At 39.9% G+C, this 284,097-nt stretch overlaps 2 protein-coding genes and 1 pseudogene across 23 annotated transcripts; 2 read left to right on the top strand and 1 right to left on the bottom strand.

Annotated features, from left to right (window-relative positions):
* The first annotated feature begins 13,471 nt into the window (after positions 1-13,471).
* Positions 13,472-40,169, top strand: KCTD18 (potassium channel tetramerization domain containing 18). 2 transcript variants are annotated; one of them, XM_035305254.3, is made up of 7 exons: positions 13,472-13,569; positions 16,170-16,402; positions 18,320-18,531; positions 20,915-21,108; positions 22,169-22,263; positions 28,653-28,755; positions 38,509-40,169. In XM_035305254.3, exons 2-7 carry the CDS (start codon positions 16,243-16,245, stop codon positions 39,029-39,031), a joined length of 1,287 nt encoding a protein of 428 aa, XP_035161145.1. In that variant the 5' UTR covers positions 13,472-13,569; positions 16,170-16,242; the 3' UTR covers positions 39,032-40,169. The 2 variants fall into 2 exon arrangements, with proteins under 2 accessions (XP_035161145.1, XP_035161146.1); XM_035305255.3 differs by lacking the exon at positions 18,320-18,531.
* Positions 40,170-56,511: 16,342 nt separating this feature from the next.
* Positions 56,512-228,162, bottom strand: SPATS2L (spermatogenesis associated serine rich 2 like). Of its 21 annotated transcripts, XM_035305246.3 has the most exons (14): positions 226,326-226,938; positions 224,830-224,987; positions 203,687-203,736; positions 144,138-144,198; positions 121,356-121,464; positions 117,416-117,465; positions 114,388-114,634; positions 94,710-94,916; positions 93,255-93,390; positions 74,131-74,189; positions 67,565-67,674; positions 64,950-65,052; positions 61,887-62,107; positions 56,512-57,405 (listed from the first exon to the last, which is right to left on the bottom strand). In XM_035305246.3, exons 2-14 carry the CDS (start codon positions 224,851-224,853, stop codon positions 57,010-57,012), a joined length of 1,773 nt encoding a protein of 590 aa, XP_035161137.1. In that variant the 5' UTR covers positions 224,854-224,987; positions 226,326-226,938; the 3' UTR covers positions 56,512-57,009. The 21 variants fall into 21 exon arrangements, with proteins under 21 accessions (XP_035161137.1, XP_035161135.2, XP_035161138.1 ...); XM_035305244.3 differs by lacking the exons at positions 224,830-224,987; positions 226,326-226,938 and adding an exon at positions 227,926-228,162; XM_035305247.3 differs by lacking the exons at positions 224,830-224,987; positions 226,326-226,938 and adding an exon at positions 227,826-227,968.
* LOC118154641 (non-histone chromosomal protein HMG-17 pseudogene) lies at positions 145,414-145,879 on the top strand (annotated as a pseudogene).
* Positions 228,163-284,097: the final 55,935 nt, after the last annotated feature.

The following is a 284,097-nucleotide window of genomic DNA, read 5'->3' as shown; positions in this document are numbered from 1 at the left end:
ATTATACGCAATTAAATTTTTAAAATGTATTATTCACCTAATATTCCATGTCAATTTGCTTATTTTTCGCAAATGACTTTCATAATTTTTACAAATAATTTGTAGAAACTACAAAAAATAAAATTTCCTCTTTGTATGCCATTGGACTGAAGATGAAAATAGCTTGTTAAATCAAGGTTCCAATAATTGATTATACAGTAATGCAGTCAACTTCATATTCTTGTCAATTTTTTGTTCATTTGACGACATTTGAGAATTACAGCTTTCCATTCTTACTTTAGAGAATCGAGATAAATGATGCAAAACATGCTTTTGAGTTAAGACCTTTTAGTCTGATATATGTCAAGATCAGTCTCCAAACAGATCTGGTTACATGAGTCTTACGTAAGTAGAAAATTATTTCTTGATTGTCCACCTGCTAAAATTTCAGTAACAGTGGGTTAGAAAGTAATATACTGGTTATAGAAATTTATGCTTACCTAGGAGTTAACTAGAACTATATTTTGTTTACCCAGCCTGACACATTAAATGCTCAATGTATGTTATATGTTTTTTAAAATGAACCTTGTAGTGACTGTGCCATTTAATGGTTATTTAATCTTGGCCAATCCACTTAATCTCTCTGGGCTTCTGTTTCCTCGTTCGTAAAATGAAGGTTAATAAGAGCATCCCATATATTTTTATGATGGCTTCAATCAATGGACCCTTTTGTTCATTACATTAAAACGGCTTTCTTCCCAATGCACACAGTTTGTAGCTACAGCTTCAAAACCAAAACAAATAGAAAAGGAAGACAGGAAAGTCAGAGATAGGAGAGATGCTAAAAAATACCAAGACCTCTTTTTTTTAAGTGCTATCTCAGAGCAGTTGAAAGGATTTAACTGCTTTGTAAATTGTAAAACCTCTTGAAAATGTAAATCTGTATCATATACAACCATAAACCTAAAAAGTATAATTAATTGGCTTAAATTTAATGTGATCTCAGCTTGCATTTCAGTTATTTGCCTTTTGCCTCTTGGTATAATGGATAGAGGCAGGAGCCCTGGATGAGAAGTCTAGAGATGCAGTTATTATCGTTGTGGCTGAGCCATTAGCTGTATTAGCTGTGTGTTCCTTGTTTCAACTATTTTATCTGTAAAATAAAAGTTACATTAAATGAGCTCACAGTCCTACTGTGATACTCTCCTACACTGAGCACTGATTTCATTCCTCTCCATCTGTTCTCCTTTATTCTTATACTCATTAGTTGCCTGATTTTCTCTACCCTAGGACACATTATCGGTACCAAAAAAGGGATGGGAAGGAAAGTAAAAACATAAGTGTAACTGTCAAAAACCCAAAAACCAAAAAACCCTCTTTAATATATCAGCTTTACTAAAACAAAAATCATCCAAGAACAGTCCCTGAGCAGGAGCCAAGTAAAGAATACTGCAAATCAACAAACCAATAAAACAAAGTAGAAAGAGTATACTTACATTTTATGAAACCATCTGACCTGACCATCTGTACCAGTCTGGCAGGTTGAATTGCACCAAGAAAAACTAACCCAGACTGGTAGAAGCAGAAAAGAATATTGGGTGGGTTAAAGCATTTCTGGGTAGGATAGAGATACAGGTTAGAAAACAAGGGGGCCTTGGCCACAGGCAAGCACCTACCCATACTCATGCTACCAAAAATAGCCCTTTGAGGATGAGGTTGATCTTGCACAGTCAACAGTGGCACTAGATGCCACCACTGGGACCACCACTGCTGCTGCATATGGGAAAAGTGGGCATGGTTGTGCTGCAGTTTTCCCATCATTGCTGCTTGGCATTACTAACTCCCGTTGCTAAACCTGGTTTGAGTGTGTCTGACTAGTCAAACCTGAATCATATGCTGCAAGTCCTGCTGCAAGGGGGTCCTGAACAGCCTGTGTCTGGCTTTTATTATTGTTGTTGTTGTTGATGATGATGATGGTGATGGTGATGGTGATGGTGATGCTGTTGGCTTCTTAGTGAAAGGTAACCTAAACTCATAAGGTGAGAAATTACCCAAGCTCAGGACAGGCATTTTGAGCTAGGTGGGCAAAAGAATGACACAGGCTCATTTCAGTATTTTATGCAACGTTACTACAATAATTACTTTTATTTTCTTTAATAGAAACTGGTTAAATTAAATAAGCTGTGCTGGGTGATGGATAGCTAATCATTATAACAGCAGCAGATAGTATTTATTAAGCACTGACCATGTCCGAGACACTGTGTCAAGCCCTTTAAATGCCTTTTAACATCTCAAAATTATCCTGTGTGGTAGGTACTATTATTTTCTTTTTAAAGTTGAGGAAATTGAAGCACCAAAAATTTAAGTAACTTCTTCAAGGTTTAGTTAAGTGGTGCAGCTGGTATTTGAACCCAGGTAGCCTGGCCTGAGCCTCTCAAGATAGTGAGAGAATTACTTTGTCATCTGTCACTTTGGTTTTGAGGCATGGCATCCATCAGGCTAATTTTCCTGTTTCCTACTTGTCAGTCTCCTCTTTTTCTTCCATATACATTTATTAGGAGTCCCTTTGCACCTGCAATTTTGCTGATGGTAAAGAGGCACATCTTCTTTCCTTTTGGGAGACAGTAGACAAGCAAACAATCCATTCCCATATCTTGTGATATGTAGATGTTAAGTGAAGTTTGCAAAATATGCTATCAAAGCATTTAGGAAACAGACCAGCTGTGGTGGCTCACACCTGTACTCCCAGCACTTTGGCAGTCCAGGGCAAGAGGATCGCTTGAGCCTAGGAGTTGAAGACCAGCCCAGGTAACTTAGCAAGACTGTTTTCTCTATTAAAAAATAAAAGAGGCCAGGAGCAGTGGCTCACGCCTGTAATCCCAGCACTTTGGGAGGCCGAGGTGGGTGGATCACAAGGTCAAGAGATCGAGACCATCCTGGCCAAAATGGTGAAACCCCGTCTCTACAAAAAATGCAAAAATTAGCTGGGCATGGTGGCGTGCGCCTGTAGTCCCAGCTACTTGGGAGCTAAGGCAGAAGAATTGCTTCAACCTGGGAGGCCAAGGTTACAGTGAGCCAAGATCGTGCCACTGCACTCCACCCTGGTGCCTGCCAACAGAGCAAGACTCTGTCTCAAAATAAATAAATAAAAGAAAGAAAGAAAGAAAGCATTCAGAAAACAAAGAGCAGCTCTTAAAGAAGAGGGGAGACAAATCTTCAGGGGAAGTCACATAGCAGTGGAACCTTGAAGGCCAAGTTGGGTGAGATTCATTAGGCTGACAGCATGTAGTCTGTCCCAGGAAGCAGTTCAGAACTTCTGGGGCCCAGAACTCATGTGGTCAGATGATGGAAGCAAAGGCTGAGACTTTAGACAAAATCAAGTAACAGAAGCATCTTGGGTGCCCAGCTAAGAAGCTTTACTTTGTGTGGACAATAAAGGAAAGTAGTGGGGGTGGGGAGCGGGGGTCAGTGCTCAAACTCTCAAGTTTAAGAAAGGGAATGATAAGATCCAAATCACTCTAGAAAATCCAGGAGCAATGTTGGGGTTAGATGGAAGGGGGCCCTGAGCCTTGAGGTGATTCAAGAACATTTTTGTGGTTTAGGCAAGGGCAGGGAATACGTAACAGGAACACCAACCTTCCTTATGTCTAACCAAGGCATATGTGCATGTGGAAGGAGGGCTTGTCTTGGAAGAAATAAAATAATCAGGGAACTTGGTCTACTACTTGTCCAGCTAGATAACCTCTAGCCGTGGTTCTGATGGTGACTCTTTTCCCAACGTGACTGCAGTCCAGATGCTGGATGACACTGAGAGACTGGGGTGAAGTCTCCTTCTCAACCTTCACCCTGTGCCCCTGCAGGAAGTCCAAAAAGCTTAAAGTATTCCTTTACTCAAGATTTCCAGTCATAAAATAACCACACAAAGTGGAGGCTTGGGGAGGGGGCCTGAAAAGATAGATGCTGTACTCACTAGCTTTACCAGTGGACTCACACTTACATGTACCACGCAGCCAGCAGGATCCTGAAGCCCACATCTTCAGAGTTCTTTCCATATGGATATTCCCCCTGGCTGCTGGACAGGGTCCCAGAGATCCCCACACCCTTCTTCATCATATAATTCTTTCCCCTTCCACTCTTCACCGAAACGCTAAGGAATAGCAATTGTGGAAAATAACAAAGTCTGATGTTTAGGACATCTAGTCAGAAATGTCCAGTAGGCTCACAGAAGTAGGCATATGGACCTGAAAAGGGATGCTCAGATTTGAGAGTCAGCAGTGAACAGTAAACAGAAATCACAGAGTTATTAAGTTGTGGAGGAAGGGCGTGTGGAGGTGTAAGGAGAGTAGAAGGAAGAACCAGGGTGAATGAATATCAATGAATGGAGGAAAGATGAAAAGGCAGCAAGAGAGGCAGCGAGAGGTAGAAGGAGACATATGGGAGGGCTGAGGGAGAAGATGATGGCTGGGAGGGGACCGCCAACCTGGTCTTAAGCAGCAGAAAGACCTAAGCAAGGATAGCACTGAGGTTTGACAGTTGAGTCATTCCTTTTGCAGCACAGAGAATGCAGAGATGAGAGGGGACAATTCTTTGAGGATCAAGAAAGAAGTGGCAATAGCTACAGGGGACTGAGGTTGGAGGGAGGGTTTGTATCTGTGAAAGGAAAATCTTGGGGCCCCAAAATTGCTGAGCTAAAAGGAAAAGTCCAGCTGGAAACTGCTCAGGGCAAAACCTTCCTCCCATTCTATTCAAAGTCATCCCTCTGCTCACTGAGATAGCTGCATATTCTGATTGCCTCCTTCAGAAAGGCTTATCAGAAACTCAGAATAATGCAACTATTTTTCTCTCATTTACCTGTGACCTGGAAGCCCCCTTCCAGCTTTGAGTTATCCCCGCCTTTCTGGACAGAGCCAATGTACTTCTTAAATATGTTGATTGATGTCTCATGTCTTCCTAAAATGTATAAAACCAAGCTGTGCCCCAGCTACTTTGGGCAGATGTCATCAGGACTTCCTGAGGCTGTGTCATGGGTGTGTGTTCTTAACCTTGGCAAAATTAACTTTCCAAATTAACTGAGACCTGTCTCAAATTTTTGGGGTTCACATATTCTATTTAAAGGCTGGATATAGGAGCTGTTAGAGGGAGGGAGGCTGACATAGTGAAGTGGTGGGTAGTGGTGGAGCAGAGGTTAGAATCAGGGCTAAGCAAGCTGAAGGGTCTCTTTTTCCTTTGTGGTGGGAAGAAGAGAAGAAAGACCAGATGTTGTAGGCATAGATAAGTTTGAAAACCAGAGTGCTTTGTAAGCTTTCACATTCATACAAATGTAGGACTGTTATCTTTAAAACATTTGCTTCCTTACAAACAGGGAACTCTACATTTAAAATTTTTATGCTTTCACTTCAGTAAAACCTAAGGTAAGTGACATTATTTAGGCATAAACCAAAACTTCCTTATCTCCTGTAAACAGTTTCACTAACAGAAAGAAATAAAATAATTATAGTCATGTCCCACTTTATGATGTTTCAGTCAACAACCAACCAAATGCACAATGACGGTCCCAGATTATAATGGGGCTAAGACATTCCTATTGCCTAGTGACATGGTAGCCATTGTAACATCATAGCACAATTCCTTAATTTTTTTAAAATAAATTAAAGTAACTGAAGTGTATAGTGTTTATAAAGCCTACCCTAGTGAACAGTAATGTCCTGGGCCTTCACATTCATTCACCACTCACTGACTCACCCAGAGAAACTTCCAGTCCTGCAAGCCCCATTCATGGTAAGCGCCCTATGCAGCTGTACTATTTTTCAAAATCATTTATATCATATGTTTACTATACTTTTTCTATGTTTAGATATGTTTAGATACACAAATACTTACCATTGTGCTACGATTGCTTCTAGTGTTCAGCACAGTATCATGCTGTACAGGTTTGTGGCCTACGGGTAATAGCCTATACAATATAGCCTAGGTGTATAGTATGCTATGCTATCTAGATTTGTGTAAGTGCACTCTATGATGTTCACACAATAATGAAATTGCATAAAGAGGAATTTCTCAGAACAGATTCCCATCCTTAAGTGATGCATGATTATGTGTCTGTAAGATCTACATGATTGCTTATGCTACTGAGGTCTACATTTATTCACCGTTTTTGGCTACTGAGTCTGCTTTGTACTGAAGGTAATGTTTTGAAGTCTTTTTGTTTGTGTGTTTCTATCAGTTTTTCTTTGCATGTCCTGTAGTTTTTTCTTATAAAGTTTGCTACTGGGTTATTTGGTGAATGGAATTCATAACTATAGTATATCCACTGTGAACTGTGGCATGAAAACATGCCCTCCTTTGTCTCATTTAATGCATTTTGGTGTAAGCTTTATTTTGACATTAGCATCACAACCCCTGCCTTATTGTTGTTTCCATTTGTCTAGTGTACTTTTGCCCAACTCTTTCCTTTTAGACTTTCTGAATCATTTTGATTTGGTCATGTCTCTTATTTTCAGCATCTTGGTTTCTGAATAAAATTGAAAATCTTTTGCTTTTTTTTTTAAACAGAGTCTCTCTCTGTTACCCTGTTACCCAGGCTGGAGTCAGTGGTGTGATCTTGGCTTACTGTAACCTCTGCCTCCTGGACTCAAGGGATTCTCCTGCCTCAGCCTCCTGAGTAGCTGAGATTACAGGTGTCTGCCACCATGCCCAGCTAATTTTTATATTTTTAGTACAGACAGAGTTCACCATGTTGGCCAGGCTGGTCTCAAACTCCTGATCTCAGGTGATCTGCCACACAAAGTGCTGGTATTACAGGCATGAGCATGCCCAGAGGAAATCTTCTGCTTTTAATAGATAAGTTAAACTCATTCATATTCATTAATATGACATTTAGTTCAATTCATTTTGCTATACATATTTTATAATTATCTTAAAACTTTTATTTGCTGTGTTTCTTTCTGTGCATGATACATTTTCTTTGCTATTCTAATTTTAAAATTTATTTTAATCTATATATTTGTATCTATATATATATGCATATACTAATATTGGTTCTGTTTCTCTGGAAAATCATGAATAATACATCTGTTCATTTCAAAGATCTGATATGGTTTATGAGATTTCAAGTTCAAGAGTATTCTATTCTGCAGTGAAATACATTTTGTTAATGGATGGCTTTTGCATGTGTACATGCACAGACATGCATTTGTATGTAGCTAAAGATTGCATTTTTTTTTTTTTTTTTTTGAGACTGAGTTTCGCTCGTTACCCAGGCTGTAGTGCAATGGCGCGATCTCAGTTCACCGCAACCTCCGCCTCCTGGGTTCAGGCAATTCTCCTGCCTCAGCCTCCTGAGTAGCTGGGATTACAGGCACGCGCCACCATGCCCAGCTAATTTTTTGTATTTTTAGTAGAGACGGGGTTTCACCATGTTGACCACGATGGTCTCAATCTCTTGACCTCGTGATCTACCCGCCTCGGCCTCCCAAAGTGCTGGGATTACAGGCATGAGCCACCGCGCCCGACCCAAGATTGCATATTTTTAAAGCTTTGAGGCCGGGCACGGTGGCTCATGCTTGTAATCTTAGCACTTTGGGAGGCCAAGGCAGGTGGATCAACTGAGGTCAGGAGTTCGAGACTACCCTGGCAAATATGGTGAAACCCTGACTCTACTAAAAATACAAAAAATTAGCAAGGCATGGTGGTACATGCTTGTAATCCCAGCTACTTGGGAGGCTGAGACAGGAGAATCACTTGAACTGGGAGGCAGAGGTTGCAGTGAGCTGAGATCATGCCATTGTACTCCAGCCAGCGGGGGAAAAAAGCTTTGAAATTCATTTGCTTTACTTGGCACCAAAATTTCTTTTTACATATTTTTCTCTTCACCAAGATTCAAAGGGTGTCTCTCTATTCCTTTTTACCTTCTGTACCTCCAGAAGCAATGTATTTCATAGACTGTTACCATGAATCATAAGCACTTTAAGAAAATATATATAGCAAGTGGTTTTATCCCCTAGGAATCCTCTCCAATATTTTAGCACATACAATGTACTTTCTCTTTTTTAGGGTTTTGCTAGATCAATCACAGGCCTGTCAACAGCTCTCTACTTCTCTCTTCCATTCACTTTCTCCGGACTGCTCTTTATCTCTGTGAAAGTGTATGGCAAGATCTTGGGACACAGCTAGTTGAGATTGGATGTTTATTTCAGATACACTGAAATTTGAACATTCTCTTTTAGTTATTCAGAAGGCATGCATGTCATGCAGTTTTGTTTGATCTTTTTATTGTTATGCAGTGTGGTTTTTAGAGAATGAGTTGGGAAATTCAGATTTATGCAGCTATGGATCCTATTGCCTGGCTGCTCAGAAATTGTCCTGTCAGTGTCATCTTGGTGGAACTGCACACTCTGCACCAGGCATTGTAAAAGGAAAAACATCCTAACTCATCTAGCCTTTGTGGACAAAGAAGCAACCAGACCCTTCATTTTCCCATACCTTTGTCCTGGATTTGAAGGAGGAATGTTTATGGTTTGGGAATCTTTTCCTGGAGGATAGTCACAAAGTTATTTGTTTCTCTTTTACCATGACAAATACCTATCTTTCCCACCTTAAAGAGTGCCAGAAGAGGAGGGCAGTCTGGAGTCTAATTAGGTGTGTGACTCAGCCTCTGAGTCCTTCCCTTCAAGCTCCTATGCACCAGAGCTAGGATTGTTCTTTCCTTCCAGGAGAGCTGCAGGAGGGAGTAATCACCGAAGGGTTTTTCTGACACTTCAGTTCCACATAAGACCCTCCCTGCCCTTAGTTCACCATACAATTGAGAGCAGTCAGAACGTGTGGTTATACCAATGCTATTGAGTTAAATATTTGGCCTTTGCTTGAACCTTGCATTAATAGACCATTAGGACTTTTCTCATTATGTCTATAATCATCCCAGCAGTAGCAATTCCCCAAGTTGTCCACTGTTAGGAGGGGCCCTCATCCTCATTCTTCTGTGCCAATTCCTCAGTTTTCCCATTGCTTCCAAACACCTCCACAGAGCCCTTTAAAATCCACTTTTAAATATTACCATCACAGTTTTTTTCTTTCTTTTTTCTTTTTTGAGACAGAGTCTTGCTCTGTCACCCAGGCTGGAGTGCAGTGGTGTGATCTCGGCTCACTGCAACCTCTGCCTCCCGGGTTCAAGCACTTCTCCTGCCTCAGCCACCTGGGTAGCTGGGATTACAGGCACCTACCATCACACCTGGCTAAAATTTTACTAATGCTTAATTTTTTTTTTTCCTGAAAGTTGTCTGTTCTTAGATGTCCTGCTTCCACTGTAGTCTTCTTGAGGGGAGATGACTTTTTCTTCCACCCCCCCAATATTCCAGAATCAGGAGGTGGGACTGGCATTCTGTTTTCTCTCAAAAGTGCTTCCAAACACTTTTCCCTCCTTTGTCTTTCTAAGTCCTAGGCAATTTTAACTATATGCCTATATCTAGATGGAGGATCTCTCCTTCTATCCTCAATGCAGTTTTCTACAACTCTTCTGATCATCAATTATTGGTGACATCGGCTTCCGTATCATCATCTTTCTCTCTACGCCTACTCATTCTTGTTGACTTTGTATTTATTTATGGTGATAACCCATCTTACAACCTGGCTTGCCATTTCTTTACAGTTTTCACCTCTGCTAACTTTGTTTCTACCCCGTCTCAGCCCAGATCCTTGGCATTATATAACTCATCTTACAACCTGGCTTGCCATTTATTTACAATTTTCATCTCCGCTAACTTTGTTTCTACCCCATCTCAGCCCAGAGCCTTGGCATTACATTCATTACATGACTTCTGACATCTTGAATCCAAGTATACTCTCTGACCACTGCCTTCTATCCTTCTAGCTCACTTACTCTAGTATCCCTATTTGAATAATAACTCCACTGAGATATCAGATCCATTGACCTCACTACCCTTTCACTATGTATCACCACATGCATATATTTCCCTCCTTACCCAGCATAGAGTCGATGTTTCATCATGGTAATTAATCCTTGTGTTATACTACCTGGCTAAATCCCAACGCTGGCTGAGCCCAGAGTTATCTACTTTCTCAGCACCTGTACTGAAGCTGCTGAAAGTTGCTGAATAAAAGTCATACAACTGGGATGACTAACTTGTCATCCATGTTATAATGATTACAATCTTCAACTGGACACTCATTCCTTCTTAGCAATCCTACCAAGTTTCTATAGAAAGTTTGCTTTTCAGTTTCCAAGATAAATAATTCAGAATTTACACTCCTTCAAACCTCTTCCACCCCTCATATCCTTTACTCTCAGCATCTGACCTTGCTTTAGACTAAATGGAGAATGCAGAAGCCATTTGGTCAGACTTTTCTCATCTCTCCTCTGTGAAATCTACAACTTACTTTAACTGAAATCTGTCTTCTCCGTTTTACCTCCTACCCCTGCTCTTGTCAAATGAAAATTGCTTCATTTGTGCTTTGACTCCAATACCCTTTTGCTTTGCCAAGTATTTCATTCCTTCAGTTGCCTCCTCTCTCCCCTTCGTGCCTCACCAGTCTCTGCCGATCTACTGAATCATTTCCATCAGCATAACCCGCTGAAATTACTCTCATCCTAAACTCCTTTTCTTGACTCTTCCCACCTTCACTCACAGCCCCACTTCTCTACTTCTATTTGCAACAAAGTCTTCTCTAAAGGGTTAAATCCAGTCTTCCATCTCCCATTCATTCTCCAGCCCATTTTTGGCTGGTTTGCATCCTCACCACAGCATTGAAACTGCTCTTGTCAAGGTCACCTAGAACTCCCACAATACCAAATACAATGGACCCTTGATCTCTCAGTGGCATTTGACATGAATGACATTTTGCTCTCTTGGTTCCTATAACTCCCTATGCTCCTGATTCCCCTCCTTCCTATTGGCTCTTCCTTGTAAGCCTGACTTCTAAGTACTGAAGTCAATGCTTCATGCTGTCTCTTCTCATTTATCTGCCCTTTCTGCAGATAATTAACTCTCATAGCTTTAAATGCTTTTGCTTTCAAAACATACACCTTCAACCCAGAATTTTACTCCTGAGCTCCAGATTTATTCAATTGCTAACTGATCTCTCTACCTGGATGTCTGATAAACATCTGAATCTTAGTAGTCCAAAACACAGCTTCTGATCTCTTCCCTTAAACATATTCCTCTCCCATAATTCATGATTTGGCAAACTCACTATCATCTAAATTGTTCAACCAACAATTTAGAGATATTCCTACATTTACCTCTTTCCCTTAAATCCCATATATGACAGCCATGAAAATGCACTTCTCAGATCCCAATTGCAGGGAGTATTGTTGACTGATGCCCAGTGGGTATCCTCTGAAATTTATCACCATGTTCCAGGCTGGACAGCCACTCACTGCTCCCTGCCAGCAACTGAGAAGAGGGATGTAAGGCAGATCCATTCCTGGGAGACACAGATATGGGTGACTTTGGCTTGAAGATTTCCCATTGGCCGTGCTGAAACTTTCTCAGAACTGTATCATATCTACAACTTTTCCTACTCTTCCTTTCCTGTTTTCCCCAAGGGTTGAAACTGTCTAATGTCTTTTCTAATTCCCCTCAAGTGCTTCCCTATTATTACCTCACAGGTGTTCCCTTCAGTAAGTCTCTCACATGTCTAATCTGATAGTATTGTCTGCTTCTCAGAGGATTCACATTAACACATTGTATTTAATCTATCAACAAATTTTATGCCATTCCTATCTCCTAAGTACACCTCTTGCATCCATCCACTTCTCTTTATTGCCAACACTACTCAAGGAAAACAATGACATTTCTCCCCTGGATTACTGCAATAGTCATCTACTTCCATCTCATACCTCTCCAGTCCATTCTCATCTCAGTAGCTGCAGGGATTTATTTTTTATTGTTAAATCGATCATGTCACTTCCCTGCTTAAAACCTTTCAGTAGCTTCTCATTATGCATAGAGTCAAATTAAACTTCTACTAAGGCCACACAATACTTTAGAGCCTGGGCCTCTCTCTTCAACCTCATCCCATCTCATCTTCCCGCTTGTCTTGATACCCACCAAGGCTCAGAAATACTAGTAGCCTTCTCTTCCTACAGATTGCTGAGTCCTCTCCTGCCTGAGGGGCTTTCCATTTGCTCTCCCTTCTTCCTATAAAATACCCTTCCTCCATCACTGCAGACGGTGGACTCCTTCTCAGCCTTTAGCCCTCAACGTAAATATCCATTCATTTCCTCACACCTAGTTTTCACTGTCTGTCACCACTTTGTTTAGTGTCTGTTTCTGCCACTTGAACAAGGGCAGGCAAACTATGGCCCATGGACCACCATTTGTGTTTGTCCGGCCCATGATCTAAGAATGGCTTTTACATATTTAAGGGTTTGAAAAAGCTGCATTTTTACATTTCATGACACACGAAAATTATGTGAAATTGGAATTTCAGTGTCCATAAAGTTGGAACTAGCAATGCTCACTTGTTTAGGTTTTGCCTACGCCTTCTTTCACACTACAACTCAGAGTTGAGTAGTTGTGTATGGCCCGCAAAGCCTAAAATATTTACAGAACAAGTTTTCTGCATTTTGCACTTGAATGTAAGGTTGAACGCCCACTGTTTGTCTCATCTAGTCCTTAACTCTCAGTGCCTGCTCCACAGCTAGTGTTTAATAATTATAGCTTGAACAAACCTTCCCTCTCTCCCAAGACTGCTAATATCTAAGGGGACAGGTTGACTTACCTCTCTTTGGCTAATTCTCTTCTCAGGGAAATTTGGAACCAAATATTATTGATTCTGGGAAAGCACCTTGAAAACAGGACTGTTAGATTTTTCTGGAAATACCTAGCACAGTACCTTGCACAAGGTAAGATACTGGTAGTAACTGTAAGAACTCTTTTAGGATTATTCTTAAGAGGAAATTAAGTAGTGCATGCAAAGCACTTAGCACAGTGTCACGTGTACAAAATTGTTGAATAAATGTTTACTTTTGCCTCAAATTTCCTTGCTATAATGGGAAATAAATATCACCCTTTATAGCACTGTCTCACAGACTAAACAAGAATGCTATGTGTGAAAAGCTTTGTAAGCTGCAGACACTATCCAAATAGACTTAACCAAGTGCAATATATTAATACACGTTGGCACTGAGCAGCCCTGTTTAGAGGGATGGGCACTGACCTGGGGGCGAGAACACTTAATATCCTAATTCTTGCCACTTACTAAGTGACCTTGGACAATCCCAACTTCTGTGGCTGTTTCTTCTCTTCACCTGGAAAACCAGCCTCTAAACAGACAAAACCGTCCCTCGAGATTCAGCTCTGGCCTTCTCTGCCTTGTCTTTCCTTTTCCTCAGGGATGGAAGACCCGTCCGACTGCGAGGCGGCCCAAGGGGGCGGGACCAGTCTGGGGCGTGGCGTGCCCGGGGCGTGGCCTCCCTCTCTTCCTAGGCGGCCGCCGCCGCAGAGCCAGGCCGCACGGGGGCGCCGCTGGGGCCGCTTTGTTCCCAGAGTTGCAGTGCAGCGGAGGAGGTAGTCACTTCCGCGTCCGCCCCGCGGCGTCGAGCGGCCGCGCCGAGGGTCGGGCGGGCAGCAGGTCAGTCTGGGAAGCTGCCGACCCGCCCCACCCGCTGGTGCGGAGGAGCCGGGCGCGGGGTGGGCCGCGGGCCCGGAAGTTGGCGGGGCACCCTGAGGAAGGGCCGGGGCCGCGCTGGTAACGCGCGTGTCCGGGGCTGCAGACTCGGGCTTCGGGCCGATTTGGGGTCTCCAGGCCGCGGAAGACCCTGGCAGGGCTTTCTGGCTCCGCAGCTCCTTCCCGCTCTTCCCACTTTGGAAGAGGAGTGTGAGCCCTTTGAACCCCCACTTTCTCAAAGCGGGGTTCGCGGGCAGATCCCGACCCCTCTCAGACTTTGAGGAACTCTGTGCAGTGGCTGGAGTTCCCAAGTGGCTTCGTTTTCCCAAGTGTCCCTGATGGTTTTGATGCAGGTGTTCATAGGACCGCATTCTGGGGGACATGTCCCCGAGGGCTGGACACTTTCCACATCGCAGGAAGCCTAACTGGGTGCATTTGAGGATGGGGCCTGGGGAGTGCCCCTCTGGCATGGCCTTGGAATGGTGATGGTTCTCTCTTTAGGAAGGACTGCCTGGGGTTGGAATAGGGTAGCTCTTAAATCCTCGGGATCAGGGTGCTGCTGTGTTCTTGTAGCTGAGTGTTGAGATGTACAGATGCTTAGTGAGTGAAAGGGCTGGGACAGGAGCTATAGGAGTGAAGCAGTGCTGGAGGAGGCAGTGTGGGGTACAGCAGGAAGAATTTGGGGTCTGTCCTGCCAATCTGGCTGGGGCTGGCTTCACAACCTACTAGCAGTCAGCCTTAGTGTGGCCTCTGTACACATCACTATTTTTTTTACCCCAGTTTCCTCATCTGTCAACAGGGACAATAATTTCCATCCAGTAGAGTTTTTGTGTGAAATAGGTAATGTGTGTCAAGTGTCCCTTACAGTATCTGGCACATAATAAGCATTCAATAAATGGGAGTTATTAAGAGTAACATAGGCCCTGGCTTCCTTGGCCTACAGACCAAAAAGTAGGGATTAAACAAGTGATGTAAAATGTGGACAGACACATAAAGTATATTTGCAGAACTGTGCAAGGATTCTAACTTGTGGGGGAGGGGCAGAAGGATACGTGGGAAAGTCATGCAAGAAATTAGGTTTGCTGAGGACCTTGAAGAATAGATAGGATTCCAGGGAGCTGGTAATGAGGCAGAGGGAACTAGTGCCATCCCACACCTCAGAGGTGGTTCTCACACATGTATCTTTGGAGTGCTGCACCCAGAACTTCTAGGAAGTGCAAGAAGTCACATTCATAAGTAGTTTTGGAAGGCTGGACCTTTGGTCCATAATGGTTTCTGTTATTGACTGTGTTCTACACATATGGTCTTCCTCAGATTTTAATGGTCTCCTTCCATTTTATTGCAGACTGGCATCTACAGAACGATCTTAGTTGGTCATTGAATAAAAGTGAAATGACATGGATGTAGTTGAGCCTTTAGGCAGCCATTTCAAACTTGTTGTGAAATGTGTGGATGCTGCAGATTTTCAATATTAGGAGTACCTTTTTCATCACAGTATCATTTTACGTGGGGAAACACCACAGTGTCTTCTGTGGTTCTGTGATCTCCAGAATGGACTAAAAAATCCAATCCTTAAAACTTCCCGGAAGCTTCATCCATTTCACAGTGAAGAAGCTGGGTGATTTGGAGGTGTTATTTGTAGTTCTAGACTAGTCTGGCTGCTGGTATGAATAGAATTCTAATATCAGGCTGGGTGTGGTGGCTCACACCTGTAGTCTCAGCACTTTGGAAGGCCAAAGCAGGAGGATTGCTTGAGCCCAGGAGTTCAAGACCAGCCTGGGCAATTCAGTGAGATCCTATCTAATTTTTTAAAAATTTTAAAAAATTAAAAGAAGAATTATGATCTCAGTTGATAAATTATATATTCCTTAGTTACCTAAGAATTATAGTTATCATTGTTAATAATTCCTACTCCTTTATTTTCTTAAAATTTCAAAGTCAATATCATCAAGTCCCTCAGTAGACACCTTATGGTTAAATTTATATTATTATGCATAATATAATTTGTTGAATAGTTACCATGAGTCAGAGACTGTTTTAAATGCTCTTTTGCTGTTTCTTATGTTTTAATTATTCCTCTGATAGTCCTTTGAGGTAGATATCATCACTGCCTCCATTTTATTGAAGGGGAAGGTAAGTAATTTGCCCAAGATCCACGGACTGGTGAGGGGTAGAGCCTAGCAGCTCAATTCCATGGTGTCCAGTGATCTTTGCAGTCTAGAGGCTCCCTCAGGCATAATTAGCATGGTTAAAAAGATATGTGAATACTGAAGATCACAAGCAGGCCTCACCTTTGTTTGCTGTGTGACAGAGAGTGCATTACCCTGCTTAAACAGTCATTTCAACAGCTATGATTGGGTTGTTAGTTGTTTATTATCTTTTACAAATCCTCTGAGCCAGCATTTTCCAACTTCTTAGCATATCTTGAAATTCTCTTATATTATGTAAAATCCTTCAATGTTGCCAATACTGAGGAATTTATTTTCAGTCATGTTAAAGTGTATTTATTTTATCATCTATTGTCTTGTTGGAAATAGCAGGGATGACTGTCTTTTGTTTTTCAGAGAGAGACCAAGACATCATTGTTTCGAAGTTTCTGGGTGTTGGGAGGCAAAAATTCAGGTGTCTGGGGGAGAAATGGAAGGCCACGAGGCAGAAGAAGAGGTGCTAGATATTCTCCGACTGAATGTGGGTGGCTGTGTTTACACAGCCCGGCGGGAGTCCTTGTGCCGCTTTAAGGACTCCATGTTGGCATCTATGTTCAGTGGTCGCTTTCCTCTAAAAACAGATGAGTCAGGTAAATGTCCAAATTCTGGAAGCATGATCTGAATGTTTATTAACACAAGAGTCCAGTTTAAATTCCCTTTGATTTTCCTAATTTACAATAAAATGTACTAGATGAATATACTAATTACTGATATCATTAGGACTCTATGGAGAGTCATTAAGTAATAGAGAAATTAAACACTGCTTCTGAAAATCTGTGATACTGTTGCTAAAAGTTGACAAAGAAGTAAGAGTTCATAAAGGCTCGTCATGACCTAATTATGGGGATTAACTATATTTTGAAACTTGTTACTTTCATGCAGCCTCCAGTGATGATATTGAGACTGATTAAATAGATTTGCTTCTCTCTGTGTTCTTCAACTTAGAAATGTGTTTGTCTGGGAAAGCAGCTGCCCTTATCGCCAACAGAGCAGTCACTGTCATTGTAGACTTAGTGTTGGGCTTGCCACCTAGCCAGCTGCATAGTGTTGCTGTGTGGCTGATGTGCATGGCTGAGAAGTGCAGTGATACTGTCAGGTGCTAAGGGGCAGTGGACTGAAAACTGGGTTTCAGAAGAAACTGTAAATCACACAGTTAGGGTTCTGGGGCTGCTCTCTCCTTCGAGTGGTCTGGAACTCACTGAACATACTACTGGTTGTAAAGAAACTTCATCAACATGAGTGAGGTTTTTTGCACTGTGTATGAGCCCCAGACCCACTCTTGGTTCTGTGTTAGAGGAGAACGATTGAGGAGTCTTAAACATGAGGGACTGTTCTACTGCTAATAACCCTGGTGTTAGGATGCTTTGCTGGTTAAATGGCAGTTGAAAAAATAGGGAAATAAAATCACAAGTGGCTGGTGCCCAGAGCTTGGTGTCTACCTGGGCAAGAAAGGTTTTTGGGGCAAAGATGGTAAGCAGGGATTCAGTTTTCTTCTCTGCCTCTAAATTTCACCTTCTTAATTCCTTCTTTTGTGAGCTAGTCAAGGGAGAAAAGAAATTACTGATTAATCTCATGCAGAGGTTTTTATTATTATTATTATTCTGCTAAATTTATCTAAGAAAAATATTTTATTATAAAGTAGTACCAGTATAGCATTTCTTCTTTTTTAAAATTTGGATTCTCATAGTACAAAAGGACTAACCCAATAATTCCAATCGTCTAGCATGCCTAGAGCTAGGAACCCCAGGTTTGTAGTGTTGCTGATATGCAAACACTGGACATAGTGATGAGTACCCCACATGCTCTCTTTAGTGAGCACCTCCATATGCCTGTTCTAGTCCAGATGAGATAAGGTTAGGGGTAAACTTCTGTTTCTACCAGCAGTGTGAGGTGCCCTTAGCTTTTGCAGTGGCCACTGCAGGAATATAGTCATTGCATCCAGTGTTCCAAATGGATCTCGGAATATATTTTCCCATATGGTAGGTGAGAATGCAAAGGTCCACCAGTAGCTTATTCAGTTTCTTTGTGCACAAATTAGAAAAGAGTGCCCTTTTATCCTGGAAGATGCAGTTCCATGCCAGGGTGCATGGCTTGGTGAGCAGTGTGTGGATTTGGTTTTAGCCTCTCTTGCCCCCTTGGCATAGCATGGTATATATAGTACACCAATACAACCAAACATGGCAACCCTGGTGATATATGTTTGCATTCAAACTTATGTGCAGTATTATAGAACTACAGGTGATTTTCCCACACAATTCATTCAGATTCAGTTTTACAATATCACCTATTTGTAAGCAGAGGGTTGCTGGTATATCATTTGGTGTTTGAATGAATAACCAAAAGTCTAGCCTAGATTACATAAACCTATTTGAACACTAGATGTTAACTTTTATGTGAGAAAGAAACATTTATAATTCTAGAGGTCCTCAGACCTCATTTGATTTGTTGAAATCTTACTGATTGACATATGAATCTGTACAATCATTTTTGAACTGAATGTTTTCTAGGGGCTTGTGTTATTGACCGTGATGGACGTCTATTTAAATACCTTTTGGATTACCTTCATGGAGAAGTTCAGATTCCCACAGATGAGCAAACCCGCATTGCCCTACAGGAAGAGGCTGATTACTTTGGCATCCCTTATCCGTATAGCCTGTCAGACCACTTGGCCAATGAAATGGAGACATATTCTTTAAGGTCAAATATAGAACTTAAAAAGGTGTTGGCATTTTTTTAAGTTTTTGAAAATATATATATATATATATATTTATGATGCACAAAGCAATATGTACTATTTTGCATAGCCTGTGTTTTCACATTAACCAAACAAAATAGCTTTTATACATTTTGAATATGTGTTTCCTTACTACTACTTCTCATTTTTTAAGGCCAAAATTCTTGGAAAGTATATTTTATTGCCACTCAAAAGTTGATTGAGTTTATATTCCTCATTGAAGATTTAACAATTTTTTGATGGCTTTTTTTATAGAACTCCTGAAATTATTTTTTAATTAAGGGAAATGCTATACTATGTGAGGGCATAGTGGTATTATTTTATTTGCTGAAATGATTTTTGAAAAGAGTGATCCTGATAAATAATAAAAGTATCTTACTTGATTTAGTAAGTGTAGTAGTTTGTTACTAAGTTAAAACATTAGTTTGGCTAGTTCACTTTGAGATCAGTAAATCTCTTTTTAAGATGCTTCTATTTTAAATCTCATTTTAAAGATCTTTACATGATTTGAAAATCCTAATTATCTGTTTTTGTCTTATTGAAAGTATTTTATGTGTTACTAATTAGCACTTTTGAGCATCTAAGAAAAATAGTTTTTTTAGAAAATTGTTAATATTGAAAACTGATCTCAACTGGTTTGAATTCTTTGATTTGGATGTCTTAGGAAGCAAGCTGACGGGTGGTTGTTTCGTAGGAGTGCAGCATGAAGACAAAGTTGATTTGGTTCCAGATTCCCTTCAGGAATTTGCATAGTTACATGGGTTCTGCTACTGAAGTTATTCCTAAACCATATTTTCAAACAATAGTCTTTCAGTGCTGTTGTCACATCTGCAAAATGAGGCCGGACTAGCAGGTTGGAGAGAGTTAATGCTCATCTTCAGAAGTCCCAGCTCCATGGTCTTTTATTCCTGGTTTTTATTCAAAAAGGACACATCATGCCCAAATTCATGCTGTCAGCCAACACATGTTTATTTCAAGGGCCTGTGGCACTGTACAAGGGGTTGTGTGGGACACCAATAAATACAACATGCAGTTTTTTGCCCTTGAAGTTTATAGGATAGTTGGAAATTCTTGTAGATGTATGTGTAAGTAGAATTGCAAACCAATACAGGAGTTAGATAGCAATATTAAATGAAAGTGCAAGACATGGTAGGGCCCCATTTTCATTCACTGAGTCAGTAAATACTAGGCATCTCCTTTGTGTTAGACACTATTCCAGACACTTCCGATATAGCAGTGAACACAGCAAAGTACCTGTCCAGGGTACTTACAGCAGTAAAGCTATTTCTCCCAGGGAAGGCCCTGGCAGCTTCAATGGGTGAAGCCCTTCTGCTCTGTGCCCTGGAGCACCTTATCTGACTGATGGCATTTCTTACGCAGGGTGCTAGTGGCTTATTCAGTGTCTATCTTCTGCATTAGCTATAAACTCTAGGAGGGCTGGGACCCTGTCTCACCAGCACAAAGTAGTAACTTAATATTCAAATGAATGAATGACTAGGTGGATAAATGCCAAATGGGTTCAGGCAGCATATATTGAGCTTATATATTTATTCTTTCAATATAAAGAAAAATCAATCTGGTTAGTCCAGGATTGGAACTTGGAATTAAAAATAAGGACCGACCATGGGGTGGGTTAGTTAGTGGAAGATTGTGTCAAATAGGAAATTTGGGAGAAAATAAGGGAAAAGAAAAAGGTCTACCTTTTAGTTATTTTACAAACATTACAAAATTAAAAGTGATGTTGGCAGTGGAGGAATGATCTTACAAAGATTATAAAATTAAAAGTGATGTTGGCAGACTAAAGGTATTAGAAATAAAATGGAATTTCCATGTGGAAAGGATTCTGTGGATTAAAAGGTATCGGGTTTTTGGGTGGTATTTTTTGTGATTGTCCTTCCCTCCTCCATTTAATTCAAAAGATATATGTTTGTTTCTTAAAGGTGTAAAGACTAAGCTGAACTTCAAAAAAAAAATTTTTTTTTTGAGACGGAGTTTTGCTCTTGTTACCCAGGCTGGAGTGCAATGGCACGATCTCGACTCACCACAACCTCCGCCTCCTGGGTTCAAGCAATTCTCCTGCCTCAGCCTCCCAAGTAGCTGGGACTACCATGTAGCTGGGACAGGCATGCACCACCATGCCCAGCTAATTTTTTTGTATTTTTAGTAGAGACGGGGTTTCACCATATTTACCAGTATAGTCCCGATCTCTTGACCTCGTGATCCACCGCCTCGGCCTCCCAAAGTAATATTTTTATTTCTCTTATGACCAACTAGAATTTCATCTTTCACATGAAAGTAATGGAGCATATTCATTTTTATTTTACTCTAGAATTAAATTCAAATTATATATATATATTTTTTGCTTCAGGCTTTAACAGACTTCTGTGATTCATATGGCTTGGTCTGCAATAAACCAACAGTTTGGGTTCTCCACTATCTTAACACATCTGGTGCAAGCTGTGAGAGTAGAATTATTGGTGTGTATGCCACAAAAAATGATGGAACAGATGCTATTGATAAGCAGCTGGGAGGAAGAATTCACAGCAAAAGCATTTTTAAAAGGTATGTCCAAATTTAAATGTGAAAAAGAAAATAAAGTCTTGGTCTCTTCTAAGAGGTGTTTCTGAATGAAATGTTGTGCTTGACTAGGAAGGACCATTAACACCTCTCAGTAGACAGAGTGAGCCCTTATAGCTGTTGAAATAGGCCTGCTTCATGAGGAAATTATAATTAAGATCATTTCACATACAGTATAGATAAGTGCAGGCCATCTCCATGATCTAGTACAGTGGTTCTCAATTGGGAGTCTGCATCAGAATTCTCTCCCTTGAGAGGCTTGAAAAGAAAAGAAGAGAAAGAAAAAAGAAAAGCCACATGCCTGGTGTCTTCCTAGACCATAAAAGCATTGGCATAAGAAGTCAGCAGGTCTACTGAGTGACCCAGGGCCAGCCTGCCTTGGAATCTTCTGAGAAATGACAAAGCACTTCCCTTATCCCTTCCAGCTTTAAAATTCTATGACTTGAACATGTTAAATTCTTGAGAGTTATTACTTAGTATTTTTCCTGTAATCTTATTTACACTGGTTAATTCACTTAGCAATTTTTTAAAAAATTCTCTGGCAGATGGGATTGGGTCAGATATTAGTGACTATTCCAGGATCATAACAGCTTGCCTTTTTAGATAATTAAATATGTCATCAGTTTCTGAATTCTCTACAGATAGGGATGCTTCTATGTGAGATATGTAAGTGCCTGGCATAATGCTGGTCAAAGGTGAATACTTTATAAGTTCATTAGAGTTCGCTGATTTTTTTTTTTAAACTTGATATTAAAGATGTGTTGATTTGTCTGCATGGCGTATATTGTGGAATTAATAAAATACTGTGGTAAAAAGATCGAAATGTAGGTTAATATATAATGTGTACATATATATCTATATGTTTCTTAAGTGTGTGTATATATATATATATACACACACACTTAAGAAACACAGAACAACTACTTAGTGCCTGCCTATTTTTTCTCTTAATAACAAGCTCTTATTAATTGTCTCTTAGCTGTATGTTTATATACACATCCATACCTAGGTAGTATATTTTCATTACTTTTTGCAATATTTCTAGAGAGGCGGGAAATAATGTACAGTACATTTGGAGCTATTATTCAGTAGCAGAGTTGAAGAAAATGATGGATGCCTTTGATGCTTGGGAAGGAAAAGGTACAGTGCAATTCTTTTATTTCATGGAAGTAAGTGGCCTTTTTTTTTTTAATAAGACAAAGTAAGCTCATATACTGCATTTCTGTTTTTGGAAAAATATTCTTTTGAGTGTGTGAATGTATTTGTTATCTCAAGGTAACACTGAGGCAGTTTACTTACAAATCTTTAAATCCCATGAGTTGCTAGATATTATTAATAGTTTATAATTCATTAACTTTAAATATGCTTCTGTTAGTTTCGCTTATTTAATTTAATTAAGAGTTCATTTAGTACCTACTGTGCATTGTAAAAATACTTCAAATTAAGCATAAAATCAAAGAAACGGAGAGAAAATAATACTGGGGAATATGTCTAAAGAGCCCTTATAAAATAATTACAATAATCTTAAAAGTACACTTTGAAAACTGATTATTTTTATCAAACTACAAAGTGGGAGTTGATAATAATAATGCTGTTTGATATCCCCTGATAAGTAGTTTACATTTAGTATCTCTTAGTCCTAACAAAATCCTGTATGCTACTTACCATTCCTATTTTATTTTTTAATTTTTATTTTTGGAGATGGAGTCTTGCTCTGTCACCAGGTTGGAGTGCAGTGTCGTGATCTCAGCTCACTGCAACCTCCACCTCCTGGGTTAAAGCAATTCTCCTGCCTCAACCTTTCAAGTAGCTGGACGTGCACCATCACACCCAGCTAATTTTTGTATTTCTAGTAGAGATGGGGTTTCACTATGTTGGCCTGGATGGTCTTGATCTCTTGACCTCATGATCCGCCTGCCTCAGCCTCTGAAAGTGCTAGGATTACAGGTGTGTGCCCAGCACCATTCCTATTTTTATAGCTGAGGAACTGAGTCTTAGAATGACTCTGACACTTTCATAAGGATCACAGAAGGTTATGTGTTCTGTTCTTGCCTAAGCATTTTTGTTCTTAATTAATAAGCATATATTGAGTGTCTGTTAGGTGCAAAGTATGATAACAAGTGCTAAAATTGGATCCAAAGACATATTCCTTCCTTAAATAATCGTAAAAGCTAGTAAAGACCGATTGCCAGTCACGTAATGGATAAAAGAACTGGGCCTGGTGTCATGCACCTATTGTCCCAGCTACTTGGGAGTCTGAGGCAGGAGGATTGCCTGATCCCAGGAGTTTGAGGGTACAGTGAGCTATAATCACACCACTGCACTCCAGCTTGGGTGACAGAGCGAGACATAAAAGGAGAGGAAGAGGCTTTTAAAAACTGCATCGGCTACGCATGGTGGCTTATGCCTATAATTCCAGTACTTTGGGAGGCTGAGGCAGTTGCATCTGAGGTCAGGAGTTTGAGACCAGCATGACCAAGATGGCAAAACCCCATCTCTACTAAATACAAAAACTTAGCCAGGCATGGTGGCACATGCCTGTGATCCCAGCTACTTGAAAGGCTGAGGTGGGAGAATGGCTTGAACCTGGAAGGCAGAAGTTGCAGTAAGCTGAGATTGTGCCATTGCACTCCAGCCTGGGCAACAAGAGCAAAACTCCATCTCAAAACAGAACGAAACAAAACACTGTATCAGCTCTTCTTACTTCACGTGTGGTGCCATTCAGTCCTTCTTCCTTTCCTCAACTTTACCCCCCTCACTTTCCCTCCTTTTTCCTTTCCAGTCATATCCTCGAGCAGGCAGGATGACATCTTTAAGCTCACTACTTTATATTTAATTTACTTTGAGACACTTATACTCAAGTTGGAGAACAAACTCCATGGTGTTCTCTGTGTCTCTGATTGTGCCTCTGGAATGGCAAGATGTCCAGGAGGCCACTGACTTAGAAAGCTGAAGCAGGACCGGGCACGGTGGCTCACACCTGTAATTCCAGAACTTTGGGAGGCCGGGGCAGGCGGATCATGAAGTCAAGAGATTGAGACCATCCTGGCCAACATGGTGAAATCCTGTCTCTACTAAAAATACAAAAATTAGCTGGGCACGGTGGTGCACCCCTATAGTCCCACCTATTCAGGAGGCTGAGGCAGGAAAATTGCCTAAACCTGTGAAGTGGAGGTTGCAGTGAGCTAAGATTGCAACACTGCACTGAAGCCTGGCTACCTAGCGAGACTCTGTTCTTAAAAAAAAAAATAAAAGAAAAAAGGAAAGCTGAAGCAGAAAACTGGGACCAATACCTTTTACAAAGTATGTGACTGATTTTATCCATTTTCAAAGCATGTAATGAGGCATCATTGTGATTTAACAAAGTTCTGGAAGGCCTGTGAAAATCCGTAAGATAAGAAACAGAAGTAATAGAAAAAACTATTGGAAAGGAGAAGACGGAGTCATTGTTATTTATTGACAGTGTCTTTTTAGAAAACCCCTAAGAATCAACTGAGAGTAATATAAGTGCTAAATTTAGTAGGTTAAACTAGCTGGATATAAGTATACAGAATCAGCAGTTTACCTATGATAAATCAATTAAAAATTATAAGGGAAAATCCCATTCACTATAGCAATAAGCAGAACATAAAATAACTTGGACTGTCCTTGGGACTACCCAAGAAATACTTAGGTCTTTTCTGAAGAAAACTGCTAAAATGTGTTTATCCATTCATCCCTCCATCCATAAAAAAGAAGACATGAAGATAATGGTGATGTACCATGATCCTGAGTGGGAAATATGAATATTAGAAAGATGTCAGTTCTTCTCAGATTAAATTATAGGTCTATCAAAATAACAATGGGACTTTTTTGGAATCTTGAGGAAACGATTCTAAAATTCCTCTGAAAGAATAAATAGGTAAAATAGCCAATAACATTTTGGGGAGTAGAAGTAATTAGGGGGATGAGCCTAGCTCTATTTGATGGTAAAACATGCTATAGACCTATAGTAATAAAAAGCATGTGCTTCTGGTAGAAGAATAGAGCGGAGATGAAGGGTAAACACCAGTAAAATTAGTAAAAATACTATGTGAAACCTGGAAATCATCATTCTCAGCAAAGTGATATAAGAACAAAAACCAAACACTGCGTGTTCTCACTCATAAGTGGGTGTTGAACAATCAAACACATGGACATAGGAAGGGGAACATCATACACCAGGGCCTGTTCAGGGGGTGGGGGGCTAGGGGAGGGATAGCAGGGGGTAGGGTTAGGGGAGGGATAGCATTAGGAGAAATACCTAATGTAGATGATGGAGTGATGGATGCAGCAAACCACCGCGGCACATTCTGCACATTTTACAAACCTGCACTTTCTGCACATGTATCACAGGACTTAAAGTATATATAAAAAAAGTATTAAATGTCAGTATTTTAGTAAGTAGTTTAGAAATACTCTTGGGAGGAAAACCAAAACTTTAACCTCATATAATTTATCAAAATAGTTTCAGATGGATTTATGAAAGAAAAAAGAAACTAGTAAATGAAGAGAAGATGTCAGAAAATAATCTGTTTCCTAACAGGGAAAGACATTAAAAGCTTAAAAATCATAAAGACAAAGATTAATAAAGTTGGTTACATAACATCTAAAGTATTAGGAACTTTAAAACAAAAAATTGCTGCATGTTGGCTCACATTTAAAGTTGTAGCACGTTGGGAGGTTGAGGCAGGAGGGTCACTTGTGGCCAGGAATTTGAGGTTATACTGAGCTATGGTAGCACTCTGTACTCTACCTGGGGTGACATAGCAAGACCCTGTCTCTTAATCCATTTATCCGTGAGGTTGCAATTTTTTGAATTTTTGCAATCAGACCTTGGCAATGACCTTGAGCAGTAGGATGTAAATAACTCCCACATGCTTAGCGTTCCAATAATAGAACACTAGCCATAAATATTAAAACAAAAAACATTAAAAATTATAAATAAAATGTAAAGACTAATAAAAAACTAGTATAAATAATGTTACATTGACTGGACAAAGTATATCCTTAATAGAGAGAAGGTTTATTAAAATTGATTAGAAAGTCAACCACTACTATAAAAAAAATTACAAGGTTCATGACCAGAAAAGGAAGTAAACACGTGACAGGAGGCTCAATTTCATTCCTTATCAATGAAATATATATTTAATAAAAATAATTTTTATATACCAGATGAGTAAAGATCTCTCATTCATTTCTGGTAGGAGTGAAAATTGATGAAACTTTTAGAAAATAACTTGTTAGGTCACATCAGTAGCATCAAAATTCTTCGTATTCTCTGACCCAGTAATTCTACTTTTTGGAATCAATCTTAAGGACATAAATGCAGACAGACTTAGGAACAGAAATGTTCTCTGGCACTATTCATAATAGGGACAAAATTAAAACACTTTAAATGTCTAATGATTGAGGGTTAACTATATTTTGGCATATCCTTAGGATGGAATATAATAAAGCTATTAAAGTTATTTTAAATAACTTTTTGCATAGATGAATGCCCGTGATAAAATAAGAAATGATAAAAAGCAGGAAATAAATGTAAAGTGTATCACATGACTAGAAAAAAGACTGGAATGAAATATATTAGTCTGTCCTGAGCCAGTGATTCCTGGTCTTCTGGTTAGGAGTGACTTTGATTCCCTTATATATTACTTTTCTATGTTTTCCAGGTTTTGTACAAGGGATGTGAATTACTTTATAGGCAGGAAAAAAAGAAATTTTTTCAAAAAACTGTAGTGTATCCATATAGTGGAATACTACTCACCGATAAAGGAAATGATCATCCACTATATGGATGTATGTTGCTGCTACATACAGCAACATGGATGAATCTTGCTAAAGCATCATGCTAAAGAAGCCAGACACAAAGGTTGCATTTTGTATGATCCCATTTATATGACATTTCAGAAAAGGCAAAACTAAGGCTGGAGGGGACATTGATTGCAAAGGGGTATGCCCTTTTGGGGTGACAGAAGGTGTTCTACATCTTGATTATGACTGTGTGTACATAACTATATCCATTTGTCAAAACTCATTGAACTGTGTACCTGAAAAGGGTGAATTTTATTTTATGTAAATTATATTTTAATACATTTGACTTTTAAAAAAGGCAAACTGAATGGACCAGATTTGGTAATGTTTTTATAGTATATATAGGTTCTGGAGTGTGATCAAGCAGTTCCAGAAAGTTAATTGTTTTAAAATGAGGATCATAGAGTTATTTGAGTATCAGACATTTCTATTATTATAACCATTTATATGCCCAGCTTGCTAAATTGGTTATTATTACCACAAATTTAATAAGAAGACAACACCAAATCCATTATTGGAACTTATAAGATTACGCTAAACAATTTTTATTCAACAGGATTCTTTGAGCTTTTTTCATGTGTATATATGCTTCTTTTTAAAAAAAAATTGCGATGAAATTCACAAAATAACTAAAGCATACGTTTCAGTGTTATTTACTACATTCACAGTGTTGTGCAATCATTACCTCTATCCAGTTCTCAACATTTTATCACCCCAAAAGGAACCACCATCCCCATTAAGGAGTCACTCCCCACTCCACTGTCTCCCACAGCCCCTGGCAACCAGCAGTCTGCTTTCTGTCTTAATGGATTTACCTACTCTTGATATCTCTACAAATGGAATGATACAATATGTGACCTATTGTGTTTGGTGTTTTTCACTTAGCATAATGTTTTTGAGGCTTCAAGAATACATTTTTCAGCTTTTAATCAAAAACAGATTTAAAAATTATAATGCATTTGAATGGCATTTTTGCCTAATTCACTAGCTCAGATTCTTGTTGGAAAAGGTACTTATAGGGTGGTGATACCTCATATTTGTACAGTGGTTGCCATTTTCAGAGTGGTTCACAGAGTTCCCCTGATTTGATGTCACAGCAACCCAGTGAAGTAGACAGGGCAAGTGTTACAACCGACCCCCTATACAACACTTACACTACTCCTTATCACTACGAGTGGTAATAAAGGTACTTGACATTTTTTGAGTGCTTAGTCCATGCTAGACCCTGTTCTAAGCACTTTGCGTTTATTAAAACTCATTTAAATCATCACAATGGTTCTTCAAGGTACATACTATTATTGTCATCATTTCACAGCTGAGAAAATTCAGGCCCAGAAAAGTAACTTTCCCAATATGACATGATTGATGAATGAGAGATGTAGATTCAGACCCAGACAGGCTTGGCTGGAGCCTGAGCCCTCACTCTCAGCTGCCCTGAGTGTGCATAATAATATGCTGAATCTTGTCAGCTAATCAGCAGCAAAGCTGGTGTCCAGCTCTTCCTGACCCAGGTTGTGAGCTGTGTTACTCCCTGGCCCTTGCTTCTCATGTGAGCGCTTCCTGTCACGTTGTGCACACCTTCTTTTGCCAAGCGGGAGGCATGAACCTCAGACTCTGGCAGGTCTTAAGTGAAACAGTGTTGCTCAGCTTTTTGCAGTGGATGGTGGCTGTCTTAATTATGTCTTTCTACCTTCCAGGTGTTAGCTACTGGCGGGTGCCTCATGAGCTGATAGAGTGTTGGACTCTAGAAGAACGGCCTTTACTTGGAAGCCTGCGTCACATGGCTCCAATTCGAAAGAGGTTATCTATGCTGTGTTGATTATTTGTTTTGCTTTTTTAACCACTAACTGACATTTTTACTGCCACTGTGAAGAGGAAATGAATAATAATTCTTGACCTTACTAAGTTTATTAATCACCTATATGAATATTGTCTTAACATCAAAATATAGATCTTGAGAAATATGAAGTTGCCAAAACTTTATAAAAAGTGGGAATAATTCTTTGTAATGGCATGTGTAACATGTTCTTATTGAGAGAGTGTGATTCTAAAAATATTAGTGGACACAGTGGGAATGCTGTGGTAAGTATTTTTGCCCCACAGAAGTGAAATCCCAGGCTTTATTGGCAATAGTAAAAAAAAAAAATCTATTTAGATTTAATACTTAAATTTTCTACTGGCTTATTCTTTTTTTTCTTTTTTTATTGCATTTTAGGTTTTGGGGTACATGTGCAGAACATGCAAGACAGTTGCATAGGTACACACTTGGCAGTGTGTTTTGCTTCCTTTCTCCCCTTCACCCATATTTGTCATTTTTCCCTAGGCTATCCCTCCCCAGCTCCTCCCCGCCGCTGGCCCTCCCCTTTTCCCCCCAATAGACCCCAGTGTTTAGTACTCCTCTCCCTGTGCCATGTGTTCTCATTTTTCATCACCCTCTGAGTGAGAATATGCGGTATTTCATTTTCTGTTCTTGTGTCAGATTGCTGAGAATGATGTTCTCCAGATTCATCCATATCCCTACAAACGACACAAACTCATCATTGCTGATTGCTGCATAATATTCCATGGTGTATATGTGCCACATTTTCCCAATCCAGTCTATCATCAATGGGCATTTGGGTTGGTTCCAGGTCTTTGCTATTGTAAACAGTGCCGCAATGAACATTCGTGTGCATGTGTCCTTATAGTAGAACAATTTACAGTCCTTTGGATATATACTCAGTAATGGGATTGCTGGGTCAAATGGAATTTCTATTTCTAAGGCCTTGAGGAATCGCCACACTGTCTTCCACAATGGTTGAACTAATTTATACTCCCACCAACAGTGTAAAAGTGTTCCTTTTTCTCTACATCCTCTCCAGCATCTGTTGTCTCCAGATTTTTTAATGATTGCCATTCTAACTGGCGTGAGATGGTATCTCAATGTGGTTTTGATTTGCATCTCTCTAATGACCAGTGATGATGAGCATTTTTTCATATGATTGTTGGCCTCATATATGTTTTCTTTTGTAAAGTGTCTGTTCATATCCTTTGCCCAATTTTGAATGGGCTTGTTTGTTTTTTTCCTGTAAATCTGTTTGAGTTCTTTGTAAATTCTGGATATCAGCCCTTTGTCAGATGGGTAACCTGCAAAAACTTTTTCCCATTCTGTTGGTTGCCGATGCACTCTAGTGACTGTTTCTTTTTCCGTGCAGAAGCTGTGGAGTTTCATTAGGTCCCATTTGTCTATTTTGGCATTTGTTGCCAATGCTTTTGGTGTTTTGTTCATGAAGTCCTTGCCTACTCCTATGTCCTGGATGGTTTTGCCTAGATTTCCTTCTAGCGTTTTTATGGTGCCAGGTCTTATGTTTAAGTCTTTAATCCCTCTGGAGTTAATTTTAGTGTAAGGTGTCAGGAAGGGGTCCAGTTTCTGCTTTCTGCACATGGCTAGCCAGTTTTCCCAACACCATTTGTTGAACAGGGAATCCTTTCCCCATTGCTTGTTTTTGTCAGGTTTATCAAAGATTGTATGGTTGTAGATATGTTGCGTTGCCTCCGATGCCTCTGTTTTGTTCCATTGGTCTATATCTCTGTTTTGGTACCAGTACCATGTTGTTTTGATTACTGTAGCCTTGTAGTATAGTTTGAAATCCAGTAGTGTGATGCCCCCCGCTGTGTTCTTTTTGCTTAGGACTGACTTGGCTATGCGGGCTCTCTTTTGGTTCCATATGAAGTTCATGGTGGTTTTTTCCAGTTCTGTGAAGAAAGTCAGTGGTGGCTTGATGGGGATAGCATTGATTCTGTAAATTACTTTGGGCAGTATAGCCATTTTCATGATATTAATTCTTCCTAACCATGAACATGGAATGTTTCTCCATCTGTTTGTGTCCTTTCTTATTTCGTTGAGCAGTGGTTTGTAGTTTTCCTTGAAGAGGTCCCTTACGTTCCTTGTGAGTTGTATTCCTAGGTATTTTATTCTTTTTGTAGCAATTGTGAATGGCAGTTCGTTCTTGATTTGGCTCTCTTTTAGTCTGTTATTGGTGTAGAAGAATGCTTGTGATTTTTGCACATTTATTTTATATCCTGAAACTTTGCTGAAGTTGCTTATCAGTTTCAGGAGTTTTTGGGCTGAGATGATGGGGTCTTTTAGGTATACTATCATGTCGTCTGCAAATAGAGACAATTTGGCTTCCACCTTTCCTATTTGGATACCCTTTATTTCTTTTTCTTGCCTGATTGCTCTGGCTAGAACTTCCAGTACTATATTGAATAGGAGTGGTGAAAGAGGGCATCCTTGTCTAGTGCCGGATTTCAAAGGGAATGCTTCCAGTTTTTGCCCATTCAGTATAATATTGGCTGTTGGTTTGTCGTAAATAGCTTTTATTACTTTGAGATACGTTCCATCGATACCGAGTTTATTGAGGGTTTTTAGCATAAAGGGCTGTTGAATTTTGTCAAATGCCTTCTCTGCGTCAATTGAGATAATCATGTGGTTTTTGTTTTTGGTTCTGTTTATGTGGTGAATTATATTTATAGACCTGTGTATGTTGAACCAGCCTTGCATCCCCGGGATGAATCCTACTTGATCATGATGGATAAGTTTTTTGATTTGCTGTTGCAATCGGCTTGCCAATATTTTATTGAAGATTTTTGCATCTATGTTCATCATGGATATTGGCCTGAAGTTTTCTTTTCTTGTTGGGTCTCTGCCGGGTTTTGGTATCAGGATGATATTGGTCTCATAAAACGATTTGGGAAGGATTCCCTCTTTTTGGATTATTTGGAATAGTTTCAGAAGGAATGGTACCAGCTCCTCTTTGTGTGTCTGGTAGAATTCAGCTGTGAACCCATCTGGACCTGGGCTTTTTTTGTGTGGTAGGCTCTTAATTGCTGCCTTGACTTCAGACCTTGTTATTGGTCTATTCAGAGTTTCAGCTTCCTCCTGGTTTAGGCTTGGGAGGACACAGGAGTCCAGGAATTTATCCATTTCTTCCAGGTTTACTAGTTGATGCGCATAGAGTTGTTTGTAATATTCTCTGATGATGGCTTGAATTTCTGTGGAATCTGTGGTGATTTCCCCTTTATCATTTTTTATTACATCTATTTTGTTGTTCTCTCTTTTCTTTTTTATCAATCTGGCTAGTGGTCTATCTATTTTGTTGATCTTTTCAAAAAACCAGCTCTTGGATTTATTGATTTTTTGAAGGGTTTTTCGTGTCTCTATCTCCTTCAGTTCTGCTCTGATCTTAGTTATTTCTTGTCTTCTCCTAGGTTTTGAGTTTTTTTGATCTTGCTCCTCTAGCTCTTTCAATTTTGATGATAGGGTGTCAATTTTGGATCTCTCCATTCTCCTCATATGGGCACTTATGGCTATATATTTTCCTCTAGAGACTGCTTTAAATGTGTCCCAGAGATTCTGGCATGTTGTGTCTTCGTTCTCATTGGTTTCGAAGAACTTCTTTATTTCTGTCTTCATTTCATTGTTTATCCAGTCAACATTCAAGAGCCAGTTGTTCAGTTTCCATGAAGCTGTGCCATTCTGGGTTTGTTTCTGAATTCTGAGTTCTAACTTGATTGCACTGTGGTCTGAGACACTGTTTGTTATGATTTCCATTCTTTTGCATTTGCTGAGGAGTGCTTTACTTCCAATTATGTGGTCAGTTTTAGAGTAGGTGTGATGTGGTGCTGAGAAGAATGTATATTCTATGGATTTGGGGTGGAGAGTTCTGTAGATGTCTATCAGGTTTGCTTGTTCCAGGTCTGAGTTCAAGCCCTGGATATCCTTGTTGATTTTCTGTCTGGTTGATCTGTCTAATATTGACAGTGGAGTGTTAAAGTCTCTCACTATTATTGTGTGGGAGTCTAAGTCTCTTTGTAAGTCATTAAGAACTTGCCTTATGTATCTGGGTGCTCCTGCATTGGGCCCATATATGTTTAGGATCGTTAGCTCTTCTTGTTGTATCAATTCTTTTAGCATTATGTAATGGCCTTCTTTGTCTCTTTTGATCTTTGTTGCTTTAAAGTCTATTTTATCAGAGATGAGAATTGCAACTCCTGCTTTTTTTTGCTCTCCATTTGCTTGGTAAATCTTCCTCCATCCCTTTATTTTGAACCTTTGTGTATCCTTGCATGTGAGATGGGTTTACTGGATACAGCACACTGATGGGTTTTGTTTTTTTATCCAGTTTGCCAGTCTGTGTCTTTTGATTGGTGCATCTAGTCCATTTATATTTAGGGTTAATATTGTTATGTGTGAATTTGATACTGCCATTTTGATGCTAGCTGGCTGTTTTGCCTGTTAGTTGATGTAGATTCTTCATTATGTTGATGCTCTTTAGTATTTAGTGTGATTTTGGAATGGCTGGTACTGGTTGTTCCTTTCTATGTGTAGTGCCTCTTTCAGGAGCTCTTGTAAAGCAGGTCTGGTGGTGACAAAATCTCTGAGTACTTGCTTGTTCGCAAAGGATTTTATTTTTCCTTCACTTACGAAGCTCAGTTTGGCTGGATATGAAATTCTGGGTTGAAAGTTCTTTTCTTTAAGGATGCTGAATATTGGCCCCCACTCTCTTCTAGCTTGTAGAGTTTCTGCCGACAGATCTGCTGTGAGTCTGATGGCCTTCCCTTTGTGGGTGACCCGACCTTTTTCTCTGGCTGCCCTTAGTATTTTCTTCTTTATTTCAACCCTGTTGAATCTGACGATTATGTGTTTTGGAGTTGCTCTTCTTGCGGAATATCTTTGTGGTGTTCTCTGTATTTCCTGGATTGAGAGTTGGCCTGCCTTGCTAGGTGGGGGAAATTTTCCTGGATAATATCCTGAAGAGTATTTTCCAGTTTGGATTCATTCTCTTCGTCCCCTTCTGGTACACCTATCAAACGTAGGTTAGGTCTCTTCACATAGTCCCACATTTCTTGGAGACTTTGTTCATTCCTTTTTGCGCTTTTTTCTCTAATCTTGGTTTCTTGTTTTATTTCATTGATTTGTTCTTCGACTTCTGATATTCTTTCTTCTGCTTGGTCAATTTGGCTGTTGAAACTTGTGCATGCTTCGCAAAGTTCTCGTATTGTGTTTTTCGGCTCCTTTAATTCATTCATATTCCTCTCTAAGGTATCCATTCTTGTTATCATTTCCTCGAATCTTTTTAAATCTTTTTTCAAGGTTCTTAGTTTCTTTGCATTGATTTAGAACATGTTCTTTTAGCTCACAGAAGTTTCTCATTACCCACCTTCTGAAGTCTAATTCCGTCATTTTGTCACAGTCATTCTCTGTCCAGCTTTGTTCCCTTGCTGGTGAGGAGTTTTGGTCCTTTGTAGGAGACAAGGTGTTCTGGTTTCGGGTGTTTTCCTCCTTTTTGCGCTGGTTTCTTCCCATCTTTGTGGATTTTTCCACCTGTTGTCTGAGTAGTTGCTGACTTTTTGATTGGGTCTCTGAGTGGACGCCCAGATTGTTGATGATGAGGTCTTTCTGTTACTTGGTTTTCCTTCTACCAGTCCAGCCCCTCTGCTGTACGACTGCTGAGGTCCACTCCAGGCCCTGCTTGTCTGAGGTACACCTGTAGGAGCTGCAGAACGGTGAGGGATGCTACCAGTTTCTTCTTCTGCTATCTTTGTCCCAGAATGGTGCCCACCTAATGTCAGTCTGATCAGTCCTTTTTGAGGTGACTCTGGATATACAGGGGTCAGGGAGCTGCTTGAGGAGACAGTCTGTACTTTATAGGAGCTCAAGTGCTGAGCTGTGAGCTCCATTGTTCATTCAGGGATGTTAGGCAGGTGCGTTTAATTCTGCTGCAGCACAACTCTTAGAACCCCTTTTTTTCCTCAGATGCTCTGTGTCGGGGTGGTTGGTGCTTTCTTTATGAGTATCCGTGGCACTACCCTGACCAGCTAGGAGGCAGTCTAGTCACTATTTGCCTGCCGAGGCTCCGCTCTGCTGATGTGGTGTGGGCCCTGGTGATGTGGGCTCTGCCCTGCAGCCACGGGCTCCGTGGCGGGCTCTGCCCTGCAGCCACGGGCTCCGTGGCAGGCTCCGCCCTGCTGCCACCAGCTCCGCCCTGCAGCAGAGTCTCTCTGTTATGGCGTGTTGCTTCGGCAACGGCAGGCTGCATCAGCAATGGGAGTGTACCTCCGTCGGAGCGGATATCCTCGGTAATGGCGAACGCCCCTCCCCCACCGAGCTGCACCGTCCTGGGTTCAGCTGTGTTCGCAGTGAAAGTCTCCACCCGGAGCGTTTCGAGTTGCCGTTTTGTTTGTCCCTGTGGGGGTGAAACCTGCTGAGCCCGCTCGCCTGGCTCCCTGCCTCAGAGTGCCGTTCTTTTTTTTTTTTAAGTTGAACGGCTGGCTCTCTCCCAGGTGTTTCGGTCGCCCGCTGTTAGAGCACCAGGATCTGTGTGATTTCCCGTGCAGCTAGCTACTGTGCTGGCTCAAATGCCACTTCCCAGGAATCTCCTGGTCTGGCCCACTGTCCAAGACCTGTTTAATCAGATGGATATGCTAATCTGCCCTCCCAAATCTCAGATTGCCAGTTTAGCAGGGCACCTGGGCCCGTGTGTTTTGTGTGGATTGTTGGGGAGTGCCTGCGCTGCTGCGCTGGCTGAAGCTGCCGCCACAGCCGAACTGGCTGTGCTTGCGTCCCGTGTCACACCTGGGACTTTCCCCATTCTGTGGGCAACAAAGATCCGTCTGGAAATGCGGCTTTGACTCACCCTCTGAGCATTCGCTGAGAGCTGCGATCTCGAGTTGTTCTTACTGCGCCATCTTGAAAACCCTCCTCTACTGGCTTATTCTGAGTTTCTTTTTCCTATTGCCACAAATAACACTTTTATTTAATGGTATTTTCTTATGTTCCATGAAATTATTAGCATTAAATTCACTCCACAGCTGTTTCTTTCACTGTGTTTTTAAATACATTTAAAATCACACTTTTTTTTTTTTTTACAGTGTCTGGGTTTTATTCATGACCTTCAGATCTGATTTTTTGATCACATGTTCTACAATTTAATTGAATACCTTATGGAATTTCAGACTACTTTCTTACATTTGCCCTCTGGGTCTTTTACTGTAATCCAGAGATGCTTATTTAGTTTTTAGTAGTTAACTGTCACTTGTCAAAACAGATCTTATTTCTTAAAAGCCATAATTTTATTATCATTATTTATTTTGCTTCTTTTTTTGAGATGGAGTCTCGCTCTGTAGCCCAGGCTGGAGTGCAGTGGCATGATCTTGGCTCACTATAACCTCGGCCTCCTGGGTCCCGGTTCAAGCAATTCTCCTACCTCAGCTTCCCAAGTAGTGGGGATTACAGGCATGAGCCACCATGCCCAGCTAATTTTTGTGTTTTTTAGTAGAGATGGGGTTTCACCATGTTGGCCATTCTGGTCTTAGAACTCCTGACCTCGTGATCCGCCCACCTCGGCCTCTCAAAGTACTGGGATTACAGGTGTGAGCCAGCATGCCCAGCCTTATTTTGCCTTTTGAGCCTACAGTTAGCAAGTATTTATTGAGTCAAGAGCAGTGGTTCTCAATGAGGGGTGATTTTGCCTCCCGGGGGATATTTGACACAGTTTGGCAACATTTTTAGTTGACACACTGTGGGGTGGGAGTTGCTGCTGGCATTTAGAGGGTAGAGGCCAAGGATGCTGCTAAACATCCTGCAGTGCACAGGGCAGCCCCCAGGACAAAGAATTATGTGACCAAAATGGTAATAGTGCCAAGGTTGAGAAACCTCAGTGTGGAGTCTGGTGGAAGATGTGGAAAACAAAGCAGGCAGGAGTGGTTTATGGAGGTGCTCCTCTGTGTTAGTTATCTTAACATACAAATTTACAAAGCATCATTTTTGATGCATCAACAGGATAAAGAAGATGATGGCTGAGAAGCACTTGTAAGGTCCCAAGGAGCCATCTGGTTATCAGAGAAAATGTTCAGTAGGGTTTTAGTGTTGAATATATTATACAAATATAATATATTCTTTGCTACAGATGGCAATTTTCAAATAACCATGTGATTTTTATTTTTTATTTTTTTTGAGATGGCGTTTTGCTCTTATTACCCAGGCTGGAGTGTAATGGCGCGATCTTGGCTCACCGCCACCTCCGCCACCTGGGTTCAGGCAATTCTCCTGCCTCAGCCTCCTGAGTAGCTGGGATTACAGGCATGCACCACCATGCCCAGCTAATTTTTGTATTTTTAGTAGAGACAGGGTTTCACCATGTTGACCAGGATGGTCTCAATCTCTTGACCTCGTGATCCACCTGTCTCGGCCTCCCAAAGTGCTGGGATTACAGGCTTGAGCCACCGCACCCAGCCTAACCATGTTATTATTATCCCATTTCCAAGAATGGGAGTTCACCAAGTTGTAATCACTTCTAATGACACACTGATGCTATGCGGACTTGTGTATCCAAGAGAGGATTGCAGTCACCCTTAATGCTGTGGGTGCTCCTCAGGAAGTGAAGTTGAAGGAGCAGGCAAGGTTTTGACAATGATTGACAGTTTTAAGGTCATTTTAAAAATGTTCCCCCTGTAGGCTTTTTATAATGAATGGTAAACTCAGTTCTGGAGTCTTTGAAGTTTTGTCCATGACTATTCTAGCAGTCCTCAAAATGAGTTACAAAGAATGCAAATTTTACTGGCCATCAAAGGTTTCATTATGGAATGATTAAGAAATACAGATATCTTTAGTATAGGCCTTTTGTAATCTTTAATATGTTAACATGGATTTTAAAGTTTCAAGAGGAGGAAAAAATATGCAGCAGTGTATTAGTCAGTTTTGCATTGCTATACAGGAATATCAGTCTGAGTAATTTATAAAAAAAAGAGGTTTATTTTGACTCATGGTTCTGCAGTCTGTACAAGAAGCTTGGAGCCAGCATATGCTTCCAGTGAGGCCATAGGAAGCTTACACTCATGGCAGAAGGTGAAGGGAGTAGGTGTGTCACATGGCAAGAGACAGCAAGAGATGCCAGGCTTTTAAACAGCCAGCTCCCATGTGAACGAATAGAGTGAGAACTCACTCATTAACATGGAGAGGGCACTAAGCCATTCATGAGGGATCCTCCTCCATGGCCTAAACACCTCTGCCAGCTACCACCTCCAGCACTGGGGATCACATTTCAACATGAGCTTTGGAGGGGACACGTATTCAAACTATATCAAGCATAGTTCTCATATTTATGTGATTGTGAAATCTTTTTTTATTCACTAAATCTCTTTAAACTGCAGTTCTGGGAAAAACAGTTTGTGATATTTCTGGTTATCCTCTAGGTCACGTCATGATACTTGGGAACAGGGTGATATATTGTATAATTCTCATGTAACATGCCAAATTTTAATTTGCTGGTATTAATATTATATGCAATTTTACATAGTTTATATTCAAACCGAGACCAATCTTTTGTAAACTTGCTTATTCACATATTGACCTTGATGGGAGATGAGAGATGAGGTAGGTGCCCATAAACCTCTTGACTCTTTAATTCTTGACCAAAACCTTTTTGTTAATGCTGAAGGTAAACTTTGGAGATGTTTTTAAGAATTACTAAAACTGTACCTGTAGAAAATGACACGCTTCTGTATTTCTAGGCGACTGACAACGTTCAACGAAGAGGAAGAAAGTGTGAACTGTAAGACTGGTCCTAAGCCAGTTAGATTTTTGGGCCCTTCCACAAGTACCCAAATTAAAGTCAAGAACTCAGCCTCAATCACGGTGTCTCCGGTCAGTGCCGTCCAGATGTCAGCGGGAGTGATAGCAAACCAGTTTCAAAGTGGGAGCCGTGGAAAGGCAGCTCAGCGCTCTGAGCCTTCCAGAGCAACGGCCCTGGCGGGCACGGGGTCCCTTGGGCATCCTCAGTCTTCCCTTGGGGCTGTGAGTGCCGAAAATGGAGGCATGCACTTACCTCCAGCTAAGGTGGTACTCTCCGACAAGAAGCCTACACCCCAGCGGGTGATAAAGCTGAAGAGGACTCCACTCTGTGCCACCGCCCTTTCCCTGCCCGCCCCCACAGCAGCAGCTATGAGGCAGGCCAACTCCCCTGATCCGCTTTCCAGCGAAGCTGCCCGCACCTTAGGAGTGCTTGCTGAGAACAGGAAGGACAAGACAAATTGATAGAAGTGGTGGACTTGAAATTTCCCATTCATCTCCCAAAGCTTTCAACCCATCTGATGCAAAGAAGTGACACTTTCTTAATGCAGAGGGGAAACTTAGGTTTATATTTAGGATTCTAGTCCTGGAATTGTGTGAACTAAGAATGGAGGACAGGAGACTTTCAGTGGTTAAGTCTCCATTTCTCATTTTCCCAACTTTTAAATGATTATTTGTCTATGGACAGTTTGAATTTCAGGTTTTTAATTTATTTTTTAATGACTAATTCATATTAAGGCAACAAGACAGTACAACAAAATAATCTCTAGAGAGGTCTACTTTGTTGCTGAAATAAATGCTACTTGTTGGAACCTGAGGTGGGCATGAGGTTTGGCCGTAGGTATTCCTGTCCCACAAAATGGAGGGGGTGATATTAGTGTGTCCCTGTACTAGATCACAGATGAGAGAGATTAGAGAGAGAAAATGTAGATCAAGGTGAGCTGCCTACAAATTACTCTGTTTCCAAAGACAAGCTGAAAAGAAATGATAGGGAGGAAAAACCCCATGCGTTGAATTCGCACTTTGACTCTCATGTAATTGAACTATTTTCTTTCCTAGATTGGCTTTTCTTACTCTTTTCTGTTAGTAGATTTATTTATAAACACTACAAGGTCTCTTTGGATAAGAATTATATAATATGTCTTTGAAGTAAATTGTTAAAATATCCCCTTTTTAATTTGAATAGTGAAGTTTTGAAAGTACTTTGAAAAAGAGGAGTTAAAAGTTTAACTTTTTAACTAAAGTTAGTATTTGTCTTTCAGAAATGACCACTGAAGATTCATTCTGATTATACAATATAATTTTTATGCATAAAATTTCCATATAACTTGAATTTAATATTTTTTAACACAATATTTTGATTAAGCCTCTATTTTTTCATGACTATTCAGTTGTGTGTGTTTATTAAATGTTATGTTTTGTAATTGGATCAAATATTTCTACTTTCAGTGAGAGTATGTATGCCTTCACTGTGTTAAAAAAAGCTCATAAAGCAGGGTACTTTTTGCACAAATGCTTATCATTGTACTTGCACTGCTTTGAAAGAGTAAAGTAAGTATACTCAAACATTACTTTTTACAAAAATAAAACTTTTTCATAAAAAGTGGCATTTTCTGTGTCTGTACTTTTTAAAGCCATGGAGCCCTTTAGTAGTTTGAAAACTTATTAGTTTATTTAGGTTGTCCATTTTCACTTACAAAATTGCTTTCTTTTCCAGATAAAGTATGAAATAATTAAATAATTTTGGATAACTTTCCATCTACTAGCAACTTTTTAGATAGGTTGTTTACTTCACTAGAAAAAGTGATTATTTAGGGAGGAGGACTCAAGATGGCGCTGTGAGAACAACCCAGGATTGAAGCTCTTGGTGCATGCACGAAGAGGGTGACTCAGGGCCACATTTCCAGACGGATCTTTATTGCCCACAGAACGGGGAAATTCCCAGGTATAAAAGAGACGCGGGACACCAGGCAGAGGTTTTGGCTGGTGTAGCCGGCAGCCAGTGCGGCAGCGGCCCGCGCTGTAGTGCGGCGACCCGCGCTCTAATGCAGCGGCGCTAAACAGTGCTCCGCACAAAGCGCACTGGTCCAGGTGCCCTGTTGAACCGGCAACCTGAGACTTGAGAGGGCTGAATTTGAGACTGAACGGGACTTGGACAGTGAGCCAGCCCAGGAGATTCCAGGGACACAGCGTTTGGGGTAGCGCAGTGCGACAAACAAAACGGCGATTCCAAACGCTCCCGGTGGAGAGGTTCCCTGAGAGCGCAGCTCTGTGGGGGAGGGGCGTCCGCCATTACTGAGGCAACGCGCCCCTACTGAGGTACACGCTCATTGCTGACGCAGCCTGCTGTTGCTGAGGCAACCCGCTACAATAGAGAGACTGCCGCAGGGCATAGCCCGTGGCAGCAGGGCGGAGACCGCAGCAGAAGGGCAGAGCCTGCAGCAACAGGGCGAACCTAACACCAGCAGGGCAGAGCCTCGGCAGGCAAATAGTGACTAGACTGCCTCCTAGCTGGGCAGGACAGCACAACGGACACTCAAAAATAAAGCCCCAACCCCCACAGACAGAGCATCTGAGAAAAAAAAGGGTTTTCTTATGAGTTCTGTTGCAGCAGAATTAAACATAGCAACCTAACAGCCCTGAATGTACAACAGAGCTCACAGCTCAGCAATTGAGCTCCTATAAAGTACAGACTGTCTCCTCAAGCAGCTCCCTGACCCCTCTATATCCAAAAGACTGACATTTGACAGGCATCATTCTGGGACAAAGCAGAAAAAGAAACTGGTAGCATCCCTCACTGTTCCGCAGCTGCTATAGGTGCACGCCAGGCAGTATCAAATTCACACATAACAATAGTAACCCTAAATGTAAATGGACTAAATGCACCATTCAAAAGACTGGAAAACTGGATAAACTGGATAAAAAAACAAAACCCATCAGTGTGCTGTATCCAGGAAACTCATATCACATGCGAGGATACACAAAGGCTCAAAATAAAGGGATGGAGGAAGATTTACCAAGCAAATGGAGAGCAAAAAAAAGGAGGAGTTGCAATTCTCATCTCTGATAAAATAGACTTTAAAGCAACAAAGATCAAAACAGACAAAAAAGGCCATTACATAATGGTAAAAGGATCGATACAACAAGAAGAGCTAACGATCCTAAACATATATGGACCCAATACAGGAGCACCCAGATACATAAGGCAAGTTCTTAATGACCTACAAAGAGACTTAGACTCCCACACAATAATAGTGGGAGACTTTAACACTCCACTGTCAGTATTAGACAGATCAACCAGACAGAAAATCAACAAGGATATCCAGGGCTTGAACTCAGACCTGGAGCAAGCAAACCTGATAGACATTTACAGAACTCTCCACCCCAAATCCACAGAATATACATTCTTCTCAGCACCACATCACACCTACTCTAAAACTGACCACATAACTGGAAGTAAAGCACTGCTCAGCAAATGCAAAACAACTGAAGTCATAACAAACAGCCTCTCAGACCATAGTGCAATCAAATTAGAACTCAGAATTCAGAAACAAACCCAGAACGGCACAGCTTCATGGAAACTGAACAACTGGCTCTTTAATGTTGACTGGATACACATGAAATGAAGACAGAAATAAAGAAGTTCTTCGAAACCAATGAGAACGAAGACACAACATGCCAGAATCTCTGGGACACATTTAAAGCAGTCTCTAGAGGAAAGTATATAGCAATAAGTGCCCATATGAGGAGAATGGAGAGATCCAAAATTGACACCCTATCGTCAAAATTGAAAGAGCTACAGGAGCAAGATCAAAAAAACTCAAAACCCAGCAGAAGACAAGAAATAACTAAAATCAGAGCTGAACTGAAGGAGATTGAGACATGAAAAACCCTTCAAAAAATCAATAAATCCAAGAGCTGGTTTTTTGAAAAGATCAACAAAATAGACCACTAGCCAGATTGATTAAAAATAAAAGACAGAACAACCAAATAGATGCAATAAAAAATGATAAAGGGGAAATCACCACAGATTCCACAAAAATTCAAACCAACATCAGAGAATATTACAAACAACTCTATGCACATCAACTAGTAAACCTGGAAGAAATGGATAAATTCCTGGACTCCTGTGTCCTCCCAAGCCTAAACCAGGAGGAAGCTGAAACTATGAATAGACCAATAGCAAGGTCTGAAGTCGAGGCAGCAATTAAGAGCTTACCACACAAAAAAAGCCCAGGTCCAGACTGGTTCACAGCCGAATTCTACCAGACACACAAAGAGAAGCTGGTACCATTCCATCTGAAACTATTCCAAATAATCCAAAAAGAGGGAATCCTTCCCAAATCATTTTATGAGACCAATATCATCCTGATACCAAAACCCGGCAGAGACCCAACAAGAAAAGAAAACTTCAGGCCAATATCCATGATGAACATAGATGCAAAAATCTTCAATAAAATATTGGCAAGCCGATTGCAACAGCAAATCAAAAACTTATCCATCATGATCAAGTAGGATTCATCCCGGGTATGCAAGGCTGGTTCAACATACGCAAGTCTATAAATGTAATTCACCACATAAACAGAACCAAAAACAAAAACCACATGATTATCTCAATTGACGCAGAGAAGGCATTTGACAAAATTCAACAGCCCTTTATGCTAAAAACCCTCAATAAACTCAGTATCGATGGAACGTATCTCAAAGTAATAAAAGCTATTTACGACAAACCAACAGCCAATATTATACTGAATGGGCAAAAACTGGAAGCATTCCCTTTGAAATCCGGCACTAGACAAGGATGCCCTCTTTCACCACTCCTATTCAATATAGTACTGGAAGTTCTAGCCAGAGCAATCAGGCAAAAAAAGAAATAAAGGGTATCCAAATAGGAAAGGTGGAAGCCAAATTGTCTCTATTTGCAGACGACATGATAGTATACCTAGAAGACCCCATCGCCTCAGCCCAAAAACTCCTGAAACTGATAAGCAACTTCAGCAAAGTCTCAGGATATAAAATCAATGTGCAAAAATCACAAGCATTCTTCTACACCAATAACAGACTTAAAGAAAGCCAAATCAAGAACGAACTGCCATTCACAATTGCTACAAAAAGAATAAAATACCTAGGAATACAACTCACAAGGAACGTAAGGGACCTCTTCAAGGAAAACTACAAATCACTTCTCAACGAAATCAGAGAGGACACAAATAGATGGAGAAACATTCCATGTTCATGGTTAGGAAGAATTAATATCGTGAAAATGGCTATACTGCCCAAAGTAATTTACAGAATCAACGCTATCCCCATCAAGCTACCATTGACTTTCTTCACAGAACTGGAAAAAACCACCATGAACTTCATATGGAACCAAAAGAGAGCCCGCATAGCCAAATCAATTCTAAGCAAAAAAACACAGCGGGGGGCATCACACTACCGGATTTCAAACTATACTACAAGGCTACAGTAATCAAAACAGCATGGTACTGGTACCAAAACAGAGATATAGACCAATGGAACAAAACAGAGGCATCGGAGGCAATGCAACATATCTACAACCATACAATCTTTGATAAACCTGACAAAAACAAGCAATGGGGAAAGGATTCCCTGTTTAACAAATGGTGTTGGGAAAACTGGCTAGCCATGTCCAGAAAGCAGAAACTGGACCCCTTCCTGACACCTTACACTAAAATTAACTCCAGAGGGATTAAAGACTTAAACATAAGACCTGGCACCATAAAAACGCTAGAAGGAAATCTAGGCAAAACCATCCAGGACATAGGAGTAGGCAAGGACTTCATGAACAAAACACCAAAAGCATTGGCAACAAAAGCCAAAATAGACAAATGGGACCTAATCAAACTCCACAGCTTCTGCACGGCAAAAGAAACAGTCACTAGAGTGCATCGGCAACCAACAGAATGGGAAAAAATCTTCGCAGTCTATCCATCTGACAAAGGGCTGATATCCAGAATTTACAAAGAACTCAAACAGATTTACAGGAAAAAAACAAACAAGCCCATTCAAAAGTGGGCAAAGGATATGAACAGATACTTTACGAAAGAAGACATATATGAGGCCAACAATCATATGAAAAAATGCTCGTCGTCACTGGTCATCAGAGAGATGCAAATCAAAACCACATTGAGATACCATCTCACACCAGTTAGAATGGCGATCATTAAAAAATCTGGAGACAACAGATGCTGGAGAGGATGTAGAGAAAAAGGAACACTTTTACACTGTTGGTGGGAGTATAAATTAGTTCAACCATTGTGGAAGACAGTGTGGCGATTCCTCAAGGCCTTAGAAATAGAAATTCCATTTGACCCAGCAATCCCATTACTGGGTATATATCCAAAGGACTATAAATCGTTCTACTATAAGGACACATGCACAGCAATGTTCATTGCAGCACTGTTTACAATAGCAAAGACCTGGAATCAACCCAAATGCCCATTGATAATAGACTGGATTGGGAAAATGTGGCACATATACACCATGGAATATTATGCAGCAATCAGCAATGATGAGTTTGTGTCATTTGTAGGGATATGGATGAATCTGGAGAACATCATTCTCAGCAATCTGACACAAGAACAGAAAATGAAACACCGCATATTCTCACTCATAGGCGGGTGATGAAAAATGAGAACACATGGACACAGAGAGGGGAGTACTAAACACTGGGGTCTATTGTGGGGAAAAGGGGACGGCCAGTGGGAGGGGGAGGTGGGAAGGGATAGCCTGGGGAGAAATGCCAAATGTGGGTGAAGGGGAGAAAGGAAGCAAAACACACTGCCATGTGTGTACCTATGCAACTGTCTTGCATGTTCTGCACATTTACCCCAAAACCTAAAATGCAATAAAAAATTTAAAAAAATAAAAAAAGAAAAAGTGATTATTTAACTGAAGATCCATAATGGCATTGTCCTGTGGAATGTATAAAATATTCAGTCACTTTTGAAAATGCTATTATAAAGAATCCAGGCATTCTGGAAATCAAAGATTTTCAGAACCAATCTGGACATTATTAGTATTGCTTGATTTAGGACATTTTGAGTTGCTGGACATGAAACATGTTGAACAATTAATTGTGGGTGCTTTTGTTGACATCCTCCTTCCATCAAGTAGTTTAAGGGAAATCCATTCAGCACACTTAGTCTTTGAAAAAGGAGTAAATTTGGATAACCACTGAAGGCCGGGGAAGCTTCGGTAGGAAAGGGGCAGATGGCCTCTCATGGGTATCATGAGTCAAAGTCAAATTCAGCATGCTTGAGTAACAAACATTATTTGGGTGTGGTTCCCTGGGGGCTAGCCTCACTTTGTGTGGAAAAATATTTTTCTTAATACCAGACTATGCAAACCCTGAAAGAGTTGGTAATTCATCATAACCCATTGCTCTTCCTGGCGGGGGTGGGGGGGGGAAGCTTTATAGTGATTTGAGAAGTAGGTTTATACAGCTGGATCAAGAGATACATAGAAATACTTAATGATGGGTCGGGTGTGGTGGCTCACACCTGTAATCCCAACACTTTGGGAGGCTGAGGCTGGTGGATCATAAGGTCAAGAAATCGAGACCATCCTGACCAACATGGTGAAACTCCATCTCTACTAAAAACACAAAAATTAGCTGGCTGTGGTGGTGTACATCTGTGGTCGAGCTACTTGGCAGGCTGAGGCACGAGAATCGCTTGAACCCAGAAGGCGGAGGTTGCAATGAGCTGAGATTGTACCACTGCATTCCAGCCTGGTTGCCAGGTGACAGAGTGAAACTCTGTCAAAAAAACAAAAAGACTTAATGACAAGTAGAATCTAAGTATTGTCCATACATTTAAAAAAGGTAAGTGACTTTACTCTTTCACATAATCTGTGTTGAAAACAGGTTTGCCCCAATTAAAACTGGTTAGTTGTGTCATGGAGAGTCTAAGGCTGGCAGTGGGACCTAATGAAGGATTTGTTTTGTTAATAATGCCTTACATTAGAATTTGGAAAGTATTTTCACAAATGTGATTTCATTGCTTTTTACAATGTTTTCAAATTTTTAATTTTTATAGTGACAAGGTCTCTGTCGCCCAGGCTAGAATGCAGTGGTATGATCTTGGATCACTGCAGCCTCCAACCAAGCAATCCTCCTGACTCCGCCTCCCAAGTAGCTGGGACTACAGGCACATACTGCACACCCAGCTATGTTGCCCAGAGTGGTCTCCAACTCTTGGAATCAAGCCATCCTCCCGCCTTGGTCTCCCAAAGTGTTGAGATTAGACTGAGAAAACGGGTTTCAGAAAAGTTAAGGCTATACAATAGTGAACGCACACATTTTAGCCCCATTATCTGATTTCTGCAGAACTATACAGGATCACTGAAAAGCTAGAGGGAGAACATAAATGTAAAAGGGTGAATTTCCTCAATATTTGAAGTTTTTGGGCAGGAAGCTATTATATTATGTGTCTGTCTCCTACTAAACAGGGACTGTCCTTTCTGTCCCTGTAGTGTCTGGTACACAATAGTCCTTTAATAAATTTCTGAACAGTTGAGGGCCACCTCCTGTCCCCAGATTATTTTAGAAAATGTGTCTGATAGCAATCTTGGGGGGTGTGGAACCTGCTTTTTGATCTTGCAGAGTTTATAGTGTCAGGAGAACAAAGGTGGTGCTTTTGAAAGTTTCTTGATACAGTGAATATTCCTAATTACCACAATTACTATTAGTAACGACCATAACAGTTACATAACTTGTCAAGTCGTTTAAAGTAATTTAGAGACATGCATCACTAGATCCCAGAGAGGTCTGTGGCTGTTGCTTCCTGACTTTCCAGAGAGGAAAGCAGAAGTCTGACCTCTCTCGTAAATTCAGTGCATTTCCTATGCTGATGTAAGTTCTTTCTCATTCAGACTGAATCCCATTGCCTCCTTTGCAAGTGCTAACATTAAAAAAAAAAATTGTTGACTCGCTTTCCAGTCTGTGGTTAAATACAGTATAATGACTGACCGGCTGTACCTTGACTTTTACTGCAGGAATTAACATACAAGCATGTTTGGCTTTATCTGAGAAATTGTTCATAGAAAACTTTCGATTTAATAGCATTTTGAATGTGCACAAGACCTGTGGTGGCAAGTTGTTTGGTAAAGGGAAGAATGCTGATATTTCTCTGATTATGAGATCGCCTTAGATAGGACTGTCTTACACCTGTAGGCCCTTTGAGTAGCTTTGGTCTGTGTTTGGCAGGATGTTGGTTGGAGACTGAATAAAAATTATGAACTTGGTAAAACAGGGAAAGAGCTTCTACTATAGCAGATGAAAAGTGTTTTCAAATGACTTACACATGTGTATTTGAAAGTTAACCAGGAACTTTTTAATTATGAAAAATTCCGTCTTTCCCCTGTGCTGAAACTCTCCCTTGAAAACTGTCAACAGTTGCTGATTCCCCCGTCAGGGTGGATGAGTTGTTCTTTGTTGAGGGTGGCAGTAAGCATGCAGGGTTTCAAGCATGTAGGACAGCCAAAAACAGAAACATCATAAATTGCTAACAGGAAAAAAAATTGCTTTCCAGCTGTTTCCAGAATTTCATATTTCAATCTGGTTGGTGGTGCAGTCTCAAAGCGGCCATTTTCGCTTATATTCCTGTCAGCCTCATAAAAGACACATGGTTTACATTGTTAGAGAAAAGCTAATTTTTCTTTGTTCACATGTGTTGCCTCAGACATCCCGTACACGTTTTATATTTGCTAGCTAAATGGCTTCTGATGTAGGCTGTGGCTAAGACAAATAGAATTTTATAGTAACTGTCAGTCAGTATTCTACCCTGCTTGTTTATTTAACGGCTTGTTTATTTTCATTTCATAATGTTGTTTCTCATGCGTTTCATTTCCTTCTTCTACCCCCAAACCCTCATTGCCTTAGTAAAATTCTGCTGAGCTCCAGGTATGAAATGGGGGGTCTGGGGCTTAGAAGAGAAACTTGTTTCACACAGAGAGCATGTCATGGAAAGAAAAAGGTAGAATAATTTGCTAATGATGGGAAAAACCAAACTACCTTCTGCAAAGATTTCTTAAAATTTTGAATAGTTTTGTTTCAATGGCAGCTCTTTCAAGAATCTATTCCCTAATTTCTTGATGTGGAAGACCTGGGGATTCAGTTTCTATGTAGATGACACTAGTAGCCCATGGACATCAAAAATTGTACATTTAGATCCAGCTATAGGTCAGTCTGGAGCTGGCCACTGAGGCTGAACCAGCCAAGAACCCAGCATAACTGGAATACTCAAGGAATTATGTCCTGGCTCATCTATGCAACTTCTGTCCCCTTTCTCCAAATCCCTGTCCCCTCTAGATCAGGGTTTCTCAACAGTGACTTTATTGACATTTTGGACCAAATAATTCTTTATTGTTAGGATTATACTGTGCACTATCAGATGTTTAGCAGCATCCCTGGCTAGCCCTCCTGCCCCAGTCATGACAATCAAAATTATCTCCAGACTTTTCCAAATGCCTCCGGGGGTTGAGGGGGCGTGTGTCGATTATCCCCAGTTGAGAACCATTGCTCTAATTGGGTGACATAACTTGAGCAAATTAACCGCCTTTCCTAATTGGGGGCTGTGGATCAGTAAGAAAACATCGTCAATCACGGGCAGGAGTAGAGCCATGGGAATTGAGTGGGAGGACGATAACAAAGGAAGGATGTCTTGGGCTTGACGATTTAAAAAATCCAACCTTTAAACTCCCGATTACACATCTGCTTTTGGCATATTTGAAATATTTTCGTTTGCTGTTCTGACCAAGCGACTACCTAATAAAAGCTAAGATGTAGTCTTCTAATTGTTTATAAACGTACTCAATACACTAACTCTATGATGCAGGTGGGTATTATTATCATCCCTACTTTACAGACGGAGAGACTGAAGCACAGATGGGTTAGTTGAGCTGCTTTGCTGCGAGCAGAAAGCAAAGCTAAGATTCACATCTGTGTCGGTGAGGAAGGAGACCCCTTCCTCTTAAGCTTCTAAGACCAGTTCCCCTTAGCGCTGCATTTCAAAAGGAGAAGTAGAAGTTGAAAATAGAAGGCATAAGGTCAGTGGAGGAGACAAAACCAGTGCCATTAGCTGGACCTGTTGGTTAAAGATCAAACCCCCCACCCTAGTTCCTGTCCTATCTACAGATCACAGGCATGGTACGGAGGAATCTTCCCTGGAAGGAAGGCATTGTTCTTGCTTAATCACGATTAGACACCCTCCCCGCCCCCGAAGTCACGTACCCCTTGCTTACCTCATCAATCACGACCCTCTCACATGTACCCTCTAAGACTGTGAGCTTTTTTTTTTTTTTTTTTTTTTTTTTGAGACGGAGTTTCGCTCTTGTTACCCAGGCTGGAGTGCAATGGCGCGATCTCTGCTCACCGCAACCTCCGCCTCCTGGGTTCAGGCAATTCTCCTGCCTCAGCCTCCCGAGTAGCTGGGATTACAGGCACGCGCCACCATACCCAGCTAATTTTTTGTATTTTTAGTAGAGACGGGGTTTCACCACGTTGACCAGGATGGTCTCGATCTCTCGACCTCCCAAAGTGCTGGGATTACAGGCTTGAGCCACCGCGCCCGGCCGACTGTGAGCTTTTAAAAGAGGCCAGGATTTTCTAGTCGGGGAGCTCAGTTCTTGAGACGCGAGTCTGCCGAGAGTCCCAGCCAAGTAAAAAAGTACTTCCTTCCCAGTTCGGTGTTCTAGAGGTTTGTTCCAGGCCGCTCCTGCTCCATCATCTTACTCCAGAGTCCAGGCCCCTAAGCACAACGCTAGGTCTTCTCTTACAGGAGCTTGCTACTCCAATTCCCAGAGATGAGATAGAAAGGATTAAAGTCTTCTGTATACTGCATAGCTATTTATTCTATGATTAAACACTTAAAAAAAATTTTTTTTGAGACAGAGCCTCACTGTCACCCAGGCTGGAGTGCAGTAGTATGATCTTGGCTTACTGCAACCTCCACGTCCTGGGCTCAAGCGATTCTCCTGCGTCAGACTCTTGAGTAGCTGGGATTACTTGGGGTCAACACCATGCCCAGCTAACTTTTTGTATTTTTAGTAGAGACGGGGTTTTACCATGCTGGCCAGGCTGATCTTGAACTCCTAACCTCAGGTGATCCGCCTGCCTCGGCCTCCCAAAGTGCTGTGATTACAGGTATGAGCCACGGCACCTGGCCTGATCAAACACTGATAGTGCTTTCTAAGGATGTGCTGGTTATCAACTCATTGCCTCTGGCTTTCAAATCCACCCTTTCTTGTGCTGCTTGTGATACTAGAGCTGGACCCTGTAAACACTTTTCTCTCACCAGCTGGCATGATGTAAAGCTTTGTTACTGGTGAGACACTGCAGAAGGGCCCTTTTCTTCCTGGTTCCGGGTGCATCCCGGCTCGCTGCTGCAGTGCTTAGTCCCAGTGTGGGATATCCAATGGCTTTCACCCTCAGCGAGCACTGCCTTGGGCAGCTTCTGTTGGGTGGGCCTTCCTGCTGGCTCCACAGACAATTCAACAACACCCCTGTGTGGGGCTTCCAGGTGAGTGTTGCTGGTGTTCCAGCTGAAGACCCAGCAAGTTTAATGGCAGCCCTGCAGGTGGACTCCTGGTCAATCTGAGTGGCTTCCAGCTTGCCAATCCCAGCCTGCAACATCTCAGCAAGCTGCTCTGTCCTCCAGTGGCCACAGCTACATCCTCTCCAAGGCCAAACGTCAGCCTTGGTGGTGGTGGTAGTGGTGGTGGTGGGGCTCTTTCAAGCTTGTTCTTGTCTTGGGTACTCTGTTTTGCTTCTAGTAGTGACGAGTCCCTGTATCAGCTATTCCTATTGTCTTTGGAGTTCTTACCCCTTAGTAGATAATCTGCTGTTACTAGTTATTTCTGTTGATCTGTCTTCCCCATATACATTGATAAAGCTTCCCTAGCAACTTACTCTGTGGTTACTGTCTCCTGCCTGGAATCCATATAAAGTGCCAGGCATTATTCCAAATGCTTTGCAAACATTATTCAATCCTCATAACAACTCTGTGAGGTAACTCCAATTACCTGCCTCATTCACCCATGGAGAAACCAAGGTAAGGATATGTTTAGAAATGTGCCCAGGTTTACACAGCTGGGAAGTGGTGGAGACAAGGCTTGAATCCAGACAGGTGGCCTTGAGGGTTGGTTACTTCGGCTTCTCTGCTCTCTCCTCGTATTTTCTCTAGGATTGTTTTACTGGGTTACTCTGCACAAGCCATTTAGACTCCAGAATTTTCTGGAGATACTGGAGTTGGTCACCTATTCATAGCTTCTCTCTCTTCTAATCAGTGTTTATTGAGTACCTACCATATGTCAGGTGTTGGCAGAGGAGTAATGGTGTTCCTGGATGGCTTGTTACGCAATGATGCTAATTTACAGAAAGTGTGTTCTTTCAAAGGACTAGGAAAAATTCAGTCAAGTTCAAATCTAAGTATCTGAAGTTAAAAACAGGATAGCTGGCTGGGCGTGGTGGTTCAAGCCTGTAATCCCAGCACTTTGGGAGGCCAAGGTGGGCAGATTGCCTGAGCTCAGGAGTTCAAGACCAACCTGGACAGCATGGCGAAACCCCATTTCTACTAACAGAACAAAACTTAAGCATGGTAGCATGTGTCTCTAGTCTCAGCTACTTGGGAGGCTGAGGCTGGAGAACCGCCTGAGCCCAGCAGGTGGAGGCTACAGTGAGCTGTGATTACACCACTGCACTCTAGTCTGGGCGACAGAGTAAAACCCTATCTCAGAAAAAAAAAAAAAAAAAGATACCTGTTTTTGATAGGGAGCACTTTCTACATTGCTGTTTTCTGTAGAAGTTCTTTGGCCATTGTCACAGTCATTCTTCTGAAATAATGTTTGTTTTTTTTTTTTTTTTTTTGCCAGAAATCTACATAATTTCTCAGCCAAATTTGCTTCAGAATGTACTTACTATTCTGTAAAGTTGTTTGTGGCAATTCTTCCTATGAAACTGAAACTTAGTGGCAGCTCCAGAAGCTCCTCTGAGCTGTGGGAAAAAACAGAGTTCTCAGACAAAGGGGCTTCTGATAATTAACCACTAATGTGTAAGAACCTTGAGTGATGAGAGCAGCATTATGTGTTTTTCAGATAGAAAGACTGGATTCAGACTGGAGAGCCTTTGCCTGCAGGGCTGCTATAATGAGATTAAACATTGGGCTCTGCTGAGCAGCCTCCCAGGACTGGGGACCTGGTTCTTTGAAACTAAGAATAAACAGAAAATTTTGTTAGAATTCATCTAAAAAGGCGGGGTGCGGTGGCTCACGCCTGTAATCCCAGCACTTTGGGAGGCCAAGGTGGGTGGATCATGAGGTCAGATTGAGACCAACCTGGCTAATACGGTGAATCCCATCCCTACTAAAAATATGAAAAATTATCTGGGCATGATGGCACGAGCCTGTAGTCCTCCCAGATACTTGGGAGGCTGAGGCAGAAAAATCACATGAACCCGGGCGGCGTAAGTTACAGTGAGCTGAGATTGTGCCACTGCACTCCAGCTGAGCAACAGAGTGAGACTCCATTTCAAAAAAAAAAAAAAAAGATTTTTAAAATCCTCATAATGGATTGTAAAGAATAGTATTTAAATTATGCTTCAAATTCTTAGCTAAGTAACGAGAGGCAACGGGACTTAGCAACTCTTCTTAATTTTCTCACAAAATCAGAGCAATTGAGATAGCTCAGTACTTTCAAGGAAATGCTCGAACAATGTATTAGTCAGGTGAATTGCTTTTTTCTCTTTTTTTTGTATGTGGGTGGGGTCTTTTGCTATTTTATAGTTTGCTTAAGAAATTTAAGAACAAGTGACTGACTCTTTTCCTTTGCTTCATTTTTCTGTACCTGGGGGCAATCTGGAGTCCAAGCCCGCCCATGCCTGAATTTTAGGTAGGACCTCTGAAACAAGTACGGCAAGAAAGGGTGCCCTTACTTACATAGGTCATTGGATGCTGTCACTGGAATGTCTGTTGAGAAATAAACATTTTGTCATCTGTAGACACAGGAGGGCGCTTTAAACAGGCAGTGTGGGATGCAGCGTGCAAAGGGAGGGTAGGAGGGAAGGAGAAAGCTTTGTCAAAGGTAGCCTGGAATTCAGGCATCTCTCTATCTGGTTGTGGACCTGTGCCTGTGTGGGGCTGGGGAGCACTGAACTGGTCTAGGAAAAGAACTGCGGAGGCCCTTGATCCCCACTTCTCATGGTGAAATCAAGTTTGAGGTTCAAATTAAGGCTTTCAGAGAGTCAGAATTTCCAATCTGTTACTTTGGCAAAAAACGACTTTTAATCTGGTAATGTTTCCCATTGACCTCATTTGATGTCCTTCCCTAAGAATGTTTAATTAGAATCTCTTTTTCTGATGCCAGCAGAATTGAACTGCTTGTGAATTGAGCTTTAAATTGAGCATGTTGTGTTTCTAGTCCTCCATTGAGGGTGAATTTTGCAGCAATTGGTGTTTAACTTTCTGTGCCTTGCTGCAGTAAGCACTTCTAGAATAGGATCACCAGGACAGAGTGGAGTATGTAGAGATTCTCAAAAGAAATGTAAATTTGGAATGTAATTGGGAACCCAACAGGAAGGGGTGGATTTCAAGGATGAAGTCTTGGTGGAAGATCTATATGCTACAATGTGAGTTTGAAGTTATTCAATCTTCCCGAATAGTAAACTATTTTAACTTCTACTAGGCAAATGTTTAAGAGAGAAGAATCTATTTTTCTGACTACTGTGCTTTAAGTAAACAGATTAGAGTTTAAAACATTTTAAAAGAATGGCAGGATAGGACTCAGATCTCCAGGATCACACCAATAGTTCCACCAGACAGATGAAGATATGTAATATGATGTTTAAGTGGCCTGACACTGTTATTGAAATTGCTGTTTCAAAAATGCAAATTAATAAATGCTCACATGCCCAGGATCTATAACAAAGGCAAAAATCAGCCAGGTGAGGTGGCACATGCCTATAATTCTAACACTTTGGGAGGCCAAGGCAGGAAGATTGCTTGAGATCAGGCATTTGAGACCAGTCTGGGCACCACAGTGAGACCTCATTTCTATTAACAAAATTATCTGGGATGTTGTGGTGCAAACCTGTAGTCCCAGCTACTTGGGAGGCTGAGGTGAGAAGATGGCTTGAGCCCAGGAGTTCAAGGTTGTAGTGAGCCATGATCACGCAATCCAGCCTAGGTGATAGAGCAAGATCCTGTCTCAAGAAGATAAAAAAGGAAAAAATATAATCAGGTCTGAACACTTTTTAGCATTCTTTTGTTTCTTTTCAGTGACATGGGAGTGTTTGCTGTGTGCCCAGGAATGTGTTTGGGCTTTTTTAACCCTGAGGGAGTGAGTCAAGGTTAAGAGTGGTTGGGTTCAACTCTGACAAATGCAGGTGCACTCCTGACCTGGCAACTTCATTTTTTCCCCCGTTCCAAGAACTACTTGACTAATCTTTGAAGCGGCCACATTTATACTGACATTTTTCAGTGGTGAGCAAAATCTTACTACATAAAAACCTGTGCAAAATCCTTCTGTCTTGTGATACATAAATTCAGGGCCTCAGATGGGGTAAACAGGGCCTACAGTGCTGAACATTTATCTTTCTTATTTGAATGAACAACTCTTCCTTCCTTCCTTCCTGAAATGTGACTTAACATTTAGAATTCCTATTAAATCTCTGGGTACACCCAGAGACCTCAGAAAGCTCTCTACAGAGAGAGCAAACATCCTCCTGTACTTGGCAAAAGAAACAGATGCTTGCGTGGCTTGCAGGCTCAGCTGCTCAGGGCTGCTCTGTGGAAGAGAACCAGTGAACCTGGGTTGCCAGAAAAAATGTTAACGTTGAGCTGAGAAGAAGCATTTGCCCTTGCAAGTAGCCAACAAATCTGTAGGACACATGTGAGTGCAATGGAAGCAGCACCCAGACTAGACTGCCCTGTAGTCAAAGTTAGGGGATCTGGGGATATTTGGGGTTTGGGCCACAGAGTATCTATTTTCCTTTCCTGAGAAGTACCCTTTTGCATCTGGTTCAGCTCCAGGAGTGGGCTCTGATTAGTCTATGTAAATTAGTTCATTGCATTCACTTATCTTCCCCCTTCCATGATTGGTTTAAGAGACAGGCCCACCAACAACGGTATGCAAGACCTTTGCTGGGATTTCTGAGAAAGACACTTGTTCCATGTAGAGGCTACTAGGATAACTTATCTTCTCTGGACAGTGTGGGGAATAGACTTGAGTCTTAAGAGCGTGGTGGCCCTTTGCCACCGTTCTGAATGCAATGTCAACCCAAGGAGGAAGGGAGAGCTAAGATAATCAAGAGATGGGAGCTGGCTGGGTATGGTGGCTCAAGCTTGTAATCTCAGCATTTTGGGAGGCCAAGGTGGGCAGATACCTGAGGTCAGGAGTTTGAGACAAGCCTGGACAACATGGTGAAACCCTGTCTCTACTAATAATACAAAAATTAGCCAGGCGTGGTAGTGCATGCTTGTAATCCCAGTTACTTGGGAGGCTGAGGCAGAAGAATTGCTTGAACCCAGGAGGCAGAGGTTGCAGTGAGCTAAGATTGCGCCATTGCACTCCAGTCTGGGTGACAAGAATGAAACTCTGGACATACTGGAGTTTCACTCACTGAACCAATAAATTCTTACTCTTTAAGCTAGGCTCAGCTGAGGTTTGTGGTACTTGCAATGGACATTTCCAACTGCCCAACTGCCCCATAGTCTGTCTAAGATGATCAGGGTGCATATGCATTTATTTGTGTGTAACCTAATCGAAAGGGCATTTTTTTTTTCTCTGAAAGAGTATGTCCCAAGAGAAACAGTATTTATTGTTCAGAGCTTTGTGCCGCAACCTCTAGTCTCTAAAGTTTTTTTGAAAGCACTAAAAAGTACATTCAACAAGTAGGTGGGTATCAATCAATAAAAGAAACTAACCAGGTATCAAATGCAGCATATTTTAATTTGTTTCAAATAAAGCAATATATGTATATATATATTTCCAGAAAAACACCAGATGTTAAATTCTACAAAAGCGCATGTGTCCGCAGCAGATCATGTTTGTCTGATTATTAAGAATTCTTTTTTGTAACATTAACTCTCTAAAGACAATCAATGGACTGACATCACTGCTACAACATAGGTTGCTAACTGAGCCTCTGATCTTCAGCCACATCTTGATATTCCTAACAGTGAGTAAATACTGCCTGGCTAAAATGCTGCAAAGTCTTGATGAGAGAAAGCATCAACAGATCAAGCAAAGCCATGAAAGTTATGAAGCAAGCTAGAGCTGATTATTAGAATTAGTAAAAATGATTAAGAGAGGAGACACAACCATACAGGATTTGTATATTCTGATTGATTCTCTTTTGGCAGCGAATTGGGTCAGCACCTCGGGCAGGGAACCAAAACTGAGTGAAACTGCTCTTTTTTCATCCTAGCTCAGGCCACCAATGTCACAGCCGGGACTGAGAGAACTGCTGCATCTGTGGAAACTTCTATTCTCGTGGGGCAGAGATTGCACTGTGAAACCCTACCAACACTACCCCGGAAGGGCCTGGCCTCCGAGGTGTCTGCAGCGTGCTGCCTTCGCCGGGGCTTTTCAGAATGGGCCGGGGCCTCAGGGGTCTTCGTCCCCAAGGGGGCCTCTTGATTTTTGGCACCACCTTTGTTTTTGGGCCGGAAGCCGTTGTGTGGCTGTCTTCTGTGTTCGTGGCGGTTGTTGCCCTTCCCCAGTGGATCGGCTTCATTCCCACTGCCCTGCGACTTGGCAGGCCCATTTAGCCTGTTGTTATGATACTGTGGATTAAATCTCCGTCTTTGGTTAGAAGATCCATTCTACCAAAAAAGAAAAGAGATAAGTATCAGATGCCAGTAGGTCACAGATGACACCAGTAGACATCAGGGAAACCAAATCTCTAAGCCACAGGTAAGATTTTTTGATACACCAGAAGAATCAGAAACATGAAGATGAGGTCAAGCAGATAAAATTCTTAATCTTAAAAGAATAGTGGACTGTTTTGTAAATGGAACTGCAAGAAAATGATGTTGAAAGAGGTTACAGAAGCATAAGACAGACAATTCAAAAATTGGGTCAAATAAAATCCATAAAGATGCTTAAACTATAGCAGAATAAAATATAAGCCAGGAGCAGAGTAATGATGATCCTCTATTATGGAGATTTCTGGGACATTCTGTAGAGACTGATAGGGATGGAAAGCACAGAAATTCTATAAAGAAAAAGGGTGGGGTCCCTGGCTAAGCCCCATGCTCAAGCCCTATTTTCCTGCTCAAATGTTGTCTTTTCCAAAACCACAACACTGGCCCACCCACCCCCCATCCTGTTTCCATAAAAACCCCAGGTTCCACTGGCAGACAGCAGAGAAGAGGAGAAGGAGCCACATGTCAGAGACTGCAGTCTGATGTCAGAGAGAAGCAGTTTGACTTTAGAGGGATGGCTTGACGGCAGGACTTTGGAGAAGAGTCCAGCCAGAGACAGCTGGATTTCAGCGGAAGAATACTTTCCCACTCTGTCCCCTTTCCAGCTCTCCCTCCTGCTGAGAGCCACTTCCACTGGCAATAAAATCCCCGGTATTTACTATCCTTCACTTGGTTCATACAACCTGATTTTTCATGGATGCTGGACAAGAGCTCAGGATACAGAAAAGTGTCACACTGACCCTCTGCCTTCATGAAAAAGCTGAAGGTCTACTGAGCTATTAAACACTCAAGCCATCCTTGGACTGCAAAGCTAAAAGAGTACTGTAACACATGTCCTCTGGGGCTCCAGGGGTCACGGGTACCACCCTAGATGCTGCTATGGGGCTGCAGGGAGTTTTTATCCTGCTGGCACCCAAAAGTACTTGCTCTAGCTCCTGCACCTGTCCACCTGCATGCTCCCCATCTCCCGAGGGGCTGAGAGCTTCAGGCTGAGTAAATGAGGCACCCCTGTTGCAAGGCCTGCAAAGGGGGCAAGGAAATTTTCCTGTTTCAAGACTATGCATAGGAATTCTAATTACATAGGTGAAGAAAAAGTAAAATTCTGTCTGTAACTTTTTTTCTCTAAAGTAGCTTTTCTAATTTTTTTTTAAACAAATATCTTCATAGTTCAGAAATATTATCTTGGGCAAATATAGGGGTGAAGCATATCTGGCAGGTTTTGGTGGCATGCAGAAATAAGGTGTATTTTCACAGAGGTAGTTAATTGTTTTTCTAAACTTTCTGCAGTTATAAGCAAAGAAATGTTAAAGCCTCTACTGAAAAATCATTCCTTCAGCAAATCAGTGGCCAAGGACATAAATGGATGAGGGTAGGGATGCAATGGATTAAGCTCCTGTATGAGGAAAAGATTTCTGAATTCCTTGAGATCAATAATAGCCAACACTCACTGAGTGCTTACCATATGCCAGGCACTGAGTGAGGTTCTTCACCATGCACTACCTCATTTAACATCAGAATCACCCTTTTAGATTTTGCTATTATGTGCTTCATTTTACAGATGAAGATAAGGAGTTTCAGGGACTTGCCCAAGGTCTACCTATAGCAGGGAAATGGTGGAGCTATTCCCACTTTATATACTGTCTCCTGACAAGGTTCTTAAGTTGTAACATAAACACAAACCTGTTTTGAAAATCAAACCTCTTATAAAAACATGTAATTTTATGAGTTACAAATATATAAGGTTCTTAATTTGTGCACTGTGACTGGATGGTATAGGTTTAGGGCAGACCAACCCCCAATAATTCAGAGCCCAGACCAAGAGTTCAAATGTGGGCCCATACTCCTGTGAAAGGAAAATAAATCTTGGCAACCCCAAATTACTAAGCTAAAGGGAAAAGTTAAGCTGGGAACTGCTTAGGGCAAACCTGCCTCCCATTTATTCAAAGTCACCCCTGTGCTCACTGAGGTAAATGCATATCTGATTGTCTCCTTTGAAGAGGCTAATCAGAAACTCAGAAGAATACAACCATCTGTCTTTTATCTACCTAAGACCTGGAAGCACCCTCCTCACTTCCAGTTGTCCGCCTTTGCCTCCAGTAGTCCCACCTTTCCAGACTGAACCGATGTGTATCTTACACAAATGGACTGATGTCTCATTTCTCCCTAAAATGTACAAAGCCAAGCTGTGCCCCACCACCTTGGGCACATGTCATCAGGACCTTCTGAGGCTGTGTCATGGGTGCATGTCCTCAACCTTGGCAAAATAAACTTTCTAAGTTATCTGAGACTTGTCTCAGATTTTTGGGGTTCATACACTATATGTCTGAATGCTGTCTCTTCCTAACTCTGGCTCCATCCCACATTGTAAGGGGGCCTTGCACACATGAATGTGGACATTGCAGCTTGCACACCTAAGCTTCGCCTCTACTCCCACCCTTCAGACCAACAGGTGTGGTTTGTCTTCAAGATGATGTATATAGGAAAGTGGTCCCAACAGACCCTGTGAGCAGGCTGGGGCCCACCTGGGAATAGAATTCCAGGATCTTGAGTGCTGACTGGCAGCATGCTTCAGAATACACAGTGTAGATTTCAGTGGCCCTGTCTCCCTGGTCTCTCTGACTCCTTACTCTGTAGAGAGAGCCATGGCTATGCCAGGGTCAAGGTCAAGAAAGCTTACTTGAAAACACAGGGCCCAGCCCAAGGGCCCTTCTTACCTGGGTTTATAGTGTTCTGACTTAGATATTTGAGTGTATTTCAACTTAAATGAGCTATTACCTAAAATGCTAAAACAGAGAATTGAAAAAGTATCTATACAGATAGTACTTAATCTGGCCTCCTTTGTTTTTAAAGAAACTATGAAAAAGGAAAACTCATAGACTAAATTTTAGAGTTAATTATAGCATGATATTTAATAATGAACAGAGAGTCCAGGCATGGTGGCTTGCACCTGTAATCTTAGCACTTTGGGAGGCTGAGGCAGGAGGATCGCTTGAGCCCAAGAGGTTGAGAGTAACATGGCAAAACCCTATCTCTACAAAAATTATACAAAAAAATTAGTCAGGCATGGTGGCACACGCCTGTAGTCCCAGCTACTCTGTCGTCTGAGGCTGGCAAATTGCTTGAGCCCAGGAGGTTGAGGCTGCAGTGGGCCGAGATTGTGCCAAAAAAAAAATGAACAAAAGTTGTGAAGATATATTTAGACTACAATTAAAAACAGATTTGATTATGATCTTTAGTGAAGTTATAACATGCTCCTTATCAAGGTGCTATCTTAAAGCTCATGAAGATTTCAGGGCCTGAGAAACACGTCAGTGTCATTAACGAGAATTCTCAAAGGCCAAGACAACAAAACCTAACAAAACACCTGTTAGAAAAGCAGCATTTTAAATGACTTACCAAAAAAAAAAAAAAAAAGACTTTCTCTTGGAGATCATAAAAGGTCTTTATAGCATGCCCAACTTCTATACCATCAGATCCATTTTTTTTGGATGGAGTCTAATTCTGGTGCACAGGCTAGAGTGCAGCAGTGTGATCTCAGCTCACTGCAACCTCTGCCTCCTGAGTTCAAGCGATTCTCCTGCTTCAGCTTCCCCAATAGCTGGGATTACAGGTATGCGCCACCACGCCTGGGTAATTTTTGTGTTTTTAATAGGGACAAGGTTTCATCATGTTGGCCAGGCTGGTTTCAAACTCCTGACTTCAAGTGATCTGCCCACTTCAACCTGCCAAAGTGCTGGGATTAGAGGTGTGAGCCACTGCACCTGGCAGATCTCAATTTTTTGTTAATGCTCCAAGGATAAGGGGGAAATCACCTCCCAAAGACATAATGGAGAAGCAGAAGGAGAAGAAAGATTGTTCTTTGGACACTTGTGTTTTTTGAAATGTATTCTCCTTGCTGAAATCCCAAGAGAAGACTGCACTAACTTTAGCCTTATTGATCAACTCAACATAAGTGGAGATTAAAATATCTTAAAAAACAAATGCCAGGTTTCCTCTCATTAGTAGTTTCAGTGGCCAGGTTCTGAATCTTGTTCCTGAGTCTCTGTGGGTCCCTTCCACATGTGGGCTGGTTTTGGGGCCCCAGGGATGGTAGCAGTCCTAGCCATGAGCTTCACTTGGGTGGACTGTCTGCTCATGGGGTCAAGAGTGTGTGCAGGCCACTTCCTCCACATGGGAAAGCACCTGGGAGGCATAGACGAGCGAGACCAGGGGAGGCCAGTTAGGCAGTGCTGCTGGGTGGGGAGTGGGTAAGGGCAGGTGGAAGGAACCTGAGTGTGACCCCAGGAATCCTAGCATCTAGTAGTTGCTGTTTTCTTCCTCTGGAAACAGGGTGCCCTCCCACCCCCACCCCCTGGTACCCTGCACCGGTGTCTGCTTACCTGCTTGTTGGCTGCCATGGCCTGGTGAGAGGGGTCGATGGTGCTGGGGAGACTGCTCACCATTTTGGGGTTTGCTGCTTTGCCTTCGGAGGGCTTATTGTGAGTGGACGATTTTCGGGAAAAATTATTCTGTTTCCCAGAGGTTGCCGCATGCACATTCAGCAGAGGCAGCAGGGAGCTGCAGGGAGTTCTTGAGGAATAGTTGTTCTTTGGATGTGTAACTGCAACAAAGTGCTCAGTGTTACAAGCTGCACCTTCAACACTGCTGCCTCAGTAACCCATTAGGAAGCACTAGAAGATGAAGAAACTGGCCAGGAGCTCTACAAAGTTTTCTTTTGAAAGATGTTATTTGAAAGGGCACCTTGGTACTTAAGAGAACAACCAAATTTCTCCTGTGGGAATCACTGAACTGTGATTACAGCATAATCATCCAAGTTGTGAGACATTTGTAAGAAATAAGACATATCTGAGCAACTTAAATATTATTCTTTAGGTCAAGAATCACCAAGGGAAAAGAGATAATGATACCTCAAGATTCCCTCTCTGACCCTGTCTGTAAATGCACTCTGCCTCGAGATTCCCCATTACCAAACCCATTCTCACCTCCCTGATCAGTTCCCTGGACCAATTGGTACTGCAGACACAGAAAGATTGGGAGCTATGTGGATACTCTGGCCTGTCAGAGCCACGATGTTCTTAGAGTTTGGGAATGGGGTGATACTGGATGTTAGGAATTCTGCTACTCTGGGTCATGCATATCCCCCAAACACAGGGCCAGGCCTGCCAGCCCCTAAGGCATTTTGTATATTTCATTATCACTCCATTATCCCACCTTTAATCAGCTCTGTTTTCTGCAGCCTCACTGCAGATGTGCACCAATTCCAAGGTCACAGGCAAGGCAAGCTGATCAGGCAGACCCCCATCAGGGCTCAGGGCTCAAGGCTCAGGTAGGTCTGCTCAGCATTAAATATGAACATTCCTGCTGCTTTGGAAAGTGATGGTTTCTGCTGGGATGATTTCTATGTGATTACACTGAATTGGAACTGGAGGGAATCAATTCAAGGATAAAACCATGACTTCTCTTTCACAGTTTACCAGAATCTGACTGCCAGCTAGAGCTTTCTTTGATTCTTAAAACTGTCACCAATTTTTGAAAGCAATTTTGTCTGCTCCCTTTGATGGATCAGGTTTAATCCCAGGGTTCTGCTAGAGGATTAGGTGGGACCAGTAAGGATCACAATACAGGAGAAATGGAAAGGCCAGGGATGCATTCCTAGTGTCTTCATTGTATTGGGAAGGTGTGACAGCAAGCTGGGCCTGTCCAAATGTTACCAGGGGAATTCTGTGGCTCCTGTGCTCACCAGATTCAGTTTTACAAGGTCATTACTGTCTGCAGATCAGGGACCACTATTTCCGGTTCACTACCAGTACCTGCACGTTCTCAATGTGCTCTCAACAAAGCTGAGAAGGAAGAGCCTTTGGACAATTATGGTCTCTGTCTTTTCAGAACGGACACCTGGAATTTCGTAAGGGACCATTTCTCCCACTAGATGGCACTTGAAGTGCTGAGGAGGAAAGGAGGTGAAGGGGTGTCTCCCCACCACACCTGAGATGGGTGACAGGGCGTCACTCAGCATCACTGTCTTGCTCATTGAGGGCTGACGTGGAAAGAAGGGTGGGCAGTTCCCTTTACAACTGTGAACTGGACTGTTCCCTTTTCTAGAGATGGGGCAAAAGCTCTGGATAGAGAATGGCAAATAAGTAGATTCTTTCATAAGAAAGAGTACGAGGGAAAAAGTGAAAATAATTTTTAAAAATTCAGTCAGAAAATCAAATAATTGCCAAAGATGTGTGGACAAGGATGCTCACAGCAGTGTTATTTATTTATCTTATTTATTTGTTTGTTTTTTGAGATGGAGTCTCACTCTGTTGCCCAGGCTGGTGTGCAGTGGCACGATCTTGGCTCACTGCAACCTCTGCCTCCTGGGTTCAAGCAATTCTCGTGCCTCAGCCTCCCGAGTAGCTGAGATTACAGGCGCACACCACCATGCCTGGCTAATTTTTGTAGTTTTAGTAGTGACGGGGTTTCACCATGTTGGCCAGGCTAGCCTTGAACTCCTGACCTCAGGTGATCAGCAGTGTTATTTTAATGGTGAAAAACTAGAAGTAGTCTAAATGCAGCAACCTGAAGACTGGTGACATCAATTATCTTTACAGAAATGACTGGTTAAATATATTGATGTGAAAAAATATCTACCATAGATTGTGAAGTGATAAAAGTAAATTGTAGTACTATACATATATGCAGTGTAGCATAGTATAGTTAATTATACCGTAATAGGAAGTGCAGCCAAATCTTGATTTTTCAGCTGACTGCAAGGCTGTGGGTTTCTGCATCACTCACTAGTCCTTCTTTCCTCCTTGTGGCTGTCCTTAAAGCCACTTCAGTGCTCATTCCCACCTACCCTTGTGGGTGGGCTGGTGTAGGGGGAAAATATAGCAGCCAATTTTGTTGCACATTAGCTGCTCTAATTAAGGCTTAATAGGGAACGAGGCTAACCTAATGGCTGAGTGGAGTCTTTCATTATCTGTAGCCCTCACTCAGCACAGAGAACCAAGGGCAGAGGCTCAGGGCATTGCTGAGGGGCTCACAGAACAGCTGGGCCCTGCACAATAATAACTGATTGTTTCCAGACATGTTGGGACACATTAGGAAGACTCACTCTCTGCCTGACAAGTTTCTGTAGAACCAGGGCTATTTGAAACCAGAGAGGCAGCTTAACTGGCAGTGCTTAAGAAAAGTTTGCAAAAGGTATAAACTAGTTGACCTGTTCTGTTCCACTTAATAAATCCTGGGGATTTACCGATGGGCAGTGGCATTTGAAGACTCTAAGTTCAAATCTTGACATTTCTGGTGACTTGTGTCATGAGCTTAGATCATTAAATCTCTTTAGACCTCACTTTAGCCCCCTGGGGGACTGCACACCTGACATTTCCTATAGCAACTCCAAATAGCACCAAGCTTACTCACACAGAATTATTTAACAAGTATGCAAAACTCACTTTCTCCACAGAGCATGATTTGGGCCTTCAGCTGTTCGATGTCACAGGAGAACCGGGCAGCTTTCCCGAGCTCTTCATCATATTTACGCTCGCTGACAAAGTGCTGGAGGAAAGAGATGGAAAGCAGAAGCCCCACGATTACAGAAATGACCGAGGCACCCTGTGGATGTTTTCACTGTGCTCTTCCTGCACGCACTGCGGGGCTGACCTGGTGGGGATCTTTCCAACCCCATTGCTGGGAGGCTCTATGCTCAGTCTTGGTCCTGACCTGGCTGGGGCATGACCATCTTCCTGCCTGGGGAATATGTGGGGTCCTGTGTTTCTCTTGTCTGGGCCTACATGGAATGTGTGTCTGACTCATCTATTTAACCTTTTAGCACCCCTCGCCCTCCTAGTAATTTTCTGAATTGCATTCTGGTAGGGTCTTCTGAGTTTGGCCGAGTGCCTGCTAAGGTATTGACCATCAAGAGAAAACTTGTCGTCCTTCCTAGACCCCCATCCTATTTTAATAGGGAACTAGGAAGTCCACAAAGCATTTAGTGGCTGGAAAATATAATCTTAAATGGCAGAATTTCAAGTGCTGTGAAAAGAAGTGAGAAAGAGATTATTTTTCAATTCATTTAAAATTAAGATCTACATGTAGAAGACAGGGTGAGAAATACAGAAATAATTGTGACTCAGTCCCTTCTTGAGTTTACCAGGGAGTTTAGCAATGACAAGGAAAACAGATACCATTAATTACAATACAACGTGGAATGTGATTGGTGCTTCAGGAATATAAAAGAGGAAGAAATGATTTCCTACTGAGGGCAATGGGGAAAGATTATGTAAGAGGGAACATTAAAAAAATTATTGAACACTTACCAGGCACTGGCCAAATTCTTATCAGATCATCTCATTTCATCTGATCACAGTATTATGAAGGCAGTACTATTATGACCTCTGTTTTACAGATGGGGGAATTGGGGTTCTAAGAATCTAAGAGAACACGTAATTTATCCAAAGTCATAGAAGTAGAAAATTTTGCACCTGGACTGTTTCACTCTAATGCCTGTGCTACTAACCATTTTATGATGGGTGGGATTTTGACAGGCAGAAATGAAACTTGGGAGATGAGTTGATTTCAATAGACCAGGAAGCTGGCAATTTTATGTATCTTACTTGATGTTCTAGCAAGCTGGGATTTTTGTAGGGGGAGATGGAAGTTGGAATATATATTGGAGTCCAGTTGGGAATTTTTTTCTGAGGGGAAGGAGATATAATGGGGGAAAACAGATCTGCTTTGGGAATTTAAATCTGGTCTTCGTGGAGTATGAGGCTAGAGGGAGACAGTGTAGGCAGAGAGACTAGTGAAGAGGCCAATGAAATTGGCTGGGTGGGAGGCCACAGAGGCCAGACCACAGAATATAAGAATAGAAAGGCCACTGACACCTTCAGCACCCTTGGGAGAGGTCCTCTTCCCCATAGGGCCTGCTTTCGTACCCAACTAGGAGGGGGGTCACTTGCCAGTGTCTATCATTGCCAACCAGTTTTATGCCCCAATTTGCAATCTTACTTCTAAAGCTAGCAGCAGCTGTGTCTTACAACCACTCTAGTTTCCTGAAAGTGGGTAAGAAGCTTAACGGCGTGTGTGTGTGTGTGTGTGTGTGTGTGTGTGTGTGTGTGTATGTGTAGTATACCGGGTAAAAAAAAGGATAAGGGGAATTTAAAAATTTCTTCCTATTTTGTTGTAAATACTTATACTTGCCTTCCTGGTAACAATTTCCCCTTCTGGTAACTGTACCCTGACGCAGTTTCAAAGAGCCATAGTCTCAGTGGGTCTGGCGATCAAGATGTCATACCCTCTCTGGGCCAAATGATGGACGTGACCCAAGTGGAGGCCAATCAGAGCCTATCACTTAGGGATCTGAGCTGAGTAGGGTGGTACAGGGCTGAGGGTCCCATCAGAGCGTGTCTAGTGATTATTGCTTCTTATTTTACCCGAGCCACCCTAGTTCCCGCCTAATTGTTGACCTGAGCCTTCAGATAGGGCTCTGCTTTGGTGAGCTATACTCACATCCTTTCAAATTCTACTTGTCCTTGAGGTTAGCCAGGGCCAGTTTCTGTTGCATATCAATGAAGGAATTGAATAAATACGTATTTATGGGGAGTATTCTTAATAAAAATGCAACTAAACTAGAAAATAATATAGGAAAGAAATCTCCAGACTGCATACTTTCTAATCCTCACTGTTACACTACGTTCATGCTTCATGTATGTGTATATACCTGTGGATGTGTTTATATACATACCTATAAATCACAGTGTGTTAAAATAATATCCCCCATCCCAGCTATAATTCATGGCCAAGTTACTTTATTTGGGTTGGTCTCTACTGACTGACAAAATAGCCTGTACTTCTCCTTTGGAGTAAAACATTCCTTCAAAACACATTGCACTTAAACACAGTGATTATGTGGGTCTTCCCCCTTCTGTGTTCTCTATTTCCACCCTGTGAAAGAGAGCTGGGTGTAGATGTTAGATCCTCAGAGAGCAGCACTCTGTGGATGCAAAACAAACATAATGGGGATCAGCTCTCTGGCTCAGGGTTCAGGCTGTGATATTTTAGAACTGACCTTAATTTCTGCCCTGAGTTCGGCCAGCTGCATCTCTGCCATCTGACTGGCAAGGTCAGTAAGTCTCTTTAGTTCTTCCGCTTTCTTCTGACGAGTGGTCAGGATTTCCACTGCCAAATAAGGAGGAGTCACACATTAGGGCCAGAGACTGAAACATATTAAATAACCTAATTTCTTGGAATCAGTTCTCGCTCCACAGACTGATTGCTTTGTTGGACCATGACTGTGTTTTCTGAGTTGGTCACGGAGGCGGGTTTACCCTCGGTGCCTATTGCCAACAACCCGGTTCCTCCTGTCCTCCTCCACCAATCCCCAAGCCAAACAGTCCCTTCTGATTCACTGTACACTCCCACTCTGCATTTTCTTCACTGGTGTCTGACCTCATTTATGGAATTTAGACTTTTGAAATTTGTGAGTTACTCGCAACAACGAGCTCTGAAAAACAACACTTATTAAAGTCCTCTCTGAGTGATACTGCAAAGACAGGAAGTCTACTGAGCAGAAATCATTTTATATGTGCTGCACTATTAAACTTTAACAGCAGCAGCCCTCTTGAACTTTAATACATACTCATTTAGGGTGACTAGCTGTGTTATTGGAATCTGACATAAAAATCTAACTTTATTAGTTTTTTGTGAGCCAAAAATCTCTCTGCTTTTGATACTCTGCAGATATGTTTTCATTCTGCAAAGAAAGAGAAGTTCTACCCCAGAGTGTCTTAGGTCTTTCTATAAGTGTCCCCAGTGGAAAAATTTTGAGAGTGAGTGAGGCCAGCTAGAACTAGATTCGTGTGAATTTTTTAGCACCTGCACGCGTAGAGAAGACACTAGGGAGTACTCGGGCTCCAACATTTTCACACATCGTCAGATGAACTAGAGGTTTTAATAGATGTAGTAGCCTATCGCTTAATTTGTGTCTGTGTGTGTATACATGTGTCTCCCAAAAGATTATGGAGCTCAGAAGTAATTAATACAAACACATGGGATGAGGTTTAAATATGAAGTTGGATCTTTCGATAGATAGACTTGTGGCTCTCTAATTTGACTCATATATGAATTGTCTTCATTTCTTTGGGATGAGCATTTTGAGTTATAAGAAAAGAGGTGTTCATCTAAGATGACATGCATGTTGGACTCACATTCCATGCTTGGCTGAACAAGGATCAACTGCTTTATTAGACCAGATTCACAGCACACATGCAGGGCCAAACAATATGATTTCTGATTTTAAGAGTTCTTATTACACAAAATATCAAACGATAATCACTGCAAAAGCCCAAAAAGAAGTACAGAATCCACCAAGAGTTAAGATTCCCTGCAAATCATAAACCATTCTTTAGACAGACTGAAAGACATAATCTTTTTATGCCAATATCAATGTTAAGATGTGAATAAAATAATTAGTCTGTAACACATACAGCTTTATCGTCTGTCAAACTATGCTAATCATGCTTTGATTATTTAACTGGGGCTCCTCCTGATCTCCATTTACAATACCATGTGGCCGGGCAGACGGATCTGTGCCTAATAGTCTTTCTGAATACAGAGGAGCTACTGAAAAACTTGTCTGGATGATGAGAGTGAAAGGAATTTTCATCTCAATGCAGACAACATATTGCTGAGTGATGTCTCAGGACACCCAGTTGGACCAAAGGTCACAATAAGGGTGGCTCACCATCATTTTCAGCCAGAGTACATATGTCTTGTTTGGTCCACACATTGCTTTTAGAAATTAACTGCCCACATTTAAAAGAAAGCTGGCTCTCTGGCATCTCTTAAAGTACTGGAATTTCTGGCCACAGTTGGTTAACATTCCTACATGGCAACAAGTGGCTTGAGCCAAGAAGTCACTGACCTTTTTAGATGGAGTCGGGCACCCAGTGTGCCACAGTTTCCCCCTGCACCTTTTGGCACATTAATGTTACCTATCTGTTCCCTGTGAGCACCTCTAATCATTCTCGAGACTACGGTGTGAACTGTACCATGTAGTTCTTTGTGTCCATGGCACCTAGTGCCTACTTGGTATACAAGAGGTGTGTAATATGCTTGTTGAGTGAAGAATTCGATGAATGAATTAATGAGTTACTTAAAGGGAATATCTAAAGAAGGATAGTTCCTTTTCTACAGCAGTCACTTAAGACTGTTTAGGATTCATACCTTTGATTAGTTATGTTATTTGTTTGCCATTGTAATTCAACATATGGATAGGACTAACATCTGCAGCATGAGAAAACAATTCAAATAGGAAGATGAAATGAGATATATTCTTCTTGCAAACTAAAATGAAAAATTAATTCTATGCTGGGTGCAGTGGCTCACATCTGTTATCTTAGCACTTTGGGAGGCTGGGGCAGGAGGACTGCTTGACTCAGGAGTTCGAGACCTGCCTGGGCAACAAAGCAAGACCCCTACTCATCAAAATAATAATAATAATAAAAATCTAAAGGCCCAGACTTGAAAAGCAGCTAGTAAAGGGGTCAGCAGACCCTCAGTAACGACATAGTCCAACAGATCTTTTCTTCATGGATCATTTGTAAGACTGGTGACAATTAGGGGTCGTTGTTGTTTTTGATTAAGTAGAACTTGGGCATTCATACCAAACAAAAGATTTCGTAGAAATAGATATAAATGGGCCCTAAAATAGGAATGCAGGTGCAAGATCACCAATAAATTCTGAGTTTACACTCATGCAAATATGCACAGAAATAAATACTTTGCATCAGCAAGAGTTGGAATGAGTTTTACATATAGTCTCATTAACATTTCAAAGCCTTTCGTTATGAAAAATGCCTTAAAACTTGAGATCTAAAGCCAATATTCTTTGGTGGGGGTTGGGGGACGTTTTCACCTCAAAAACATCAATCACATAAGCAAAAAACAAAAACAGATCAGATCTTAAGCTTCATTGATCCTGTAATTTAAAACAGAACAATAAGTATGTTTTGAAAGCACTATCCTTTCAGAAATCTGTACAGGGAGACAGTTCCATACAGCTTAGGTTTTCACTGCATTCAAGATTAATTAATATTATGTATGTATAAACAGTATCTGGTATGCTGAAATCCACTTTCTCAATAGGATTTATAAATTCCTTCAAGTTTTTGAAACACATTGGAAGCTTGCTTTTATTATCTGAACCACAGAAAATCTTAAGGCTTCTCAAACAATAACCCTCAGCAGAAAATATACTCAAAATCAAGGTTGGCATCAGGAGCCAGAGAAATGGCTCCTTAAGCACAAAGATTCTTTGAAATCCTTTTTATTCTTTAAAAATTCTTATGAATTTTGTATTCTACTTCATAATTTGTTTGTATTACTACTAATTTACAAAGTAATGTTTTCTTCCCTTACCTCTAGTGAACTTGACACCTGTGAATACCTGAGTATAAACATGAAGTTTGAGACCCGGGCACTACAACATGCTTAGTTTCTTCTTTTGTCAAATCTGTGCAGGAATTGATCACATCTTGCAGGGTTATTGTGGAAATAAATGGAATAATATATGTGAGGTGTTTAGTAGAGTATACTCAAAATGCTAACTCGAAATATTATTAACAAAGTAAGATCTAGTCATCTAGAATATACCTCCTCTTTTTTTGCAATGACATGAGTGTTCATTAATATTAGTTCCCACAGTGTATGGATACTGATTTATTTACAATAACTCATTTAACAAATATTTATGAAGTACCTACAGTCTTCTCAGCACTGTGTTTGTTAGGTGCCATGAGGGATTTAGGAGATTCTGTTATAATTGAGGAAATACGGTTTATAACGTCTATAGGAAATGTAAAGTGTCAAAAATTCTCTTGAGACCACAGAGAACCAAGTTAAAGAGGGTGGTTGGAAAGACAGTTCTGTAGTTAGTGAGGAGAAATCCATGGTTCCCTCTATCTGTGGAGAAGACATAGTGTTGATATAGGCTTGTTATTTGAGAGATGCAATAGAAACCCTGACCTCCATTTTTTGACTGTAATATGAAGGGGTCAGGGTAATTTGCTAATAAGAGCTCTTCCCTTTTTGCACATATATTGTATCAGGCTCTGTGCCAAGTGCATGTATTTTTTCACTTTATCTTTACAATAACAACTTGAGATGGATATTATTGTTGTTGTTGTTATTTTTAGTACAGGGTCTCTATTACCCAGGCTGGAGTGCAGTGGCATGATCATAGCTTGCTGCAGCCTCAAACTCCTGGGCTCAAGTGATTCTCTCCTCTCAGCCTCTAGAATAGCTAGAACTATGGGCACATGCCGCCACATGTGGCTAATTTATTTTTTATTTTTATTTTTTTAGACATGTGGGGGTCTCACTATATTGCCCAGGCTGGTCTCTAACTCTTGGCCTCAAGCAATCCTCCTGCCTTGGCCTTCCAAATGGTCTGGGATTATACATGTGAGCCATTGCCAGAAATCTCAGACTTTGAGAAGTCAACAACATGGTTCAAGGACACACAGCCAATTAGAGATAGAGGTCGGACTTGAACTTGAACTCAGTTCCGCCTGCCTCAAAGGCATGCAAATGGGCTTCCCCAGGGCTGAGGTTAGTCCAAAAACCTGCAGCACCAATTCCTGAAGTTAGGTGAACCTTGTCAACCAATCTAGCAGTTTCAGCTAGCCTGAAAGCTTGATGAGTGCAGGCTTTACATCTATCTGTTTGCTGTTTATCCTGGACACAAGGAAGCCCGCGTATTTATTGATTAAGTTTTTAAAACAGGATGCTCTCCAGAGATGCTCCAAAGTCCACAGGTCTTGGCATCAAACATTATCATGTCCCAAGAAGGAAGAATGAGTACATGAAACCCAAGGTCTTTAGTTAACCTCTAAGAAAGTGATGATGTGCTAGTGACTTTCTATTTTGGTTCAAGAGGCTCATTTATGTCTGTGTTGTTGTCAGCATTTTTATCATTAGGATATAAAACTAAAAAAGCTATAACTGAAAAGTAGGAAAAATCCCAAGTTGTGTGTATAATCTACTTTTAATGAAGATTTCAACAAATTTCATAAGAATAAAATAATTTCACAATCAAAAAGATTAACTATCTAAATATTCCGTAGCTTTACCCTGGATCACATTAGTTTCATTTAATGAAGTTTGCTCTATTTCAGGGTTCCAAAATGTTGCTTAAGATTATTTAGATGCCTGACTAAACAAGGTCTGAAATAAATAACAAAATAATTGAGAAAACTGTGTAACAAAAATAATGATAGCTATTTTCCATAAAACGACACTTGAATTATGGCCTAGATCCAGACAAGAACAATAAAAAAGAATGAAGAATCTGGTCTAATCTTTCATTCTGGCAAAAAGAAAGACATCACAGTCAAAGGTAAGGGATTTCACTGAAATCTGGTTGGGGCACAGACCGCCATTTATCCAATTCATCTGTGGGTAAAGATGAGGAATTTTAAATGCCCAGGAAACAATAATTGAGCTGAAAAATATAGTCTTAGGGGCTCCATTAACACAGAAAACTAAATTCAGTAATACGAGACAGCCTAGCACATTCACTTGCGGCTTGATGTGAATCTGACTGAGTAATCTTGTCTTTGTTGAAATTTCCAACTCATAAGCCTCAGTCTATCTAATGTGGTAAATCTTCTCTACTACTCAAGTAACTTTACCACAGTTTAAAGGTTTATAAATCAGCATAAAGAAAATAAAACAAGTCAAACCAAGAATGTCAATATTTTATGTTAAATTTAGGATTAAGGTTTGCAATGATCAAGATAATCTGAGTGTGTTCATTATTTAAATAGATAATCTGGTACATTAAGCAATCTGATTTGTGATTTTCAATTTAAAATATGGAATTGATTTCCTTTTGTGGTTTTAAGTTGGCAGGTGTCAGTATATTTGACAAAGTTCATGAAGAGAACTGGAGTATTTTAAGAAAACTCTGTTTAGTATACCTTTAATTTTGAATTATTAATCTTACAAGAGTTACTTAAAAGCTTAGGAACACGTTGCTTGTTAGGTTTGTGAGTTTGCCTTGTCCAACATCTGAAGTGCTTAAGACAAATGAGATATATTAAATTTATATATGTAATTTAAAATGTTGAGGGGAATTTAAGTAATTAAGTTTCAAATGGAACTACTTTTCTAGAAAAATTTAATATGATAAACTTAATTGAACCTAAGAAAGAATTAGTAAAAATGATGATGTAAATAATATAGCAAGATTTATAAGTTGTAAAGACTTAAAATTGTCTTAAAATGTAATACTAAATTCAATGTCATTTAAAATCCAATTAACTATAAGGTCTTTATGTGCACAAATGTCCCCTTGGACTTCCAAAAACTCAACTGACACCTATTATGTATTGAGTGTCCATCTTGCATGCAGTCACCTGTATGAGGTGAGTGTTACAGCTATATCCTTTTGCCAGATGATGTAAATGAGATTCCAGGGGCTAAGTGACATTCCTAAGGTTACAGAGTTCATGAGCCAAAATTTCAGTATAAATTTAGGACCCAGCTCAGAATCTAGTATCATTGTCAGTCTGACCTATGGATTCCTTCTGATTGGGAAGCTCCTAATCAAATAACCATGTGTCGTCTACTTACTGGCTTCTTCTTTAACTTTATCCATTTCTGCCATTAATGAAACTTCTTTGTCAATGATGCTGGGGAAAAACAAAAACAAAAACAAAAGCAAAGAATGCTTAATCAAAGATAAACTCTTAATAAGCAATGAAAGCAAAGAAAAATTATTTTCATTAAACAAAGTACAAAATTACCATAATATTTCTGTGCTACAATGCCGGCAGTATACTCTGCCTCTCCAAAAAATGAGGCGATGTGGAAGGGATATTCCCAACGATTACATAGTGACATCTGCTGATTAAATCATTGTCAACAAACCTAAAAAAAAAGTCTCTTAGACTTTCAGAATTGTGCTGCTTTGAATTTAAATTTGGGAATATTTTTGTCCTATCCATTCCAAAGTTCCAAAACAATATAATAAGTATTTGAAAAGCTGGCACTTAGGTCATCAAGAACTGTAGTTCCCATTGTCTCTGTGCTCAACCCTGTGAGATTCTGGCTGGGAGGGATGGAGATGGGCCCAATTCTGCTGCAGATGGTCCTGGGACCATACTTTGAGAAATATGGTCTGGGTCAATCCATCCACATGCTCAACAACATGAGTCTCTGCGTTTCTCAATCTCTTGAATAAGCATTTCAAGGTTCAAATGAACTTCTCATATTTCATTTATTTTCTGGTTAGTCCTTTGAAGAAGTATTACATGCATACAGCAAACAATGATCTGCCCCAAAGTTTGTTTCTCTCCTATCCCATCCCAACCCCCAGTTCTCTAGTTCCCCTCCCAGAAGTAATGCATCATAACAAATTTCTTATATGTCCTTTTATAGTTTTATGTAGGAAGGAGTGAAGAGAGGTTTCATCAAAAAGGCAGGGAGCTTTGCAGGGTGAGGAGCCTGGGAAAAATCCCCAGGGGGGGTGAGCACAGATGTCAGATTCTCTTTATATTTTTAGTTTAGCCATAAATATTTAAATATATATCTTTAAAATATAAGGACATTTGAGGACCACAATAGTTTACTATTAATCTATAAAACATTCACAATAATTTAATGTTATCAGATATCTACTTAGGATTCAAATTTCCCCAACTTTCCCATAAATCTTTTTTTTTTTTAAAGTGTATTAAAACTAGGATCTAAACAAACCCTGCTTCATTCCAATTGGTTGACTGACTCTTAAATCTGTTTTAATCCAGAGGTTCCCTCTCATCTGTTTTCTCATCCCCTTTGCAATTTATTTGTTGAAGAAATTAGGTTGTTTGCCCTCAAGAGTTGCGCAAGGTCTGAATTTTGCTGATTATATCTCCATGGTGTTATTTAGCTTGTTCTTTTGTATTTTCTTTTTTTTTGTTCTTTTGTATTTTCTATAAATTTGTTATTAGATGTAGAAATTTAATTAGATTCAGGTTTTATTTTCTTAGGAGGAACACTTGCTAAGTGTATTGTGTCATTATGTGTGCTGATAGAAGTATATGATATGGACTACTCCACCTGAAAAAAAAATCAGACTGAGTTTAATCAAATTTCTACATCTAAAATAGCAAATATATAGGAAATACAAAAGACACTCTCTTTTTTATGATCTTATTAGCCACTGACGATTATTCCCTAGATTTATAGGGTTTGCAAAATGGAGACATTCATATTCCATCACTCCTTCTTCATTTATTTCCTGGAATTCTTCCATAAAGAGAAACTTTGTCAACTATTTGGTTATCATGAAGTACAGTTTGTATAAGTAAGGTAGGATGAATGCTTGATTCTCCCCTTTTATTTGTTTTCAAAATGATAGTTGGTTCCTTAGCATCCTTCAAATGTAATCTAGAAGTTTTTTTTTTTTGCTGGTTTGTGTTTAATTATACACATCAATTATAAACTCATATTTAATGTACTTCAATACACTGTTGTTACCATCTTTATTACTCTCAGATTGTTCCATCACATGGACTTTTCCTTCTCCATCAGATGCACTTTTGCAATTTAAAGTGTGTTGAAAATATATTTCCTCTTAATTTTGCAAAATTTGTCAAACTTCTGGGATACATCTAGAGTGGTTTGGGGGCTCCTCAGCTAGATGATGCAGCTTAAATACTTGAAGAGTAAAGGACTGTGTGCTCAGGAGCTCATCGCTTCCCAAAAAGGAAATTCTAGTGGAAAGGACTAATTGCACAGTGCATGGCAAGTTCTCCAGAACTGGGCTCTAAGCCTAGTCTCTCGACTGCAGACAGCATCAGCAAGCCCCATGACACACATGGCGTATGGTCACTGGATATGATCACTTTGGTGTAACCAACATATCAGGATGCCTGTCCATTATCTATTTATTGACATTACATAGGTATGATGTCAATGTGTTTTTTTTTTTATTATATGTTAAGTTCTGGGGTACATCAGCAAACTGACACAATGTGTTTTAAATATAGGAAATGCACGATACAGAAAGGTGTACAGTGAGAAGGAACTCTTTTTTCCCATCTCTGCCCCAACTAACTCAGTTCTCCTCCCTAAAGGTCTCCAATGTTACGAGTTCTTGCGTTTCCAGAGATTCTCTATGTATCAGCCAGCATATGTTCAGTAATTGTATGAAATACCGGGTTGAGTCAATAGGCTTTGTGCTCCCTGTGTTTATAAGCTTCTCTGCTAAGTTCACAAACATAGCATGACAGAGGCAACTGTGTGTGTTTTGATTATTTATAACCTTCTTAGAGAGGGGCACTTCTACCTTAGTTTAGGAAAACAAAGACTGTTCGAGATAAACTGTTGGAGATACATGGTGAAAATCTACAGATGTGGAGCCAAAAGTCCAAACTACAAATATATGGTTAGGCTACGCTGCTGGAGGACATATTCTGAATTTTTATCCCTTACAGAAAGGGAAGAGAGAAAAGTTAGCATGATGATATTCTTTTTGGGAGTTCTGAGAAGGATGTGAGAGGATCTGCCAGGACTCACTGGGGAAACAGGGAAAAGCAGACAGAGAGGAAAGAAAATGACAATGGCAAGAAGAAGAAATTAGGATTCTCCTCCCAAATTGACTAGAAGGATTTCTAATAAGAGTCCCCAGGTTTGGAGAGCATGCCTGGCACACAACTAAGGGAACTAGCTGCATGTACCATGAGACTGGCATGTCCTCAGATGCCCAGTGGCAGGAAGAAGAGAAGACTACAGGCAAAGCAGAGGCCCCGGAGGCTGGGAATCCTGCTGCCTCTGTGTGGGGGTGGTGGAATGATGTGAGCAAGGGACTTTGCTAATTTATCAGCTACAAGACCATGCCAACACTGTTGTTGATCAAATTTGTTAACATGATTTTATGCTCAGAGAATTTATAAGATGGACATTTGGGGTATAATACATGTCCCCAGTTCTAACACACATTAAACAAAGCTGGGTATTTATATACAACGGTTAGTTCAGGCCTTCTGGGCTAGCAATAGGAGGGAAGAAGTTTTATGCAAAAAATTGTTAATCTGCTTAATGCACACCCTTGAGGAAGTGAAAGAGCCTGTGAAATTGGCATCAAACCAGGCTTCTGTTCCTCTGGGTATTTCCACAGAAGATCATCCTCAAGCATCATAGTAATTCAAGCTCTGCTATCTACGGGTGGCTGCTTTCAAAACTCATGTGTACAAAGGCAAGCCAGTAACCTCTGCTGACTCAGGACCCAGCTTGGAGCCGATGAACTGATGCAAATGAAGATCAGGGGCCAGCCCGGGACAGATAAACCTGACTGCCCTTGAGAATCTCAATGTGTAGACCTGAGGGTTCCCTGGGTTTTGCTTTCAAGGCAGTAGGCTTGTCAAGGGAAGAATAATGGTGGGAAGTGGATGTGGAGGAAGTAGTAAAGCCAGCCTGCCCTTTGGCAGGCTGTCAGACAGTGAGGAGCCAGCCTCTCATCAAGCGAGTGCCAGACTAAAAGAAGGTCAAAGAGGAAGGACCATGCCTAAATACTTCTAAAGACCCACAAAGCCTGGCTGGGGTGCCTGAGTGGGTTACAACCAGTTTCGGAAGTAATTTCATCGGTGCCATTTGCACGTCCTGTGGAATCTTCTTACAGGTACCAGGATAGAGATAGACACGTGTGGATAGTCAAGTGCAGCTTGACGACTCTGCAGGCTGGATAAGAACAGAGGGCACTTGGTAAAGCCCCGGTATGGAGTTACCAGATATGGAGGGAGGAATGAGTTCCTTGGAGAGGAATGACATTAGGGAGTTGATGAGTCACTGAAGAATCACAGACACTACAAAGAAACACATTCCTACTGTGGAAGCTGCAAGGTCACACACTGCTTTCAAGGTACACCTATGCAGACACATATCAGCCCTCAGTTGCCTCAAAATGTGAGCTAATCATAAGAAACACTTTCTGAGTGCAGACAGAGGGCCAGGCACATTAGGTAGAGTGCCAGTGCCTTCCTGGAATGATCTCATTTAAGCTTCCTGACATCCCAGGAGCAGCGAACCTGGCTCTCTCCTTGCCACAGGGCCTTGAAATGAGCCCTCCCCTTTGCCTTAAAAACAACTCTTCTCCTTAACCTTGCTTCTCTTCATCTAATCAACTCTGAGTCCTCCTTCAGGTCTTTGCTTAATTGTCACTTCCTTAGGGAGCTCTGACTACTTTTTTGAAAACTTCTCTTCAGTTTCTTGATCTTAGATTATTATGGGTTGCTCAACAAAACTTTCTTAATAGTGATGAATGTAAGGGAAGACAACATATTCGTTTTTCTGTGGCATAACAATAATGAAACTAGTACATTGTGGTGCTTGCATATAAATCACATTTATGCAAGACTTTTTGTAATTTTGGTTACTGACAGAATCCAATCATTTGAGACATAAGCTTATGAATAAAGGTGTATTGATACTCACCTAACACACAGGGTTTGGCTCAGAGTCAAAACAAGCAGTTTGCAAATTGTGGCGGTTTAATTCCTGAAATTTGTTCTTCCACCACTAATCATCTGAAATGCTGAGTTCTGAATGTTTTTGCTTTTCAACAGTGATCTAAGTATTTGATAGAAATACACAACTCTTTAATTGGCTTTCCACTGTCCACTAAAAGTTCTCTAAATGGTTGGGTAAAGCCCTTTGGAGGGCACTAGGCACATCAAACGTGTTTTACATAATCAGAGCTCCTAGAAAAGCCTCACATGAACCTCACATGTTTCAGATGTGCCCTTTCTCCTTCTAAACACATCTTCTCATTTTAGCCAAACTGCTTGGATAGTAAAATTTTATTTTGTTCCATAAAAAAGCTATTATTATCAAAGCAATAAGGTGCAAGGAAGAGATTACCATGGCAAAAACTTTACAGTTTATTATATAGTTAATCACAGAGATAAAGTGTCATTTTAGAAAAATGTTTCCACTGTCTTGATTCCTTTCTATAGAGGACTAATAATGAAAAGAATCAGAAAGCCTCTTTAGTAGTAATAGATTTATCACTTTCTGCCCTTTCGAAGACTCTTTAAATTTGGAGACGGAGGCATTGAGTGACAAAACTGATTCATTTGGAAGCTTGGATGAGTTATGTCAGGCCCAGTGTTCTTCAAAAATAAAGATGCCACCACATAGAGGCAGCCACAGGACCATCAATGTGGTTGTTAAGCTGAAGAGCAGAATCTACTGGTACATACTGAGGAATGAAAGCAGAATTTCAAAGGGGAGGTGAAGAACTCAATCTGTAACAACAGCCTGGGACCATCTGATCCCAGACAATTTTGCTGCAGAAGCTTCCTGTGGAGAAAGTGCTTCAGCTGCAGCGTCCTCAACTCATCATCTGCCAAGCTGACAATGCAGAATGGGAGCATTAGGAGGGAGGCAAGCCCAGCAGGAGGGGCATGCTGTAGAAAAAGAGAAGGTGGGGACTGCTGTGGAGAAAGGATGCTAATGAATGCTGATGAATATTTCAGCCTTCCTGGCCTCTACCAAATAGCATAAAGCATGCCAAAGACTGATAAGCCCTATAGCCAGGCTTCCCTGCATAAAGAATTTCCTTCCTTTCACTAAAAAGAAAACAGTGGTGCAAAAACATTTCTCTCCACTGTGAGCTCTGCTCCTTAATGCAAAGAAATAAAAACTGTGACCAACAGTTCTAACATCCCCTGAGAGGAATGTCAGCTGGGCTGACAGCCTAGTAGTGCCCAGTGGCCACCATGTGGGCCTCAAGCTGGGAATCTAGCCCTGAACTAGCTAGCACTGAGCATCTGTGTCCTTTCCCTTAGTGAGAGAATTTTGCCCATCAGTTGGAAGGCAGGAAAACTTCCTTTATACATTTAAGGTGTAATGTACTTTCCATAAGTACCATTTCTAGTCCCACTCCCAGTATTACCAGTAATTCTTTGGCCCAGGGCAAAGCCAGTCAGGGGTTTCAGCTCACTAATTTATCAACTGTTGCAGCTGTCAACAAAGATGCTTCCCTGGCTTAACAGCCACAAATGCAGCAAGACTGTATGGTTCTGTCTTTCCCGGTCAGGAGGCCTGGCAGCCCTAACTGCAAAGAGCACTCACACTCTTGCACACTGCCAATTCCAGGCTCTTCCTTGCTGTGTTTTGCTCCCCATCCTCTCCCCTCTCCTGTACCCTCTATGCTGGTTAGTAGTGTCATCCTTCACCCAGTGTCCATGACTCCTCTTTCTTCACTTCCCACATGGTTACGTCCTCTCAAGTCCACCCCAGAAATGTCTGTCTTTCTCATGCACCTCTCCACTTCCACTGAGTCTTATTTAACCCTGAGCACATTATCAGGTCCTTGGCTATTTGTTGTTGTTCATTGTTACACTGCTGGCATTCCCAGGCCCATCACCTTCCACTCCACAAATGTATCTATGTGCGTTTAGGTTTTACAAAAACCTGAATTCCTTTCAAAAGTGAAATACAATACTAGATGTTTTTTTCAAATTGGTTCTTCTAAAGATTTCTTGAATGTAATAGTGTTACTTGGTAAATACATAAAACCCAACATACATGTCTACACCATGTAGACTGGAGTTAGCACACAATCCTTTGAAAAGCTGCCTACTAATCATGTCCATCCAGGAAATACAGTGGCGGTGCCCCAAGCATGAACCACACTCAACACACAAAGCAACGTCAAAATCCATCTTACTGTCAATGAACATCAATAACTACACTCAATTGCCAATTGGGCTGACATTTTATTTCCACTTCTTTTATGAGAGGCAATACAATGTGTTAATATTGTTTAGTCTGCATATTTGATGTTGGAATCATACAAGGATTTGAAATAATGGTCAATAAATTGTTCATCCTACTGTCTGAGGTGCATTTCTGCAATGAGACACACAGATTTAGTACAAGGACTAATTCTCAACACTCATAAAATTTTGGAGTTCTTCAAAAAGGACATTATTAATTTAAAAAAACACAATGGGATTCCTTTTTCTTATTGGAATTTTTTAAATGACAGAATAGCATAATCCCATAGTATGAACATCCTACAACATCAAATATTCAACTGAAAAATCTATATAACAGAAATTTTTATCTTTGCTAATTACTTATTAGTTCAGTTTCTTTTCATGGAGATCACTATTCAGGAAAAATAACTTGACTGTATATTGGTTGCTATGACTATAAAAATGCAGACTCCCCTGCTTCCCCTTTTATAGCTACCTCTATGCAAAGAGAAGCAAACTATACTATCTGTGGATGTTAATTGTCTTATACCACAAAGGTTCTGTTCGAGGACCTGAGTTACATATTGCTCTTCACATTTTTAATTTCACTTTACATGCTCACTCTAAAAAACTGGAAAATATTAGAAAGCAGGATAAAATGAAACAAATTTCAAAATAAAGCAAAATGCCCCTTTGTCTCAAGCACAAAATAGAGCGAACCACTCTGATCCCTGCTGTATTTCCTTCAAAAAAAAAAAAAAAAAAAGTAGGGGGAAGGGGAAGGGTGTTTATGTAGATGCTATCATGGTTGTTGAACATAAATAATAGAAACAGAAACCGGAAGAAACTGATATGGTACAAGAAGTGCTGGAAATGCTGGCCCACATTCAACCCAAGGCAGCCAGGCCTAGCATCCTCTGCTCCTGTGTGAAAAGGGGAACGGAGGGGCCCTTCTTGTTTTGGCCCAGAAGGCTCTTCCCCACCGGCACCTCCAGTCTCAGGTGGTTACTGCCCATGGTAAGGCCCTACCCTAGCCCGGGCTTCCAGAGTGGAGCACAAATAAAATATTAAATTTTATGTACTCACTTTTTATTCTAAGTAGACTTTCCTAATCTTTAGTATACAGATTAACAGTAGTACACATGTATAATTTATAAATGAATTTTCTGATTTGAGAGGGATGTGCTCAAAATTCATTTGTTGATGGAGTGAGACCATCATCATTATTTTTATTAATTTTTTTTTTTGAGACAGGCTCTGGCTCTGTTGCCCAGGTTGCAGTACAGTGGTGTGGGTGTGATGTTGGCTCACTGCAACCTCCATCTCCTGGGCTCAGGCGATTCTCCCACTTCAGCCTCCCAAGTAGCTGGGACTACAGATGTGTAACACCACATCCAGCTAGTTTTTGTATTTTTTGGTAGAGACAGGATTTTACCATGTTGTCCAGGTTGGTCTTGAACTCCTGGCCTCAAGCAATCCTCCCACCTTGCCCTTACAAAGTGCTGGGATAACAGGTGTGAGCCACCACACCCAGCAGAGACCATCATTATTGATGGAGGGAGGGTACTCCTTCCTGAGGACATTATGGTCTTTCTTGCTTCTGGTTCCTTGTGTTGCTTCTTCTGCATGGAAATTTTTTTCTCCCTTCTCCAATCTTGCAAATTTCTAGTCTTTCTTCAAGATCCTGCTCAAAGGTCATCTCTGCAATGGAACCTTTCCTAATGAGCCAAGCAGAGTTGATTTTCCCTTCTCCCAGCTTCTTTACATCTGCAGCCACTAGACCATGGGCTTTTTTTTTTTTTTTTAAGGAAAAAGACTGTCTTTATTCCTTAGTCTTTCTAAAAGTGTTCCTTCAAGTGTGGTCTGCAAAACACCTACATTTTTACCCACTTCACTCATTAAATGGAAGATTCTTGAGTGCTACCCAACATCCACAGAATCAGAATCTCTGGGAATGGGCCCCTTGATGCCCCTCGTACACTCAAATATTTGAGAAGCAGTGGCTTGACACACATGCATTTATCTATTAAGTGGATGAATGAAGAAAGGGGAACAGAGAGGTAGGGAAGGCATGGCAAGACGAGAAAGGGTAAGGGGAGCTGCTTTGGTGGCAACTGTGACATTCAGAACTGGCGGTCTCTTTGCCTTACTTCTCTCTTCATCAAGTAATAAAAAGTAAAAGTCACGATGAACCATCCTTCTCCCATAACTGGAATCCACTGCATGTTAAATAAATAATAAGTTGGAAAGGACAACTTATTCCCAGTGTCTTGGTGTAGAGGAAAGGAAATTTCCCAAATGCTACTCTGGAAAAAAAGAGAATCAACCTTAACTGAACATCTCTGATGGGCCAGACTAGTGATTTTCTAGAATGATGTGATAAATGCATTACTTGTATATGAATTTTCACAACACCCCTAGAAAGTGATAACAATACTTCTGTTTTGTAGCTGAGAAGGAGTTAAAAAAAAACTCAACCAGCTTCAGAGCTAGACTATGTAGAGAGGAGATTTAAACCTTATTCTGTCTAACTCTACATCCCATGCCTCCTCATTAAGTGGTAAATAAACCTTGAAAAATATGTCTTTTATTAGAATATAGCCTGGTAAGAATCAAGAGTTTATAGTCATGTAAGCATAATGTAGTACACATATAAAGAATTTTGTTTTACTGGCCTTTGGTACAGCCTTTCTATATGATTTCTTGCGGACTTAGCTGACAAACTGCCCAAATAACTCCTTAGTCTCACTGTACTAGTCCAAAAACCAGAAATAAGCTCCAAGATCCATTCTGAAATTGTGATCCAGGACTCACTTTTTAGTATTTATTATATTGTATTTTATATTTATATTAATATATAAGAACAAAGTCATCATCTTTTTTCTAGTGAAAATAGACTATATTGCACATATTTTTTTAAATAGACCATACTCTAGTATCCTGTGGGGATGTGTAGATAGAACAATTTGCTTATTTCCTCCTTATTTTTCTATTTTATGATGAAAGTGAACAATTCCTTTTCAAAAGCACATTCCTGGGCTGGTTGATTGGTAAGCTTTCATTTGCTGAAAACATTTCTGAATCTTTTCAGGCTGAAATTTTGTCCTCCGGTTCTTATTGTGGGCCTTTATTCTGCAAAGAAGGCTGCAGTGCCAGCAGAGCTGACTGCCAGTGCCAAATGTGTGGCTGACATAACGTATGGAGGTAATCCACACATGTAGCTCAGGAAGGCTATTAATATGAGGTGCTATTTATGCTGGTTTCCTGGGGACTGTACCTAAACTGAAAAGGCCAGTTCAGTACTTTTTGTATTTATCAACCTGCTCTTCCTTCATGTCAACTGATTCATTCAGTCCTTGCAAGGGCCCTGGGGAAACATCTATTGCAGAGAAAAACCTCAGGGAGGAAAGAAAATAGGAAAAGAGAAGCTTTCACCTCCAAAGAGTGATCTACATCTATTTAGAAAGACACATATTCACAAACGAGGCAAGATTTGAAATATACTGTACCACAGGGACTTGCCTTAGTCACAAAGTCACGGGAACCTTGAGTTTCTCCATGTTATATGGGTATTTGCCCTTTCCAGTTTCAGAATAGATCCTGGAGCTTATTTCGGTTTATTGGACTGGTGCAGAGTGAGGAAAAGGGGTCATTTTGGGCAATTTGTCAGTGAGACAGCAACAGAAACTATCCATATGGCTCTCTTGAGGCATAAATATATTTATTAGCCTCTTTCATTATTGTCTCTTGGTGTCTCTTGCAAGTAAATGTTCATCCCCATACTCTCTGTTCCTTTAACTTCTGGCGCAGTATTGAATATTGGGTGTGGGGAGAAGGAATAAGTTTGTTTAATTTTCTTTCTGTGGTGCTTTGTGCAAGTCACAAGCAGGTTGGCACTTAGAAAAACAACTTGATGAGAAGGAAAGGGATTAGTCAGAAAGTCTGGTTTGTATGGATATTGATCAATGAAAGGATTGTATTCATTTCCACAGCAGAAAGAGAGACCTTTTATTAAATGTCTTTAAAAATAAACCATTAAAAAACACAATCCAAACTTGATTTTATTAAAAAACAAAACCAAAAACACAACCTGATCTCTTTTGATTTTTTTTTTTTTTTTTCCGTGAGACAGTGTCTTGTTCAGTCACCCAGGCTGGAGTACAGTGGCGTGATCTTGGTCACTGCGACCTCTGCCTCCTGGCTTCAAGTGATTCTTCTGCCTCGGCTTCCCGAGTAGCTGGGATTACAGGCATGAGCCACCACACCCGGCTAATTTTTGTATTTTTAGTAGAGATGGGGTTTCACCATGTTGGCCAGGCTGGTCTGAATTCCTGTCCTCAAGTGATCTACCTGCCTCAGCCTCCCAAAGTGCTGGTATTACAGTTGTGAGCCACTGCACCCACCCATTTGTTTGTTTTTGAGACAGGATCTTTCTCTGTCGCCCAGCCTGGGGTATAGTGGCATGATCATGGCTCACCTCACAGCTTTAACCTGTGGGCTCAAATGATCCTGCCACCTCAGCCTCCAGAGTAGCTGGGACTACAGGACTGCACCACCATGTACAGCTAATTTTTAATTTTTTTTTTTTTTTAGAGATGCGGTCTCCCTATGTTTTTCTAGCTGGCTAAACTCTTGATTTTTCTCATCACTACATGTTTAGTCTAAGGAACTAGCGAAATCTATTAATTGTTTAACACATTCCTGATAATTAAACAGTGAATTGAAAGCTTTTAAAAATTATTATATAACAGTGCTAAGTGGCTGAAAAGGCTCCTAAAGGCAGCTCTCCTATTGGTAATTCTATTATAAACATGCCTTATTGAATGGCACAGAGAAAAGCGTCATCTTATTACGTACAACTACACTCTACCACTCCAGATCCTCTTAGTGTACACTGGCAGTGTTTACTATCATTGATTTCAGCCATGTTAGTTTAACAATGGAATCTTGACTTATTACTCATGCTTATATCAACATCTTCCATGTGACTGAACTCAAGAGCCAAATTTGCTTGTTGTCACAGCATCTATTCTGTGATACAGATCTGATTCTAGGACCTCTTTTGCCTAATACATATTTTTCCTATGCTTACCTGTTAAAGTATACACAGTGCCACAATTCCAGTAATTCTCCTAATTAAGACAGAGTAATGAAATGGCCAATAAGTATTTGTTCAACCATTATGGCACTGTAATATATGTAAAAGACCTTCTGTTTCATTTGGCTTAAATAGCATAATGGTTGGCATACCTGGGTATGTCACTGGCATCAGAGTAGTTGGATATATGCCAGGTATGCCCAGGAATACCAAGTAATATTGCTCCTGGCTGAAGCCAAAGAAGAATAACCAACCCTCCAAGCAGACATTTAATGGAACAATTCCTTACTGTATTTATCTTTACATGTCTCAGATCTTCATCCTAATCCTGGTTCCCACTGCAATATTTGGTTTTATCGCAAAATGAGAAAAAGACTCAGGTAGAAACAGAATGGCTAATGAAAATGACTACCTATCATTAGCTACAACCTTCAGTTCTTAATTTTTCCATTTTCTTCTAAGGCTTGAGTAGAATTCTATAATGAGAAACATGATAAAGCAAAGCCCTCAATTTTCTACACTTCAGTATAATTGTTTTTCTGATCTCGAGGAGACAAAAATGTAATTTGACCTTTAAAATGTGTAGCGAGGGTCTACATTTCAGGCACTATGGAAAAAATATTTCCTGCTGCACTGATACGAAATAAGAAGACAAATATAGTATGTTTCTTTGGGTATGTAAGTGATTGGAAAGTCCCTGTTTCATATCTCCAGTGGTGCTTAGGAGGCAACTGCAGGCAGAAGATGCTCAGGAGTGTTTCAAAGGGAGGCATCTCCATCCTTCCCTCAAGGAGCTCCAGCAAAACCAAGGTGGCAGGACAAATGAGGCATTCTTCCTCTCATTTTCCTCTCACCCAGGCTTTCTCAGCACTACTGACATTTTGGACCAGATACTTCTTTGTTACAGGAGAGGTGGGAGAGGTGATTAGCAGTATCCCTAGCCTCTACCTAACAGATGCCAGCAGCACTCTCTCCCTGTGGCTGTGACAACCAAAAACATTTCCAAATCAACTGTCTCCTGGGGGCAAAATTGTCCCATTGAAAACCACTGCTGTGGCCCTAGGCATATCAGTCCTTTGCAAGACTCTCAACCAGTAGTTTTTCAACCATAGATGCCAGGAGAATTATCTGTTTTTGCTTTTCACTGAGACAGGGTCTTACTCTGTCACCTAGGCTGGAGTACAGTGGCATGAACACGGCTCACAGAAGCCTTGAATTCCGGGGCTCAAGTGATGCCTCCCATCTCAGCCTCCTGAATACATGGGACCACAGGCACACACCACTACACCCAGCTCATCAAAAAACTGTAGAGATGGGGTCTCTCCCTGTTGTCTAGGCTGGTCTTGAACTCATGGGCTCAAGCAGTCCTGCTGCCTCGGCTTCCCAAGGTGTTGGGATTGCAGGCATGAGCCACCATGCCTTTTTTTTTTTTTTTTTTGGTAGTGTTGTTGCTTTTGAGGGAGTCTCACTCATTGCCCAGGTTGGAGTGCAATGGAGCGATCTTGGTTCACTGCAACCTCTACCTCCCAGGTTCAAGTGATTCTCCTGCCTCAGCCTTCTGAGTAGCTGAGATTACAGGTACGTGTCACCATGCCCAGCTAATTTTTTATATTTTTAGTAGAGACGGGGTTTCACTGTGTTGGCTAGGTCTTGAACTCCTGACCTCAGGTGATCCACCTGCCTCGACCTCCCAAAGTGCTGGGATTACAGGTGTGAGCCACCGTGCCTGGCCTGTTGCTGTTTTTAAAAGCCTGGTACAACCATTATCTCTGGGGGTGGCACTTAGGCAAGGGAGGACTATAAAGCTCTAGGAGTTTTTATTTATCATGTATACACATACACTTTGTTATGGAAAGAAGTAGATATGAATATACAGGTATCATCTTGTAATGTTAAGTTATTCACAAAGATAACACATAAAAAACCCAAAGAACATAGAAAAGTCAGGCTTTTATCATTGTTTGAAAGCCAGGAATCACAAGAAAGCAGCTGAAATTTGGAGGATATGGGCAAAGAAAAAAAAAAACCAATATTGCAAGAATCAACTGTGAAAAACCTGCAAAAGTGATGGTCTTATTTTGACTCAAAAGAAAGGGGCTTCAAGGATATATGTTTCAACAATTTTAAATTATCTGGGTATCCAAGGGGCAGCAAACTGGGAATATGGGACAGACGATTACATAGGTGGTTCTGATACTCAACAGTGCCACTGGAAATTTCCCACATGAGAGACCTCAAGATTGCATCCTAGGAAAAGTGCACAATATTTAAAGTGTCAGTGGTAACATCTGCTTTGTATGTGGGGCCACCTGTGGATCACCTTGATAATCTGTATGTAGTTTTGCTTGACTGTCAACAGGGCTTCAGTAGCAGATGAGAAGGATTTGAGGGATGAGAAAGATAAACTTATTTCAAAATAGCTTTTTCGTCTGTTTAAAAGTTCCACTCACTCTGTTGCCCAGGCTGGAGTGCAGTGGCATGATCTTGGCTCACTATAGCCTTGACCGCCTAGGGTCAAGTGATCCTCCCACCTCTCAGCCTCCTGAGTAGCTGGGACTAAGACAAACCACCACACCTAGCTATTATTTTTCCTTTTTGTAGAGACGAGGTCTCGCTGTGTTGACCAAATTGGTCTCAGACTCCTGCCTCAGCCTCCGAAAGTGCTGGGATTACAAGTGTGAGCTGCCTTGCCCTGCCAAATTCTCACTTTTAGAGTTATTCTTTTGGCTGGGGGAGTCTCAACAAAGCATTTGTTAACATGCAAATATGTCACTTTGGGAGGGAAGATACACAATGATCAAAGGAATGAGTTTAATAGTTACATAAGACAATTGAGTTTCCTTAGTTTAAAAAAAAAGAGAAACTGCTCTTTGGAGTGGAGACACCAGTGTTAAGCGGTGGAGTGGAGACACCATTGTAAACGCCTGTCTTTATTAAGGTGAGGAGCCCTGGCCTGTAGGGGGCAGCAGGAGGTTCACCCTGTCTGCTGGGAAGGAGGAAACTCCAAGATGCAGGAAAATTGGCAGAGGAAGGGGAAATGGACCAGGGCTCAGGGTGGTGGGAGCTGAGACGCCTGACCTACTTTCAAATTCCGCTTGGGCCAGACCTGGCATTGCTTTGAGAAAAAATAAACACAAAGTATAGGAACACTTCTGGCCCACTGATACAGAATACATGCTTTCACAGATTTCCCTTTCCACTTTGAAAACAAAGCTGCCTAAAAGAACTGTTCCCTCCAGCCCCCATTCTCTGCAGCCTCTTTATACCACCCCATGCCCAGCACACACCCTATCCCACTGGCTCATCACAGTCTTCCATTTTCTCAGAGTGCTTTTAATTAGATGTTAAATTGACAATAGCACCTAACAATTTTTACAGCTCTATTTTGGAATACTTTTTCCCCCAGCATATGGTGGAACTATCAAATATTATTCTCCTTCCTCAATGTTTTTTTGAATTTAATGTTTCATTGCTCGTTTTAAGCCTTTACAATCAACTTGGACACACACACACACACACACACACACGGATTTGTGATAAGAAGCTACAGTAGTTTGCATATAAAGCAATTAAATCTGGCAGCTATGATTCCAAAGGATGAATATTTTCCAGTTGTGGTAGGAGGCCAATCATACAGAAAAGAAACCAGCTGTTTCATGTTAGTTCCTGATGTGACTTTTCACACAGATGCTCATGTCGCAAAATTTATTTTCTGTTAAGATGTACTGTGAGAGCATTTTGTCATCTTTGTTCCCCTCTCAAATCCCCAATTCTTTCTGGGAAAATGAGAATTATCTATGTTACGGCCATGCAGCCTTATGTAACTATGTCCTGCTGAAATGCCAACTTTGGTTTTGTATTTTAGCTACTTGATGGTTTTCTTCAATAACTGTACTGAGCAAAGTATTCTTCACATCCCAGTTGGAAGAGAGATCATTTCATTCATTTTACCTTGATGTGTGCTCGCTCGCTTGGTATCGAGGATGTGCAAACAACAGCTTCCTCCCAGCCTTTCAAAATCATCATTCTCATGAATTCCAGCAGCACTTTTCAGGGAATTTAGTCAAGCAGGACTCAGGTCCTTATGCTGGCACTTTTTGGTAGCAAAGTGAATATTTAGAATTTCTGACTTGAGTTTTTAGCTCTAAACTACATGAACTGCTTGTGAAGTACTTTGTGGTTAGGATAGCTGAGTGGCCCAAAGAAAGGAGAGTAGAAGAGGAACTGGAAATGGAGGTACACATCCATGTCATTTGTGCACCATATGCAGTGACATCTCTCTCAGAACTAGCACACTTTCTGGAAATCTCCAGAGGACTTATCCCATGTCCTCCAAATCTAGATATGCCTCATGATGTAATCTTGAGGCAACAACTATATTAAAATGAGTACATTCGAATACACCTACAGTTCATTCAAAGTTTTCTCTAATGCTTAGAATGCAGGATTTCACCATCAATAAGAAAATTTCATTAAAAAAATTTTCTAAGCTTCCATCTTCAATTTTGTGACCTGATATTTCAAGAGCACCACAATCCCTAAAAGTCATTTTCTTTCCCTTAGAAAACAAGAGGGAGGCTTTATTCAAGTACGTCACCATGTTTGCTGGGCTGCAGGCTCATTTGGAACAGAAGCAAGGTTTTTCCGTTTGGCAGACATACATGGCTGATTTTTAAAAGTACTTTGGTTTTATTTTTAAGTTAACATTTATGCAATGATTGTGGGATCATTTTTATTAAGGATTAGATCAGAAAATAAGTGCTGGTGTTTATCATTTTATAGCAACAGCATACAAAAAATGGTTGATCTAAATGTCTTCTTCGGTTTGCAGAAAAAGTGCCATTTAGTTAAGTAGGTGGCTTTTAAACAGCAGCACTACAGCGCTCATTCAGAAGTGATTTTTTCCATCAGATTAAAACACAACCTGAATTACAAGCAGAGAAAAAATATACAATTTCCTTGGGTGCTGACTTTCCTGGCCCCACACTTTCAGCTCTTGAGGAGTAAAACTCTCACAGAATCTGTTATAAATCTCAAGACATCTCATGACCCATGTGATGTTCATTTTACTAAGAAATAAAATAAAATAAGAAGTACTCAGAGCAGCTGGAGGAGAGAGAGGTAATTTGAGGGCACTGCTACACTTTGTCAATTAGTGTGTGAGTCACTCAGATGGAAGGTATCACACAGAGGCCTCAGAGAAAGAGTTTATTCTAAAAGGCCACACAAAAGAATAAGACAGAGTGGTCTTCTCTGAACAGCTAACTAATGCCTCTAGACAGGGGTTGGTGAACTATGACCTTCACGAGCCAAATGTGGCCCACTGTCTTTTTGATTATCTAGGGCTGCCTTTGAGCAGCAACAGCAGAGCTAGGTAGCTGCATGGAGACCTTAAGGCCACATTGCTTAGGATATTTACTAGCTGGCCCCATAGAGATAAAGTCTGCAGACCCTGGTTCTAGAGGACAGGCCTGGAAGCTGGCTGTACTTCTAAGTCTTAGGGTAACTTACCTAAAGATAGATTGGAAAGTTTTATGACTATAAAATAATAGTAAGAACAACTATAGCATCTTTAATTTCTCATATTCTTGGAGTTACTTTGAACAATTGATTAGGTTATCATATGATCAAACAGAGAGTCCTTACAGTGACATACAGATGCTATGACTGGGGTGGGGGAGGTAGATGACTCCTCCCCTCAGAGGGCCTCTGAGAGGCTGAATGATAACTGAAGGAGAAGGTTTTCTTTCAAGTTCCTGCTGTCTTTTGCACCCTTAGGATCTTATATGATACACAGCAGATGGTTTAAAATTCATGCATTTTAGATTAGATTAGTGTTAAGCCTAATTCTTAGTTTTACACAACTCCATAGTTTCTGCTAAAAAGCAAGCACTGGGAATAGGAAAAACATGCAGAACATGTGATCAAGTTCTAGAATCATGGAAAGCCAAGGAGACACAGGGAACATGTTACAGGAGCCTGGGCATGGTGGATACGTGCCAGCCCTTAGCTGTGAGGGGGTCAGCTTTGTTGCCATATGGAAAGATGGTGCCTAAAAAAAAGCCAAGAGTGGGCAGAGGTAGGAGACTGTGGGAAACGCTAGGAGGGGGAGGAAGGAGAGAGGGTGAGACAAACCAAGTCCTGATAACATAATGAGGATTTACAGCCAAATTTGTCTGAAGGAACCTTCTGAAATTTTCATGTATATCAGCCAATAAATTCTCTTTTGTCTTTAACTAGTATGACTTGGTTTCTGCCACTCGAAACTGAAAGAGTCCTAATACACTGAGAACATTCTTCTACTGATAATAAGTAGACCTTTACTAAAAGATATATTGTTTCAATTGTGGGCATTAGCAAATATACAGGGCTCAAAGAAACATTTTCTATCAAAATCAGTAGCAGAGCAAGGCAGGACCAAAACCATATTGGTGCACCATGTTTAAATTCTAGTCTTAAAGATACCCAAGAATGGGACTCTGTCACTAAGCTTATGTGAGATGTTTCTGAATTTCATTAAGGGAATTCTTCTTATTTTATAATTATAGTGCTGGAAAATATTTTGTTTTCCTAGTAGCAATCATGATATTAGCCTTTCAGCGATTTGTCAAAAATATTATTTTTGGAGGTTTCGTTCTTTGTTGGGGTTTTGTTCCACATCATTCATATAGTTTGGGTCCAACTTCAAACTCCAGTGAATTATGTCTATCAGGTTTCTTTCTATTCAAATACTTTATCTTCTTTTTTATTCCCAAGATATATGCTACTGTCTGCAGGGCTTAAAACAATCTGCTGGAGAGTTATTCTGTGATGCTTATATATTAAATAAACAATGTTTTCCATCTGATACTTTTACCTATTTGAACGACTCAAGTATCATACATTTATAGTTTCTATGTTGAATCACTCACCAGTTGTGTAATTCAGCAAAGGCAGCTTTGATCTTCTTCACAGAACTATCCACTTCTTCCTTGATCATGACGCGGTATCTAGTTAGAGAAACAGTGCAGCGTTGCAAATCCTTCACTGATTTCTCAATATTTGGGCCTAAAATTGATGTCAAAAAACATTATTAACTTGAGCACTTTATCCTTTGTTTGTAAGATAAACAACAAAACAAAGCAACTAGCCCACCAAGAAAAAGGGATTCGTTTTTTGTCTAGCAAAAGTTCCAACAGGAGAATGTAACCCAGTGTGGGTGGTTTGCGTGGCACCTGAGGCTGCTATGATTTCACCAGTGGGGTCTCTGCCTGGGCCATCTAGGGTATACTTGTCTCCTGTGCTCTTCAAAAGGAGGCTGTGATCATTATGTTCTATTACAAACTGCAGTACCTTAGAATCTGATACGTCTAAAGACCATTTGTGCTGCTGGCTCTCTCTTTAAACACCACTCTGCGTGGTTAAAAGCCAGCAGGGCTTTTGGAAGAGGAAAATGCCACAGAGATTGCCAGAGGTACAGATGATCTAGAGAGAGGATGGGACACTGGTGCCAGGTATGCTGGCACTGGCCCCATCATCCAAAGCCAGGCCTGTAATAAGAGCAGCAGCACTGAAAGCAGCTCTGTGGGTGCCCATCTCGCCTGATTTCCTGAAACTGTCACCAGGGTCTACAGGTAGTGCATCACAAATAGGCAGATTGTACTTAACACAATCAAGGCCATGTTTCTTAGAAGAAAGAAATCCCCCTCAAGAAAAGTGAGAAAGTAGATTAAACCAAAGCCAAGGAAATCAGATACAGCTGAGGCTGAATGAGAAGAGTATTATTTAATCTTCTGGGAATCAGAAAGGAAGCAATTTTCGTTTTTAATACTAGTTATGTATCAAGTATATCCAAGCTCAGAAAAATCATAAAAACACAGTGTGTCAAATATAAAACCCTCTTTCAGTGTTACACTCTCTGTAAATTCTAACACAGAACTGAATTTACATGGGGAAGACCACATCTGAAGAACACACACCAGCCTCCAGACTCATCTTCTTTCAATGCAAGTCAAGCACTTGTGTATCAGGGAAACATGAGTCCCTTTCAGCACTTAAATTTTTAAAAGAGCTCCTGCATGAGCATTTGCTTTATAAGATATTAGGATAGAAGGTATTTGTGGTACCAGTTTATCCATGCCTACAACAAGAAGAATGGTCTCAGAGGTGCAGAGAAAAGAGATGTAATTCCATTTAAATATTCAAGACCTTTGATTACATGGGAGGAATCACATCTGCCTTTCCATCTATGTGGGTCACAGAGAAAAATGCAATTTCATGTGCATCTCTCTTCACTAAGCAGCATCTTTTGGAAAGTTCTGTCACTCTGGCACTTTTCTGTATGTGCAAAATATGTTGAATCATTTGTGCAAAAGAAATCACTTTACCTCTTTTCTTTGCCAACTCATCTGGCTTTATTTCAAGATGAGCTGCAGGGGCATTGGACTTAACAGGAGATGTTTTTGCCTTAGGCTTGCTTGGGTTACAAGGCTGCTCAGCTGACCACTGTAGGCCATCTGACCTCTCTGCTGTTCCATGTATAGGTTTGGGGTTCCCATCTAAGGATAGTTTCTGTTGCAGTAGTCTGTTGCCTTCTGTAAGAAAACACCAAATAATGACTGTGAAGTGATAAACTAAAGACACTTATGATAAAGTGATGGAGGATGCCAAGATTTCTCTTTTTGTTTACATGTTGGCAATAATGCCTTTCATTGCAAACAGCCAAGAAACTGTTTAAAAAGAAGCCCCAGAAGATTAGAGGATGTACTAGAAAAGCCTTGTATTTTGAGTAGGAAGACCTGGGCATGTTTTGGATCTGGTAATTACTTGCAGAGTGACCCTGGGCATCTCTGAGCCTTAGTTTCCATGTCCATAACTATCCAGGAAGGTTATTAAGAGGCTTATAGGAGATGAGCAGGGCCTTTTCCTTCCTGCAATTCCAGTAAAGGCTATGAGTCTTTAAGTACAATTTCATATTGAGGCTATAAAAATATAGCCCTCCTATCTCCAAGTGCTACATTAATGTCTTGTGATATTTTATTCTGAATTAATAAAGGCAGAAGAGTGACTGGAGAGAGAGCAAAAATGCAGTGACAACAGGTACTATAATCATTGCATCTAATTTATGAAGGGCTTAAATCAGAAAACATCATCATCATATCTCAACTATATTTAATATCTAGGGAGTCAGATTCTCTCTGGAGCTTTAATAGATATGGCAATAAATTAGCAGGATGTTGCTTTTGGCATCTTTTAAAGGTAGGTTCCTATTTAGTTATTGCTGGAGTGAATTAAATGGCACATTAGTGGCTTGAAAAGGAAATGTATCACACTTAACATCTTACTACCAGAGAGAGCTTTGGGTGTGAGAAAGAGGAAGCCGGTATGCTTTTGAAGGCCATGTTCTTGTAGAAAGCTTGAAGGGTGCAGTTTGAATCTGGGGGAACCAAGTTCTGGTATTCCCTATGTCCTGGATGACCTTGTGGGAATGCCTTCACTTCTCTGGCTGACTGGACTGCACTCAGACAGAACACAGTTATCTTTGTGAAACCCAGCCTTTTCAGATAGTCACCTTTGCCCCACTTCTCTCTACTCCCATGTTGCCTTGCTTTACTTAAAACCATAGTATTACGGTTATGTTTTAACACAAGCCTTTCCGTATCTGCCCCTCACCCCTGCCTCGTAGAGGCTGCGATCTTCCCAAAGGCTAATGCTGAGACCAATTCTTTTTTGAAGTCCTAGTACTTGTGTCTGGCTCAATGGCTTTCTGTAGAATTATGATTGAATTACAGTACATTTGAAACAATTTCATGGAAAAAATAAAAAATAATGAACATCTTACCTGACATAGTCATAAACATTACAGAGACTACACTTAAAAAAACACAAAGGAATATGATCTAGGTCCTAGACAATTTGATTTTAGACATTTGTCCATTCATGATCAATATAATTAGATTTCAGTTGAATCTATCATTCACAACTTACACATCAAGAAAGCACAACATCCTTTTTATGAGCTGAATGATGGATACCCTTAAAAATTTACTCGCAGTACACAATAAAATGTTCAGCAAAGGTAGTAAATGAAGTAAGTAAGGACTGAAAACAGCATTTCCTTCAGTAATAAAACAGATTCAAATGGTAGTATGCAATTGTATTCTTAGTTATATTAAAGTAGAACTTCACTATAAGGCACTGGCTGTCAAACTCCAGTGTGAAATGAGTTTCACAATTATTAATAATGACAACAAATATTAATAATGCCAACATTTGCTCAGCTTCTGGTGAGGGCCTTAGGTAGCTTACAATCATGGCAGAAGATGACTTGGTACATATTACATATGCAAGTTCCCAAACACCATTTCTAGAGATTCCAATTCAGCTGTAGGCCTAGGCTTCTCATCCCCAGCTGATTCTATTGGAGTGGAGATGGGTGGTACCAGCCACCCTGAGAACTCTACTGTAAAAGATATAAAACTAATTTTAAGTTGGGTCTATAAACATTTGTGTTAAAACAATGATTATGTCCAAGCTGGTTCCAAGTCACTACCTTTCTAAATCCCAGCTGTGACTTTGCATTGCTGTAAAGGAATACTTGAGCCTGGGTAATTTTTTTTAAAAAAAGACGTTTATTTGGTTCATCTTGCCAAGCATAATGCCAACATCTGCTTAGCTTCTGGTAAGGGCATCAGGAAGCTTACAATCACGGCAGAAGATGAAGGGGAGCCAGCATATGGTGAGAATGGGAGCAAGAGAGTGAGGGGAGAGGTGCCACATGCTTTTAAACAACCAGATCTCACATGAAGTAACTGAGCAAGAACTTGCTTATCATCAAGGAAATGGTAAACCATTCATGAGGGATCTGCCCCCATGATCCAATCACCTCCCACCAGGCCCTACCTCTGACATTGGGAATCAGATTTCAACATGAGATCTGGAGGGGACAAACATTCAAACCATTTCAAATTTAAAACACAGATCTTTGTGTATAGTGTCATAAAGAGATCATATACCTGAAAATAATGGGATTTATATTATAGCTTAATGGAAACAATGACCTTAGAACAGAGGGGAAAAAATTATTGAAATAAAATGCAGAAGAATTTTAAATGGAAGCCAAGCATGCAAATGAGCATGGGCTCATTGGCCTACTAGAGCTAAAAACATCTTCTTTGTGTATCAGAGAACTAATATGTGGTCTACTGGTTCATTTCAACATTCATCCAACAAATATTAATTGAGAAATGTGAGTAGCATTGAGAAATGTGAGTAGCAATATTTTTTTTAGGTTCTGAAAAGCTCTCTCATTACTAGTGGAATCATTGAACATTAAAATTTTCAAGACCACTTGTACATATTTGCATACTGGCTGTACAGATCTGTCTTCAAATATAGTAAAACTATGGGACTCTTGCAGATGAAAACTGGTAGAGCGTTATAGAGCATAAGAGAAAGTCATTGGATATGGTGACTTTCCTCTAACATTATAGGCCAGAAATACCATCAGCTCTCCATCTATCTGGAGTCCACTTGTAAACTTCAACAGGTTGTAGCTCAATGGGGGCTGATTCATACCTAAACCTCCACTGTCCAGTAAGATAGCCACTAGCCATGTGGCTATTAAACACTGGAAATGTGGCTTGTCCAAATTGAGATGTGCTGTAAGTGTAACATATATGTGGCAATTTGAAAATTTAGTACAAAATTAAAAATTTAAAATATTTCTTTAATAACTTAAAAACATTGACTACATGTTGAAATGCTATTTTTGATACATTAAGTTAAATATAATATATTATCCAATTAATTAACCTGTTAACACTTTAAATGTGGCTACAGAAAATATAAATTATATATATAGCTTGAGTTAAATTTCTATTGGATAAACACTAATAGGACACACAAGGAGCATGAGATTGTTGATCTACAGTGCGTAATCACTACTAGTTTATAGTCTAAAAGAGGATACTTCTTTTAGTGAAGCCTTAAAATATCCTCTGCAATTTCTGCATGAGAAAGGTGGTGACAGTGAGCTATGTCTTGTTCATCATTACTGTATATACTTGGTATCTCGTAGGTACATAATAAACACTGAATCAGCGTTACTTCAGTACTATGAATGCCTATGGCCCTTCCAGTTGTAGGGAGCCTAGTTTGATATGAGTCTCTGGCTGTGTCTTTATCTAATATTCATCAAATACTTGAACCATAGTAGCCATATCTTAGAAAGAAAAGTTATCTCTGGAAACACTCCATCTGCCTAGATTTCAATAAAATTTGTATACATTTTAATTTAATCCTTGTCCATGTATCTAAAAATGGCTTCTAGAAGTTTGTGTCTTTGAATTTAACTATTAATTGAGCCTTCCTTTTATTAAAAACACTTATCAAATCCCAACATAAATGATATATAATGTCCTAAGTATTATGGTTAGTTTCTGATTCAAGGCCTCGACAGACACATATAGGGAGTGCACGATGTATCAACTCTGGTTTATTAATAGGCAATAAATCAGAAATAGACATCTGATCTTAATAACTAGTATGTACAATGTGAAAAAATTTCAAATCCCAAATGTTGGTTGCTAGAGTTTAGGAATACAAGTGCTTTTCAATATACTGAACTTGTATCTAGCAACCTGGCTAATTTCCTCATTCGTTCTGGCAGCTTTATTTATTTATTTTGGTAGATTTCCTAAGATTTTCTTTCTATATACACAATGATGACATTGGTAATAAAGTCTAACTTCTTTCCCAATCATTCCTTGCTTTATTTTCTTATTAATTCTAACTACAAAGCAGAATGAGCATCCTTGCATTGTTCTAGGTCTTAGGGAAATTGCATTCAGTATTTTATTAAGTATTACATAGCTGTAGAGTTTCCATGTATTTATTAGACTCAAGAAGTTCCCGTGTATTACTACTTTGCTGACAGTTTTTGTCAAGTGACTTTTATTTTACACATTGAGACAATAATATCATTGTTCTCCTTTATTTTATTAATTAATAATATTATGTTGATTGGTTTTCAATGTTAAACAAAAGTTCAGTTCCTGAGATTAACCACACATACTTGGTCATGGTGTATTATCCTTTTATATATTGTTTACTTCATTTGTAATGTTTTGTTGAGAATTTTTGTTCTGTATTCATTAACAATATTGTTCTGTAATTTTCTTTTCTTGTAATAACTTTGTCAGGTTTTGATATGAGTTATGCTGGCCTCATAAAATGAGTTGGGAAGTATTCTCTTCTTCCTATTTTCTGAAACTGTTTAAGGTTGCAATTGTATTTCTTCCTCAAATATTCATGAGAATTTACCAATGAAGTCAACTCGACCTGGAAATTTTAATTATGAATTTCTTTGCTAGGCATGGGGTTATTTGGATTTTCTATTTCTTCTTGTGTGTTTTGGTAAGTTGTGTCTTTTAAGAATTTGTCCATTTCATTTAAGTTTTTGGATTTATTGGCATAAAGTTGTTTATAATACCCTGTTGTTAGCTTTTAAATGAATGAAGAGTCAGGGTTAATTTTATTCCCAATATTGGAAATCGGCTTATTATGTTTTCATTATGATTGAGTTTACAATTTTCCTCATATCTCTTGTGAATTTTTCTTTTTGACTAATGGATTGTTTAGAAGATTGATTAATTTTTAAACATTTGGGGATTTTCTAGTTATCTTATTGCTATTGTTAATTCAATTCTACTGTGTTCAGTCACCATACTCTTAAGATGGTGTTTTAAAATCTGAAACTTATTTTATGGTCGAGCAACTGGCCTACTTTAATGTAAATGCTATATCCTCTTGAAATTGTTGGGTGTGTTGTCCTATAAATATCAGTTGGCTCAAGTTGGTTGATGGTATTGTTCAAATCGTCTATGATCTTACTGAGTTTTTAATCTATATGTTCTATCAGTTGCTAAGAACATGATATTAAAATCTACAACTGTGTGGATTTGGATTTGTCTCTTTCTTTAGTTCTATATATTGCTGCTTCATGGATCTGAAATCATTAGATGCATATACATTTACAAGTGTTATGTCTTTTTGATCAGTCAAACAGCATATTACTATAAAAAGACACTTGGATATGTCGCTTGTTGTTTTTCATCAAATTCGGATAAACTGTGTCGTTATTCCTTCATAGCTTCCTCCTTCCCCACCCCCAATTTTCTCTTTGCTCTCCTTCTGCAACTCCAATTACACCTATGTGAGACTGCCTGATACTGTGCCTTAAGCCACTGAGGCTCTAGCTTTGTTTTATTCTTTTACTTTTTTTCTCTCTGTTCTTCAGTTTGCATAATTTTTTTTGACTTGTCTTTAAGTTAACTCATCCTTTCTTCTTAATTGTCTGAACTGCTACCAAGCACATCTGATGATTTAAATTTTCTTTCTCTTCATCCATTATATCTATCTTTTTTTCTGTAAAATTCTTAATATATTTTTAATTAGCAATCTTTGTCTGCTAATTCCAACTTTTGTCTTGTCAATGGGTCTGTTTCTAATGACTAACCTTTCTCTTCATTATAGGTCACATTTTTCTGCTCTTTCCCATGTCTAGTAATTTTTAAAATTGGGCATTGACCATTTTGGATGATGCACTGAGAAACTCTAGCTCTTCTTTTCTTTTAAAGAGTTTTGACTTTTGTTCTAATAGGTGATTAAAGTACTTGCAGATCACTGTCCACTCTCTTCCTCCCTTTTTGCCTTGAGGATAAATGTTAGGCAGCTAAAAGAACAAGCTGGGGGATGGAAGAGACAGTAAGAGGATAGTGGACTGTTCCTTAAAATACTTCCATTTAATTCCTCTCTTTATACTTCTCTTCTTGAGTTTGCCTTCCATCCAATGTGCTGTCTCTGAGCCCAGGGCTCCCCTAGGGTTCTGATTCTACAGGTCAATCATCTTCCTCCTCGCCAAAGCTCCTCCCTCTGTATTCTATGCTGCAGCATCTGATTCATCAATAAAGCCCCTTCCATCTACTTCCCTTCTTGTAGAAACTGACGCCCCTTTTTCATTTTTTTCAGTATTGTGGATTTCTACATTTCAAAATTTCTTTACTATAATTTAAGGAAATTTGTTATGAAGACAATAAAAATTCATGCCTTTCTTTTCCTTGAAAAGTTCTTGATATGCTTTGTCAAATTACTTTTCAGTCAAGTTGTACCATTTACACTCAGTTGCGGCACCTGCAATTAATTGTTCTCATATTTAACTCTTGCCGACACTGAAAACTATCAGCTTTCTGGTTACTAACTCTTAGTATCAACTTACATATTTTACTTGTCCTTCATTTGATTTATTTTATACATTAAATGAATTGTGGTGGTTGTTTTTGTTAGCAGTGCCAAAGAAAACAAGCCCTCCTCTTGGGGAAAATATATGAACTTAGATTCAAAAAGTTTTCATTATGTATGTATAGCTATGTATGTATTCAAATTTGAAAGTTTCTGAAAAACCTGTTTTCCTCTTTAGTTTTTACTTTTTAGTGAAAGTTTAATGTACTTATAAGTAGACTGAAGAAAGAATTCAAATCTAACTTTAAGAATTCAAGTCTAACTTTAAGGAATGTATTAAACATAATATTTTCTAAAATTAGTTTAACCCTTTGAGTTAATATGGTTTCATCGTCTCCTATACACAGGTGATTGCAGCAAAGCACATCATCTGATCTGAGTATGTATTGTAAAATAATTCTATTTGGAAAAAAATTGATAAAGTATAACCTTGTTGTTGTAAAATTATGTCTAAAATTGCTAACATCTATGCTACTTAAAGCATGTTATCATTCTTTAAAAAGTACTTATGTGAATATAATGGTGTTTTATGAGACCTGATACCTGATAATATAATTGGTGGTTCTTTGGTAATTGATCTTTGTGTTCCTGAATATTTACAAAAAAGAAATATAAATGGAAATTAAACTTCTTAAAAAGTTCCATCCCCCTACTAATCAGTTTTACAAGTAAAAACAATGAGATTAGTATGACCTTTCTGGATGGTAATATATTAATAACTTAACAACGATTCATACCCTTTGAACCCAGTAATTCTACTTCTAAGAATATATGCTAAGGAAATAATCATGGTTGTTCACACAAATCTATATACAAGAGATGTTCACTATAATATTGTTTATAAAACCAAATACTGGAGGCTCATGCCTATAATCCCAGCACTTTGGGAGGCTGAGGTGAGCAGATCACCTGAGGTCAGGCATTCGAGCCCAGCCTGAACAACACGGCAAAACCTCATCTCTACTAAAAATACAAAAATTAGCTGGACATGGTAGCAGGCGCTTGTAACCCCAGCTACCTGGAAGGCTGAGGCACAAGAATTACTTGAACCTGGGAGGCAGAGGTTGTGGTGAGCCAAGATCATGTCACTGTCCTCCAGCCTGTCTAAAAAAAAAAAGAAAAGAAAAAAGAAAAAAAAACCAATTCATATGGACAATAGTTTGGGAATAATTAAAAGAAATATGGCACATGGCATATTCATATAAATACAATGCAGATATTTAAATCATGTTTTTAAAGAACATTTAATGATATTATATAATGTTCATAATCTTACGTTAAGTAAAAAGCAGAATACAAAGGTTCACATGCTGTTTAATATGATTTTTAATAATCTACATATCTGTGCATTTAAAAATTCTGAAATTAAATTTAACAGTGGTTGTTTCTGGGAGGTAGGATAGTTTCATTTTTTTGCCTCAAAACTTACTGAATTTTCAAATTTTCTCAATTAGTATAAAGCCTTTTTAAACCCAGAAACACAAAATCCATGATTACCTTCAAAACGCAACATAGCAACTTACAAAAATTTAATTAACCTATACTCCTTCAGATGTATTTATCATTAATATCCAACAGAAATCATGAGAAAAGATTGTGTGAGTGTCCATTATTGCTCCAGGCCCCAGAAATACAATGGTAATGAAAGATAGATGTGGTCTCTGTCTTTACAGAACTTGCAGTTTAATAGGAAGATGTATAAATCAAACCACCATACAAGCAAATGAAAAATTGCAACTGTGGTGTCAGGAAAGAAAAGCACATAGTGTTCTGAAATCCGTACTGGCATATTTGACCTGGGGATATCAAGAAAGAATTCCCCAAGGAAGTAACACCTAAGCTGAGATTTAAATAATCTCATCTGAAATCACATGAGATAACTAGTTGAAAAGGGCAGGAAATTGTATTTCAAGCAATGACTACATTTGTAGGGAAGAAAGCATTGTGCACCAGTTATCAAGTTATAGTGTCTCTTGGCTCCAGATCTGCTCTTCTTGCCCTAATTTGTGATATCAGAGCTGGACCTTGTAAACAATTCTTTTCTGCCAGCTAGCAGAATGTTAACTTTGGTATCAGCAGATGGCAATACAGTGACTCTGCAAGGCTATAAGAACAGAAGTATACCTTTCTTCAGGGTTCTGGACCTCAATTATTATTATTGTTAATTATTATTCACAGGAACTCAGCAGCCATGCAGAGGAGCTCCAACTACATCCTCATGCCATGTTCCTTTCCCCATCTCCCACCACTATCAGTGGCTTTGAGCAGCTCCAATTGATCTACACCCTCTGGCAATGGCAGCCTCAACTCAGTCCATGCCCTTTGGCAAGTTTCTTCACCGCTGCAAGGCTGCCTGTTCCTCTGGTAGCCACACACCTTCTCTGATCAGGTCAGAATCTCAGTCTTGGCTTGGGGGCCTTCCCAGTACTTAGTTCCTTTACTGTCTGATTCTCCTCAGTGTAGATAGAGTAATTGCTCTCATGCTACATGTGGACACCTTGTGGTCCTCATTTATACCCTCTAGTAGTTAGTAACCTCCTACTGTTTTAGTTAACAATGCTTTACATTACATGTCTCCTATTCAAATAATCAGTATGGTTCCTATCTTCTGACTTGATCTTGACTGATACTCAGGGCCAGTATGAGGGCTAAAGTAGAAAGGGCAAGAAGGGATGTGCCAGGCAAAGAGGCTGGAGTGGGACACAGAGGCCAGATTATGCTGGGCTTGTAGGCCAGGGTAAGTCTTCTGGTCTTTATCATAAGAGGTCAGATTGTGTTTTGAAAAGATTACAGGATAGAGAATGATTTACAGAGGAACAAGGGTAAGTGCCAGGAGATTAATGAGTGGAGTACTGCTGCAGTGCAGGCAAGTGAGGATGGTAGATTTGGTGTGAAGGCAGGGGAAGAGGGTGAGCAATGAATGAATTCTAGAAATACATAGAAATGAAAACCAACAGGAAATGGGAATAGATTGGAAATGGGGAGTGAGAAAGAGAGAGATGTCGTGACTGATGACTAGATTTCTGGCTTGCACAACTGGATAGTTGATGCACTAGGATCAGGAACACTAAAAGACAGCCATGACTGGTAAGGGAGCTCACGAGTTTGTTTTGAGCATGCTGTTGAAGGGCTTTGAAACAGCCAAGTGAAAATGTCAAAGAAGAGTCTGGAGATTAGAGTGTAGCCTGAACTAGGAAGATGAGTTTGAGTGCCATCTTACATAATTAAACCTAGAGTATGGCTGAAATAATCTAAAGAGAGTGTGTAGCTTTATATCATCAAGGAGATATGAGATCAAGATATGAGACCTAAGATCAAGCCCTGAGGAGCTGCAGCAATTTAACAGCAAGGTAAAGAAGAATGACCTCCAAAGGAAACAGAGAGGAAGCAATAAAGACAGTGGGACACAATCAGGAGAGTGTCATGCCACAGAAACCACAGGGAAAGGATAGAGCTCTTAAGAATACAGTGGTCAACAATGCTGAATACTGCTGAAAAAAAGAAATTTTAAATGGCGGCTAGATTCAATAACATGGAGGCCATTGCTAAACTTACCTAGCACAGTTTACCTAGAGCAGTTTATTTGGAGAGATGAGGCTAAAAGCCCTAACAATGAGGTGATGAAAGAGAGGGAAGTGAAGAATGGAGACAGGGAGTTAAGGTAACTCTGAAGATGTTACCGAATACTGGTCTAGTGATGAAGCCTCAAGAAAACTCCTTTTTCTTTTTTGGAGATTTGCTCTTGTTGCGCAGGCTGGAGTGCAATGGCGCAATCTTGGCTCACCGCAACCTCTGCCTCCTGGGTTCAAGTGATTCTGCCTCAGTCTCCTGAGTAGCTAAGATTGCAGTCATGTACTACCATGCCCAGCTAATTATGTATTTTTAGTAGAAATGGTGTTTCTCCATGTTGGTCAGTCTGCTATCAAACTCCCGACTTTGGTTGATCTGCCTGCCTTGGCTTCCCAAAGTTCTGGGATTATAGGCAGGAACCATAGCGTACGGCCTTCCTGTTTTTTTTTTTTTTTTTTTTTTTTTTTTTTGAGACAGGGTTTTGTTCTTTCACCCAGGATGAAGTGCGGCAGTGTGATCATGGCTCACTGCAGCCTCGATCCCCAGCTCAAGTGTTCCTGCCACCTCGGCCTCCCGGGTAGCTGGGACTACAGGCGTTTGCTATCATGCTCAGCTAATTTTTGTAATTTTTTGTAGAGATGAGGTTTGCCATGTTTCCCAGGCTAAGAAAACTGTTCTCTCATAATTATACACTATGATTTGCATGTTTCATCATTCTTCTATCTTTACATGACAGGGTAATTAACAGAAATTCGGGGGAAACAATTAACTTTGGAATAGAGACCAAAACAGACAAGTTTATGCAGCAGACACAAAGTCAGTTCTGCCTTTTCATGTCTTTATCAAATACAGATAGACTTTATTATTTCATTCAAATCCTATGAAGCTTGATCAGCTCAGAGGGCTTAAAGGTGGTAACTTTTCAACTGGAATAACATCTTTAGTTTTATTTACATTCACTGTCTTTACAAGATCTCATATGTCACTAATACCTTCATAGATTTAATATATATGTATATTATTATATATAATAATATATAAATAAATATGAAAAGGTAATAAAGCCAATGGACTAAGTTGTCAATAACACAAAGTAGGCCAAATAACTTGATTTTTTCCACTGTCTTATTTCTTTGTAAAACAGATTTAATTCTTACTGCATTAAAAAATTTTTTTTAATTTTTAATTTTTGTGGGCACATAGTAGGTTTATATATTTATGGGGTGCTTGAGATATTCTGATATGGGTATACAATGCATAATAATCACATCAGAGGAAATGGAGTTTCCATCTTATTGCATTTTAATAGAAACATTTACATCTTTGTTCAAAAATATCTAAAAAAATATTTTTTGAAAGCCTTTTGATCTTTGTAAGCAGTACATTCCACTTATTAAGTCTGTTTGTAACTGAAATCACCATAACAAGACATGGGTGGGAAGTTATAAAGGTATCAGCTATTCAGAGGTGAAGAGTTTTATGTTTTTGCTGTACAGTTGCAGCGAAAATTCTTTTTGAATGAGAAAGAGAAGAGAGCGGGCTTTGGGTTTCACTCTGCCCAGGTGACAGAAAAATACCTAAGAGGTTTTATGTTTCCTGTGCCCTCGTGTCACTACATCCTGCGTCTACGTCTGTCTCTTTCTGCTTTATCATATATAGAGAAAGGAAGCAGGATACCGAGTTACATGAAGCTGAGGTTGAGGCTGAGAAAAACACCACTATCAATGGGAATTAATATCACGTATTTAGATGCTAAAATAATAATTAAAGAGGAGTGAGAACAGTAATTATGCGCTTTAAAATATAAACTTTATTTTTATTTATTATTTTTTGAGGCAGGGTCTCGCTTTGTTATGCAGGCTGGAGTGCAGTGGTGCAATCATGGCTCACTGCAGCCTTGACCTTCTGGGCTTGAGTGATCTTCTCACCTCAGCTCTGCAAGTAGCTGGGACTATAGGCAAGGACCACCACGCCCCACTAATTTTTACATTTCTTTTTTAATAGAACCAGCTCTCACAATGTTGCCCAGTCTAGTCTTGAACTCCTGGCCTCAAGTGATCCTCTCACCTTGATCTCCCAAAGTGCTGGGATTACAGGCATGAGTCACTGTGCCTGACCAAAATATAAACTTCAAAAATGCATGTTCATATGACAGTACTTAACATCAGCTATATAGATACAGATATATAGAGAGTATTAGAGCTATAATAAAAAAATAGTAAAAACCTATGGTTATAATTCTACAGGGGCTTCAGGTAAAATACTTAATAAAAGTTTAAATAAAACACTGGTTATGCAAACCTATAACTTGGCATGAGAAAGCCTGAATTGAAGCACTGGGATCTTAGCTTCAATGTCTCCCGACACATCACGGCAGGATCTTCTATGAAATCACTGCACACGCATACTCCCCAGCTGCCCTTCTAGATGCTGCCTTTATAACATTTAGTACAGTCTAGAATTACATTGGTAACTTAGTTGTATTCTGGTTTATTATCCATTGCTTCTCCCCATCCCCTCCACCTTAAAGAACATAAACTTCCCAAGAGCAAAACGTTTGTTGTCTTGTTCGCTTCCTGTAAAAGAATTCCTGACACATGCTGGATGCTTAAAAATATTTGCTCAAAGGATAAATGAATGATAAGAGGGTCTACCCTGTTCCAGATGCTGAGTTAATCACTTTATGTATCTCGTTTACTGCTCACCATAATCTTGCAAAGTGGAGGAATATTCTGTATTTTGCAGATAAGGAAAGTGAGATGCAGAGTGGTTAACCTATTCAGGGTCACACGCCTCATAAGTAACGAGGCCAAGATTTGAAACCAAACATGTCTAATGCTAAAGCCCTGGTTCTTAGCTGTGATATCATATTGCTTCCATTTGAGAGCTGGCACTGCTGAAATCCTAGAATATACACATTTGACTTTTACTATTAAAGTTCTAAGCTGGCTGCTTTCTTTTTGCTGATCTTTGCTAATCCTCTGGTCCAATGTAGGGCTTAGTGAAGCAGGGGAGGTAATCTTGAGGCCAGGACCAACAGCAACATAAAAAAATCTACTTGAACAACCTGTGGCAAACCTCCTAACATAATAATACTGTGAAATGGTGGTGGGGTGTTTTTGTTGTTGTTCGTTACAGGAAGCACAAATGAGGGGGAGCACCTGACATTCTAAAGGCACAGGATCCTTTCTCTGACATTTGGTTCAGTTCACTTGAGGATGAGAAAGCAGCTCCGTGCAGGTGCTGTGCCCTAACGCAGAATCTCCATTGCAAAGGTAAAAACGCAGGGCTGTTCCTGCTCTGCAGTACAGGACAGGCTGTACAGTCCGGCTCAGGTAGGTCAGCAACCATGGCATGGAGCTTTTTGTTCCAAGGAACAGGAATGGAAGACTTGGCTTCCCAGGATGCTTTACATGAAGAGGCAACATAAAGGACGGCTGCTGGGTCAGCAAGAGGAATGCAAGAAAGGGAAAGCCCTGCCCCAGAGTTTATCTCTGGGAAGCTGCTGATGGCCCACAGTCCTGCTCATTTCCTATTCAATGGGAACTGTGTCCAGTGGGGGAAAGAAAGGACTCTGAATTTCTATTTTGGCCTAAGTGAAGACAAGTAAATGCTAGAAATTTTAGCTTATGAGACTCAAAAAAATATATAGGGCAGGAGGAACATTTAGCAAAATTAGACCATAAGGTCACAATGTGCTTTAGATATTTAGATAGAGTCTTTGAAAAAAGTATTATTCTTGGCACTTTTAGTAAAATATATGTATTTTACTAAAATATATATAAATATATAAAATATATATTAAAAATAATATATATTTTTTCACTAAAAGTAAATAAATATTTAGTAAAATATATACATATATATGTGTATACATATATATTTTTTGAGAAAAGAATTTGCCCTGTAGCCCAGGCTACAGTACAGTGGCACAATCATAGCTCACTGCAGCCCCAAACTCCTCAGCTCAAAGGATTTTCCCACCTCAACCTCCCAAGTAGCTGGGACTACAGGCATGAGCCACCATACCCAGCTACTTTTTTTTTTTTTTTTAAACAGATGAGATCTAGCTATGCTCCCCAGGCTGGTCTTGAACTCCTAGCCTCAAGTGATCTTCCCGCCTCAGCCACTGAAAGTGCTGGGATTACAGCTGTGAGCCCCTGCACCCGCTTGCTATACTCTTTTGCCTGACTTTGTATTTGAGCCCAGGATGATTTTGATTGGATTATATAAAAGATCCAATTTGAGCTGTTATTAAAAATTCTGAGATACAGAAAAAACTACTCTCAGGCTTAAAACATACCCCTAAACTTCTAAGCTATCTGCTGACACACAGCATTGTCCCACTTGACAGTGCTATATTTACAGCCTGAAATGATGATGCTTTTGGTGGTGATTTTTCATGTAGGAAGTCACACTAACACCCCTGAGCCACCTGCATATATCTTAAAGCTAACTTTTCCCCTACCAAAAAAATGATTCTGTTTAAGACTTTAAAAAAGAGAGATCCTGAATGTCAAGGTGTTATAAAAAGATAAAACATGCATCCCACATGTTCACAGCCTCCTGCCCAGTGGGGCATTCAGGGCAGCCTTTGTTGAGCTAGTTCCATTATTGGAGGGCTTGATAAATGATCCACTATAGTAGCTTGGAGATTTCTTTTAGGATTATGCTGTGAAGTCACTCAAGTACAGAATATCATTATATGGCTTTGTTATTGTGACTTTTTTCTAACTTTTCAATTACACATTTTTTTAGGAGTTAGGGAGCCCATGGTTTTAGCAGTAACTCTCCACTACATAATAAAATTACATGGATTTGAGTCAGCCTTTTGCAAACTGCAGAGAGTTCAAGAGGGTTATCCTCTCACCTTCTCAACCAGGAGTCTTAGTTTCTTCAGTTATAAAGTGGGGAGCCAGGATTAAAGCTTCCCTCTTATCCTTTCTAGTTCCAAACATTCTACTCAAAATGGGGTGCAAAGCGTCTACAGTCTAACACTCATCTGTGAACTACCTGTTAGAGCTCTCGCAATTGCCAGTAGATTGAGCAAGCATTTTAAAGCCATTAGATAGTTTTGGCATCAACTTTCTGATGAACCTTCATAATTCTGGGGCAGGAAAATCTAACTACAATAGTCCTTCCTTATTCACAGTTTCAGTAACCCACAGTCAACTGCAGCCCAAACATAGTAAACAGAAAATTCCAGAAATAAACAACTCATTAAGTTGTTAGTTTCATACTGTTCTGAGTAGTGTGATGAAATCTTGTACCATCTCACTCTGTCCCACCCAGGATATGATCTTGCCTTCGTCCACAGTATCCATGCCATACACGATACCTGCCCACTCATCACTTTACTGGCTATCTTGGTGATCAGATTGAGTGTTATCGTATCTCATCACACAGGCATTTTATCATTTCACATCAGCACAATAAGGATGCTTATAGTGCAATAAGATATTTTGAGAGAGAGAGAGCAAGAAAGAGACCAGTATATTGCTATAATTGTTCTATTTATTATTGGTTATTTTTAATCTTTTACTGTGCCTAATGCATATATATATATATATTTTTTTTTTTTTTTCTCTCTTTCTCTCTCTTTTTTTTTTTTTTTTTTTTTGAGACAGGGTCTCATTCTGTTTCCCAGGCTGGAGTACAGTGGCACGATCTCAGCTCACTTCAACCTCTGCCTCCCAGGTTCAAGCAATTCTCCTGCCTCAGCCTCCCAAGTAACTGGGATTACAGGCACTTGCTACCATGCCCGGCTACTTTTTGTATTTTTAGTAGAGAAAGGGTTTCACGATGGTGGTTAGGCTGGCCTCTAACTCCTAACTTTGTGATCTGCCCACCTTGGCCTCCCAAAGTTCTAGGATTACAGGCATGAGCCACTGTGCCCAGCCTAATTAATAAATTAAATTTTAGCACAGTATAGTATAGTACAGTATAGGAAAAAAACAGTGTACATTATTTCAGGCATTCACTAGGGGTCCTGGAACCTATCTTCCAAGGATAAGGGCAGATTACTGTAGCTAAAAATTCATTTAAAAATTTACAATAATAAGTGGGCTGCTAATGAAGTTAAGGGCAAAGAAGGAGAATTTGCATCCTTTTGCAAGAACATCTACTAACCTTCCATTACCATAATTTCTTCTTCTTTTTTTTTTTTTTTTTTGGAGGGGTCTCACTCTGCCACCCAGGCTGGAGTGCAGTGGCATGATTACAGTTCACTGCAGCCTCAACCTCCTGGGCTCAGGTGATCCTCCCACCTTAGCCTCCTGGGTAGCAGGGACTACAGACGTGAACCACCAGGACCAGCTAATTTTTGTATTATTTGTAGAGATGGGGTTTCGCCATGTGGCCCAGGCTGGTCTTGGATTTCTGGGCTTAAGCAATCCTCCTGCCTCAGCCTCCCAAAGTGCTGGGATGACAAGTGTGAGCTATCACACCTGCCTCATTTATTCTTTAAGAGAAAAATTTATTGCAGAGATATTTGTAATTAATCAGTGACATTAACAAGTAATACTAACACACCTCAGTGCCTTCTTACAAAACAGAAGGGAGAATGGGATCACTCTTCGTGCAAAAAAGGATTCTTTACGGAAAGTTTCACGTTAGGGTTTCCAAAAGCCCCCTTGTACCCACTCCCCTGGTGGGTACTTAACTTTCAAGGTGGCTGTCCACTGGGAAGGAAAGCACTTCTACATCGAATTTGCTTTAATGTCTTACACTTCATAGAGTTACTGATATTGTTTTATGAAGAAGGTATAAATTATAAGTAAATGAAAATGTATACATGCTAAGCTTTTAGTCTATGATTGATATAAAAATGGCAACTTGAGTAATTAGATTTTGAAAGTAATTCATGTGAAAGCAGTAATAACTAAAGTTGGGAATCTGCCACTCGATTATTTAATTTCTTTCTCTTGCTCTGACTATAAATCAAAATAGTCTCAAAATTGCAGGCAGTGAAAACTGAATTAAAAAATTCCTGGAGAATTCAGATTCAAAATAAAATAGGTTATTTTTGTTGTTGTCATCGTTTGGTTTTAGGAAACCATCATGAAGTAAATAAGGATGATATGAATTTCAGGACTATTAGTGGAGTTGTTAGGAAATGTGTTTCTGGAAGAATATTTGTGCTTTGTGAACAATTTAAGAACTTACTAGTGCATTATGGAGCATGCCAATGCCTTCTCACTGCCACCCTGATTTGGTTCATGTCACCATTTGATTTTCTGTTTGCACTTCTATCTTTTCTGCTAGACTGAAATTTTCTTAGGCATGGATGTGTCTTACTCATCTTTGGTTTGTCAGAGGCTAGCACTGTGTCACATTCAGCAGTCCGTCAGGGCACTCAGTAAAGTTCTCCTTACTTCTCTCTAACCTCCAAGCCCTTTTTACCACCTCAGTTCTCTTGTTCCTTTAATATCCAGTGCTCCCAGGAAATCTCCCAGGATCACTGAGTTAGATGCAGCACCTCTCTTCCCTAAACCTTAAACTCACCAGAGGACCTATAGCCTTCTCTTCAAGGATATCAGAATGTGATTCCATCAGGGCATAGACCATATCACATCTTTTTCTGAATCTACTGTGGCATCTAGCAGAGTGCTTTGAATACAAGGAGAGTTTAAAAAGGCACCCGGTTCAATAAACTCAGAATTTTATAACTAGAAGGACTTTGAGGGTCAACTAGTGTAGTGGTTCTCATCAAGGGATCTACCACCTTTTAGGAGGCATTTTGAAAAACTGAGGGGGCATTTTTAAAAGTTAGCAAAATGATTGTGTGTTGGGGGTGGGGTTGGGGGGCAGGATGCTAGATGACTTGCTATCCTGGGAATGTCCTACACAACAAAGAATTGTCCTGTGTCCTGAACTTTCTCATGTTCTCCTGGACATTCATGATTATTTACAAATATATATAATTATGTGAGTCTAGACAGTTTTGCTATGGATTTCCAACATTTGCTTGGATTTCCAGGATTCAACTATTACATAAATTAAAGGAAGATGGTACTTTATGATGTTTAGAACTTGACTAAGAATTTTTCACCAAGTGGAAAACCACATCAGCAGTCATGATATTAGAGATGACACCCATTACCTGAAGTCAGACTGCATTTGCAGCAGGTGCATTCACAGAGAGTCCGTGTTACATACAAATATACTTATTGAGCTCTTACTGTACATGTCAAATCTAAAAAAAACAGTGTCCACAATATCCAACTGACTACTGCCTTACTTCATTTAATTGCAAAGTGATTCATTATAAGTGGGTGTGAAAATCTGGCCTATTTATTGAGCTTTCTATTTTAATACTTCCTGAATTTCTTATATTTTTATTTACTGAAAATCTGTTTCTAGGTAGGTTATATTATGCATGAATTTTATTTTAAGATTTGTTCTAAAAACAGGGCATTGGGTCAGATAGTATTGAGAAGCACTGATCTAGTAGATTCCAATACAGTTTCCTTATTTTTCAGAAAGGAAATGGGACCCTAGAGAAGAAATGAGGCACCCAAAGTCAAATAGTAGATTAGGAAGTGGTCTTTTAAAGATGAATAAATTTATAGTTATAGTACAAATAATTAATGTTCCAGATTCTAACACCCTGGAAGATTATGTTCTGTCACATCATATAAAAAATACTAGCAGTTCAAATAATTTGGTCTGCCCTTTAAAAAGGAAAACATTTAATAACATTTCTTTTCGTCATTAATTATTCCTTCACTACTCCAGGTGAATTCTAGCAAAAGTATCTATATAGAATATTTCTTTAAACTAGAATTTCCATTTCAAAAAACCATCTGACAGGCCAGGCATGATGGCTCACGCCTGTAATCCCAGCACTTTGGGAGTCCAAGGCAGGACCACTTGAGTCCAGGAATTCAAGGCTGAAGCTGCAGTGAGCCATGATCACACTACAGCACTCCAGCCTAAAAAAAAAAAAAAAAGAAGAAAGAAAGAAAAAAAGAGAGAGAAAAAAATCCTCTGACTTGATGTACTGCTAGATTGAGCATTTATTCTCTGCCCTGTTAATTCCTCTTCACCCCCTATCCTGGCTTCCAGAAGGCTGAATCGTACACACTGCAGAAAAACAACCTTCTATTTTCAACAGAATCAACCCAATGAGCTCCCTTTGTGCTCTTTTCATCTATGTCTTCCTAAGCTAAGCAATTTTACTTAAGCATTACTGACCTGTGACCCCACGAAGTGCCTTTGAAGGTTCCTCAAGTATTGAGATCTTTTTCTCACGAGGGTTAAGGGCTGGTTTCTCGTTGGTAGAATCCATGGAGGAGCTGTCCTTCTCACAGCCATTCATGGGCCCATTTTGAATCTGCGGTGGCAGTGGCTGCAGGGACCCTGCCTCAGGCCTCTCCACTTTGTCTTTAGCATCTTTGTTGCATTGATGCTGCTTGGACTTGCTTCTTTTTCTTTTATTGTTCTAGAATGAGAAACAAATGAGAAAGTAATATTCAGTTCAGACTCTTGAAATATAAGGTGAATCTCAGAGATGAAAATTAGATACATTATCTTTTTTGGTTCTTGGCTCTTCTAATAGACTGGATGAAGAATATTTACACCTTTATTAACCACCCAAATTAATTTAAATATCTTCTTTCTTACAGTAAGTTGTATAAACTTTCACCTTATAAACACAATAAACATGAAAGTTCCAATAAAAGGAAGAAAAAACCAAGAGGAATGGCTTAAATAGCTGCTTAAATATTTGAGCAACTTGAGGCTCTATAATAAAATCTTGTGATAACCGTCCTGAAAAAACTTGATTTCAGTTATCCTGCCACTGGGGAGTAGCTTTCATCTCAAAGTGGTGAATGCTGGGGAGGCAAGGAGCATACTAAGGTTCATATCTGCTGGGGAGTAGGAGAGGTAAAGGGGAGAACTGCTAGGGAAAAGGCAGGCAATTTCTTGTAAAATGAGGGCACAGAAGGTAGGTTGTTAATGTCCAGGTTGGGTCTCTGAAACAGAAACTAATCAACTCGGAGATTCCTGGAATTGCTGCCATTGTCTAGGAAGTCTCAGGTAGCCACAGGATCCATAAGCATCCCCATCTTTTTTTTTTTTTAACAAGGTCTCACTCTGGCTCTGTCACCCAGGCTGGAATGCAGTGGCATGATCACAGCTCACTGCAGCTTCAACCTCCTGAACGTAAGGGATCCTCGCACCTCAGCCTCCTGAGTAGCTGTTACTAAGGCATGCACCACCACATGCAGCATTTAAAAAAAAATTTTTTTGTAGATACAGGGTCTCCCTATATTGCTCAGGCTGGTCTCCAACTTCTGGGCTCAAGTGATTCTCCTACCTCTGCCTCCCAAAGTGCTGGGATTGTAGGCATGAGCTACCTGCCCTGCCATCCTCATGATTATTTCACCTGGAGCAGACAACAGCTTCAAGGTAATGGCAAACTGACATAAGTCCCCCTTTTTTGGTGCAAAAGCCCCTAGACCTCTCGGCTGCTAGCTGAACAGCATTACAAGGCTTCATTTAATTTACTTTGAAATAGCACTACCCTGAATTTTATACAACTGAAATTTTTTAGATATCCAATATTACAGGAGTCTAAAATGTAGAGTTTTACTATATCTCTCCTAAAATGCCCTAATGGTGAATACATAAGAATATCAAGAAAATTAAGATGTTGTTCCTAATTATGTTGTATGCTTGACTTGATGTTGTTTTGTACCCAGTTGATATTCAACGTGCTTAACAAGCAGTATGGTACCAGCGCCGGCCAATCGGAACAGACACCTGACTCATAAGGAAGACCCTGTCCCACCTCCTGAATGAGTGAGTACCAGCTGAACATAGCCTGTCTTCATTCCTCAACACATTTAGAAAAGAAGTAAAAAGTAACTGTTTCCTCTTCTCAATTCTCCTCCTTGCTCTCTTTTCCTTTGGAACCACAATCATGCCCTGGTAAGTGCTCTCCTAGGTGAGAGGTGTGTCCCAGGTTGAAATATAGGCCAGTGGCACTTATTCCCCCCAAATACCCGCAGTAGCTTCTGGCTCTTAAGCCTCACATCTACTCGGCTGGGAGACCATTTTCCTTTTCAACCTCTAGGAGGGAGACTCAGTAATGAGTTGGGTCTGCAGCTGCTGTCTGCTCTTTTTTTCACTTCAGAAAAATCTAATACCCGAACCATACTTTTGAAATTTTTCCATGTAAGTCTTAAATACTGCCTTTCAATCACTTGCAAATCATGTTCAACTCACACAGAGACCTGGGAAGCTATGATTAAAGATAAGCAGAGATTGTCAAAGATGCTGGCATACAAAGGTTAAAAAAAAAATCTCATAATTTTCCTATTCTACATGACACTAGGAGGAGAAAAAACAGGAAAGGATGATTCCTGTAATTTCAGTAATCTTCGGGTTTTATGAAAGTAATACTGTGTTATTGTTTGTTCAGAATCTGCTTTGCAGGCCTGTGATCTTCCCCCATGGGAAGCAATAGACTGGCATACTATATCCTGGGAAAACCAAAATACAGGCCTTGCTGTGCCATAGCAGGAATGAGTGGAACAGTTACCTTGAAAGGAGCGGCACAGTTTTGCGAGTGTGTATGCACAGACACAGCTCAGGAGCTCCCAGAAATCCCAGGCCCTTTGTGACTCCACAAGAAAGCAAACCAATTTGAATGGGACACAGTAAAATCCCCTTCCCTTTGTTCTCAAAGAGTAGTACACCAGTGTTCAAGAAGGCCCCTTACTTACTACGGTTCTAAGGCATTTTCTTTTCTTCTTCTTTCATTAATGATCTACCTTAGAATTCAGCCAAAAAAGCATCTCAGAGCAGCCTTGGACAGATTCTTTCAGGTGGAAAAACATGTGAAAATATATTCAGAGTTTTTCAAGTATCTTTAAAACACTCCTTAATATTTTTTTTTGTGCTACAGGATATGTTCAGGCAAGTTAATGTTTTGAATCCTTTGAATTCTCCAGCTGGGCTGCCCTTTATACTTAAAAAAGAAAACAACTCTGGGACTTCTAAGCACACCTGGTCAGGTTAAAAACACTGAGCAGAAAACAAAGGCATTAGTAGTGAGAGTATCTGGTAATTTACGAGAGTCATGAATTTGGAAGCTTTCTGGGTGTATATTAACATATTTGAAAGAAGCATAAAATTGGCAGCCTTGTTAAAATGATAACAACCATGAAGGATTTGATTGAAGATGTTACCAATTTACAATCAATATTAATCTTACCTTCTTTTTTCCTGTCATATTCCATTCTTTTAGAACTTGAATTGCACTGCCTAGATAAAGACAAAGAATCTTCAACAAATATTCACATCATGAAACACCACACAAAATTCACCTCTGTCTTTCCATCTTGGTAGCAGTTTTTAAATTTTTTTGCTTTTTCATTTGTTTTGATACATCCTGTCTTAATAAAAATGCCAGTTTCATCCTTTATTTCCCAGATTTTCACTTAATTTACTGTATGATCTTGGTTTTATCAAAATATTAAGCCTCACTACATGAAGCTTACTTTTTTATCATTATATTATCTTAGGGAAAATGAAATATATCTTGAGAATTTTCCAGCAGCTTGTTGCCATAGGTAGAATTAAAATTATTCTGTTCGATATATGAGTAAAAATACCTATAATCTTCTGAACCAAATATGGGATTCTGAGTATTATTAACAATGTGAATCACAGCTTCCTGTTTAGCCATTTCTTCACTTTTTCCTTCCCTACTCATATGTTCACATCTGGCATGGGGATGAGGAAGACATATTATAATATTAGTTTCTCTAGAGTTAGCATGGATAGAGATGGGAGGTAGTCTTTACAGGGCTTCTACCTTGAAACCAAAAAAAGTTCATTATGTGAAAAGTTGGGCCCCAGGTTCTGTCCATCCCATTTACACATATAGGTAGAACTGTACTGACTCAGAGAAGATACCTAATTATATTAAATTATATATAAATTAAATGCCTAATTAAATTACAAGACATTAAAAAATATTTTATTGCTGGCCAGCTGCAATCCATGTTTCTGCATAGTCTAACAAAGTTCATTCATTCATTCCAATTGTGCTGAAGGTAGGTTCAATAACAAATTATTGGTAATGAGGACACCAGTTGTTTTCAGATAAATAGGCATAGCATTTCTAAAAGAGGATAGCTCTTTTAAATGTGTTCTTTTAACAATTTTAAGCATTTTCATACAATCTAAATATACTAATAGATCTCTACAAGGAGTATGTTGGCTAAACAAAGATAAATTTCAGGCTGGTCTTTATAATAAATTTCAAATTAGTAGGGTCCCAATTATTGAGTCTACTGTCACTGTTAGATAAGCAGAAGGCCATATGGCTCTGACTAATGTTCAGACAGGCTAATTATTCCAATCTATTTAAGGTTTCCAATTCAATGACCCTCTTAGACTTGTCTGAGTTGCAAGCACTTGAAATAATAAGTCTGCACCTAAGAGTAAGCTATATTTCAGATTTTTTATTAACTGGGTGATCTTTCTCTAATTTGTCCAGAGAATTAATGTTTCACAGCATTTTCCTTTTGCAGATATTTAGAAAGTCCCTTTCATTAGGTTTCTTGGTAAGTCTTGGTTAATAATAATTAGAGCAGTTATTACAGCTATGCTTCAGTTTTCTAAATAAAACTAAAATTTAAAAATGCTAAATTCAATTCATTTTAATCAGCAAATGGTGGTGAGTTGCTTACTGCTTTCACAACTGCCATATTTAATTAGTCCTCTAATTTTCAGGTTTTGATATACATTCTCATTGTAATTTGGACAATGAGCTTTAAAGACTAATTCTGAAGAAGAAATACCCATAGTTACAGAAGATTTTGAAACTGTTATTATTAAATTTTAATTATCCTGAAACTGCTTGGAGTTTTTCAGCCACTCATATTGCTTTCTGTATGCCTCATAAATGACTCCTAATAAATATTTTTGACTCTCAGTCTTTTTTTATTTTTTTTTTGAGACAGAATCTTGCACTATTGCCTAGGCTGGAGTGCAGTGGTGCAAACATGGCTCACTGTAGCCTCGACTTCCCAGGTTCACCTGGTCCTCCTGCCTGTAGCTGGGACTACAGGCATGTGCCACCACTCTAGGCTAATTAAAAAAAAAAAAAACTGTAGAGACAGTATCTCATCATGTTGTCCAGGCTGGTCTCAAACTCCTGGCAATCCTTCTGCCTTGACCTCCCAAAGTGCTGGGGTTACAGGCATGAGCCACCTGCCTGGCACCCAGTGGTTTTAAAACAAGTTTTCCTACTGCTCCTCAACCAAAACGACTTCCCATGAGGCTTCTCAGCAATCAATCAGTTTTATTAATGAGATCTCAACACTGAGAAGGTGAAAATTTCAAGAAGGACAAGCAAGGTGCTCTGTTTAAATACAAACAGATTTGATGGCAGTCCATCAGTTACTGCATCTCATCAAGATCACTCAGCAATAAAAACTTTCATGATAGGGAATATGGTGGGCCTCAGTCCAAGCAGGGGTAGGGAAGAATGGGGAAAATAGCCTTTTTCCTTTCCTAAAGCTTTTTTTTCCATGCCAGTGATGTTCACAAGTAAAACCTGAGAAGAGAAAGTATCTGACCCAGGATGTGCTTATTTCCCAATATGTTTTGAGACAAACTGCACCTAATGCTGCAAAGTCAGATTAGTATTGTATTCTCTACTATTTGCTTCTTGTGAATAAAAATTATATATCTGTTAGTATATGAACCAGGGAAAAACAGTGAGGAAAGTTATGCACTATGGATTTGCTTATAGGTCTACTGAATGATAATCATTTGCTAATTCAATTAGGACCTTGCACCTTGACTGCTGATATCAGAATCAAGCAGAATGGGAGCATATTGCTTGGTTGCAAGACCTTGCCCTGAAATGCAATTATACTTTTAGAAACTCAAGAAGGTTACTCTACTCCTAGGAAAATAAGTAAATCAAACTGTCCTTGACAAACCGTAAATAGGATACAACTGAGAAATGTGCTGGCAGGTCTTCCTTGACCTTATTTGACAGATTATGTGTAGCTTGCCCATATTTACAAAACAGAAACTAATACCTGAACAGAAGACACACGGTAACTAAGAATAAGCCAGAGATCTTTGTTCAAAACTGGAACTTGTTTAATTTGATTAGGAGAGGAGAATTTCCCCATCATTTACGGAAATCTAAAGCATTATGTTGTAACTTTATAGGATAAACATATTTCTGAGACTTTAGATTTTGTAACATCTCTGGCAATGGACTATCTAAACAACAATTTCTTTTAAATAAAGCAAAAATATTTTAGAGGTGGATAAGATAAACTGATATTGCCATTAATTTGGCAATCTAAAAATCATAAACTAAAGACATTAAAGAATAAACCAGTCCTCTTAGACTACATAAGCATCAAGTTTAATAATTCCTATCATAAAGCCAAGTAGAATTAAGCTGGTTGGAGAAGCTTTCCAGATAAGGACCAAAATGCATTATCCTCCATTCATAAGAATGACATCACATAAAGAACACATTTCTTTATTTCTTTAACTATTGAGACAGGGTCTTACTCTGTCATCCAGGCTGGAGTACAGTGGCATGATCTTGGCTCACTGCAACCTCTGCCTCCTGGGCTCAAGCCATCTTCCCACTTCAGCCTCTGAGACATGCACTACCATGCCTGGCTAATTTTTTTTTTTTTATAGAGACAGGGTTTCACCACGTTTCCCAGGTTGGTCTTGAACTTCTGGCCTCAAGTAATCTGCCCACCTTGGCCTCCCAAAGTGCTGGGACTACAGGCATGAGTCACTGCTGGCCAAAGACACATTTAATATCAAATTGGAATGACTGGTAGGCAAGGAAATGAGCAGCACTATAAACAACATCCTTGAAAACAAGACTTTTTTTTTCCTTAAAGAGAGAAAAATAACTTCCAAATTCTATTCTTATTGAGTATGTTTATATGTTTTTAAAATCTAGCACCTTTTTTTTTGAGACAGGATCTAACTCTGTCACCTAGGCTAGAGTGCAGTGGTGTGATCATGTGAAGCCCAGCACATATTTATGAGACCTAAAGTACTCATAATGAATTGACAGTTCATTTAAGGAAAAAAATATGGAATATCTGGAATATTTAGTTCTAACATCTTCAGCTCCAGGACATAGGTATACCTACCATCCACAAAGGCTTGTACAGCTTTATCCACATTAAAATCAAACTGTTGTAGCACCAGGACTATTTCATTATTGCTTTTGTTGGGAACAACTGATCTAACTGCATAGATCTGTAAAGGAAAAAAAAAAGAAATAGAAAGGTGAACACCTGAAATATTTTTCATCTATGAATTGCCCACTGGACAGAGTTATAATGATTAGAAAGCTCTCAAAAAGCCAACTTATCTACCTTCTTGCCATGAAGCATAATCAAGGCATTCCAGACCAGTGAACATTCATCCTGGTAATCACCTTGATACCCACTTTATTTGTGTACACATTTTTACAAAGATCTTCTTGTAGGAATGTAGGAGCATGTGCGAAAAGTCAACTCTGGTTTTGCAATCTACCCTCCCCCAAGACTACAGATGCATACAAGATGTGTTCTCAGCGAGGACACAGAGTCTTTTTCTGTCTCAGGCTTCCTTTCCACTGGCTCAGGGGGTTCTTTAGAAAATGTACAGAAATAGCCTCATGCCTCAGCTTCTCTATCTGCACAGTGGAAACAGTCATCTTGAGGGTCACAGAAGTGTGCTGTGAAATTCCATTAATGTTTAAAGATACAAAAAATGTGGAGCATTGTATTTTTGAAATGGTAATCTTAGCTACAGTCCAAAAAATGTTCTTGAACACACTTCTGAAAATCAAACATTGAAAACAGCAAAAGTAAATACATATACGCACAAGGATTTCAATAGGTTAAAGCTTATATTTAATGTTCAATGACATATATATATTTCTTAGTCAATTGAGCATATATTCTTTCTTCTTGACTATTAGAATTAATTGACCTTTATCTCACAGTACTTGTACAACTACAGAATGTTCTATTGATTTTAGTAAAACCTGGTTCACCCAGTTTTCTATCACAAGGATTACTGCAGCTGCTACTGACAAATAGTGGAGTATTGCATGGTGCAAAGGTAAGTGATTATTAGAGCACTGTACAATCTTCAAGTGTTTTCATTAGCAGTTAAATTATGACCCGTTGGTTTTAGAGTTAAATGCAGGTTAGTACAATTGGATTCATGGAATATGGATTATATGGGTATGGCATGTGTAATGTGATGCTACTGACCAGAACATTTAATTGAACAGGATAGCCTATTTCCTGATTATGTTAGAAAACAGACCACCTATTACACACAGATCTACATGTAAGAGTATTTAGGTTGTAATGAGACAACAGCACAAGCTACTGCCATGTACTCACCCAGCACAAGCTAGGGGTGGGTATATGACTTGTAAAGGTCCTGACACTATAGATTAGAAAGCTGGTTTTGAATCTTGAAATTATAAATGCTAAATATTTGAGTTTTACTAAGGACTCTAATACTATATATATATTTGTATGTGTGTGACTCAAGATTCCTTGATTATTTTCTATTCTCACATTTTATGGTTCTTCGTTTTTCTAGCATCCATTGGGGGGAAAAAAACTTCTTCAAATCTAAGCTGTTTCTCACTTTTTCTCTCTGTCTTCTTTAAAAGTCCAATTCTGTGAGTATTTTTTGAATACCTATTATGTGATAAGCCATCAGACTTCCTGGAACTTAGAGACTAGAAGAGGATTTGCACATTGACCAAATGATTGCATAAATATATGCTTATACATTCCATATAAGTGGTATAAAATCATATGACAGGGATTTGACTTTATATGGCTTTATCCACTGAGAGCTGGACGGAGGATGAGTGAGAAGAGATGGATGGGAAGGGAAGGGAAAACATTTTGGCCACAGAGAACAGCATGAGTGAGGAGCGAGGCACCGATGATGAGGGAGGCACCGATGATGAGGGAGGAGCTGAAGGTGATTAGGGAGGGAGGCAGAGGGTAGGCTTCTAGTGTACAAGAGGAAGCCCGAACTGGGCAGGGACCAGATCGCACAGGGCCTACACGGCTGTACAAAGGATTTTTATTCTTAGGAGCTTCCCTCAACTATCTTTTTGTTGAGCTTTTTTTTTTTTTTATTTGAGAGAGAGGCCAAGATCGGGAGAAAAACAACAACAAAAAATCCTCCATCCAGCCCAGAAAGGTCATTAACAGAATGTGTCCAACAACACACCATATCTGGCTCATTGTTACTAGTGCACTGGAGTTATGCCTAAAGATTGTGTTACCCTTCCAACATAGCATTTTAAATAAAATCTAGCATTTATTTCAAGCCACTATGGCTTGGTTCATATTACAAAATTTCTTTTTTTTTTTTTTTTTTTTGAGATGGAGTTTCGCTCTTGTTACCCAGGCTGGAGTGCAATGGCGTGATCTCGGCTCACCGCAACCTCCGTCTCCTGGGTTCAGGCAATTCTCCTGCCTCAGCTTCCTGAGTAGCTGGGATTACAGGCACGCGCCACCATGCCCAGCTAATTTTTTTTTTTGTATTTTTAGTAGAGACGGGGTTTCATCATGTTGAGACCAGGATGGTCTCGATCTATTCACCTTGTGATCCACCGGCCTTGGCCTCCCAAAGTGCTGGGATTACAGGTGTGAGCCACTGCACCCGGCCCACAAAATTTCTTAATAATCACCAGCATTATTACCGCATCAGGCACACGTAAATAATATAATATAATATAATATAATATAATATAATATAATATAATATAAATTATATTAACTACATTATAGTTACATTTGACAAAGGTTTTCAATCCATCTACACAGCTATGTAAACTGTAAAGACCCAGAATTATGGGATAAACATGAAATAATGGCTTTCTCTGACTCCAATCTCTCCCCTGCAAAATACAATGTTGTATTATGTTAAGGCAAAACACAAAATAAACCACTACTTGTAGAGATACTTCCTTTTTAGATGTTTATACTACTCTTGCCTATCCTCCTTCAAAAGAAAAAACAAAAATCATGGTCAGATGTGCACAGAAAACATTATCCATCCTTGCCATTTTGTATATCCTAGCACTGACTGTATCTTTAGGAAATTGTCAATAACTGAGTTTTGATATCAAATCTAACTGAAAATTGTATACAATTCCTGCAGGAAGACACTTAATTAGGATAGGTATTCCAGGTTTTACAGAAAAAAGGGGAAAAATAGTTTCTGCTTATACTTGGGTATGACATATTAATGTTGAATTCTAGTAAATTTCTGGGCCAACCTCTGTTTCTGTTCTAATCGCTTGGCTTGGGTAATGTGGAGAGAGCAGCATTATTTATCAGCCTGCTATTTATAAATCCACTGTTTATTTTCCTATGGAAATGTCTCTGAGAAAGATGGAGAAATTGTGTGCACTCACATGTGCACATAAAAATAAAGGAACCTCACTGTGTCACTACTCATAATTCAGTGGTATCCAAAAGGGTTTAAGCATTTTAATCTAAAAAAAAAGCCCTCATTATGAAGAGCTTTAATTGTAAGGTGTGGATGACCAAGGAAGAGTTATAGTGAGGTTGTGCTGAAAGGCTTGCCTTTGCAGTTGGAAACCAAGCTTCTGAGGACGGATGCTCCTGGAGGAATGGATCAATCAATGCGTGACTAATGGTAGTTTGCATACGGAGAACTCATCAAATTCACGCCCGCAGCGGCTGTTTTGCAGAGGCTGTTTCTGGCACAGCTTCACACACACAGCCTTTTACTTCATTGCCACAGCACAGGCTAACACGTAAGCCACTGTTTGAAGCTGCACTTGACTGCACCCCTAAAGGGCTCTCATGCCATAAGCAAAGTGGTCCCACCAGGCGGCCGCTGTTGGGTGACAGTCAAGATGGCTAGTTAGCGGTTCATTTAGCAACTGCTTTACCTTCCCAAAGTTATGTTCCCCTATTTTACTTCTACTAATTTCACTATGGTTTGGCAAAGTCAATGTGCTATCTAGAAATAGCACGATGTTTTGATGCTATCTCTTGAGCATTTTAATCATGAACCTCTCCTCTCTCTGGGCCTTCCCTACATGGCTCTGCAGGCTCTGCCCCACTGTGCCTCAAGCCTGCCCTGCTGGCCTTTTGCATGCACTAACTGGGCAGCAAGGCAGTGTGACACTCATGGATGTTGTTTGGTTTCAGTTTCCCAAACCAACTTACCTTCCCTGTACCTGAGCTGTCTGATTAAGAGCTGGTAACAGTTTTCCTCATTCATACTGTGCATCTTTTGAGCCTGTCTGTGATGACCCTTAGAAATTCTTCTTGGCTTCCTGATGAGTCAATTAAACTATGTCTCAGTTTCAAAAGTGGCTGTGACCAAAGTTTTCAATCCACCCACAGCAAAGACCCGGCATTATCAAATAAACATAAAATAACTGCTTTCTCTGCTTCCACTCTCTCCCCTGCAATTCAGTCCCAGGCGGCTGTTCTTCCTGAAGTATATTCGTGACCAATTTGCCCTCTTAAGTTCTTAAGAACTTAAGAATAAATTTAAAGATCTGCAACCTGGCATTCAAGGCCAGCAACAATTAAGCTCTAACTTGCTTTCTAAATGTCTCTGACTTTACCCCTTCACAGACAAGCTCCCCGTGCCCAGTTTTGAACCCCCACCCCCAGGCTGGGCTTTTCCAAGATGTGTCTGAATTTCATATTCCAGGTGAAATGCCATGTGTCCCATGAAATTCTTCTTCATCCTCTCTGCCAGAGGTCATCTTTGCCTCAACCCTTATAGCCCTTGGTCAGCAAGAGTCTTTTAACGCTTAGCCCCTTTTCCTTTATAGCTCAAGTATTTGTGTATGTGTCGTGTCTCCCAGATGGTAGGCAACATGAGGGCAGAATCCTCATGTTGGCCATTTTTGGATAATCACCATGCCCATTCACAAGCAACTAATATGGTGCATGTAGTAGGTATTTAATACATATTTGTTGAGTGAGAGAATGCAAACTTATGCTATACCAGGTGGCTGCTCTGAGTCAATGGAAGACTCCACCAACATGTGTGAACCAACCCAGCACTCGGCATCTGCCACTCATGGTAACAGAGGGCAGGTCTCATTTGACTGATGTCATTAAGAATTATATGGGTAGGGAGAACATATATATGTTCTTTAAATTTCAGTAACAGAGACTGGAGGAATATTTATGAGACTTCAACATTCTTACAATTTTACTTCTGTAGAATAAGGTACTCATGGTATTTTGTGGAGTTTTAAAAATATGAAAAGGCACAGTAACTGCCTATCTATCCTTCCAAGGCTCAGCTCAGCAGACAGACATTGGCTGAGTCCCCATTATATGACAGGCACTGAGGATACAAAGAAAAACCAGACATAGTTCCACTGTAAGGAGGCACAGTCTAGCAGTGGAGCCAGAAATGTCTATAATAAAAGTAGGTAATAAGTGCTGTACTGTCTTTATGAACAGGGGTACTGTGGTGCTACAGAGAAGGAATTAAGTTTGCCCAAGTAAGGGAGAGTACTTCATATACAGCCAAATGTCATGGAAGGAGCGCTGGAATTAGATAGACCTATGTTCTAATCTTGGCTCTGCTACATGCTGGCTCTATGACCTTGGGTGAACTACTTACATTTTTTAAACTTGGTTCTGTAGCTGTAAAATGAGGGTATTATCTTCTAGAGCCTATGTAAAAATGAAAAGAGATGATGCCTGCAAAGTGTTTCATATAGAATTTGGCATATATTAGCTACTCAATAAACTTTAAAAAGAAAAAAGTAGGAGCATTTGCATTGAGCCACAAAGGAGAGGGGTCTCTCCAGGTGTGGCTTTGAAGTGGAAGGACCATGTGACTTGAATGTTGGTCAAGATGTATTTGGGGGAGACTACCCTGTCTACTCTCCTTCTTAGAGAACCTCCTTCCTCCACAGATTTGCTAAGGGGTCAGTGAACCCAAGACTCTGTCCCCGCTTTTCCCCTCTCTATGGTGTGACCGGTGTGATAAGAAAGTCTATCTTTAGGGTGGTTAACATGGTTTTGTCCCCCTCTTCTTCTTTCATTTAATTATTTACTAAATGTTTACTATGATCAGGCACTGCACTAGTGGTTGGATACAGCAGTAAGAAAACAGATATGGCCACTGCCAAAACTAGAGAGGGAAACAGATATAAACATAGAAACAAAAAATATATCACTGCAACTTGTGCTAAGTGAGTGCTGTGAAGGAAGTAATCAGAACATAGTAACAATGAATTACAGTGGTGAGGAAGTGGCCTGGCTAGAAAAGACAAAGTGAGTCAATCAGACCCTCTGCCTTAAAGGTCTGAGCTATTCAACACAAAGGGAGAGAAGCTGGAGTGCAGATGAAGGAGGCTGGATTTGCAGCTACCTCACTTTCTCTCTTTCCTGCTCCTTTAACTTTTCCTGAAGTCTCATGAAACGTTAACAGACCATTATAATAATAACCTCTTATAATTATAACCTCTAGGTTATAATAATAACCTAGTTTCTTAGCACAAACTAACTTGTGCTAGTTTGAGAAGGTTTCATTTTCTAGAGCAAGTATGGTGTGCCTGGAGCAACATTAATAGCCAGGGCTGGAAATAAAAATAATAAAGCTAAATAGTTAATCTGATTGGCAAAAGTGAGAAAAGGAAGATTTTAAAGATAAGTCCCATTAGAATGTACATGGCAGCTGGGAGAAGAGACGCCTCAGAGCTTTGCTCACACACTTCTTCCAGCACTAACGTTGCCACTATTATTTACTCATGTGACTCTTATTCTGCTGAGTGACAAGAAGCCTATCTTTACATCCACAGGGTCTAGAACAATAGTTGGCATTCAGTAGATGATTCATAAACATTTGTTGAATGGATGAATGACTGCATGAATAAAAGGAAGCAGGGAGTCTAGTAAGATGGTTATTGACATATTCCAGTTTTACTTATCCATTTTTAAATGCATCTCTAATTAAGAATTAAGTATTACACTCTATTAAAAAGCTTAATGGATTCAAGCCCAAAATGTATGGAGTGCCTCCTAGGTGCCAGGCACAGCATATGGCTGGCTCTTTCCTTGAGAAGCTTGTAATCTTGGAGGTGAGCTTAACCTTATCCCCTAAGATAAAGACAGCAATCAAACAGCCAGCAACCTCTTCCTCACACCAATGGGAACTGGAGTTATTTATGGGTTTGCCATTCCTGCAACTTTGAAAGGAATTTTATAATCAGCTTTGGTCACATTTCTCAAATGCTGAGCCATTCAGAGATGCCTTAAAAACAGCTCATCTGTGTACGCTTTGCTTCAGTTGCTGGGCCACTAATATTATCTACACAGTAATGTAGGCAGTTTTCCTATGAATCTTCTTGGGGAAGAAAATACTCTTTGCAGACCAGTACCTTTGCATCATGGATAATTCCATAATTTAATTGCCTTTTCTAACATCTACTTCCTGCCAGCAAAAAAATATGCATGAGGTGTTGCCATGTTCTACTTGGCTGACTTTTGGGGAATTAACACCAGGGGTACAAATCAAAATTAGTTTTTTTTTTTGTTTTGTTTTTTTTTGGGCAGGAAACCAGGAGGAAAAAAAATAATACAGATTTAAAGATGGGAAAAAAATGAAGTTTTTATAGAATCGTGGTAAGTAAAAGTGGAAAGGACCTTAGAGACAGTCTAGTTGTGGCTTCCTGAACTTTAAAATACATTCCAATCACCTGGGGGTCTAACTGGGATGAAATTTCTGATTCAGAGGCTTAGGGTGGGGCCTGAATTCTACATTTTTAATAAGCTCCCAGCTGATATCTGCGTGTCCAGGTATGTGGTGGACAGAATAATGCCCCCGACAAAGATATCCATGGCCTTCTCCCCTGGAACCTGTGAACATGTTAGGTTACATGGCAAATGGAGTTTGCAGATGGAATTGAGGTTGCTAATTAGCTAACCTTCAAATGGGGAGATCATCCTGGATTCTCTCAGTGGGTCCAGTATAATCACAAGGGTCCTTATAATTTGATGGAGACGGAAGAGAGTCAGTGTGACAGTGATGCAATGAGAGAAAGGCTTGGCCAGCCTCTCTGGGTTTGAAGATGAAAGGGGGCCACTAACCAAGGAATGCAGGTGCTTCTAACAGCTGAAAAAGGCAAGGAAGAGTATTCTTCCTATGGCTCCAGAACTGATACCTTGATTTCAGCCCAATGAGACACATTTGGACTTCTGACCTCCAAAACTCTAAAATAATCAACATGGATTGTTTTAAGCCACTGAATTGTGGCAGTTTGTTACAGCAGCAACTAGAAATGAATGCAATGAATCACACTCTGAGAAACAAAAGACTGCTCTTTGCTTCCTCCCTCCTCATAAAGAGATGTCTTTTCCTATCCCACCAACTATCAACTATATTTAAAATATATATACCTGCCAGATGGCAACTCTCTCCCCAAAGGTTTGGGGAAATTCCAGCCATTCACTCATTCAAGCCACATTCTGTGAGGGAAAGTGAAATGAATCTGACACACCTTTGCATCCAAGAAGCTGACAAAACAGCAGGGAAAATAGGGCAAAGTCATAAATAACCAGCACATCGTTCTGGTAACAACATCCTCTCTGAATCTCACCTGCTCTCTATTCTTTCTTTCATTAACCCAGACAGGTTCCCCTATCTTTCACCTGGACTCTGGAAAAGGCCTCCTAATGGGATTCTCCAGCTTGGTTTCTTCTCTCTCCAATCATCTTTAAACAGTCATTGCACAATTAAGCTCCCCAAAGTGTTTGAGCGTGTTTACTGACGGAGGGAAGGAGATGGCAGTGAGAAAGAATTAGAGGAGGGGAAGAGAAGAGATAAATTATAAAACAAGCTCCCACAGAAAATAAGAGAAACATCATCAAAACTCATGTGGAATGGAAGGGAGGTTCTTCTCTGTTTTTTTAAGAATCCAAAGAAAGGAAGAGTGAAGACACAATAAAAATTTCAGATTGTGAAGGGGGAAATTTATGGAAACCATTCCTCTGGGTGAGAGTTTTAGAATTTGAGGAAATGACCTTGATGAATGACGGAATGCTGAGCAAGCCTGCAGGTCCGTGGTGTTGGACTGCACAGATCTGTTATGGTGCCGATTGGCATGGCTTTCCCCAGCAATTCTCAACAAGCCAGCAGTAGGAACAGAGAAAAGGAATGACCCATGGTTACAAACTCTAAGAAATGTAGTGGCAGATTTTAGGGTTCAGAAACACAGGGGCTATCACTAAGGTGGCTGAAGAAGGCATCTGTAGTCTCTGAAGAGGGGAGGATGAATTGGAGGACTAGAGAGAGGCTAAGGGATGAGAAGAACAGATGTTCAAGAGAGTTAGAAGATGAGAGAGGTTGAGGATAAGGACATGCTCAGAGAAGGGATGTAAGACATTGCCAGTCTGTGGTCCCAGTGTGCTTCCTGGTGTGTAAATATAACCCTGTTTCTACAGTCCAGCCCTCTGCTTTTTAAAAAGAACTAAAGTATTCTCCACAGTTCCATCTTTATGGAGTAAACATGCTCTTCTGCAACTTTCCATAAGCTGTGCTTTCCAAGTTTTTACTATCTGATCAAGCTTTTCTGAGCATATCCTGTTAAAATATGGCACGATAAGAGAAGCACACTGCTCCAGAAGTGGTTGAGTTAGATCATAGGACTGAGACTTGCACCTACCTTGGCTGGGTCCCATTTATCCATTAAAGAAGTCTAAGGTAGCATCAGCAATTTTAGGAGCCACATTAATCACTAGGTCAAATGCAGGTTACTCAAACTCTCCTTACACTGAGTTTGAGACAAGTGTCCCCTGGCCTTTACTTGTGCAATGACTAGAATGCAAAGGTAGGATTCTATGTTCATCTTTCTTAAACGTCAGTATATAGGTTCTGAATCATCATTCCAGCCAGCTGTTATCTTTTGGAACCTTGAATTTTGCCCCATCATAAACAGGAATGTTTCAGCCGTTCCTTTCAATTTTGTATCATTTTAAAAATTAGTTGGCATCTTCTATAATTAGATTTGTTGATTTGAATTTTGTGTAGGCCATGGCCAAGTATAAAGGCCACAGTATTACCACAAAAACTTCCTTCAAAGTTGAAATTAATCTTTTAATCAATGTTTACTTGTTGGTTCATTCCTTTAGTCAGTCATCAGACTCAGAAGCTGAACTGCAGCAGTGACAGGTCCACTGGGGTTTATAGTATAGGAAGGCAAATGTTTGATGAAATGTTACAGAAGAAGCAGTAAGGATGCTCTAGCATCTATAACAGGAAACCTGTCCTAGTCTAGAGAGTAAGGGAAGCCCCCTCGAGAGATTGAAGTTAGCTTAAAATGAGAATGATGGGTTAGTAGCACTATAGTTAGGCAGAGGAAATGGGAGGGAAGGTGGAGCACTCCAGGAAGAGGGCAACACGTCTCTGAACAGATAGGACTGAGTGACTAGAAGATGCTCAAAGGAATGAAGGTCAAGGACTGCTGGAACATTAAGTACGGAAAGCGGGGTGGCGGGACTGTGGAGAAAAAGGCATGAGGAAAAAGTGAGCAAGGCCCTGCAAACCTTATTATAATTTTGAGGTTTATTCTAAGGGCAAGCCATTGAAGGGTTTTACTCAGGAGCGGAGCTTGTATATTAAATGTCATTCCAGTTTCTTTGTAAATGTGTTGGAGGAGATGAGATGAATGCCTGTTAGGATTCCAACCATATGAAGGGGAGAGAAAATGCACCAAGATGGGGCAGTATAGAAAAAGATTCACACATTTCTTCGGAGGAAGCAATTGATTTGTGTCTAACTAGATGAAGGAATATGGGTGACTCCTTGGTTTCTGGCTCAACTGTCTATGTGGTGGGGTTATTTCCTAAGAAGGGACCAGTGATGGTAGCTTTACTCTTTCAGGAGCCTGTGAGGCATCCACGTCCCGATATGTAAGGCAGCTGAATCTGTAAATCTGGAGCTCCAGGAAAGAACTGAGCTAGGGATAGAGAGTTTGTCACCATTAGCATCAAACTGAGTCTCAACCCTGGCTGCAAATTGGAATTACTGGTAAATTTTCAAAATATAGCTATACATGAGCCCCACTCCAGATAATCAAATCTGGGACTTGGCATTCCTTAAAGAAAAAAAAAAAGTTTTCCCAAGGACTCTAATATCCATCTAGAATTGAGAACCACGAGTGAGAAATAATGAAAGTCATAAATAGGTGAGGGATAGTGGATGAGGCAAAGGAGAAAGTGGCACAGAACAGATCTCTTTTTAGGTATAACTGTTCACCTGTCAACTCATTTACCTGAGTGTGCTAACTACTCATCCACACCTCTCCATTGTTTTTACCTGAGTGTGCTAACTACTCATCCACACCTCTCCATTGTTTATATAATATTATAATATCAAAAATAGCAGTTCTGGTTTAGAACAGTTTTACTTTCTGTAAAGCAAAACTCTTTGGGAGGGCACTCTCTCTGTAAGAGGGTATCCCAGATATCCACTGTTGCATAATAAATTTCTAAAACTTTGTGGCTCAGAACAACAATCTATTTTTCACTATTTCTGTGGCCTAGGAATTTGGTTGAGTGGTGTGCCTCCAGGTCTCTCATGGAGATGGATGGTGGGGAAGAGGGATGCTAGTGCAGATGGAGTGTGTCTGAGCCTCTCTCTCTTTGTGCAGTCTCAAGGTTTCTCCAAGTGGTCTGTGTTGATGGGCTAGTCTGGGCTTCCTTGCAGCATGGCAGAACAGTCAGAATGTTTACACGTGGCAGCCCTGAGAGCCACTGCAATATCCTGCCTGGTGAAGAAGCAGCAGAATCACCTGGTTTTGGAAGTCTCTTCCTTCTTACTATATTGGTCAACCAGCTACAAAAGTCTGCCCAGTTTTAAGGGGAAAGGCAGGCTCCACCTTTTAATGTGGGAAGGTAGTATTGTAGTTTCTTTGAAAAATACAGTTGGCTTCAAATAGTTAAAGATAATGAAATCAACAACCCAGATTTCTTTTTACTGATTATTCATCTATACTTTATCAAGTTATTGAACATTGGGGGGTGGAAAAAGCAAATTTATTTAACAGTTATAATGACACTAAATGAAAATTGATACTTTGTGTTAGATACAACTTCGTTAATTCCTAGAAATGAGCTGATGACTTATAGAGTAAGAGATACTCAAATGGACTTCTCTCCTATCTAAAGAAATAGTAAAATTGGAGACTGATTTGAGTAATAATAAAACTTTGGTCTCCCATACACACACACAAAAGTAAAATTAAAATGAAATAAAGTGTCTTAAATCTTTTTTAGTCCATGATCAACTTTTTACATCAGAATTTTGATTTTTAATCTGACACTGGGAGGTATAACTACCAAATTGTTGTTAGTAACAGTCTCTCTGATCTACATTTAAACAAGCAATGAGCTTAATATGTATCTCATTTCACCCATTTAGCTAGCATATATTCAGTATGTATCTACATGTTTTCTATAATTGTTCTTGATTCTTCTCAGATTTTCCCAGAACTACCAGTTAGACTTGCACATAACTTTAGGGTACACAGAATCCTTGAGTTCATTGGAAGTCTGTTTTTAGCCAGCTGGTTATACCTACATGGTATTAGGACTTAGGTAAATATTCTGTCTGGTCACTATCACTGATGAATTCTATATTTGAATTTATTACTGAGGACAAAAAAAATGTTATCTTCACAAGGTATTTTGGTTTTGGTATTTTAATCAGAGTAGAAAACTAAGACACTTTAATCTTCTGCTTCTAACTTAGAATATTCAGTAAAATATTTTTTCTCATTTTCTTTGCAATTTAAAGTCTCCATGTGGGGGGGTGGGGGTAGATGGTGATTATTGACATTCACTATCCCCGAGGGATTTTTTTTTTTCTGCTCATTCACTTTTCAGACAAATAGTACCATAAAGGTATAAGTCACTATTACCCTTTAATCAATACCAGAATAAAGGAGTTAATTACCTTTTAGTCAATACCAGAATAAGGGAGTTGGGTTAATCTCTAAATTATATTAACCTTAAATATTTCTTCAATGTGGTGTGGAGGAAGCTGATGATTTAAATACCATGGAAACTAGAAGCACACTTTCTCTTTTTGAGGGGACTTTATTTGTTCACCCACATACCATTTTTTATTTGAACAGGTTTGATCAATTAAAAAAGAACATGATGATTTGAATACAAGTCAAAATTATCATCTAATTGGCCGGATCTTGTTTTCTTAATGATTTTATGAGTTTGTTTGCTTTTCCTCTAAAGGCGGTAAAAACAATTAAAACTAGTTTGTGCATCCAGCCTTTGCCAAATTTCTAAAATTAAAATTTGAGTCAATAAAGATTTTAAAAACCACAATTGGCCATTGGCAGATGAGTAAAGACAATGTGGTAAATATACACAGTGGAATATGATTTAGCCTTATAAAAGGAAACCCTGCAATGTGCAACAGCATGACAACACTGATGCATCCTGAGGATGCTATGTAAAGTGGAATCAGCCGGGCACAGGACAAATACTGCATGACTCCCCTCATACGAGGCATGTCAAAGTCAAACCCATAGAAGTAAGGAGTAGGATGGTGGTTTCCAGGGCCTGGAAGGAGGAGGAAATGAAGAATTGCTGTTCAATGGGTATAAAATTTCAGTTATGCAAGATGAGTAAGTTCTAGAGGCACTGTGCCTATGGCTAACAACACTGTATTGTACATTTAAAAACACAATCAGAGAGTAAACTTCATGTTAAATGTGCTTAGCATAATATTTAAAAAAAAAGAAAGAAAAACATTAAGTTATATAATTGATCTTAAATCATCATTTCAATATATTTTTGAAAATTACCTTCAAGGATTGAAAAGCAGAGTTCTGAAACATTCCTAAGACAAGAGGGCATCAGGAATTTTAAGCCAGTGAACCAGACATGGACATTAAAGATGGTTTAATCAGGTTCCTTTATTTTATAAGAAACTGATGTACTGAGAGGTTATGTGCTAAGTTCAACCTGAGGCAGCCAATTTGTATCAGGACTCAGGCTGGTACCCACGTTCTTTGACCCGCAGTCCAGTCTCCGTTTTGATCTTTCATGGTGCTGGTGTGTAGGAGGTGGGAAAGACCACGGGTTCATCCAATGACAGAGCAGCCAAGGATTTTGGAGTTCTACTTTAACTTCCACACTTTGGCGGATTAAAACATTGAAGCCAAGAGAATTAATACAATGTGTACACATTGTATACAAAGGACACAGTTCTTCAGTATAATGATGTCCCTTTGTTACCTTACATGTAGTTTGAAACAAAGTATATACTTTTAAGGGAAAATAAGATTACTGAATCATGTTTACCCTAAAAGTCAAGAAGACTCCCCATACTAGTGACAGTATGACTAGGTTTGCTAAAGGATGGGAAATCTAGAGTTTGCATTTTAATTCACTAATTACTTAAGAATGGTGGTTCTCAAACTTTTAATCTTTTCAATAAACATAAAAATCTCAGGCTTTTCTCATTTAATTGAATTCCAAAATAGGTATTCCAATTTCCTTTTTAAATTGTGTGTGTGTGTGTGTGTGTGTGTGTGTGTATTTTGCTACACTCTGAAGTATTGTGGCAGCTACGGAAATCATCACAGTTGACTGACAGCCTAGCTGCCACTCCTCTGGGTCCCCCAGTGCATTTGCAGCCCAGCCACACTCCCCGCCCCCAGGAGGCTGCTAGTTAACAGCTGAGGAGGCTGGGGACTAGTGAAAGCTCATCTCTGAACATTCCTCCAGTGGACAACATTGGCCTAAATACAACTCATCAGCCTGCCAAAATTCAATACTGCATTGTAAGTTTGAGACATTCCCTGCTCAATTTTCCTTTCTTCTCCCTCTTCTTTCAAAGCTATCAGACTTGCTTGGAAGTCTAAAGCCTCTCCCTGTCTGCTCTGGCTGCCTACTCTCTGCCCCATCTCTTCTAATCCCATCTCATCTTAGCATCTGCCTCTTGGAGGAATCAAAAGACCATGAATATATGGATTTTTTCCTAATTATACCTATCTTTTCCCCCACTGACATTGTAATACTTGGCTTAGACCCAGGAAGCATGTCTCACTTCCTTCTTTCTCCCCGTGAGTTACGAATTACCATTAGACAATAGTGGCTAAATTATTTAATGTTGATTAATTAGCCAATATTTGGGGGACACAAAGTCTATGTATTATTATTATTATAGGAGCTATTAAGTACACAGATAAATCAAAAGTCCATTAGGAGCTTACAATCAAGTTAAAAAGCAATGTCTTACAGAGAAAAAAGTGGTTTTAATAATAATACAAGCAATACACTTTTAAGGGCTGAATCTATGCATCTATCTTTCGGTCTGTCTGTCTGTCTAATCTATCTGAACAGATTTCCAGTATGCAAGGTTAGGACAGAAGAAACCATTGTTACAGGCTTCTAACATTGTCATTTTTTTATCTGTAAAAATTGAATAATTTAATACAAAGGATCATGGTGAGAAATAACTAGAATGTTGGTAAAGTACCTATAAATCCCATGGGATTGGAACAGAGGTTACTTTTTCCTGCTGCCAAAGGGTTTCATTTTTGACATGCTCTTGTATTCTTTAGCATTAACCATCTATCTTATATATCTCTCTCAGCTGCAGTGCACAGGGGCTACCAGGAAAGACTGTAAGGAGTGGGGGTGGGGAGGCAGGGGAAGCAGGAGAGAAACACTGTGAATTCCAATCATGTAGCCTGGAAAAAGCAATGCGATGCTAATCCTACAATAGTAAATTTCTTCTTATCCCCTGAAACTGATGCTGACATTTCCATTTATTCATTCAGTTCCTTTAGACTCCTTGTCAAATCTCTTCTGGTTGCCAAGCAACAGTAACAGCAGTTCTGTACATAAGCATTAGGCAACAACGATTGTCAATGTTTCTCCTTTTTGTGAACGGGAAATTTAATGACCCTTTCCTATGAGAAAATGATGACAAGAACCCGATCCATGGTGAAACCTGAAAGCTGTGTGGCTTGTGTTCTTGTTTGAATCTAAGGGTTGGACTAAATTGACTTAAACACTTCTGCAAAATTTGCCACAAAGCTTGCATGGTTTGCACTTTCAAAACAACTACATAGTATTAAAACTTGTCTCAAATATCATGAAATAGTTATCTATTAAATGGAGTTCATATTTTAAAGATGCATAATGATGAGTTTCTTCTATATTCTCGCTGAACCTGCTAAAATCTCTTTGATCAAATGCTTGGGTTTTTCTGACCATACTCCATGCCACATAAAGATCTGAACTATACTTCACTACTTTGTAAAATGCTGACCAAGACAGTTACAAGAAAAAATAATAAACTAGTAAATATTCATTCAAAAATAATTAAACATCTGCTTATCTGTTGGGGACAGACATCAGGGCACACAGACTTAAACACTTTGTATTTCCATCATCTGCAGAGATTTGGAAGATGTCACCTCTCTGGACGAGAGACTCTTCTCCTTTTTCCTATTCTTTTTTTATTTTAATGATTCTATACATTTGGATTATATTGTTTATAATCCAATTTACTTCTATAACTTTAACAGCTCTAAAAGCTATTCACAGTGAGGTGGCACAGCTCAGCAATGACATTATAGATAGAGCTGTTCCCCATTTCCATATTGTCTTATTGTCTAATCTCACTTATTTTTTGTAGGCTCACCAATAGCTATAAAAGTTTGAGAAAGTCAAGTCCACTTTTATGTTCTTTTTCTCATTTGGTCTTTTTACTTTTTCTAATCTTGGTTCTATAGGAATTTATATTTTGAGTTTCAAATAAAAATGTTAATTCTAGAGCTCCTTTTTCACTTTCTAACTGTGAAACAAACAGATAAGCTCCCGCAGATTCTTTCTAGTTCATATTGTTAAGAGCTCATAAAGCAGCTCTGCATTTATTGTTGTATTGTACTTCATGACTTTGTGAGGTAAATTTTGTTATCATGTCCAATTTACAGATCAGGAAATTGAGGCCCAGAAAAGTTAAGTGACTTAACTTTTCTCTGATTTCTGTCCCCAAACTCCACACTTTTTCCATAGCCTTACCTTGTTGGAGATCATTTCCCAAGCATACCAGTCCTCTAGCATGGCTTAGGGATCACTCATTGCAATTGGTTATCAGTGCATACTTGGACACTTTGCAACTATTAACACCATTTACAGACAAAGATCCCTTTTACTTTACATCACCAAGTTTTACTGCTGAATTGTATTCTACTTAAACTGATTTATGGGAATCAATTAAAAATATCTGACTAAAATTTCTATTTTGTCTATACCAGTTCTAATAATCCTTTCTTATTCAGTTAAGAATTACATTTAAACATTTATAAATCTAATTTATCTTGGCACCCACATGTTTCACACAGAAATCATCTAATGATGACTATTAGGCCCTACACTGAACTCATCTATACATTTCTACTGTTCAATTTCTTTAAAAATACATTATTTAAAAAAGAAGCTATTAAAAATGAGTATGCCCTAAATATAAGATCAGATTAGTCCAAAGATTTTGTTCTGATATCTCGCCTTAGCAAAGTGATATTTGGGGGATTTTTTTTCTCCCTTTATTTTATTTATTTCATTCAGTAGAATATGACTGGTTACTCAGCAAAGGACCTCATTTGGTATTGTGAAGTCTACCTGAGACCACCTGTCTTTGATGATTATGTAAACATACTACTTTTCTGAAGAACCACAGGTAGTTAACCTAAGTAACTCAAGTTTCTGTTTTTAGAAGCAATTTAAAACATGCTTTATTTAATAGCAAAAAGAGATGACATTTCCATTAACCTACATTTCATTTTTCAAGAAGATTTGAGATTTTGCAAAATATTGTAAATGGGAAATGAAGTCTCTAAAGAACTTAACAATTCAAGCAGGCATGTTCATTCATTCATTATTCATTCATTTATCTAACTCTATCTGGGGGGTCAACTATATATGAAGTGCAAGAATAGTAATAGTAAGACTCATTCTCTGCTTCCAAGAGGCACACAGTCTCACATGGGGAGATAGAGCCACCACTAACAATTACACTCCCTGGAATAACAGCTGCAGTAGAGAATGCAGAGACTCCCACAGAAGTACAAGGCAGATGACAGGGGAAGGGCATTTCAGGCAGGAAAAGAGAAAGAAGAGAGTCAGGTCTCTGAGAAGGACATATCAGAGAGAGGAAACAGCCTCTGCAAAGGAGGCAGACATGTTCAAGGTCAGGGTAGTGACTGAGAGATGCATGAAGATGTGGCAGTGGATAAAGGTGTGAAAGGTGGACAGGGGTCCACTCATGCAGGGGATGAATGTCATGCTGAGGAGATCAGACTCTGATTGCGACTATTTTCAATTTAAATCCTTATCGTTATAACCCAACAAGATAGAGACATTTTAAAATAAAACAGTTAAAATGAGTGCCAATTTTAAGGTTCAGTTGTCTTGAATATTAAACCTGAAATGATTAGCTATCTGCTTCTTTGGACTAAAAGCTACATGAAGGCAGGAATCATTTCCTCACCAAAGCACGTACTCAAATTCATCCAATAGAGGACCCACTAATGACAACTGATGAACTCATTTGATTCCAACACTTATTATGAAGTAGTTCATTTCCTGCAGTGCTTGACTAGATACTGCATCAAAAATGCTACATAGATGTTTCATCTGATCTCTACAAGCTTGTACTCTAAGACGTAACAGTTGTTATTATTCTTAATTTTCAGAATTAAAATGTCATTGCTCTGTGTGACAGATTGAGAAACAAATGAATCATAAAAAGACCATAAAAGCTAATAACTACAGACCGTAAGTATACTAAAATAAATCAATGTAAAATTATAAAGGAACAGAATTTTCAGTTGTTTATTATGATTTATTTTATTGAGTTGAGAAATCTATTAACCTTTTGACATGAGAAGATGGAATTCACTAAATGAGTTAGAGAAGCTCTACTTCCATTGTCATCACCCTCTTTCAAAATAGTGCCAACATTTTCATAAGTTATGGAAATGCAGTGGGAAAACACTATCTACTGTTAATTGACACGTGGACATCTGACACTGCTCATGAGGACTGGATGTATGTGGCACTTAAGCTGATGCATGGAGCATTCACACTGAACTTCTGTGATCTGTGTGCTGGCAGATCAGTCTATTTTCCCTTATTGGCATGATGCCATCTCTGTTTTGAATTAGACACGCTAGTGTTGGCTGCTGAGCCTACCATATTGGTCTGTCCACCAGCCATGCTTTGCAGGGATCAATTGCTATGAGTCCGATTCTTCAAAGTACTTTTCCTTTCCATGGTCCAACTTTAGGAGCTGTTCTATCTCAACAGATATTTGGAAAGAGGCCGCTGATCCTTGGTTAGCACCACAGCGCCCAACCCAGCTTCTTAAATTGGGGAACACATATTCTCACTTGAATATATGACTGTGAGTTCAGACATTATATGAAGAAGCCATGACATAAAAGGGGACATCTTGCCGCTATTTTTTACTCAATGGCTAATAAGTTTGTAAAGATATAGGAAAAAACAAACTCAGTTTCTCCTACTATGCTCTCACAACACAAAACACTTCTGGGGACCTCTGGTCACCTAAATGTGTGGGGTCTTCTCTCCACCAAGTAATCCTTCAGCAGTGGATTCTTCAGCAGACATCAGCTGGGTGTTCTCCTACTTAATTCTCCCAATGTTAACTCTGACACCGTCTACCTGGAAACAGCATCAGATACCACAGATTGAGAGCTTAGTTCCACAAGACCACCCTCCACTTCAGATACCAGCACAAGTACAGCTGGCCCTCCATGTCCACAGGTTCCATATCTGTGAATTCAACCAACAACAGACCAAAATATTTGGGGGAAAAAACGATAAAAAAAAATATCAGGAGGGTACTGAGTACCTATGGCTTTTGCAACATCATAAAATCAAAAATCTTAAGTTAAACCATCATAAATCAGGGACTGTCTATAATTTGCTAGAATAGCTCACAGAACTCAAGTAAACACAATTACTGGTTTACTGAAAAGGATATTACCAAGGTTACTGATGAACACAAGATAGAAAAGATGCACAGGGCAAGGTATGTGGGAAGGGGCTTGAAGCTTCCATTCCCTCTCTGGGTTCACCACCCCAACCTTCAAGTGTTTAGCTCAGTCCTTTTCGGTTTTTATGGGAGGCTTCATTACATAGGCATGACTGCTTACATCACTGGCCACTGGTGATCACTGTTAATCTTCAGCAGCGCTTTTCTCCTGCCAATTTGGTGGGTAGGCCTGAAAATTCCAACGCTCTAATCACCTGGTTGGTTCCCTGTGCAACCAGTCCCCACTGGATGATATCCAAGAGGCCTCAGCCAAAGGTCAGCTTATTAGGATGCAAAAATACAATTATCATTTTGAAGATCCCAAGGACTTTAGGCATGGTATGTCTATTTCATAATAAGTATCACAAAGTTACAATGGTTTTATACTGAAATAATGTGTGGAATATATTATGAAATACAATGGGTAAAAATTTTGCATCAAATTTTAAGACAACACATAGTACTCCAAGGAAATTGTATGTTGGCAGAAATTGGTTTTGACCATGTACCCAGAGACTTGGGGTAACACATTAGTCCTGTGCCTTGGGGGCATTTTGATGGAAAACTTTGAGAAGCAGTTAATATGTGGAAAGGGCAGAGGCTTTAGAACCAGACACAGGTGAGTTTGAATCCCCGTTCCTCCACATTTTTTGAGAGTTTGACTTTGACCAAGACAAGTCTGACCTCAGGCCTCAGTGTCCTCATCAAACAGAAACGTTATTTAATATGAAGATTTATAAAATATGTAGCACAGGCATAGATGGAGCCAGGTGAGATTTTTAAACCATGTAAGATCAAGTCACACTCCCACTTAAAACCTTCCAACAGCTTCCTTTTGCCCTCTGAATAATGCCCTACATGGCAGTATCATGGGTTCCAAACATTTTAGTACACAGACCCTCTTTGGCAGTCTGGTGAAGAAGGCTGTGGGGTCCTTCTCAAAATATTGTTTTAAAATTCATGAAATAAACTTCATGTGATTACTAAGGAAACTACTTATATTGAAATATACTTAGACTATTAATAAAATCCACACATGCTACAGGAATATATGTACTTCTCTATTACCACATCAAATAACATCATATAGTAACAGGATTCTATAACTACAGTAAGTTTGTAGCAATGACGCACAAATAACATTTCTGGATATCTGCAACAAATGTAATTGGATACAAAAGTATCTGTGATTTTTAATTGTGAAAGTCACAGCTACTGCTGTTCTACTGTGGGTCTTTTTTTCCTTTGCCTACATTCATGACTAGAGGAAATGGTAAATTTCATTTAGATGTTAGTGAGGATGTTCTCATCTTTGTTCACAGACCCATGGATTCTAACCACGGATCCCTTGGAAATCCATGAACCTGGATAGGGAGCCAGCATTCTAAGTGGTATTCTCTGACTTCATCTCCCATTATCAATCACCTTTGCCTACAATACTTGAACCACACTGAACACTTGCTCGTCAAACACATTCAACTTAGTCCACCTTAAGCATCTGCTTTGCTTTTCTCTCTGTCTGGAATTCTCTTTCCTCAGGTTTTTGTGTGGTTATTTCTTTCCCCATCTTTATCTCAATCCAATGTCACCACCTCCAAAGGGCTTCCCTGACCACCCCATATAGAGCAGCCACCTACCCTTGCCTCCCCCTTCATCACACCACCCTGCTGTTTTCTCTATAAAACAATTGTGTTCATTTATGTATTCTTGTGTTTATTCTCTGCTTCCTTGCACCCAAATGTGAGCTCCATGGGAGCAGGAACTTCATCTACATGTTCAGCGCCATACCCCAGGTATCTAGAGCAGTGTTTGGGTCTATTACACCTTTGCTAAGTGAAAGAAAAAGTAGTAAGGGCTCCACAGATGTATCCTCTCATCCTTCACTCTGTATTTTTGGTATGGTAAGGATATAAAGAGATGAAAGACAAACTCCTGCCCTCACATGGTTTACAGTCCAGAGAAGGCTGTGGGGTGACGCTGTGGAAGGTACACCAGCATTGTGCTGGCTTGGGCTCCCACCCAGGCTCTCCCACTTGCCTGTACAACTGTGAGCAAATCAGTGCTAGGGCCTCAGTTCCTATGGGGTCAGATAAATGGGTTGGACAAATTTATCTTCATGGTGTATGGTTTATGATCCTTAAGAGCTAACAGTACAAGGCAGCACATGTGGCAAGTGAGGGATTCTGACCCTCAGTGGAGGACGCAGCACAGACTTAGAAAGAGCTCTGAAGTGGAATCAGTCTCCAACAAATCATGAGGAGTTAGAGGATTTTCAGAGTCATGAACTCTCAGGGTTGAAAGCAACTTCAAAGGCTGCCCAGCATGATCACTAGGTGATACACTGGATGTCTCTCTCTGAGTCCATTTCTGAAGAGGTAATATAATACTGTTGCTCTTAGATGCAACCCAGCGTGGGGGTGAAGAGTATGAACTGTGGAATGGCACGCTGCCTGGGTTCAAATCTCAGCTCTGTTGTTTATCAGCTATGTGAACTTAGCCAAATTACTTAACTTCTCTGTTTCTCAACTTCCACCTCTGTAAAACAGAAATAATACCAGTATCTTCTTTATGGGGTTATGGTCAAGAGTAAGTGAAAAAAATGAGTGTAATATACTTAACATGCTTTCTGTAAACATTACTTATGATTTTTTCTGCTAAACAGTTTGCTGGTGTGGCAAACTTATTATGTATCCCCCGAAACCATTTTCCCTTTCTCCATTGTAATTGAGTTTTTACCGGCTAGGGACTGCATTACTCAGTTTGGAGTTTCTGTGAGCCAACATATAACTTGATCTTACCTTTTCCTTGACATTCACATGAGTATTGAGTTCAGCCATCTTGCTTTTAGTGGAATCAGCCCTATAAAGAAGGAAAGAAGATTAAGTTCTAAAATTGATTTCTCAATGTGTTATTTTTATGCTCTCTTCCAACACAGTGAACAACTTTATTCAGTCATAATCATAAATATCATTTTAGAATGTAAAAATACTTTCAAGCTAAACATTTGACTTAGATATGTTCTAAAAGCATGTTATAATAACTCTAGAAGACAATGTAAAATCTTTTATTCATACTGTATTGACATGAAAAATGACAAAGACAGATGGGAATTTATCTAAACTGTGTTTCTTCCTATTATGTAAAAGAAAGGTCGTCAAAATTAGTGAGAGAAGGGAAATTGTACCTATTTTAACTAAGTATTATCATCACAATCCTCACTGTCTCAAAGCTTTTATCAGCTCCTAGGTAATCTAACAAACATTTATTGAATATAGCCCTCCTATATGTACATAACAATACCAAGCACTATAGGAAAAACAAGAGGAAACTATTCTAGGTTTAAACGTAAGTACCCACCCCCAACTTTTTCCTCTTTTTTTTTTTTTTTAAACTTTTCTCTCTATCTGGAATGCTCTAATTTCAGATTTTTTCAGGGTTGTTTCTTTCCTGTAGTCTTTTTTGTTGAGCCTGTCTCAAAACCTTTTTTTTTTTTAAAAATTTGTCTCAAAACAAACCTCAAGGAAAACCTGCCTGTTGCCCAGGCTGGAGTGTGGTAGCGTCATCAGAGTTCACTGCAGCCTCCACCTCCTCAACTCAAGCAATCCTGCCACCTCAGCCTCTCAAGTAGGTGGAACTGCAAGTATGCACCACCATACTCAGCTAATTTTTGTGTTTTTTTTGTAAAGACAAGGGTCTCACTTTGTTGCCCAGGCTAGTCTCAAACTTCTGGGCTCAAATGTTCCTCCCAGTTTGGCCTCCCAAAACACTGGGATCATAGGTGAGAGCCACTGCCCCTGTCCTCTGCAGTCTATCTTAGCTCAAGTGTCACCTCCTGCAAGAGGGCTTCCCTGAACACCATATCTAAAGTTGCCACCTCTCCTGCCTTACTCTCCAACAGAATACAACAGTTTTAAATTTGTTTTTTCACTTACCAACATATCATGAGCAACATTCCAGATCAATACATAAGTACCTTCACCGTAATTTTTATTGTCCGTAAGTTCATAATCTCCAATTGCAAATGGACCCTTAAAACTGCCCATAATCCTTCTGTTTCTTTAAAAGCTTTAGGTTGGAGCAGTGTGAAGAAGAGGAGGCGAGAACGACCCCCGGACCGACCGAAGCCCACGCGCCGCTGCATCCCGCGCCCAGCGCCTACGTCCCGCCGCCGTCACCACCATGCCCAAGAGAAAGGTTGAAGGGGATGCTAAAGGAGATAAAGCCAAGGTGAAGGACGAACCACAGAGAAGATCCGCGAGGTTGTCCGCTAAACCTGCTCCTCCAAAGCCAGAGCCCAAGCCGAAAAAGGCCCCTGCAAAGAAGGGAGAGAAGGTACCCAAAGGGAAAAAGGGAAAAGCTGATGCTGGCAAGGAAGGGAATAACCCTGCAGAAAACGGAGATGCCAAAACAGACCAGGCACAGAAAGCCGAAGGTGCTGGAGATGCCAAGTGAAGTGTGTGCATTTTTGATAACTGTGTACTTCTGGTGACTGTACAGTTTGAAATACTATTTTTTTATCAAGTTTTATAAAAATGCAGAATTTTGTTTTACCTTTTTTTTTTTTTTTTTTTTTTTAAGCTATGTTGTTAGCACAGAGAACACTTCATTGTTGTTTTGGGAGAAGGGGCATATGTCACTAACAGAATGTCTCCAAAGCTGGATTGATGTGGGGAAACGACTTTCCCTTCTAGTTTTGAGAGACGTCCTCTTGGCTCCCAGGAGGAGGGATTCCCTGACGTTGACACACATGGCCACCTTGGCACACAAAAGCCTTGTGGTATGGAAAAACAAATTCGCTTTTATGTCCTCTTCTCCCTTTCCGTCTTTCAGCATAGACTTAACTCCCTTAAGTCCAGGCATCTGTTGGGACCTGACCCCCAGTCATTGGTTACCAGTGTGTCAGGCAATCTGGTCTTGCCAGTGATGCCATTGAGATGGCACCTGTCAAAAGAGCAGTGATTCCATTTCTAGATTGTGGATCTTCAGATAAATTCTGCCATTTTCATTTCACTTCCTGAAAGTCAGGGTCGGCTCGTGAAAAGTTGTTAAACAACATGCTAAATGTGAAATGTCAACCCTCACTCTAAACTTTCCCTGTTCAGAGCATCAGATGAAGACTTCATTGGGTTTTATAGTGGCTTTCTGATTTTTGGTAGTCCATCAAAGAAGGGAGTTTGAAAGTTATTGAATACTGTTAATGATTGTCTGCCCATGTCCTGCCTGAAATACCATGATTGTTTATGGAAAGTATCTTTAATAAAGCTGGATACAGTTTGGCTTGGGGAAAAAAAAAAAAAAAAGCTTTAGGTTTTCTGTCTTTGGTGCCCAACCTCTTTTGTGAAGTGGCCCCCTCTGAGATCTGTATTCTGAAAATCAAGCTGTTGTATTTTCTTTTCCCTTATCTGATCAAAATCTTTCACCATTATAATGGAACACAGATCTTAAGTCTTTAATAGATTCAATCTTTTTGAAATAGAGAATAAATGACTTAAATGCACTAACACATTGGTTCAGAAATTAGCAGCCAGTCAGGCCACGATATCAACATATACCACCTGTTTGCATGTCAAGTGCTTTTTGTCAATAAATAACCAGTGAAACACTTTCTTATATTCTTGTCTTTCTTTTATTATAAGTGTCCTCACCTCCAGAGTAGATAGATGCTATGGACTTGCAAAGAATCTCTGATTCCTCCCCATTATTTTCTTTTACACCTACAGCTTAAATAAAGCATAAATTCAGATCCATTATCTTTCGCTGATTCTAGGATGAAAGTTTGGTAATACGCAATGTTAACTCTATTACTATTCAAATTATTCTCAACTAGGAATCCACAGAGACAAATTATCAAATATTAGGAACAGTAAGATTTTTATAAGTTTCCAAATAATACTGCCACTGGCACATGCATTTGGACTTGCTAGCAGGAGAGACTCTGCATACTTGCTTCCAGTAAAGCAGCACTTTCCCAAATGCTCTGCAAAAGTGCCGAATCTATTGAAAACACTCTATAAATGGTAAGTTCTATATCCCCTTACTTGGTATACAGGATAATCGGCTGGTGCAAAAGTAATTGTGATTTTTGCCATTGAAAGTAAAGGCTAAGTCTTTAAAATACTTTTGCACCAACCTAATAGCTGGCAAGTAACACTTGAATTTTATTTTCACTTATTCCTGCTCCTGTAATTTACTCACTTGTAAAGGACAGCATTCTTTTCTGATTATTTCTCATAGTGAACATGAATGATGTGTGAAGTACAAAAACAAATAACTAAGTGTTTTTGTTTACAAGCCATGGGTGGAAAGTAAAGCCTTTGGTCAGTCATTACAAGCTTGCAAGATAGTCTATAATCATTATACTGGAAGACGTCTGGATGGCTGCTTTTCTTATTCAAATGAAAGTTTTGGCATTATGTAAACATACACTGTATGTAAATTTCACAGTGTGTGACAGTATGAATATATGCATGAGAGGGAGGTAGAGGTGGAGGAAAGGGAGAGAGGTATACCTAAGAACTCTGAAGAACTAAATGGTGACAGCTAAATTCGGTGCCATTAAAGATGAACCGGTGAGCCACAGTGCCTTTCATTAGACCAGGTCAGCTGACTCTTCTGGACACATCTGATTTTGCCATTACAGATATGAGAAATCTAATAGAAAAACCTTTTTTTTTTTGCATTTGGGCTTTGATGTCTATGATTTGGATGTGCAGCATTTTCTAAAGCTGAAATGTTATAATCCGCAGAGGAATCAGGGAGGAATTCCATTGAGGATAGAAAATTTATGAGATCTGAAGACATGGTGACAATGGATGGTTAGCTATATTTATAACACACACACACACACACACACCCCTCCTTGGCAATTCCTTTTCTCTTTGACCTCAAAGTCTAACTCAAGAAGACTCTTTGGGACCGATGCTAGTATGATTAATTACAATTTTATTCAAATCATAATTTTAGTTTTTTTGTGGAAGGAAAATACTGGCTGTGGGGGTAAAATAGGTCTATTTTAAGTTTCTCAGATGGGAAGATAAGATAAAAATAATTATAGGGACCCATTCCTTGCCCATTTACTCTCAATTATTTTTCCCATGTGGAAGCCTGCCTCCACAGGCTCTACCTTCTGGGTGGGTTCTAATACCCTCTCCACATCACAGCTTTCTGCCAGCTGGTGCATAACAGAGACAATGCGAAACTAGTTAAAGTGTTTTAATCTAACAGACCATGAATTTAGTTTGCCTTAAAGAATTATAAGTTTAAGTGACTGGATAGTCAAGTTGGGTTCTACAGCTAAGAACAAACACTAGGGAAACACTGGGACAGGCGAGGTTATTTTCAGTGCATCCTGAAGGTTCTCATTGAGTGTCTGCACCTTCCATTTGGCACTAGTCCCTCCAGAATGTCCAGAAGCACACCTTGTACCTGTATAACATCATGTGCTCATTACCTTTCCTGAGCTGACCCTCCCTGCTACGAAAATGAAACTGCACTGGGTCCCTATTTTGAGATTCTCTTTTCTGCTATGAACTATATCTGCCCAGTCAGCTAAATTTCATCTGAATCTTAATTGTTTAAAGTAGTCAAGGAACTTTTCAATATATTTTCACCTCATTTCACATGACAGATCCAGGGTTTAGCAATGTGAAGCCCCAGCCCCACAAGCTACAGACATCTAGGTTGGCCCAAGAAGCCTCTAATGCTGTGATTTTTAGGACCGACAGTGAGTAACAGATGTTTGGGGAGAACAGACCTTCCCTAACATCTTGGTCATCTGCTTGGTAGTGTATCACTGCAAAACATGACTGAATACTCATACTTTAACATATATCGACCACAAGAGCTTTTAAATCTACAGGAAAGGTACAGGGATCTTTGAGTTCTTGAGAAGAACTTGGTCTCTCCTTGCTATTAATCATTTAAAATTGTTCTTGGAACAGACCAGTTACTGAGGGCTAACTATTCAAGTCCATGGATACATGTTCCATACACACTAATGAATCAACACAAAATTAAGATACTCAGAAATATAAGTCCTGATATTGGTGTAACATTTCAACAGCTTATATATTGTTTTAAAACTTTTTACCTTAAAATTGCAATTTAGCTTTCAGTAATATCATTACAAACATATATTGATATCATCATCTAATTTTTATGTATATCCTAAAGAAAACCGGAGATCAAGGAAATTGTTAAAACTTATTAGGGAAACATATTAGTCATAAAGAAAAGAATTTCACCATTTTAATACATCAGCTATATATACTTTTCTACCATAAAATGTATAAACCACAAATATGGTTACCACCAATCACTTCAAAAACAGAATTATATTGAACTGAACTACTCATGAGCAAAGATCTTACGGAATATGCATTAACAGTAGCCAGAAAATCTATTAGCTTAGAACAAAGATAAACATTTTTTATGAATAATAAACTCAAATAATAGAAATTCTGGCAAATATGTTTGTCTCAGTATTTCCAACTGACATAATTCAATGAAGTTTAATATGTATGACAGTCTGTAAAGTTTTTAAAATATATATTTATGTTTCTAATGCAATCATGTAAAACATGCAACGTTCTAACAATGTATTGAAATGTCAGATCACTTTCTGACTTGCTTGTCTCCGTCATCCCTCCTGTTTGATTGCATAATCAGCAATAAAGTTTCACTTTCGTTTCTCTTAAACCCATTATTGCTCTTAGGTTTACTTTCCTGTTCTCAGGTATTACATCACTTTGCTGGAAATGGATTTAGGAAACTATAGAAAATATATAAGAAAAAATTTTAAGTAATGATTTTAACAAAATTTTCAAGGTTATTAATGCAAAATTACCCATGATTTGCAAAAACATAAAAATCATGCTGCATATTTGGGGCCACTAATAGGGTATTTCATAAATTATCATAATGCATAATGTAAGCTGGAGGGGTTAGATAAATGCCAAACGTCATGACGATGGCTTAGAAAGAGAAAAATGACCAAGTTGGTAGAGACTGGATCAATTTGACTTTCTGGTTAATCATCAGACTTAACCAGGGAGATCTGAAAAAGTGAGGTTTCTGGGCCCCAAGGTCAGATGGGGAAATTGTGATGGAAAACAGCAACTCCCAGGTCATTTTCATGCAAAGCCAAATTTGAATGTGGCTAGTGTAAAGCGGAGTGTGTTGGAAAGGTTTAATACAGGCCAAATTTCAAAGACTGAGTACAAAAAAAAGGAATATAAGCTGTCTCATTGATATGTTTTATATCGATTATATGTTGAAATAGTATTTGACAGGCTGGATTAAATAAAATACAGTTTTAAAATTAATTTAATCTACTTCTTTTCACTTTTTTAATGTGACTGCTAGAAAATGTACGATTGCATGTGTGGCTTATGTTACATTTCTATTGCAGAGTGCTGTCCTAGAGCAGAGGTTCTTAAACAGTGTGGTTCCCACATGAGCAGCATCAGCATCACCTGGGAACTTGTTAAAGATGCAAATACTCTGCTCCTCACCAGACAGAAAGAGAAGCTCTGGAGGGCAGGGGCAGCACAGCAATCAGTGCTTAACAAGCCCCGCAGGGTATTCACATGCACACTAGCAAAACCTTGAGAACCACTAAGTCTCCATCCTGGAACATAAAGAAAGAGCCTCTTTCTTGATCCCAAACACTACACACAAGAAACAGATTTTCATGAAAGCCTAGAGAGATAAGGGGAAGGCCAGTTTCCTACATAGTTTACTTCATTAAGGAATAATCTTTTCACAAATACATTATTTAACAATAATCAGCACACTTCCGGAGAACTTAAAATGTACCAGACACTCTGTTAAGTGCTTGATGTACACTTTTTTTTTTCATTTTACCATCACAACCCTGTGAGTAGAAATTAAGATTATCCCCATTTTACATACATGGAAACTGAGGCACAAGGAGATCTAACTGCTCAAAGTCCCACAGTAAGCGTCAGGGCCAGAACTCATACCTAAGACTGTCCAACTTAGCAGCCCATAGCCATTGCGCTAACAGCACCTCAAAACCATCATAAACGAGTTACAGGGCTCACTGTCTATGAACTGCAGTTAAGAACTCCTCCAGGAGAATAAAACCATTCCTTGGGACCTGCCTTCTCGGGCCAGACAGGCCCATGATACATGCTTTGTGCATGTGCGGGATGCATAAACTGCAGCATGAAACCACTCCACTCACTCCACTCCCATAGGAATGGGCACAAATAACTTGCTTTAAAGAAATGTCTATTTTTGGCTGGGTGCGGTGTCTCACACCTGTAATCCCAGCACTTTGGGAGGCTGAGGAGGGTGGATCACCTGAGGTCAGGAGTTCCAGACCAGCCTGACTAGTATGATGAAATTCCGTCTCTACTAAAAATACAAAAATTAGTCAGGTGTGATGGCCTGCCGTTGTAGTCCCAGCTACTCGTGGTGGGCGGGGCAGGGAGGGGGAATAGGAGGAGTCTGAGACAGAAGAATTGCTTGAACCTGAGAGGCGGGGTGGAAGCTGTAGTGAGCTGAGCTAGTGTCAGTGCACTCCAGCCTGAGAGACTGAGAGAAACTCCATTTCCCGCTCCTCCCTCTCCCCGACAAAAAAAGGCTGTTTTCCTGCAGCTTCCTACCTCAGGTGAGGGCGCAAAGAGTTGCAGCTAGTGGGCCTTTAGCCAACAAATTGTTTCCGGGGAGCTGTGATGATGACAAGTGGCTCCATGACATTCTGGGGTCTAAAGGTATAACTAATTGAATTACTAATTTAAATTACTAAGTTGGAGTAATTAAAAGTGTCTGTGTACCTGATTCTGGCATAAGCCTAAAGAGTGCTGTTGAAAAATCCTGCATCACTATGATCACGTCGATCCTGAGACATTTTCTCATGGCTGCCTCAGAGGAGAAGAATCAGCACTGATCTTGTGTGTAGGAAGTCAGTTACGCCATGTGATTTGAGAAGCAGCAAAAATTTTCTCAGGCAAAACAGTATCTAACAGTACCCCTGAGTATGAGCTTCTTAAGAAACATGCATTTCTACTTAGTTGAAGGCATGCCATTACCTCTGGAAGAAGGTGCACTATCACAGATTAATTTATTTCATTCTCCTACTGCCATCAGTTGGCCCTTAGCAGAGAGCAGTGCTCTGAGAAGATGGGAAACAGGACAGGTAGGTTTTGATAGGGAGAGCTGGAACGGTTTCACATCTGTCTATAAAGGGCACCATTCATCCTGACAGGTCACACTGTAGCACAAGGACCATGGGTCTCCAGGTTGGAGGAAATGAACTCTGTGGTCCCTTTTGGCTCTCAGGTACTACGGGTCTGCACAGGCACTAGAAACTGATGGAAACGCTTATAAAAGGCATGGGTGCCATCTCCAGTGATGTACAGTACTAGGCTATTTCTCTGTACAGATCATCTTTAAACCAGAGACTAACCATCCTGTGCCCTAAGAACAATCAGGGTCACTTGCATGCCAGCTGAAGAGGGAAAGGGTTCCTCTACAAAACTGAGACTTGGTCTAATTTAGTACTAGGTATGTTTTCTGTTGCCTAACTGTTCAATTGCCTAATCTCTCTTCCGTTTTGTCCCCTCTTCTTTTCCCTCCATCCTTTGCTATTCCTTATCTGGCATGGTAATGACTGATGTCTCTTATATTTCAAGTGCTTTTGCTCTTTGTTTCTGTAGTTTAATTTCCATAGTCTAATAAAAGTTCTTGTTCCTTGGAGGAAAGTTGGTTTAATTATTAGGAATGAGAAACAGAAACAATGAAACAGAGTGATGACTGAAATATGAATTTCATATGAAGATACTTAGACTGGTATTTTTTTGCTTAATTTGGAGAAAAAAATTCAAGGTTGCATTTTCATTCAAAGGCATTTCAATGTGCTCAACCCACTGTTAGAACAACTTCACCGAAAAGCATTTTAAGATCAAATGTCAGAAAAAAAAATTCACATTTAAAAGCTCTGGCTTGGCCTCTTTTGAAAAGCAGGGTTAGCCTTTGGTTTAGAAATGTCACTGCCTACTAAGTTCTTTGTGGAGGGAAGAAAGAAAATTGAATGTTTTATTTAAACAGGTCATTAACAGTCAATACTTATTTGAAAAGGCTTGCTTTCAGAGGCAGATAAAAGCTTCCAATCACTTAGAATATCACTTGAGCAGATCTAGGGCAAGATGTGCTGATGCAAGTTTGAGACCTTTATGGGAGAACATCTTCACTTAACGGGCCCGGAGTGCTGAGTGCTTGTACGGCAGGCAGAGTCACCTGCGTGGCGCACACTGCATATATGCTGCATATACACGGCAGAGCAGAACACAAAGCACACTTTATGGCAGGCCCAGCTTTGAATTTTCCATTTTAGTACTGGCAAATGCTTATGAATGAAGATTAACCATTTTTGCATGAAGTGCCAAACCACCTCCCCACAGCAGCAGAATGCAAATGGGCACAAAAGAGCAAAGGACAGCTAAAATAAATGCGGCAGATCTAAGGCAGTGAAAGCACAGTGGGAGGAGGACACATGGCAGACTTTATTAGCATTCACCTACGGCATGGTTTTTCTATTTAATTTGAAATTATTTCATTTCATAGGTCTCTGCTGGCTTGAGAATATAAATAAATGCCTTTTTCTAAAAGTGACCCAACGCTGGCTCCTATAAACATCTGCTTCTGATTGCTGGGCTTTAAAGCAAACATGTGTTTCCATAGAGATGTGGGTGACCTGGACCTTGTGCAAGTACCCACTTGTATCAGCAACTCAATTATACTCGGTTCTTTTAAGATGCAATGATGTAAGCTCAAGTCTTTAAAATATGCCCATCCTCAGAGACATCTCAGGAAAAGTGAAGTGGCCAGTGTTATGTGAAGCAGAGAAGAGGTTCAGCAGAATAAATGCCACCCTCTCCAAGCACACTGTAATTAGTTCTCTCCCTGCAAATCATACTGCTTTGCTTCCCCATCCCCCTCACCATCCGCTGGCAAATCCCAAATCCCAGAGGGGTTTGGACAAAAGATCAAACATAGTTCTTTATACTCTGGAGCCCCAAGTATTTTACCACAATCTCTCCAGTGTTGAAAAAGAAATATGATGCATTCCCTTTCTTCCTTTCCTTCCCCCATCTCTTTAACTAGCTATGGGCAATTCCTATAGAAAGGGAATGATTTATCTTATAATTTGACAAACATTCATTAAACACCAACAATATGCCAGGGCCTGTGGGGAATGATGGCAATGGTTAAAGCTACGCTTACTGAACTCTTACAGTATACCCAGCAATGCTCTAAGCAGGTTCCATGTATTAACGTTATCCTTTAATTCTCAGAATCGCCCTAAGCAGTGTGTACTTCTATTTTCATTATCACCATTTTATAGAAAAATAAATGGGAGTACAGAGAGGTAAGCTACTCACTAAGTCACACAGCTATTCAGTACCCAGCTGAGCTGAGATTTGAACTTACATCTCCTGGCTCCAGAGCTCTTGGCCCTAAAGGAACTTACAGATCAATGACAAAGACAGATATGTACACAAAAGCACAGGAGAGAGCCAGACAAGGAGGTGGGGCAGGAAATGAGATTCAGAACTAAAATAATTAGAGTTGGAATTCACCTGGCTCAAGGTTCTGGGCAGAGCAACACTGAGGCTGAGGTCCGTCCAGCTTGAAAGACCCATCCCAGAGAGTCATGCACAAAAGAGTATTAGAGGCAGCCTTGCCATTAGAGGGGCTAGGGATGGGGCCGTATGCTTTTACAACTTTTAATGGCATGTTTATATGGACACCACTACATATTCATATCCAAAGGAAACATGGATTATGTATGGTTCTGCAATATAACTCCGGACCAGCAAAGAGAACCCCTAAGTAAACCTGGCAAATAAAAGCTCTATGTTTACAGCTAACTCTGGGAAGCTGGCTCAGCTGTCATGGAATAAAAATGTGGAAAAGAAACCCATCATATCTCTTCACAGCACATTCTGGTTTCAAAACCTTTGTTCCCACAAACTCACAGTATTCCTAGTTCATTGAGTCAGAACTCTCCTACTAAACATTTAATAATTTTCTCAAAGTGGCAGAGAAATTCAGGTTCTTCCTAGTTCCTTGAAATGTCACTGGCACTGGCTGAATAAAAACAGTATATGATGTACTGCCCTGAACACAATGGCATTTGGTGGGAAAGAAATACTTGGGAGCGAAGGCAGGGCTTGGCCAGCCCCGTTTCCACCCCATTACTGTCCTTCCTAGGGTCTCCCAGCAAATGCAACCTCAACTCACTTTTTAAGGTTTCCTTGTGCTCCAAATCAGGGCTCTCCAGCGACTGGCTTTCTCAGCAGGCAGATAAGCTCTGTTCCCCAACTGGCCACTTTTAAAAGCTTGCTTTTACTGTGACCAGTAAGTCATCTTAATAGTGACGCATGTGGAGCCAGAAACCGGGGTAGTAGCAGGATCTTGGGTGTGGCTGAGTAATTAGCAGTGGGCTGGTGGCCTTGGCCACCTGAGTAACAGAAAGACTCACCTTCTGAAAGACTGCTTGCTTCTTTTTTGTAAAACTGCGCAGGGTTTTTGCCTTCAGGCTCCTGTTAGTGAATCCCAGCTCTTCATCCTTCTTATCTTAGGGAAGGTATAGCTCTAAGTCTGAACTTGCAACCTATATACTGACTGCCCCTGAGGCAGAGAAGAGGCTGGGACCGTAGTCATCATTCCAAAGGTCAGTTTCTGGGCATGACTGTCTGCTAAGGGCTTCTTATCTTCCAGGCAACACCAGGACAGGCACATGAATCAATTAGTACACATTCTAGCACTGTACTCTGAAAAGGGTTCCTGGTTCTAGACCTAATTGAAAACATCTGTTAGCTAATTTTGCATTAAATGGAAAATGTACAAACCATGTCCAGGGCTATACATTTTATTAAGGGGCATGTGCTCACACAAGGAGGTCAAGTTCTTGCCTGACGTTTGTTCAGTTTAACAGCAAAAAGCCAGGGTGAGAAGCATGTGGTAGGGTACATTTGGGGCAGAGTGGAGAGGGGTTTCTTACCTGTCAGACCTGCTGTATCTACACACATATTAGTCCTATATATGTTACCTGTTTGCTGGTTTGAGGTTTAGAGATCAACACATACATTCTACATGTTCTTAGAAAACCTCTCTTCCCTCCTGGATCAGGCTTCACTTGATCCCTGCCATCAGAGCCCATCTAGCTGACTGCACACAGACAGTCAGCCTAGAACGCTGCTACCACCAGCCCTGTGCCTGTTACCAACCACAGGATCTTGGGCCCTTAGATAATCTCAAAGAGGAAACACTGCCTATTTTCTGCTATACAGATTTTTCCTTATGTTCCTGTGACCGAAAACAAGCAATTGCAATTCACCCAGATTGAATCCTAGCTCTGCCTCTTACTAGTTTTGGGATTTGGGCAACTACCTTGATCTAGGGTCCTGTTTCCTCCTTAGTAAAATGGGGATAATAATAGTAACTATGGCATAGAATGGTAAGAAGGATGAAATGAGTTCATGTTTGTAAAGTGATTACAACAGTGCCTGGCACACAGCAAGTGCTATAAAAGTGCTATAAAAGAATATAAATAGATTCCCTCATAGCTCATGTGGTAGCTTTCCTACTGTCCTCATTTTACAGGTGAGAGTCTAAGGATTATGAGGTTACCAACATGCATCAAGCCAGTAATGGAGCCAGCCCTTGAAACCTGACCTTCTGACCACAAATTTTGATCAAATCCATCACTACGGTATCACTTCCCCATAGAAAGGATCAGAAACCCATGGCAGGTCGCAGTTTCCCACCTTGTAGCTACCAGATGTGCTCAGTTCTTTTGTGACCAAATTCACAGCTTAAGGTACTTGTCTTCAGAGGAAAATAAACAGTCATAACACAGAAAGAGTAAAGTTCAAATAAATTCTTAGAGCTAATAAGGGAACAATCTAAAAATTACTAAACCTCCTTCCATACATTTTGATTTCAGGTAATTGTATCAACATGAGTAAAAGAATTAATTGGATTTTAATTCCCTCTGGTTTATTCTAATGCAGTCACAGATAATAAAAACTCATTCGGATCACTTATTATATGCTCAAGATTCTAGGGGGTCATATTTACTATCTTAGTGAACTTTCCATTTCTAGCTGTAATAAAAAATAGAAATTCGTCACCTGAAATATGCTGTAATGGGAAATTAATAAGTACTTTTAAAGTGCTTCAAATATACAAGACTTTAACAGATTTAATACATTAGAAAAAGAATTCTTTCCTTTTAAAAAAGACTGCTTCTGATAAATTCCACTTTGCCTTTCTCTCTTCCAAAGTTCCAAATACAATGCCTTTGACAAGCCAAGTGTTCAATGAAGATACATGGAAAGAAATGAATAAATGTCCTTTCATTTTATTCTTCATGTCTTGCTTGCAACGAATTTTTAATAATTTTTTTTCTCCAGTTTTTAACCCCTCATTCTAAGTTATCACTTTAAATGCCACCCTTTTAAAACTAGCATTGTCAGGCTGGGCACAGTAGCTTACGCTTGTAATCCAGCACTTTGGAAGGCTGAGGTGGGTGGATCCCTTGAGTCCAGGAGTTTGAGTGTAGCCTGGGCACCATGGCAAAACCCTGTCTCTACTAAAAATACTAAAATTAGCCAGGTGTGGTTGCATGTGCCTGCAGTCCCAGCTACTAGGGAAGCTGAAGTGGGAGGATTGCTTGAGTTCAGGAGGTCGAGGCTGCTGTGAACTGTGATCATGCCACTGGCACCCCAGCATGGGTGACAGAGTGAGACTCTGTCTTAATAACAAGAAACCCAGCATTGTCCAACATTGTTCTAGCCACATGATCCCACACACCTTCAAATCCACTCTGCTGTTCCTCCCAGCATACCTCCAACCCTGCAATGTCTTTTAGTCATTATCAGAGTCAAGGTCTAATCATGAGCACTCAAACCCTCCATATCTTCCTTATTGGGCCCCATGTATCCCCATCTTTAACCTGGTAACTTCCCCAGCATCTTCTATTGATTTTATTTCTTCTTAATGCAGAGCCTTTTAGGATAATCAAATCACTATGCTATAGCCCTCTAGTTCGTCTCCATCAAAGCCTATACTTTTATCCAAAAAGTTAACCTCTTCTGTGGAATATTTTAAAAAATAATTCATCTTCACCTAATGCTAAACACAATTAACTACTAACCTCACCACTATATACCCATGTAACTCCAGCATCGATAGGGACTTTTTTTTTTTCTTTTGAGATGGAGTTTCACTCTTGTTGCCTAGGGTAGAGTGCAATGGAGCAATCTCAGCTCACTGCAACATCTGCCTCCTGGGTTCACGTGATTCTCCTGTCTCAGCCTCCCAAGTAGCTGGGGTTACAGGCACCTGCCACCACACACGGCTAATTTTTGTATTTTTAGTAGAGATGGAGTTTTGCCATGTTGACCAGGCTGGTCTTGAACTCCTAATTTCAGGCGATGCACCCACCTCGGCCTCCCAAAGTGTTGAGATTACAGGAGTGAGCCACTACGCCCAGCAAATAGGGACTTTTATTGCTGTTGGCACCTATATGCACTTTATGGACCCTTCATAAACTGTCTTATGGCCTGCCCTGGCTACACTCTAAGTTTGTAGCATAAAAGGCTGGAGAGCAGACACACATCCTCCCTTCTTTGCACGAAGATCTGACCCACTCTATGACTCAACTCACAATGTGGGAAGTTCAGAAAGTACCAGATGCTTCCAATGGTGTACAAGCATTAGCAATACATAGTTTAATCTCTTCCAAATCATTTTTCTGAAGATTGAATGAATCAAAACTTTTTTTAATACAGAGGCTCAAATAATGCACAGGTCTCTCAGCTAAATATAATACCATATATTATTTCCCTTTGTAAGACTTTGGGTAGTCATTCAATCTACCTAACACCAATTTTTAAGTGTAAATGTATTAGGTTTTGATCACCTGTTTGGTGAAATAGATCCATCTCTCACAGCTTTGATTCCATTTATAACCATTCTTGACTGACTTGTAGAGACAAATAATCAGGAATGTCTGCATTTTTATTTTTTTACTAATGCTAACAAGTTCATTATCTAAATGTGGGACATGTCCTTTGAGGGTACTCCCCTGGGCTAGACACTATACGTAGAGGGTGTCTGTCCCTATGAGAACTGAGACTCAATGCCTGTTCTTGGTGGGGGCATATACTGTCATGATGGGGGTGTCAAAATCAAGAGAAATGAGAATGTAACAAAGTAGTAAATAAATCATTCTGAAATGACTACAACCATGTACACAAAGTGACTTCTAGAGGGATGAGATGGCTTTAGTTTAGGTGAACTTAATCAAAGAGGGCTTCAGAGAGGGGATGCTCCTTTGCACTACTTTGAGGCAATACTGGCAATGATGGGAATGGCACTGCAGGTATGTGGAAGAGTGAAAGTAAAACTTTTCTTGCAGAAACAGTGTGTGAAGCCAGAAAGAAAACCTACCTGCTTAGCACACAGAAGTCAATTAATAAATATTTACTGGGGGTCCACGATTTGTCTCTGCAAGATGCAATGTGTTTAGTTAATTACAGTGCAGTATAATTTTAAGATTGACTCCTGCGGGAGATAAGATTAGCAGGTAGTAAGCAATGAGATGACATCAGAAGGCAGTATTTGAGGTGACTATATGGTGTGGTTTATACTTGTCCTGTTCGTAATGCAGCTAGAGGTAATATGCTTGTTTCATTTTTCTTTTAGTAAATGGGAGAGTTCCTTCTCATCCTACCCCACCCCAATTCTCCCTCCCACCCCACTGTCATTTTTGGTTACATGGTTCTGAATCTAGATCTTATACATTTTCTCTGTTATTCTTGAAATGCTGAATTGAAAACAGGATCTTTCAAAATAACTTCAAATTGGTGCAAGCTGACTTTCTGTACTTCAAGTTTTGTAAAAATATGTGCTTTAATCTGACAAATATTAAAGGGCTTCAAAAGAAACAAAACTATATAGGTAAGTTACACGTACCTCTACGAAAGTAACTCATAAATTATATTTAAGATTCCATTTGTTTTTTTTTTTATGTTTACTTATTTTACTAAATACTTCTCTTAAAAATGTGAGGAGGTATAAGAAAGGGAAAATGTTTTCAAAACTTAATCTACATTTGTATCTATTTCTGAATGGCTACCAGTCAATCTTTAAGTCTTGTTTTCATTTTTCATTCCAAGCTTTCAAAGAATACTTTACTAGACAGAATGAGACCACTCTAAATGTCTTATAGAGAACATAGGGTGAAGACTGAGGAAAGACCCTAATGGTCACAGTATTAGTCAGTTTTGTTCTTTTTTTTTTTTTTTCCTACGGCAGTCAAATTTAGCATAGGGGGATTATATACCAACTTTAGCGACATTAATGTTAATAAGTTCTGATAGGCCACTACTATCAGACTAGCCTAGTCAGTTTTTGAAGAATCCTACAGCCATGCTGTATGGTGGGGAAAAATTAATTTAGCCTATGACAAAGCATTCTCCTTCAAGCCTCTGAATCATCAGTCTCTTGCTTTACAAAGACTTCTTACAACTGACAGCTCTGCCATGCCTTTAGCAATAGCTATCATTTACTGACCATAGTCATTCATTCGTCCAGTATTCATTTTAGCACTTAGTGGGCACCTCCTCTGTGCCAGGCACCATCCTAGGTGCTAGAACAACAACAATGAACAAACCAAACAAAATCCCCTTTAGGCACCACACTGGATAATTCTATTCCACTGAGATCTTACAACGTACCTGCCGGTAGGCATTTATTATCTCCACGTTAGAGATGAGGGAACTAAGGCTTATATGTTAAGGCCCAAGTCTCAGAGTTAGTCAACAGCAAGGCTGGGACTGAAACCTCCCAAACTAACTCCCAAACAGGTGCTCATTCCACTAGTCTGGTGCCACTGTTTTGGGTCAATACAAATAAAGGGAATATGTAGCTTAAAAATTATTTAGAGAGTTCATTCCAGTTGTGACATCTTAGTACTCACAAAAATTAGAATCGTAGATGTAAAGCTGGCTTGACAAAAATGGCAAAGGGGGAAGGAAAATTATCAATGGGAAGAACAACATTTTCTCATTGTTTTAAATGTTGCTGCCCACTTCCCAGTGAGAACAAATCACCATGGAATACCCTTTCCTGGCTACCTGCCACATTCTTTCTCACCCATTCCTTAACTATTATCCCCTTACGTTCCTTTCCCTTTATTCCTGTTACATATGGTGTTGCTGAAGAGCAGGTGAAGCTGTCCTGGGAGACAGTGAGATTCCTGTCACAGAATCTGTTCAAGCAGAAGCTGGCTGGCCACTGAATAAGGATGACAGAGAGGGAATTCACTTACAATTCAGGAAGATGGGGGACCTCTGCCTTGTAACTCCAGAATTCTAAAGGGAGAAACAAGGTTGTTTTTGCACTCTTTCCCCCTGAGTTTCCCATGAGGCATCTAGAATGGTCTTATTCTGTCTTAGTCATCATGTGTTTTCTGAAGGCTTGAACCAAAAATTGAAGCCAAGTCAAGTCCAGCTGATACCTACAAGGCACACTGCCAGAAGTCAATTATTTCCTTTGGCTTTTTATGCCTGGGAGTCTGAGATGGTCATGGAAAGAGCCTTTCTTCCTGCAGGCAGGGCCAAAAATGTCTCACATCTACGGCTTTGTTAGAAAACCATTTAAAGTAAAATCTAAAGAAGCTGTTGGATGACACAAACAAATAGCTTCTAACAGATTTTTGTGTTTGGTTTGGTTTGTAACTCAACCGAACTTTCATGAGAAGCATGAAAGTCCTGGTCCTAATGTATCCACAGTCTGAAAGCTGGTGAAGCTTTAACATTGAACTCAACATCCAGTAACTGTTTTACTCTTCTGGAGTCCTGGGACTCTATGTACAAAGCACTTTATACATTCCTAAATTAATTTGTGGATAAGACATTTTTGTCTTTGCAGATCTTGAGAACTCTATTCTTGAGAGTGCACTTATTCCTCATTTGACATCGTCTGGAGTCTTCTCATCCTGAGGTATGTACTCCTGAACTATAAATGAATCCCCTAGTCAACATCTTCATTAAATAGCCATCCAGACCTTGCTCAAACATATTCTACAATGGGGATGCATGCCTCCTAAATGAGTTTCTTCTGCACAAGTCTACTTGTGACTAAACCCTTAGCTAAAACATATTCTACAATGGAGACACAGGCCTCTAAAAAGAGCTTCTTCTACAAAGTCTACTTGTGACTAAACCCTTAGCTAAGATGGAGTCAACTGCCTTCCATGAATGTGCTAGCTCTGCCTTCAGACACTCCTTAAATCTGGTCATTCTTCCAAAACTCTCAGATTCATCTTATGTATGCGTTCTCTATCCTCGTACAGAATTGTTCACAGAATTGAAGGATGTCAGAGTTGGAAAGGACTTTATATAACACATTCCTAAATTAATTTGTGGATAAGACATTTTGTCTTGTCAGATCTTGAGAACTTCATTCTTCCCACCCTGAGACACATATATGTACTTAGTGGTTTTATTCATATTTTAATGCAGCCTAAGATTGTGTTTTCTTGATAATCACATCACAGTATACATTGATCATAATAAGCCTACAGTCAATTAAAATCCCCAAGATTTCCTCATATGATCTGAGTCCCATTTCTCCAATCTTTACTTTTGGAGCTGATTTTTCTTCTTGGATCTTAATTGCACATGTTTATATTTGGCTCATATTAATTTTACCTTACTAATTTGGCTGATTTCTCAAGCCTATTAAGGTTCTTTGGGCTAGCAAACCTGTAACTTTCCACTTTAGCTGTCCACTTCACTTTGATCATTCACGAATTGAAGGCTATCATTTACGTCACTTATGCCATTAAGTACAAAGTCTGGGCTTGAATCTCAGCTCTGCCACTTAGGAACTGTATGACCTTCAGGAAATTAAACTCTCTGTGTTGCAGTTTACTAATTTATAAAGTGGAAATAAAAGGTTATCAACTACATAGAATTGTGAAGATTAAATAAATTAATAGAGTAACAGAACAGTAATAGACACATACGAGTTCAATAAATGTCAGTTATTTTCTTTTGTTTCATCAAAATCATCATCATTCATGTCACTGATAAAGAGAGATCAGGAATAGAACAGAGGTCTATACTGGTTACCCTCTGCAATGACTTTGACCCATTCTTAAGCACTTTCTGGGTTTGTTATGAAAACCCAGTTGTGGAATCCATTGAAACTATTCTGTTATTCAGTTCTTATTTCTCCATTAAATACATAATGAAACCCTGAGACACTGTGAAAACTGCATTGATGAAATTCATATACACCCTATATATTACATTCTCTTCACTTTGCATTCCATTTATTCTATTGAACAGGAAAATCACTTAGTCCTGCTTGACTTCTTGGAGCCTAATGATTATCACTTGCTTTTCTGAGTGTTTTCTGTTTTCAGAATAAATTCCAGAATTTTGCTGAGCTTTTATGTTTTCTCCTTTTGCCAATTGCCAAGCTTTTGGGGCTTTCTTCATTCTCTGACATTCTCCCAAGATGACTGACTACAGCAACAGTTTCAGGTGAGCAAGGCCTGGAGATGCAACTCGGGCCAGGTGGCCCCAATCCATGACAAGGCATTAGCATTACACTGCTGGGGACCTCAGTTCCCTCTTACTCATATTTTGTTCTATCCTTACAGGTGAGAAATCAGTATTCTTGATTAAAAAGCAAGAATAAGAAGAGAGGAATAGTCCTTTGTTTTTCTCTATCAGAGATCTTATCTCTTTTTTGTTTTTTCTTTACAAAAGTAAAACAAATTTATATAATAAAAAAGATAAAAATATGATTGCAGTCTTGACAGAAATGATAACTATATAATTATTTTTAAAATGCACAAAACTCAACATCACTAGGATTCCAGTTTTCCATGTCTGGATTATTTTGTCACCTTTATTTTCTGTAGGATTGTTTCTTGTCAGCTTTTTATGTCTTTGGTTGTTTTTAGGATTCTTTATACATCACACTTCAGCTCACCCTAGATTCTGGGCTTCCTGATACTTTTCCAATGAGATTCTATCTCTCTCTTTAGTATTTGCTCTTGATTTTGGCCCTCTCCTTGCATTCTTTGCAAATGGTCTTTTATGGCCCCCAGCATTATGGCTCCTGCCTGTAATCCCAGCACTTTGGGAGGCCCAAGTGGGTGGACTGCTTGAGGTCAGGAGTTCAAGACCAGCCTGGCCAACATGGTAAAACCCTGTCTCTACTAAAAATACAAAAATTAGTTGGGCATGGTGGTGCATGCCTGTAATCCTAGCTACTCAGGAGGCTGAGGCAGGGAAACTGCTTGAACCTGGGAGGCAGAGGCTGCAGTGAGCCGAAATCGTACCACTGCACTCTAGCCCGGATGAGTGTAAGACTCTGTCTAAAAAAATAAATTAAATTAAATAAACACTCTTTTATACTTTGAGTTAATTTGAACATGCCCTTTGCAGCCATAACTATCTCTCTTCTATTTTTTTTGGAACTATTAAATCTCTAATTCTAATCATTCAAACAGTTATGGACTGTTAGACTTGGAGTGCAGGTGTGTATGTGAGAGAATGTGTGCATTATCTTTGACAATCTGGCAACATAATCATGATTATATTATCAGGATTTCATTGTTGATTCTTTCATTTTATACATATACACACACATTTTTTATATGTATATGTAAAACTTATTGGGTGTCAGCTATGCACCAGGGACTGTTTGAGGAGCTTTAGGAGTACCTAGAAAGGGCCCTAATTTGAATGTAGAGGTAGGCTTCTCATATCTTCAGTGGTCTTCTCTTTTAGAGTCTCAGACTGTAGAATCATATCTTCTATTTCTCTGAAATATTTGGAATTTCCCTCCTGCAGTCTGTAGTACATGTCTGCTATATCCACCATCTGCTCTTCAGTTAGCACAAAAGCTTAAACATAGTGGTTACAATCCTCCAAGAGCTGGCCCACAGCAGACACTCAATATGTATTTATCGAACAAACTGATAAAAGTTCCTTCTACTCATATTTCATCAACCAATCTTTTCTTGGTTAAAATTAGACCCAATATAGCAGTTCCCTTCATTCCATTTACTTCCCTAGAGAGAAAATGGCAGTGAGGCAAATTAGTATCTGAGACCCATTTCCATTTAAACATGAATAAGACTCTGAGCAGATGCCCAAATAGCTTGTCTCTCATCATTCTTATTACCTCTGTGTCATTTTTGTACATTATAGCAGAACTAAATTATGCCAATGCCCAATATGACTGAATGGTCTAAGCTCACTTAGGCAACTAAACTATTTATTGTCCACCACGTGCAAGGAACTATCCTGGACACTGAAGTTTTTTGTTCTTTTTCCTTTTAACTTCACCAAGTATGCATCTTGTTTTGGGTTTTTGGATTCTCACACCTCTGTCTCCCTGAGAAGTTTGGGACTCCTGCTCCATGGAAACAATCCACTGCACTATTACAGTGAAAAACTTATTTCCCTACTGTTTCTGCTCTGTTCAAAATCCTGCCATTCGTCAGCTTTTTTTCGGGGCAGATTAGTTAAAACCAGGTTTCTCAACCTTTTTATATTGAAAACTTTCTTATTTTCTTGTAACACTGTTTTAAATACCAAATTAAGTATAGTAATTTAAAAATCAGAACCATGAGACAAAATGCTACATTGTTTATAAACTACAACTCTTACAACTTACCAGTTAGGAACGATTTATCTAAATCTGAAAATAAATAATACTTTTAAAGAATATAGCCAAATTTACAATGTGATTCAGTTGATCATCAACATGATCAGTAACTTTTAGGATTTCAACTTTCATTTACATATCCATATACTTCTTCATATGTAGCAAAAAATTGGAATTCATTTTCAAAACTAGGATATGTAAATATGTGTATTCCTTCCCTAACTTCTTCAGTTTACTTTTTAGAAAGTAATTTAAGTAATCTATAATCAAATGTGAATACTGCACTCAAACAAACCACGTATTTTCAATATGAAATAAAGATATACTCTTATTTTCTTGAAAAATATAGATATTCATCTAGGCTTCTGTACCAAGATTTTGTTATCAGATCATTTTCATTGACTATGATTTGAGTACAGAATAACGTGTCTGCAGAGAAACAACAAATCCATTTGTCTTTGCTGTTTTCCTGGTGTGTTGCTAAAAGACTGTTTTGTCCACACAAGGTCATGGCCCTGACCTGGAAGTGGGCTTTGCTGAGTAAGCAGGTCAGAGATCATCATGACTGCAAAATAAGCAAGAAGGCACGAAAGTAATGAAGAAAGGGGGGGGGAACCCAACTTAATGCTAATTAGCCTATAAGCTAAGCTAAACACAGTTTTTGCCCAAAGATAAAAGAAAGGGTAAGAAAACATTTCAGAAAAACAGACTAAAATTTATTTGTACTTAAAATACTGATGTTTCATCCTGTCAAGTATATCTTTTCAATAATATTAAGACTTTGCAATAAGGTTAAGAAGTAATTTCTGAAAAATGTTTAGTCTATTTCTGAGTCTTCAAATAGTGACAGTCACTAGCACATGTTGAGCAAGTTTTGGAAAAATTAACTGCACTTATAGAAACTCTTAGTAAATTACTACTTTATTACATACTATATATTAATAAAACATCTAAATGTGTTTAATTTACTAGCAAGAGGTACCTGAGACATGGTAAGATTTTGATTTTTATGGTAATAAGTTTTAGGTATGTAGAAGGCAACATCTTTAAAATTTGTAAGTCTCCAATACAATCTTTCAGTGTGACATGTCCACTAGTTAGGCAAACATCACATGTGAGCTATTGCAATTATTTACAATTAATACTGAACATTTCTACTGCTGGCATGTTAGCTTGCATTTTACTTTGGTTTTCATATCAAATATTTCACACAGTCATGGTATTACACCTATTACCAACTCAAGTCCATGAATAATCATCAATATTTGCAGACTTTTTTTCTTATTTGATACTGCTGTTTTTATATAATAGTTTATTTAATTATATTCACTTGAAATACTTAGTATAACAAAAGATTTCATTAACTCCCTCTAGGTAAAAACAGACAAATATAAGAATAAGAAAGCAGACATAAGCAGAATTTGTTATTTTCTCAGGCTCAAAAGCCTCCTTTTGAGTGTTCCATTCAATCTAAATGAGAAGGCTATTCTATGATAAGTAAACCCTTGGGATTAAGGACAGAGATATCAGCACAAAAACAAGTAAGAATTTGTTGACTGTTAATGTATATAGTGGATGGGGTGAAATAATTAATCCATGTTCAAGAAGTCCAGGCAATCCTCCTAACTTGTACTTTACAAGATATAATTGTTGATTTAACTTATGGCTCTGGGACAACTAATGAGTTGCATTACAGTCCCAGTATGTTCACTATTGAAAAGAACTCCCTAGCATCTCAACAAAACTTCTCTTTTTATAAATAAGGAAACTGAGGCCATATGGACAGAAGGAACTTGATAAAAGTCACACTACTAGAAAGTGGCAGGGCCAGGACTTAAACACAGGTCTTCCATTCTTATTCATTCAAGAAAATTTTATTGAGCATCTCCTATGTATATAGGCTTGTGTTGAGTCTTAGCTAGAAGAACACTATATGAAGCACAACCTCCGGCCTCAAGAAACTTTGCTTTTAGTAAGGTTTACCAGATAACTGAATAGAAAACAATACAATACAAGCTATTCAAGGGGAAGCACAAAGTTTTATTAGACCACTTTGAGTTGGGGGTGGGATGGGGCAAATAACAAAAATGAGGAGGGTCAAGGAAAGCTTCCAGCTGGATGTCAGGTTTAAGCTGGGCCATGAAGTAGCTAGGTGAATGGGGCACAGTGAAGAAGAAAGAAAAAGGAAGAACAGGATCCTTAGAAAAAAAGAAATACCCTTAGAATAAGGCCATAAGGTTTCCGGTTAACCCATTATCCATATTCAAACTTTGTCAGCCTCAGTACATCACTGTAGAGTCTGATCATCTCTGAGTTCACAGAGAGAGTCCAATGTATACTGAAAACCAGCCTTTGAAACATGGTGGCAACTGAGAAGTCCTGCCTAGGCAACCAGCTAGTGGCAGCCCCACAGTGGTCGTATTGCTGTCCCAGCCAAGCTGGTACAGCTGTCATCCTCCTTGAGCCCCATGGTCTTTGGCTGTAAACAGGCCTAATGCCATCTATTTATTTCATACTGATGTTGTAAGGATGCTCCCCTTTCTTAGCAGGAAACATTACTAATAATACGTACTTCACAGTGATTTTGTGGGCATTAAAAGATAATATAAGTAAACCTACATAATGTTAGCTCGTGACTAGTAGGAATACAGTTCTGTTGGTTTCTTGTCCTGTGATAATGCAAAAGCTGTTCTCTGGGAATCTGATTGACCCAGCAAAGATAGGAGAAAATCTGTAGCCTTCACTTCATTCACTTACACTATGATCTACCCAACTGACTTAATTGACCTGAAGCACATCAATGAATTGGGAAGATTTTCCTTTTTAGAGAGACTTTCTTAATCATTAACAAAACAAAACAAAAACTTTTACTTAAGAAAGCAATACACCGAGTTTATTCTTCCATCTGGAATGCTTCCTTCGAGAATGGCCCACCCAACCTGGGACTCCCCTGCACTCACCTGGATGACTACAACTGGTCCTTCTGTGCTCCCTGTTGGGAACTTCCCTCCCCTACCTCTCCACAGACCCCAACAAGCCTTCAGACATTCCTGCAGTCCAGGCAGAAAGGAAAAAGAAAATGGAGAATTGCTTTGGGGAAAGACCTATGAGTGGGTGATACCTGAATGGTACTAGAATGTATGTCCCATAACTTGGCAACAAGTGAAATAAAAACATCTTTTGAGAGTTGAGATATAAAATCAATAAATGATGAATCCTAGGAGAGGCTTTGAAGTCCCCTTAAAGTGACTGGGCCAGTACAAGACTTGACTGTTGCCACTGACATTAAGAAAGAAGTCCATCGACTACCCAAACACAGGAACAGAGCACACAGAGGGAAACCTTGCCTGTCTGAACACTGGCAAGGCCGAGATACAGCACTATGTTCCTTATGCTAAGTACTTCTCATAAATTATTTTATTTAGCAATTACAACAAACCAGTGGCGTAGCTCATTCTAGCCTTCTTACCTAACAGGAGAGGAAACAGTGTGTTTCCTAGTGCTGCTGTAGCACATTAGCACACATTTAGTGGCTTAAAATAACACAGATATAATACCTTACAGTTTTGTAAGCCAAAAGTCTGACAAGGATCCTTTTTGGAAGCTCTAGGGATTTGTTTCCTTGCCCCTTCTAGATTCTAGAGGCTACCCACGTTCTTCAGCTCATGTCTCCTTCCCCCATCTTCAAAGCCTGCAGCGTCCCATCTCTGACCATTCATCCATTGCCACATCTCCCTCTGACTCTGAGCTCAGCCATAATATCTGATTTTTTATCACTCTCCAAGAACCAATTTTCACCCCTTTGGGAGCAATATTGTCCCTGTTGAGAATTCATGATCTATTCAAACAGGAATACTAATATTGAATGAGTATCTATTGTTGATCTTCCACCACAACCTCCCCAATTTTCCTTCCTCTGATATGTGCCAGCCATGCAGTTTGAGACTGATCTAAGGCTTTAAGCGTTGACCACAGAAACTGATGCAGAAAAGATACATACTAAAGCACTCAGCCAATGAGACTTTTTATTATTATGTTATCTCTACAACGGACAGTTGAAATGCTAACATTTGTATATCAAATGAACAGCTATGAAACATATTTTCAATGTCATTTTTAATATCCTCTGTACATATAAATTAATCCAATGCTTAGGAAGAGCTATGTATTTATTTCTTGTTCCTAGTTAAAATAATGAATGTCCTTGATCTAATTCTGCCATGGTTTTTATTACTGTTCTCAATAACAAAAGCCAGAAACCAAATTTGATTTTGCTTCTAGCTGTTTAAATAGATAAAAATCAGTGTGACTGTCAAAATCCAGGTTTGTCTTGTCAGGTTGAGAGGAAAACCAGGGCTACAACTGAAGAAGATGAACATGGACACTAACAGGAAAAAGTGCTTAGCTAGTCAAGTAAACAGATAAGATACATGAGTCCCAGATAGAGTATGTATAGCACGGCACTATAATCAGCAAACTGCCTCTTTATGATTATTTTCCTAGAGAAAATACTGTTAAAGTAATGCAGATTTCATAATGGGTTGGTAGTAGTAGTATAATTTAAAAAAACTGATACTAATAGAAGGATCTGGATCAAGGAGTAATGGCAGTATAGCTACTGTGGCCTAAAATCACAGTGACCATACATGTGATCTTGTTTTTTTGTTTGTTTTGTTTGTTTGTTTGTTTTTAGACAGAATCTTGCTCTGTTGCCTAGGCTGGAGTGCAATGGCACAATCTTGGCTCGCTGCAACCTACAGCTCCTGGGTTTAAGCAATTCTCCTGCCTCAACCTCCTGAGTAGCTGCAATTACAAGTATGTGCCACCATGCCTGGCTAATTTTTGTATTTTTAGTAGAGATGGGGTTTCACCATGTTGGCCAGGCTGGTCTCGAACTCCCGACCTCGTGATCCGCTCACCTCAGCCTCCCAAAGTGCTGGGATTACAGGCACGAGCCACCACACCGGCTGATTTTGGTTTTATTTTATTTTATTTTATTTTGAGACGGAGTTTCGCTCTTGTTACCCAGGCTGGAGTGCAATGGCACAATCTCGGCTCACCGCAGCCTCCACCTCCTGGGTTCAAGCAATTCTCCTGCCTCAGCCTCCCGAATAGCTGGAACTACAGGCACACGCCACCATACCCAGCTAATTTTTGTATTTTTAGTAGAGACAGGGTTTCATCATGTTGACCAGGAGGGTCTCGATCTCTTGACCTTGTGATCCACCCGCCTCGGCCTCCCAAAGTGCTGGGATTACAGGTATGAGCCACTGCCCCCGGCCTGATTTTGGTTTTATACTGAACCTATCTGGCATGAAAATTGTACCTAGAAAATGCATTTTAATTCAATCGTACAGCAGCAAAATATATTCTTGGGGGTTAAGCTTCAAATTATTTTCCAGCAGGAGGAAAGGTGTATCTTATCATGGAACTTGAGGCCCGAGGGCCACAAAGTTGCAACACTAACTATTGCAGAGCAAGATTTTCCCCTTCTTTATATCCTTAGGTATTTTTTACTTTGTTTACTAGTCCCCTAGCTGAACTCAGGGTCAAAACATGCTGCTCAGGCTGGCTCTACAAAGCCAGAGGCAAAGCAAACTGTTGTCCCCAAAATCCATTACTTCCTTCTACCTGAGTGTACCATTGCCCAGCTAAAGGTCATAATTTACATCCTCCCTTGCAATTCGGTATCTTCATGTTGCTAAGTCCTGGCCAATGGAATGTGAATGGAAGTAATATGCAAAACTTGGGGTTGTATCTTTAAAAGGAAGGGGTGTGCTTCCCACTTCCTTTTGTCCCCTTCTTGCCAGCTGAAGTGTGACAAGAACTTGAAATGGAAGCCATAAAGTAAGGATGACAGGAAAACCTGCTAGGAAGACTGGTCCCCATCATTGCGTAGCTCCCCCATCAGCCTGTAGGACTAGACTGTGACATGAGACTTTTATCTTTCTAAGCCAGTGTTGGTTGCCTTTATCTCCGCAGCCAAACTGGTAACATAACTAATATTTAATCCAGAAATTTCCTACACTCCAGCATTCACAACTTTTTTTTCCAAAAAGAAAAAAAAAATGTAGCAGCGCCATCACAGCTTACTTGCAGCCTCAACTTCCTAGGCTCAAGCAATCCTTCTGTCTCAGTCTCCTGAGTAGCTGGGATTACAAGCATGTGCCACCATGCCTAGCTACCTTTTTTTAATTTTTTTGTAGAAACAGGGTCTCATTATGTTGCCCAGGCTGGTTTTGAACTCCTGGGCTCAAGAATCCTACTGCCTTGGCCTCCCTCCCAAAGTACTGGGATTAAAGGTGTGAGCTACCACATCTGGCCCTGCATTCCCATATTTGGGTTAAGAAGGCTTCAATATCCTAAAGACTTATGTATAAATGTTCTAATACCATGAACAGATAAAAATGAATAGGTTAAAACCCGATTTTGAATTAACATTATAGTTTTTCTTTTAAGCTGAATACTGGGAATAAATACATAGAAGCACACAAAAACCCGTTAGTAATCCCTTTATTTCATTTCCACAACTAATGTGGGAGGTGAAAACCTGGAGAGGATGTAAAGAGGCGCATGCACAGAAACAAGTACATGATGGCAAAGGATTGGCTTATTCTTTTGTAAATCTAGTGGTCAACTTCATATCCCTGTTTCAGACAAAGGATGGCAAGGAACTGAACCTTACACAATGAAAAGAAAACCATTTTAAACTGCAGCAAGAAAGCCTTAACAATTTGAAGAAATGTATTCTCTGAGCCTATAATTAATCATTTTAGCTACTGAGGGAGGTTTTGAAATCTCTTTCTCTGCAGATATTTTTTAATTGCATAGATTTTAATTTTCTAGACTGTCATGTTAGAATTCTGCCCTTTTGGGCAAGAAGGAGGGAGTGAGAATGGAGATTACCTCAACAAGTCTCTCATCCAGGGACCAGGGCTTCCAATCCTTCCTCCTCCCCCAAGTCCCTTTCCCTTCTTTCACCTTTTTCTTCCCTTTCTTTCATGACACTAAGTTGGTTTGTGCTTACATGAGAAGCAACAAGCTTTGTTTCTCTTAGCTTTATTTCTCATGACTACGTGCCTTGACCTACGTTGATTCTATAATGTGCCAGAGATTGCAAAATTTAATGGTAGGAACAATGTGTATGTAGGTGTGTGTATCTGTGTAGGGTGTGTGTGTGTGTGTGTGTGTGTGTGTGTTAGGGAATAGTGGGGTGGGAGCTAGAAAGAGTTTCACAATGGATCCAGAAGCAATTCACAGACATACACATGTAGTCACACACATACACACATAGCACACAATTCGACTCATCCCCTCAATGGGTCATGTGATATGCTAGTTATTTTGTTGGGAAAAAAAAAAAGAGTGCTCCTTTTCAGGCGGATACATTTGAAACAATAGAGGAGCTTATTATGAGGTGATGAAAGCCAAAATAACAATAGCTTATTTATTTGGAGGAAATCCCATATTGTCAGGACACTGCTGACCACCTGCCACCTGCTTCCCCTCCCCCAAGGAGGAGCGGCTTACCTCATAGGTTCATTTGAATAAACCGGGTAACTCCCACCCTCTCCCCACTCTGTTAGGATCCTTCCGCCTGCCTGCAAAGACCGTACCTTCCCACCTGCTCTTGGCCATGCAATAAACTTTAAGTGCAGGCCCTGCCCCTGGTTGGGGAGGACAGAGGTAGAGAAGGGATATAATGTCCCACTCTGCCTGTTAACTGGGTCTCCTTACTGCAGGGGCAAAGTATTAGCATACCATCCTGGCCCTGATCTAAAGCCACATTTTCCAGTGAGTTTTCATCAGAAAGAAAGCTGACATCTTGCTCTCCTCTTGCCTGACTGCTCTCTCTCTCTTAACATTACCTGGCACACCATAGGAAACTAGTAAACAATTTTTGAAGGAGAGAATAAATGGACTTGGGTGGACCAATTAGCTGACCTCCTAAAACCTAAGTGAAATTGTTCTGAACTTGAGGCTCCATGTATTTTTTGAATCACTCACCCCATAGTAACAGTGCTTACACATGGACTATATATGTTATTTATTTATAAAGGTTAAATATGTGCTTCTGTATTAATATATCACATACTTTACAGAAATACTCTAAAATAGAAATTTGAAAGATATGAAAAAAATGTTAATATAAGCTCCAATACATTCTTACACCCCCAGTGGATCATTTTGAGCACTCCGCTTTGGAGTCCACTGGTCTAGACTTTCAACACTGTATTAGTTCAGAAGAGAAGGACTTAGAAGTCTGGAGTAGTCCAGACAGACTCAGCAGGACTGGAAGGGCCCTCGTTCACAGCCCTACTTGCCACATGCTTTAAGCTGACTTTCAGTTTAGGGAATATGCTCAGTGTATATATGTTGAAATGAACTGGAAGGAGGTGAGGACTGAGCTAACAGTTGCTGAATGGGTAGGATTTACAGAGCTAGAAGGGAAATGGGAGGGACACGTCAAGTGAGACTTCTCTGAGAATACTTTATTCCAAGAACAGGCTTACAGAAATGGGATAGAAGTTGGTTTCATCACACTGACTTGAGCGCCAACGTACTGTAGAGTGACAGGAAATAATGTCAGTCATTGAAAGACAGAGAAGAGTGAAAGTGGCAGGTTACCTTGAACCATGAAATAAAGGTAGAGAAATCTGGATTTGATTTGCTGTAGAATAAAATATGGGACCACTGAACATTTTAAAGATGCAAACATCACAATGAGATCTATGTTTTGTGAAGATTACTCTGAGGTAGGATGCAAACTGGAGGGAAAAAACATTTGGATTTCGTTAGAGCAGCTCAGAAGAATCTGGAGTGAGACTATTCGAGTTTGACTTGAGTGATAAAGGTGGTAATAGAAAAGAAAGTATGAAACTGAACATGAATTAGAAAGAATATGATTGGCCAGGTGTAGTGGCTCATACCTGTAATCCCAGCACTTTGGAAGGCTGAGGCGGGCAGATCACGAGGTCAGGAGTTTGAGGAGACCAGCCTGACCAACATGGTGAAACCCCATCTCTACTAAAAATACAAAAATTAGTCAGGTATGGTAGCACGTGCCTGTAATCCCAGCTACTCAGGAGGCTGAGGCAGGAGAATCACTTGAACCTGGGATGCAGAAGTTGCAGTGAGCTGAGATTGTGCCAATGCACTCCATCCTGGGTGACAGAGCAAGACTCTGTCTTAAAAAAAAAAAAAAAGACAGAATATGATCAAGCCTCAGTAAAATATGGAGGAAGAAAGGGAAGAAACCAAATACTCCTAGAAATGATTCCACCACTTAAAAACTAAAGAACCCTAATTGATTTGTTGAAGTTTTTTTATCCTGATTTGCTATACTAAGTAACACCAGCGTGAGTGAGATTTCTTTGCTCCTATTTAAAAGCTTGGGGCTCAGCTTCTAGCCTCAAAGAAAATTTGTGTGTATTTTTTTTTGAGACAGGGTCGCACTCTGTCATGTTGTCCAGGCTGGAGTACAGTGGTACTCTACTCCAGCCATAATCATGGCTCACTGCAGCCTTGAACTCCTGGGCTCAAGAGATCCTCCCCTTCAGCCTGCCAAGCAGCTAGGACCACAGGTGTGCCATGTATGGTTAATTCAAAATTTTGTTTTTAGAGAGAGAGAGATGGGGTCTCACTATGTTGCCTGGTCTCAAACTCAGTTGCCCAGTCTCAAACTCTTGGCCTCAAGTGAACCTCCTGCCTTGATCTCCCAAAGTGCTGGAGTTATAGGTATGGCCCACTGCATCCAGCTAAAAAATTATTAAACATGGAAAATGGACTAAGTTTTCAAGAGCCCAAGATATTACTAAGTTTGCTGGAAGATGCAATTTAGAAATGGCACTCTGCCTTGGAAAAAAAAAAAAAAAAGGAAATATCACCTTTGTGTGTAAGTAGCGAACAACTCCTGATTTTCTGCATGTGAGTGAACAATCTGGTCAACCACAAGATGAAGACCAATAATGAGTTCGTGTACCTTTGCAGCCAGATTTTTCCTACATGTTAACTCCGCAGTACTTCTAGCCACAGAGTTTAGCTCTGAGATAATTTAGCCAAACAATACTAAAAGACATGGAATACAGGCGTAGGTAATAAAAATACTGGAAGAAAAAGAAATACAAGCATTTTCATCAACAAGCGCTAATTCTGTGAACAGGTATAAGATGCGGCTGCATCTGTGCAGTTCATCTTTTGAAACCTGTGTGCTAGATCCCTCAATGACTTATTCTGAAAATGGTCTCCTAAGATGGTAAGAAATGACCAAAAATTACATAAAGCTCACTTTCCAAATAGAGTTCTGCAGAAAATACATCTGCCATCTGGCTTTCTGGCTAACTTCACTTCTTTCCTTTTAGGCAGATATTATTTTATCCAGACCACACAGTTTGTTCGTCTAGTTGGTTCATGAAAATTTCAGAACATGACTCTGTAGCAGGAATGTTTGGCAAGTGACAGAACATTAGCTGCTTAACATCAGGGCAGTTTCCTTGTCTCGGTGGTTAAGCAATCTCTCCCAGGCTATGTGTGCTTGGGTGCCTTCAGCTATGAATTCAAAATGATGATTTGATGATATCTTTAATATCTCTCAAAGATAATGTCTCCAATGCACTTTGAGACAGGTACTGCTCATGTACATATACTGATACTCTAAAATTAGCTAGGAAGACTTTAAAACTCACTGCTACTTCACAAGCAACATTATGATGGTCTACTTGATGCAGATTGATCTAAACCAAGTTACTGTGCTTGTCATTTCATGTGAAATGGAAATAAAGTTTCCCTATTCTTGTTATGTAAAAAACAACAATGTGCTTTAAATTTTAGCCAAGGTGTATTAGAGAATGGAAAAAGTAATTTGGTCTGGGTTGGCTTTTCAAAACCCATTTAAACTAAGAAAAGAGGCATTTATTTAAAAAAAAATCAGATCAGTTGTATAGTTACTTCCCCTCTCTCCACGTTTTTCAAACGGCAGAGATCAATGGTCTTTGTAACCACCTGCCTGTCTCCAAAGAACGTGACAGGCTGAGCTGAAAGAGCCTCCAAACTTATGCCAATGTAAAGGGGGAAGCCTTTTAATGACCCTGTGGGCTTGGCATTGTTTCTCAGTGGCCTCACTTAGCCAACAATGCTAAGAGCTGCAAGCTGAGCCTAAAGTATAATTCTGCAGACACTGACAATGAAAAGACCATCAGGAATGGAGTAACCTATCCTACAGAAGCAGTTTAGAAGGGAAAACACATATCCAAAAAAATCTGGTCCCACATCAAGGTGAAATGAACAGAATTCAACATCTGTGAAGAATGTTGGATGATGATGTTACAGTTTTCAAGAAAATATTCAGTGAGAACTTTACACAATTTTAATAAACGAAGTTTATCTAGATCCTTGAAAATAATTCCATTGCTCTGGTTTGAATGTATCCTTTAAAGTTCATGTGTTAGAAACTTAATCCTCAATGCAATGTTGCTGGGATTAGGTCATGAAGGCTCTGTCCTCATAAATGATTAATGTCCTTATTGCAGGAGGGGGTTAGTTATCTGGAAAGTGGCTTTGTTGTAAAAACAAGGTGAGCCCCTCTTGCTCTCTTGCCAGCCATGGGATGATGCAGCACAAAGGCCCTCCCCTCACCAGATATCAGTGCCACACTTCCCAGTCTCCAGAACCGTGAGCCAAATAAACTTCTGTTCATAAATTACACATTCTAGAGTATACCGTTACACAAAATAGGCTAAGAGGTCCGTGATCCCTAAAGCTTTATTAGTTATTTACCAAGCCATCCTCAGATTTTTGTTACCTATTGAATCTAGTTGACAATAAGTTACATTTGTTCATTTGCATAATTCCATTTCCTTCACTATGTCTTTGATTCAAAGCACAACATCATGGAGTCAGAGAATGGAAACTGTTTCTATATTTTGGGAGGAAAAAAAGCAATGTTTGTGATAACCTATTTTTTTTCCCTCCTTCTAAGCTAAACACTTATAATTCTTAACACATGTTTTTTCTTGGAACCATTTTTTACTTCTGGCTTTATGTAAAATGTGAGAATTTTCTATCTCAGAAAATGGCACGAGTTCATCTCTTATGATGTCCCCATTGTATGTTCATTGCCAGTGAGACAATCTGTTTAGCGCCATCATTATTATTACTATAAATAGATCCGTATAATGTGCTTTTATGCATGTTTATCACTTTCAGTTTCAGAACTGTGTTATTTAGGCCTTGACCAGAAAGGTTTTCATATGAATAATGAGCCTGTCTTTCTGGTCTGAAATTCCAATGTACTTTATAGATACAAATAATACCCATTTACCAAGAGTAGACTGACTTGTAGTTCAAATAAGAAAGAACCACAGACGTAAATGCACATTAGTGTTGGGCTTAGACTTGTAAACAGAAATATAATTCATGAATTTCATTAATTATTTAGCCAACCATTACATAGATATTTCTCTGTCAAGTTGTAAAATCTTAACATTCAGTTTTTAAGTGCATTTTACAGGTACACATGATAATCTTAATCTCTAAAGACTTGGAAATAAGAAAACAACGTTCTTTATTTCCTCATGAAATAAGACTCAGTCATCTAATTTTCACCTTCCAGGTGTAAGGATCTTACGAAACAGCAGAATACCAAAGTCAGAGACACTGTGAAATTGTCTGAATTATGTTCTGTTTGCTAATTACCTGCAAATGTGTTTGCTTCACTGTTTAAAAAAGGCATAGATGTATGTGTCTGCATAAACATATTTGTATATACAATGGAATACGGAATGGAAGGAGAACTCAATCAGAATTTAAATTTGTAACTTCTAGTCTGGTCCTGCTTTCCCCAGCTCAAATGGGTCAAGTTCTCTGAGTCCCAGTCTCACATCTGTAAAGCAGCTGTGAAGACCAAATGTGTATGGAAACCTTTTGTAAACAGTGAAACATAAATCACTAAATGCACATGAGGTCTGTGTGTTTGTGTGTGTGGTTGCTATAGTTTGACCCAATTCACATGAACATGACAATGAATGGGGCTTGTCCTCCTTATTTGTCTCACAGACGTCCAGATTTTTAAAAGGATACTTGTAAATCCAAATGAATTAAAGTAAATGCAAGGGGAAAATATACCACATGAGAGAAAATACTGAGGAGTCCATCAGGTCTGGCCCAGGAGTGATGTCTGTCTGGGGTGAGACCCCTTAACTGTCTATTTTGCACAGTTTCTCCTTCCATTCTAGAAACCATGATTTTTCCAGAAGGGCCAAGTTTTTTCACAGGCAGTGTCCACAGCAGTGCTGCAGTGGCTCTGGCATTGTGGGGGACATACAGGAGGCGGGTGAAGGGCAAAGACGGAAACAAAAGAGATGTCTGAAAAGGGAGAGATGGAGGAAGGGCAGTCTTTAATGTCTACGGGAAACCTGTTTGTCAAGTTCTTGTAAGTCAGGGATTGTACGTATATCCAAGTACACTTTACTACAATTAAACAAAAAGTCATTCACGGTTGACATTTCCTAAATGTCACGTATAGCTACAAAACACAACCCTGGCAAGATGTCAAAGGTACTGCCTTTGTTGTTAAAATCTGGTTTGTTCAGTCACAGCAAAGAACTAACAAACTCACAGCCATTTTCTCTTAAATTGAAAAATATTTTTTGTTTCTATGTGTCCCAGAAAGCACTTTTAAAATACTCCTACAGACAGTTAAAAGCTATTTGTATTTTCTACAGCCTATCCCCTCCAAATGGGAAGAAAGGACAGGAACAAGAATCCTTGGCAACAGCTAGCCTCCCGCAATGGTGAGGGCTTGAGAGGCACGAGAATGAAGTGGGTAAGTGTAAGTGGAAATAAAAGATGTCTTTTCTTTTTTTGAGATGGAGTCTTGCTCTGTCACCCAGGCTAGAGTGCTAGGGCACGATCTTGGCTTAGTGCAACCTCTGCCTCCTGGGTTCAAGCAATTCTCATGCCTCAGCTTCCTGAGTAGCTGGGATTATAGGTGCCTGCCACCACGCTGAGCTAATTTTTGTATTTTTAGTAGAGATGGGATTTCACCATGTTGCCAAGCTGGTCTTGAACTCCTGGCCTCAAGCAGTCCTCCAGCCTCAGCCTTCCAAAGTGCTGAGATTACAGGTGTGAGCCACACCCAGCCTGAACTCGATTCTTTACTAGAGCTAGCTATACTGCCCAAGACCTATGGCTCCACTTCCAGGATCACAGGGTAAAGCTGAAGTCATCTCATTGTATGAGAGTGAGGAACATCAACATCCCTTTCTATTAAAAGCAGAGAGCCTTCACTAAAGTTCACTGTCTTGGCTATGCATCTTTTCCTCTTTGGGATAAATGACAGGGTCTGAGCTAATGATTCACATTGTTAAAATTACAGACCGAGGCAAATAATTATTCATGGTTAGTTAAGCTTAGGTTTGCTCCAACATGCCTTCCTGAAGTGATTCCTCTCGAAAACAAACTCACTTGGGAGATGTTTAACTTCATTAAGCCAGCACTGACATCAAGAGGGTATATTTCCAATGGACACTGCCATGCAAAATATGGATTGGACAACTTAACTGAAAGCCCACTTTGCTATTTGTAGAATGTTCTCTTCTCACTATAAAGAAAGGACCAGAGTTCTGCCAAGAAAATGTAAAAGCTGTAGTTTCCTACAATAGTGGTGCATATTTCTGTTTTAGACCATAGCACAGCACTTGTAGAAGTCACTGCTTCAGTAAGAGTTGATTATACGTTCATTTCTCAAGGACAAAGGGTCTGAGTGGCAAATGCCTTCAGAATTTTTTTTTGTTGTTGGGGGATAAGCTAAACTAAGTCAGATTTCTTCGTGAAATAGGGGATGTGGCAAGGCAAAGGGTAGTTAGATTTAAAGTTTGAAAATTTTAGGTATCATAGCTATTGAGGATAGGAAACGGTGAAGGGTGAGAAGAGGGTGGAAATATCCCGGGACCACATCCATTTGCTCTTCTTGTTTTCTGCTTTAGGGGTAGTGACTTCTTTTGAAAAATGAGAGGTTTATTTTCATAACAGGCAGTGAGGAATAGCTAGGCAGATGTGTGTGGGTTGGTTCTGGCCCTTGATTAGCAGACGGGAATGATACTGCCTTTAAGTTTCACCAAATATATCCGTCAAAACACATACAAGAGACCTCCACTTGCACAATCAAGATCCCAAATTTCAATGCAGCGATCATGCTGTTTTAGGAAAGTTTAAATGGAGCCAAATTTCCATTTCCAGAACTGTTCTCAGATGTGGTTAACAGACTACATGGACTTTTTCATCTCTTCTTTGCTTCTCTAGGATGCAAAGTCTAAAATCAAGGTATTTTTGAAAATTTTTCTGTGCTTTGATCAAGGAAGTACTTGATGGAGGCCAGATGTCATTCTGCTACCAGAGTATCCTTTCTCGGAACCACAGCAAGAATGTTCCCAAGCCTTTTACAGAAAGTACATGCCATGTACAACATGTAGATACTCTTGTCAGAGTAGTTCAGACTTTGGGCAGCTATAATTGGAATGTGGCTTTGAGAACTCTGCAAAGTTCACTGTGTTGCTGTCCATGTGTGTCAGTGTGGGTGTTCCCCTCCCTTGCGTTCTCATTTTTTTTCCCCCTCATACATGCAGGTTTTTGTGCTGTTAATCCTCTTGGAATGTAGCTCTTATCAGCACCTAGAAGAATTCATTACCCCTTCACCTTCTCTGTTCTCCAGCGCATGAGGCTAAGAACAAGAGAGCAAATGTCTGGGGAGTTGAACTCTGAATTCAGGTGTGCTGGCACTGAGTTACTATTTACCTGATTTTTCCTATAATCAAAAGGGAAGGGGAGAAATTAATCATGCTTCCCTCTCCACAGGAGCTGGAGGAAAAGAGCCTTCAGAAACAGAGGCTAAGGCCCCCTGCCATTAAATCCAGGTATTTTAAAGCTAAGGGTCAAAAAAGAAAAAAAAAAAGCAGCAGATTAGCAGATTTGCAAGAGATTCTAAGCTGTGTCTGTACAACAGAGCAAATGATCAATATAGTGGGGGTAAAAACTAGTTAAGCCACTTAGAGAAAATCATGTTTGTTTACCTTTACATATCTATATCTATATATATAAACTTCTGCTGGTTATACAGTAGACTTAAAAGCAAAATATTTTGTTTTTTATACAGAGCCTGCAAAAACTCATTTTATGGTCTTTAAGTATATACCCTTCTCTATCATTCTTAAATTGTCAGTTTTGTTCACACAAGAAAATAAACTCAGAATACAAATACAGTACTACCTCTTTTGGGTGTAAACCATGAGGCACTGCCACACTGTCAGGCATTTATGAAAAGCAAAAGGCAAGACACAAACACCCATGAGTCGTCTGGCTCTTTCTTCAAGCATGTAAACTGAGATGTACACTGAAATGGGAAACTACCCAAGCCAGAAAGGTAGCCAAATATACCGTCAGAGAGATACAGCAACATTCTTAGAATCCATTAAAAGGCAATAGAAAGCAACCATTAATTGAACAACACTCAACTAGATTGACAAGACAGAACTGAAATGGCACAGGGGGCTTCCACCCTCTTAAAGAACTGTGTCAAGGAGCAGGGGATTTGTAACCAAAACTCTATGATATTTCTAGAATCCAATAGGAAAACCTTATACCAAAGACTACATCATTGTTGGCTTTGTTTTTACAAGGTTGATTTATAGTTGCATCAAAAAAAACCCTCAATCTATAATTCCTCAATACTGAAAGGAGGAGTGAATACAAAAATTTATTATACCCCGTTCTTCAGTTTAAGGCTATGTAAATCAGTCATCAATTCTGAATACTGTATTAGATGAATCCCTTTGTTAACAATTATGCATGTCAGAACACTAGGAATAATGTAATATTAACTAAAATACATCAGGTGTTGGAGAAAAGTTACTGACAAGGTAATATATTTATTTTTTAATGGAAAAGTTTAATCCTTGGCAAAATAAAATATATGCCATTCATTTAATTTTAATTTCTCAGGATTTTGAGAAGTGTCTCGACTTCAAATGTTTTTACTGCAAACAGGTTGCTATAGTCACAAAATCTTTTACCATACATTAAGTTTATTCACTTAGCAAACATTTATTCCTCCGTATTCCCGGTACTTACACACTTGGAGGAAAGCTTTCGATTGCTGGTTAGTGCATTTAAAAACACAAACACTGAGATGTGTGGCACTCCTTCCCAGCAAGTGCTCAGCTACAGAAGAAATATACAAATGCACCTCTCCCTCAGAGTTCTCACTGCTTTCCACCCGTTGATTTCATAGTGGTACATTTCATTTTCGAAACACTTCCATAAACATGATTGTGAACCATGCTGTGAGGTTAATTTTGGTGATAACAAAACCTGAGAAGATTTGTTTTTCAGAAGGTTCTTGGCAGTGACTGAACATATGGTGTGATCTTTGTGGAGAGTAACTCCTCACTTGCCTCACCAAATCTCTATATTGCTGAAGCCAAGAGCCTCAACACTCCAAAGAGGGGGGGAAAAAAACCACACTTAGCCCTAGTCACTATCCACAGGATTTTAGGTCTACTTAAAATTGAAATTTAGGCCAGGCATGGTGGCTCATGCCTATAATCCCAGCATTTTGTGAGGCCAAGGTGGGCGGATCACTTGAGGTCAGGAGCCTGCAACCAGCCTGGCCAACAGGGTGAAACCCCATCTCTGCTAAAAATACAAAAAAAAAAAAAAAAATTAGCTGGGTGTGGTGGCATGCACCTGTAGTCCCAGCTACTTGGGAAGCTGAGGCATGAGAATCACTTGAACCCACGGGCGGAGGCTGAAGTGAGCAGAGATCATGTCACTGCACTCCAGTCTGGGTGACACAGTGGGACTCCATTTCAAAATAATAAAATTTAAATTTAGAAATTTGTATTAAGAGAGAAAAGTTTAAATAATACAGCAAGAAAATCGCTATTAACATGGATTGGGGATGGTTAACACTGTGATGATCTCTATTTTCTTCCAAAACCTACTTGGATGGAGAGAAATTAATTTTTAAAAAGTATAAGCCCAAAAAAACAACAAATGAGAAGATGAGACAAAAATGGCTGAGGCATGAGAAAACCATTCAGAAAGATGGAAAGCAGACAAAAGAGTGGGAACTCAATTCGGCAGAGGCCACTGAGACTCAAGGACCCACAGTTAAGAATAGAGAAGCCAGCAACTAACCGCCAAAGAACCCCCAGAAAGGGTGAGGTGAGAGGGGTGACAGATTCACCGCACTCACATCAGCCAAGTAACCATCCCTCCCAACCCTGTGGGACATAGGTAGTTTCTTCTCTAGAAAACTGAACCCAAGAGGCTGAGACCTTAGATATTATGGAGGGCAGGCTGAGGCTCCAGACTGAAAACAACAGCCAAGGAGGAAGTCTGTTTGGGCATCAACAGTGAGGCCTCCAGCCCTCTCCCATTCAACAACCTGGGGCAGTGGCTACTCTCAGACCCCCAGGCAGGAGATGTGAATTTCATTCCTGGGTAATGGAGTGACCACAGTAGGAAGATGTTTAGATGTTGACACTTCGACTAGAGGACGGAGTAAAAGGTGGCTTCCAACAAACTGAATTTGCTGAAAGGAATAAATTCCTGTCCTTTTATGGTTGGATGAGAATGACAATTAACAGGAGACCAGAAGGAGAAGGTTAGATGATAAACAGGGTAGAGGCATTATTTCCCCTCACCTGGGCTTTGAGAACCTTGGGTTTCATTCCTGCCTGTGTCTTTGACTATTTTTCTTTTCTGAGACAAAGTCTTGCTCTGTTGCCCAGGCTGGAGTGCAGTGGCACCATATCAGCTCACTGCAACTTCTGCCTCCTGGGTTTAAGTGATTCTCATGCCTCAGCCTTCCAAGCAGCTGAAATTACAGGCGTGTGCCACCACACCTGGCTAATTTTTTGTACTTTAGTAGAGATGGGGTTTCACCATGTTGGTCAGGCTGGTCTCAAATTCCTGACCTCAAAAGATCTGCCTGCCTCAGCCTCCCAAAGTACTGGGGTTACAGTCTATGTGCCTTTGACTCTTGATGTAGCCTGTGAATCATTTCTCCTTTCTAGACCTCAGTTTCTTCCTTTGTAAACTGGAGGGTTATGGCCCTAGGTTCCTGCTATTCTGAGATGTTGGAACACTCTTTGCAGGTCTAAAATGACAGACAGAATGCTGGTGGTCTCTAACATGATGCCTGAGGCTTTGCTGACTTTTCAGGGTCCTTCTGCTCCCTCAGCAAGTGGCTGCCATTCTTAGACGTGATGCAATAACACCATTCTTCTTTTTAAAAAAATGTGCATTTTAAACAAATTGGCACCAAAAGTAGAGGGCAAGAACCCAAGATAGTAAAAGTACCTAGGATATGTCAATACTGACTCTCCATTTTTCTATGTAAGAAAGTAAAGGCATTGTCAGGAAGAAATAGAGCCAACCGAAATTCAATGCACGCTTTTTTTTTCTTAATGAAACTCAGGGGAAAAAAGGTGAAAAACTCAGTAATACTTCTCTTTATTCTCAAGGGTCAGCTCTGAAACGGAGTAATAGTTAACATTTCCTAACACTTTGTACAGGCCAGAAGCACTGAGCTAGCTTTCCAGGACTGTTCTCATTAGTTTCTCAGGTGCGCCTATCTTACAAAGGAGAAAACCGAGGCTCCTAGAGCTTAAGTGATCTACTGGTACACACGGAGGCATTAGTGTCAGACCTAGGCCTCTCTGACTATAGAGCCCACACTCCAACCTTCCAGCCACTGTCTCACCTTCCACCCAGCCCTACTGTTCTCAGCTCAGCCAGCCAGTCCCTGGCCATTACAGGAAGACCTCCCACAGTCTGCTCTCCAATGATGTGTCCCGTGGCTTCAGAGGAATTGACATAATTGGACCTTCTGCTGAAAAGCTAGAAGGCATTCTGAAAAATCAGTACTGGCTTCTGCAAGAAGCAGCCTTGCCCAAAGCTAATTGAAGGCCATCTGAACATCTTCAGAACTGTAGCCATAATCATCTTGTCTCATTGCTTACCATGTCTCAACTTGCATCTGCAGTAAATCACTTCAAAATCACTTTTACATGCTCACTTATACCAAAGAGAAGACAATATTATTTTTTGTCACTGCCCTATAACTTCCCCATCTAAACTCAGAACACTAGTATTATGGTTACATAATAGCCTGCTGACATTACTATTTTAAAGCACCACTTTTTCAGGGTTTATCACAAGTCGTTTTAAATTTCATTTAGCTCTAACTTGTTATACAACTTTATGTTCAGAAACAATGTCCTCTGCTACATCAGCAAGCTATACTGAAAAATACAATTGCTATGATTTGAAAAAAAAATTCTTGGCAAGCTTTTGATTCCACCCTTTTAGCGGGCCATATGTGGGGTGGTAATGGAAAGAGAAGTTATATGACTTATTGTAAGATATTACTCAGAAAAACTAGAGGATATATATTTTGATAGCTAATCTGGATTAATGGTGCAGCTTGAGCCTTCAATTTCATTTACTATAAATGAATCCAGGGACTAAATCGTTATTCACATAACTTTGCAAACCAAGCATTCAGTTTACTAGATTATCAGAGACTAATAACTCAGAGAAGAAACTGGCACACTTGGTGGTATGGACATTTGTGGTATGATCATTCAGTAACTAGCCATTCTCACTTCTCCTAGCCCTACTTTGCTTTAGGGGGGACCCAATGAAGCTGCCTCCAATCTGAGCCCTGAGGTTGTTATATGACCAGGATGGATCCCTCTGCACAATGTATTCTATGTGTCTCAGTTATGGGTTCAAGGCAGCTCAAAATGGGCAATGAGGCCCAGGACATGCAAACTGGGGGCTTTGTTTAAGCTATTAGGAAATGACTTTTTCTTGCTGGGCTTGAATGAAGAGAGGATGAGACTAAAGTTAACTTGACCATCTTGAGACCAAGTGGAGTTCAGAAAAGAGCCAGAATAAGCAGAGTCAAGACATGCACAGTGCAGTCAACTCCCACTCAAGAGGGTTCCTGAAACCCCCACCTAGTGATCTCTGTGTTGGCTACCCCTCACTCCAAAGGAGGCCAAGAAATGCAGTCTTTTGGCTGGGGACATTATCACTTTGAATAAAATCATGGTGTGTTACCAAGGAAGAAGAAAAGAATGGGTACTGGTTAGGAAATTAGTGACCTGTTCTGTGGCCCACTTGGGTTACATTTTCCATGCTCAGCATAGAAAACAGGCAGCTATCTGACATCTATAAAGGAAGAATGATACATTTCAGAGTCTAAATTAGAGATCAAGTTAAAACACAAGAGTCTTTGGTTTGTAAAATCTTTCATTAGGCAATAACCTGTTATTTTGCAGTAGCTTCATGGAAAATTATTACTCAATTTAAAAATAATGTAACTACAATTAAAAATGCAGGATCTGCAACCACATGCAGCAGCCCAATTTTGCATATGCAACTTAGATACTGAAAAAACACTGTTAAAAAATCCTAATTTCTTCTTACATTATAGGGATAAATCAAGTTGCATATTTATGAGCCCCCTGTCTCCAGGCAAGAATTTTTCAGTTTCAAATTATACCTTAGACTTCTACAGGTTAGGTTAGAAATGATAACAAATGTAGGAATCTTTGAATTGACATTTAGTTCTCAGGGGATAACTTTAAAAACTAGAGAATAATGGAAGTAGCTGCTTTTAAGAATTTTTTTCAGTAGTCACAAAGACACATCATATATGAGAGTATATAAAGAATGCCAAAATGAGATTCTCTCTGAAATTATTTAGTGTGGGATGAGAAAAGGAAGATAAACAAAGAACAATGGTTTATTGGACCAAGTGAATTAAGTGGCAGGGGAGTCACAGAAATGGAGTATTAACAGACACTCTGCCTTTGGTCTTGAATTATGAAGGTAACAATCAATGACCTTTATAGATCATAGTCACACAACTTCAGAACTTAGAGGAAGCTTGAAAACAACACATTCAACTCTTTCACTTTCCTGAGGAGAAAAACTTGGACCTAAAAAAACTGGGCCATCTTTCTAATGTTCCCCAACAAGTTCACAGCAGAACCAGGATCAAAATATGGGTTTCCGAACTCACGGAGCTAAAATATACTCTTTCCACTAACATCCATTCAGAAGTCATGGAATTGGTAAGTCAGTCTGCCAGATGTTACAACAATTTACCTCCACATTTATTGTGAAGTCATTCGAAACTGTATTTTTAAAGGGAGAAGGAACTGGTTGTAATACTATGACATCTGCCAAGGGTGATTAATGAGGAAAAATATATGACATCTTGCCTCACTGAACTAAACCAGGTCTAGGGAATGTAGACAGAGGCCTCCTGGATACAAAAGGAAGAGGCTGAGAGGTAGTCGGGGTTTAACAGCTGGCGGGAATTTTATTTTCTGTCGGAAGTGATTTCTTTATTACAGTTTGCTTCAACTGCTTCCCACCTATGGCTGAAGTTCCCCTGAAACACTAAGCAGCTCTCAGCTATGTAACCCTCACCATAAGTGCTCCAAAAAAGTTAAAAACTAGAGTAATCTACAAGCGATACAAAAACTAGGTCTTTTGAAGGTCTTTCTTCAAAGAAGCAAAAGATCAAGGATAATACTTCAGAGTGGGTTAGTTTGCATGTACTACAAATGACACAATGAGTCCTTCTTAATAATACATTTTCATCACTTGGCAGCTAGTAAATAGGAGAAATGCAGGGAATCCCCACTCAGCAGTTTCTATGGGTAAACCTAGAAAGTGTAGACCTGGGATTTGGGAGTAGGAAGAAACCCCAAAGCTGCTTTAATAAATTGAGTTCCTTCATTTTGCAGGGCAATACAGGAAAAAAGCTAATAATCTCTGCTAAATCAAATGTACTAAAGAGTAGTTAGTGTTCATGTTCAGCTGAAATATGTTTACAAATAAATTCAGCCAAAAAGCCTCATATGAAGTCTCTCAGTTGTCAGTCACTTTCATAAGGTTTGACCTAAATATTTTCCTTTTCTCAATTAAAATAACCTGCGTTGCTAGAATAACTGGCTAGCCATATGCAGAAAATTGAAACTGGACTCCTTTCTTATACCATATATAAAAATCAACTTGAGATAAATTAGACTTAAATGCAATACCCAAAACCATAAAAAACCTCTGGAAGACAACCTAGGCAATCCTCTTATGAACCTAGGAATGGGCAAAGATTTCATGATGAAGATGCTAACAGCAATCACAACAAAAGCAAAAATTGACAAATGGGATCTAATTAAACTTAAGAGTTTCTGCATAGCAAAAGAAACCATCAATCAACAGAGTAAACAGACAACCTAAAGATTGGGAGGAAATATTTGCAAACTATGCATCTGACAAAGGTCTAGTATCCAGCATCTATATGAAACTCAAACAAATTTTCAAGAAAAAAACTAACAGCCCCATCAAAAATGGGCAAAGGACATGAACAGACACTTTTCAAAAGGAGACATGCATGCCAACAACAAGCATATGAAAAAAAGCTCAATATCACTGATCATTAGCAAAATGCAAATCAAAACCACAGTGAGATACCATCTCATATCACTTAGAATGGCTATTATTAAAAGTCAAAAAATAACAGATGCTGGCAAGATTGCAGAGAAAAAGAACACTTATACACAGTTAGTGGGAGTGTAAATTAGTTCAACCATTGTGGAAAGCAGTGTGGCAATTCCTCAAAGAGCTAAAAACAGAAATACCATTCGACCTAGCAATCCTATTACAGGATATATACTCAAAGGAATATAAATCATTCTACCATAAAGGCACACACACACAAATGTTCATTGCAGCACTATTCACAATAGCAAAGACATGGAATCACCTAAATGCCCATCAATGACAGATTGGATAAAGAAAATGTGGTACATATACACCATGGAATAATATGCAGCCATAAAAGAGAACAAAATCATGTCTTTTGTGCAAATGTGGATGGAGTGGGAGGCCATTATCCTTAGCAAACTAACACAGGAAAAGAAAACAAAATATTGCATTTTGTCATTTATAAATGGGAGCTAAATGATAAGAAGTCATGGACACAGAGAACAACAAACACTGGGGCCTAATGGAGGGTAGAGGGTGGAAGGAGGGAGAGGATCAGAAGAAATAACTAACAAGTACTAGGCTTAGTACCTGGAAGATGATGTAATCTGTGAAACAAACCCGTGACATGAGTTTACGTATATAACAAACCTGCACATGTACTCTCAAATCTAAAATAAAGGCTTTTTTAAAAAGATAACCTTTATTGTTTCTTTCCTGCTTATTATGAAAGCTGGATATGTTCAGAGTAGGAAATTAAAAGATATAGGTAAAACAGAAGAATTCCCCAAATCTTAGCACCCAGAGAACTGCTTTAAAAACTCTTAAATACATTTCCAGAATATTTTCTAAGAATATATACATACATTAACCAAAATATGGTCACATTTCATACTTGCCTTTTGTTAGCATTTTATTTCTTAACAATGTATCATAAACATCTTTTCATATCAGTATTTATCTACAACAGTATCTATTGTGGCTGAACAGTATTTCATTGTATGACTGTGACATCATATATAGAATATATTTATTGATGAATGGCAAGGATATTGTTCTTATCCAGAAAGGAAGAAAAACATAACTCATTATAATCACAAACTCTGCTTGGAAGAGCCCACAAACAGGGTGACCCTGGGTATGCAGTATCAGTCCTAGAAAACACCAGAGACATATTTATTCTATATGTGATGTCACAGTCATACAATGAAATACTGTATGTAATGGTTAAACATTTAAGGAATTTCCTGTTTATCATATTACAAACAATGATGTAATGAACATCTTTGTGGCTGAAACTTTTCCACATATCTTTAATTATTTCCTTAGCACAAATCTCTAGAAAAAAAAAACAGTGAATATATTTTAAAGGATTAACATAGTAACAAACTGCCCTCTAGAAAGAGCATCATATATGTTAATTTACTTGAGTTACTTGCCTATCAAGTGCTATGATCAGTTTAGCACTACATGAAGAGAAGTTAAATAGACACCTTTGGGTTGGTGAAGTATGATAGATGTGCTTGTATCCATGATTCTGATGAATGTTAACTTACAAATACCTTAATCAGTTAGGTGATTTTATACTAGATATTTCCTGTTTATATACTTCCAGCCAAGACTGACATACATTCCATTTTGGCTCTTTCTTTGGAACCTGATGCCTTTTCTCCCTCTCCTGTGTTAAGTAATCTTCTTATACACTTATCAATATTCTTAAAAACATTCTCAGTGGTCTGTCCCTGACAATATTGTCGTAGTGCTCTGATTACATGCATCAGCTAGAAAATCTCCATCCAAGTTATTCTCCCAATTAGATGCCAAATGAGTTTGGAGTCTGACATTTTAGCGAAGTGACAAAAAAAAATTACATCTGAAGTTAAGGCAATATCAACAAGTACCTGTAAGACTAAAGAGAGAAAGTAGAAAGTGTTGTCAGACCACACATTTTCTTTGAAAATTGTTATTTATTCATTTATATTCCACCTGATTCCAAAAAGGACTTACAGCAGCTTTTCCTTTTAGACATGCTTTCTAAATTTGACACTTCTGCCTCATTGAGACTGCCAACTTCTTTCCTAACATAAGGATATTCTTCTATCACAACCACTTGCTATATCTGGAGACTGAATGGCAAGGATATTGTTCTCATCCAGAAAGGAGGAAAAACATAACTCATTATAATCACAAACTCTGCTTGGAAGAGCCCCAAAACAGGGTGACCCTGGGTATGCAATACCAGTCCCAGAAAACACCAGGAAAAAAACTCAAATTTCTAGGATGCATAAAAGCTCCAAAGAATCACAAGAAGTCAGGCCTTTGGCTCTCCACTTCCCTTGTTGGGACTGTAAGAGCTCAGATCCCCGACAGCCTGACTCATGTGAACATAATGGGAAATGAAGGTGTTAGACCCACAGACATGCTGCAAGAGAACAATCAGTCTCCTGTTAGGCTTCTTTCTCCACATTCTCTTCTGTTTTCTTTCCAGGTCATCTTCCAATACCACCCAGCTGACCCTTCTGCAGCTCTGGTCTCCTGTCCTACATTTTGAAGCACAGTCATTTTAGTCCGTGGCCCTCCTAAATCTTCATCTTTGGACTTGTTTTCCACCTCTCTTCCACTGGCCTACACCTTGCTCAGTACCTCTTCTGTTTCAGGGCCCTGTGCTAGCAGTACAAGACATGGTCCCAGATCCAGTATTACACACTGAGTGACAGTCAGTGATAAGTCCATGGTATATGGTAAATAGACACTGGAAAGAAAACTTATTTACCATGACTATATTCTTTCCACTGACTATTCACTGGAAATAAGTTTTCTTTGCAGTGTCTATTCACCATAAACCATGGACTTTTCACTGAATAGATGGTCCATGGTATATGATGATGAATAGACACTGGAAAGAAAACTTATTTTGCATGATTTAGAGAAAAAAAGGGAGGGAGTGTCCAGTGCTACATTAAAGGGGGATTAGCGTAAAAGGGAAACAATGATATTGAACTTACTTGGCATATTAAAAATGTTATAGTTAATTTTGCTTATCCTCTAAATGCTTCCAAATGCCACCATTTTAAAGAAAAAGGATCAGTTTAATTGTGAAGCCTGAGGTTTTCTGTGGTTTCAAAACAGCCTTAAGAAATACAGTTTTTCATCTGAACCAGCAGTATATCCAAGCAACAAAGGACAAACTCACCAGTAAGACTCACCTAATAGAAAATATCATATCAACATTTCCCCCAGACCGTTATGCTTTAGCATGTCACAATTTAGTGCATCCTCCCATATAATTATTTGATCCTCACAATTTAGTAAGGTAAGTGTTACTATTCCCATTTCGGAGATAAGGAAACTTAGGTTCTCAGAGGTTCTATGATGTACTGGAGCCATTGAGTTTAGTTCAGCGGTTAAGAACATAGGTGTTGAAGCCAGACTGCCTAAGTTCAAATCTAGGCCCTGCCCAGGGTTAATAATGTGACCGTGGGGAAGTTACTCAACTTCACTGTGCCTCTGTGCCTACATCCAAAACACAGATAAATGATAATACTACCCACTTTGCAGGGCTGTTGGGATAATGCATTAAAGTAGCCTTAGAATTAAGAAGTCGGGGTCAGGGGTGGTGGTTCACACCTGTAATCCCAGCACTTTGGGAGGCTGAGGTAGATGGATCACAAAGTCAGGAGATAGAGACTATTCTGGCTGACACAGTAAAACCCCGTCTCTACTAAAAATACAAAAAATTAGCCAGGTGGCATGGCATGTGCCTGTAGTCGCAGCTACTCAGGAGGCAGAGGCAGGTGAATCGTTTGAATCCAGAAGGTACAGTTTGTGGTGAGCTGAGATTGTACCACTGCACTCCAGCCTGGGCAACAGAGTGAGACTCTATCTCAAAAAAAAAAAAAAAAATGAATTAAGAAGTCAGTCTCTGTAATCCCAGCACTTTGGGAGGCTGAGGCGGGAGGATCACATGGTCAGGAGTTCAAGACCAGCCTGGTCAATATGGTGAAACCTTGTCTCTACTAAAAATACAATATTAGCCTCGCCTCTACTAGAAATACATTATTAGCCGGGCGTGGTGGCATGCACCTGTAGTTCCAGCTACTCAGGAGGCTGAGGCAGAAGAATCGTTTGAACCCAAGAGGCGGAGGTTGCAGTGACCCAAGATCTCCCCACTGTGCTCCAGCCTGGGCGACAGAGTAAGACTCTGTCTCAAAAAAAAAAAAGTCGGTCTGCCAGTGACACATAGGTGCACATACAGAGTAAGCACTTAAGAAATGTTAGCAAGGCTGAATTCCCAGAACTAAGTATTTTAAGGCCACCGGAGCTATCCTTAACAGTTACATTGCCTCTGTGATTCATAATTTTATCAGCAGAGAAATTAGCTGACTATTTCTTACAAAAGGAAAATACATGATAAAAGGAAACCTTGAATTGGATAAAATGGCTCGAAAAGGAAGAGCAAGGGCAAAAGTTCAAGTGTGAATTCTGAGAATAACCCCATTTATTTTTGTTTCCAGAAAAAATGCTGTAGATGATTTAAGTATTTGCAGTCATTTTTCTAGCACAATGAAAGGTCAAGCTAAATGGAAGTAATATTTGTGTAACCCATGGTGACTGTCAGGGAGTCTGTTTCCCATGGCCAGGTCCTCGATCCAGACAATGCAGCACTTCTCTGGAGGACCACTCTAAGCAGAAAGGGCTGTGCCTCCCCAGAGCCCTCCCCACCTCCCACTGCACCCCCTCCATGTGAGTGGTCTGAAAGAGCAGAGAACAAAGATGCAGCTGGCAACACGAGTGCTGTGGAAAAGAGCAATTTCATCCAGGGAAGAGGGCAGTGGAAAATCAGCAGAGGAATATTACCAGGACACACTTCCTTGTTTCTGGTTTCTTGTAGTATCAAGGGCAAAAAAAGAGGCTGAAGTGCAGAGAATGTGTTGTTGGGGGAACAGGAAGGAATAGAGAGATCCAGCATGACACAGAATTTGCAGAAAAAAACTGCTGGTGGCCAAAAGAACTACAAAACACATACCAGTCACAAGAAGACACCAAAGCAGCAAGAGTAGAGTGCAGGGCAGAGAAACTCTGCAAGCACAGCATAAGTCAGAGGAGCATAACAGAGGCCACCCAATACCAAGGATGAACAATCGCTTAGTCCTTTTCCAGTACACAGGAGAACCTGGGGAGATGGCCGCAGTGGGGCTCTTAAACTGCAGATGTCATGTGCGTCGAGGTTCCTTTCTATATATGACACTTCCAGCTAAAGTATCACGTGAAGAATCATGTGGAGGAACAAGTGTCATCTGAAGGGTTGAAGAGTCAAGTGCAGTGTGAACAATCCCATCTAAGGAACTCAGGGCACCCCTGACATAAGGGTTGCATGTGAGAAAGGAAATCTCACTCTAAACAGGAACATAATCAGCATTTAAACAAAAAATTATGGACTGTCATTAAACCCAGAAGTTCTTCATGCCACAAACCTAAAAATAACAGTAACGTAATCACATTTGTCTTGCACTTTAAACTTCGTAAAAAATATTTTATAAACATGATCTTCTGGCCCACATAGATGTTTTTTGCTTGCCTTACAAGACATATTCCTTGTATTATTTCTGAAAGTCCCTAAGAATTGACTTTATGTTATTGCAAGCATGTTTTTTAATCTATAAATACACACATTGAATTTATCTATGGATACTATACATAAAAAGCAAATGGTGGGTTTTAGGTACTGAATCTATTCTAAAAATCTACTTATTTTCTAGAATGACTAATTAAACGTAATTTATGTTAACTAAACCAGGTGTAAACATTTCAATACTCTGCAGAGACCATTAAACACATCTCCTTAAGAAGTTCCTATATTTTCAAACCTTCAGACAGTCTAAGGAGGTACTATAGATGAATAATTATTTTCAAAAGGAATGTTTTAAAGGATATCCCTTAAGGGTCTTTAAAAACAGGTCTTAAAAGCATAAATAGGAAACATGCTATAGGGTTATAAAGAATAGTGGAATAAAAATGATTGTGGCCTACTTCCATAAAGAAGCATAAAAAAAAAGGGGAAAAAGCTAAAATTACTTCCAGCTTGCTGAGTTAAAATGAACTGTTCTTTCATGAGGCAAGTGTCTTATTTACTCTTTGCCCTATATACAATAATAACATGTGTTGTTGAGAGTCAACAGTTCACATTAGCATTTTTTAATTTAGGAAAAAGGGGAAATTGTAAACCCTAAGGAACAGCTTTCTGGCTGACATCGTTCAACATGCCTGGAGGATGATGTGTACTTTGTGCCCATATCTTTATTAAGCCTTCTGTCCTTGAGGTACAAAGATAACACTTCTGACCCACAGTCAGCAGGGCACTGGCTTTGAGGTTCTTTCTCTCTCTTTCTTTCAGCTTGATGAGAAATTTGTGCTGATCCACCCTCTTTTGGTCATCTGGTTTCCTTTGTGACTGACAGTGCACATTTGGGAGACAGCTGCCTGGCTTTGAGAGAGAAGTGCAGCTTGGAGAAGAAGGGAAGTGAAGTGGAGAGGTAACCCCTTGGCCTTGGCACTGGTGCTAACCAACTGATGTGTTAAAAACAAAATTCTATAAAGTAGAAACTGACATTGTTAGCATGGTAAGAACTCGGCAAAACTATCTGCATTAAGAAAAGTTGTGATAAGATGAATCTTCATTGTACATACCACCTACTAGAGTAAACTGAGTCTTTGGGAAGTTTGTATCAATTCCATCTATACCAGTGGGCTTTCGGGTTGGTACATGCTTTGGTTTTTCCAAGCCCTTGATCTACGTCATAGCACTTACCTTGTTCCGGTTTTTTGCATTTTCCAGCTCTCATCACTTGTTATAACTATTGGGATTATTCACTGATTACATACATGTTTCTTCATCGTCTGGCCCTACTACTACAATATAAACTCTCTATATTAGAAGATCTCAATCTACTAAAATTAGCTACTGATTCCTTGATTAGAGTTAATCTGGGGCTGGGCACAGGGGCTCACACCTAGAATCCTAATACTTTGGGAGGCTAAGGTGGGTGGATTGCTTGAGCCCAGGAGTTTGATACTAGCGTGGGCAACATGGTGAAAGCCCAGGAAAAAATACAAAAATTAGCCAGCAGTGGTGGCACGTATCTGTATTCCCAGCTACTCTGGAGGCTAAGGTTGGAGGATCACTTGAGCCCAGGAGATTGAGGCTGCAGTGAGCCATGACTGGGCCAATGCACTTCAGCCTGAGCAACAGAATGAGATCCTGTCTCAAAAAACAACAAAAAAGGTCAATTTGTTCCAGAGTATATCTGGCTTAATAAATTAATCACCAATATATAGATCTATATGAGTATATATGTTCATTCAACAAATAGTAACTGAATATGCCTTATGTATTAGGCAATGGACACGGAACAGGGAATACTGGTAAACAAAGCAGAACCTACACAGCTGGCAGTCTATTATGGGGCCGGCTGAATATCTTATATAATATCTTGCTAAATCTTTGAGGAGAACATAGAGAAAGAAAAAGAAGAGAAGCCATCAGCTTGGCATCAGGGAGCAAGCAAGCTCTTAGAGAACAAAGCCACATCTCTCTCACTTTTTAAATTTCATCTCCCTGGCTCTCCACTGCTCTAGGTGAGCCATGCATGCCTCTCAACTGACTGTCAAAGCCTTCTTCAAGTTCACTTTTCAGAAAGTTTTGCAAACATCTTATAAACAATTTTGCTATCCCAGAAAATGAGCAGGTACTCCTTTGAAAGAAGAGGAAAATTCCTTTGAGACTTTTTTTCTTAGTAGCGAGGAATGCAATTAGGCCTATGCTTGGCATTCTGTCAGTTCCCATAGCCAAGAAATCTCAGGGTTAGGAGAACAAAGCTACCAAGATGCTTTTGCTATTGACTATGGCTGGCCCAAAGTTCCAGGTTAAAGCCTGAGAATATTTCATTCCTTTAATTTCCCACATAACTAACTTCCAAATACCAAAGCTTAGAGAACCCAGAATGCAAAATCCTTTCCAATACTTTATTAAAAATATTTGTATGCTGTGATTTACTGCTAATGCTGGTCTTTCAAAGCATTAGTCAGGACACCTGCAAACCTTCCTGCAATGGCTGCCGATAAAAGTTTGACATTTCATGGGTTAGCGCTTAAAATCTGACAAATAATAAATCATCCTTGTAAACAGTTTGAGTCACTGGGTTGATAATATATTGAGAATTGGTTAGAAAGATGAACTATAGATTACATTGTAACACACCACTGTGGAAAACCAAGGCTAAGTAAACTAAAGATCATTATTCCTATATCTGTCTCTTCAGTGGTCTGCTTTCTCTAAGGAAGAAATTCTCTTTCAACAGAAAGAAATTTCGCTAAGTATGAACAATATGAAATTTGGCTGTTTCATATGTACATATGCTTGAAAAACAAGGAATCAACACTCTTCGCGGCTTTATAATTAATGATCCAAAGGGGACAATATACTAACATTTAGAACTTGTCAGGGGCAATACTAAAAGCAATGTTTAACTTGTTTTGGGAGTTATTCATCAATTTTTCAGGCATATGAACATTTAAATCATTTCCATCCTTGAAATATTTTAAGTAATTGCAAAAGCCCTGGTAGGACAAATGCTATGTATTGGATACACATTTGGTATGAGGAACAGCAGTACACAACATTTTAGAAATGGCTATGACACAATCAAATACATTTTAATAGGTTCACAGGAGAAAAAAAATTGAGGTATTTTAATGGTATCATGACCTGCCTGTGGTATGCAGACTCTTTGACACATTTTAACTATGAGCAGTAAGTAGCCTTTGAACTACATGGCAGTAGTAGTATCCAAGTTATCTTTAACTCACATGTTTTCTATGTGTCTTTTTATTTTTTTACAATTCATATCCATGTATTATTGTGTAAATATGTTATAAATCTTATAAAACATGGAAAAAGGGTGACAGAATGGATACAATGTTTGCTAATCATAATATCTCAAGGCAATACATAGAAAACAAAGTTCATGATTAAACGCAGTGAATCTAAATCCCTTAGTTTTCCAGATACATAAAATTTTGGTGGCCAGCTTCTTGCCAGATTTGATTCAATGGTCTCTGTCATTAACTCATAATGTGGCTGACACAGGGTTCATGCAAAGCTTTGCCATTCTCTTCTTGCTTGCAAAATTAAAACTGTCTTCAACTTTTTGTCAAGAATTATTTCCAGAATCATTTAAAGATTCTGCTAGCTTGTTAGGTTTTGTTAAAACTAAAATACAGAATTTGTAAATCCAGTTGACCAGGCACAATATATTTCACAATATAACCAAGGCAGATGGAGCAGTGGGGAAGCCACTGGGCAGCCCCTGAGCTGGGCACTCCGATTCTTTGCTCGGGAGACCTTGCCTATGCCCCAGGTGATACCTGACCACTCGACATGTGGACTCAAGGACGGTGCCAATGTCAATACAGTTGCTATCAGTTACCGTAATGTTTCATGATAACAAAATGAATGTAAATGCAAGTCCTAATCAATTTGTTTTCCCACCCAAATGAATCTTCTCAAGTGCTTGCTGGGGTGCATATCCCACTGTGGAGATCACTTTGCCATGCAGTGATACAGTCATTTACTTCTAAGAGCCAGTTATAATCATAGAAATCTCTAGACTGAAAACTGGCAGGACAAGGTCTGAACTAAACCAGGCCAAAGAGATAGTTACTTTCTTTATCTTTTTAAGTTTTTAAATTATTACTATAACCCATTAACAAAAAAGTACATTTAAAAATTCATTAATTTTGTGCATGTCACTACCAGCCCTGTCAAAACGCACAATACTGCCAGGGCCATTGGAAGCCCTCTGGGTGCTTTCTCTTCCCTCACTTAGAGGTAAGCAGAATCTTGATATCTGATTCTTTCAGTAATAAGTTTCTTGCTTTCCTTTGTTGCTTCAGCCACTTGAATATACACACCTTAGCAATAGAGTTTACTTTTGTCTGTTGCTTAACAAGACTGAGATGTTATCTTGTGTCTTTTGTTTCTCTCTCTCTCTCTTTTTTTTTTTTTTTTGAGACAGGGTCTTGCTCTGTCACCGAGGCTGGAGTACAGTGGTGTGATCTCAACTCACTGTAGCCTTCCCTTCCTGGGTTCAACTGATCCGCCCAGCTCAGCCTCCCAAGTAGCTGGGACTACTGGCACACACTACCACATCTAGCTAAGGTTTTTTTGTTTTTCTGTTTTTTCTTTTTTTGTATTTTTTGTAGAGAAGGGATTCATCATGTTGCCCAGGCTGGTCTTGAACTCCTGGACTCAAGCAACCCCCTGCCTCAGCCTCCCAGAGGGCTGGCATTACAGGCATAAGCCACCAAACCCAGCCCATGTCTTCTGTCTTTCAACATTATGTCTGTGGGATACATTCATGTTATTGTGTATAGCTCTAGTTCATTATTTTACTGCTGTATAGTATTCCAGCATATGATTACACCACAATTTATTCATCTAGTCTCCTACTGACAGAGAATATTTTCCATGTCTCTGGATGCATATAAGTATATATTTCTCTAGAATACATAGATACACACACACACACACACACGCAGTTAACTTAGTTTAAAAAAAAAAAAAACCTAATGATTTCCAGTAATTCATTCTTTTGGCAATGAATTAAGAGTCCGTAATTAACTAACTCTTACAAAGCTATGAGGAAACTTCATTAAATTACTAGATTTATCTCTGAGTAGACTTCCACTCCTACACATTCACTAAATCCAAGCCATGACAATAAATGAATTTTACTGTATTAAAAAATAGTTTGGGCCAGGCATGGTGACTCACACCTGTAATCTCACCACTGTGGGAGGCTAAGGTAGAAGGATCACTTAAGCCCAGCAGTTCAAGACCAGTGTGAGCAACAAAGTGAGACCCTCATCTCTACAAAAAAATCAAAAAATTAGCACCTGTGGTCCCAACTACACCAGAGGCTGAGGCAAGAGAATCATCGCATTAGCCCAGGAGGTTGAAGGTTCAGTGAGCCGTGTTGGTGCCACTGTGCTCCAACCCAGGTGACACAGTGAGCAGAGTGAGACCCTGCCTCTAAAAAAAAAACAACAAAAACCTTGTAAACTTAGTGAACTTACTAAAGCTGATTCCTTCAAATCACTCTTTCCTCTCTATCTCTCCCTTCTCTCTCTCTCTCTCTCTCTCTCTCACACACACACACACACACACACACACGTACACACATTTTACATATTGTAATCAAATTTTTCCTCTTAATGAGGGCTAATATTGTACATACTGAGAGAACAAAATGTTCAAATTTTAAAGGAATTTTGCACCACAAGAGTTCCAAGTTAACACTGATCGAGCCTGGAAAGACAAAAAATGTTATTTCTGTAGCCAAACTAAGGAGTACAAGTATAAATAACAGAGACTAGCTCCAAATTCAGAGTCTCCAGTGTTTTCATTACCATTGTAAGTGTTCTCCAAGTGACTGTAGAAATGGGACACACTTAGGTGACAATACTATGGTACCAGCAAAATCTGCCTCTGGTCTCCCATTGTCTTACCAATAACTACATAATAACTAAGATTTTTTATTGTGCCAGGACTTTCCACATACCAGCCTACATATACTTTACATATATGGGCTATGGGCTTGTTTAGTCATTAAAAGAACCTGATGACGTGAATACTCTCATTTGTCCCATTTTACAAGTAGAAAACGATGCACAGAGAGCGGGGATAACTTGGCCAAGGTCCCACTGCTGGAAGTAGCTCAGTTGGAACTCAAAATCATTGCTCGGTCTATGCCCTACTACCTTGCAAAATGTTAGTTTTATTGTTATTGTCTTATCTTGATAACAATAATAGTAGTTAAGATCAGAGCAAAATGTGAATTCTAGGGGGAAAAACATCTATGTACATTTATTTTGATCTATGGGAAATTTGTGAAAATGATTGTAACCAAGCAACTCTCTAATTCTGGGAGAAAAAATTAAGAAATGAATTAAGGGATTCAGTGGATACCCAAATTAGTCATTAGAACTCGAAGATCTGGAATTCTGGTCTAAATCCAGCTTTGGCACTTGCATCCAAAATAAACATGACCAGATAAGTGTAACAGCTCACAATTAAAATGGATTTATATGGCTTATGTGTCCACATGGGACAGGCCTCTTTCTAATGAGTTCAGATACCTCTTCAGTTATCACGGGCTTCATTTACCATCTTCCAATAGTCTTTCATAACTGCTGGCAATAGGATTATGCTGAGGGAGAAATCATTTTCAATCAGTGATGTCTGCAGTACAAGCATAAAAAGATAAAAGTAAAGCCTTTGAGCTGTAATTAGAAAATTCCTAAAGTGTGCTCATGTGGCATATGGTTTAGACTACTACCAACTGGCAAGACCAGTTACAGAAGGAATGTCTAATGTCACTGTTCTGGAATAAGCAGCCCATACAAGTAGCATTCCAACACACGATTAGAGCAATCTTTTCCAGGGTAAAACATTACTGCTTTCCACCTCTAATATGATTAGTGACAGACAGCTGGAGGCATCTCATTCTCCTGACAAAAATATGATCAGAATTGTTTTCAATTAGTACATCTTTCCATCAAGCTGTTGCCTTCCAGCGGAATAATCAGAGTTTTTATTTATTTGGTATATGTTTCAAGAAAACATGAATTGATTGTGCCCTTGCTTGTCTGATGGCTGCCAGGATTTACATAGCAACTGTTCAGCTGCCTAACCAAAGGAAAACTAAGCAGTGTGTGCCCCTGTGCATGCACATATGTGTATGGAGACAGAGAGACAGAAAATCAACCAGTTGTTTCTATACTGATTCTCTTTAAACAACTAGAAAGTGCTTTCGCTGTGATTCAAACATGAGGAAGTAAAATATTCTATTCCATTCATGGAAAACAACCAACTCCCACCAATGTTTATGGCTCTTTTCAAAAAGTTACACTAAAGTTTTACTTATCACTAAAGTTTTGCATTTATGGGGAAAAAAATCAAGTTTATATTAAACGTTAGTGGAAAAATCCAGGAGGCAATAAGACCTCATTAATTTGGACTATCTCAATTTGGAATTTATGATTATTTGACAGGGTCTGGACCAAGGATGATCTTTCCACAAGGAATATGTGGCTTGTTAAGTAAATTGATTTAAACAAGATCACTGATGGGAAAAATAAAAAAATGATAATAATAAAAATGCTTTCAGGGAAAGTATGGACCTAAACCAACATGCTTTCTGTTCAGCAAATACTTTCAATACACCTGTTCAAATACCAATACTGATAACAATAACAGTTACCGTTTTATTGAATGTCAGTTTTGTGTAAGTTTGTCTTGCATACATGAGCTTAAAAACATCTCGACAATTCTGCAAGATGGGTATAATTATCCCATCTTAGAGAAGAGGAAACTGAGGCTCAGAGAAGTAAGTCACATGCAAAGACTGCACAATTATTAGGCAGCAGATGCAGGAAGCAGAGCCAGGCTGTCTGGCTCAGGAGTCTGCATCCAACTCCTAGTCAATGCTGACTGAACACTGCCAATTCCAAGTCAGACTTCTGTAATCACGGGAGCACGTTCTTCAACAAGAATGACAATGAGAGCAAAAGTGGCCATCAGTGTGAGGAGGGAAAGCCAGACAGTCTGGCTCCAGAGCCCACCGCTCTTAGCCATAATTCTTTTTTAAATCACAAGAATGTCTGTAAAAGTTCTATTTTTTTTTTTGGTACTTCAAAATATTTCATATGCATGAAGTTAATCTAAACATATCCATAGACATGACAAGGCAAGTGGGGAAGGGGTATGTGGGTGGCGTAGGACCGACTCACATCCACCAGACCCCACTGCCCTATCAGGAGTAACTTCAGTCAACACACTCTAAAAGAGAACTCTGGTGTTGAGCCCTGAGAGGCAGCTGAGGCTGCCAAAGGCTGTCACAAGGCTCCCAGGTGTCAGCTGCAGGTGTAGGGACAGCTGGCCATGGCAGCAGGAGGAGGTCATGGAGAGGGAAGGACCATCTCTACTCACCTGGGAGTCCACAGAAATGTTCCTGAAAGCAGCCTGGGTTCTGAAGTGCCCTAGGAAAAATGGAAATTTGGGAATTCAGGCAGGTCTCAAATTACTAGCCACACCACCCATTTCCCATCACATTCAAAACCCAAGCACAGGATCTCGAGTCAGGCAGACAGAGAATTTGTCCTCACCCATGACTTTACAGCTCTGTAACTCTGAGCAGGGAGAGTAACCCCTCTGTGCCGCAGTTTATTCAGCTGTAATATGGGGATAATAATAGTACCTTCCTCACAAAGTTGTTGACTTGATGCTATATAACATATGCAATGCATTTAGCACACCGCCTACCATATACTAGTGATATTTTAATAACACCAACAATAGCCAACATTTATTGCCAGCTTAGGAAATATCTAGCATTGCTCTAGGACTTCACATAGGCTAACCCTTCAATACTCTGAGGAGGGTCCTGGTATCACTGGCACTTTATAGGTATTAGAAAATGAGGCACCAGAGAGATCAAATCACCTGTCTCATGAAAATGTAACTGTGGCAATCAAGTCCCAGAGCCTGGGCTATTCTTAATCTCTCCTCTCCAAAAGATACCCTATAAAGTACACACAATCCCAAAGAACTCACTATTCAACCAGTAATCACTTAGGCAGAAAGATGGGTACTAAGGTCATAAGTCAACCAATCAGTCACTCACTCACTCACTCACTCATCAGTGCACATGTTTCTTAAGAATGCCTATGTCTCTATTGCTCTGCTGAGCACTGTGTGGGGATTCAAAGGCTCTGCTAACTGGTCCTACAAAACTCAGAAGATTGAGCTCCACAAAATGACTAAAGAATGACCACGAGGGAGGCGCTGCAAAGAAGGGGATGAGGGTCTCAGGACACGGATGCTGTTCCTGGCTCTGGCACCAACTCTCTGGGTGACCTTCTCCAAGCCAGCTGACCTTTCTGGGCTTCATCTTTAAATGAGAGGATTGACCTAAAGGCTTTAAGCCCTGAGATTCTGTTTTAAAACTGTGACTTTCTTTTGGAGTAACTTTTTCTCCCTACCAGTCCAGTTTTGAAAAAATAACCCTTCACTTAGCCAACAAACACTGACTGAACACAATGTTAAACACCATGAATAGTGCCAAAGATATAACACAGAACACAGCCTACACTTTGTAATGATGTCCATAAGCATGGTGAATTCTCATCCTATGAGATCTTGGCAACCAGAAGACAAGGCAAGAATGTAGCCCTAAGGACAACTGCACACACTGGGTTTGCCCCAATCTGCACCACTCTAAAATCCAGGATCCACATCCCCAGGTGCCCAGCAGTCTGAGAAAAGGTGGAGTACCATGCTAAGCAGATGGGGAGGGTAAGAATGTCTGTGAAAAATAAGGCAGAAACAAGACAAACAATGGGATGCCTGGCTGGAAGTTAGATTTGTTTTCTAAAAGTTAGTAGTGTTGTATGCAACAAACCGAAGTGACAAGAACACAGCTGGTACTTAATTAATTGACTTTCTTGACTTTAATAAAGTAAACCAATGGTTATTTTGATAGCAATCTTGTGTGTGTGTGTGCATGTGCCTGCTTCTACGGGAAACATTTACTCCTACACAAAAGCAACTGACCTTATTTAAAGATCAGTTCGTCTCACCTAGATACATTTGCTTTCACAAAAACTCCTTGGAGGGGAATAATTTAGTGAGTGTAATACTTACATTAAAAAGAAATTGATTTTAAAATATGCTTTTCAGACTTTTGACAAAAACAATTTCCTAATTTTCTTTATGACCCACAAAAGGCAAAGATTGTTGTGTTGACAAAGTAATAAATAACATGAGTTGTCATATGAGATATTAAACATTTATGGATTAAATTTTTAATAAAGACTTTTAAACAGTCCCCAAAATATCCATCAATCTTCGACATGGGAAGAAGCAGCATTTTGGTAAATTCCATCTCCTACTACAATAGAAGTCAGCACAAGATATTTATGACTCAGAGAAGGCAATGATAACTTTTTTTTTTTTTTGAGATGGAGTCTCACTCTGTCACCTAGGATGTAGTACAGTGGTATGATCTTGGCTCACTGCAACATCTGCCTCCCAGGTTCAAGTGATTCTCTTGCCTCAGTCTCCTGGGTAGCTGGGATTACAGACACGCACCATCACACTCAGCAAATTTTTGTATTTTTAGTAGAGACAGGGTTTCACTAAGTTGGCCAGGCTTGTCTCAAACTCCTGACCTGAAATGATCTGCCCACCTTGGCCTCCCAAAGTGCTGGAATTATAGATGTAAGCCACCACGCCCAGTTCAATGATGGCATTTTTAATAGGATGACCAAATATTTGCAGCAAAGGATTTTAGAAGGTACAGGATGGTCAAACAGGGCTGGGCATGGGGGCTCATGCATGTTTCCCAGCACTTTGGGAGGCCAAGGAGGGTGGATCACCTCAGGTCAGGAGTTTATGACCAGCCTGGCCAACATGGTAAAACCTGGTCTCTACTAAAAAAAACTAAATAAATACAAAAATTAGCCAGGCATGGTGGCGCATGCCTGTAATCCCATTACTTGAGAGGCTGATGCAGGAAAATCACTTGAACCAGGGAGGAAGAGGTTGCAGGTTACAGTGAGGTGAGATTGCATCACTGCACTCCAGCCTGGCCGACAGAGCCAGACTTTGTCTCAGAAAAAAAAAAAAAAGAATGGTCAAATATATCATGTGTTATTTTGACAGGTTTTCAGGTAGCAGATATATTGTCTTTTACTATGTTTCTATCAAAGTAACCTGTGCATGAGAGTCTATACAAAAGTTAGTTCCTAAACTGGCTTGAAAGGGATTCCCAATTATTTTATGCAATGGCAACATTGTTGGAGTACATGCATAAGCCTCAAAGAGGACAACTTTGAGGAACAATGCTCATTTGGATAAATAGTTTTCTTTTTTCTTTTCTTTTTTTTTTTTTGAGATGGAGTTTCCCTCTTGTCACCCAGACTGGAGTACAATGGCGTGATCTCGGCTCACCGCAACCTCCACCTCCTGGGTTCAAGCAATTCTCCTGCCTCAGCCTCCCGAGTAGCTGGGACTACAGGCACACACCACCATGCCCAGCTAATTTTTGTATTTTTAGTAGAGATGGGGTTTCACGTTGTTGACCAGGATGGTCTTGATCTCTTGACCTCGTGATCCACCCGCCTCAGCCTCCCAAAGTGCTGGGATTATAGGCGTGAGCCACTGCGCCCAGCCTGGATAAATAGCTTTCTTAAGCTTAGAAAGAATAAAATTGAAATTTCGGTAGTGATAATCCCTAGGGTGAAGGATTATAGGTAATTTTTCTTCTTCTTAATATTTTTCTCTGCTTTCTAAACTTTCTAAAATGAGTATGTACTACTTTAACAATTTGAATATTTTTTTCAATCTCAGAATATATTATGGAAAACAGCCTTAAAAAAGTGAAAAGGAGCTGGGCATGGTGGCAAGCACTTGTAGCTCCAGCTACCTGGGAGGCTGAGGCAGGAGGATCGCTTTTGCCCAGAATTCAAGGCTATTGTATGCTATGATTGCATCTGTAAACAGCCACTGCACTCCAGCCTGGGCAACACAGCAAGACTCTATCACTAAAAATATGTGAAAAGGTTTTGGAATCAGACAAACTTGGGTTCAAGCCTCAGACTATACTCTTTCTACCTTGGTACCCTTTGATAAGTTACTTAGCAGCTTAAGTCTCACATTTATCTGGAAAATAGAAACCACAACATGTGCCTTGAGCATCATTTTGCCTGTGAGAGGTGAGATATTTTAAGTGCTTAGCACAAAGCAGGTGCCCAACAAATATTAAGTACTCATTTAGTCAAAGAACACACGGAAGATAAGGGAGGCTTTTCTGATAACACACAGTAAATAAATGTGTTAGTGTTTACAAACTGATGCATCAGACTATTTGTTTTTAGAAATACTGAGTTTGGAATAGGTAACTTCCAGAAATCATCAAACCATTAAAAATTCAGAGAAGGAGTAAGTAGAAATGGGCTTCTGCTCCACTCTCCTTCCCATTACAATTATTTGATTATTAGATTCCTACATTCCAGCCAGGGGCAATGGCTCATGCCTGTAATCCCAGTACTTTGGGAGGCTGAGGCAGGCAGATCACTTGAGGCCAGGAGTTAGAGACCAGCCTAGCCAACATGGTGAAATATTTTGTAAAAATACAAAAATTAGCCCAGCATGGTGGTGTATACCTGTAGTCCCAACTACTCAGGAGGCTGAGACAGGAGAATTACTTGAACCTGAGACCTGGGAGATGGAGGCTGCAGTGAGCCAAGATGGCACCACTGCACTCCAGCCTGGGTAAGACAGTGAGACTCTGTCTTAAAAAACAAAAATTCCTATGCCCCAAGACTCTCAGGTTCACCTGTACCTGCTACTTTGCTCACATGCACCTACTCAGAAATCCCCCGATTGGGACAAGATTTGGAAGAAGGATTAAAGCAGCTCTACTTGAGAATAGAGAAAGAAACCACAGCTATCACAATAAAAATACTTTCCATGTTGTCATTCCTTGTGATTAAAGAAAGCAAAATAAATTATGGAATTGCTTAAATGAGGGGTAATGTACCAGATTATAGATTCTCTGGCTTTTCTCTTTTTATGGTAGCTATGTTGATGTTTTCATCCTATTTCTCTGAAGGCAGTTCAGTCAGTTAGGTTTATAATAAAATATATATATTCAACTAAATATGGATGCTGGGGAGATGTTGCCCTTGGATATATGTTGCTATACCTTGACTACAGCAAGAAATATTGATTTAACTGGCTTTAATATCAAGTCAGGTATTTGTTGACACATAGAAATGAAAAATATCAAAATCATGAAAAGCTTAATATATAGGTCAAATCCCATTTCAGCTCACTCCATGGGACTCTCCAAACTCTTCTGCTGTATTGGAATTGTGTTCTACGGATACTTGTATAAGTCGCTGGATAACAGAGACTTGCATTATGATGGAATTTGCTACATATATGGATATTAGTATAAATTTTTATTTAGTACAATTTACTGTATAGAAAGTACAACAGAAAAAAAAATCATCAAGTCTTCAGCTCTCCCTTCTCTCAACTCTGAAGACACATCTTGTTTTTTACCTAAGGCATGCACATTTTTTCCTTTCAAGGCCTGATTCCCCTTTGTTCCTCTCACAGTGCCCGGTGCAGAGCAGACACTCAGGAAATAGCTGATGAGCCCAATGAAAGCTTTAGTACTAAAGCAAAGAAGGGAAATTCAGAATAGTTTTCCGTGTCAAAGGAGAAATAAAATTTAGAAATTGATACCAAATGAGAATGGCAAGCATGTTGACCCTCGCCACCTGGCATGCTCAGAGAGTCCTGAGACCAGTGAGCCTTGGGTGGGCTCCCTACTGCTAAGCAGTCATAGAAGCTTGTCTAAAATGTCCAGCACTTAGCTCACACATTCCCATCCCTCAGGAACTCCAGAGACATTTCAACCATTCATTGCCTGAAACACCTTCAAGGTCCTACAGTATAGACCAAGCAAGGGTGGCCAATGAGAAAATCCTGTCCTCCTAAGGGACTAAGATAAAGGGTGACCCATCATGGCTGCCTGGGAGGCCATAAAAGCCAGGGAGATCAGAACATAGCAGCCCAGGATAAGAGAGTCAGTGCAGCCCCAGGGTTGGGATTTACTCTCTTGCAGTCAGACCCAGAAGCAGTTTCTGAGCTTTTCCCTACACCACCAGCACTGGGGGGGAAAACCAAGAGAGACCTCTGAAAAGCTTGCACAGACACTAGCCAGTGTCAAAGCTCCCAAATTCCCTTTCCCTTTCTTTCCCTCCTCCAGCACTGGGATTACTTTAATAATCAATGAGTTGCCTATAATTTTCAAGATATTTTTTCTACCTTAGAGTCTTTTTCTCTGAGCCTTTCTTTTTGAAGGGTAAAATATGCATCAAATACCAGTTTTGGTTTTATCTTAAAACAACATAATAGATCTAAATGCCTATTTCTATAAAGGTCTTTACTGTGTTCAAAAGAACCACCTATTGAAGTCAAAAGGCCCCCCTCCCTCATTAGAGGAATATGTCCTGGGTGTGAGCTTCCAAATTTTGAGAGACTCTAAGGTAGGCACCAGGGGTTTCCAAGGCAGATAAAGGGCCTGTCCCATTATTACTGGATAAAGTTTAAGCAGAGTTAAAAGGGTCTGGTGAGGTTTGCCCCAGGAGTTGTATATTTTTACATATATTTTTCAAATATTTCCATGCTTCATTTGTAAATATTTTAAACAGTAAATTGACTCATCCTTGAAGTGGGGGTGACCTGTAGCCATTAATTAACAACTTAGAAACAAATCATAAGCAAACTTTTGGGTGAACCAATGGTTTGCTCAATACAGCTGACCCTCCAAATGATCTCTGACTATACAGCAGTCCTTATCTCCATTTGAGAACTGAGGACGCTCAGGGATAGGAAAGCTGTTTGCCCAGGGGTAGACAGCTACCACACAATGGAGCCATGCTGTAATCCAACCTGCAGATTCCATACCTAATTCTCTGTTCACAGTTCTAACTATTCACTAGTTGCACAGTAAGCTCAAATTTAACTTGCTAGTACCAACAGGCCAAGTTGGTGGTCATGTTCCAGCAAGATTCAAAACCTTTTTGGCCCTGGGGCCATGAGTGACACTGTTTCTCCCTTGCAAAAGCTAAAATGACTGAAGGAAGGGCCGGGCGCGGTGGCTCACGCCTGTAATCCCAGCACTTTGGGAGGCCGAGGCGGGAGGATCACGAGGTCAAGAGATCGAGACCATCCTGGTCAACATGGTGAAACCCCGTCTCTACTAAAAATACAAAAAAAATTAGCTGGGTATGGTGGCGCGTGCCTGTAATCCCAGCTACTCAGCAGGCTGAGGCAGGAGAATTGCCTGAACCCAGGAGGCAGAGGTTGCGGTGGGCCGAGATCGCGCCATTGCACTCCAGCCTGGGTAACAAGAGCGAAACTCCGTCTCAAAAAAAAAAAAAAAAAATGACTGAAGGAAAACCAGAATAATTCTAAGACAAAGATATGTGAGCTCAAAGGCTATAAAAATTTGAGATTTCAAAAACCAAACGTAGCTTTCTTGACTAGACGATAGTTGGTTATAAACTCTACAACAAAGTACTTCTCAGATATGAAACATTACTCCTAGAGTTGGATTTTTCCCCCTATTTTTACTAAGAATTGAAACCCACAAAATGACAAACCAGGATTACCCTATTAAAAGACAACTTCAATTGTTCCTTTGTTCTAAGAAACTGTGTGTTAGGTACTGACTGGCAATACCTGTACCTTGATCTTCACATTAATTATGCATTTTTCCTACAAAATTGGCTGCCACAGCACACGCTGCAAGTCAGATTTGAGAGCTGCCAAGAGAAATGTTCCAAATGGCTGACTTTTTAAAGACAACTTGTCAGTTCACCAAGTAATTCTTTGGGGGCTTATCCTAGTATACTTTATGTCTCTCATATACTTACGCTTATACCTATAGCAATTATTACAGCTCTAAATAGGTATTTTGTTCCATTCAACCCCTAACATACAAGTAATGAAACATACAGTTCCTTTGACAGCATCAATTTACTTTGGCTGCTGTTATTGCTTAATTCCTAAACTGACTTATGTGAAATACCCTGATTCCTAGGAGACAGTGATTCTGGCTTAGTCCTTACAACTAAAACAAAGAAGGGTTTTATATTAACGACTCAATAAATACTTTCTTCCTCAAGATTTCCTTTCATCAAATAATCATACCAGTGCTTCATTTCCTTTAGTTAACACCTTATTTTAATGAGGCTTGATTCCAAAACATATAACAACACACACACGCAAGAGGTACTATATTGAGTAAGTCAAGCGTTCCAGCCAAGTGTCCCATCTTTCATGTGGCACCAAGTGACATTTTGTAGAAGGCACAATGCTAACTATTCATTCTGCCAGCCTCAAAAAGATAGGCACGAACCACATGCCAGAATGGAAAAAGCGTTAAGCTTTGAAATGCGATGCTGCCTTCAAACACCATCTCTACTACCACTATCTCTCGGTGACCTTGAGCAAACAACTTATCTCCTCTCAGCGCTCTGTCATCTGAAAAATGGGCGTAACGGACTCTTACCTCGAAGGAGTTCTAAAAGTTAAAAGAGAATTTTCCTGTAAAGAACCTAGCATGTAACCCGGCACACTAATAGATGCTAAAGAATTGTTAGTTTTATTCTGCCTGTCCATAAAATGCCATTAGTAATTCATTTCGAATCTGTTGTCTATTCACAAAGCATAATGTAAAGAATAGTAGCAGTGGTGTTCTTTGTGATCATAATGAATTGGAAATTGTTTACCCATAGGGTAATAACAATAAGGTATATTCATGTTTATGGAGTTAGTCTAAATATTTTTCAAATAATGTTTTATGATAAGGAAATTTTTACCCTAGAATTTAAGTGAAGAAAGCAGAAAAGAAAACCTGTATAATAAAAATAGTTCACGTTTGCTCCATGTTATGTACTTTATTTGCATTATCTTATTAATTTTTACAATAAGCCTACTAGATATATAGCATTATTATCCCCATTTTATAGAAGTAGAAACTAAGATTTAGAGAGTTTAAGGAATTCAGAGTCACTACATAAGTCATATAACCAGAGCTGAAATCTCCAAGTGCCTGATTCCAGAGTCCTTTACCAACTATGTCATGCTGATTCTTCAGGACAAATGTCCTGTGTATTTAAAACACACAAATATACACATGTGCGCACACTCACAACCTTACACAAATGCACATCTGAAAGGGAAACACCAAATGCTAACAGTGACAATCTCTGAGAAGTAGAATTTTAGTTGACTTTTAATTAATTTTTTATCCATTTCAGTAGCTTCCAAATTCAAAGAGTATTATTATTTTTACAATCAGAATTTCTTTCAAAAAAGAAAATGCATGATAGTACTTTGAAAAATATAAAGTATGAGACAAATATTAGTATTTTTTAAAAGCAATCATTTATTCCTTGATATAGTCTAGATTTGTGTTTCTTAAGAATACTATTCTTTTAATTTTTTTTCTATCTAGTCCAAGGCAGAGAAAATGTTTTTTAAAAACTATTTTGTACACGAGTACAATAAAATACAGTGCAGAAAGTGCCATATGTGTTACTTGACAGATACTTGACATTAATATGAGAGTCAGAGAATTTGTGTGGGAGGAAAAATAAACCTCTTGTCAAATAATACAGAATTTTCAGCTTAGTGAAAACACATCCATTAGTGACACAATGCCATCAGAACTCTCTCTGTCATGGTCATGTTAGTGATACTGTCACGGAGCCATCTACACAGGCTGGCACGCTGTTTGGACATGCCTCAGCCTGACGACTCTCTGTCCCATGATGTGTTGGAGTGACACCTAAGGAGTAATTTCCTGTCACTCCACCAATTCTTTTTAAGAGCAATGATTCCGTAAAGAGAATGGAATGATGTATTACATAGCAATTCCTTTGAACCAAACAAGTTATATGAGTTGAAATCATAGGTGAAGTTTGATTTTATTTTACAAAGTTATTTTCTCTTAGATACATTAAAAATAAGGTGATTTAGATAGCTTTTTCAAGAAATTTTTCAAAAGAAAAATTAATGCAATCTAAAAATTACTCTAATGAATCTTATTCTTTATCATAGGGGTTCTACTAAATGGCAATAAGTGGACCAATAATGATTTCATTACTAAGACATTTGACTAAGTCTTTCCCTGACTCTGTGCTCTTGGACAAGAAAGTAAACATAAATGAAAGACTGCCAAACTAGTTTAAAGAGAAAACAAAACTAACCAAATTCACATACTGATGTTAATAATTCCCTTGCAGAATGTTACATGGCTCTACCTTTGGCCTATCTTGGTCAATATTTTATCAATGACAAAGTAATATTCCCAAATGTGCAAATGATAAATAAGTAAAAGTCTAATATTACTAATATGTTGAATTTAAACATTTTAGAATTCAAAGCTGTCGATAAAGAAGAAAAATAGTTTGACAAAAGAGAAAAAATTTAGAAGGATAAATGTATGTAAAGTCCTCTAAGTAGGCACACATGATTCATTGCTTAAGTAAAGAACAAAGGAGATCTGGCTTTGTAGTAATTGTTAAGAAAAAAGCCTTGGAAGCTTTCTTTGAAGTCGTATATGAACAAACAATGTACTGTTCCCGATTTATAAGGGAAGCCCACACAATATTTGACTAGATTAATAAAAGAAGGATGCCCCTGATCAGGGGTGTAATAGCAGCCTGGTGTTTTCTACTGTTCAGAGTAAGTACTCAGTCAGGAGTAGGCTATTGCATTGAAGATGCCTTCTTTTTTTTTTCTTTTTTTTTTTTTTTTTGAGGTGGAGTCTTGCTCTGTTGCCCAGGCTGGAGTACTGGAGTGCAGTGTCACGATCTTGGCTCACTGCAACCTTCACTTTTGGGGTTCAAGTGATTCTCCAGCCTCAGTCTTCTGAGTAGCTGGGATTACAGGCGCATGCCCCCATGCTCAGCTGATTTTTGTATTTTTAGTAGAGATGGGGTTTTACCATGTTGACCAGGCTGGTCTTGAACTCCTGACCTCAAGTGATAGGCCCGCCCTAGCCTTCCAAGTGCTCGGATCACAGGCGTCAGCCACTGCGCCTGGCCAGATGCCTCATTTTTAAGATGACATCAACAGAGTGATGGGCACCCAGAAGAATTTTAACAGGATGAGAGCTATCAGTTATGAGAACTAGAACTGCTAGGCACAGTGGCTCATGCCTGTAATCCCAGCACTTTGAGAGGCCGAGGCAGGTGGATCACTTGAGGTGAGGAGTCCTAGACCAACCTGGCCCACATGGTGAAACCATGTCTCTACTAAAAACACAAAAATTAGCAGGTTGTGGTTGCACTCCCCTGTAGTCTCAGCTACTTGGGAGGCTGAGGCAGGAGAATTACTTGAACACAGTGGGTGGAGGCTTCAGTGAGCCGAGACTGTGCCACTGCACTCCAGCCTGGGAAACAAAGTGAGAATCTGTCTCCAAAAAAAAGGAGAACTAGAACTGCATAACCCTGAAAGGAGAGGACTTCAAGAAGGATATACAATAACTGTGGTCAAATATTTGAAGAGCGACCACACAGAAGGTACATATTTATCCTGCGGCATTCAAAATGCAGATGGAAGACCAACAGGGAAGCTGTAGGGAGGCAGATTTCAGTACACCACTGGGGAAGAGGTTTTACAAATATCTGTGTCCACCTGTGTTTGATGAAGAATTGGTCCAATCACAAATAACACAAAGTCCAAATCAAAAGGGGCTTAAGGTCTAGAAGCATTGCAGACTACTGTCATTAGCATTTCTTGGCATCATAAAACGTTGAACAAACTCCTCGTTTCTGGCTAGTTCAAATGGCAACTGGGATAATGTGGAAAAAATTCCTGTATTTGGTGGGATGTTAGACCACAGTATCCATCATCTGTTTCCAATGCCTGCTTTCTACACATCTAATTTCTTATCAGTGAGTTTCATGAAGATACTCCTAGTACATGGATGTATTATCTAAATACGCCTGACCCCAATAAATGAGGGGAAAATGTAAATTTAAATGCAATCTAGAAGAGTCCAGAAGGTGAAATTCTACAAAAGTTTAGATATTATAAATTAGTGTTACCATGGAAACCTTAGTTGACATCATCCACTGCAGCCAAAACAGTTCTCGCTCAGGGACTACCAGAACAATGAATGAATTTATATATTCAGTGCCGCAAACCAGCATTAAATAACATTTTTAATGCCTTTATTTCTAATTTTTGAGGCAGTAGATTTACATACTCTCCTTGAGTGTTCAGGATTTTGATACAGCACTAAAATCGAGGGTATGGAATTACAGTGGAGTGATCAATTACATCAAGAGCTGAGCAAGTCACTGGAAGCCCAGTGCATGTACTGAAACCACCATTCAGATTCCACAAGATAAATAAATGAGAAAGGAAAAAGACCTGCCAGTTCAGTACATCTGCAGTCACAGTGACTGGACATGTTCCCCTTTTCCCTTAAAAAATTATAGGACTGTCCACATTCCTAAAATAAACACTTGTCGATCAGGGCAGTATGTGAGATCAGATTCTCTGCTTTTTATGGCACTTCAACAAATGGGTTTTCTCGGTTATGTATTAGTAATCACTACAATACATGAAAGTCAGCCCATACTGAGAACAATATTGCCTCCAATCAAAATCATTCATACCTTAGTATACTAAAGCTTTTTCCTTTTTGTAGGCAACAAAGGCTCCAACAAAAGAACTTCCAAAACACCCACAGCTAAGGAAAGAACAGCTCCAACAAAATAAGTGTGAAAAATCTGTCCCTGGTATCTAATTCGTACGTAAATCTTCTTTTTTCAGGATATTTTAGTGGCTTTCTTTATTTGTAATCTATCAGCAAATAATAGAAATAAAAGTTTATTTTGATGGAAGTTCACCTAACTATTCAGTGATTTGAAACCTGCTTTGTTAATTGTTATGCTATCCTGGCAGAGGATGTAAACATGCCTTTTTTTCCAAGGCTTCATGCTGTACATATCATCTCAGATGAATATTTTCACAAATGCAAATCATTAGGGAGGATGGGACCAGAAGGAAGGAAGTTTCCTTCTGGTCCTTTTTTCACCCTTTGCTGGGTAATCTAGGCCGCTTGCCCCAGATTTCATATCCTCTTCTTGATCAATCTCAGGGAAGGGTCTATAAAATTATTCCACATAAGGAGGTTGAATTGAGATACAAGGGTAAGTTTGACTTACCACTTCCATAGCATTTGCATTTTAGGCCCTGGGGCCAGGCACTTTCTATTTTATCTTATTTAGTCATAACAAAATCATAACAAAATTGTAGGTGCTACTCACTTCACTTCATACATGAGAAAACTGGGGTTCAGAAAGATTAAATAACTTGCTCAAGTTCATATAGCCAGCAATTACATGAGTCAAAATCAGGTCTTTCAAGTGCCAAAGCCTGTCTTCTTTTTCTTCTAAATCATACATGGTCTGAGGAAACTGAATAGATTTTATAATGTAGGCTCACATATTGGAGAGCAAAAAAGAGAAACTTGATATTTGAAGTGCCCTTTTCAGCAGTATGGATTCTGAAACTACAACATAAAGGCAACCACCTTTCTCATACACACATAAGACCAATCTTCTCACTAGAGACAAAGACATGAATAATATCGTAATTTAAGAAAATCAGCCTTATATCTATCTTCCCTTTTCCTTCCAAATTGTACAAATGAGACCAGCGGGACAGCAAATTAGCAAGCAATGTTTGGTGTCAGGGGTCTGGAACCAGGGAAAAGCCAAGCTCCAGGCAAGTTATTCAATTCTGAAAATAATCTATTAAATTTTCTGACAATTGCTAGTAGGTCTCAGTACTGAAGAGGCCTAGAAGGGAGTAGCAGTGACCCAGCCCTAGCGACACCATTGTCCCAAGAAGGCTTGGGGAAACATGACAGCACCCTTACCTATGACAATTTAGGATCCCTCCACAAGAACGCAAATCCAGGACTTGGGAATGTGGGAGACAAAGGGGAACCCAGTACAAAAGTGAAAATTTGTTTACCCAAGAACGAGACTAAGTTATGGCTACCTGGCTAAACTGCCTGGACAAGGCAAACTGCATGGCTGATCCATTAAGTAACTGAGGTTCAGATGAAAGAAAGCTGTATTCCCTCTGTAAAGACCTAAACTGGTCTTAGATCCTACAAATGAGGGAGAAACAATCACACCAAGGTGGTCACCACTCCTCGCAGGCCATTTTCTATAATGCAGGAATTTCAAACTTTTGTTTTTAGCACAAGAACCTCTGCCCCTAACAAAATCTTATACAAAATGCTTACTCATGAAGCAAATAAAAACAGCTGCCCAGATTGAAACCGAGAAGGGAAGTTCTCAGAATCTAAGAGTCCAATAGACTACAGCAGGCAAACCACCACTAGAGAAGACACTGAATCACACTGCCTATCATTAGATCTCACTGGAATCTAATCCTACTGGACTGTTCTCTTGATAGTCACGGTTTCTTCCCATCACTTCTTCTAGGAGGGGTTCTCCTTCCTGATCCAACCAGATAAGATATGGTTTCCTATCACAGGTTGGCTTTTCCACTGTGAATACATAAAACTCCACATATCTCTCAAGACAACACTTGCTATCTTCCAGGTCTTTCTGACAATCCATATGCCCTTCCCTCAGAGTCCTTTGGGCCAAATCATCCAGAGACTACTGCCCTCAGTGTCTTAAGGCATAACTAATTTCTATAGAGCCCTTATCAGTTTGGGGCACATCATTTTGTTTGATGCACAATGACTGTACAGTGTGCATATTATTCAGACTCCAGATTCACAGATTCATTAACTTGTTCAGGATTCTAGAGCCAGACAGCAGAGGAGCTGAGACTTAGCCCACTGCAAAGAATCAATGGCAGGATGGGGAATCTCAGAGACTTGACTCTCAGGGTTTCAGTTGGTGCCTCACAAGTAGGGGGCTTCCAGGGAATGTGAGTCCACTTTCACTTCCCTTGTTCCTCCTGTCTACCTCAAATTCTCCCTCTACCATGTCATGAGAACTCCTGCCTCCCACTCCTGATGGTGACTGGGAGGGCCTGCTGAAACAGATGTGCTTTAATAGTGCTTTCCACACTGTGCCTGTTGTACATATAACTCCTTGCTGTAGTGTTCAGAATCTGTTTCTGAGATTCTGAATCTTATCCAAATACCTCATACCTCTGGATTGAAGAAACTGACCAACTGCTACTTTTCTATACCAATAGGGCTGACTTAATCCTTCAAAAAGCTCATGGGCTTGGCTCATACAGGATGCAACTCCTAAAAACAAGATGTTCCCTAACAATGCTGTCTAATAGAACTATAATATGGGCACACAGGTGATGTTTAATTTCTAATAATCACATTTTAGTTTTTTCTTTATATCACGTTAACATCCATGATTTTTCTTTATATCACATGTTAACACCCATGAAGTAATCATATTTTTAAAAAAGAAATATGTGAAATTAATTTTAGTAATATATTTTGTTTAACCCACTATATCAAAACTATTGCTGTTTCAAGATGTATTCAATATTACAATTTGTTAATGAGAAACTTTACATTTTTTTCATATAGTCTCAAAGTATGGTGTCTTTTACACATATCTTGAACCAGCTGTACTTCCAGTGCCCAACAGCCATATGTAGCTAGTGGCTACAGTACTTAACAGCAGGTCTACTATCTTGCCTCTGTTCCCATCCCACCTATCATTTCTTTCCTTTAGTGGGGATGCTATGGGCAGGAGCAGACATTGGGGCCCAGAATCATTAGAGAAGACTGACATGCACCTGAAGGAAAGGCCCAGATCACGAAAAAGCTTTTGTGCCATGCCAGGGAGGCTAGGTTTTTAACCTGAAGATGCAGAAACTCTTCTGAAGGATCGTAAGCAGTGGAGAGTCGTGATCACATTTGCCTTTTAGAAAGGCGTGTGGGGAACAAATTGGAGACAGGCCAGACAGAAGGCAAAGAGACCAGTTATGAGGCTACTGCAATAATCCTCAGAAAAGGGATGAGGATCCAAACCACAGCAGTAATGAAGGTTATGGTACACAGAGGAACGGGCAGATTCGAGAGTCTGAAAAGATAGTCTCTATATAAAATGTAGAGGTTGAAGAAGACAAAGAAGTTGTTCTACATTTTAAACTTGGTGAAACAGGTTTCAATCATTGAGATAAACACAGAAGGAATATGTTGGATTGAAGTTGGGGAAGTGACGTTTCAAACTTGTTGAGTCAAAGACACTTCAAACATATGTCAGGTAAGATTTCAAGGCTGGAGATGCAGATTTCCAAAGGAATCAGTGGCATATAGGGGTAGTAGAAGAAAACAGAGGATGAGCTGCCACATGGCAAATGTGAAGAATGAGCAGAGGGCTGAGGGCCAAATTCTAGGGGATGCTAAGGTTTGAGAGGAAGGGAGGACCGTAAAGAGAAGTCCAATACAGAGCAGCTGGACAAAAAAAAATTAGGAGAAAAGGATAACTCAGAGAATAGGTGGGCAACATGTTAAGGAGCAGAGAGTGATCAAGAATACCAAATGCTGTGCAAAGTTCAATTAGTGATAGAGAATTCTAGATAATGGACCTGGTGGTCTTTGAAGGACCCATCCTTCAAGGAGCTGCCTGCTAAGACCAGGAATGATACGCAACATACCCAAACCTAGAGAGAAGGGACCAAAGAGATTTTGTTCATCGTTTTCCATTTTTATAAAGAATAAGAAAGACTTATGTACGTTTATATGCTGAAAGAAAAGGATCATTGAGACCCTGAAAAAAATGAAGCAAGGTCCCTGGGGAAGCAAGAGGGATTAGCCTCAGACTAGAAGAAGGAGAAGGAAGAAAAGGAATGGAAAGAAAGCCTGCCATTTATAAGGAACATAGATCATCACTGCAAAACCATTTTTCCTTAATTAGAAATATAAATGCAATATAGTTATCCAGGAAGGCTTTCTCTTTCTTTAATAGTACTACTTATCATGTATAAAATCACATAAGTGCTGTGCATGGGAAGAAGTCACTTGAGCTCCAGATCTGTGGTCTTGGTAGAATACCAAGCTTTTCACACACCTTCAGACTGCGCCTAAACATTACCTTAGGTGATACTCGTCACCTGCAGAGCCACAGGGATTGTTAACAGCTAGTGGCCTGACTTGCTGGTTTCTGTGCATACTGATAGGTAAATATTTTCAGTGTCACCATGTGTCACCTCACAGCCTGGTGTAAGAAAAAGCAGGGCCTGGGTGTCAGACACCAAACAGATTGATCTGCCACTTATCAACTCTGCAGACTCAATCAAGTTATGTAACTTCCCTGAGCTTCAGTTTTCCCAATAAGGGTATATAATCCTTATCTTCCAGGATTCCACTGAGGTTTAAATAAGATGATCAATAAGTGATAACTATGATGATGATGACTGTATTCACTTTGTTCTGAATCTCCTAGGAACTGGGTGCTGATAATGAATTGGTGCTTTGCAATAGCTAGCATCTTAATCCCTAAGGTGAATTAAAGAATCAATTCTAGCATTAGGAAGGAATCTTGAAAATCCATATGGCCACCTAATGTTTGCATCCTTTCCTCATCTCAGTGCATATGCAGTTTCCGCCCACAAACTGCCTAGGCTTTATACCTGCTCCACAAATCACTAGCTACTCAACCTTTCTAGGCTTCAGTTTTGCTCTTCAGTGAAACTGGAGTAATAAGAGTATGTACTTCATAGCACTGTTTTGAAAATAAAGGAGAAAACGCATATAATTAAATAAGATATTGTCTCATATAGGCTATACTTATACGTGTTTAGTAATGGGGGCCTATCACCTCCTGAAACAGCACAATCTATTATGGGGCAACTTTCTGTATATTGACCCAAAACCTGTATTCCTCAAACATCCCCATTGGTCCTAGCTTTACAGTCCATGAGAGTAGTTTCACGGAATCAGAATGAGGGTTTCATATAACAGTGTGTTTACACCTTTACTCAGCTTGGCTAGGTGCACTGTGCAGTGTTCCACATATGGCTGGCTGCTTGGGAACACAATCTGGGCTGGACCTCTCAATATTTACATTACTGTGAAAGTGTCAGCCTTTAGTGGTGGTTCCATAATGCAGGAGGCCTTTTCAAGCACTCTAAGTGAGCTGGATGCTACCCAGGAACACACTGGTTATATTGCTTCCAAAATTTATTTTGTGCTTTGTGTCCTAGTCAGTTCAGCACTTGGCACCATACGTAATTATTGCAGGTATCTATATATCCTTTAGGTTCTATTATTGAACACTACAGCCCACCAATGCTCAGAAGACTTCTAGCTGGGTTCAGCTCAGAAGCAGCAGTACTATAAGAGCACTGATATAAAGTCAACAAATTGGCCCCGAAATTCACTCACATCACCCTTCCCTCATCCTTATATTCCCATTAAAAGCTATTGAATCGTATCCAAATCCTTTCAGTAATCACCTCAAACAACTGTCATTCTAGGAAGATCCCTTCCACTCCCTAACAGAAGATTTTTTTTCCTTCTGCGCTCTGCTAGACCTTTGTTTCTGGGATACGTGTTATTTTTCCTGCTAGGCTATAAACTCCTTCCCAGCAGAGGCAGTGCCTTGTACAAAATAAGGCTTACTAAAGAATTAAATTTGGTCTTGAATACAATGGGATGTGGCAGACTCTTCCCACATCACCTTTCACCCTCAGATGGGTCCCCAGATTTATTTTTTTAATTTACAAGGATGCTTTTAAATGAAAAGCTTGAGCAGTCCTGCAATAAATACAGTCTGAAATTTTAGAGCTGATTAGCTGAACTTTTATATAACTGATAACTTTAGCCTAATTTTTGACGTATAAAATACTGGCATAAAGCCTGAATGCTTTTTTTGCTTAATACTGGGGCCCATCACTCCACCTTAAAATAACTACAGGCTTCTTAATTCCAACGCACAACTGCCAGACTCCATCATTATCCCAACTCTGGGAAATGCCTAGTCCTCAGAATTTTCACAGCTGATGAATGGAGAAGCTGATTAGAACCACTGAAGAAAAGTGGGGGGGAAAAAACCCTTGACAGACGCCTCCTTCAAATGTCTGTCCCTTTTATCCAATGTCAACATGAATTTCTAAGTTAACAAATGTTTACTGAGGTCATGACTATGTGTCACACTGTGAGTTAGGCTCTGGGGACTTAATGATGAGCAGTACAGAGTCAATATCAAAGCCCATCATTTAAAAAAAAATCATTCTTACGTTTATTCATTTTACAGGTATATTTATCAAGTGCTTCCTATGGCCAAGGGCATGTAGACAGAATATAAGGTGCCCTGAAGGAACTTGCTATCTAGTTGCAAAAGCAAGAATGAAGCACACAACAGTGTAAGAAAGGATCCGATGGTCCAGAGGAAGGATGCAAACACAAGTGCAGAAAGAACCAATGAGAGTAACATGATCAGGGCAGGCCGACTCGAACTTGAAGAATGTGGTTAGGTCAGAGAAAAAAAAGAAAAGAGACACTCTAAAAGGCAGGGTATGAACAAAAGAGGACACATAAAAATGAGCATGTCATCTTAGAAGGGCAGTGAGATCTGACTAGTACAAACAGAAGGTTCATGTTGGAAAGAAGTAGAAAATAAAGTTGGTAAGTTAATTTGGGGCAAGACTGTGAGGTACATTAAAACCAGGTTGAGAGGCTAAGCAATGGTTGAAGGTGGGGGGGCATGAAAATTATTTGCACTATGGTGCAAAACTAAACAATGCTAAAGTATTGTTCCCGTGAAACAATCCTTGGAAAAGAGTTCTGAGGGAAGAGTTTTAGGAAGGTTGACGTGTTGGAAGTGCTAAGAATGCAGAAAACTCACCGGGCATGGTAGCTCACGCCTGTAATCCCAGCACTTTGGGAGGCTGAGGCAGGTGGATCATGAGGTCAAGATATCGAGACCATCCTGGTTAACATGGTGAAACCCTGTCTCTACTAAAAATACAAAAAATTAGCTGGGCACAGTGGCGCGTGCCTGTAATCCCAGCTACTCAGGAGGCTGAGGCAAGAGAATTGCCTGAATCCAGGAGTCAGAGGTTGCTGTGAGCTGAGATCACGCCATTGCACTCCAGCCTGGGTAACAAGAGCGAAACTCTGTCACACACACACACACAAAAAAAAAAAATGCAGAAAACTCAATTACAGAGAGACCAAGATGTATCATCATCCTAGAAACGCTGAGGGCTGAGGGCCTCCAATCCAATGAGGGATAGTGAAGAATAAAAAGGAAATGTGGGGGCTGACTCAGAGAAACCATTAAAAAGAAAGAGTTAATAGGACTTAATACCGCATATTCTCACTCATAGGTGGGTGATGAAAAATGAGAACACATGGACACAGAAAGGGGAGTACTAAACACTGGGGTCTATTGGGGGGAAAAGGGGAGGGCCAGTGGGAGGGGGAGGTGGGGAGGGATAGCCTGGGGAGAAATGCCAAATGTGGGTGAAGGGGAGAAGAAAAGCAAAGCACACTGCCATGTGTGTACCTACGCAAGTGTCTTGCATGCTCTGCTCATGTACCCCAAAACCTATAATCCAATAAAAAATTAAAAAAAAAAAAAATAGGACTTAATACATAGTTTCACAGAGGCAGTGAGAGAGAAAAGAGTCAGCAATGGTTCCTAGATCTCCAGTCTGGGTGATGAAGAGAATGCTAAGGAAAGTCTTTTTATCATAAAAGGAACACGTTTAGAGAGAATACGAAGAAAAGTTTGTTACCAAGCATGTAGTCTTTGGCTTGAAAGCAGGACAACCACCATAAAAAGTCTATTAATTAAGCAAATAGATAATGGGAATGGAGTTTGGATCAGTACTAGAGATAAAGATTTGTATAAAGTAAGGATGGAGAATACCACATTTAAAATTATTTTATTAGAAAATAAAAACACTAGCTATAAAACAAAAATAATAAAAATGATGTAAGTAGTAGAGAGAAATATATCTTCATAAGACTGTTTTTCTCAGCTATGGTACCTAGGGGATCCTACCCATTACCACAACACTGAAGGAATAAGCTTCTGCAGAAATTCAACATATGGCCTATTTACATAACAAGCATCACAACTCCAAATTAGCCATTTTGATGTGTCAAAGAAATAACACCTTCACAGCAGAGTACTTCAAAAAAGGGAATAAAAAAGAAAGGTTTGTTTTTTTCTATAATTATGTTTACTGGGTTTTTAACTATTTGTAACATGAAAATCTTATTTTAATTGTGTGAATTACACTTTAAGGCAAAACAGTGATGAAATGGATTAGTTGAATAATGCACAACCATTCAGAGATCAATAAACAGACCCAATCACTTAAATCTGTTCATATGAGACATCTAATTCTCATGTCTGGTGCCATGCTAGTAAAATCGACTCTTCTGTGCACAGAAATTATAACAAACATATGATTTAATTATCACAGTCAAATGGCAGTAAAAGTGCTACAGAAGATGACTAGGAAAGAAGTACTATGAAGCAGTGACTAAGCAGTACCTGTCGAGTGCACACAAAACACATTCCCCTCTTGTCGTCCAGTGGGATAGGTGGTAGCAGCTTAGATCTTACCAAGAGCAACTTCGACTTTTTCCATCTTATCCAAACTGTAACCAGAAGTTCTTGTCCTGGCTCACCTCATAAAATGCTGATTAAAACTGTATAAAATAATAGAATGAAGATCACCTATGCTCTTCCAACATACAACCATTCATGAATATTCATTATGAATGATAGCACAATTCTGATCGCAGACTGAGAAACTGACAAAAATTTGGATCCAAAGTAAGATATTTCTAAAGCTTAACTTCCAATGTAAAAGACGACCATTTACATGATAAAAGGAGTCCATGTAAATGCTTCAGATTGGCATGCATTTAAAGACTGCAACGGTGTGACCTAGGTATTTTCTTTTCCTGATCCTTATGGTGTGGTAGAGCAGCCTCACAAGCCCACAGATACCTCTCTCCACAATGGCCTCATGAAAATCAATTCATGCAGAGAAACTGTTTACTGAAGACTTTCATTAGGGGGCTCCCTTAAACAAAATGAATACAAAAAGAGTCTTGATCATTTTGCCTGTCTAAATGAGCACATTAAACTAAGTTGATTCTTAGAAAATCATTTAATATTTTCAGGGATTAAAGAAAGAAAATTGCCAATTAATACACTCTTTTCCCAGATGTTCAGTTTTTACTAACCTCTTTATTCTCTGTATTCAAGTGGTTGTGTTTTTATGCAAATTATCTTTTGGGGGGCTAGTCTCTAGTTTGTGTGTCTGTGTGTGTGTATTTAAAGCCACACCGATACAGAATTTGACATATTTTCTGTTCTGCTGCTCCATACCATAGGTTAACACGGCTTGAGCTTATTCCAAAACTCTAATTAGAAACTGCAGTATTTCCCTTGTCTAAAAACCATTCCCAAAGTTGATTTTTCCCCAGTTAAATTAAACGAATAATATCATACACAGATATTTTAAACACGACAGTTACTAGATAAAACTGCCCCATCTAGCAACACATTGCTTTCTGGTTAAGCAACACAATTTCATAAGGCCTATCAAATATTTTATCCAGACGCCCACTCTATTTTCAGGGTATCGTTCAAAACAATTAGTTGCATTACTTGAAGCCTTTTTCTTTTCCCAGAGAGAAGAGGATTCTGACTTCCTGTCCTTTTCCCTGCCATATTAGAAATTTGCTTAAACTCTGGAAAACAGTACCAATCAAAGTGGTAATGAATCCTTCCATTAAGACAAACTAAAGATGTTAAAAAGATACATGACCTTACTCTTTCAAGTACTGGTATAAAACCACTTTCTCTGCACAGGTTCTAAAATCTCAGAGTCGTCTGTCTTAAAGTCTGTGGGCCTGTGAGGGGGCCGGTACATATTTTAATATTAAAAAATGAGCAAAGAGACTGTGTTTGAAGTTCAAGGATTTTCACTAGTTCTCAAGCTACAAACCCTGTAATACAGTCAAAAGAAAACGTACAGAATCTTTCATGAACGTGTCAGGTCTCCAAAATCCTAACATCCGCTAAAACCAGGATTGCGGGGGTCCTGAGAAGCTCGTGAAGTTCACAAACACAGCAATCCCGCGGGAACCCGAAACCTCCACTCGCAAAGACGCGACGCTACCGCCGCCTCCCCGCGCAGATGAAGACTCGGCCCTTCAGCCCAGCGTGTCCGGCAGCGCGATCTTTCAAGCGCGCCGGAGTCCAGCGGGAGCTCCTCCCGCAACAGCCCAGTCTCCGGATCGGGCCCGCAACCCGCGGACTCCGCCCCCACCCTCCCCAGATGCGGCGGCGCTACCGCTTCGTCCCGCGGTCCGGGCGCTCTGCGTCGGCTCCCACCACCTCCGCCCGCCCGCTCAGCACGGACGCCGACGCATCCAGCTCCCGCCGGGCGCCAGGGGTGCGGCGGTTCCCAGGGCCGCGGCCCCCGTAACCGGCTGGGATCCGAGGGCCGGGTGGTACCGGCTGACGTGGGCTTTGCGGCTCGGGACCAGAGGGTGGGGGGCGGTGGGTCTCCCTCTGACTTAGGAAGGGACCCGGGGCGCCCGCGCGGGAGGAGGGCAGGCGAGGCACCGGGGCCGCGGGTGATTCAGATCCGGGGCGGGCGGGTCCACGTCTGAGCGCGGCGGCCACACGCTCGCCCGGGCGCGCCCCTGTACGTCCCAGCCGGCACCTCCTCCCGCTAGTCCGCGCGGGCCAGAGAAAGGAAGGACTGCGACCTCCGCGTCCGGTCCGCGCTGCCAGCCCGCGTCGGCGCCGAGCGCGGGCCACACCCAGCGCCCCGGGAGGCGGCGGAGCCTGGGCTGCCGCGGCTGCGGAACGCTTGGCCCAGCCGAGTCTCCCTCCCGGACTCGCAGGCCCCGCCGCGTCCGCCCGCGTCCCGCATCCCCGGCCGGCGCCGCGTGAAGGCGAGTCCCGGGCGGCGGTGGCTGGGGGGCCCGGGCTTACCTCAGTGCCGAGCGCCGGCCGCTCTGTCCCGGGTCGGAGCTGGAGCCAGGGCCCGGGAGCGCGGTCGCCAGGGGAGGCGGCGCGGTAGTGGCGGCCCCTGCTGCTCGGAGGGCGGGCCGAGCGGGAGCCGCTGCCTGGGCCGCGCGCGGTCCGGAGCTCGCCCCGCGCTGCCGGCGCTAGCGGCGGAGGGCGCAGCCAGCTCGGCCCCCGGACTGGATTCCTTCACTGACACAACTCCGGCTCGGCCGCTCCACGCAGGGACACTCCCGCCCCTCGCTGGCTGCCCCCGCCCGCCGGCCCGCCCGCCCCTTGGTGTCACTCACCAGGCACACACACCCCAGCCGGCGCCCCTCGCTCCCGCTCGCACACACAGCGCTGCTCACGCCTCTCTCGGGTTTTGTATCCGCTCACACGCACGTTCTGACACAGATCCCGTCCCTCCACACGCCCTCCCTAGCTTCTTTCCCACCCCACTTTCTAGAAGAATCCCCGTACAGCTTCCGCACTTTGCTTGCTTGCCCCACACAGACCTCCTAGCTTTTCCCCAAACCTCCTCTTCACCGAAACTCCCCGTTATTGAAAGATTTTGTCGCAATCTGCACGTGTTGCAAGAGAATCATCTTCTCCTACCCGAGAAAATGAACTTTGCTTCCCCAGCGCTGTCTGCAAATACGAGACGCTTCTCCTTTTAGGAGGTAGTAATGCTTTCTGGAGAGGAGCCAAACTCAAAATGTAAACAAAGATAGCCCATTCGAAAATGACCTGAAAAATCAGGCGCGGAAAAAGTGCTGGGGCTCCGTCTGCCCTTAGAAACCCGGCCAACCCCGGGTGTTCCGCCTTCTCCCCTGTGCTGCGGGTCTGCACTCTGGGCTCCAAACGTGTGTGTAATAACCAAGTTAACATGGGTACCGTGGGCTTCAGCCGTGGGTTACTGCCTAGGAGTATAGTAGTCGAGAGAGCAAAAGCAGTTTCTCAATCATTATTCATGATGGAAGCACTTTAGATAACACTCCTCTTCCAGAGGCAGTAGAGTGAAATGCAAGCAGCTCTACAATTCAGTTTATTTATTTATTTATTTTTAAGGGTGACTTTTTAGCTTCCTTTTTTTTTTTTTTGCTATACCAATAACTGTTTCTGAGCGGCTCCTTGGCTGTCAAGCTCCTTATAAATACCAGACCAGAGTCAGTTATGCCTCTTGAGCCCCACACTCTTATGGTCCCACGAGGGCACAGCAGAATCGTACATTATCCGATGTTCAGTAATTCATAATTTGAAATAAAATACAAACACCTTTCGGATAAAGTTCCAATCTGCTAATATAACGTGGCCCGGTGAGCCCTGTTGACAACACACTGCTGAAATAAGAAAAGAGAGGAGCTAAAAGGAAAGGAACTCATTTTCTTATGTGACTTGGAGTGGTGGTTCTTGCCGTCATATGGTCGCCTTGGACTGGTGTGTGGATCATATAATTATTTAACAGACATTAGCAAGTGCTTTATAAGTACTACCTCATTTAATACTTTAAAGGACCCCATCAGTAGGTACTATTTTTGTCCTGTTTTACAGATAATGAAACTGAGGGCTGCGCACTGTGGCTCATATCTGTAATCCCAACACTTCAGGAACCCGAGGTGGGTGAATCTCTCGAGCCCTGGAGTTCACGACCAGCCTCGGCAACATAGTGAAACCCCAAAACAAACAAATAAATAATCATAGTAATAATTAGCCTGGCGTGGCGGTGCCCGCCTGTAGTCCCAGCTACTCAGGGGGCGGAGGTGGAAGGATCACCTGAGCTGGGGAGGCTGAGGTTGCGGTGAGCCAGAATCACACCCCTGCACTGTAGTGCGGGGAAGCAGAGCCAGAACCTTTAAAAGAAAAAAGAAAAAAAAAAAAAGCAAGAAACTGAGGCATAGAGAGGCAAAATAAGTTGCCTAAGTTTTTAGTAAGTGGTAAAGGAAGGATTTGAACCTAGACAGTTAGACCCCACCTGTGCTACGAAGAGGAAAGCTTGCTTCCAGAAGCCATGCTACACATAAAGAACAAACATCCTATTGCTTATTAAATTTAGGTGTAATAAGTAACTTAGGGCCATTTGACTTGAAATTTGATGTACTTCTTAGGTCCTCTGGCTAAATAATTTATTTACATTTTTGGGAGGTTTCCTCCATAATTAGAATTCCAAAATGAATAATAAACTACAATTTTTCCTAGGAAGGGCTTTGGAAATAACACTGAATTCAATCTTCATTTTTCTCTTCCACCACTTCATAATCTTCCCATGACTCCAAATCTAACTTGCTTAGTGAAGTCTGACAGAAAAATGCTTTCAAGAACTGAATATGACCAGAGGGAAGAAAGGGTTTTAAGAAAACCATATACAGCCTTTATAATAGAAGGCTGCTTCTCAGCAAGTACTGTAGATAGGAGCTATAAGAATAAATGCTATATATGTTGAGAGCCAAGATGTTAAAGCAGTGGATCGATGAAAAAACAGAGACTAGGAAGGTAGGAGTAACCACTGTACCACAGACTAGGCTAAAACTAATTCTCTACTGGGAGTGGAGGCCTAGCCCATGAAAAGACAAGTATAGAATAACTCCAAAGAAAACAATTATATCTTTCAAGTGTTAGCTAAGGGGCCCAGCAAAAAAAAAAAAAGAGTTTTAAAAGTTTTACAGACAGTGAATTTCAAATCAAACTTGAACCTTTTGCTGTTCAATGTAATTTATTCTGAAATAATGAAAACTTCTGTTTCTGGTTGGATTTAATATGCTTATTGAAACATGTAAAAGCTTCTTGCACATCATATGACTAACAAAGCAGTGTTTTTCTGAGTTAGGCATAAATGATTTTTAAAATATGCATTACATTCCTTTTATTGTATGGAGATATAAAAGTCTGAAGAAATAAAATGTGAGTAAGACATATATTGGTGTTTTCACCAAATGGTGAAACTATTTGAAAAATTACACTGTTTAAAATCTTGATCTATGTAATGCTAGCTTGACTATATTGTTCAAAATGATTCTCTGTGATTGCAATCCATAAATCACATTTTACTATTTTCTAAACGAAATGGAAATGTGAAAGTCTTTTCTTAAGCAAATGAAACAAGAACAATAAGAGCAGATGTTTTCTGAGAGATCAACAAGGTATGTTCATTTATATTTTTTAACATTTTCATATAGGTAATTTTAATCTGTATGTACTGCTCTCCTCCATATTGTCACCTATGCTTTTTATTAGGGTGCTTAATTGTAAGCATGGAGAAACAACACCATGTCTTTCAATAAGGCTGACGTTTTTCTTGCAGTATTGACTTCTGCAAAATGCCATATTCCCTGCTTGCCACCCCTAGATTGTGCCAGGCTCCTGATTCTCTAGGCATGATCGTTCAGAGCAGGGCTCACAATTGTTGATATAGCTCAGGTCCTGGAAGCCTGTTTTATGCCATGATCATTGTGTCTATTAGGATTTTGGTATCTGAATAAGTAGTGGAGACAGAGAGGAATTTTAGTTTCTGGGCTCCAGATCACTAGGCAATGTTCAAACCTGTTGGGGAGGGCATCTACCATCTAGGATCTTGGACATTGTGTGCAGTGACTGAATAGAATCTGGGTTATTTTCCTTAGGGAGGGGATGAATATGTGTTTTGCGTCTGTGAGTGTACCATCCAGTAGGGCTGTTCACAAATATTCCAGCTCTGCTGCCTTCGAACCACATGATGAGATTGCACTTCCCACCTGATGAAACTATACTATAGCCCTGTGAGTTGCTTCAGCCAATGAAAGGTGGCTGGAAGTGATGAGTATCACTCTGGGTCAGAAGTTAAGAGCTGGGACATCAGTCACCACATTCTCTTTTCTTCCTAGTGCTGCAACATCAAGGTGCATGGTGGTGGCTGCTCCATCAGACTGGAGTGAGTGACAACAATGAGCTATGCCATCCCTGCTGAGCATTAATGGACATGTAGTATGATCCAGAAATAAGCCTTTGTTGTTCTAAGCAACTGAGATTTGACGGCTGTTGGTTTCTATGGTGTAATCTAGCCTATTCTGATTAAAAATAGGAAGGAAGAAAGAAACGGATAATTACGGGGTACACCTTGGCAGAATATGGCTAATTATTCCCTTTCCTTCTCAGCACACAATAAATTCACATTTCCTAGCTTCCCAAATTGTTAGGTGAGCCAGGGACCAAATTCTCACCAATGGAATATAGGTGAGAATGTTACACTCCCCTTCCAGGCCTCATCCATGGAAAGCCTTCCACGTGATCTCTCTTCCTCATGTGCCATGTGGAAACTAAGGACCCTGAGACTTCAAAGCAGAAGTCAGCAAACTTTTTCAATAAAGTGCCAAATAGTAAATATTTTAGGCTTTGTGGATCATATAGTCTCTATCACAACTGCTCAACTCTGTTGTTTTATGGAAAGCAGCTATAGGCACTATGTAAACAAATAGGCATGGCTATGTTCCAATCATAGTTTATTTACAAAAACAGGCAGTGGGCTGCATGTGGCCTGTGGGTAGTAATCTGTTGACCTCTTGTCAAGAGAAGGGTAGAGATAGGATGGGAGGAGCCTGGGTCTCTGAGTCACCCTGTGACTATTTCTTAAAGACCCTCACAAACACCTGATATTAAAACATTTAATATAACCATTTAATATACCTCTACTTGTTGAACACCCACAATTGTTATCTGAGTAAAAAAAAAAATCCTTCTGTTGAATGAAGCATGATTAATACACTGTCTTGGCTTATATTCCAGAAAAAATTTCAGATGGATTAATAATCTAAACATAAAAAGTGTAAAAGACTAAAAGAAAATATAGGAGACTTATAATACTAATTTGAAATATCATGAAAAAAATTCAGAAACTATAACCAAAAAATTTAACAGATAAGACTACAAAAAAGTTGACATTTCTATCAAGTGAAGGGTAACCTAAAAACAGTGTTACCTAAGGGGGGAAAATATATGCAACATATATACACAACAGGAAAGGGTTAATACGCATGGCACAGCTTCTAGAAGTCAATATGAATAAAAGAAAAGCAGCAAAATAAGAAAATAGACAATTCTCAAAAGAAGGATTATGTGCTAATAAGCGTATGAAAACATACCCAACCTCACCAATGATCAGAGCATAAATAAAAATAAGATAGCATCTGTTATTTGTCAAATTGGCAAAAATATGTTTTAATATCAGGTGGTTGTGTCTATAAGAAATAGGAACTTTCATACTTAGCTGACTGGAGTGTGAATTAATAAACATTTTTGGAAAGCAATTTGTAGTACCTATAGATAATAAAAATGCATGTATCTTTTAACCATACTTTTGCACAAGTGATCTTCTCTCTTACAGAAATTAAGTGTGCAAAAATATATTTACATATATATCGATTACAGTATTATTTGTAAGGGCCAAAAAAATTTGGACCACAGTTCCAGGTTTATAAATAGAGCAATGATACATCGATTCCTCTATTTGGGCATATCCACACTGTAGAAAAATAAATAGCTGTTTAAAAATGAGGGAGCTATGTGGGTGTTGACATGGAAGAGTGTCCATGATATATTTTTGAGTGATAAGAGCAAGTCAGAACACTATGTACAGTATGAGCTCTAAAAAACAAGGGAGTGGGGGGGGGATGGAAATTTGTGTCTCTTGAAGGATACTCACACTTTGACCCTGGTAACCCTTAGACCCTTAGGGTGTTGGTGAGAGGGGGAAACTTGCCCTTTTAACTTTGTGTATTTTTTCCCCTTGGTATATTGTTTTTATAATTATACTTTTTTTTTTTTTTAAAAAAAAGTAAGAAGATGGAAAGCAACAGAAACTAAAAGAAAAACCAGTCATGGACACTGGCCAATGCTGTGCAGTTGAGGGCTGCATGGACAGAGAAACAAAGACTTATTGAAGACCTGCTGAGGCAAATCCAAAGGGATGACTCAATCCCTTGGCGTTCTGGTGCAGCAGATCAAGTTGTTGTGACCTGGGACCGGGGATCTGCTTGGAAATTTTCCAGAAAAGATGAAGACCTGGGTGAGAGGAGAAAGTATAACTTTGCTGGCCTGAGGGTCATTCATGTTGGAAAGAAGGAACCCAAACAATGCACTTTGGCTGAACTTGTTCTGTCTACACGGAAGCTAAATATTAGGTTGTCTTTTCATTGCTTCAGACATTTTTTATGTTCAAACCTTCTCTTCTCAGAAGAGTTGCCTGAAATGAACATGTACCTAATAAAAGGTTTTTTGTTTGTTTGTTTTAAAGGTTTCATGTCACTGTGTATTCTAGGAAGATAATTTTAGGTTCAGATTGTGCCAACAGAAAGACAAATGGCACCAAGGGAGTATTCTAAGTGAATCGGCTATCACTCATTCAGGATGAAATGTATCTGTTCTCTGATGTGTACAGATGATAATTGAACAATATGGATTTGAACTGTGAAGGTCCACTTATCTGTAGATTTTTTTTTCAGTAGCACTTACACCCAGTGTGCCAGCCTTTTCTCCCTCTTCTTTCACTTCCTCCACCTATTCTTCCTCTCCCAACCCTGACAGCAAGACCAGCCCTCCTTTTCCTCCTCCTCTTCAGTCTACTCAATGTGAAGACAGTGAGGATGAAGGCCATTATGATGATCCACTTCCACTTAGTGAATCACCAATATATTTTCTCTTACTTATAATGATATTCTTAATACCGTTTTTCTCTACTTTATTGCAAAAATACAGTATATAATACATATAACAGAGCTAATTCACTGTTTATGTTAATAGTAAGGCCTACAGTTAATAGGAGACTGTTAGTAGTTAAGTTTTTGGGGAGTCAAAAGTTATACCCAGATTTTCAACTGCATGGGGGTCAGAACTTCTAACCCTCACATGTTCAAGTGTCAACTGTATTAGCATCTCCCATTTACCAAGAGCAGTTTCTGTCACAAATCTGATTACTAGTGAGAAAGAAAATCTTGCATGTTTATTAACCATTTATTTTAAGTAATGCCATGTTGATCTGTTATTTAACACAAAGTTTTGTTTTTATTGAGTTTAGCTTGTACTCTAAAATTCTCTACAAAGGACTACTGATGTTGTTTCTGAATGTCACACTGGGGAGGTTTAATGGGTCTTGTCATAGACTCAAATTCAGTGTTTAAAGAGAAATCTTTGGATTCATCTGGGTCACAGTGTAAGAACAAGCTGCAGACAGATGCAGGCATGTTTCTGATTAGTCGTGCTCTGAGTGCTTTTGCCCAAACCTTCCCAAACGTGGGACTGGCCTTGCCTAGCATGGTACCTGAAGCATGGATATGCTTGTGACACTGAGATGGCATATTCATTTGCTAGGGCTGTTGTAACCAAAACCCACAAACTGAGTGGCTTAAACAATAGGAATGTATTGTCTCACAGTTCTGGAGTCTGAAAGTATGGGCAGCGTTGGTTCCTTCTGAGAGCTGTGAGGGAAAGGTCTCTCATGGCTTATAGATACCCATGTTCTCCCTGTGTGTGTTCACATCATCTTCCCTCTACACATCTGTCTCTATGTCCAAATTTCCCCCTTTTCAAAGGACATCAGTTATATTGAATTAGGGCCTGCCCTAAGAACCTCATTTTAGAAACCCAACCTCCAAATAAGGTCATTCAGAAGTACTGGGGGTTAGGATTCCACCAGATCTTTTTTGGGATGACACAATTCAGCCCTTAACAGATGGCATAAAAATTAATTATAAAAGTGGAATTAGAGCCAGGGCCTCTGACTGGCTCCCTAGCATTCTTTTTTTTTTTTTTTTGAGATGGAGTTTCGCTTTTGTTACCCAGGCTGGAGTGCAATGGTGCGATCTCAGCTCACCACAACCTTCGCCTCCTGGGTTCAGGCAATTCTCCTGCCTCAGCCTCCCGAGTAGCCGGGATTACAGGTGTGCACCACCATGCCCAGCTAATTTTTTGTATTTTTAGTAGAGACGGGGTTTCACCTTGTTGACCAGGATGGTCTCAATCTCTTGACCTCATGATCCACCCGCCTCGGCCTCCCAAAGTGCTGGGATTACAGGCGTGAGCCACCACACCCGGCCAGCATTCTTGATTAGACTGAATTACTCTACATTCCAGGGTCTCTTTGCTGCTCCTTCCCCCATGTTTCTATTGATTCCTGTGCATTGCTCTATTATAATAATTAGGTAACTGCACATTGGCCTTTCTTATGGGACTTATGCACTCCCTGAGCAGGGACTGTGTCTTTGGCAGCAGCACAGTGCCTGGACCAGACAAGGTAAATGAATGGATAGTGATGTGTTTTTTAAAAACATTCACACTGTTATTTGTCCTCCTGATTGTACAACTAAATGTAAGCGAGATATAAGTGAGTCTAGACTCATCCCTGTGGCACAAAATGACATGCAACTTGAAACTTAAAAAAAAATTACTTATTAAATAAATTGTGGGCAGCAGCTTCTGAATAAGCAGGTGGAATAAAAAAGTCCAAGACCGAGAGAAAGGATCTTTATATTCAGCTTCTTCTTAAATGAAGCAAGTTCAGCCAAAGGATACTGTGCTCTACTTACACTAGTAATGAACTTTAGATTTACAGTCTAATTTAAAAATTACTGTTAGAGAAAGTAGAAATACTTTTGTGGAGATTATTCTGTGGCTAACAAACAGGATTCATGGAGAAGGCCTATGGGAGCTGTGTGTTTGTAAAACCTGCAGAAGATAAGTCAGGAGGGCAACTTAATAACAGTTCAAGTGAAAACACAGGGATGTTGATGAGTGAGCTCTTCTGTCTGCTGAAGACAGAACAAGAATAGTTTATGCTACTGCATGCAAGGGATCAGTTGACTATGAAGTAAGAATTTCCCAGTAGAATATTAAATATCAGGATGGCTTGAATTCCAATACAGGCTGTGGTTTTACATCTTTCTACCATTTAAATGAAATCTCCTAAAAGATACTGAGCCAGGCTCTTTCACACGTGTTAGTCCAAGACTGTGGAAAAGTTACATCATTTCTACCGAGGCTCAGTTTCCTTACTCATAAGATGGGCTTAATGATAAGGTTAGAGGAGATTGCATGTACAGCATGTGGCACAGTTTCTGGTACATCGAAACTGCTACAAAAATAATATCAATGATAAAAGTGAGAGCAAATGTCCATTAATTATTTACTACATGCTAACCACCATTCTGAGCATTTAATGTGTTTTTTCATTTTAGTTTCACAGTCATCGTGTGAGGTAGGTGCTTTTATTTACATTTTATAGGTGAGAAAACTAAGGCACAGTTTTCTGTGCTTAATTTAAGAAAATTAAGCAACTTGCCCCAAATCGCAGGACTAGTAAGTGGCAAAGTTCTAATATAAACCCAAACAGTAGGTCTCCAGCACATGTGCTGTAGTCTATAATATTAGCAACCTTTACATGATTTTAAATAAAGAAATATTAGCTTCTCAATACAATAAAAAGTTGGCATAGTCCAGTGGTTCCCAGGCTTTCACATCCTTTTTATTATTTTTTCTTCCATGATTTGAATGATTTTGTTTACTAAAATACTGCAAATATAAGTAATAATTACTTCATTTTTTATTGTTATTAATCAAAGACATATGGAACAGATGTCTTGATCAATAAGAGGTAATGACGTGATGTGAATTGATACAATTCCTGTCAAAGGCAAAGCATCTTGACATTTTGGTTGGCTCATGTGACTTGATCATTGCACAGCTTACACCAGACTTTCTGAAAACCTGTAATCATTAATTGGCCCTCTTTCACCTGATATTAACATCTACAGAAGAAGTTAATATTCTGGGATGAGGCATCTCTGATGTTGATCAATAAATTCCCTCTACTGAAACACCAGGATGTAAGTTATTCCCTCCACAAATGACTCCTCCGTATAATTATATGTGTTCTGAAGGCAGACAGATGGACTACATTAGCAGTTTTCAAACAGCCTGGTCAGCAGTTTTGGAAAAGTCTTTTTAGTGTCCAGGATGTATCTTCAAAATATATGTATTCCATTATGAAATGTTGAATCACTGGCTATAGCTGAGTGTGGAAGGGTTATCTGTAAGGTGGAGACTAAGGTAGGCTGAAGAGATAAGGATCTGGGATGAGAAGCGTCTGGGGTGTGTGTGTGCATGCAGTGGGCAATGACGGCGAGAAACAAGCAATGGCGTGCTGGTAGACACCCTTTGGGAAAAGAGGAAAGCCCTGATTAATACTGTTTGCCAATTTCCATGTTGCATATACTTCTACCATGGCTAATTTTAAGCTACCAACAGTTTAACAAGTTATATTTTTAAAATCATTTTGTTTTTAACAATCAGCTCTCCCAAGCCAATACAAGCCTGCTCTAACAAACCACTAGAAGTAAACAAACTTGTTTATCAGCAGTCTCAGGGTAGAGCCTGGAAATGCTATTAATGAGAATAGGTGTCTGACAGATCAGGTGAAGGAGAAAGTCAAGAAAACATAATTTCAAGAGGACTTTGAAGACTGAAGACTTACAGCCAGAAAATGATTCCGAGGCAAGCAGTCTAGCAAGAGGAGAAATGTATGAAGGTCGCAATCCAGTTATCAAGTTAAGAATAAAAATCTTAAGTACAGAGCATATTCTAGAAATCATGACTGAATAGACAAGGGAAGAGAAGAGAGGAAGATGCTACAGTTCAAGTAGGGTGAGGGGCTCTTGCCTGGGACCAGATGTGCTTCAACCAGATGGACAAATGACTATGTGTCATTGTCCCTTTTCCACATTTACCTCTTGTGCAATATGCTCATTTCCCCCTCCCCAGGGAAACTGTAAGCATCTTTGGTAGTACTAGAAAGTGCTGTTTACCAGGAATTAATAGACAAAGTAATCCGAGCCGGGTGTCAACAGCTTGGAAGGTCGGGAAGGAGAAATCCAGCAACCGAACAATCATGTCGATAAACATAGCAATAGAAACTTTCGAAACAGACTGTATTTGGAGACCCAGGTGAGTGGTCAGCTGGCAGGCAGATGTAGAGAAGTCCGTCAGGAGATATCAAGTCAGAGAGATAAGACAGGACACTGGTTCAGGGAAAGAGGCAGGGTATAATGAGAATGGTGAGTTTCTAAGCTGAGTAATCTTGTTAGACTGCTAGTTCCCTATCCAAAATCTGCTGTTTCTTTTTTACTTAGGATCCTGGTTCCATTTGGTTAGCACAGCAAGGTTTGGTCATATGACTCATTTTTTGGCAATGAAACAAAAGTGTAAGTTTCTCTGTGGAAAGTTCTGTAAAAAGAGGGGACATATGACTGCTTTGTGCCTTTTGCCTGCTTTCCTCCTTTCTACTCTTTTTTCATTGGAAGACAACCCTGATGGCTGGAGCTTCAACGGACAATTTGGGCCAGGAGGCAACCTTGAAAATGAAAACCAAGGCCAGGCATGGTGGTTCACATCTGTAATTCCAGTGCCTTGGGAGGCTGAGGCAGGAGGATCACTTGGGGCCAGGTTACAAAAAAATTAAATTAGCTGGGCATGGTGGTGTGCACCTCTGGTCCTAGCTACTCAGGAGGCTGAAGCAAAAGGATCACTTGCAAGAGTTCAAGGCTATAATGAGCTGTGATCTCAGCACTACACTCCAGCCTGGGTGACAGAGCGAGACCTTGACAGGAGAGAAAGAAAGAAAGAGGGAGGGAGAGAAAGAAAACAAGGAAAGGAAAGAAGGCAGGAAGGAAGGAAGGGAGGAAGGGAGGGAGGGAGAAAGGCAGGAAGGAAGGAGGGAGGGAGGGGAGGGGAGGGGAGGGGAGGGGAGGGGAGGGGAGGGGAGGGGAGGGGAGGGGAGGGGAGGGGAAAGGAAAGGAAATAGAAGCCAGTGCTAAGGCTGATGTTCCAGAAAGATCGTGTCTTGGTTTCTGACTATTGAGGAGTTATCTAGGGTCTAGGACTATTTGCTTTTGGGTGTTTTTTATGTGACAGAAAAACTTTTATTTAAACCACTGTTATTCCCTACTTTGGTTACAAGCAGCCAATTGGAATTCCTGTCTGATGTAGCCAGCTAACAAATCAGGCACTAAGGTATAGGAAGCAGAGAAGGGGATTTTGTTTCAAGAATTCTAGTACAAGGCGAGGAAAAAGAAAGAAGCCTAGTTGCTAGGATCAGAACATAAGATGAAAACCAGCTAGCAACACTCCTCGAAGCCTAGATCACTGAAAGAGAGAGCTACTTAAATCCAAATCTAAAACCCTCCCACCAAGCATTCTCTTTTCTCAATAAGCCACAGGCAGGACAGCAGTGGCCTACAGATAACAGCCAAATGCCTGCAGGGGAGGGGACCAGGTAGGTCATTGCATCAAAGAGCGAACGAACTGCATCCGCAGCCGTGGACATAAAGGAGCAAAGATTTCAGAGGTATTTCACTGTCATTCTCATTGGGGAACTCAATCAGCATCTGGCTGCTAACAAGCCTGGTGATCATACTATAGGCCCTCCCAGCTCTAGCACCCTGAACTCGCCCCTCATATCAGGACAAGATTCCTGGGTGCAGGAAGATGGCAGGAGAGGAAAGAGTGTAGAGAAGTGGAGATGGTGGACAGGGACCACTCTTTCTGGCCACTTGAAGGGGCGAGGTGGAACTGGAAAAGAATAAGGGGCCCAGGGACTTGAGAGAAGAAGGAAAAAGAATAATGGTGTGATGACTGCCATCCATTTTGATCAAAATTAGGAGGCTATGATGGGGGGAGGAAGAGCAAAGAATTGAGAGACAGAAGTCTAGACACATGAACATCATCTTTTCAAAGCTCTGGTGTGCTGTAATGTCCTGTCTGAGAAGGAGTAATTCAAATATCCAACTGTTTCTTTTCTGACTCCTTTACAATAACCAACGTGCAAAGCAAGAATATTAGTGTACTGGTGTGTGGCTTCCTCAGGGCAGTGACACAAAAAGTGCTCTCATCAAGGCCACTGGAGACATAATTGCTAAATTCGACTGACACTGTTCACTCCTTATCTTTTGCAGCCTCGCTGAGTCATTTGACACTGTCACCCTTTTGAGAATGCTCTATCTACTCCTTGTGCTATTGCTCTGAGTTCTCATCCAAGCTCTCTGATCATTTCTTTTCCATCTTAAACGTCCCTCTCCTTCCTCTTGAATGTTGGTGTTTCTAGTATTCTGTCCTCAGTTCTGCCCACTTCTTAGTCTAGAGTCTATTTCTAGGCATATCTTTCATGAGAGTTATTTCATTAACTCTGTATATCCTGTAACTCCAATGTCTATATTTTCAGCTCAGAAATCTGTCCTGAGCGCTAAACTTCTATATCCTAAATCTACACACACAGCTCCAGTCCCACAAGTCCAAAATTTGAACCCTCCGAACTCTGAAAGCCTTTGGAGTATAGGAGTTACATCTCATATCTTTTTAAAAAATAGCTTCAGTGCATGGGAGCATTCAGGAAATATTGTTAAATGACAACATGGCTGGATATTTTCAACAAATATATACTTAAATTTCATGTATTTATTTAATATTTTATAGAAGCATAGTTGTCTAACAATAAATTGCACATATTTAAAGTGTACAATTGCATAAGTGTTGAGATATACATATACCTTTTAAACTTTCATCACAGTCTAGTTAGGGAACATAGTCATCACTCCTAAAAGTTTTCTTTTTGTGTGCCTTTGTAATCCTATCCTCATTTACTTCCCCGCCCTCCGAAAACCTCCTCCCAATATTCTGCCAGTTAACCACTGATCTAGTTTCTGTCAGTATAATTTCTGTTTTATATAATTTTATATAAATGGACTCATATTTTATGTATTCTTTTTGGGGAGGGGGCTGGCTTCTTTTACTCAGCATAATTATTTTAAGAATTGTCCACATTGCTTTAGGTATCAATAGTTCATTCCTTTTATTGCTGAATAGTCTGCTATTGTAATGGCATACCACAGTTTATTTACTTATTCGCCTGTTGATGGAGACATGTGTTGTTTCCAGTTTTAGATATTATAAATAAAGCTGCTATGAATATTTGCAGAAAAGTCTTTGTGTGAACATATGCTTTCCCTTTGCTTGGGTAAATTAAGAGTGAAATGACTGGATTACGTGGTAGGTATATGTTTAACTTTATAAGAAACTTTTTCCACAGTTAAATTATTTTACATTCACATGGCAGTCTGTGAGCATTTTGCTCCTCTGCATCCCCACCGACACTTGCTATGGTCAGTCATTTTAATTTCAATCATTCTAAATAGGTGTAAAGTGGTAACTCATAGAAGCTTTAATTAACATTTTCCTAGTGACTAATTACTAATTATGCTGAGAACATATCTATGCTTAAATGTCATCCATATTTAACTCTGAACTGGTACATTAGAGAATCTTCAGGGTTATTCATGAGCCATCTTTTCTGTATAAATATCTTCTCTGGTGAAATGTCTGTTCATTTCTTTTGCCCATTTAAAAAACATGTTATTTTCTTATTATTGAGTTTTGAACGTTATTTATATATTTAGAATACAAGTATTCTATCAGATACATGACTTACGAATATTTTCTCCCAGTCTGTGGCTTGTCTGTTCATTCTTTTAACTGTGTCTTTTGAAGAGCAGAAGTTTTAAATTTTAGTGAAGTCAATTTTGTTCTTTTATGGATTGCGCTTTTGGTATCTTATCCAAGAAATCCTTGCCAACCAAGGTCACAAACACTTTCTTCTATGTTTTCTTCCAAATATTTTATAATTTTGGACTTTACATTTAGGTCTACAATCCATTTTGTGTTATGTTTTAAATATGGTAGCAGTTATCAATTATATTATTTTGTATATGGAGATTTAATTTGTTGAAACATATTTAAAAAATTATAAGAAAGTCTCTTCTTGTTGTGAATCAGTGGAAGCCTTTGTTTTAAAATTTTTAAATGAAAGATTAATATGCCAACAGCCCAAACAAGTTGCTTGCCTAATTATTAAAAATACATTCTGGCTGGGCGCGGTGGCTCAAGCCTGTAATCCCAGCACTTTGGGAGGCCGAGGCAAGTGGATCACGAGGTCAAGAGATCGAGACCATCCCGGTCAACATGGTGAAACCCCGTCTCTACTAAAAATACAAAAAATTAGCTGGGCATGGTGGCGCGTGCCTGTAATCCCGGCTACTCGGGAGGCTGAGGCAGGAGAATTGCCTGAACCCAGGAGGCGGAGGTTGCGGTGAGCCGAGATTGTGCCATTGCACTCCAGCCTGGGTAACGAGGGAAACTCCATCTCAAAAAAAAAAAAAAAAGAAAAATACATTCTTACTCTAATTTTGAAGTGTCTCATTAACTTTCTTATTTTTACAGTAAAGGAATAAATAAACATTTTTGGTCTGCTCCATTGATTTACTGACTTAATCCAGTTTGAGTTCTATATACTTGCTTTGATCCGGATAGCTCCTGGGCCTTCAGTAGGGTCGGGGGGGAGTAATGGGAGGCAAGGTAGGTATGAACTATGGATGAATGTGTCTAATTGACACCTGCTTAGAATGCTCCTAACTCTGAATTCATACATTAGGGAATATTCAGGGTTATTTCATGAAGCATCTTTTCTGTATAAATTTTGACCCTAGCAAGAATAGAATACCTTTAACAGTATGTGTATATCTGTGCAATTTAGTAGGAAGTGGAGAGAGGATGACTGATTACGATCTTTTTTATTTCAATTTATTAAAGAGAGAATTCCTGGATTAGATTTATGTTCCTTCCTTGGAGTGGCCCACCAGAATTTACATGAAAATATCTCAGATAACTGGAGTGGTCTGAGAAGACCTGAAGCCATTCTTAGGCCATGGATAGCAAATGGACATTCTCAGCCTGCTCAGTTCAGCCCAGGGGCGCCTTATTATTGGCAATGGGAAGTATCCACTTGGCAATTTTTGGGGGGAGTTATTGGGGCAGTGTCTTGCTCTGTCACTCAGGCTGGAGTGCAGCAGCATAAACACAGTTCACTGAAGCCTGGACCTCCTGAACTCAAGCGATCCTCCCACTTCAGCCTCCCAAAGTGCTGGGATTACAGGTGTGAGCCACCATGCTCGGCCCTCACTTGGCAAATTTTTTAATGAGATGCATTTGTTATTAACCTCCCAATTATCTTCTTCTTCACTTCCCTTTCTGGTGGTTTCTTCTTCTGAGATAGCCAAGGTCTCATGCTTTCAATTGCTTTCTCCCTTTCTAACATCTGCCCAGGAATGATGATTATGTCTGAATGTATCTTCTTAACAGGAATGTTGGCATATTAGTGGAGGGCCAAAGCTTATGTTCTAATAGTGCAATGCCAGGGCTCAATAAAACAATGCTTGCAGAGGTCTGTCTTTGGGTAGCTATTTAGGCTAAGTACTGGATATATATGGACATGTGTTGTCTCTAACCATCCATTCTCTATCTCGTTCTCTATAGCTTCCAGCATCTTTGGGTACACATATAGTTTTATTAAAGCTGAGCCCACATCTAGTTTCAGGTGTGGATTATTGACAAATTAGCTCTTTCAATGTTCCTATCCCCTGATATTGGTTCATGGGTGGGGAATATGAGCTAAATTGGTTTGATGAGACCGGTGGTTCAAGACTAGAGCAGAAACTATCAGAAATTTTTTCTCTACTCCTCCAAACAGTGGTTGTAAAACTGTAAGGGCTGAAACTGCTGCCACAAGAGGAGAGCATCTATTTGGAATTTGGAAATGAAGCCAACACTGCAGATGGCAAAAGGATAGACAATGAGAAAAGTTCTTGGTGATGTCATTGAGCTGCCAGGTCAAACTTTGGTGGAATACTTCAAGACCATTCAATTGTGTGATGGAATAAGTTTCCCGTTTTGAAAATGCCTTGTCACTTAACTGAAAGAAACAATTGGGCTTTTTAAGGTTACCAGAAAGAGTTTCTGGTCTCCTCAAGTTTATTAGGATAGATCAGAAAGTCTCATGAAAAATTGAAAATTGGTTCAAGAAACTGTTGAGGGCCAGGTGCAGTGGCTCATGCCTATAATCCCAGCACTGTGGGAGGCCAAGGCGGGTGAATCAGTAGAGTTCAGGAGTTCAAGATCAGCGTGGGCAATGTGGTGAAACCCCGTCTCTACTAAAAATACAAAACAATTAGCCAGGCATGGTGGTGCCTGCCTTTGGTCCCAGTTATTCAGGAGGCTGAGGCAGGAGAATAGCTTGAACCCAGGAGGCGGAGGTTCCACTAAGCCCAGATCACGCCACTGCACTCCAGCCTGGGTGACAGAGCTAAACTCCATCTCAAAAAAAAAAAAAAAGGAGAAAGAAAGAAACAGTTGTGATTTGGCAAATCTGTTTTGTATTAATCTCTTCAGAAGTTACTCTCTTACTCCAGTGCTCTACTATGTTGGCAATTTAACTGCACTCTTCCCTAAATGTTACAGTTACCTGGCTGTCTTATTACTCTCTCTCACATCGAAATTTTAGTTTAGTCAGTCAGTTATAATTCCAAGGCAACACATGTGCCTGACAATCCCTCTCAAACCTCATTGGCAAACATAGATATCTGCCTGCTTCATTCCACTCTGGATATTCCTAGGTTAAGGGCATCAATGGTAAAAACACATGGTGATGAGGGATAAGGAAGTCCTCAGTAGCAGTCTATGAGTGTGGAAGTGCTTTCTCAGAAGGGAGTCTATTGGGCACCAGGTATATATATCCTGTCTAGGACAGTATGCTTTCTGGAATCCCTAAACTTAAACAATGAGAAGCATGAGAGGACTGAAGGAGGTAGGAAGCTGAGTCAACAGGGATCTGAACATGTGTCTATAGGAACTACTAGAATGACCCTGTTGGCAGTTCCTATGTAATCATGTAATAAAGGTCCAAAAAGGTGATTTTGGCAAATATAACATGAGAATCCAAATGCCAAGGTGATGTGTGTGGGGTGCCTACAGTGTCTCCTACAATTGTATCAAGTGGCTTCCTTTCCTTTGGCTTCTGGTTGGATTCTGACAAATGAGAGCCCTAGTGAGAGATGGGAGAGACAGAGGAGAATGCTGTAGGACTATTTATTTCCCTGGCTCTCTTCCTACTGGATTGCCTCAGGCTGGCTGATGCAACCTTGACCAGATCACATTCTGAAGGTCACAGTCATGCTTGCTACAAGAATCTCTCCTAGGTTGTGGTAACCTCTCCTTGCCCTCTGCTGTTACCAGCTCTGTTCTGGCATCATCTCTGTTGGTTCTCCTATAACCTGATTATAACCTTATAAAGAGTGCCCTTCTTTTTGGCCAAGTCTAATTTATCATTTTCCCAAAATCACTTACTGCTTCTGTATCTTAAAAAAATGTTGCCATCTCACACCATTCAGAATGGCCATTATTAAAAAGTCAAAAGATAGCAGATGCTGGTGAGGTTGTGGAGAATAAGGAATGCTTATACACTGTTGGTGTGTGTAGATTAGTTCAACCATTGTGGAAGACAGTGTGGTGATTCCTCAAAGACCTAAAGACTGAAATATCATTCGACCCAGCAATGCTATTGCTGGGTATATAACCAAAGGAATATAAATCGTTCTATTATAAAGACACATGCATGTATATGTTCATTGCAGCACTATTCACAATATCAAAGACATGGAATCAACCCAAATGTCCATCAGTGATAGACTGGATAAAGAAAATATGGTACATATACACCATGGAATACTATGCAGCCACAAAAATAATGAAGTCATATCTTTTGCGGGACATGGATGGAGCTGGAGGCCATTATCCTTAGTAAACTAATGTAGGAACAGAAAACTAAATACTGCATGTTCTTACTAAATAATGAGAACACATGAGCACATAGAGGGGAACAACACATTCTGGGGCCTATCAGAGGGTGGAAGGAGGGAGAGGATCAGGAAAAATGACTAATGGGTATTAGAGTTAAGACCTGGTGGTGAAATAATCTGTACAACAAAACCCCGTGACACAAGTTTATCTATGTATCTGCACGTGTACCCCTAACCTTAAAAGTTCCAAAAAGATGTTGCTTGTATCCAAGTCATAAAACTATTTGCCTAAGTTCTCTACTGAAAGTTATGATTTTAGTTTGATATTTAAGTCTCTGTTCCTTGCAAATTAATTGTTGTGAGCAACGTGAGCTAGGGGTCAAAGACTCATCTCCCACATATGGATATCAAGCTATTCCTGTCATTTACTGAAAAAACTCCTTTCACTTTTGAATTGATTTTATTGATGCGGTTAGATTTATTTCTATCATTTTGGTATTCTTTTCTGTTTGTCTCCTCTATTGATTTGTTTGTTCTCCTTTTTTGCCTTCTTTGGGATCAACTGAATGTATTTTAGAATTCCATTTCAATCTATCAATAGGCTGTTTAGATATACCTCTTAGCATCAGACATATTAATTGCTCTAGGAATGACAATATTTATTTTTAACTTTTATGGTCCACTTAGAGTTATTACTTACCATTTTGTATAAAATGTAGAAAGCTTACATTTAGAAATGTAGAAAACTTTTCATTGATCCCATTTGTCCTTTATGTTATAGTTGCCTTATTTATTGCATCTCCATATATTATAAATCTAAACTGTGTGGTTGTTAAAAGTTGGAGAAAAAAAGAGGTGTTAATAATTACCCATCTCTTTACCATTTGCAATACTTTTATTCCTTAAGTTTCCATCTAGTATCATTTCCCTTCAGTCTAAAGAATGTTCTATTTTGTTTAGTATATGTCTTCTGATGATGAATCTTCCTATTAGTTTCTTTTTGAAAAATCTGTATTTATTTAGTCTTTATTTCCTCTTTATTTTTGAAGGATATTGTCTCTGACTATACATTTTTTTTCTTTCAGCTCTTTAAATATGCAATTCCACTGCCTTTTGGCCTCCTTTGTTTCAGATAAGAAGTTAATAAAACCTGGACACCATTTTCTTGATCTGCTTTAAAGATTTTTCTTATTTGTTTTATGTTTTTAGCAGTTTATCATGTACTAGACATGGTTTTCTTCATATTTATCCCACTTGAGTTTTGCCAAGCCTCTTCAATCTATAAATGTATAAGTTTTACCAAATTTGGAAAAACTTTAGTAATGATTTCTTGAAACATTCTTGTCCTCCCATTCTCTTTTTACTGTTCTTCTGGGACTCCAATAATAAATGTGTTAGATATTATGATACTGTCTCTCAGGTTTCTGAGTATCTGTCTTTTAATCCATCTTCCTTTCTTTCTCTCTCTCCCTCATCTTTTTCCTCCTCCTCCTCCTCCTTCTTCTTCTCCTCCCTCTTCCTCTTCCCCTCCCCCTCCCCCTCCTTCTTCCCCTTCCCCTTCTCTTTCTCCTTCTCCTCCTCCTCTGCCACTGCTGCCTCCTTCTCCTTCTCCTTCCTCTTTTTCTTTTATTTTGATAAGGCTTACTCTATCACTCAGGCTGGAGTACAGTGGCATGATCATGGCTTACTGCAGCTTCTACCTCCCATTCTCAAGCAGTCCTCCCACTTCAGCCTTCTGAGTAGCTGGTACTATAGGCATGCACCACCACACCCAGCTAATTTTTGTTTGTTTGTTTTCTGTAGGACCAGGGTCTTACCATTCCTGAGCACAAGCAATCCTCCCACCTCAGCCTCTCAAAGTGCTAGGATGTGAGCCATGCCCAGCCTGCCTGTTCTTTAGATCAGATACTTTCTATTAATTTATATTCAAATTCTCTCTTTCCTCAGCCATACACATTATGCTCCATCCAGTGAATTTTTTATTTCAAGAATTTTACTTTACAGTTTTAGAATTTCCATTGGCCTTTTTTATAGATTCTGCTTTTCTCCTGAAGTTTTCTTTTAATTCATTTGATCACATTTTCCTGTATCTCAGTGACCATTGTTTAATAGTTGCTTTAAAACTCTTGCCTGCTAATTCTAATGTTTAATCACTTTGGATTTGGTTCATATTGACTGGTGTTTCTCTCCAGAATGGGTAATAATTTACTAGTTTTTATGTATTGGGTTCTTAGATTGTGTCCTAAACATCATGACTATTATGCTGTAGAAATTGGATTGTATTAAATGCCTCTGAAGAGTGTTTTTTTTTTCCTCATTTGGATTTAGTCAGGCAATTAATTTTGTTAGACTCAAACTTCACACTCTGTGTCTTGAGTGGTAGTTCAAATCTCAGTCCAGTTCTTTTATCCTTATCTAAACTTCAGGGGTCAGGCAGAGATGCATGTAGTTATTTGGAACGCCATCTCTCTAAATACTTTCTGGGATGATTCTTTTACTTTTTTATGGCTGAATTCTTTCTGCTTCTCCAGGCAGATTTTCTATCAGAAATAGCTGGATTTTCTATCAGAGTTCTAGCTGCTTTGGATGGTGCCAACAGCAGCCAATCCCTGGGCTAATGCCATAAAGGTGGGAAACTCACCCCACACCACCTTATTCTTCCTTGTGCTACCCCCTTCCAAAATCTGCTTTTCTTTTTCACTCTCTTGCTTTCAGATTGTTGTGTTATATTTTTCATAAATTTTATTGTTATTTGTTTAACAGGCGTTTAACAGGAGCTTATTCAGCCATTTCTAGAAGCAGAACCTCTTGATTCTATAAATTTTTGGAGTGTGTTCTCTCACAGGAGAGGCAATATCCGGATTCCTGCTACAAGAACTGGGTCACCATGAAATTTACCCACCTAATGATGTTTTGCATATTCTATGTTGATCTTCATCATTTCCTCTCAAAGCTATCCAAGTTTTCTGTTACTACTTAGTAAAGCCATTTCATTCTCCAAGGTGTACTTCCTAGTTTGCATTTTTATGGGCATCCTATTTATGGCTTTAGAGAATACTGTTCAGTACTTACTGCCTCTGAAATATCTCGAGGGATGCCATTCCAGTTTGCCCTCAGAGATTTTCAGTCTTTCTCTTTTACATTTCTTTTTAGCCCTATGTTCCTTTCAAGGAGCAATAATGACTAATATTTCACTCTGTCTTATATGTCCATATTTATGAGCAGCTAGACTCAGTTGCATTTCCCTCTCCCTATTGGGTAGATTAAGTTTGACCTCCAGCATCTCATTTTTCTCTTCATATTTTTCTGGCCTGACCACTAAGATCACATGTCTCCCAAGAAAAGATTTTTCTTCCTCCAGCTTAATCAGCTTGTATTTCTTTATTTTTTTTTTTACTCCATTGCTGCTCCTATTCTGTAAGTCAGAAACATTTTAATATTGTATTTTATTTTCATAAAAAAATTCATGTACCTATATCAAATAATCAAATATTACTACAAAGTTTTAATGAACACCAGCTGTTCCTTGGCCACCTGTTTCTCCATCCTTATCCCAAATTCCATCCCTGGAGGCAATCACTTTGAATTGTTTTACCTGATTTTATTCTCTACATTTCTAAATAACATGATTAGGTTGTTATAGGCTGATATTTACTGATTCTTTTGCCCTATATATTCTACTGACATGGTCTGGGTGCACCCAGACAAGACTCTGAATTGAAGTCTTGAGTAAAATAGCTTATTTAGGTGGGAATCCTTAGAAGTAGAGGTAGGGCAATGAGGAGTGAGACCTGGAAGGAGACAAAGCCTAATAAAGGATATGATATCAAGCATTGCCGCTGTGGACAGTAGAAGCTTGATCCTACTGGTGAACTCTTGGAAATGGGTAGAACATGCCTTGAAATGACTTGTGAGGGGCAAGGAGTTGTGGTAGCTATTCTCCAACTCCTATCAGTCATTGGTTGAGGAGTGCTTTCAGAATTCACTACCTGTCAGGGACCTTTAACTGCTCCATGTACAGGTCAAGTCGATTATATTGGTTTAAGAAATCTATCAGGTAAAGAGTTGCAGGTACTTTCAGTTAGAAGATACTGAGTAGGCATGAATGGCAATGGGCAGTGCCAAGGTTATATGTGGGGGAGCCCTCATCATATATTGTACAAGTATATCAATAGGCTCCTTTACACTTGGCTTCTCTCTGGATTCAGCCAATAGGAAGTCCTGATGGGAGAAGAGAGGAATGAAAAAGAGTGATACTCAGGTATCACTTCCTGACTTTCTTCCTATAAGATTGTCCCAGGCTAGCTATGTCCCTTGACCAATGGTTGCTGTTCTGCCTTCTGAAGATCACAGCTCCTCTTAAAGTGACCTTTCCTATAGATTCTCTATGTCCAGATCTTGGTAATCTCTCCCTACCTTCTGCTGTCACCAGCTCTGTCCTTGTTCTTTTGCTATACTCTGCTCCCATTTTTATCAACAGTGCCTTTGAAAATATACCCTACTCAAAGTCTCCTAATTGGAGTGTGCCATCTTTTTCTTGTTGAGACCCTGATGGAAGAATTTAGCTTGAAACAGCAACCAAATGGTTCTGAACTAGGTTAGCCACTCAGCTACCACCATAAACCTAATGGATTCTCTCCCATGGAAGGCAAACCCCTTCTTGGCAGATGAGGGGACTGTTTATTTCCCTAGGAACTAGCCATATTAAAAGCAGAAAGAACAAAGCTAGAAACAGTTCAATTCCTTTCTCCAAATTCACAGATATATTATTCCTTCTTTGGGGAGGAGTAGTGAGGTGGAATGAGGACAGAAACACTCTTCTCATTTACTTTCAAAGAAGTGGATATTTCCTACAGGCCATGGAGGAAATGCTGGGAGGAGCAGAGAATGGTCTCTACAATTTAGTCAAGCTGAGCTTAGGCAAACTTGCTTACCTGCTGGTCTCACACTCCCTGGATTGTGGGTTTGTGTCAAATGTTATAACCTTGTGACAAACTGAAGTGTCTGTGAATTGGAGATTTAGAGAAGCAGAAATTAAATAGAAAAGTGAATTACTCATGGTGTATGACATAGTAAAATAATAAAGATATTCCTATCACAAAAGGGAATGCTTGGCCAGGCACAGTGACACACATCTATAATCGCAACATTTTGGGTGGCTGAGGCAGAAGGATTGCTTGAGCACAGAAGTTTGAAATCAGCCTGGGCAATATAAGGAGACCCATATCTACAAAATTATGAAAACAAAAATTTAGCTGGGTTGTGGTAGGATATTTTTATAGTCCAAGCTGCTTGGAAGGCTGAGCTGGGAGTATCACTGGAGCCTGGGGGTTGAGGCTGCAGTGAGCTGTGATCACACCACTGCACTTCAGCCTGGGTAACAGCTGTCTCAAAAAAGGGGGGATGGGGAGAGTAGGGGGTGGGAATGCACGCAATCTGTATTCTTATAAGTGCTGGGGTTTTTAATTTCTTTCTTTCTTTTTTTTTCTTTTTTTTGATGTCCTCAGAATTTATCAGCCCATGAATGTGAAAGAGATTATGCTATTAATAGTATTGGGCAAGATTTATATTCCCACCTGCATTGCTCTGAGATCTTAGCTCCATCCCCCATTGGAGTCTCCTTGAAGGTCTCCTCCACCCTGGAGACCCCAGGTGATGTCTCACAGTGACTCAGTTCTTCTGACCCTGCCTTTGTGAGGGAGACAGTTATTTGCCAGCCACTCAGAGGAAGCATCTTTACACTTCTTTTGCTGCTAGGATCTTAACTGATGGTGCCTTGGCACTGTCTCCTGATGCTGCCAGGGGCCTGTTCCACCAGAGTCACTGAGTGTTCTAGGTAGAAATAAGTAGTATGATAGTATGATCTTCTCCCCAACTTTGTGATGCTCTTTGTCTCCTGAATCCCACATAGTACTATATGAACTTCAATTCTCCCCAAACCCTGACTTCCAAAGCTGATGTTGGACTTTCTTTTTAGATACGTGTTCTGACCCCAAATCAGCTTGATTAGATGGGCTATAGTAATATTCTTGGATCCGGAAAATCTCCAAAACCTAATGGCCAAATCAACACTGTTTTCTTCCCTTTTCTGCCTCTTTCTCTCTCACCCCTACTCCTGGAACAATGTATTTACCACTCAAAGATGCAGTGGACAATTGTGAGGCTGTAGACTATGTAAGTAGCACCCTCTAGAACTGCACAGCTCGTAATCATGTCAATTGCCCCTGTTAGCAATCTATTCTTTTATTGGGCACTATATTAAATAAATAACTTTATGCATTTTAAGTAAGTAAATGATAAATAAAACCAGTAGCTTGTAGCCTGCATTACCTATCCAAAGAGTAGCGCTTGGACTGGCAGCAGGAGCATCACCTGAGACTTGTAAAAATGCAAACTCCGGGTCTTACAGAGACTTCCTAAATCAGAATCTTTGGAGTCTGGGCCTGAAAGTCTGTGTTTTAACTACCTCTGTAGGCGATTCTTCACAGGTTCATGTTAGGAGTACTGGTCTATAATCTATACAGTCTCTTGAATTTGGCTAAGCTAACAGGAGTTGAATGTAGGTGAGCTATAACAAAATTAAATAGTAATGTATAACTGTAATACATTAACAGGTGTATTACATTTGGATTATGTAAATGTAATAATGTGTCTCTCATGCTTTCAATTAAACCTCATGGAAAGGGAGCTGACAGGGATTCAACATCTGTTACTGGGAATGTTCTCATCTTGGCCAGCCTCTAACAACCATATCGCCCATGAAAAGGGGATAATGACAGAGAACTTACTGGGCTGTAGTGCAAATCAAAAGAGAAACTAATGTGATGGTTCTATGCTCCCAAATGTTTATAATTGTTATTAATAATATGACTCTTTTAAGCCACTTGAGTACCATTTATTAAAGTTCAAATTTAGGGAACTATAATAGTATGTGGCAACTCCCCAAAATGCTTTTATCCATGTTTTCTATTCATGCGTAATTGAAGAATGCCTTATTACACGATAGCTTCTACAAATTGCTCCTGGAAGAGGCAAGACTTTCTTTTTGTTTTTAAGAATAGATTTAAAAAATTTTTTGTATTAGTGACTATTCATTGTGAATCAGAATAAAAGACATTTTTGCCCCCTAGTAATTTATATTTGATGGTCACATGCTCGGACAATTTCAGTACACTTTAGAGGTACAAATGAGTCCTTTTAAGTGCTATTACTTTTTTAAACTGCTATTTTTGCCACAGATTCATTAACAATTGAAAACTTGAATTAGAAGTAACCTAAAAATGTCTTACTTTATGTCAATGAAGTCTATTAAACACAAATGAAATTCATTGTTGCAACACCCAATGAAGAACATATCACACCTAATGCAAATCTGTTCTTATATTTTTTAGAAAATAAGCTGAACAAAGAGGAACTAAGTAAAATGTAATTTTATATCATACTAACATGACAGAATAGGAGAAATAGAAGGTCAAAATGCTGCACTCATTTTTAGTTAATTAAGGTAAGCCCAGGAGGTTTCATTTTAATTATACACCAGAGGTGATGTCTTTAGGGAGTTCAAATAAATGCTCATTATCAATTTGAACTTAAAGTAGGCATTGGAAAATATCTGCATAAATTCAGTAAAATTATCACACTTCTGTTAAATCCTCAAAGTTCATCGCTAGTCTTCCTTTGTTTTGCTCTAAGCTTTTTTGTTCATAATAAAATGAGAGACTATATATGACAGGACCTAGCACACAAGTTGGCACATATGCACATAAGAAATGTTAGTCTCCTTTCCTTTTTTGCCCTTTATTAAACTTAAAGAGACTTATCAAATTTTTGGTCACATATTCATCTAGGAGTTTTAAAACAGCAAGTAAATATTCTTGGAAAATGGAATTAAAACTCCAGGGAACATTAGAGCTATTTGAAGACAAAATTTTTCAAGTACTATTAAGTGCTTAAAGTATTGCATAATCACACATATTAACAGTAAACATTTTAACATGAGAAGAGTTTTGTATATGTTGCTGATGCTTACATTTTTAACTACTATTTTCAGGCATTACAAATTCAGTCATAGAATTTAATTTAAAAAAAAACTAGGAACCACTGATGATAGGTGATCAAGTCAAAAGGAATTCATATTTTTAAAAAAAGGGAAAAAAATTCTCTGTTTTTAGATCATTGGAAGAAATTCAAAACCAGAAGTATATTTTGAAATGAGTAATTCTGCAGCAATGTAATTCTCAATATTTTTCTTCTTACAATTAAAATTTGTAGCCTTACATATAAAATAGTATAAAGATTTAATTGTATAAATCTACAAGTTAAAAAGCAATGTTATTAATATGTGCAGCATTTGTTACATATTAATTACATTGTTTGGAGGGTGTGTGTGTGTGTGTGTGTGTGTGTGTGTGTGTACGTCTTCACAACACAAATGGACTAAAGAATGTTTAGCTTTTTTAAATTCAGAAATGCAGGGCCAATTTTATCCCCTTCCAACTTGAAATTAGGGGTCTCAAAGATTCCAGACTGGAATACAGGAAATGAAAGTCCCTGCAATGCCCATGGAATAGGTACCAGATGGAGAGCAGAGTTACCCAGTATTTGGGACAAGGCAGTCCAGAAGATTATATCCTAGAAAACAACAAAATGAAAGTAACTGAACCATAAAGTACATGTTGTGGCTCATTTCTGAAGCCAAATGCATAAGTTCTGTCTTGCCTTCTCTGTTTAATCATTTAGGTTAGAGTTTTCAACAGGGCCATAAGGCACTTTAGATCAATCTAGTTTGATCTCTTTATTGTACAAACGAAGCTCACAAAGATTAAGTGACTGGTTTATATCACAAAAAGTAAGTGGAAGAACAGGGTCTTGAACTCCAAGTTCTCAGCCCAGTGCTTTCCCCACTATAGCCTAAGGCCTTTCTCCAGTATTACCAGGATTACAAGTGCTGTGTGAAGGCTGGAGTCAAAGCTTGACTCTGACTTTGTGGGTGCAATCAGGGGCAGGCTTCAGCCTTGCCCAGACCAGCCTTGAAGTTTGGTCCTGCACAAGTGGGAAGCCCTAAGGAATCTCTGGAATGAAGGAACACACATCTTCAAGAGTGAGTATGGGGTGTGTGAAGATGCACCCCCAAAAAGGTAGACTGGAACCACATCATAGGGTTGTCCACAAGGCTACTAAATAGGGAAGTTATTTGGCATGCCAAGGCTTGTCCCTTCCGATGCCTGGAACAATGTAGATATTAATGTTTGTTATATGAATAATGAACTGTTGATAGTTTTGTGCTGGTTCTGGACCGTGTTCTTTTCAGACGTGTACTTCAGACTGCAAGATCGTCAGCGAGGATTTGACTGAGGCTCAAGGAGGCTGGTGGTTAGGAGAGTAGACGTAACCACAAAGGTGAAAAAGAGTCTACAATAAGTTCTAAAATTTTAACATATATAAACATATTTTCAGTAGCCTTCTTGGTACATATTTAGACTTTTTAATAAAAGGGTTGCTCGTAGGTAATTCTAACTTATTTAAGTTTAAGTGAAAGAAGCCATACACACAAAACTTTGGGTAAGTGCAGTCTTCTAGCAAGCAGACACTAAGAGAGTATTGACAGCCAAGAGATATCTTGCAAAAAATGAAGGCGAGAGGAAGTAGATACAGGCCTGGGGAGCCATCATGCATCAATACCAGTCTGACACCTATGAGAGGAGAGTGGGGAGGAAGGGGGAGGGAGGAAGGAGGGTTAGGTAGAAAGCGTCTTAGACTGGAGGACAACTCTGAGAAAGGCTTGGCCAAGTTGATGGGGATCCCTAGAGTAAAGATTGCCCATGGGGGGATCCCATGTTGCCAGCAATAGCTTGGCTTTGGTGACTTTACCATGCCCAGGCACTGGCTGGGGGCAGTCTAGGGAGAGTGTGGTTTTGGTGGGAATTCTGCAATGGATCCTGATAGTGTAATACCTAGAGGTCAATGGGCACACTGCACTCTTTGCTGCAGGTTTTCACCTGAAGGGATATCTGATAGTATTTGATAGCATCCTCAATATTTACACAAAGTTAAAAACAGGCAAGTCAAGATAGTGGTTACCTTTAGGGAGAGGTCGTAGCTGGAAGGGGACACAAAAGGGGCTTCTAGGGTACTGATAATGTTCTATCTTTTAATCTGGGTGCTGGCTGCACATCAGGCATGTTTGCTTTGTGAAAAATTCATTGAGCTATAGACTTATGTTTGCACATTTTCTGTACTTGGTAATATTAATTCCAAAAGAGAAAAGGATTGCTTACCAAGTTAAAAAGAAAATAATATTGAAGGGTTTACTATAGTAGAAAATATCAAAAAGTTTGTTAGAAATTCAAATAATTTACTTTAAATATAATAAAAATATAGACTGAAATGGAACGGTGTGGCCCAAGACAGCTCACAGGGGCAAGGCTGATAGATTCTGATAAGTTTGTAAGGCTTCTTGGAGGCAATGAGGATGGGGAGATTAGGGTAGGAAGAGGAATCTATGAACAGAGGCCAGTGGGGGTGGGTTGAGGGGGCAAAGTTTACCAGAAACGAATGATTAGGCAGGGTGTGGAGTCCCAGCAGAACTGCATTAGCAATCAGAGAGCCAAGTTGGACAAGACAACAAGGATTCATTTTGGAGTCGACTCTTTGCATTCAAGTATTTAGCACACACCTTGCCAGCTACAGGAGAGAAAGATGCCAATATGTAGACTGGGGACATCAAGCAGAATTGTTTGACCATGAGGTTGGATTTCAGGTCTAAGGCTGGTTATCAGGTAAATGAATGAAACTATGGACTCATCAATTCTATTGGCTTTCTGCTCATCAATGGTAAAAGGAACAAACATATAACAAACAAATCAATTGTTTACATACATCAGGAAAAGATGACTTTCCTGTAAAAGAAATTAAGCTTTAGCAATGTGGAAAAGATGCTTCATTTGTGGTGTGGAATATCCAAAGGTTATATATGACTCTGAGAAAAAAATATGACTCAGGAGAAAAGCCAGAGGACTGTAAAATTCATGAAAGGACTATTTCCAGAAAAGAAAATTTCTAATTGCTCAGCTTTAAGTAAATTTTTGATTTTCACTATAAATTCTTAAGTTCATGGTTTACTGAAATTAATCCTTGTGTTTGTCCAGTACGTTACTTATTTCACCTTTTTTGCATCTATGATTTCTTTAGCTCTTCATATCAGCTATGATGTCTGCAGAATGGATTCAGTTTCTCCCATAATTTAAAATATATGGGGTTACATTAGTTGGTGTTCTCCAGAAAAACAGAATCAATACTGACGGTGAGGGGAGAGATTTTAAGGAATTGGCTAATGTGATTCTGAAGGCTAGCAAGTCCAAAATGTGCGATGTGGGCTGGCACTCTGGAGACTGAGCAATGGGCTAATGTTGCAGTTCAAAGTCCAAAGGCTGGCCATCTGCTGCAGAATTCTCTCTTAATCAGGTAAGTTAGCCTTTTTGGTCTTTTCAGGTCTTCTACTTACTGGATGAGGACCACTTACATTATGAATGGCAATCTGCTTTACTCAAAGTCCACCAATCCAAAAACACCCTTACAGAAACATAAACATCCAGATTAATGTTTGACCACGTATCTGGACACTATGGCCTGTTCAAATTGACATAAGGTCTTAGAGTCCAGGACTTACTCAAGTCTATGGAGCGAATTAGTCAAAGAATTGTTTCTAAAATGCTGGGCTTCTGACATTAAGTTCCTATACGAGACTTACTGAGCTGTAGAATTAAGAGATAGTCTTCATAAATTTCAATTTAGGGAGCAAGAATGGAAAGGAGTTAGCCAGAAATGTCAGTTTTAATTCTGTAAGTGCTAAAAGCAAGAATCAGACCCTAGATAATGAGGAACCATGAAAAACCTTACTCCTCCTTACTTAATGTTAGGTGTAATTATACAAAATCACAAAACCATAAACGAACTCAAAATAAGAGAAAAGAAACTAAACCATCGGCCTAATTTAAAAGCTCCCATAGAGATGTTCAAGTTCAGGCCTGGAGTATTTCACTACGATATTTAGTATAGCTGTGAATAACCCTCCAGCATATGGGGCTGGGATGGGCTGGCGAGGAGCAAGGTTCAGCTGGAAGGCTGGTCTATTCTGGGAAGTCTGACCTATATTGTGGGGGCAGGCTTAGGCTTTCAGACTTGCAAACCAGGAGAGTAAGTAGGGTTTCAAGCAGCACTGCTTTCTCTGCCATCCACATATCATTCCCCATCACAGTCTGACCAAAGCAACTCATCATCATCATGATGAGTGTGAGATCTATGGCAAAAATTCACATTCCAAACCTATAAATCCATGAATTGATGATTCTGGAGGCTTTCTTGTCGCAACACAGTAAATTCACACACACTGCAGTCTTCTACTCCTATTTTACTTGTGATAATGAAGAATATACTTTGTATGAATATTTGAAGACCTCAGATAATCCCCAAACCTAATTTTAAGTTAAATAGTTTCAACTTCCTACCTCACCAAACAGCTGTTCTTTTGGTCAATTCTTCCCTCTCTCCCTTTGCAAATTCTAGTAGGAACAAAACAGCATGCACAAATGTGTGTCCTGTTTTTTTATATACTAAAAATCTCACGGCAAAGCTGTACATATATTGTTATATTTTAAATACACCCTGAGTGAGGGGACTTGCTATTTAAAATCATCCCAAGGTGAAGAAAAAAGTCCTTTGATTTTATAGCGTTCATGTCCAAATTTACTTGCCATATAGTTCTGATATTTATAAGTCATATTTTGCTAAAAAGAAGGTAAAACAGTATTAATGGAAAGATGAATGAGAAATGCAACTAATTAAGCACCTACTAAGTGCCAAGTAGTATGCTAGACATGGCCCCAAGCAGTGAGTGAGAACAAAACACATTGAACATCTCTGCTTCTCAATACAGATTTTGCAGCTCACCTTTGCTGCTCAGGATAGGCCTTAAGTTTCTCATGAAAGGCAAGCTCCAATATTTAGCGAAGCTGTGGAACAGTAAACGTGTAACTGCTTAAGACAAAACAATGAATCACATTTCATTTCTCTGCCTGAATAAGAGAATCGGTCCTTTGTCTTGCCTTTGCTTCATGCTCAGCAGATGCTGGCTTCCTCCAAAGATAAAGTGTTCTTTGTGTGCTATGCCCTCAGCTTCTCTGGGTATACGATGGCAGCTTCTGTATGCAGATGCTGAAAAATCTTTCTGAGAGTGTTTACATAGTAGTTGTCTCTTGAGCATATGCTTATTTTTAGTGGTGAATTATCAGAGCTTGTGAGGCTGAAACCTCAGCTACTTTTTGCATGTGTTTTAAGTAGCCGAATTTCAGACTTAGGGACCATAGACCACAACCAACCATGACAGTAGTTTTCAGACCTCATCCTCTCATCGTGCCAGGTAATTGAAATTGATTAATGACTTAACCGATTTAACAATGGTCAGTGAGGGTCCACAAAACGCTTATTTTACGATTATTCAATTTATTCATTGCCAAGAAGAATGAGCCAAAATACTTCTCTTTGTGGAGGTAGAAACCTTAGATCAGTGATCTCAAGTCATTGCTCAGCATCTGTAGAGAGCCAGAGCAAAGAAAAAGGTCAAGTCCTAACACCTGATGGAAAAATTGCTTAAATTGCTAATAGGGAGGTGAAGGCTGCCTTGGATACTTAGAATTCCACAGATGCTGCCCTCAGCAACATCTTTGATACTGCCCAAAAGTGGCAAAGATTGCTCCAAATCCTTCCGGAAGAGACCTGGGAGACACAGTGAACTCATATTCAAGATAGCTGTTTTGATGGGACAAAGCAAATGAAGAGCAGAGACTCTGCCCCAGGCCCTCTGCTTTGTACTTTGACACCTCAGAGATTGAAGGAAGCAGCTTCATTCACTGATGACCAGCAAGGTTTAAGGACAACATATATATATATGTATTTAAAGTTAGGACTCTTCGTTCTAAGCCAGAGAACTCAACAACCTAACTTTTACTTTGTGTGTGTGTGTGTGTGTATTTATTTATTTATATCTTACTTTAAGTTCTGGGATACATGCGCTGGACATGCAGGTTTGTTGTATAGGTATACATGTGCCATGGTGGTTTGCTGCACCTATCAACCCATCATCTAGATTTTAAGTTCCCCATGCATTAGGTATTTGCTCTAGTGCTTTCCCTCCCCTTTCCCCTCAACCCCAAGAGGCCCCAGAGTATGATGTTCTGCTCTCTGTGTTCATGTGTTCTCATTGTTCAACTCCCACTTATGAGTGAGAATATGTGGTGTTTGGTTTTCGGTTTCTGTGTTAGTTTGCTGAGGATGATGGTTTCCAGCTTCATCCACGTCCCTGCAAAGGACATGAACTCATTCTTTTTTATGACTGCATAGTATTCCATGGTGTATATGTGCCATATTTTCTTTATTCAGTCTATCATTGATGGGCTTTGGAACTGATTCCAAGTCTTTGCTATTGTGAGTAGTGCTGCAATAATTGCCTTCTTATACTCTCAGTTACATCAAACAAACAAACAAACAAAAAACTCCCAAAATGGATACATAAAAAATGTTTTGCTTGTGTGTTTGTTTCATGTAGCTGAAAGTCTAAGAAATATATCCAAGGATTCAAATGATGGCATCAGAATTCTGTGCCTCTTTCCATCTCTGGACTCAGCTTGTCTTTATTCCAACCAGCATGCTCTCTCCACATGGTGGGCAAGTTTCCCATAGTACCTGGTTAGAATCACAGTGGAAAAAATAGCTTCTTCTACTGTGTCCATATGTTGGTCCCAGAAATGGACTTTGATTGGCTCGACTTGGACCACACATGCATCTCCGGACTAATCACTACACCTTGAGAGCCATGGTTGGATAACCTGACTCATGTGCCCACTGCTAGAGCCAAAATAGGTGTGGCTGTGTGTTAATAGCTCTATGAGGATCTTACCACATATGCAAGGGGTGGGTTCTACAAGGAAGGGATGAAAATAAACAAAGACAATGCCCACTATAATACATAAGTGGTTCATAGAACTCTAGTGATCTTAAAAATAAATAGATTACCAACTGCTCCTTTTTTCTGTCCACACTCTTCCTTTGTCATTGAAGGCCGTCCTTGATACACTGTGTATGCACTTGAAATAGGTCCAAAATAAGTTATGTGTACTAACCTACAGCTAATAAACCTTAGGTCATTGCTGCCTTCATTAAGCAAATTTTAAAAAAATGAATGGAACAATTTATTACTTTAGTTATTTCAGAGCCAGGGTTTTGCTATGTGGCCCAGGCTGGCCTCAAACTCTTGGGCTTTTAAAATAATCCTCCCACCTCAGCCTCCCAAGTAGCTGAGATTATAGGCATGGGTCACTGTGCCCAGCTAAGCCAAATTCTTCTGTTAGGATAGGGTGCCATTGAGTGATATTTGGTAGACAAATATATAAAGGCATACGGGCTTCTTAGGAGGCAGAATTTGGTTTCATATTTGTTTGTTTCTGCCATAACAATGAACACACAGTGTCTAGCATATGGAGGGCCTAAATTATTGTTTGTTAAGTAGGCCAATATGTCCTTTGGGGTCTTTGTAAATCCAATAGCTAAAGAATCTTCATCTTCTGAAAACGTCTTGTTCTCCCAGACTCTTCCACACTAGAAATCCTGTTTTTTTTCCTAAAGGGTTTCCTTTAGCTAAAGACCTTGGGAAGAGTTCTAAGCAGGTAACATATGCGAACAGCATAGTGTGTGTAATGGCTGAGGTTTTAGACTTAGGCGTGATTTTAAAATTTCTAATTTTCAGTAAAATTTCTAATAAATTGGGTTACCTCAGTGTGATGATTAATTTTATGTGTCAGTGTGACTGGCCAAGAAGTACCCAGTTTAAACATTTCTGGGTGTGTCTGTGAGGGTGTTTCTGGATAAAATGTCATCTAAGTTAGAGGACTCAGTAAAGTATGTTGCCCTCTTCAATGTAGAGGGGCATCACGCAATCACAATCCAATCACAAAAGGTGGAAGAAGGAGGAATTTCCCCCTTTTGCTACTTGCCTTCTTGTTTGAACTGGGACTTTGGTCTTCTCCTCCCCTTGGACTGAGAATTACATCACTGGCTTCTTTTGGTCCTCAGGCCTTCAGACTTGGACTGAATTATACCACGGGTCTTTCTAATAGTGTGAGCCAGTTCCTCATAATAAATCTCTCTCTCTCTCTCTCTCTCTCTCTCTCTCTCTCTCTCAATCTCTCTCTCTCTCTCTCTCAATCTCTCTCTCTCTCTCTCTCTCTCTCTCTCTCTCATTTGCTCTTTCTGAGAGACATATATAGATATATGAGAGATTACATATAGTTTCTTTGGATATCCTTGAGTAATATATTCAGGCAAGTTATTTAATCTCTTGGACCCTCAGTTTCCCCCGGTAGTATTATCCTTAGTGAAAGGGTAATAAAAATAGCTATTTCACAGATTGATATGAAGAACAACTCAAATAATATTTGAGAAACCTGGCACATAATAACAGATATTGTTGAGGGAGACAGATACTGATGGGTGGACCAGAAATGAAAGTACCTAAAATGGTAAGGTGTTGAATGGGGAAATAGAGGGCCTAGAAGACAAACTTTATTTATTTAAGATTGCCCACTATGATGAATTTGTGCTGTTGTGGTTACAAAAGCTAAAATCATTGGTGGAGAAGATATGTCCATTAATCAATTAGTTGCGGCCCATCTTGTGCCCCTAGGGCACAGAACTTATGGTTTGATCACAGTACATTCTTAAAATTCATCTAGTGGTGTCATAACGCAATTTCAGGGATAGCTATGAAAATGAAACAACAGTTACTATGAGAGTAGATGCTAAAAAACTAATTGCAGAGTTGAGGACAACTTTGAGGGGACACGCCAGTTAGTGGCATTTGTATTAAGCTCAAAGATACATTCATAAACTTTACTAGAACATGAAAATTTTAGAGAAATAGCATAGTATTAGACCTTACTTTTATAGTTACTAGAATGTAAAAATTCTCCCTCGAGATACAACCTTCCCCTCCATGGCTTATGCTGAATTAAGTAGGACTACATTTGAGAAAGTTTTACATTTCCCTCAATGCAAATCTATTTTAAGGTCAGCTAAGCTCAACTAAAAATAAAAGCCCAGAGTGGGCCTGCTGCTAATGCTTTATACATTGCATTTTAAAAGAACTGGCTGACTTATTGCTGTGTATTGATATCTAGTAGAACTGTTATATGTTGATTATTTCTGTGTTGGCCAACTGGGAATTATGGATGGTGTAGTTGCCAGGACGTAGTCATTCATTTTTAGCTGTATGTGACAAACTTGTAAAGAACTGGACTTAGAGTTTTGAAAACATTTTGTACTGTGATTTTAGAAAAGAATACAATCTAAAATAACAGAGAGAAAAATACAGTTCCACATTAGACCTTTATGGATCTGCACATGGTTGCAGGATTGGCCCAGTGTTACTTCCAGCTCAGGTTGTCTCTTTTCTTCCTTCCCACAGGTGTGGGAGATTTGTCCCCTCTCTGGTTTCCTCTGGGGGAAATAGGAAAGGCAAACTTGAGATAATGGCAGAGAAATTTTTAAATAATTACAAAAATCATCTTAATATGTATTCCTTTGGCAATTGTCACTGGTTGATAACACCTGGTGGCTCTAACCTTTGCAACCCACAGAGCTCTCACAATCAACAAGGCTAAAACTTGAGTTAATTCTTTTCCTGCCAAACCTGTTAATTCATCCTTGCTTACTAATCTGTGCTGATGGCACCATTTCCACCCTGTCAACCTGACAAGAAACTTGAGTCACCCTTGAGTAGTACTTGTCCTTTATATCTAATTCACCACTAAGTCTTTCCCCAGGATATATCCAAAGAGTTCTTAGTTCCATTCTCCCTCTCCATTATCATTGCCATTGTATGATTCAGACACTATTTTCCCCCTTGACTTTGGCAAGAGTTCCCACTGATTCTCTCCTTCCCTTCCTACAATCTTCCTTCTTATCTATTATCCATATAATAGACAGATATATTCTTACAAAATATGATTATTTACTTTCTTGCTTTAAAAATAACCCCAGTCATCCACAATTTTAGTTAGCAATTCTGGCCCAGACAAAATATTACCACTATTTAAGTATTCTATCATGCAGAGAATTGACAATCATTATTAGTTTGGTGCAAAAGTAATTGCGGTTTTGGCAATTCCTTTTAGTGGCAATGACCACAACTACTTTTGGACCAGTCTAACACAATAACATTGCAACAAAATTTATGGGAAGAGGAAACTTAATGAAGCAAGATCAACACAAACAATTTATTAGAGCTTGACCTAGGAAGCTAACATATATTATATTGAGAATGTTACCGCAGAACTTTGTTAACATGAGACCTTCTTATAGAGATGTATCAGTCTCTATTTGTACCTCAAAATGTGGACTTAAAATATTAATTGGTTAAAAGTTAAAGCAGACTATATTTCTTAAAATATAATTGAGCCATTTGCTACTCAAAACCAAGTATCAAGACAAAAATACTATAAAAAGTGACAAAGATAATGAACTACCCATTCTCATTTCATTCCAACACACCACACATGCTTCCAACAACAACAAGAAAAAGCACATAAACTGATTGAAAGTATTTGGAAGTCTAGAACACATTTTTAATTGTAGTAATGCCTTTTCGTAATTTTCTAGTTGTGGTAGCATAGTATGTTATGCAATATAAACAATTAATAATCAATTTATTTTTTGCCTTATCTTTAAAAAATTTCATTAGCTATAACTAAGAGATTATATGTAAATATATGTAAATTACCAGGTAATATGACAAACAGCAGTAAATATGCCACCACACCAAAGAACCTGAACATTAACTATAATTTCCATAAATCTGTTTACTCCTCCTCTATGTAGCTCCCATTTCTCCTGCAGAGGTAACTCAACCTGAGGCAGTTGTTGCTAGAAGTGGTCTGAGGAAACCAGTGATAAGATGAGGTTTTGAAGCTGGATCACACACCTCCCTGTTGGCAATGGGACCTCCATCACTGTGGTAGGAGGAGTCTGTATGGCACCTGGCACAAAGTGGCAGTCCAGTGGTTAACCTTCTTACCAGTGGCAGATTGGGATGGTGTACTGGAGCAGTGTACTGCACTAGCTGTCCTGACACTGACACGCTAGGCTTTTGAGGAGTTGCAAATAGTAACCGGGAGGGCAATGGATTAGATGGCTAGAGCTAAGAACTGTTGATACCCTAGGAGAGGTAAGAAAAAGCTGCAAGTGACTAATGAACTAGGATTGAAAAGCAGAGCGCTTCTCTGGCAGTTTATAATGGGGCTCTCATGTCCTACAGCAAGAGACAGAGAAAGCTGCAGACCAGGCCCTGGCCTAGGATTTAAGGGACCAAGCTCTAGAGAAGGTTTGACTTCAACCAAGACAGGTCTGTTATGCCAATGTCAGGTCGTGTTTGGGGAAAAATGGGCCCACTTTTGGGATGCAAGCACTGGGTAAATCACCCCTAATATTTTGAGCGCCAAGACTTCTGGACACTCTGAACCTTCAGAGGTGTCCCACCACCTTCTCCTATGAAGAATTAGAACATTGCCCTTTTTGGAGACAATTTAGATGTCTCTCCCTGACATGATGACACGTACCCCTCAGGATCTGCCCCTACCTTCCCTCCTAACCACTCTGCCTATAGTTAGGGTGAAGTTGTAGCATTCATCAGATGAAAAATGTGAGGGGACTGATAGGAAAGAGAGAGCTTATGCTCCAGAAGGAGCTCAAGAACGGCCAGCATGCTCCCATAGGAAGGAGGAGATTTTCAAAGAATGGTTAGATTCTGAGGGAGGTTGACCAAGTGACAAGAACATAAAATTGAGTAAGAGAGAATGAATTGATTTGAGATTACTCTCCTGAGCTACAGGATTTAATACCATGGCAGGGACCTCAGGAGATAGGACTGGCTTGCTGTTAGAGTGGCCCCCAGAAACGTGGAAAAAGAGATTATCCACATGCATTTGAAATGCTCAAATTGCCATGACAGATAGTTAAGGAAGCAATGAAAAGGCTTGCTGAGGCAGGCATGAAGGTTCATCATAGGAATGCCTAGAGGATACACTATTAACAAGGAATCACTGGTGAGGGGGCATCAGCCTCACTAACATGTTCAGTGGTGGCTCTCCTCTGTAGCCCAGAGCTGGAGTAGGAAGGGCAGTACAGACTGAGGCTTGTGGATAACAATGGGGATGCTAGGACCCTGACACCATAGAGGCCTGGTGGACACAATGGCTTGTAATGCGAGGTGAGTGTGGAGTGGCAGCCAAGGAAGCCTGCCCTACAGAGAATTACGAAGATGCTTAATGGAACTTGATATTTTTAGTTGCAGAATAGGCAGGCAGCTAACAAGAGCACTACTCAGTTTGTACCATCAAAAAAAAAAAAAAAATCAGAGATAATGACGAGGAGACTAAGGGCAGTTGCCTCAATGTAAAATCCCTTGAATATCCCCCAAAACCTGTGCCAAACCTAGAAACTAGAAACTAACAATAAGGCCAGATTCCCAGGAGAAAGACCTGGACAACCCCATGATGAGTATATGTGGTAATGGTTCCCTCAGAGCTTTCCCACAGGAACCTATGGCCATTTACTCAGATAACTGTATAAATGGGAAAGCGAAATACCCATGTATTTTGAGAACTATTGGATGGAGGGTGTCATCATGGCTCATTAGCATGGAACACAGTAGGGCCAGGTAATAAAAGAAGTCCTGGCTAAAGTTGGCTTTTTGGCACTCCTTTGCCCATCTCTGTTGGCAGGTGGGTAAGTTCAGCAACTCCCACCTGAGAAGAATACAGTGACCAAGGACTCAGATCCTTTACACTCTGCATCACATCGGGACATTAGCCACCAAGACAGCAGAGCTCATAGTTAAGAGTGGGGGAAATCTAGAATGGATAGTGGAGGAGGGAGATGATGGGCATCAGTTGCAGCCCTATGTTCAGCTGTAGTGGCAGTTGTTTGTCCTATTAGAAAGGACAAACAAGGTCCTGACTGGGAAAAATTGGCCCACTTTTGGGATGTAGACATCTGGGTAAATCCCCCTCAATATTTTGAGTGCCCAGACTTGTGAACTCAAATTAACATGGCAACAAACATATGCTAAGTTTCCTTCAGAAAGACAAGCACACTGTAACCCTGGAAGAGCTGAAGGCATATGAAGAAATAGATTTGAGTGGTGCAAGGGGTGGACTGTGGTGAATATAAAGATGCCTGCCCAGATACCTCTTCAATAGGGATTTTTTGCAGCAGGTGCTGGGAGTGGTATCAACAGATAGTCTCCAGCTATGATTGCCTCAAGAACAGAGAGTCACTTGGCTCCAGGTACACCCATCCTGGATTGGTCCACACCTGGTGATTCATCTTGGTGGGGGTCTAAAGGCCTGATTATTTGGGTCCACTGCCAGACAATCCTGACAGGGTATACATGCACCAGTGCCCTTCTTGGATTTGGCCTAGGCTCTGTGCCTATTGCAGTTGAATTTCTCCCTTTGACCTTTCATAGGTGTTAATCACTAATAAATATCCTGCTTCACCATCTACTTGCAGATAATACAACCTGTGACATGCAGTTTCACTATAATGGCATGTATTTCTTTTTGTTTATCATGCCTGGTATTAATTTTTCTTCCTAAGTCTGTGGATTCATGGTTTTAATTAATTCTGGGAAATTTTGATAGCTATTATCTCTGTAAATATTACCTCTTCTCATTTAACTCTGTGCTTTTTCTGGGATTCTCATGAGATATGTATTACTCTTTCTCTTTCTACCTTCTATATATTTCTGACCTTTTTCTTATTACTTTGTGCTAAAATTTTGGTAATTTTTAAAATAGACCACTTTCAGTGCACTATTTGTCTCTTCTTTGAACAGTAAACTGATGCTGCAGTGTTTGATTAAGATTTCTATTTTAAAATTTTATTTTACTTCCAAAGTTTTTAGTTGAAAAAAATTAAATTTGTTTATTCATTTCCTCATAGTATTTTATCAATTGGTCATAGTCATAATTGAATCCTTTACAACTTTGTGCATTGTATATATGGCTCTTCTATATTCTGTATCTAATAGTTCCAATATCTATGTCTGAAAGCGTCCATATCTGTTTTTTGGGGGGGTTGTTTGATTTTTGTTTTTGTTGTTTCTGCCACCTCTTAGAGTGGCTTGCATTTGTGTGAGTCTGTTGATCTTTGACTGTTCATTCATTACTTGATCTTAATTAGTGAGAAATAAATTGAGGATTGGAAAACTTTTCCCCAGATATAATTTGATTCTGCTGGTGACCAGCAGGCTCTATTCTTGAAATTCCCTTGATCTGCTCTCACTCTCTTCACATAGCCAAAACCACAGTTTTAATTATAGAGGCTTTATAATATATTTTAATAACTGGTAATACTACCCCTCCTACTGAGCATCTCAGCTGGTCTAGGAAATCTGGAGTTCTTTTCCTCTACCACAGAGGGCCATGCTATTGCTCAACCAGCCTTAGGTAACCCTGTCCCTTCCAGCTGCCCCAGCTTCTGGCACCTCTTAGGTGAGTTTTTGGAGCTTAGAGAAGGAGCTCTGAACACATCCTCTGTCTCTCATGAAACAGTCATGTCTCAGAGTGTATCTTCAATAGGATTTATTGTTTTGCAGTAGGGGAGTTGCTCAGAGCATCTAGTCAGCCATAGTAATAGAGATGATAGCTTTTATGTAAAAAAAAAAAAACAACAACAACAACAGATAAGGACTTATTAGGCCAAATGTGTATGACTGTGTTCAAATTCCATTCGTGTTCACACACATGTATTGAGCATGACTATAATGAGAGGAGTTGACGTTTATTGAAAGCTACTTGTGTGCTTTATATAGATTTTTCCAAAAATATTTTATCTTTTTAAGTATGGAAAATTTCAAACACATGGAAAAGGAGAGCAAATAGTATAATGGGCCTCTATGTACCTATCATCCACCTTCAATAATTTCCAATTTATGGCCACTCTAATTTTATCTATTCTCTCCTCTCATCACTTATTATTTTGAAGCAAATTCAAGACAGCATATTATTTCAACCATAAATATTTGAATAACTCTCTCTAAACATTAAATACTGTTTTTTGAAAACATAACCACAAGAGCAAGATTACACCTAAAATGTTGACAATGATTCCTTTACATCATCAAATATATTAAGAATACTAGCTCTTATCTGTAATATCAGTTGTAAATACTTTTTCCAAATTTATCATTTGTTTTTATACTTTACTTATGGGATATTTTTGTGATGTGAAGCTTTCTTTTTTTTTTTTTTTCTATCTGTTTTCTTTCTTTCTTTCTTTCTTTCTTTCTTTCTTTCTTTCTTTCTTTCTTTCTTTCTTTCTTTCTTTCTTTTTTTTTGAGAGAGATACTCTTGATCCGTTGCCCAGGCTGGAGTATAGTGATATAATCTTGGCTAACTGCAACCTCTGCTTCCTGGGTTTAAGCAATTCTTGTGCCTCAGCCTCTCAAGTAACTGAGATTACAGACATACAAAACCACTCCTGGCTAATTTTTGTATTTTAATAGAGACAGAGTTTTTCTGTGTTGGTCAGACTGGTCTCGAACTCCTGGCCTCAAGTGATCCACTTGCCTTGGCCTCCCGAAGTGCTGGGATTACAGGCATTAGCCACTGCACCTGGCAGAGTTTCTTTTATTATATATAGTCAAATACATTGTATTAATCTATTCTTGCACTGCTATAAAGAAATACCTGAGACTGGGTAATCTATAAAGAAAAGATGTTTAACTGGCTCATGGTTCTGCAAGCTATACAGGAAGCATGGCAGCATCTGTTTCTGGGGAGGCCTCAGGGAACTTACAATCAGGACTTAAGGCAAAGCAGGAGCAGGTGTCTTGCATGGCAGGAGCAGGAGGAAGTGGTGGTGGTGCTACACACCTTTAAACACTAGATCTCACAAAAACTCACTCATATTATGATGCAATACCAAGGGGGAAATTCACCTTGATCTAATTATCTCCCATCAGGCACCATCTCTAATATTGGGGATTATGATTTGACATGAGATTTTGGTGAGGACACAGATCCAAACCATATCATTCCAAATCGCATGTCTTTCTCACATTGCATGATATAATCATCCCTTTTCAGCACTCCTCCAAAGTCTTAACTCACTCCAGCATTAACTCAAAGTCCAAAGTCTCATCTGAGACAAGGTTAGTCCCTTCCACCTATAAGCCTGTAAAATAAAAAAACAAGTTAGTTACTCCCAAGATACAATGGGGGTATATGCATTGAGTAAATACTCCTATTCCAAAAGGGAGAAATGAGCCAACAGAAAGGGGCTATAGACCCCATGCAAATCCAAAACCCAGCAGGGCAGTCATTAAATCTTAAAGATTCAAAATAATCTCCTTTGATTCCATGTCTCACATCCAGGGCACACTGGTGCAGGGAGTGGGCTCCCAAGACCTTGAGAAGCTCTGATCTTGTGACTTTGCAGGGTTCAGCCCCCACAGTTGCTCTCATGGGCTGGTGTTGAGTGCTTGTGGTTTTTCTAGGTGCATGGTGCAAGTTGCTGGTGGATCTGCCATTCCGGGGCTTAGAAGATGGTGACTCTTCTCACAGCTCTACTATGCAGTGCCTCAGTGAGGACTCTGTGTGGGGGCTGCAGTGCCACATTTTCTTCTGCACTGCTCTAGCAGAGGTTCTCCATGAGGGTTCCACCCCTGCAGCAGGCTTCATACATCCTCTGAAATCTAGGCAGAGGTTTCTAAGTCTCAACTCTTGTATTCTGCACACCCACAGGCTTAACACCACAGGGAAGCTGCCAAGGCTTATAGCTAGCATTCTTTGAAGCTGTGGCTGAGCTGTACTTGGGCCCCTTTGAGCCATGGCTAGAGCTGGAGCAACTGGGATGCTGGGAGCAGTGTCCTGAGGCTGTAGTAGGGCTGCTGGGCCCTGGACCTGGCCATAAGGCCATTCTTCCCTTCTAGGCCTCTAGACCTGTGGTGGGAGGAGCAGTCACTAAGTCTCTGAAATGCCTTCAAGGTCTTTTTCCCAATGTCTCTGCTATTAGCATTTGGTTTCCTTTTACTTATGGAAATTTCTGCCACCATCTTGAATTCCTTCCCCCTAGATAGGTGTTTCTTTCCCACCATATGCCCAGGCTGACAGTTTTCCAAACTTTTATGCTCTGCTTCCATTTTCAATATAAGTTCCAATTTCACATCATTTCTTTGCTCATGCATATGAGCATAGGTTGTTAGAAGCAGCCAGCACACATCTTGAATAATTTGCTAATTAGAAATTTCTTCCACCAAGATGGTGTGGTGATTCCTCAAGGATCTAGAAATAGAAATACCATTTGACCCAGCAATCCCATTACTGGGATTATAAAACATTCTATTATAAAGATACATGCACAGATATGTTTACTGTGGCGCTGTTTACAATAGCAAAGACTTGGAACCAACCCAAATGCCCATCAAAAATAGACTGGATAATGAAAATGTGGCACATTTATACCATGGAATACAGCCATGAAAAAGGATGAGTTCATGCCCTTTGCAGGGACATGAATGAAGCTGGAAGCTGTCATTCTTAGCAAACAGACACAAGAACAGAAAACCAAACACTGCATGTTCTCACTCATAAGTGGGTGTTGAACAATGAGAACACATGGACACAGGGAGGGGAACATCACACACTGGGGCCTGTCGGGGGGTGGGGGGTTAGGCGAGGGATAGCATTGCGGGGGGAGATTGGGGAGGGATAACACTGGGATAAATACCTAATGTAGATGACCGGGGGATGGATGCAGCAAACCACCAAGGCATGTGTATACCTATGTAACAAACCTGCACGTTCTGCACATGTAATCCAGAACTTAAAGTACAATAAAAAAATTTAAAAAAAAACCACACACACATACACAAAGAAATTTCTTCCACCATGTACCCCAAATCATCACTCTCAAGTTCAATGTTCCATAGATTCCCTAAGGCAGGGGCATAATACAGCAAGGCTCTTTGTTAACACATAAGAAAAGTCACCTTTGCTCCAGTTCTCAGAAAGTTCCTCTTTTCCATCTGAGACCTCCTCAGCCTGGCCTTCATTATTCATATCATTACCAGCATTTTGGTCATGACCATTTAACCAGTCTCTAGGCAGTTCCAAACTTTCTCTCATTTTCTTGTCTTCTGAGCTCTCCACACTCTTCCAACCTTTGCCTCTTGCCCAGTTCCAAAGCTGCTTCCACATTTTCAGATATCTTTATAGTAATGCCTCACTCCTCTGTATTAGTCTGCTTTAATTTGTAAAGAAATACCTGAGACTGGGTAATTTACAAGAAAAGAAGTTTAACTGACTCATGGTTCCTCAGGGAACTCGCAGTCAGGGCATAAGGCAAAGTGCTTAGTGGCACTTCACATGGTCATAGCAGTGGGAAGAGCGAGATGGGAGAAGGTGCTATGAACTGTTTTTTTTTTTTCTTTCTTTGAGACAGAGTTTTGTTCTTTGTTGCCCAGGCTGGAGTGCAGTGACGAGATCTTGGCTCACTGCAACCTCCACCTCCTAGGTTCAAGCAATTCTCCTGTCTCAGCCTCCTAAGTAGCTGGGACTACAGGCACCTGCTACCACACCCAGCTAATTTTGTGTGTGTGTATTTTTAGTAGAGATGGGATTTCACCATATTGGTCAGGCTGGTCTCGAACTCCTGACGTGATTCGCCTGCCTCGGCCTCCCAAAGTGTTGGGATTACAGATGTGAGCCACCACGCCTGGCTGGTACCACAAACTTTTAAACAATCAGATCTCAGGAGAACTCACTCACTTTCATGACACAGTCCCAATGGGGATATCTACCTCCATGACTCTTTCACCTCCCACCAAGTGCCGTCTCCAACCTTGGGGATTACAATTCATATGATTTGGACAAAGGCAAAGATCAATGTTTGTTTCTACACTAAACTGGAAAGATACTAACAGAGGTAGCTCAATGATAACCTCTACATGTAATGTCTGGTTGTTCTGTATATAACATTTCACTAGCATGATCTTATTTTATATAATTTAAAAAAATCATACATCAATCCTTTCCCCTAATTGTTTCTAGGTAATTGAGTTGTAGTTAGGAAAGTTTTTCCTCTCCCAGATTATAAATTCACTAATGTTGTTTTCTTCTACTTATTATATGATTTTATTTTTTAAGTTTAAGTCTCCTATCTATCTGGAATTTATCCTGGTATGTGGTGTGAGGAATGGATGCAGTTTTACATTAATCCTTGTCATTCTCCAGTTATTCTTTATCATTTACTAAAACATACAGTTTCCCCCACTGATTTAAAATGCCAAGTTTATAAAACTTTAAATTCTTATATGAAACTCATTCTATTTCTACATTTTTTGTTTTTTTCTATTGGTCTGTCATCTCTCTCTTTATGTGCCAAACTGAGTTTTAATTATAGAGGCTTTATAATATAATTTAATATCTGGTAATACTACTACTTTCACACATAATTTATCCTTTTTTGAAGTTTTTATTCCGGCTATTCTTGCTTGTGTTTTTTTAAGATATATAAGGTTTCTAAAATGGTTTTTCCTGCTATTACTGCTTGTCTTACAAAAGAATTCTAAAATCAGGTTAAGACCCTCATTCTTAATGATATAGTTTTTATTAAAATAAAATTATCTTGCTTGTTAAGTTATATTTATTATCTTATTTTCCTACACATATATTGGTACTTCTCAATGCACTTATAGAAATATTTTTAGAGCCTATGTATTACATAATATTGTATCCCTTACTTTGAATAATTTTTAGTGTTTGTCTTTGTACTAAACTCAAGAAAACACTAACTGAAACAAAAGGTAGCTCACTAATAACCTCTATATGTCATATTTAGTTGTTCTGTGTGCAAGTAACTCTCATGTGACTAGCATGATCATATTTTATTTATTTAAAATGATTTCTTATTGTATATATTTAAGGTACACACATGATATTTTGATACACATATAATCAGTGAAACAATTACTGTAGTCAAACAAATCTGTCACCTTCCACGGTTATCTTTTGCATGTCTCTGTGTTAGGGCACCTAAAATCTACTCTCTTAGCAAATTTTTGGTATATAATACAATATTTGTAACTGTAGTCCTCATGCTGTGCACTACGTCTCTAGGCTTCTTCATCCCACATAACTGCAAATTTGTACTCTTTGACCTATTTCTCCCAATTTCCTTTCCCTTTCTGCCCCTGGTATCTACCATTTGACTCTGTTTCTACTTATTCAACTTTTTTTTTTTTTTTAGAAAAGAAGGTCTGCATTTACACGAGATCATATAGTATTTTTCTGTTTGTGTCTGGCTTATTTCACTTAGCATAACATCCTTGGGTTCATCCATGTTGTTGCAAATGTCTCTCTGCTTGTTGGAAACCATATTCCTTCTCAGGGATAACATGATGCTATGTATTAAAGGCTTCTTAGTAAGTATGAATTGGCTTTTGCATAACAAATACACATTATCATTACGTTGCTTATATTTATAGAGGGATTACTGAAAGGGAAGCCCCATACTAAGTGCTGTGCAAGGTGTAAAGATGAATCACACAAAGATTAAGGAGCTTACAACATAGTGAGGAAGATAAGATGTGTACCTAAATAATTATACCACAAGACCTATGACCCAGAAGAGACATACAATGCATGCTAAGCAATGAGAGAGAGAGAGAGAGAGATATTAGATATACCTTGGGAACTGGGCAGCAAGTTAGCATGCCAGCATTTTGTTTGTTTTGAGAATTAATCAACTAGGAACACACCCATCGAAGAATCAGGGCAGAACTACCAGTCTGTCAATCTGGTTTCCATGAAAAGAAATTAATTCATATTTCCTTGTAAAGCAGTTCTTTCCTCCCATATTTACTTACCATCTTGTAGGTATGCCCTGGAGAAATGAATATTTTTGGCTGGTGAGAAGGTAATGAATTACTTGTAAGCCATTATTATAAAGAAGCAATTACTTCAGAATGTTATTTACTGAGGACTCCAGAATGATATTTACTCCTTGTCTGGATGTAAGGCACATCGCTGTCTGATTGGGCCTGAGAAGAGTGGGTGCACCCTAACGCGGGAGAGGCAGGGTGCGGATTGGTTACGATTTCAAACTGAAATGTGTTTCTGGTTGCATAGCAAAATGCATACTAAGAGACAAAGCAAAGCAGAGAAATCGGCTCTCTGGGACTGACACCTGAGCTCAACAACCAGCTAAGAACTCCCTTTGTTTCCTTTGTTAAGCCGCCTCACCATCTCCTTTGCTGGATATCCCCAAAAGATTGTCCAGTTCTCAAATCCCTTGCTTGGTGGTAAGAGATCTGGGAAGTTTCTGGAGGGAAGAAGTGGTTTCTGTGGATGTGATCTGGTGGACGCACAACGGGAAGCCTCTTTGGAAACCCCATGAAGCCCTTGTGGGCTCTTGCCAGGCCCTCTGCCCTCCTGTTCCCAGTCTACTGCTGACTCCACACTTAGCATCCACTCACTTCAACTTCCATGAAGACTGGCCCGTCAGGAGCAAAAGGAAAACATCTGTAAGGGTAATCCCTCAACTCCAGGCATGCCCTTGTCCCAAAAGATGAATCCCTGGTTGGTTCTCAGGCTAACAAGCAGAGATGCATATTACACCGTATTCTATAGAATGAGAATATGGCTTTATTCATAATTTTATAAATCCAGCTGTGGTGCCTAATTTTATGTGACAACTTGACTGGGCGACGGGGTGTCCAGAACCCTGACTGATACACTAGCCTTGTGATAATATTGCTCATTGTAATAAAATGTGCAATATGGCACAATAGCTACAGATACAAATGGTAATCTAATATATTCTCTTGCTACATCCTTGGTAGAATTATAAAGGATGACTTAGCTAAAGTTTAAAAAAGTCTGTGGTAGTACCTGGAAATAAAGAAGACTAATGAATACCATATTAATTTCCACTGGCCTATCTTGTGCTTTGTATCCTGAGAAACCCCCACTTTCATGCAGAAAACAGAATCTTTTGCCTTCCACATCATTGTGGGGATCTGAGAGAGTTTCTAGTGTTGTAGGAATTTTTGAGGCATATCAGATAGGCCTCATTACTAAAACTTCACTAGAGTGATCATTTGAGTTTTGTCAGTGAAATGTTACCATTCAGACAATGTAGAGGCGATGAAAACACACCCTAGCCAGAGAGCTTGAATAAACACCTGAATAAACACCACAGCTTCCTGTGGCCCAGTGCTGCTCAGTGGATCATCCAAAGAAACTTGGTCTAGTATCCAAAAGCAATCAAAGGGCTGTTCACATCTTTAATTCTGTTTCTGAAAGAACTTTTATCTTCCAGTGATCCCACGGTTTTACTTTGTGATTCAGTCCACAGCTTGTAGAAACGTCTCCGAGGGACTTAGTTCCTCACTAGGTGAGCCAGAGCTTCGCCCTCTTTTGATGCCTCCTCTTCACTTTCTAATCAGCTCTCTTCTCCGAGTCTCAGCCTCTGTGGCGCTGGTCCTCAGGGCACCTCCCAACTACCTTTTGCCTTTTTGATCTCGTTTTTCTCTTATCCATTTACCTAATTCTGCCTCAGGGAACCTGGAAACTGGGCCATCAGTCAAAGAAGGCCATTGGTAAAGTGGGGGAGAGAGAGAAGTTGAGGGGACAACAGTGTACATCTTCTTCTAGATGACATCTTAAAAATACTGATCTTTTATTTCCTCTCACTGTCATACTGCAAGGTGGCACCACAGGTCAGCCTGGAGTAGAAGACATGTTAGCTGTCCCCTCAGCACCCAGGGAATGTTCCTTCCATCCATGGCTGCCTGCGCAGGGCTTCTGGATTGTCCATTGGAAGAAAGCTGGCATATCTCTGAGACTTTGCGAAGCTTCATCCAAACTCTTGTGTGGATGTGAATCCTTTTCAGTGACTCGGCACTTGTACTCCTCATTCCATACACAGATGGCGCTGGGTCTTGGCAACCGGAGTGCTGTGATAGAATGGAAAGAAAAGTCCCTGTGCTGGTGCTGAGTTACACATACTACTGGCTCACTTCATCTTCTAGTACAACCCTCCAGAATAACCCTGTGGGATGGGCAGGGCAGGCATGAATATTACTATTCTCATTTTCTAGAACATCAGACTTGGCATTTCTGTTAAATGTTAGTGAGTGCTTCAGAGCAGTAGGGAGAGTTGTTCAGGCTAATTGTAATCATATTAACTTACCTTAAGCATCCTGGGTATTTTTCCCTTTTTTATATTAAAAAAGTCCACTTTAAGATATGGAATAAACATGTTGTTTTTTTCCACTGGAAATCATGCACCACATCTTTCACAAAGAAAAACATTAAATTTATAAGCATACTTACACTGTAATCATTTTCTGTGATTACTTTTCATTTTTATGCTAATATAACTAGAATTTATGTATTGCATTATTTTTTCATAGTGCATCTATTCTGATAAATACAGAAAAAGGAAAAAACACCCAAAAACATCTCCTGAGAAGAGCCATAAATATACCTTTTTATCATCCCTAATAGCAAAGCATTTTGTTCTTTCTTCTTTCACTCTCTATCTCTCTCTCTGACTTCATCAGAAACAATCTATAATATTTATGGATATTACATAGATTTAGAAATAGATTTACTTATAGAATCAAAGTAGGTATTGACCCTAGTTCACTAAAAACAAGGTCATTTATCAGTTCCTGTGAATCTCCCAAGTCTGCAGCCTCTTCAGTTACATGGCCTGACCCTTCCTTGGTCTGTGGGGTTTTTGGAGGACCATTATACTGATTAGAAAGCCACCTCTCAGTGAACTGATTGTGCTGAATGGCACAAATTACTTTTGGCAATGAACAGGTATATCAGGGAGGCATTCAAATGCATGACCCTTAAAGCCTGAGGAATATACCTGAGGTGAAATAAAAGAGAGGCTTGGTCATAATGGCTCGGGTGTCTGTATTATGGACACCAGCCCAATAAAGGGGATCTGTCTTCTGAAATTATGGGGGCTAGAGAACCAACTGAAGGCAGGTCTGTGTCGTGTGGAGGAGGCGGGATTGCACCCACAGTTGCACAGTTGCTCAGCATTGTTGTTCTTTCCACTTGAAAGCTTTATTTTAATAATCATGTTCTAATTTCTTCTGACCATGGAAAACCAGTTGAGCTGAAATGTGTGGCAGCATCTTCGTCCCTTGCTAAAGGAAAGCAGGAACCCTCCTGTTCTAGGCACAGATATGAAGAACTCCAGAAGCTTAGTTTTCCTTCACTTTTTTTTTTTTATAAAAGAGAATTGGAAGTAGATGTAAGAGATAAGTTTAACAGTGATGAAGATTTTCTCTCTCTCTCACTCTCTCTTTTGAGACAGAGTCTTGCTTTATTGCCTAGACTAGAGTGCAAAGGTGCGATCTCTGGTCACTGCAAACTCTGCCTCCTGGGTTCAAGCAATTCTCCTGCCTCTGGATTGTCCATTGGAAGAAAGAAAGCAATTCTCCTGCCAAGCAATTCTTCCTGAGTAGCTGGGATTACAGATGTGCAGCACCACCCCTAGTTAATTTTTAGATTTTTTAGTAGAGACAGGTTTTCACCACATTTGCCAGGCTGGTCTCGAACTCCCAACCTCAGGTGATCCACCCGCTTTGGCCTCCCGAAGTGCTGGGATTATAGGCGTGAGCCACTGCACCTGACCCAGCCACCACACCTGGCCTAGATTTCTGAAATGAGAACTTGGATTGTGCCATGAGGCCAGCAGGGCCCCCCCACCTGTTTTCCAGACACAGATGCCAGCCTTCTCTGCATGCCCCAGACCTCACGGCCTGTGTTCACCCGGAAGCTCCACAGGATGAAGGCCTGAACTGGTCAACTGGTACCTGACTGCATGTTTTCCAGCACTGCTCACTGGAGGTCACATGAGCTCTCCTCTAGGGGTCCTGTCATACATAACCCCTGCATTCACCCCACAGAGACCAGGGCTGAGTTCATGACAAAATCACAACGGGTGCTGACCACCAAAACCCCTTTTGGTCTCAGAGTGCTTCAGCCTCTAAAATGTGGATCACGTTTTGAATCATGAAGCAATGTGTGCATCCTTCCTCTTTCTTGTAAATCGTGTCCCCTGATAGCCATTGTAGCTCCAGAGAAGAAAAGTGGATACTGCTTTCAGGAGAGAATGGATGTGACCAGAGCTGCTGGTCGCCCTTAGAATACCTTTGTGCAAATTTTAAAAAGGGTCTTCTTGGTCTAAGTAGACACAGCCCAGTGTCAGCTCAGCTCACTCATAGCTGGGTGAACATAAAAGTAGGTATGTGCTGTCTCGTTTGGGCATTCTTGTGCAGGCCACAGTCTGTACAACTGTGCATTGTGGTCCCCCTTTGTAAGCACTAACTCTGGCCAACCTGAGAGAAGAAAAAAGAAAGGTCGGCTGGACATGGTGGCTCACGTTTATAATCCCAGCACTTTGGGAGGCTGAGGCAGGTGGATCACTTGAGTTTGGGAGTTCAAGACCAGCCTGGCAAATGTGGTGAAAACCTGTCAAGAGATTGAGGTCGAGAGATTGAGAGCATCCTGGCCAACATGGTGAAGCCCTCCCTCTACTAAAAATACAAAAAAATTAGCTGTGTGTGGTGGCATGTGCCTGTAGTCCCAGCAACTCAGGAGGCTGAGGCAGGAGAATCTCTTGAACCTGGGTGCCAGAGTTGGAGTGAGAGAGTGAGCTGAGATCGCACTACTGCACTCCAGCCTGGCGACAGAGTGAGAGTGAGACTCCATCTCAAAAAAAAAAAAAAGGTCATTTCTCTGGTCCTCAGTGGTTTGTGGGGAGGAGACTGAGATGAAGGTAAGAAAAGCATGAACGTTGAGTCCTGACATTTCCTTTTCAGATGGGTGACATATTTTGGATAAGTTTAGGAGAAAGCTCAAAGACTAGGACATTTACCCCATTCGTATTTGGGAGGACGCCTCCTTGCAGAGACACCTTGTACTATCTACAAAGTGATGGACAGTGTGGTTGTGCTAGCACACCTCTGCTTTCGTATGGTTGCAGAGCCCCAAATGTCCTGCATGGCTGTGGAGGAATTCATGGGGACTGAGAGTGTGGCTGGGAAACTTGCCAGCGGAAATCGCCACATTAGGGCCATTGTGACCTGTGGCTAGGAGCACAGAACACCATCCGGGATGAGCATCCAATGGAAGTCATGGCCAAACTTCAGGAGACCCTAATGCCAGGGAGAGCCTGGGGATATCCAGAGAGCAGAGGAGTGGGTTCTGCCCTGATTGAATCCAGGGATCTGACTGCTTGTTCACAGCCCCTGGATCTGCCATCCAGTGCCAGCAGAGTGCCCAACAGCCAGAGCCAAGAGGCCAGGGAGCAGGCAGATGGGCCCAATGCCATCACACACAGCTCTCAGTGCTGCCCTTCTCCTGCCACTCAGAGGCCCTGTAGCCTCCCTTGATTCTCCAGGATGCTACCTCAGAGAGGAATAGGAAATCCAAAAAAACAGCATTTCCCTGAAAGAGAATGATTTCTCCACAGAGACTATTTAAATGATTGCATAAAACTATGTTGATGAGGCTGGAATTTCATGTTGTCCTCCTTACACAGTGGATAGGCTTACAACAAAGACTGGATCAACTTTAGGAGATAAAGAAACTACATTTTTGGGAGGCAGGAGAATCGCCTGAACCCAAGAGAGCAGAGGTTGCAGTGAACCGAGATCACAGTACTGCCCTCTAGCTTGAGCAACAGAGTGAGACGCCCATCTCAGAAAAAACGAAAAACAAAAACAAAAAATAAGCTACATATTTTTCGGTCTCTCTTCATGGAGTTGACTGAACTCACTCGCCCTCATTCCATAGCCTCTGGGCCAGTCACCGTATGACATGGGTGGAGCAGGTAAAGCTAAAGGTTCTGTGACTTGGCCAAAGCCAAACATCTGATTGTTGGTGAAGCTTGGACTGGACCCAGCCCTTTTGTTCAAGTCTATTCTCTAGACTGTCCCTCAAAGGCCACGAACAGACTGGCACCAATCTAAGAAGACATTTTTACCCATCTGTCTTCAGCCAGGCTTCCCAGAAGATGACCCTGAGACAAAGATGTATGCACAAGTGAAATATTAAGGAACGGCTCCCAGGAGAAAGCAATCAGAGAGTGGGGGAAACAGGACAGGAATTGGAGGGAAGCCAGGCAAGGGCATGACTCCAGGGGAAATCCCAGTCTCAGCCTGAGCATGCAGACAGCTCGGTAGCATGCATTCTCTCCAGTGACAAATTCTTACAGCTGAGAGTTTTCTCTTCTCTTGTACTTTACCAAGAATGACTGGGTTATCCATTTGGATAAAGCTTCATGCATTTCTCATCTGCCAGCTAAAAATTGCAAACGGAGGTTGTTTACCTCCAGGAAGGCAGCAGGGCTTTCATCCTCAGGCACCTTCTGTCAGGTGATAGACCATACTAGGGTGTGGAGTGGGGGATAAACTCCCAAACATGAACCCAAACCATCTCTAGAAGCCCAAGGGCTGTCCTCTGAAGTTGCTGCTGGCAGAAGCTATCAAAAGCAAAGCACAGAAGCTAGGGCATCAGCACAGAGAACCCATAGGAGGGATCTGAGATCTGGGCACAACCCCAGAACCCCCAACAGCGACTGCTCTCTCTCTGTTGTTTAAGGTTATCAGCTATTCTCTTTCTTGAGAACAATCCTTTAGTCTGAACTTTCATTCTTTTGGTATTAAAGTGCTATCCCTTTTATGAAGAACTGGCAATAGTGGCTAATAAGACTTGGTATTGATCTGATGTTTTACTTGGAAAAAGGGACGTTGCCAACTGTCTCTTCGGTCCTCAACCCCCATTTTTTTCTCACATATTACTTGTTCACAAAACCCAAAATGTCTGGGAACCACCATGTTAGTCCATGTTGCTTCTCCTTTTGATTGGTTTCCAGAGTACTTCCTAACTATTCTCTCTGTGATTTAAAACAAAACAGGCAACTAAAACAATAAAGAGTTTGGAATCCAGCTCAGTAATAATTGTGTAAACATTGCTTTTCCTCCCAGAAGGGCCTCTGTAGTCATCAGAAATGTGCATTTTCCCATGCAACTTGAAGGCAGGGGGGCAAGGGGAAAGCTGACCCAGAAGGAATGTCCCGTTTGCCACTCTGGCCTCACTTCTTCTCCATGACTCCTAGGCTAGGTGGCACTGGCTGCAGTGGTAGGTGGGAAGATATCTCTTCCCCACCTCCTACCCTTCAAAACCCATCACGAAATTCCCAGAAACCATCGGCTGTGAGTGTATGAGGGTGTGTGTGTGTGAGTGTGTGAGTCTGTCTGTGTGTGTGTAGTGGGTGACTAAGTATTGCATGAGAACTAGAGAATGATGAGAAAGGATAATAGTGATGAGACTCCAGTTAAATGTGAAAATTAGAAGTTCCTCCATCGATGCCTTGTTCTTGTTCAAAGGAGTAAGTTGCATCAGCTTAATATTCTCCCCAGTGACAAATCCTTACAGCTGACAGTTTTCTCCCCTCCTGTATGTTACCAAGAATGACTGGGTTTTCCATTTGGATAAAGCTTCATGCGTTTCTCATCTGCCAGCTGAAAATTGCAAACAGTTAAATTCTGTTTGTTGGAGCAGTTCCTGGAGCAGAGGAATAGTTTCAGTTGATCAAAATAGTTTATAGTGTCTGATGGTTTTTACTTGAACTGTAAGAATCCAGGATTTATTTATGTAAAGGAATATCATTCTGTTCAATTTTATGCTGTTGACTCTTAAAAAATGGTGGCCACCAATAAGTTATTCCAATAGTCTCATTTTAATGAACAACAATTAACATTTGTATTTTGATTTCATATGATCGTATAGAAAATTTTATTTAAATTATTATTTTATAGAATTATATGTCTAAAATATTTATTCAATATCAAATATGTGCCAGGTGCAGTTTTAGATGGTGGGGATCCAGCAGTGAATGAAACAATTAAAGTCGTAGTATTGTTGTCAAAGAGTTAAACTAGCATTTCCTGTGAAATTGCTTTTGAAATAATGTATTTGCATGGGGGCAATCTAATGCTATATGATGTAGAAATTAAATTTACTAACAGATATTGAATTACTATTATTTTGTTCTTAAAGTCAGAAGGAAAGTGCTACCAAAGCCAAAAAACATATGGTTTAATGCAGGTGTTTATTTACTTATTTTGAGATTTAAACTTCTCTCAAAATAAATAATATTTAAATAGAAAATAATTCTTGAAGTTCACAAGTTCCTAAATCTATAAGGTTTAAATACTTAAGAGCCAGCCAGAGAACCTGGATTTCATCAGCCAGACAACAGCAAGGCAATCATGTAGATGAAAAGCCCTGATCTCCTTCTCTGAGAGGAAGAGTGACTTGTGGATTACCTAGATAATTGTCTCAGTTTCTACCTATAAAGATTACCTCAGAGATAAGCGAGGATAACATGAATTTATTTAATGTTGTTTAGTTCTCTAAATTTTTTAACAAGGTAAAGAGATTTACTTTAATTGCATCAAATCACCAAGCCAGGACCGAATCTATTGGAGTTGGTGCTGAAATCTAGTAAAGCCCCAAAAGTATTTCTTGTCAGAGATTCTGGGCCAGAAATGATCAATAGCAAATGGCAAAGGGAGGCTCATGTAAGTTAATGACACTTGGATGTGATATGTACCTTGCAACATCACACTGATGATGCAGCAGTTCTTCCTCCTTTTTTTTTTTTTTTTTAAGAGATGGAGTCTCACTCTGTCATCCAGGCTGGAGTGTAGTGAACGTGATCTTGGTTCACTGCAACTTCCACCTCCCGTGTTCTAGTGATTCTCCTGCCTCAGCCTCCTGAGTAGCTGGGACTACAAGTGCACACCACTACACCCAGCTAATTTTTTGTATTTTAGTAGAGTCAGGTTCACCGTGTTGCCAAGGCTGGTCTCAAACTCCTTAGCTCAGGAAATCCACCTGCCTCAGCCTCTCAAAGTGCTAGGATTACAGGCGTGAGCCACCAT

This window comes from Callithrix jacchus, chromosome 6 (assembly GCF_049354715.1).
Source record: "Callithrix jacchus isolate 240 chromosome 6, calJac240_pri, whole genome shotgun sequence".
NCBI classification, from domain to species: Eukaryota; Metazoa; Chordata; class Mammalia; order Primates; family Cebidae; genus Callithrix; species Callithrix jacchus.
This window is presented reverse-complemented; position numbering and strand designations above follow the sequence as displayed.

Excerpts from the sequence above, each read along its gene's own strand:
- SPATS2L (XM_008999156.4), bottom strand. The coding sequence starts at position 226,367 with ATGTTAGGATTTTGGAGACCTGACACGTTCATGAAAGATTCT. Across the intron at positions 114,635-117,415 it reads ATATGACAGGAAAAAAGAAG|AACAATAAAAGAAAAAGAAG; the intron begins GTAAGATTAATA and ends TTCTCATTCTAG. Across the intron at positions 57,406-61,886 it reads CCATGGCAGCCAACAAGCAG|AATGGATCTTCTAACCAAAG; the intron begins GTAAGCAGACAC and ends CTTTTTTGGTAG.
- KCTD18 (XM_035305254.3), top strand. The coding sequence starts at position 16,243 with ATGGAAGGCCACGAGGCAGAAGAAGAGGTGCTAGATATTCTCCGACTG. Across the intron at positions 18,532-20,914 it reads CAAATATAGAACTTAAAAAG|GCTTTAACAGACTTCTGTGA; the intron begins GTGTTGGCATTT and ends TTTTTGCTTCAG. Across the intron at positions 22,264-28,652 it reads TGATGCTTGGGAAGGAAAAG|GTGTTAGCTACTGGCGGGTG; the intron begins GTACAGTGCAAT and ends TCTACCTTCCAG.